The 288,358-nt window shown below is 41.8% G+C and overlaps 1 protein-coding gene, 1 long non-coding RNA gene and 1 pseudogene across 10 annotated transcripts; 2 read left to right on the plus strand and 1 right to left on the minus strand.

Annotated features, from left to right (window-relative positions):
- Positions 1-8,412: 8,412 nt before the first annotated feature.
- Positions 8,413-79,432, minus strand: LOC129048736 (uncharacterized). The gene is made up of 4 exons (XR_008511314.1): positions 78,963-79,432; positions 16,816-16,966; positions 13,057-13,203; positions 8,413-11,590 (listed from the first exon to the last, which is right to left on the minus strand). It is a non-coding gene; the product is annotated as an uncharacterized LOC129048736 (long non-coding RNA).
- AMOTL1 (angiomotin like 1) lies at positions 44,327-214,146 on the plus strand. Of its 9 annotated transcripts, none has more exons than XM_009246964.4 (15): positions 44,327-44,598; positions 66,990-67,124; positions 79,697-79,747; positions 133,579-133,728; positions 137,626-138,550; positions 159,061-159,352; positions 167,606-167,750; positions 169,007-169,096; positions 187,655-187,800; positions 191,518-191,667; positions 197,099-197,289; positions 202,303-202,428; positions 203,510-203,736; positions 206,584-206,859; positions 208,077-214,146. In XM_009246964.4, the coding sequence occupies exons 2-15, from the start codon at positions 67,040-67,042 to the stop codon at positions 208,181-208,183; spliced, it is 2,961 nt and encodes a 986-aa protein (XP_009245239.2). In that variant the 5' UTR covers positions 44,327-44,598; positions 66,990-67,039; the 3' UTR covers positions 208,184-214,146. The 9 variants fall into 9 exon arrangements, with proteins under 9 accessions (XP_009245239.2, XP_009245240.2, XP_054380928.1 ...); XM_009246965.4 differs by having other exon boundaries at positions 206,668-206,859; XM_054524953.2 differs by lacking the exon at positions 133,579-133,728.
- A 35,548-nt stretch (positions 214,147-249,694) lies between these two features.
- On the plus strand, positions 249,695-251,778 carry LOC100442819 (hsc70-interacting protein-like; annotated as a pseudogene).
- The last annotated feature ends 36,580 nt before the right edge of the window (positions 251,779-288,358 follow it).

The following is a 288,358-nucleotide window of genomic DNA, read 5'->3' on the forward strand; positions in this document are numbered from 1 at the left end:
GCTGTGTGCTGGGCTGTGCAGAGCCCCAGTTCTCCCATTTCTAAGGAGCCTCCTCACCCCTTCCGTAAAATGGGTTCATGGTATCTAACTCATAGGGTTATTGAGAAGATTGTCTGGATGTATATGAAAATGACATATAAAGTATAAAGTGATGTCTAAATATTTGTCTATGACTAAGTAGAAAAACATTTTCATAAATCAAAGCACTCCTCTGTAATAATGGGAGTAAATATGTAAATATGGGAAATAATCCTCCTATAATTTTTCCACCTTGGAAGTTTGGATTTTTCACATACCAAGCTGGGTCAGATTTCTATTATCGTTGTTGCATTCTTATTCTTTAATCACTCTTGCAAAAAACCACTTGTACCCCCAAAGCTATTGAAATAATTTTTTAAGAGAACTTTTAAAAAGTAAATAAATAAAAATAATCACCCTATCAGCTATGAAAACTGAAAATGTGCCTAGTCAGTTCATCATCTTGCTTCACTGGTCAATTCAAAGATCAGGTATTTCAGGTCAACAACTCCTTTGATGATTTTCTGAACTGCCCAAGGCCTTCACCAAATTGCTTAAGTAGGCCGGAGTTATGAATTGAGGCATGCCCTCCAAAAAGATATGTTGAAACCTAACCCTCAGTTCCTGTAAGCATGACCATATTGGAAATAAGGTCTTTGCAGATGTAATTAAGTTAAGATGAGGTCATTAGGGTGGGTCCTAATCCAATATGACTGGCGTCCTTATAAGAAGAGAAGAGACACAAACTCCGATATACACAGAAGGAAGACAATGTGAAGACACATGGGGGAAACACCATGTGGTGACAGAGGCAGAGATGGGAGTGATGTGTCCACAAGCCAAGGGATGCCAAGCATCGCTGGCTACACTGGAAGCTAAGAGAAAGCATGGAACTGATCCTCCGCTAGAGCCATTCTAGAGAGCACAGCCTTGCTTTTAGATATGCTTTTAGACCTTGATTCTAGACTTCTGCCTGCAGAAGCAAGAGAGAACAAATTCTGTGTTTAACCACTCAGTTTGTGGGACTTTGTTACAGAAGCCCTAGCAAACTAATATAACCAGTTAGCTATCCATGTGCACATTTGAGGCAGGCCTGGTTACTGTGATGGAGACTATGGCTTATGTCTCTACATTTGATCAAAGAACTGCCGAGTTCCTGGTCCTGGTGGAAGACCTATGTAACCTTGAAGTGAGCAGTTTGGGGTGAATGTTCCTGAGTGAGCAGGTTTCCATCTTCTTTTCATATAATAACTGACTAGCAGTTAACTTCCATATAGAAACAAGATTTCTGTCTTGCTCTTCTAATCCTTTTATTGTTGTTGTTTTCTTCTACCACTCTCACATTAATTGTAAATGGCTTAAAGAAATCAATTTATTTTTGGTTTCTTTTATAATAAATAATTTAAATAATTTAGCATTATTTTATAATGATAAATTTGCATTAGTGAAAAAGTTAAAGATGTTTATCTCAACCTCAAAACATGCTGTCAGAGGAACAGTCAGAAAGCAACTTAGCAAACTTCTAGTCCAGTGATCCACAATTCTGGCTGTACATTATAACTACATGGAGCCCTTTAAAAATACCATCACCTAGATCCCACCCCTAGGGCTTCTGATTTGATTGATACAAGGTGGGGCTTGGGCTTTGGTGTTTTTTTTTTTTAATGCCCCAGATCACTGTAACTTGTAATCAGGATTGAGAACCACAGAACTGGTCCAACCCTTTCATTTTACAGAAGAGAGTGTTAAGGCCAAGGGAGGTTAGTGACTTGTCCAGATCAAACAGCCAAGCTCCCTGCCACTGCATGTGCCATGCTGACCCCACAGTAACCTGCCCCTTCTTTACCAGGATAACTCCTGGTCATGAGTCACAGCTTGCCTTAATTGTTCATGCCTCTGTGGGGCCTTTTCTAACCTACCAGCCCCTAGCCTCCCAGGCCAGGTAGCAGCCTTTCTTCTGTGCCTGTAGCTTTCACAATGACTCCCTTTATCACACAGATTGATTTTTCAGGCTTTCTCTCCTCCAGACTGTGGACTCCTTTGGGGCAAGAAATAGCCATGTGGAGGGAAACTAATAGGAACTTGTTCCAAAGTTCAACAAAGGAGGATTCCAAATCACTTCCAGTTTCCTAATTCATACGTAATTCATACTGTCAGATTCATCTCTGCCTGTTACTAGTGTCTCTTGCTTTTTTGCTTGCATTTATTTAATAATGCTTATTGAACTTCTGATTATAAAAGTAATTTACACTCATGGTGGGGAATTTGGAAAACATTCACAATTACACAAGTAAAATAAAATTCCCACAGGATCACCACCTGAGGGCCTGTTATTGATGTACTTCCTCAATTGATCAGGCATTTATTGAGTACCTATCATATGCCACTTGGTGTCAGAACACTATGTTCAAGCCAGCCCTCAACTTCAGTGGCTTCACTCTCTTTATTTGTAACATAAGCTCCATGTTTGAAATTTTGTCCTCACAACAACCCCATATAGTAAGTATTATTCCCACATAAGCAAAAAGAAATTGCCTAGGTTTCTTAGCCTGGTTCCGAGATTAGCACCTAGGTCAGCCTGATGCAAAGCCTGTGCCTGCTCTATTAAAGCTGTTGAATTACCAGGCTCTAAAGGCTTGGTCAGTTCAACAGGTCAGATTCTGAGCTCTGATAGTCACCATAAAAACACATGGTTAAGAAAGAGTGAGCAGTGCTGTCATGGACAGCTGCACAGGTTGTGCATTGTCAACCCTGAGAGGCATCACTCACATTAAAGTCTACATGAACAGCTTCCCAGGAGCTGTGTAGTGCTATGGACTCAGGGATGAGGGTCTGCACTGAGCTGAGGACTATGTCTCTGGGCTGAGCCTGGAACACCTGCAGGTTATGGAGCAACGTGGAGGGTTAAATTGCCTCAGGTAGGCTGTCAAACCACACTGTGCACTGAGCCATGGAACTGAAATGCCACATGCACACGGGCCTTCTGAAAAGCTCTCTGAAATGCCAGGAGAGAAACAGAACAAGAGGGAGAGAGATGAAGGGTAAGCACTTCAAGGCCATTTACCTATCTCTTGGAAAAGCACTTTCTTTGAGAGGAATTGCTAGCTGCAGGATGAGGAAGACTCTGCTGGTGGTGGGGAGGAGTGGTGGAGGATTGCTCCTTGGGCCGGCCAGCCTGCAGCAATGGCTTCAAGGTCAAGTTGAGAACTGCTTGGGAAACATCCACACTAGTTCCTGGGCATCCTGGGGGAAGTGAACAAAGCCAAAACAACTTTCTTCCCAGCAGTGTGGTGGGGTAACCATATCCCCATAGAACTTTGGAGCAAGGAACAAAGAGTTCTTCTCATAACTCAGAAAAATCATCAGGAGAGAATTGTGAGGACGTAACATGAGAAAACAACAAAATAAACTTGTAGGAGGGGCAGGATGCTGTTTTAATAATCAACATTGTCACCTTAACAGACCCTGGCATTTCCGTAGTGTTTGCAAAGCATTTTCATACACATTTGATCTTCCCAACCACTCTGTGAGATTGTTACTATCGCCACTTTACTGATGAGGAAACTCAGGGTCAGCAGGACCTGCGATATGGCCCATACCTATCAAGTGTGGCAGCCAGGGCTCCTGATAACGCGTCTGAGCTCCCTTTATAGGGGGAAACTTCAAAACTCACAGTGGGAAGATGTCCTAGGGCAGTCTTGGAAAGAATGGTTGGGAAGAAGGCCTGGAAAAGGACTGGTGACTCTCAGCTGGCTGCTCCATCTTTAATCTTGCAGGGAATGGCTCCTGAGCTTTCAAGATCTGATGCCTGCCTGCCCTCCAGAGTCATTACCATCTGTTACCTCTTCTTTCTGACACTCTGGACTCCTCCAAGCTTAGCCATTATGAGCTGCTACTACTCTGCTTGCCTGCAAGATTATCCTTCCAGGTCGTTCCCCTGGTTATTTCCTATTCAGCAGTTGCCTTCTCCAGGGAGTCTGTCATAATCCCCATAATCTGGGTACCCCTTCTCTAAGTTCCCATAGCTTTCTTTTGCATACTTCCCTCAAAGCAATCATCAATCGGCTATTTGCTTAGCTGTCTTAGTAATCTTGTCAGTGCCACTTCCAACACAGATTTACAATTAAATCATTCCACTTCTACTAGTGAAACCCTAGGCTGAGCATCATCATCTCTCACCTGACGACAGCCTCACCTCAGCTCTTACCCCCTTTAGTCCGTCCTCCACATGGCTGTCAGAAAGAGCTCTCTGGGTCTAAACGATAGCATATCACTCTGCTGCTTCAAACCCTCCACTGCAGGCAGGAAAACTACAATTGGTGCACTGAATCTGGCCTGCCACATGTTTTCATAAATAAAGTTTTATTGCAACACAGCCATGCTCATTTGTTTATATATGGTCTGTGGCTGCTTTTGACTATAATGGCAAATTGAGTCATTGCCACAGAGATCATTTGACCTGCAGAACCCAAAATATACCTGGCCCTTTACAGAAAAATTTTCTGACTCTTTTTCTATTGGCTTCCCATCTGTTTTGGTGATCCACTGTTATGTAACAAACCAACCCAAAGCAATCTCTCTTTTTACTTCTTCCTACCTCTCAATCTTGATTGATTCTGAGGCTGTCTTGAGGATGTGGGTGCTATAGACTGAATGTTTATGTCCCTCCAAAATGTATATGTTGAAATTCTAACCCCTCCTAGTGATGGTATTAGGGGGTGGAGCCTTTGGGAGGTGATACCCCATGAACAGGGTAAGTATCCAGGAGGCCCCAGAGGGCATCCTTCCCCTTCTACAGTGTTGGGACACAGCCAGAAGACAGCCATCTATGAACCAGGAAGCAGGCCCTCTCCAGACACTAAATCAGCCAGTGCATTGATCTTAGACTTTCTGCCCCAAGAACTGAAAAAAACAAAGTTCTGTTGTTTACGAAGCACCCAGTGTATGGTATTCTGTTATAGCAGCTTGTGCAGACTAGGTCAGTGGACCTAACTGAGAGCCTGCCTATGGTGTTGGGTGGTCCACAGGGTTTTGATGGTACTCTGTGGTTGGGGTCTCCACACACTTCAGATACCTCTGTTAGTCCTAAGACCTCCCCAAGTGTTTGGATTTTTCCCAAGATGAGATTGGCATGTAGCGTGGGGGCCCTTACGACTTATAAGAGGAGAGTTCCAGGTCCTAACAGTGAGTAGCTCTGCCCACCAATGTTTGTTGAGTGAAGAATGAACATGAGGGTCAATCACAGCCTCACTCTAGTCAGAGATTCTCTATCCTGACCCCTGGTATGAGATCCCAGCCTTTTGGCTGCTCCCACTCCTGCTTGGCCCTTCCTTTCCTGCCCTTGCCGGATGTACCTGTCTGTCTCCTCTCTGTACTGCCCCTTGCGTGGGGGAACAGTGAACTCTGCTGCTGGAAACCTTGGAAAAGGATAGCATACACACATGTACATTGTAGAAGAAGAGAATAAAATGGGTCAGAATATCACCCCAGGCCCTTGCTCCAAAAGATGAACAGTTTCTTTCTCCTTCAAACAATCTACTCAGTAAGGCATAAAGCAGAAGAAACCTGGCAATTCTATTTGAAATAGAATCGTCTTCCCAAATTATCATATTTCCAATTAGAACCACATCTTCCCCCTGGCCTCTGCCCCCTTGCTCTGTCTTCTGTGCAAAGCTGTAGTGGGGAAATGTGGATTCCACTGATTAAAAGGAGCCTGTGATGGGCCTGCCACCAGCGGGTTCTGAAGAGACACATCCAATTAAAACAGACATTTTCAAAGACCCTAGTCAGCATTTCGTCTTCTCAGCACTTTCTCCAACATGTCAGTGTTACCTGTGGCAGTTCTTCTCGCCCCCCCCACAACATGAAATTTAGGTCAGAAACTGCATAATCCACAAAAACAACCCTGGTTGCCTCCTCTCCCTCCTCCCACCTTGGGAGTTGTATGTTTGGAAATACATAACTGGCCCAGTCATTTCCCCCCAGCAGACTTCAGGGTCTGGGGTGGGAAGTCAAGCCTGGCAATGCTGGGAGGCTGATGGCACCTGTGATGAGACAGAGACTGAAACTGATGATGTGATTCAAGAATGAAATAAAGCCCAGCTCCCACCCAGGGGGCCAGCTGAGCTGTCTCATTGTAACATTAAACTCTATACTCTACCTTGCAAATCAACTGTGTGACCTGGGAGAGCCACTAACCCACTCAGGGCCCAGGTTTTCATCCATGAGATGGGGTGAGCTGGCTGAACTCTATGCCTCCCCTGCTGTTCTAGTGCCAATACTTCTCTGCTTCCACAGAGCCTTTTGGAGGCAAATACTCTTTCTCAGGGGTAATGGGGGTGCAGGTCACCCCACTAATCAGCTGAGTGTAAATCTGTGTCCACTCGCTTCTGGAGATGACTTTGTGAGACCTGGGCAACTCCATTTCCCAGACAGAGAAATGCCACTTAGCCAAACTAGCAGAGGGAATTGGCTTCCTCCCTAAGCATCGCGCTTGCCATTGACACAGCACTGTTTTCTCAAACAGGAAAGTAAATTCTGTGCTGGGAAAAGTGAGAGACAGAGTAGGCAGGCTGGAGCCAGCCCAGGGGAAGAGGACGTAGAAAATGTCTCCTCATACTCCTCCTCCCTTAAGCAGGCCTCTCTTGTGCAGAATTCCTGGCATTTATCAGAGAAAAGCTTTTCACTCTACATTTTTCCACAATAAAAAATAAGAGAGATAGACCTAGGAACAGCCACCCTAGTTTTGTCTAAAAGACCATCTGACCGCAACTGCAGCCTGGAAAGGGCACACGGGGACACACTGGATTAGGCTACGGCCATTCATCATCTGTTGGGTCACACTTAGCTACAGGGACACAGAGCTGGAAGGGATCTTAGGTATTACCCAGTACAACCTCCCCAGTCTCCAGGTGAGAAAATGGGCCCAGACAGGGAAGGTGACTTGCCCTGTTCATACAAGTTACTGGGAAGAAGGTGGACCAGGTATTCCTGACTGGCAACTAAGGTACTATCCATTTTCTTACAGCCTTCATGCTATCCTTGTTTTCTTCTTCCCTGTTTGAGAATGAATGCAATTCAACAGGTATTTATGGAGCCCTTGCTTTGTTCCAGGCACCATGTTGGGCATTGGGAATGGAGAAATGAATGACCCAGACTACGACCTCAAGAAATTCACTGTGTCCTAGGGGAGATATTTATGTAGAGAAAGAAGTCTAGGTAAGCATGATAAACCCAGGCCAGGCCCCTCACCTGAGCTCCTGAGCAACTGCCCCTTCATCAGTAGTTGCACTGACTGCACTGAATTATGAGTTGATTCCACTCAACCCTGAGATCCTGGAAGACAAGGGCTGGCTTATTAATTTGTGCATCCACAATGCCCACAGCAGTGTTTAATACATGGATGGTGCTTAGTAAATATTTTTGAATAAATATGTAAATGTTTCACTTAAAACATAGTAACTAGGGAAGTTATTTAACATTCCTACGATTCAGTTTCTTTGTATATAAAATAAAAATAAGTATTTTATTTTCCAACTCTCATGGACTAGTTTGAATTAGAATAACCATGCTGCTGAGGACTATAAAAGTATGTGTGTGTGTATATATATATATAATATATATATATATATTATATATATATAATATATATATATATATTATATATATATATAAAATATGCACACACATATAATATACATGCCTTTAAAATAATATATATATTATTTGTATGTACATATGTTATAAAATTAAATATACATACCTTTAAAATAATATATAGATAAATATTATTTTTAAGTGTATTGGCAGGAAGGCAGTGATGACCTGAATTGTCAAAATCCCAAAGAGAAAGAAAATGTTACCCCAACATTTGGAACCAGTTTTCCCCCTCGATATGGCTTGGCTCTGTCCCCACCCAAATCTCATGTTGAATTGACATCCTCAATCTTGGGGAGGGGCCTGATGGGAGATGATTGGATCATGGGGGTGGATTTCCCCCTTGCTCTTCTTGTGATTATGAGTGAGTTCTGATGAGGTCTGGTTATTTTAAAGTGTGTAGCACTTCCCACTTCGCTCTCTCCCTCTGCTGCTCTGCCATTGAAGACGTGTTTGCTTCCCCTTCACCTTGCAACATGATTGTTAAGTTTCCTGAGGCCTCCCCAGAAGCAGAAGCCTGTACAGCCCACAGAACTGTGGGCCACTTAAACATCTTTTTTTAAAATAAATTACCCAGTCTCAGGTAGTTCTTTATACCAGTGCAAGAACAGACTGATACACCCCTCAAGGTATTTTCTGACTTCTAAGAGGCAGCCAAGAGACCCAGAAACTGGGCAGAAAATGGTGGCTAAGGAGCTAAGAAGCTAAGCAGAGCTTCCAGTGGTCATTTTTTGGAAGTTAAAAATTGGGATTAAGAGCCCACCAAGGTGGAAGGACACTGGTAAACACATGGAAGGTCAACATTCCAGGAGCAATGATGAATTGGAAACAGGCTGGACATCACAAAGACTAAAGCACAGATTCAAATCAGTTCAATTCTGGAGGTGATTAACTGACTTGTCTCAATCTGGATTGCCTTCAGAAGCAGAAGCAAATTCTCTCTGGAAAAACGTAACATCATCCAGAGCCTTGAAAGGTCTCCACCATTTTCATGCAAAATTACTGGCATTCAACCTCAAATCATCAGATATACTAGAGATCAAGAAGAAAGGCTGAAAACAAGAGAAAAATAGACAAGAAAAACAGACGAATAGAGGAGCCAGTTATTGGAATTATTAGACATAAATGTTAATATACAAAACAGGTATAACAATGATGGCTATTGATGGCAGTGGTGGCCCATCTGGAGTGGCTGCTGTGAAGACACCGGCTGCAGCAGGGGAGGCACAGCAGGGGCTACATGCTCTATAGAGCCCATGGGAGCCAGGAACAGGCGGGAGCCCTGTCCGCCTTTGGAATTGGCTGGGTGGGAGCCCCACCCCGCTGGATGCAGCTACAGCCACCCAACCATGGCTGCAGACCTGGGCATCTCTGTGCTCTCAGGGACCTGGGAACCCCCCTCAACCCCCACAGGCTTGGAAGTGCCTGCTCCTGCTGCCTGGCCTCTCCCTGCTCCCAGTGCCTGCTCGGATTTCAGAGCAAAGCTGTGGCTGAGCCCAGGTGCTATTGCGACTCAGCTGGGTGTGCACGTGCTCAGGGCAGCACTGACATGCCAGCCCCCTGCTGCCTTGACCCCCTCCAGACTTTGGGCACCAATGAGCATGGAAGGGAGGCCAAAGGCAGGGCTGAGGGTGGCTCGGAGCAGGCCTGCAGGAACCCCTCAGCACAAACAGCCTGCGTGCTGTGGACAACATGTTGTTGGCAACAGGAGGCAGACAGGTTCCTGGGCAGAAAGGGGCATGCCCCACATGATGTCCCACCTTCAAGCAAGGGATGACCTGAAACATGAGGGCTGGGCTGCCAGTTCCGGGTGGAGTTCTTGGCTGGGAGTGAGAACTTATGATGCTTTATCTGGGCCCACTCATGGCTGCCCATGGATCAGTTAGCATGCACTTACTCCCTTCTGAAGCCCACAAAAACCCCAGACTCAGCCAGACTCACAAGGATGTTGGGATGACCTGCCTGCAGATAGGAGCTAAACACTGCAGGTCTCTTTTCGGCTGAGAGCTGGATACTAGTCAGGACGACTTGCAGAAAGGAGCTACCCACTGCATGTCTCCTAAGAGCGGCTCTGTTACTCAATGAAGCTTCTCTTTGCCTTGTTCACCCTCCAGTTGTATGTATACCTCATTCTTCCCGGATGTGGGACAAGAACTCAGGACCTGCCAAATGGCAGGACTGAAGGAGCTATAACACAAACAGGGCTGAAACACTCCCCCCAGCTCACCACATTGCAGGCAATGGAAAGGAGAGAAGAGTTGCAGCCCTTCGTGGAGCTCAGACCTAGGGGGTCCCTGAGCCAGGGCTATGACACCCTCTTTGGGGCTTTGCAGGCCCTGGTGTCTCCAAGATTCCAGGCACCACTGTGTTCCCCTCATTCAGAAATGGGTGCCCACAGTGGAAGCTGCATGTGGTACATCTGGTCCAGCTGGAGCCTCACATGGAGCCAGCACCTGTGCCAGTACCTGGAGCTGCCTGCTCTGCCACAGCAGTCAGCACACCTGGATGTACACAGTGGCCGGACCCCACACTCACTCGCCCACACACCCCTTGCCACCCTGCACCTGGCTTCCCCTTGGCAGGTGTGGGATCAGGGCTGATAGCGTGAGCCAAGCACAGCCTGCCAGGCTGAGTGGGTGGAACGAACCCAGTCGGTGCAAGCAATACTCAGGCAGAAGGCACCACCAGCCACAGAGGTTTCCAGCTGGCAAAGTGACACCCCAAGGATCCCATGACACTACTAAATGTGTTAATACATGTTTAACGCTAAGAATAATGCCTGGTGCATAGTAAATTGATATACTTACTTGTTAAATATAAAAAATTATTTTGGAGTCATGTTCTGTTGGTGGAAAATATCAATCTCTTATTCAATGGACACTTATTGGGTCAGGTAGGTACTATGCTAGGTTCTATGAACAAAAATAAGGGGAGGGTCCTGACTTCAAGATGCTCACAGTGGAATGAAGACAGAAATTTCTCAGCAAAGGAAGATCTTAAAGGGTTGTTCTACAGAACAGAGAGAGAGTAATGATCAGAGGTGAAGTATATTGGGAAAATAGATATAGGTATACAGAATAGACAGGTAAATAATATGGCAGATACTGTGGCCAAAGATATGGCCAGCTGAAGTCTGATGTCTCATCAAAGCCTTTGGGCATTGGTTGGGATCATCTCCCATTCCTGGGGCAGCTAGGACAGTACCCCATTTTATATGGCAGAAAACGGAGGCCCAGAAAGGTTAACGGATTTTCCCTGGGCCAAAGGAGATTTGGCATTGAGGCCAGAACAGCCTTCTGACTGCCAGCCAGTGCTCTTTCTCTTTCCTCATTACAGCACTACTTCAGAATATGTGACTCCAGGCCAAGGTGAAGGAAGACACATATAGCAAGAATCTCTCCAGTAGTTTTCTTTAATCTTCCTTGGCAGTGCGAGTCTATATTGCTTTTTCTAAGACTCAGCTTTTAAAAGGCTGAAGATTCTGATTACTTCCCAGCTCAGGGTCTGCAGGTGTGAGAAACTCTGGCTGAGCCCCTGTCCAGGTAGGAACCCCTCCAGGACATTGATGGGCAGCATGGCTTCATTCCAGGAGGCCAGATGTTAGAGCCATTGACCATCTGCAGCTCGCTCAAGTTTTGTAGATGTGCCCACTGTCAGAGGGCCATGGGAATCACAGGCCCAGGCTCCTTGAGGTTTCCCCACTAGCTTGCTGCTTGGAAAAATGGCCAGATCATAACTGAAGATTTCTGGTTCCTTTGGTTGAAAGGCTCCCATCTCTCCTGGCCCATGTGACCTTCCCTGTAGTTGTCTCCATTTGCTTTTGGCTTCTTTGCATGGAAAAAAAAAAAGGCTGTGCTCAGGAAGCTGTACTCCAAGGGAATAGATAGGACAGCTCAGAACAGCATCATGGCCCCACCTACAAGGATAAGAGCAGCATACCTCAGAATGGCATTTGTGGAACAGTAAGCCTATTGAGTAGATGCCTGCTGTCTCTGTGAATGCATGAGACGGTCTCCTTGCATGGGACCAATGCCAAGTCCTTTCAGGTAGTGAAATGTCAAGCACAGGCTGTGCTGGAGGAAGCTCTCCTGGGAGGGCAGGTGGAGGCGACTCCAGAGTGGGTGGCTGGAAAGGAAAAGTCATCCTGTCTCTGTTTAAGACATGACAGCAATATGAGATGGAGGAACATGAGAAATACCATGGGAGGTCACACGCGTGACACACTTATGCCCCACACTCTGACATTTGTTGGTAGGGACATGCTGGCCATGAAGTCATTACTCAAGTCAGTCTCGTTTTCTTCCTAAGCCATTGATGAAGGAGAAGAATAAAGGACTGGGAGAGCACTCCTGGCTCCAAATCTCCACCTCCCTACTCACCAATAGGGTGATGTGAACCTTAACCTCTCTGAGTTTCAATATCCAACCTGTAAAGTGAGGATTATGATACCTACCCTGACAACTTCAGAGGATTTTTTTTGAGGGGCAAAAGAGCTTGAACTTGTGTGAAAAGCACTTGGTTAACTATAAAGCAGTGATGTAGTCTCCAGATCTGCTGCCTGTTCACAAACAATGTTTCCAACTCACAGAAGGTCCTGGGCCAGAATGTAAATCAATAGTCACAAACACACTTTAGTTCAGGGGACAGTGTTTTTATAGTAAGACTTTCTCATTTAAGGATGTAATGTTAGGGCAAATTCCTCATCTCATTGTGGATCTGGACTTTGAATAGCACTGCTGTAAACACAATACACATGGACATCTCTTGCCTTAAATTTCCTTATCCCAGGTCCCCTGCTCTCCCCTAACCCTGTCAGCCTATCCAACTGTTGAACACTTACTCATTTTTTAAGATACAGCTCAAGCATCTCCCAAGCAAGATCCCTGTAGCAGAACCAATTCCCTCCCCCTTGGGCCTCCCCTGTGTGGCAATTATGAATGCAATATCTGTCCCCCAATTAGGCTGTAATGTTCTTGAGGCCATCTATGCGTTCAGAGACTGGCATAGAGGAGCTTCTCAATGCGTACTTGTCTAGTGAATGAAAGTTAAATTATACAAAGTGTTGTGTCCGCTCTGCCTATTTCTCAGGTGGGTGCCATTAAGTCTGTTGGAGCCTGAACAGCTGCCAGGTGTGGTGATTAAGATACAATCCTGCCTGAAGGCTGAGAAAGGAGCCAATAACCCTTTGAAATTTAAAGACTTTATGGGACTTGATTCATTCATCACACAATTATTAGTCACAACCATGTGGCAGGCTTGCCGTAAGGCACTGGGGATACAACTATGAATTAATACAGTATCTGCTCTTCAGAACATGCAATACCCAGCCTACGTGTGTAGGCATATGCTTATAGAAGGTGGAGTAAGGCCTGTCTCTGGTACCTGGAAGTCCAGCATCATGTGTCCACCCCTTGATGTTGGGTTAGGCAAGCTCTTTGTAGGCTGAGGCGTTAATAATATGGAGTGGGTCAAAGTCTTGATTTCTGAAGAATCCCTCAGAGCCTCACTTGCAGGTGGGAAAAAGGATTGCTATTTAGATGACAGGAGAGAGAGGTTAGGATCAAGGAAGGGCAATCAAAAAACAGGGGTCCAGCAAGGGAGGGCTCAGCCTAGTTCTCAGGCCACAGTACCTTTCCCCCTGATCTTCCTGGTCCTATCTCTAGATGCAGCTCTTGCATTTGGTCCCTCCTTCCTTTGGACTGCCTCCATTTGTTTAGTTTACATCATTCTGGCACTTACTCAGCTCCTTTATAACTATTGGTTTTTATGCCTGCTTCTCCTCCTTAGCTGTGCACTCCAGATGGCACAGACCATATTGCCTTCCTTTTATCTTTGGCCCCAAATGTGTATTTCTTGAATAAATGAATAATTATCTCCATTTATACAAATGAAGACCTAGGCTCAGAAATACTGTGCCCTCTCGACATTACAGGCTGGGTCAAGATGTGAGCTGGATCTTCTGACTCCTGTCTGGGGCTCTTTCCCTGAGGCCCAGCCACACATGCAGGATGGTCCCAGGACCATCATTGGAACACTACTACTCTAGATCAACTTTCCTATCCTGAGAAGTAGAAACTGAGGCCTAAAAGCAGCTTATGGTCTGAAAGTTTGAAAATAATGGCAAACTGAGGGCCTGAATTAAGTTTTCTAGTCTCTTAAGTCAGCAAATCTGGAGGTCATTCTTGACATCTCCTTCACAAGTCATCTCCTATTCAAATTGTTATAGAACCCAGCTAGAGTCCACTTGCCCAGTGCAGTAAGGCTAAACATCCACACAGAGGTTTGCAGCAGGAGAAAGGAAGGCATTTATTTTCAGGGCACCAAGCAAGGAGAACTGGGCAGCTCATGCTTAAGACTCATCCTCCCTGATGGCTTGCAAGTAAGGGCTTTTAAAGGTGGGGAGGAAGAGATTACAGGCAGTCATATATCAATACACAGAGGCTATCCATTGGTTTAACCTAAAAAGGTGGAACATCTCAAAGCAGGGGCTTATAGGTCATAGGTAGATTCAAAGATTTTCTAATTTGCAATTGGCTCAGGAAACAAAGCTTTGTCTAAAAATGTGAGGTCAGAAAAGAATGTTGGTTCTTGCTCAGGGGCATAGCCTTACCTCCAGGTCCCTCAGGAAGAAATTTAGAGCAAAGAACAGAGGTCAGAGTTCAGTTCTCAGCCCTCCCTTATCTGAGGCCTATGTGGCAGTGGGTCTATTTGATGGGGGCCTGGGGTTCTGCAAAACAGCTCAGGGACATAAGTTGAGTCATCTTTAGTTTTTAGAGGGAACATCTCGTGACTCTAATTTCCTTGGCTCTTGTTTTAAGCTATTATTCCCTTCTTGCTTATCAAGTTGCTCATTTACTTCTCAGGGCTACCTGGGTGCCTGGAATTTCCCCTGAATGAACCCAAGATTTTCCTTTATTTCCATGCTTAGTGCTGGGGACAGCAGGCCTTTAAGAGGAGTCCCTACTCTGTCTCAAAATTATTACTAAATCCAGTGGATTCTGCCTCTTTCATGTCTCTCATTTCTCTGTCTCCACTGTCACTGAATGAGGCCTTCAGCAGCCTCCTTCAGCCTTCTCCTGCCCCTTTGACCCCATCATTATCCTCCATACTGCAGCTAGAGTGGTCTTTCTGAAAGGAATACCCAGGCATGCCCTTTCTCTTTTTGTCTGACTTCTCACTTCTCCAGCCTTCTTCTCAGCATTCAACCCCTAACTTAGGGGTTTCCCCAGACTGCATCCCCCTTGCCAGCTCCAGCCTTTAAAACCCTCTCACCCTGCCTGCTCTGGAGTCCCCAGTGACAGTCCCAAGGCCTTGAAACCACATTTTCCTCTGACCAGTCCCTTTGGGTTAATAAACTGGTTGCTCATCTGCCTGGCTTTGATTATTATCTCAGACTCACCCTGATGCCTCTGACAATCTCTCTGGGTTGGTCCAACCTTATCCAAAGGGATAAGGTCCTCATCCCTACCTTATCTTTACCTCACTCTTGGAGCGACTCTAGCCCCTGAGTTATCAGTTTGGGTCTGATCATTTTAGCTCTCACTTGTCTGGAAGGGCTCCCAGAATGAAGGAATAAATGGCTCTCTCCACTTTCTCTCCTACTTCTTACTCAGGCCCCCGGATCCTCATCCTATGCTGTGGTTCTTAGACAGTCCTCCTGAAGCTCCCTCACTCTATACCTATCCTCTCTGAAGTGACCCATTCTCCAGAGTAATATCACCCTTCCTTTCTCTATCCCCAGACCAAAACTTCCCTCTCCAACAGGGTGGCTGATACAGAGAAAGAGTGCAGGCATGGGCCTCAGGAGGCATGGGGTGTAGTCCCAGGTCCTGTCCCTTAGTTCCTATATTCCTGTGTAGCTCCTGTCAGTGAAAGGTTCCTCCTCCTAGAACTGAGGTGAAGCTCAGCAAGACCATAAATGTGACCGCTCTTTGTATAAAAGCTCATGGCTGAGAGCAAAGCTGAAACAGTGGGAGATGGATTTCCAAGCAAGGCTTTCCTCTATCGTGATGCCCTGGGCCTGCCAGTCTTCCTGAATTGAGGACCACCAATCCACTGCTTCATTTCTGTCTTTCCAATGCCTATGCCAAAACCAGGGCTGGTGTTGCAGCCCTCCTGTTAAGAACTACTGATAGAGAAAGTCCCAGCCACAAGGCTGTCCTAGGCTTACAATAAGGCATTTAGCATTGTTTTATCTAATGTGATCTTGGCAACATTTTTATGAGTCAAGCAGGGAAGGTATTAATATCTCCATTCTATAGCCAAGGAAACCAAACTAAAAAATGTGGAAATACTTGTTTACAATCACAGAACTAAATTCAATGCCAGGTTTCTTGAACCTAAAGCTATATTGCTGCTCCTTGTAGACCAAAGTAATACAACCGATGAGGGGACCTCACTCCTTCAGTTTTTCCTTTCCTTCCTACCTTCTTTCCATTTAGTGGAATACTGGGAATAAAAAGAGACAGGCTCAGGGGCATGGGACTTAATCCAAGGTAATGAAAGCTAGCTTTAATAGAGATGCAGATCCCACAAAGAGCTTTGGGGCCCAGGGTAGGGAGCTGGGAGATAGGAACATGCATCTTTCAAAAGGACATATAAGCTCTATACAAACAAATGTGCATAAGGAGGAGAGCAATCATTACCTGGGAAGAATGTGCTTCAATTTGCCCACTTCCATTAGGCTCTATTCTAACTCCATGTGAAAAGCTCCTAAGGGTGACAGCGACAGGGAGGCACCCATTTTCAGTCCCCTCTTTGGAGGCTGTATTGAAGAGTGGCCTTTCAGCATGGTACTGAAGGATGACTAACACCCCTCTTTTAGGCTAACTTGGAGGAATCTAGACCTGTCCCAACAGCTATGATTTAACATCCTTGGCCCTCTGTCATGCAGAAAAGATTGGGGTAGGCATGGGCAGACAGATTCAGGCAGCCCCCAGGTAGCTCTTAACATGAGCCCTAGGCACCAAAAGAAAGGAAAAGGCTCAGAATTTCTCCCTTTCCAATGAATCCCCCATAGTCTGGGCCTCTCAGCCCAGCTCCCTCCCAAACACTCAGCTCCCCGCTCCTCTCTGAGAATCACCCCACCCACTGGCCCCTGGGCTTGGAGCCCCATAGCCTGCCTGAGTCAGCATGTCCTACCTTCATTCATACTTGGTTCTGAAGGGGTCCAGTGATATCAGTAGTAACCCTGAGGCAGCCACTAGCCAGCTTCACTTCATAGCTTTATCTTCAGTTTCCTCTGCCGTAAAACAAGGGAAATGACTATACCTCCCCTGCTCTTCTCACGGGCCTGTTGTGAAGATTAAATGAGATAATTCAGGTGAAAGTGTCTTGCAAATTCTGAACTATAATTATGCTCACAATTATTAATATAGTAGTATGTCCACTGCCTTATTTGGGCCTTGAGATCCAGGGAATGAATCCAGGTGGAGTCTGCAGACCATTTGCAGGAAGTAACCCACAAGGGTCACGGGGATGTGCTGATGAAAATGCACTGACTGACATATTAGGGATAGAGAGTGAAGGGGGCTGCTTTACTCTCAGAGAGGTATGTAACGTAGCATTTCCATGTCTTCTCTTTAAAGGAAGAAAGATGTAATGGAAGCTCCACTGTAATTAGTTCCCTGACCACTTCTGACAATAGCCAAACAGAAAATTCAAATCAGAACTCTCCCACCCTTGATGGTGCAGTTTGCTTTCCCAGAAACACCTGAAATCCCAGAAGGCACCAATTGTTTCTTCAATGCAAGTTTGGCTGCTCAGCAGAAGCACTAAATGGCTGGGAAGAGCCCGTGTTTCTCAGCCTCCCAGAATGGGGCCAAGAAGGAAGAGGAGGCTAAGAAATGGCCATGCCCCTGGAGTTTCATTCACAGAGCTGGGCTGATCTTAACCACTAGAACAGATTCTGTCCATACAGAATCTAAGGCTGTCAGTGTAAACGGACCTAGAAATATCCATTAGTTCCACAGCTTATGGGGCCATCTTTATGAGCCACACCAATTGGGTAGATTTAAGAACTGATTCAAAGGAGACTTAAGTTCAAATCCAAGAACTGTCTCCTAGAAAAGCCTAATAATAAGATTCCAGGATCTAAGGTAAGATACACTGAACTCAAATTCTAACTCACCCATTTGCAAGTTATGGTATTTAGTGTAGTTTTAGATAAGAAGCCACTTGGTAAAAAGTAACAGTATTCACTTCCTTGTGGTGTTGTAAAGAATGAATGAGATAATAAATGCCTGACATTGTAGAAAGTATTCAATAAATTCTTGCGGTTCTGAATTGCTTCACCTAAGAAGCTTACAGCTTGGAAGGTAGATAGACAAGGCACAAGACTATAATTATTTGTCATAAGAAAATTAGTTCAATTGCCCAAGCTAGAAGCCCAAGAGTCATACTTAACTCCTCTCTGTCTCACATTCATCAAGGCCAGTAAGACAGGTCTAACGCCCAAATATCTCTCATATCTGTCCCCTTTTCAAGTTCTCTTCACCAATCAAGCCATTATAATATGCAATATATATTGCAATACTAGCCTCTTTATTCAACAAAGACATGCATGCCTGACAATTAGAGTTCATCATGTGAGATAACCAGTGTTTCCAGAAGGAACCAAACAATGAGGTTCTGAGCACCATTGCCCTTGCTAAATGTATCATTTCAAATAGATGGTTAAAGCTACTGAGCATAGCTTGGAGATCCCCTTAACTTGTGATATAAGAAACCCTTCATGATCTGGTCCCTGTCACTCTCTGTGGTAATTTACACATTTATCAAACAGAAGTATTTGCTGTTTCTTAGACAATCCATGCTCTCTCTTTCTCTCTTTGCATATGTTATTTCCTCTGCCTGATAACTTTCATCTTTTCATCTGGGAAAACACTAATAGCCCTTTGGGCTCAGCTGAAGTGTCCTTTCCTCTGGGAAGCCCACTTTGGCTTCACCTACCCCCACATCAAGAATAGATTAGGTGCGCCTCTACTAAACTCCTGGGACATCCTTTTAATTCTTTCATAGCACTTGTCACACTCAGTTGCCATCAGCTCTCTACTTGTCAGTCTCTCCCACTGTAGATGATGAGTGTTTTGAGGACAAAGACATCTTAACAACCCTTTGTGTACCTGAACTCAGAGCCATGCCAAACACATGAACAGGTGATGTCAATATGTCTCATTAAATGACTGAACTTTGGGGAGAGCATATTAGGTCTTCTGGAGTTCCTGCAAAGGGCTGTCTTTGTGAACTGTGTTAGAGCCTCTGCTGATTTTTTTTTTTTTTTTGAGATAGAGTCTCACCCTGTCACCCAGGCTGGAGTGCAGTGGTGCGATCTTGGCTCACTGCAACTTCTGCCTCCTAGGTTCAAGCGATTCTCCTGCCTCAGCCTCCGGAGTTGCTGGGATTACAGGTGCATGCTGCCATGCCTGGTTAATTTTTTGTATCTTTAGTAGAGATGGGGTTTCACCATGTTGGCCAGGCTGGTCTCGAATTCCTGACCTCGTGATCCACCCACCTCGGCTTCCCAAAGTGCTGCAATTACAGGCATGAGCCACTGCACCCAGCCACCTTTGCTGATTTTTATAACCAGGGTTCAGTGGGCAACAGCAACCAAGTGTGAGTTTACAGCCAAATCAAGGATTGGACTGACTCAAGGCTGAAGTTCAGTATTTGTAAAACTAGGTCTATTTCCGATTTGTCCCTATGACTGGGAATAGCTCTTGATTTGGCAAGTGAAAGCCTAGGTGTTTTCTAGATTACCTCCTGCTCAGCATGGTGAGATTGTTGAAACTCTGCTTAAGCCAGCTTCTTATCAAATGCTTTCTGCTTGGTTTAGCAGCATGACTACGTGCTACTTATGCATAGACAAATGTTTTGAGAAGAAAAATATCTCCTATTATTATACTCACTTCTTTGTGCTGCCTTCTCTCTTAATCCCTCTCTCCTTTGGTAACCCTAAGCTCCAATTATGCCCAAACCTCTGCTTAGCCACCACTTTCTGCTTGGTAGCTTAATGTCTCATCCTAAACTGATTATAAGCTAGCAAATTCCTTGAGAAGGAAAGGAGCATAGAATGTCAGGCTAGGCTCACCTCAATGAGTTTCCTTTTGTCTCAGACACCTTACTTGTCCCCTCAAGTCCTGGCTTCCATTGGTAACACTCTAATGCCTTCAATCATATTTAAAATCCAGCTTTTCTGCTGTTTGTTTGTTAGTAGGAGGTTTGGTCTGTTGTAAATTAGTCTGATGCAACTGACACAGCTGAAAGTAAAGTCAGTTGTTTCTCTTAAAAAATCCACATAATGGCCGGGCGCGGTGGCTCACGCCTGTAATCCCAGCACTTTGGGAGGCCGAGGCGGGCAGATCACAAGGTCAGGAGATCGAGACCATCCTGGCTAACATGGTGAAACCCCGTCTCTACTAAAAACACAAAAAATTAGCCGGGCGTGGTGGCGGGCGCCTGTAGTCCCAGCGACTCGGGAGGCTGAGGCAGGAGAATGGCATGAACCCGGGAGGCGGAGCTTGCAGTGAGCCGAGATCGCGCCACTGCACTCCAGCCTGGGCGACAGAGCGAGACTCCATCTCAAAAAAAAAAAAAAAAAAAAAAAAAAATTCCACGTAAAGGTTTTTACCTAAAGAGAAATTCTAGTTAGGTCTTAAGATGATAAAAATGCAGCTGAATCACATAGTAAAGGTTCAGTATGAAGCAAATTCAATCATATACACTTAGGGTTAGAGAGGGAGAACAACCATTTAAATATTGTGGGAAAATCTTCTACCCACTCTATTTAATGAAGATATGCTTCTGATTATCAGATAGGAGACATAAATCTTTTGTTCCCTCAGTCAGTTTCAGTGCAAACTACTTGCCATGCTGAATGTGATTCTAGAATAAAAAAAGACAGAACAAAATGTTTACACAACATGACCCCTACAAGCCAGTTGTTTCATCTTGTGTTTTACTTCTGTACAGTTTGTAACTGTTGGCTTGGACTTAATAAAAATGGTATCTCAATTTCCAACATGATACCTTTATAAACGAGTTTCTATGCTATTTTGAATTCCATGCAATTTTCACCTTGCACGCTAACTCTCAAGGTCTACCTGTGTGTCCATGTAACTCTACCCATGGGGCACCCATTTTTCTGCTCTAATTACCTTGCAGTCCCTCTGCTGAAGCAAAGAACTTTTATGGGAGAAGGGTCATCATGCCCTTCTATGAAGAGTATGAGATGAGAGCCACCCTCAGGAATAAAAGGAGAGGACAAAAATCCAAAGGCATTTTCTGTTTCCATGTCAACATGGAGCCAGAGGCTGAGAAAAACAACTGAAAGACACCTTAATTTTTGTTAATCTCTCACATTTATCTTTTTGATGTTTTCTGCCTGCTTTCATTGGGTGATTAAAATTTTTAAAGGCCTCTCTGGGTGGAAGGAGAAACTCAAGGTTTGGGTAGTAGCAGTTCTGAAGAGTATCAGTAGCAAACTGAGTGTCTGGGGCCTGTAAGGAGGAAGGAAAAGAAGGAAACCTCAGCAGTAAGCCTGGGCTTCATCAGGTGGTACCTTGATATCTGTGCATTTATATTATAATCCTATAAATCTGTACTTAAAAATAAAATTTGATAAGCTGTTTCAGATGGGAGCAACAACTTTATGCGTGTTATAAGAGAAATTTTGCTTTTCTCTTGAGAGGGAGGCAGGAGAAAAATGAAAGAATCATGGAGGGATGGGTAGGGGAGATGGTGAGAAAGAGCCAGCAAGGTGGAGAGAGGATAGGACAACATAACTGGAAGGACCTCTGCTACTCCATGTGAAGGTTTGCTGAAGATCATGTTTGGTAGTATTCCCTCTAAAGCTCTTGTATTAGTTTGCTAAATCTGCCATAACAAAGTGCCACAAACTGGGTGGTTTAAACAATAGAACTTTATTTTATTGTCAGGACGTGATATCAGTAGGATGGCAAAATAGGAGTTCACCCACTCATATTCCCCAATAACAGCTAGAATTCTGCACCCATTCACGGACAAAAGTCTCCTTGTGGGAGCCTTGCGATTTAGTCACAGCCTACCTCAGCCATAGACTAGGGCAGTAAAGTAAAGAACCATCCAGTCATCCAATGGGAGGCTTCCCAGAGGTCTGCAGGAAACTACACCCATCAGCACACCTGGTAACAGGCCCACTGGCTGTGAATCCTGAAATGAAGCCTCACCTTAGCATCAGCCCCAAAGACCAAGATCCTGGAGACAGTGCAGGCCACCCAGGGGACAGACCTACCAACTGTGATCTCCACTATAAAACTAGCATCAGTCATGTGACTCAGGCCCAACCCAACTCAACCACTATCCCAGAGGCAACCTCATCAGCCCAGAGACATAACAGAAAACAAATTTAACTTGCCGAAACTAGTCTGTAAAAACTGAAAGAAGAGTTCACTTCAATTGCACAGACACCAATGCAAAGATACATGGATATCAAAGAATCAGACATATACAACACCACCAAAGGAACTTCATAAAGCTTCAATAACAGACCCCAAAGAAATGGAGATACACACATTGTTTGAAAAATAATTCAAAACAATCATCTTAAAGAAGCTCAATGAGGCTGGATACAGTGGCTAATGCCTGTAATCCCAGCACTTTGGGAGGCTGAGATGGGAGGATAACTTGAGCCCAGGAGATTGAAACCAGCCTGGGCAACATAGGGAGACCCCATCTCTATAAAAACTACAAAAATTAGCCTGGTATAGTGGTGCCTGTAATCCTAACTACCTGGGAGGCTGAGGTAGGAGGATCATTTGAACCTGAAAGTTCAAGGCTGCAGTGATCCTTGATTGAGCCACTGCACTCCAACCTCGGTGACAGACTGAGACCCTATCTCAAAAAAAAAAAAAAAAAAAAAAGAGAGATGCAAGAAAATATAGACAATTAAATAAAATTAGAAAAATAATTTATGAACAAAGGGAAAGGTTGAAGGTTTTAATAAAGAAATAGAAAATATAAGAAGAACCAAATAGAAATCCTGGAGCAAAATAATTCAATTAAGAACTGAAAAATTCAATTCAGAGTTTCAACAACAGACTTGCTTATGCAGAAGAAAGAATTAGTGAACTTGGCCAGGCACAGTGGCTCACACCTGTAATCCCAGCAGCTTGGGAGGCCGAGGCGGGTGGATCATGAGGTCAGGAGATCGAGACCATCCTGGCTAACATGGTGAAGCCCCGTCTCTACTAAAAAATACAAAAAATTGGTTGGGTGTGGTGGCGGGCGCCTGTAGCCCCAGCTACTCAGGAGGCTGAGGCAGAAGAATGGCGTGAACCCAGGAGGCAGAGCTTGCAGTGAGCCAAGATTGAGCCACTGCACTCCAGCCTGGGCGACAGAGCAAGACTCTGTCTCGAAAAAAAAAAAAGAAGAATTAGTGAACTCAAGTACAGGTCACTTGGAATTAACCCATTAGAGGTACAAAAAGAAAAGGAAAACACTGAAAAAGAGTGAAGAAAGCATAAGGGATCTACCCAACACCATCAAACATTTGAGTATACAAATTATGAGATTACTCAAAGAAGAAGAGTGAGGAAAAGGGACGGAAAACTTATTTAAAGAAATACTACCTGAGAGGCCAGGTGTGATGGCTCATGCCTGTAATCCCAGGAATTTGGGATGCTCAGGTGGGAAGATTGCTTGAGCAATCTTGACCAGCACAGGAAACATAGCAAAAAATTACAAACAAATAATGAAAGAATATTTAAATAATAATGATAATAAAAGAAATCCTATTGGAAAAGCTTCAAAATCTTGGGAGGGACATATACATACAGATTCAGTAAGCTCAAAGGACCTCAAGCAAGATAAATTAAGAAAATAATACTCTGAGATACATTATAATCAAATTGTCAAAAGTCAAAGACAGATAATCTTGAAAGTAGCAAAGGAGAAGAAATTCATTACGTATAAAACATCCACCATAAAGCTATCCAGATTTTTCATCAGAAACCTTGCAAGCCAGAGGGAGTGGAATGACATATTCAAAGTGCTAAAAGAAAAATAATGCCAACCAAGAATGCTATACCTAGCATATCTATCCCTCAGAAGTGAAGAAGAGACAAAGAATTTCCAAGACAAACAAAAGTGGAAGGAGTTCATCACCATGAGTCTGCCCTTACAAGAAATGCTAAAGAAAGTTTTTTGAGTTAAAGCAAAAGAATAGGTAGCAATATGAAAATATATGAAAGCATAAAATTCACTAGTAAAGGTAAATACATATAAAATCTAGAATACTCTAATACTGTGAAGGTGTTGTGCAAATCCCTCTTAACTCTAGGATAAGAGTTAAAGAGACAAATGCATGAAAAACAGTGATAAACTTCTGATTAATAGATACACAATAAAATAGAGATAAATGGCATCAATAGTATAAAATGTAAGGGAGAGAAGTAAAAGTTTAGAGTCTTTGCATGTGATTGAAGCTAAGGTACTATCAGTTTAAATTAGGATATTATAATTATAAGATATTTTGTATAATCCTCATGATAACAATGAAGAAAAAAACCTCTTGGCTCATGCCTGTAATCACAGCACTTTGGAAAGCCTAGGCGGGTGGATCACCAGAGGCCAGGAGTTCAAGACTAGCCTGGCCAACATGGTGAAATCCTGTCTCCACTAAAAATACAAAAATTAGGCCAGGCGCAGTGGCTCACGCCTGTAATCCCAGCACTTTAGGAGGCCAAGGTGGGCAGATAATGTGGTCAGAAGTTCGAGACTAGCCTGGCCAACATGGTGAAACCCTAATCTCTACTAAAAATACAAAAATTAGCCAGATGTGGAGGCTGGCGCCTGTAATCCCAGTTACTCAGGAGGCTGAGGCAGGAGAACGGCTTGAACCTGGGAGGCAGAGGTTGCAGTGAGCTGAGATTGTGCCACTGCACTTCAGCCTGAGCAACAGAGCAAGACTCCATCTCAAAAAAACACAAACAACAACAACAACAACAAGCCTCCCCCACTCCCAAATTAGCTGGGCATAGTGGTACATGCCTGTAATCCCAGCTACTTGGGTGGCTGAGGCATGAGAATCACTTGAACCTAGGAGGTGGAGGTTGCAGTGAGCCAAGGTCACACCACTGCACTCTAGCCTGGGTGACGGAATGAGACTCTGTCTCAAAAAAACAAAAAAGAAAGAAGAAAGAAAGAAAAAAGAAAGAACGAAGAAAGAAAAAAGGAAGAACGAAGAAAGAAAGAAAGAAAGAAAGAACCTCTGATGGACGCACTAAAGATAAAGAAATCAAAGCATGCCACTACAAAAGATACAAGAAATTACAAAGAAAGACAACGAAATTGGAAGAGAAGGACAAAAGAACTACATAACAGTCAGTAAAATATTAACAAAATACCAGAAGTCCTTACCTATCAATAATTAATTTGAATGTAATGGATTAAATTCTCCAATAAAAAGACACGGAGTGGATGAATGGATAAAATAAAAACAAAGATCCAACAATATGATACCTAGAAGAGACCCACTGTAGCCTGAAAAACATACTAAGACTGAGAGTAAAGATTGTAAAAAGATATTCCAGGCAAATGGTATCTACAATAGAGCAAGGGTGGCTATGCTTATATCAGAAAAAGGCGACTTTAAGTAAAACACCGTATAAAGAGATAAAGAAGGTCTTTATATTATGGGAGGTCAATACATCAAGAGGGTATAACAATTTTAAATATATATGCATCCAACATCAAAACACCTAAATACATGAAGGAAGTATTCATAGATCTGAAGGGTGAGATAGACTGCAACACAATAATAGTAGCAGACTTCCATAATCCACTTTCAACAATGTACGGGTCATCAACACAGAAAATCAATAAGAAAACAGAGTACCTGAACAACACCTTAGACCAAATAGACCTAACATATATGTATATAAAATATTCTATCCCAGAGCAACAAAATATACATTCTTCTCAAGCACAGAACATTCTCCAGAATAGATGATATGTTAGTGAGCAAAACAAGTCTTAACAAATTTAAGAATATTAAAATCATATCAAGTATATTACCTAGCCATAATTGAGTGAAACTAGAAACCAGTTACAAAAGAACTTTTAGAAAACTCACAAATACACAGGAATTAAGCAATATGCTCCTGAATAACGAATGGGTTAAAGAAGAAATTCAAAGAGAAATTAAAAAGTATTTTGAGACAAATGAAAATAGAAGCACAATGTATCAAAACTTATGGGATGCAGTAAAAGCAGTTCTAAGAAGAAAGTTTACAGCAATAAATGCCTACATTGAAAAAGAAGGAAGATCTCAAATAAACAACTTACTTCCTTACACCTGAAGGAACTAGAAAAAGAAGAACTAAACCTAAAATCAGTAGAAGGAAAGAAATAATAAAAATCAGAGCAGAAATAAATGAAATTGAGAGAAGAAAGACAATAGAAAAGATCAATGAAACTAAGAGATGATTCTTTGAAAAGTTAAACAAAATCAACAAACCTTTAACTAGACTAAGAAAAAACGAGAGAAAACTCAGTATCAGAACTTGAAAAAGGAGACATTACAACTGATATCACAAAAATACAAATGATTATAAGAAACTACCATGAACAATTAATTGTATGCCAACAAATTGGATAACCTAGAAGAAATGGATACATTCCTAAAAACATACAATCTGCCAATACTAAATCAAGAAGAAATAGAAAATTGGAATAGATTAATAAGTGAGATGATTGAATCAATAATTAAAAAAAAACTCCCATCAAACAAAAGCCCAGAACCAGACGGTTTCACAGCAGAATTCTACCACCAAATATTTAAAGAAATAATACCAATCCTTCCAAAAAATAGAAGAAAAAATACTTCCCAACTAATTATCTGAGGCCAGTATTCCCCTGATACCAAAGCCAGACAAGGACACTACAAGGAAAGAAAATTACAGGCCAATGTCTGTGATGAACACAGATGCAAAAATCTTCAAACTAGCAAACCAAATTCAGCAGCACATTAAAAGTTTAGTATAATATAATCAAGGGATTTATCCCTGGGATGCAAAAATAGTTCAACATATGCAAATCAACAAATGTGATACATTATACTAACAGAATGAAGGACAAAAACATATGATCATCTTGAGAAATGCAGAAAGTGAATATAACAAAATTCAACATCTTTTGATGATAAAAACTCTCAGCAAATTAGGTATAGAAGGAATATATCTCAGTACAATAAAGGATATATATGAAAAGCCTACAGTTAACATGGTACTCAATCATAAAAAGTTGAAAGCTTGGCTGGGTGTGGTGGCTCATGCCTGTAATCCCAGCACTTTGGGAAGCCCAAGTGGGTGGATCACCTGAGGTCAGGAGTTTGGGACCAGCCTGACCAACATGGAGAAACCCCGTCTCTACTAAAAATACAAAAATTAGCCAGGCGTGGTGGCGTGTGCCTGTAATCCCAGCTACCTGGGAGGCTGAGGCGGGATAATTGCTTGAAGCCAGGACGTGGAGGTTGCGGTGAGCTAAGATCACACCATTGCATTCCAGGCTGGGCAACAAGAGCAAAACTCCGTCTCAAAAAAAAAAAAAAAAAAAAAAGTTGAAAGCTTTCCCTGTAAGATCAGGAACAAAACAAGGGTGCTCACTCTCACCACTTCCATTCAACATAGTACTGGAAGTTCTAGCCAGAAAAATTGGACAAGAAAAAGAAATTTTAAAAAGAAAAGCGAAATTGTTTGCTTGCTGATGACATGATCATATATAGAGAAAATTCTAAAGGCTCCAACAAAACATTGTTAGAACTGATAAACCAATTTCATAAAGTTGCAGGGCACAAAATTAACACAAAAAATCAGTAGTGTTTCTTTAACAAAAAAATTATCTGAAAAAAATTAAGAAATCAATTTCATTCACAATAGCATGAAAAAATACATAGGAATAAATTTATCCAAGCAGTTGAAAGATCTGTTTGTTGGGAACTATAAAATATTTATGAAAGAATTTGAGGACAACACAAATTTTGTCTGTTCATGGTTTGGAATAATTAGTATTGTTAACATGTCTACACTACCCAAAGTGATCTACAGATACAAGGCATTCCCTATTAAAATTCCAATGTCATTCTTCACAAAAATTAAAAAAAAAACTAAAATTTGTATGGAATTGCAAAAGACCTTGAATAGCCAAAGCAATCTAGAACAACAACAACGACAACAAAAAAACAAAACAAAGCTGGAGGCATCACACTGCCTCACGTCACAAAATCTATTCCAAAGCGATTGTAATGAAAATAGAATGGCACTGGCATTAAAAACAGAAACATTGACCAATGGAACAGGATAGGAAGCCTAGAAATAAACTCACATATTTATGGTTAATTGATTTTCATCAAAGTTGCCAAGAATACACAATGGAGAAATAACAATTTCTTCAATAAATGGTGTTGGGAAACAGGACATCCACCGCAGAATAAAATTGAAACTTTTTTTCACACTATATTAAAAATCAACTTGAAATGTATTAAGTATTTAGACATAATATGTGACACTATAAAACTACCAAAAGAAAACATCGGGGAAATGCTCCATGACATTGGTCTGGGCAAAGATTGCTTGAATATGACCCCAAAACTACAGGCAGCAAAAGAAAAAATACACAAATGAGACTGCATCAAACTAAAAAGATTTGACACAACAAAGGATACAATTGATGGAGTGAAGAGACAACCCATGGATTAGGAGAAAATATTTGCAAACCATATATCTGATAAGATGCTAATATTCAAAATATATGAAGAACTCAAGCAACTCAATATCAAGAAAGCAAATAATTCAATAAAAAATGAGCAAAGAAGCTAAATAGGCTCTCTTGAAAGAAGATATACCAATAGTTAACACATATATGAAAAAATTCTCCTTATAATTAATCATCAGAGAAATGCAAATTAAAACCACAATGAGATATCACCTTGCACCTGTTAGAATGGCTATTAATGAAAAAGACAAAAGATAACAAATGTTGATGAGGGTATTATATATACCACATTGGCCAAAGGAACCCTTGGCATTGTTAATGGGAATGTAAACTAATACAACCATTATGGAAAAACAGTATGGAAGTTCCTCAGAAAACCAAAGATAGAATTATCATATGATCCAGCAATCTCACTTCTGGGTATACATCCAAAGGAAATGAAATCAGTGTGCTGAAGAAATATCTGCACTCTCGTGTACATTGCAGCATTATTTATAATAGCTAGGATATGGAAACAACCTAGATGTCTATCATCAGGTGAATGGATAAAGAAAATGTAAGTATACACACACAATGAATATGGAATATTATTCAGCCTTTAAAAAGGGAGAAATCCTATTATTTGCAACAACATGGGTGAACCTGGAAAACATTATGCTAAGTGAAATAAGCCAGGCACAGAAAGACAAATATCGCATGATATCACTTATATGTGGAATCTAAAAATACTGAATTCATAGAAGTGGGGAGTAGAATGATAGTTACCAGAGGCTGGGGGACAGGGGTGTTTGGGAAAAGGGGAAATGTTGATCAAAGCGTAGAAAGTTTCAGTTAGACATAAGGAATAAGCTTTAGTAATCGATTGCATGGAATGCTGACTATAATAAATAATAATGTATTGTGGATTTCAAAACTGCTGAAAGAGTAGATTTTAAATATTTTCACCACAAAAAAATGATAAGTATGTGAGGAATAGAATTAGCCTGTTTTAATTATTTCATACTAAACATACATCAAAACATCACATTTTGCCCCATATATATACACACAATTATTATGTATCAATGAAAAATAAAACTAAAAAAGAAATTTATCATCTCTTGGTTCTGGAGGTTAGAAGTCAAAGACCAAGGTGTCATCAGGACTGGTTCCTTCTGAGGTCTGTGAGAAGGAACCTCTTCCCCTCACTTCTGGTGGTTTGCTGGAAATCACACATTCTCTGTGTTGTGGAAGCATCCCTCTGATCTCTGCCTGTATCTTCACATGGTATTCTCCCTGTGTGCATGTGTGCCTCCACATTTCCCTTTCTGATAAGGACACTAATCATATTGGATTAGGGTCCACCCTAGTCACCTCCTTTTAACTTGTCTGCCTCTGTAAAGACCCTATTTCTACATAAAGTCATATTCTGAGGTGCTGAGACTTAGGATTCCAACACTTCTTTTTGTGGGGGGCACAAGTCAACACATAATAGCCCTACTCTCACTCCTTGCCAAAGAGCAAGGGTTTTGGGGGCTGGATTTTAGTGGAACTCCCATGGCTAGGGCCATATGTTGCAGCTAGAGAGAGCACGTGCACAAGCAGGAGCTCAGAGGACAATGGGCCCACAGACTAAGAAAACGTGAGGAAGTCCTCGCATGTCCACTAGCCATTGACAAAATGGTGTTATAGAAAACATTTCAGAAAATCAATTTCAAAGCACATGTCAAAGTTTCATTACAGTCTTACTGCAAGTGAAAGGGCCACTAGAAGGCCAACTCAAAGATTCACTTTTGTCAGGGACATTTTATAGGACAAAAGAACGATGGATTATTATTAAGCTAAGACGCAAAAAGAAATGATTTTTCCCCCGTAAACAATTGCCTAAACACTGAGACAATTGACTGACAGAACAGGTGGGTGGGTGGATGATTAGATTCCCAGAACAAATCTTAATCTCATTAAACTTAATCAGAAAATTGATTAAGTGTTTTATCAGGAAAGCTCATTTCTTCTCAGAAGTAGATTTTGAATTACATCAACTAAAAAGGTTCTGTCCTAGACTAGATTTAGAATGTTTTTTCTCTTACAGGGTTTCAAACCTTTTTGCCCCCTGCTGACATCTGGGCTCCATTCTAAGGATCCCATGTCCCAGTGGCATCTATTCCATAGAAGCACCACATAAGCACCTCCATAGGAGCAGCTCCTGTCCATCCTGTCCTCACTCTCCAAGAAATGGGAACTGTTCTCCCTTTGCAAAACCCAGACTCCTTCTTTGGGCCCAGTATGATCACCCTCACTTTGTCTCAGAGAGATCTCTTCTTGACTCACTCCCCTCCATCCACACCGACCCCCTTTCTATTCTTCAGAACTGTCAAGCTCTTTTGTGTTTTGGGCTTTTGCACTTTCTTGTCCCTCTGCCTGCAGTGTCCTTCCACAGAGTCGGCTCCTTCTCACATTTGGGGCTCAGTTCAATGGCACCTACTCACAGAGGCTTTCTCCAGCCAAATTACCTGTCTTGTTTTATCCTGCTTACTTCCTTCATGGCACTAAGCAGCACCTACCCATATGTTGTCACTTACTCATGCCCTTTTCTCTTGTCTGCATTTCCTACCAGATTGTTAGACGCACACAGGCAAGAAATCTGTCTGCATTGTTCATTCCATTGGCCAAATGGTCTGTAACATATAGTAGACTCTCAATAAATTGTTGGTGAATCTTGAAATGTTGAATTCATATATATTGGTGAACACTATAAATGTATGGGGGACTGTGGCTCAGAGAGTTAGGTAATTGACATAAGATCACACAACTTTAAGTGGTGGAATGAAGAAACTGATTTGACTCACTCCAAACCCTCTACTCTTCTCACTCTTTCTCTTTGTCTTGTTTATCTCTTAATCCTAGGAGTTCTCAATCCTTCTTTGTTGTTAGCTATCCTCATTCTGTGGGCCTGACCATGCAAGAGCTAGTTTACCTTGACCTAGAGGACACAAATCCCTTCTGATGCTTTGGGTCCCATGGACAGCCCAGTTGGCTCTAAGCTGATTGCCCTTCCTTCCAAAGCACAACATGCTCACTGAGCTGCCCCAAAGCATCTCTTCTTCCCCACCTTAGAAGCTCTTCATTCCACACTTGCGCAACAATCATCAAACACCTCCTCTGGGCCAGGTCTGTCCTAGGAGCTACGATGCTGTCCTTGCTTCTCCTAGTGAGGCTTTCTGTCTCTGCACTGCTCCATCCGATTTCCTTTTTAATTTCTCTAAACATAAATAAGTCAATAACATTTTCTATCTTTTCTCTTATCAGCCCTTTTCCTGCTGAATCTCAGATCCTGCTCACACCTGCCTATTCCTGTCCCTGGGTTAGGCAGAAAACAATCTATCCTAGCTCAGTACAAGCATTAGCATATCAAAAACTCCAGGTTACATTGTGGTTACTCCCACTCAGCACAGCACCTGAGACTCAAATCCCAACAGATGTTGAGGCAAATGGTTGCATGTATTAAATTTGCATATAAGGAGCCTGGTGTGATACAGACACACAAGCCCTATAACAAAATCTCCCCAACCTTTCTCTGCAAACTCCAACCCAAAGGTACTGAGGAGGCAGGTTGGACTTGCCTGGCCTTGCCTTGTCTCAGATGCTAGTCCAGGACAAGTCTAAAATTAGCCACACCCCCTCCTGCTGCTAAAACTCAGCTGGAGCAGTGGCAGCATGGGGCCCAGCTACTTTTAGAAACCATTTCTTTGTGGCTTAGTGCTGAGCAACAGAAACAGGTGATGGAAACCGGGCCCGGAAAGAAGAGCTGGATCAAGTTTAGAAGCTGGAATCAGGATGCCAGATCCAGGCACCAGGGATGCAAATCCAGGCTGATGTGGTCACGGTCAGTCAAGGAGAAACAGCTCAGAAACAAGCCGGAACTGTCCATAGCTCTTATTACAATGCTGAGGTCAGGCAGAAGAGGTGAGGAGTGCAGAGACAGAAGGGAGCAGATATTTATTGGTACACACTGCATGCCAGTTGACTTATATATGGCATCACATTGAGCCTCATTAGTAGGTACTATTATTTCGCCTCTTGTACCATTAACTAAATGGAGTGTCAGAGATGGTCAGCAACTTAGCTAACGTCATACAGCTAGTCAACGGCAAAGCAGGGATTCAAACCTTAGCCTATTTAACATAAAGCCTGACATTTTTCTCTATGTTGTCTCCAGGAGTAGCAGGGAAGTGGATTTCAAATGCACCTACAACCCAGGAGAATGGCCCACCAATTCACATCATCAATATTTCTCACCTTGGGTCAAATCCTAATCACCTGAGGAGCCTGGAAAAAGATACCAGTTTTTGGACCTCATCACCCAGAGGTTCTGAGTTAATTATTCTGGGGTGGGGCCTTGGAATAGCTATTTCACAATATTCACAGAGATTCTTTTGTGTGGCTCAGGTCAAGAATCAAGCTGTATGCTTTGTTGTTGCCCAGCTCTCTTGGGCAAGCTGGAGAAGTAGGGTGGCCATATTTATTTATTTATTTATTTATTTATTTATTTGAGACGGAGTCTTGCTCTGTGCCAGGCTAGAGTGCAGTGGCACAATCTCGGCTCACTGCAAGCTCCGCCTCCTGGGTTCACGCCATTCTCCTGCCTCAGCCTCCCAAGTAGCTGTGACTACAGGCGCCCACCACCACTCCCAGCTAATTTTTTGTATTTTTTAGTAGAGACAGGGTTTCACCGTGTTAGCCAGGATGGTCTCGATCTCCTGACCTCATGATCCGCCCTCCTCGGCCTCCCAAAGTGCTGGGATTACAGGTGTGAACCACCGTGCCCGGCCAGATATTTATACTTAACTCACCTGGGTTCCACAGCAGACAGATAGAACAACTGGCCAGTGACGGCACATTTCCACAGAGGCTTCTCTGGTTGAAGGTGGTCTCAAATTCTGAAACCAGGTAAGGAATTAAAACAGCATTCCCACAAAGAAAGATCAGAGGCCAGGAACCTGGGATCTTGGGATTTTGTAAAGAAGAAATGTTCAAAGAAGGCAGGAATAGAATCAGTGCCACCTGTCATTCTAATGTGTCACTGTACCCCTTTCTCCAACCTGCTGCTAGAAACCTCTAAGGAAGAAAAGAGTCCCTCAGTGTGGCAGATGGGGCTCCACCAAGATGAGCCCACCTCTGCACTCAAGGGTGTCTGCCCTCAGAGGCTCAGCTCACAGCTTCCACACACATTGGCACCTAATTTTGTATATTTGCTGTCCTTTTGTTTCTAATTGTTTCAAGTTTAATTGCTTCAAGTACTGTCCTGTCTGAACTCCCTTGGAGGACAGGATCTGTGCCATGCAGGAGATAGAAACTGACATCTGAAAAAGCTCTGCTATCCTGGCTATTACCTCTTTAGGTCCTCTTGAATGCATACCGGTGTCATCTTGGGAACTTTAAAAAACACAAATGTCTGTGTCCCAATCCCTGAGAATGTGATTTAATTAGTATGGGTTGTAGCATGAGCATGAGGACTTTTCAAAGCTCCTCAGGTAGTTCTAATATATACCTAAGGTTGAGAATGAAAATTTGAAGAATAACAAGGCACTATGTAGGAAAGATAACAATGGTATGTCTGAGTGGGAAGAAATGGGTTGGCCTGATTTATTTTTGCTAATTTGTATTCTCCATGTATCTATGTTGATTATTTAATTTTTAAAAGGAAAACTAAAACAAAAATTAGGCTGAATGAGGTATTCCTAAGCTGTCTACTTTTTCTGGGATAGATCACTGATGATAAACTATACTAAATTGGGATGAGTCCTGGTTAGACACTACTCTCACTCATTTACTATTTATTGAGTGACTACTATGTTCCACATGAGAGACACTGGGCATATAACAGTGAATTTCACAAGCACAGTCCCTTCATTTAGTGGGGAATATTAGCCATCAAACAAGCAAATATTGTACTCTGACTTCAAGGATATGTTCTAGTAGGTACAAACTTCTGAGTATTATACATTGTTTTGCAAGTAACTATTACAAAAATTGCAACTATCTGGTCCTGTGCCCAAGGCAGGCAATACTTATTGATTATGTCACCCTTTTCTGCAGAAGCTCCATATCTTATTCAGCATTACTAGGAAAAGGGTGAGATGCAAGATAATTCATAGCAAAGAGCTATAAATTATTTTGTAGAAGATAAACTAAGTGACTCAAAATGTAACCGGAGCTTTTGGTATGTCCACATAGCTCTTTTGAACCAAATCTCTTATAGATAACAACTATAAACTCTGGACAAAATATGAGACCAACTGGTTGAAGACACTGGAGAGAGAACAAAAGCAAGCAGAAACTAGAGGAGAAATAACAGTTGGGAGAAGAGTAAGTTTTATGAGGTGAGTTTTCTGATTTATAGCTTTTAGTCTAAGAACAGGGCCTTGAGTGCAATATACAAGGCAGAGAAGAAGCTTTACATTTCACGAATAAGCTAGATATCTGACTGACCCTTGAGGCACATGTGTAAGGAACAGACTTTAAGAAGCCCAGGTAGGGCTTAAAAAAACCGAACTGAAATTTCAGTTGCTACCAGGGAAGACAGAGTTGTGGAGTTTGTGTTCAGCCACTTTAAAGTCCTAATTAAAGAAAAGTCAATACTCCTTAGGAGAGCGTGATAGAATTCAGGCTTTCTACAACATATCATTCATCATAACAAGGATATGCTCCAAAATTATCCAACATAAAACAAAACAGGAAAACATGACTTGTTTAAGGAGAAAGAATAATTGACAGGGACCAACTCCAAGATGACCTAGATGCTGGAATTAGCAGACAAGAATTTTTAAAAAGTCATTGTAACCATGCTCAAGTACATAAAAGAAAATGTGTTCACAATGAATATAGAAATATAGAATACAGAAAATCTTAGCAGAGATATAGAAACTATAAAAAAGAACCAATAAGAATACGAGAACTAAAAAAGACAATATCTAAAATAATAATTCAGTGGATGCTCTTGACAGCACAAGGGAAATGAAAGAATAAAGAGTCAATGGACTAGAAGATAGATCATTAGAAATGATCTGGATAGATCAGCAGAAATGATCCAGATTAAGAAACAGAGATTTAATATTAATAAATGTGCAAAAACTTAGGGATCTTTGCAGCAATACCAAAACATCTAATATGCGTATAATTGAAGTTCCAAAAGGAGAGGAGAGAGAATGATCCAGAAACTAATTTAAGTAAATAATGGGTGAAAAGTTCACACATTTGGTAAAAGACATATATGTGCAGATTCTAAAACCTCAGGAAACATCAAGAAAGATTAGTATCAAAAACAAAACAAAAATAAAAACACCTAAGCATATCATAGTCAAACTGCTGCAAATAAATCACAACAAGAAAATAATGAAAACAGTCAGAGAAAATGACATTGCCTGAATCATTTCAAAATCCACTAACAATTATTTCATATCCACTGATATCTCATCAGAAACAATGGAGCCCAGAAGGCAGTGGATCAACATCTTTAAAGTGCTGAAAGAAAAATAACCTATCAACCAAAATTTTATACCCAGTGAAAATGTCCTTGATGAATAAAGATTAAATAAGACAACTTTAGAAAAATTTTTCACTTGCTTGGAATGGAATGCAGGGTAAAGTAAAACAAAACCCAATAGAGACTCGATTACTCAGGAAAGAGTAAAACACATTCGATAGTAAATATGTATAACTGTAAAGTACTATTATTCTGCTTAATTAACTTAAAATATGATTATTTCAAGAACAAATATGACATTGTATTGTGTAGTTTACAGCACATGTAAAGAAGTACATATGATAAGGATAGCATAAAGGATGAGGAGGGGGCAGTCAATGAACCAAATTGGTTGCAAGATTTCTACATATTTATGTGAAGTATACAATATTAACTCCCAGTAAACTGTGAAAAATAGAAAATGTATATACATATTTATATATTTAATCCTTAAAAGCAACCACTAAAGATGTAATGCAAAGAAGTATACCTTAAAAGCTCATAGATAATTAAAATGGAACTTTAAAATATACTAAATCCAAAAGAAGCCCAAAGGGAAAAACAGAGAGATAAAAAGCCAAAGAAGCAAGCAGAAAACAAATAGTAAAGTTGGATTTAAGTCCAACCATATCTTGGACCTCAATCCAACCATGTCGGTAATCACATTAAATGATAATTAATTAAACATAACAAATGAAAATAAAATATTATTAAAATGAAATTTTTAAAAAACACACCGACTCAATTATATGCTGTCTGCAAGAAATCCATTTTGAACATAAAACCGCCAATTGTTTGAAAATAAATGGATGAAAAAATAATACTGCATGTATAGTAAGTATAAGAACGCTGATTGGCTTAGCCAAGCATAGTGGTGGGCGCCTGTGATCCCAGCTACTCAGGAGGCTGAGGCAGGAGAATCGCTTGAACATGGGAGGTGGAGGTTGCAGTGAGCTAAGATTGCACCACTGCACACTCCAGCCTGGGCAACAGAGGAGACTCCACCTCAAAAAAAAAAAAAACAAAAAAAACAAAACTGATTGGCAATATTAATATCAGATAAAGTAGACTTTAAAATAGAGTGTATTAACAAAAATAGAGGGATATTTCATAATGATAAAAAGGTCAATACATCAGGAAGAAATAACAAAAATAAATGTGTATGTATCCAAAAACAGAGGTTCAAAATAAATGAATCAAAACTTCACAGAATTAAAAGGAAAAATAGAAAATGCCGCAATCACAGATGGAGAATTTAACATCCTACTGAACAATTGAACAAAAGCGCTGTGATGACACAGATCTGAGCAACACCATTATTGTGGTTTAAATTACGTCCTCCTAAGAAGATATATTGAAGTCTTAACCCTCCCGTCCTTCAGGGCGTGACATTATTTGAAGGGCCTTTACAGAGATAACAAAGTTAAAATGAGGTATTAGAGTGGGACCATATTTAATTCTTATAAAAAGAGGAAATTTGGACACAGGCACAGGCTGTGGGAAGGAAGATGATGTGGGAGGGAAGATACTGTGAAGACATACTGGGAGAAAGCCATGTGAAGATGAAGTCAGAGATTGGACTGATGAAGCTGCAAGCTAAAGAATGCCAAGGATTGCCAGCCATAACCAGAAGCTAAGAAGGGTAAGGAAGAACTTTACCCAAAATCTCAGATGGGCATGGCTATGTTGATACCTGATTTTGTTGCCAGAAAAGGGATTCCAGAATCCAAGAAAGGGTTCTTGGATCTCAGGAAGGAAGGAATTCAGGGCAAGTTGCAGAGTGCAGTGAAAAGAGGTGGTTTATTGAAAGCTACTCAGTTACTAAGCAGGGTGTCCTCCGAAAGCAAGCAAAGGAATGCACCATCTTACCATCTTCGTTTTAAGTTTTTCTTTAACTTTTTAAAAAGTTATATAGGGGTTTTGTCTAGGTAAAGACTAAACTAAGTTATGCCTACATGTAGGTGGGCTGACAGCATGACCAAATTTATTATTCTATTGATTTAAAGAAAACTATCCTTGAAATTTTAGTGTGTTAAGTACACCAAAGCATAACTATAATTATCTTGAAAGCATATATTTTTATGGGTATTGGGACATCTGGACCTTTTGTTATTGTAGGAGTTTGTCCTTGCAGGCATTACCAAGCTGCTTCCTTAGCTGTAAACATCTTAGGACCATGGGTCATGACTGACAAGGAATGTGTCTTGCTAGTTTTAAGACGGAGTTGATTTTAAAATGGCATTACTTTGGTCTCCCAGGCTCCTGCTTCCCTAACAATTTCAGACTTCTAGCATGTAGAATAATGAGACAATAAATTTCTGTTGATTAAGCCACTCAGTTTGTGGCAATTATATGGCAGCCCTAGATAGCAAATACAAGTATAAATCACTTTGATTTAATTGATATTTATAGAATACGGCACCCAACAAGTGCAGGATACATATTCTTTTAAGTACACATGATATGTTCATCAAGATAGATCATGATCTGGGCCATAAACTTAAAAGAACTGATGTCATACAGAGTATGTCCTCTGGCCACATGGAATTAAATTAGAGATGAATAAGAGATTAAGAAAAATCCTAAGTTAAACAACATGCTTCTAAATAATCCACGGATTAAAAATAAATCACACGGAAAGCTAGGAAATATTTTGAACTGAAAGATAATAAAATACATTTCAAAATTGTGGAATGCAGCTAAAGCAGTGCTTAGGGGGAAATTTTAGCTTTAAATCAAATAATATATTAGAAAAGAAGAACGTCTAAAGCCAAGGACCCAAGACTTTACCTTAAGAATCTAGAAAAAGAAAAGCAAAATAAATCCAAAGTCAGTACAAGAAGAAAAGCAGAAAAAAATTAACAAAGCTGGATGGTATATCTTGGAAAAGTTAACAAAGTTGACAAATCCTTAGGTAGATTGATCAAGAAATAAGCAGAGAGAACACAAGTTAGCAACATCATAAATGAGAGGGGGGTTTAACATTCAGAAATGTATGCTATTAACACTAAAGAATAATGAAGGAAAATCATATAGTCACTTCAGTAAATGCAGAAAAAACATTTAATAAATTCAATGCCTATTTATGATTAAAACACAGGATATTTGAAAGAGAAGGTAACCTCCTTATTTTGATAAAGAGCACTTACAAAAGGCCTTCAGCTAACATCATACTTAATTGCAAAATATTGAACACTGTTTCCCTAAAGTTGGGAGCAAGTCAGGAATGCCCAATCTCACCACTTTGTTTAACAATGGACAGGAGGACTTAAGCATATTTAAAAAATTAAAATCTGCTGGGCGCGGTGGCTCATGCCTGTAATCCCAGTGCTTTGGGGGGCCGACATGGGCGGGTCATGAGGTCAAGAGATTGAGACCACCCTGGCCAACATGGTGAAACCCTGTCTCTACTAACAACACAAAAATTAGCTGGACATGGTGGCGTGTGCCTGTAGTCCCAGCTACTCGGGAGGCTGAGGCAGGAGAACCACTTGAAACCGAAAGGTGAAGGTTACGGTGAGCTGAGATTGCACCACTGCACTCCAGCCTGGTGACAGAGCGAGACTCTGTCTCAAAAAAAAAAAAAAAAAAAAAAAAAATTAAATCCAAAAGGCATACAGAATGGAATTCAGAATTCAGAATGGAAAAAGTAAATGTAAAACTATCTCTATGTTAGATGACATGAGTATTCTTACAGAAATTCCTATTGTATTTACATAACAACTACTTACCTATTAAGTGAATTTAGCAAAGTCATAGGATATCAGATTAATATACAAAGGTCAATTGCATTATTATATATTAGCAGCAAAGAATTGGACAGTTAAATTTAAAAAATAATTTTATATTAGTGTCAAAAGCAAAATATCTGGGAATAAATTTAGCGAAAGACATGCAAAACCTCTATACTAAAACAACAAAATATTGATGAATAAAATTGAAGATATAAATCAATGGGGAAATAATCATGTTAATGGATTGAAAAACTCAGTTTTCTTAAGATGGCTATAATTACCAAATTGATCTAAAGATTCAATAAAATCATAATCATAATTCTACTATTCCTTTTGGTCAAAATTGACAAGATGATTCTAATTCTAAGAACCTAGAATATTCAAAGAAGTCTTGAAGAAAGAAATTTAAGTTGGATGATGTATTAATCTGTTCTCACGCTACTATAAATAACTACCTGAGACTGGGTAATTTATAAAGAAAAGTGGTTTAATTGAGTCACAGTTCCACAGGCTGTATAGAAGCATGGCTGTGAGGCCTCAGGAAACTTACTTACAATCATGGCAGAAGGTGAAGGGGAAGCAGGCACATCTTACCACGGTGGAGCATGAAAGAGAGAAAAGGGGAGGTGCCACACACTTTTAAGCAATCAGATCTTATGAGAACTAACTCGCTATCATGAGAACAGCAAGGGGAAGATAAGAGGGAAATCTGCCCCCTTGAGCCAATCACCTTGCACCAGGACCCTCCTCCAATTTGATATGAGATCACATGACTCACATTGTTGAACGTCAAGACTTACCCTAAAGCTATAGTAATCAAAGGAGTCTGCAACTGGTATAAGGATCAACAAACAGATTGATGGAAAGAATAAGGAACCTAGAAATAGAAATAGACACATACTTTTACATTTATTTTATTTTCAACAAAGGTGCCAAAGTGACCTAACTGGGAAAGGAAGTCTTTTCAACAAATGGTGTTGAAATAACTACATTTTATATGGAAACAAATTAACCTTGCTTTAACTTATGCCATCCACAAAAATTAATTTGTGATGGACCATAGACCTAAATATAAAAGCTAAAATTTAAAAAACTTCCAGAAGAAAATGTAGGAAAATATCTTTATGACTTTGAGGGAGGTAAAAACCAAAAAAGCAAAAATATTATAAATTAGATAATCAAAATTTAAAGAAACGAAAAGAAGCACAGAAACATCATTAAGAAAATGTATAGACAAACCACAGGACAGAAGAAAATATTTGCAAAACTTACCTTAAAAAGTACTGGTATCTGGCTAGGCATGGTGGCTCATGCTTATAATCCCCACACTTTGGGAGGCCAAGGTAGCTGGATTGCTTGAGCTCAGGAACTCAAGATTAACCTGGGCAATATAGCAAAACCCCGCCTCTACTAAAAATACAAAAACTAGCTGGGTGTGGTTGTGTGCACCTGTAGTCCTAGCTACTCAGGAGGCTGAGGTGAGAGGATCACTTGAGCCCGGGAGGTCAAGGCTGCAGTAAGCCATGATCACACCACTTCACTCCTACCTGGGCAACAGAGTGAGACCCTGTCTCAAAAAAATAAAAAAGTATTGGTATCCGTGATATACTAAGAACATCTAAAACAACAATAAAACAATTTAAAAATTTTTTAAATGGTCAAAAATTTTGGACACTTCACAAAAGGTAATAAGTGAACGGTCAATAAACACACGAAAAACATGAAATATCTTTAGTCATCAAGGAAATGCAAATTAGAACCACAATGAGATACCATTCCACATCTACCAGTGTGGCTAAAATTAAAGGCTGACAACACTAAATGTTGGTGAGGACATGAAGCAATTAAAGCTTTTATACATTGGTGGTGGGAGAGGAAAATTACGTAAGAATGTTGGAAAAGATCTTGCAATTTTGTATAAAATTGCATATAGCTACCCTGAGAACCAACAATTTCACTCTTACGTATTTACTCAAAGGATCTGAAAACAAATGTTCACAGGGACATGTGCAAAAATGTTCACATTAGCTTTATTCCTAATAGCCCTAAGCTGGAAGCCCGGGTATCCATTACTAGAATATTGGCATATTCATAGAGTAAAATACCATTCAGCAATGAAAAGAAACCAACTTCTGATACAAGCAACAACATGGATGAATGAACCCCCAAAACATGCTGAGTGGACACAAATTTGCATGAAATAATACAATTTGTATGGTTCCATTTATATAAAATACTAAAACAGGCAAAACTAATCTATGGTGAAAATCATCAGAAGATTGGTTGTCTCTTGGGATGTTGAGATAGCAGTTTGCTGGGAAGGGACATAAGGAAACTTTCCAGAGTGATGGTTATGTTCTGTATCTTGGTAGGAGTTTGGATTGCACAGGTGTATGTGTCTAGAGGAACTTGGGAATGATACACTTAAGATCTGTGCATTGTACTGTATACAGATTTTATCTGAATAGAAGCTAAGAAATCGTAAATAAGTATTGAACTCTGGCTAATAATATTGAAGTATTTGGGGGGAATATACTAATGTCCGAAACTTACTTTGAAAGACAATAACAAAAATAATTAAATGAGTTGCTGGATGGATAGAGAAATGAGCAGAGAATCAACATGGGATAAAACTAATATGGTAAAATGTTAATTGAAGAAACCCGGTGGTAAGTATATAGGTGTTCACTGCACAATTCTTCTGACTTTTCTCTAAGTTTGAAAATTTTAATAGACTTTTGAGAACAAAAAAAATTGAAGACAATTGGCAGATTACCTATTGGGTCCTGGCCTTAAGAAAAGACTAGAGAAAAGACTATGAGAGTCTAGCTCACAGGCAAAGGAGGCTCCTGGGGAGCAAAGGAGGCTCCTGGGTCCAGCAGTTGGCCTTCTTTGCTCCATTCTAACTTTGACAATGAACCTAGAGGCTGAGACAAAGCAAATAACCAAGTTTTTTTTTTTAATCTTATTTTATTATTATTATACTTTAAAGTTTAGGGTACATGTGCACAATGTGCAGGTTAGTTACATATGTATACATGTGCCATGCTGGTGTGCTGCACCCATTAACTCGTCGTTTAGCATTAGGTATATCTCCTAATGCTATTCCTCCCCACTGCTCCCACCCCACAACAGTCCCCAGAGTGTGATGTTCCCCTTCCTGTGTCCATGTGTTCTCGTTGTTCAATTCCCACCTATGAGTGAGAATATGCGGTGTTTGGTTTTTTGTTCTTGTGATAGTTTACTGAGAATGATGCTTTCCAATTTCATCCATGTCCCTACAAAGGACATGAACTCATCATTTTTTATGGCTGCATAGTATTCCATGGTGTATATGTGCCACATTTTCTTAATCCAGTCTATCATTGTTGGACCAAGTTCTTTTTCATTCTACAGGACCCACTGGCTCATGCTCTCTCCAAATGCCTCACCAACAAGATGGTGACTTTAAGCATTCTCAGCAGATCTATTCTAGAGACCTGGAATGGAAAAGGACTGACACCATTCACTCTCCTTCTGCTGAGCACCTACTGTATGGTACTCTCTGTGCTAGGTTTCAAGGACATTATGATGAACCAAATAGAAATGACTCTTGCCTTCATTGTTCTTACCATTGATGAAACGCTGCCTGTCTTTTACTCCTATCATTATTCACACCCCAAACAAAAGATTTGCAAGTTCCCTTTGTAAGCCACTTTGACATGTCTTAAATCTGTGATTTTGAAAATCTCTAACGTTGAATCTGAATACCTGTATCTAAATAAAAAGGGCATTTTTTCTTGTTTTAACCTCTTTGGGGTGAAACTTGACACAAGAAAATCTCAAAGCCTCAAAATAGCTGAGCAAGAAATTAGATACAAGCCTAATGACCCAGAGTCACCTTATACTCTCCTGAAATAGAAGCCTGGGAGAAAGGGCAGCTGGCTGCTGAGCTCAACCCTCTGCCCCACTTCCAACAGAGATCACACTCATTACCATTCCTTTCCCTAGCACCCCAGCCAGAACTCTTGTCCAAAGTTTAGACCAAGGACTTGGCATCAAGAGTAGGTGATTGGCCCACTGGGTAGCTTGAAATGACCTTGAATCCCATGTTACAAATCTAATTCCTCCAGCCTCACCTTTAACATACAGAAGAAAAAAAATCCTGTCTCTTTCTCCAAATCCTTCTGTTTAGAATGCAGGCATGTTTTGAACTGATATGTTAATATTACAAATGACACCATATTGAATGAGTGGCATTATATTCAACAAAAAGAAAATAAAAATTGGTTGCATTTTTGAGAAAGGCTGTCACACTTTTTCCTATAGCAACTAACCTCCTTTTCTTAACTGAATATTTTTCCCTTTGCAAAGTCCAGTCACCTGTTTGTCACCTTTGCTTACAGATTTATAGCTCTGAAAATTTCTTAGCAATTTGGTCATTTCCAGCTTCTTACAGCCCCTCCTCCTGGCTGAAATACCTTTGCTTCTTCTTTCTGCCTGCTTCCACTTCCCCAATAATTTTCACCTCTCAGAAAGTCTAAATATCTATTTTCCTTCCCTAGAGTGCTGTTTTTCAGAGTTGGATTTGGGGGAGATAATGACATGACTCAAGGAAATAAGTGCATAACTTTTCTTTCCCTGGTGCCAGTTAAGGCAATTGGTGCCTTAGGATTTTCTGAAGCTCTTTGAAAACAACAGGGTTAGTCAGATTCCAGCGATTTACCTTCTGAAGGCTGAGCATGTCTGGGCAATGGCTGCATAATTTGGATGGAGTCATCACTGATGAAGCAGAGTTGGCTCAGCCAGGCAGCACTCGTTGCTCTTTTTAAACTCCACGGCACCAGGGATGAAGTCACCTTTCTTCTTTTAAAACAAACACATTTGCTCTGTGAGTCCCTGTCACTTCTGTTAGAACTTAGTATTTTTTCCACTGCCGGTCACCAGGACTTCTCACAGGTAAGAAAATTCTTATTTAGTGGGTTTCACTCTAGGGAACCTTAACATGAGGGGGGGACTTTGGAAGGCATCTATGGGCAGAGTTGGAGTTAGATCAAGAAATACTTCATTGGGTGGGGAGGGTGGCTGTTTCCATGGCAGCTGGTCCCCACCTGGTGGGGTGGCAGACCATGGCTAGGCGAAGTCAGCTTTGAGCTGCAGTGGTGGGCTCTCACAGTGGGCGTGGGAAACTAATCGGGGCTTGGTGTTAGGTGCCTATTCTAAGAGCTGTATAATGAACATGTTAGTGAAGCAACTATAAGTGGACTCCTTTGGGCTTGGGCCATCCATACCTCCTTTGCCTTCCTACTGATTGGGTAGACCCTTAGAGGGTTGATTCTTATAAAAGATGTGCAGAAAAGCAGCTCTCTGGAGAGCCTTGATTTGCTGTTTAGCTGGTGTGAATGCTTCCCTTCTTTCTCAGGAGTGTAGCAGGAAAAAAAGGGGCCCAGGATCCCTGTTCTGACATGCAGGTACGTTGTTCAAACAATGGCTGTGCTGCCGCATGTAGGGCAGAAGTGTACAAACACATCTTAGTGCCTGACCCTATGAGTTCTTCCAAAAAAATGTACATGAGATCTCTCTCTCTCTCTCTCTCTCTCTGTGTGTGTGTGTGTGTGTGTGTGTGTGTGTATGTGTGTGTGAAGGCAGACCCTGTGCTCCTAGAGACCACTGAAATCTCCCTGCAACACTTCCTATGAGTTATATGAGTCTCTGTCACTGATTGAATCATACAACTCTTATTAGCTTTGGAAGGCTCAATAAAGACATCTTGTTTATGACAGAGATGCCTACAGGATGATAAACGGCTTTTGGAAAGAAAGTTGAACCACCGTCAAATGAAAACATTGAGAATTGCAGAGCCCTTTATTTCTTGGCACAGAACCCTGCCACATATAGTATTTGGCGCAATCATCTATAACCTATACAGGGAGCAAAGACTCATTTAGATAAGAGATGTTTGCTTTGTTTTAAATGCAATTGCATACTGGCTGCCAGTGCCTGGTTATACATTCACCTCAGACTAGACCATATCCAGAATTCATCCTCATCTGAAATCTGCTCCCCCTTCTGTGTCCCCTAGGTCTGTGAAAAGTTCCTGGTGGTAGATTTCTGGATTTCACCCTAAACACCCCTCCAAACTTCCTCACATTTTCACATTCGATTTGGGAACACATTCAGCAGATTCAAACTCCATATTATTTCTCAAATCCATCCATTTCTCTCCACCTCCACAGATATTACCCTAGTTTAAAGCCCTTATCATTTTTTTCTAGGAATACAGAAACTTCACATTTGGGCCTCCTCTCTCCAGTCTTACCTCCCAGCAGCAGCCAGAATGATGGTTCTAAAATAATTGATCAGCACCTGCACAATCCAATCAATCACCAGTCTGTTGAGTCAGTCTTCTTAATATCTCTCCAAATTGTTTACATCTCTCTACCCCACCAGTACTACCTTGGTCTAACCCATCAACACACTTTGCCTGAGTTATTGCAGTATCCCCTTAGCTGGTCCCCCCTGCTACCAGGCTCACTCCACTCCTAGTATAAGACACTCTAAGCTTCTTGTTTTACTAAGCTTTCTAAGGACATTTTTACCAAAGAAGAACTTGAAATGCTTATTACTCTATTTGGAGTTTAGAAGCATTAGCATTTTCATGACTCTTGTAGGTGCTTTAAGGAGAGAGGCCAGAATGCGAGAGGATGGGGAATGTAGAGAGCAGTGTGAAGGCAGCCTGAAGAATGCGTAAGCCTCAGACCTTGGAACAATGTGGGTCTTCATTTGAATCCCAGCTTCTCCACCTCCCAGTATGGCTTGGACCAAATGTCTAAACCTTCTTGAGGCTCATTTCCCTCAACTGTGAAATGGAAATAATACCTGCTTCATTAGGTAAATAGAAGAGTTAAATGAGAACATTTATAGAAGGTTCTAAAACATAGCAATTAAAAAATTTTAGTACCTCTCCTTCTTTCCTTCACTTTTAAGGGTTATAATCTCTAACCACCACCTATCTTGTAAGTATTCATGTGTATGTGTTTAAAACTATCTGTAGTTGGCATGGTAGGAAGAAGGAGTGGCAAAGAAATACATGAGAACTCTCTTAAGAAACTTACAGTTTACTTAAGGAAATAAAGCCAACCTAAACAGCACATCTATAAATGTCTATAAAGCAAGCAATCTGTGATTGTAATGTGTGTAGTAGTACCAATTGAGTACATAACCAAGAAAGGCCTGAGTAAACAGATCTGCAAATACCTGCGGACAGAGTGTAAACAGATCTATATCAAGCAGTTTTAGAGTTAGGCTACTCAGAGATTTAAAAATCGTTGGTTGAAGTAAAACTTTCAAAAAGGACTTGTGCATTTAGAGTGGCTTAAGGATGTGCAGATCAGTGTTTAAAATGACTACACACTCATTTATTAATCAAGCATTTATTGAGTGCCTACTCTGTGCTGGCTCCTAGACTATACAAATTCTTTGCTACTCTTCCCACAGGAGATTAATGCTAATTCTCCACCTCTTAAATATAGGCTAGCCTTAGGGACTTGGTTGACCAATAGAACGAGAAGAAGGCAACGTTCTCGGACAACCATAGCTATGTTCTATGAAGGTTTACATCTTCCTCCTGGGTTTCTTGTCTCAGTCACTCTGGGGGAAGCCAAATACCATGTAGAGTCATGTGCTAGTAAACTGGCTCTCTGGAGAAAAGAAAGTTCCCTGATTTGCAGTGTTTGCCAATTTTCATGGTGTAAATACTCCCACTATGGCTTCCAAAATGATAGCACTGAACACAGGTTTGGGAGGAGATATGCAGAATCAGCTCTTATAAGCCAATACAAGCTGGCCCAAGCCCATGACTGCCAATTACTCTGAGACCAGCATACTTGTGAGAAAGTCCAAGCTGGCCACATGGAGAGGCTACAAGGATTGAATCCCAACCAGTCCTCAGATTTTCCAGCCATTCAAACTTAGGCTTCAGACATGTAAGGAAAGAAACTTTTAAATAACTCCAGCCCCCACCACTATCTGACTGCAACTATGTGAGAGACCCTGAATGAGAACCACTCAGCTCAGCCCACTCAGCCCATAGAGCACTGAGAGATAATAACAATTTGTATTAACTAAGTTTGGGGGTGGTTTTTATGTAGCATTAGATAATGGGAACAAAGTGGTAACCTTATTTACTCTGAAGCCGGCTGAGATCAAGCCCCTGAGGTGGTGTCAGAAATAGAAGAATCCAACCAGGTAGTTCTTTGTCCTTGCATATTTCCTGGCCTTATACCACTAACTCAAATGTTTTAGTTAAAAAGACTCGAGAAAGACACTCATTTACTAACTCGTTTTACCATTATAATAAAATCAGGGAAAAAACATTTCTCACACTCACACATACACTCTTCTCTCATCATCTGCCTCCATACCTACCCACCCAACTCTCCTCATACAAGGCTCTGCTGAAGATCTGCCTTGCCTGCTATATTGGCTGTGCCCCATTCTCCACATGGAATTTGTTAGGGGAAGGAGGTAGAGCAGAGACAATATGAAGTCAGAGAACTGCCCAGAGGTGCCATCTGAGGCCTGGTGGAAAGCACCTGAAGCTATGAGAAAAGAGTAGCAAAGAGGAGGATTTTAAACAGGCTTTGGTGAAGACACATAGACTATTGGTTAAAAGTATAAATTTTGAAGTCAGATGACCCAGGTTCCTATCAGGACTCTGACCTTTTCTAGTTGCTGACCTTGGGAAAGTATCTAGACATGTATTCTCAGTTTCTTCTTCTTCAAAATCTGGATAGTAATGCCATCTCACAAAGTTCGTGTGGCGATTATATTTGTAGATGATATGTGTGGAGTGCTTAGCACAGTGCCTAATACATCTGTGTTATGTAAATGAATAACAGCTAACAGTGGCAGTAGTGACAGCGTTGGAGCAGTACTAATGATACTGTTGTTGCAAGTCCCAAAGCCACAGGCTCCCTGGCAAACCCAGAGCTTCAGTTGGTCATCACACTACAGGTGCCCAAGATTAAGCGTTCAATAAATACTGATATCACACTGAATATTTACATTCTGAATATCTCTTCTACTGCCATTTTTTTTTCTCTTTTTGCTCCTAAATGCATTTCCAAAAGCTTAAAAACAACCTCTGCATCCCATCTTCTGTATCTAAAATAATACGAACTGGGACCATGTTTTCTCATTTCTTGTGAGTCCTCTTCTTACCTTCCACTCTGTAGCAGGTAGTTGAATAGTTCAGTGCTCAATATATTATAACTATTTATTACTATTTTTAAAGTTGTGTTTAAGGAGAAACTGAAGTTAGATGACTTCTATGGGGATCCAAAGCCCAAGGTACTCCAAAAGTTTTAGGTTTACCAGTATACAGATAGATGCTACCACTTTGGTAGGTCAGGGTGAAGGATAAAATCACTCTTGAGAGCAAAATGTGAATATTAAGTTTTCTTGCATTATTCATACCTTGTGAATACAAAATTTTAATCTGTGTAATTTTAATATATGAATTGATGTTTGACAGATCCATCTCATTAAATTTATGGTTGGTCTAGATGTGGATTTTGTAAACAAAGAATCATGCAAACACTCTGGCTGTTAAAGAATAGCTGGCTTGTGTATTTTTTAAAAACATTATGAAATATTTATAGATTCATGAGTCTATGAATGCCCCCCTTCACCCAGCCTTCCCCACTGTTAACATTTACATACCTATAGTACAATATCAAAACCAGGTAATTGACATTGGTACAATCCACAGACCTTATCAGATTTTATCAGCTATGCATGTACTCATTGTGCGTTTGTGTGTGTGTGTGTGTGATTGTATACAGTTTTTGTCACATTAGCTTCATGCAACTATTGCCACAACCAAAATATCACTAACTGTATCATCACTGCAAGGTGTCTTTATACTTCCCTTTTAAAGCCATGGACCCATCCCTAACCCTTTGAGACTATTAATCTGTTGTCCATTTATATAATTTTATTTCAAGAATGTTACATACATGCATTATGTAACCTTACGATATTGGCCGCTTCCATTCAGCATAATAATCTTGAGATCTATCCAAGTTGTTATGTGTATCAATAATTGGTTCCTTTTTGTTACTGTATTGTATTGAATAGTATGGATGTACTACAGTTTGCTTAAGCTAGTTTGCTTAAGCATTCACTCATTTATCCATTGGAGGACATTTGGGTAGTTTCTAGCATTTGGCTGTTACAAATAAAGATGCTATGAACATTCATGTACAAGTTTTTGCATGAATATAAATTTTCATTTATTTGGGATAAATGCCTGAAAATGTGATATCTAGGTTTTATGTTAAGTTTTTAGTTTAAAAGAAACTTCAAACTTTAATATTTATACAGAATGGCCACAATATTTTATGTTACCACCAGCAATATATGAGTAATAGAGTTTCTGCATCCTTGCCAGAATTTGGTGTTATTACTATTTTTTATTTTAGTTATTCTGATAGATGGATAGTGATATCTCATTGTGGTTTTAATTTGTGTTTGCGTAATAGGCAATGACGCTGACCATCTTTTCATGTTATCATCTGTATTTCCTCTTCAGTAAAATGTCTATTTATGCCTTTCGCCCCAACAAATGGGATACCTGGATAGCTATATGCAGAAGAATGAAACTGGACCCCTGCCTTTTACCATATACAAACATTCACTCAAGATGAATTAAAGATTTAAATGTAAGACCTCAAACTATAAAAATCCTAGAAGAAAACCTAGAAAATCAGCCTTGGTAAATAATTTTTAGCTAAGTCTCCAAAAGCAATTTTAACAAAAAGAAAAATTGACAAGTTGGACCTAATTAAACTAAAGCGCTTCTGTGCAACAAAAGAAACTAGCAACTAGTAGACAGACAACCTATAGAATGGGAGAAAATATTTTCAAATTATGCATCTGACAAAGGTCTAATATCCAGAATCTCCAGGGAACTTAAAAAAGTCAAAACACAAATAACCCCACTATCTTCTAATTGGATTGTTTTGTTGTTGTTGTTGTTTTTCATTGTTGAGTGTCGTGAGTTCTTTATATGTTCTAGATATAAGTCCTTTATTAGATGTATGGTTTGCAGATATTCTCTCCCACTCTGTAATTTTTTATTCTATCCTCTTGAAAGGGTCTTTCACAGAGCAAAAGTGTTTAATTTTCATAAAGTCCAATTTATCAATTTTTCCTTTAATGGATTGTGCTTTTAGTGCAAAGCATAAGAACTTTTTGCTTAGCCCCAGTTCCCAAATATTTTCTATTTTTTCCTAAAAGATTTATAGTTTTATATTTCATATTTAGGTCTTTAATCTATTTTGAATTAATTTGTATATAATATGTCAAGTTTAGTCAAATTTAGTTTTTTTGTTTGTTTGTTTGTTTTTTGCTTCTGTATGTCCAATTTCTCAAGCACCATTTTTTTAAAAGGCTCTCCTTCTTTTTTTGGATTGGTTTTTCAGCTTTGTCAAGAAATCAACTGGGCACATTTGTATGACTTTATCTCTGGGTTCTCCATTCTCTTCCATTGATGTGCCTATCTCTCTGACAATACCACACTCTTTTGAGTATTTGACTAATACTACATAGTAAGTTGCATGGTAGCTTTATAATAAGCAATACACTAGGTAGAGTTCTTCCTCCCACTTCAGGGTTATTTGTCAAAAGTTTTAGAGATCCTTGGGACTTTTACTTTCCATATAAACTTTAGAATGAACTTGTTTCTATCTACAGAACCTTGCTAGGATTTTGATAGGAATCCTGTTAGACATGTAGTTTAATTTGGGGAGACACAACATTTTTACTATGTTGAGTCTTCCAATCCTTTAACATGGAAAATTTCTGCACTTACATGGGTCTTCTTTGTTTATTTTTTATGAACATTTTATAATTTTCAATATACAGATTCTGTAGGTATTTTGTTAAATTTATACGAAGTACTTAACTTTCTTTGGAGCAACTGAAAATGATATTGCACTGTTAGACTTCAGTTTCCACATACACATTGTTAATATAGAGAAATGCAATTAATTTTAATGTTAACATTAAATCCTGCAACTGTGTTGAACTCATTAGTTCTAGGTTTCTTCTTCTTTTTCTTCTTCTTCTTCTTTTTTCTTTGGTAAATTCCTTTGGATTTTCTACACAGACCATTATGTAATCTGAAAATAGAGCATTTTATTTTTCCCTTTCCATTCTCTATGATCTTTCTGGTTTCTTGCCTTATTGCACTGGCTAGACCTCTCAGTACTATGTTAAGTAAGAGAGATAAGAACAGAAATCCTTTCCAGTCTCAAAGCAAAAGCATTCAGTCTTTCATGATTAAATATGATGTTAGTTGCAGATGTTTTGTAGAGGTTCTTGATCAAGCTGAGGAAGCTTCCCTTTATTCCTACTTTGCTGAGGGTTTTTATCTTGAATGAGTGTTTGCTTGTTATATGCTTTTTGTGCAATGATCAGTATGATCATGTGATTTTTTATATTAGTCTGTTGATATGGTGAATTACATTGAATGATTTTCAAATATTGAACCAGACTTACATAGCTGAAATAAATCTCTTTTGGTCATGGCTTATCATTCTTTTTTTTACATTGCTGGATTCAATTTAATGAAATTTTGTTAAGGATTTTTGCATCCCAGTTCATAAGAATTATTGATTTGTATTTTTTCTTCTTTTGTACGGTCTTTGGTTTCATATCAAGGTAGCACTGGCCTCATAAAATGAGTTAGAAAGTGATTGTTTCTTTTCTACTTTGAAAAAGAGACAGTGTGAAATTGGTGTTAATTCTTTAAATGCTTGGCAAAATTCTCCAGTGAAATCATCTGGACCTGGAAATTTCTTTTTGGAGAGATTTGTAATTATAAATTCAATTTTTTTAATAGTTGTAGAACTGTTCAGATTTTCTATGTCATCTTGGCTGAGTTTTCATTGTGATTTTTGGGAATTAGTCCATTTCTTTGAAATTGTTGAATTTATGAGTGTAAAGTTGTTCATATATTTCATATTATTCTTTTAATGACTGTAAAATCTGTGGCAATATCTCCTGTTTGATATTGGTAATTTGTGTCTTCTTACTTTTGATCTTTACCAGTCTAGCTAGAGAGTTATCAATTATATTAATTTTTTCTACTAATAACCAGCTTTTTATTCCATGAATCCTTTCTATTGCTTTTCCTATTTCAGATTCATTTATTTCTGTCATTATCTAACTTTTTTTCTTCTGCTTGACTTCGGTATAATTTGCTCTTCCTTTTGTTGTTTCTTGAGCTAGCGGCTTGAATTATTGACTTGCAATTATTTCTCTTTTCTAATGTAAGCCTTTGGTGCTATAAATTTTTCTCTTGCCACTTTAGCTGCATCTTACAAATTCTGATGTTGTTTCTTCATTTTTCTTAAGTTGTATTCAGTCTATAAAAACGCCCTTCGAGACTTTGTCATTTACCCATGGCTTATTTAAAAGTGTGTCATTTAACTTCCATGTGCCTAAAGGTTTTTCTGTTTTTGTTTTGCTGATTTCTAGTCTTATTCCATAAGGTTAGAAAACATACTCTATTTGATTTCAATTTCTTAACATTTGTTAATAGCTGTTTTATGACCCACCATATAGTCTATTATGATGAATATTCCATGGATGCCACCACTCCCAGCTAATGCTATTATTTTTCTTTTGTAGAACTGGGGTCTTGCTATATTGCCCAGGCTAGTCTCAAATTCCTGGCCTCAAGCGATCCTCCCACCCTGGCCTCCCAAAGTGCTGGGATTATAGATGTGACTCACTGCACCCAGCCCCAGCCTTCCTTTGTTATCACCTTCTTTCTGTTTGAGAGCGTCCTTTAGCCATTGTTTAATGGTAGGTCTGTTGGTGACAAATTCTCTTAGTTTTCCTTTGCCTGATAATGTCTTTATTTTCCCCTTCATTCCTGAAGGATAGTTTTGCTAGATACAGGATTCATGGTTTTGGAGTTTTTTCTTTCAGGAATTGAAATATATTGTGCCAGGTCCTTTTGGCCTTCATAGTTTCAAACGAGAAATCCTCTGTCATTCAAATTGGTGTTTGTCTATAGGTACTGCATCATTTCTCTTTGGCTGTTTTTAAGATTTTGTTTTGTTTTGTTTTGTTTTAGTTTTCAGAAGTTTAATTATAATGTGTCTTAGTGTGGATTTCCTTGGATTTATCTTATTTAGGTTCACTTGGCTTCTTGAATCTGTGCATTCATGCATTTCACCAAATTTGAAAGTTTTCAGCCAGTATGTTTTTTGAATACTTTTTCAGCAACAGTCTTTTTCTTCCCTCTCTGAGATGCTAATGATACGAATATTATATCTCTGTTTTGATCCTACAGAGCCTCTGAGGCTCTGTTAAATTTTTTGTCTATTTTTTCTTTTTTGTACAAGTAAATTCTATTGATTTGTCCTTAAGTTCACTGATTCTGTCTTATCATCATCACTCTACTACTAAGCTCATCTGGTGACTTTTTATTTGTTATTGTCTATTTAAATTCTATTTTCTGCATTTGGTTCTTTTTTATGACTTCTATTTCTTTGTTGGAATTGTGTATTTTTCATGTGTTTCAAGAAAATCTGTAACTGTTTGTTGAAACATTTTTATAATGATTGCCTTAAAATCCTTTTCAGATAATTCCAACATCTGTGTCTCTTCAAAGTTGGCATCAGTTGATTGTCACTTCTCATAAAAGTTGTACGTTTCCTTGTTCTTGGTAAGATGAGTGACTTCCACTTGTACCCTGGACATTTTGGGTATTATTTTAGAACATGCTTCATACTACTTAGATCTTTTATTTTTAGTAAGCATTCACCCTTTTGGGGCTTAGCGTATAAGTTCTGGTCGACTTCTGTGAGTTATAGTTCCATGACAATTTGTTTTCAGAGTTCTTGCAATGCTAATAGTCTACCGTGTTCTTCTGCTGCTATTTGGGCTCCTGCTTTATTACTGCAGGTGCCTCGTGGGCTGTTTGATGGGTATGGGGAAGCGGACAGGTCTTGTTCAGATTTGCTAATGCTTCCCCTGAGGATGGATTGGCCTATCTGTTGTCTTGGATATGGGGTAGGTACCCTACTGATGTTGATGCAGATGGAACCCACCACCATTCTATTATTGGATGGGGTTTGCTGATGTTGACACTGAAGAGAGTGCGGCTTGCCAGCATGTGCAGGGTGGGGAATGGTTCAGTCTGCTGTGCTACTATTGCTGCTGCAGGCAGATCAGTCTCTTGGTCCTGCCACAGCTCGGCATGAGGACCAGAGGATTATTTCTCTGGTAGGACTCTTCTGGGCTCACCCTTTCCTTGCCTCTGGCCAGAGCCAGAAGGCTTTTAGTGTTTGTTTTTCAAAGCTATGCCTGTTGGTGGTTTGGGGTTGTAAGCCTCCCTGGTGCTCAGCATGGGATATATGGGAGATAAAAAGAAAACCCAGGGAAATCACTATGGTGTCTCACTTCCTGAAATCCCTAGCCAGTCACCTTTTCTTTTTTCCATCTTTCAGAGTCCTTTTACAATCATCTGTTGAGTTATTTCCAGAGTATTTAGTTATATTTAGAGGACAGGAAAAGGTAAAAGTGAGTCTGTAACATCTTATCTCACAATAAACTTTTGCAATTGAAAAATGGGAAGAGACAAACAATTTCTGGCAGGAAAAGCAATATGAGAGAGGAAGTCTAGTCATACTAGATAATTAAAACATGTCACAAAATATAATTATTAAAGTATGGGTACAAAACTGTAGAGATCAGTGGGAAAAAATAAAGAGTCCAGAAAGAGCCAACAAAAGTGGCAATGTGGTGTTTCAACCCAGTGGTATTGAGGGAAGTGACATTTGGAAAGGAAAGTTAAAGCTGGATTCCTGTCTCCAAATAAATTCCAGACTAATAACAACATATATTAAATATTAAGCAATAAAAAGAATTTTTAAATTGGTAAGTTATTTAATAATCTTGAAGTAGAAAAGAACTTTTTAAGCATGGCTCCAAACTCAGACGCTATACAAAGAAAAGACTGATACATTTAATTATCTAAAATATAAATAAAACATATGTGATCAAAGTAGTATAAATGAAATCAGAATACAATGATAAATAGAAAAAAGAGCATTTGCAACATTTATGCAATGGAGCAAAATATACTTTAAAAATTTTAAGTAGTACATTCAATACAAAGAAAGAAATTGAATAAAAATGGGCAAAGTACATGAACAGGCTGTTCAGAAGAAAAGAAATAAAGATGGCCAATAAACATATGAAAGAAAGATAAACTCAGAATTTATAAAGCACAAATTAAAACAGTGAGAAAACTTTCTTCCTCTCATTATTTAAAAAATTACAAATTTAATAAATATGCCTTATAAAAATATATAAAATATATGGTGTTAATAAAGTTTCCTTCTATGCTTCATACTCTCAAGCTTGAAATCTCACTCCCTTCCCTAGAAGTATCTCTATTAAAAGTCTGCTATTCCTTGAAGGCCTTTCTCTATGTGATTAAAAGTGTGCATGTGTATCTTTCTTGGAAAAAAATTGGATCCTCTTTGTAAATTGTTTTGCACCTGGCTTTTTACAATTTACAGGAAATTTGTCAATTTCCTGACTTTTCATATCAGTTCTTATAGAGTCATTTTATTTGTTTTAATGGCTATGTGAGATTTACAATATAACTGTACCTTACTTTAACTCTTTATTGACAGTCATTACAATTTTTTATTACAAAAAATGTCATACTACATATAACTTTGCATGCACTTATTTTGTAATTGCTTTCTGTAGAATAGATACTTAGAAGTGAAATTGCTAAGTCAAATGACATATGAATTTGTGTATTAAAGGATGTGGGGATGTTACAAACTGCCATTTAAAAACTGTTTTTAGCATATTTTTCTACCAAAGTAAGAGAATATCTGTTTCTTCAAATAGTCACCATTTCTTGATATTAATCTTTCAAAACATTTTGCCAATGTGATAAGTGAAAAAAAGATACCAAGATTGTTTTGACTCTTTGAGTGTTGCATTGAATATCTTTTTATACTTTTATAGTTAATATTTGTTTATCTATTGATTATCAGTTGATAGCCTTGTCTAGCTTTCTGTTGATTGTCAGTTTATTGATATATAGAAACATTTTTAAATATTATATTAATCTTTTGTATACATGTTATAAATTTTACCTTTCATTTTCTTATTTTTATTTTGCTTTTCTTTACTCTGTCTTTTTTTTTTAGAGAAAATTTAAATTTGACGTAGCCTAATCTGTCTATAGTTATTTTGTGACTTCTAGATTTTATGTATTATTTAGTAAGATTTTCCCACGCCAGAATTGTAAAATTATGTCCTCTAACATGCTTAGTTTTATTGTGAAGACTTTAATTCATCTTTAATTAATTTTTATATGCTGTTAATAGGAATCCACTTAAAAAAATGAATAGACAATTGTCCCAATAATTATCTCAATATAATTTATTGAATAGTGTATCCTTTATTTCCCCACTAATTTGAAATGCCAATTTTTTTCATATACTACATCAATTCTATTGATTATTTTTTGGACTTCCTATTCTGTGCTACCAAATAATTTATTTATTCCAGTAATAAGATCACACTGTTTTAATTACTTTAGTTTTACTTTTGTTTTATTATTTGGAAGAATAAGTACTCAAACCCCGACACTGTTTTCCTTTATCAAAAATGTCTAGGCTAGGGTAGGGTGTGGGGTGTACAATAAAAAATTACTAAATAAGTATAATGTACATTATATGAGTGATGGCTACCCTAAAAGCCCTGAGTGCATACAATCTATGTACATACTATACAATCTACACATGTTACAAAATTAGACTTGTGCCCCATAGATTTATACAAAAAGAAATTCTAGGCTAATAATCAAGATATATTAGTAAGACAAAAAGCCAGAGGGAAAATGTGTGTGTGTGTGTGTGTGTGTGTGAGAGAGAGAGAGAGAGAGAGAGAGAGATTTAAATATTGGAAGAAACATAGGCAATATTTGGAGGACACATAAAAAACTGCAATAGTTACCTCTAGGGAGTGGAACCATTGGGAATACTACTGATGGGTGAGCCTTCTCACTTTGGATAATTCCTCACTACGTATTCTTTAAAAAAAAAAAATAAGTACGCATTTCTTTTATAATTAAACACAGAATCTGGTTTTCTGTAATAAAAACCCAAGTCTATTTGAGGGCACATCCTGTGTATCACACAGTGTTTCTCAACTGTGGCTCCACATTAGAATTACTTCGGAGGTTTTTAAGAAATACGGGCACCCAAGGACTTGCCCCCAGAGATTCTGATTTCAGAGTCTGAGGGAGGGCCTAGGACATCAGCATATTTTAGAAGTTCCCCAGACAGTTTGAATGCGCAGCCTCGGCTGAGAACCACTGCTGTAGATGATGTGAGACTTAAAAGAGTCCCCAGAAGGCCACTGTGCTGAGGTATTTTCAGAATATAATTACTCGGGGATGCGATCCAAAGTAATCCAGCACTTCTCCGTCAGGCTAAGTCCTGGCATGAGATTGACAGCAAACAAGTCCAAGGGGAGATGTGGAAAAGAACTTTGCTCAAATATATATGAAAATATCCCTCTCTGTGGAAGGCAATTGTATTGAAAGGTAGACTCACTTAGGCTCTCTCAGCATATAAAGGATTCTTGAAAACTAGTCATGACCATGAGAGGTACAGGAACCGCATGGAAAACCAGAAACAGCAAAACAGCTGCACCTCAGAAGCCCAGACTGTGGCTGGTACCGGAAGGTTCTACCGGAGCTCCAGGAATCACACTTATTTTGAGATCTCTCACAGGAGCCTTTCAAACATCTTTCATCTGGAGAATCACTTTGTTAAAATGAAATGGCTTTTGGAAACCTGATATGGAAAAATGATTGAGGAGGAGCTATTCCAAGCCACACACCTCCCTCACCTAAAACCCCTCCCTGAAGAAATCTGAGAAGCGGCTGGAAACCCAATATTTGTAGCTCTCTCTTTCCCTCTCTGTTTTCTTTTGTGTGTGTCTTCTGGTGCTTTTCCCTATCTGCTGATTCTGCCTCTATATTCCTGACAGGACATTTGATTAGCCCGTCAATTGTCTGCCCTGATTGAGCGAGATTTTCCACACGAGGTGACTACACAGGTGGAGTCATGTGTCCACTCTTGATCAGCTGGGTTAGAGAGGTGGTGAGGAGCAGAAGAAATGGGGTGCCTAGGGATTGAAGGAGGAGGGTGTGGGTAAGTTAGTTTCCCTTAGAAGAGAGAGTGGATGGAACATAAACCATGATTAACCCGTCCAGGCCAAGCATTAAGTCAGTCTTCAGTGAATATTGAATTGGAGGGTAGATTTCAACAGGTGTAAAATTGCTCAAAGTAAACATGCTAAGGGGAAACCTATTGAGAATATGTAGAGATCTCTGAACACAACAATTCCAAAAGCCTTTTCTGGCTCTAAGAGTCTAGGCTTTTAAAAGATCTTAAGAGCCTAGGAGTTCAGGAGAATAAAATTCATTTTCCTTTGGGATGGGGTCTGTACCATGTGTAGCTATTGAGCATTTGAAATGTGGATAGTCCAAGTGGACATGTGGGATAAGTGAAAATAGACACCGATTTCACCGATTTTGAAGATTGGGATGGAAAAAATCTAACATTTTCAAAATAATGTTTTATTCTGATTGTGTGTTAAAATAGTATTGTGACTAAAGCGGATTAAATAAAATATATTATTAAAATTAATTTCACCTGTACTACTTTTTTTTTTTTTTTTAAATGTGGTGTTATGGATTGAATGTTTGTGCTATCACAAATTCATACGTTGAAGCCCTAATCCTTGAGGAGAAGGTATTTGGAGGTGGGGCCTTTGGGAGGTGAATAAATTTAGGTGAGTCTTCAAGGTGGGCCCCCATGATGGCATTGGTATCCTTATAAGTACTAGGAGAGTCCAGAGTGCTCTGTCTCTCCACTACATGAGGACACAGGGAGAAGGTGGTCATCAGCAACCTAGGAAGAGAGTCCTTGCCAGGGAACAGAATTGACCAGGACCTTAATCTAGAATTTCCCAACCTTCAGAACTGTGAGAAATAAATAATTGTTATTGAAACCACCTAGACTCTGGTATTTTGTTATAGCAGCTGGAGCTGACTAACACATGTGGCTATTAGAATATTTAAAATTATATATGCAGCTCACATTCTCTTTCTAATGAACAGTGCTGGACTGGTTGGCAACTGTGATGTTTTCCCCTGTTCAGGTATGGCTGTAAAGATCTATATATTAACAACAGCCCTTTGCTGTGGGGCCCATGTCAATATCCTATTCTTGGCTCATAATCAGAGAGCTGTGGCCGTTTATCTTATTCTGGCTCTTTGTCTCTTTGCCTCATAGACTTCAGCCTAGCTCCTTCTCTCACATAGCAACACTTAATCCTCTCCTGGGGTTTCCCAACCTCCCCCACCCAGGTGGTGGTGTTTATGGCTCCATCTCAGCAAGTCCTTACAGAGCATTCCTCTGCCTCTTCACCTCTGTTGCTCTTTCCTGACTAGTTTTTCCCCTCCCTTTCTAGAGCTAGCACGTATCAACGGATTCTTGTTTGCACTCTCACCCATTTTTACACATCTTTTTTTCAGAGAAGTATCTTCTAGCCAGCAGCTTATCCTTTGAGATAAATGACTCCTCACATTTTATTCTGTTTCTCCATGGAATGCAGTCTGCAGATGGGACAACGTCACTTCCAGAAGTGTATCTACTTCACATGTTAATAATGATAATAATAGAAACAACTACTATTGTCATTTACTCAGTTTTCATTTCTGGCCAGGATCTGTACTAGGTAAATTACAGACATTTCTCACTTAATCCTTACCATAGCCCTACAAAGCATGTGCTATGATATCCTATTACAGATAGAAAAAATTAGGATGAGTGATGTTATATACCTTGCCCACAGATCACTGCTAATAAGTGGTAGACCTAAAATTTAAATCCAGATTTGTCTCCAAAGCCCTTGCTCTTATCCACTACATATATACTGCCTCCCACATTCTGTATCACTTCCCAAGTTAAGCAAGCAAGTTGGAATTCAGTGCTGCATAGCAAGTGAGCTCTATAAGCAAATTTGCTGAAATGATAACAGTACTATGTATTTGTGCACTGCTTTGATGATTCTCCAGTTGGCATCTGATTTTCACAAAACTCAAAGATGGAAGAATAAACTTTATGAGTTCTATTTCATACCCAAGAAAAACTAAGCTCTGGGGAGATAAGGTGATTTGTCCTGAGTCATTACGTTAAAAAGCCACAAATCAGATGAGAACCCAGTTCTTTTGAAATATTTATTTTCCTTTTTCTTTGCTCATCAGTGTCCTTGGGCATTGTGCTGCCTACAGGCAGAAGTTAATGACAAATCTTTTGTTATGATTTCCGATTTAACCCTGCTTTATGTGAGGAGTTTGCAGGTATAGACTCACTTGAGTTTCTCAGCTGTAGGTATGTCAGTCTCCTTCATCCAGTAAGAATTACCTGAGCTTGAGTATGGCCATGCACCGTGCTAACAGTGGGAACTGAAGGGTGAACAAGATGTGATTTTGTCCTGAGGAGACACCTTCTAATGGAAGAGTATTATCCTGCAATGGAAAAATCATTGTCCTAATGGAATATAAAAAGCTGTGAGAAGCACAAAGGAAGAAAGAAATAAGTCTGCCTGGTAGGGTTTCATGGTAGAGGAGATTTCTGAGTGTGGTCTCAATGAACCGACTTCAGAGATGAAAAGCCTGAGTCGCTGAGAGTTTTGCAAAGGACCTCATAATTTTGAAACTTCATTAGTTTCCTAAAAATATGCTTGTTGCCACATCTCCTTAGAGAGAAGATAGCATAAATTATTTATTGGAATATTTAAAATATTAACATCAATAAATTCCCCAGCAGCTTCACAAATACTCTACCCAGTTGGATAAACCAATCTGAAATAATGGTTTCCAAGTGACTCAAACTCTTCAATTCTACAAAGCCAGTAAGAATTCTTAGATACAAACAAGAAGCCTAGAATAAGTATCTCAACTCTCTAAACATCAGCCATTTTAGACAGAGGAGCAGTCTATCCCTCTAGCATTTCATGTACTTTTATTCATGTAAAAAGGTATTTTTTTTTCTCACAGTGAATACCTAGAATGTTTTTCTCTTCCAAACAAGTGTAAGACTATTGTAGGTGCCACTGAATTTTATCACTTGAATATTAAGAGTGAAGATAGATTCTGATATGTTTGGAACTATCTGGAGCTAGAAGGAAAATAACTTTTCAAGCTTAGAAATGGAACCTCGTCAGAACCAAACCCTTGGAGCAGCCCAAAAGGAGACTTCCCTCCATTCTACTGTGGTCCACAGGCCACTGATGATTGGGATTTTTGGATAGCTGACATAAACTGACCTAGATCCTAGATGACGGAGATCTTAAGTATTTCTGGTGGAGAAGGAAGATCCCATTGTGTTACCTCTTCCCTCTTGTGCTTCAGTGGGTTGTTTGGTTTGTCTTCTGGGTGTGACCAGAAAGATTTACACCCCCTACTTGTACACCCCCTACTTGTAAACAAGATGGACTATTCCTTCTGATTCCTGACTCACTGAAGAAGGAAGTCTACATCTGCAAGGCTGGAGAGCATCTTTCCTTCAAGCAGCCTTTGAAGGACAGAACAAGTGGCAGGAGTTCCGGGAACAGCTCAGCAGCACTGAGGATTGCTGGTGAATATTAATATTTTGTTGAAACTCTAAAAGTGAATTGTTTCACAGAAACGTTAAAAAATATAATGGGCTATCTGGGGAGGGAGTAAGCTCCTTATCACTGGTAGTATTTAAGTATTGGCTGAATAAGCATATACTGGAAAGTCATGCATAAGGCAAGAGTTGGACTAAAGGCCCTGAGATCCATTCCAACTTCCAGATTTCATTATTTGCAGATCCCTGGTTTACCCTGTGCATGCATCTATGCTTGTACTTAGTATGTTGTTCTGTAATGATACGTTCATATATGTGTCTCCTCCTCAAGTTTGAAAGCTACTTGAAGAAAGATAAAATATTTGTTGTTTTTCTATTCCATGTGTTTAGTGCAGTGACTAGTACCTAGGAAACACCAAGTTAGTATTTATCAAATGAATGAATGAATTCATTTTTGTATGTCAGTATATATACATTTATGTATATCCTGATTTATAGTGTAAGTTACCAGCAAGTACACTTGTTTGCTGTGATGGTGCTCATATGCATTAGAACTAGGGGTTGCTTGAATATCTGAATGATGGAATATGCTGCCTGATTCCCCAGACATGGTACTTCTAGTTAATTAATTCCCTCTCTACAGATGGGGCCATATAGAGGCAGTTAAGGCATAGTCAATGCACGACCAGGGTTTTTCTGAATTTATATTTCTAGATCAAGTCTTCAGTGCCAGAAATGGCCCTAGAAGTGGTGGTTAGAAGTTCCAGGGTGACTTGGCTGCATTAGGTGGCAGGTGTCTCCTGTGGATAATCAAGCATACGGATTCATCCCAAGCTTGGGGAAGGAGGCAGGAGTGTGAGTGGCAGGGACTCCAGTGGCATGCTGGGTAGAAGGGCAGGTATGTAAGCTGAAGTGTGAGAAGATGTGGGGGAATGTAGGCAAGTTAGACTGGATGAGGAGGCCAGATGGGGCCAGGAAGCAGAGGCAGATAGGGTGTGGTTTTGAGATGGAGAAATTTCCAGAGAAGCTGAGGCAATGGGTGAGGTCGCAAACAGAATACTTTTCAAAAAGACATGTTAAGCTGAAATACACTTGTGCCAAACAACACTATTCATTCACATATTCATTCATTCAGCAAATCTATATTAAGTGCCTACCTTATGATGATACTGTGCAAATGTTAGGGTCAAATAAAAATAAGGTAGGATCTTTGCTCTCAAGTGCATAACTACGAACTAAACTATAGATATATTAACAGAAAATTGCAATGCAGTGTGATAAATGCTATAATGAGGTAAGCACAGGGAGCCTGTGGGAGCCTCTGAGGAACACATAACCAAGTCTAAGATGAGATGTGGAAGATAAGTTGTAGTTAGCAAGGTGAAGAGGGTGGGCAGGAAGAACAGTCTTGCTAGAGCTCTAGGAATGGCTGAATATACAAAAGACTGAAAAAGGGAGCTTATTCAGGGACTGCAAATGCCTTGTAATAATTGGGCATTATATACCATGTTAAATAGTCCAGACTTGCTCCTGGGAACAATGAATTACTGGAGCATTTTAATCCAGAAGTGACATGATCAGATGTGTGCTTTAAAAATACTACTACACCTAAATTATGGAGAATGGGTTGGAGGAAATGAAGACCAGGGACTCACTGAAGTTGTCGTAGTGCTTAGTGAGAGATGATGGCAGTTCAACAAAGGCTGAGGCAATGAAAACAGAAGCAGATGGATTATTGAGACATTTGAAAGAATGAACAAAGCATAGTGATCAGTTGGATGTGAGATGTAATAAGTCAAGGATGGCCAAGTTTCTGGCTTGGGCAGCTGGGTAGATGGACCCATAAAAGAGGAGGCTATGTCAGTTTCAGGAGAGTTCTGGTCTACGGGTTTTAACAGGAGAGTTAAACCTTCTTAAATCCAAAGGTCCATTCTGCTGGTCTGTCTCACACCACTTTATCAGTGCACACAAATCTCCTTTGAGAGCTTTATGAGATCTAATACCTAGGTAGAGTCTTCACCCACACCGGGCATTTATTCATCCATTCAATCAACCAATATTTATGAAGTGCCAATTATGTATTCATAGTATTCCAGTATTCCATAGACCCCAATGTCCATCTATGCAGGTAGCTTAGTTCTAAAAAAGTGATTCTCAAAGCCAGAATTACATCTGTAAGTTTTTGATAGTCTTTCCCACTCACCCACCCCAACTTATCAGGCATATTAGTATTTGTGCTGTCATTAGCTGCTTCAGCAGAAAGTATTTCTTCACTTCCTGTTTCCACGGTTGCATTATGTTTTTTCATTAAATTCTCAAGGTTGCATTACATTTTAGTTTCTTCTTCATGAACTTTGTCTATGGCAGGGTTTTGACTTGGATGGAGGTTAAATACCAATAGAAATTCTTTAGCGAGTCATTTTATATGGCCTGAGGCCTGAAAACTCTTTTCTAGGCTCCAGAGTCTCCTGAGCAACTCTGGGGCTTCCTGTGGCTAAAGGGAGGTGTTAGAATTTCAGTAACAGGTGTGATGGATCAAAGCCTTCCTCAAAATATTGTGTTTGATGCCATTTCATTTTACATTTAGTGCTTGGTTTTCCCAAGCTGAAGTGTGAAATTCAAGCATCAGAGAAACCAGCAGGGGTTGCAGGTTGAAGTTAATAAAACACTCACCATGGGCCTGTGTAGTTCAGATTAATAAAATAAAATCATGGATGTGAGAGCCTAACCTCACACATCCATATCATCTTGCAAATCTGTTTCCTGGAAGCCAGAGGGTACCTAGGCCACTGGGCCAAGAGAGATGGGGAATCTACTTTGAAAACCACTCTTCGGTTAATCACTAAAGCCTATTTTTGTCAAACAAAGCTCTTAGAGTCTCTATTTCACTTCCCAAAGATACTGCAAAGATTAATCAAGTGATTTTGAATTACCTGTTGTAAATAAGTGTTGCTTTTTAAGGATGTAGTATTATTGTTAATATTATTTAATAATCAGCAAAGACATAAAATGTTGGATATTTACTTCAGTTGATTAAATGATGATACCAGTGTGATTATGGCCCAAGATTGGATTTCTACTCCAGACATGTTTTTAGTTTTGCACAGAGAACATGTCTTGTTCAATGGCAGACTACTTCTAGCCTCAATCAGCCACCTCTTGTGTGCTGATGTCTCAGCTGGCTAATGGATAAATAATGCAGCTTCCTCAATCCACTGACATGGGTGGATAGGTAGCCTTTGTATACGAAAACATATTATTATAGGCTGCAAGTCTGGGAAGCCTGAACAGGTCTTTGCAAGAGGAAATTAAGCCCAGGGAAAGTAACTGGTTTGCCCAAAGTCATCCAGTTAGTGCAGAGGCAGGGCTAAAATCTGGATTTATTGATAAGTCCAACGTTCTCACTATTACACTGTGCCATATTCACTCTGGTCTAGAACTCCCTTCCAAAATTTTTGGGTACTTGGATTCAACACAAATTGCTAGAGAAGCAGTACCCAATAAAGTGCACTACATTCTTTGGTACTTCCTAGTATTTTATTAGATAGTGTTATTTGTTTGGTGCATCTCCCATAAGTATCATATTTCTCTAGGCAGATAGCCAAAAAGCAACAAGTCAATCTACCATGTCTGCAGTCTGGCAGGCAGTGCAGGAACCCGCAGGGCAACTCTGAACAGCATTCTAGAGACCAAATCAAGCCAGCTGGGCTGACTACAGCAAATGATGATTGGTGCCTATCCTAATTAGGCTGACAAGACTTCTGCTGTGTGGATGTCCCACTTGCTGCATTCACAGATGTGGTGAATCAGTCATGTTCAATTATTCAATCACTTTCATTTGAGAACCTGCTACATGCAGAGCATTATCAAGATCTCTTTGTAATATGGGCAAGAGTTTGGCCATGAGTTGTAATCAGCCCAGGCACAGTTTGCATATAGAGAGATTCGTCAGGCTGGCCTTCTCAGTGGTGGCCAATGGAGTGGGAATGATCTTTTTACAAAGGCCAAGAGCCCTCGTGACTGTGCCTTTCTATCATAGTTTTCAAAAGGAAAAGGAAAACTGTTCTCCACGGTCCCTCTTGTCTCTGAAGTGTTCTTTTAAAATAATATTTATTGCATACCTTTTTGAGATTACAAAAGCAATACATGTTCAGTGTTGAAAATGCAGAAAATTACAAAGAAGATAAAAAGTAGTCATAATTTTAATACAATGAAAACTGCTTCTAACTTATTAGTTCAAGTTTTTTTAGTCGTTTTTTAGGCAAATAGAAGAGTGTATATCTTTTAAATAAAATTGAGATCCCACTATATCCTGCCCTGAAATTCTAGGAGTCTATAAAGTATGCAGAACTAAATAGTAAATTTCTTGCTCAGAGCCTGGCATACAATAGTCATTCCACAAACATTTGTTAACTGAATGGTGAGAAAAACCTGGTTTGTGGGCTTGAGCAACTTCAAACTCAGGCCATACCCAAATCTAGACAACAAGCTTTGTGTGCCAAAGGAATGAAATGAGCTAGAAACTGACCACTTTCCTTCAAGAAAGCTTCTTTTCACAAAGAGAACATCAGTGGTAATTCAAATCCTTTTTTTTGTATTCATTATTTATTTCAGGAGATTGCTTCCATTTGATCTGAAAGCTATACATACAAGGGGCTAGAAGCATGGACCTCAGTGAAAAATGGACTTTGGAGGAAGGAGCCTGGTTATCCCATGCTGGAATTCATCATTTTGCCAACATCAGAGGGGGTATGGCCGTTTTTGATGTCCCTGATAGCATGGTAGTCTTCAGCTTCTGCACCTCATTATGTCAATCCATTGTACTCAGTACGTGCCCGCGCTGCTTGTCTTTTCAAAAGCAGCTGAGTGGAGAGGAAAGGGAATGGACTTTGAAGTCAGACAGACCTGGGTTGAGATCGCGAATTCACTATTTGTAAGTTTTATGGCCTTGAGAAAATCTGTCATTCCCTGGGCTCTAACATGAGAGTAAGAATGCCCACTTTGCAGTGTTATGATGAGGACCATCAGCTGTCATTTAATGATCTCTTGCCCTGGCCAGGTGGGAAGCTGGTCAGACATCTTTGAGCACCTAACATGTGTCAGGCACTCTGTTCCTGTTTTGCTCATCTCTCCTCTCAGCAGCCTGTATACATTCAAGTTGAGGATAAAGCAACCAGTATAAACAGAGAAGGTCAGCTCTTTCCCTTCTTTATGATTATCCAATTAATGTGACTCAGCATTAAATCACGGAGCTATTGTTACTTTCCTGGAGCAGAGCATACAAATATAAGAACCATACTCTGACACAGAGCTGTGGTCCTCTGTCAGGTCTAAGAGTCCACTCCCTCCTCTATCCCTCAAATCTGATAGAGACCTACTTTGATGATAGGAGCCATTCTACAGATGGACGATGAAAGGCTGCTGAGGTTAATGCACTCACAGATGTTTTCACAAGGATATGTCTCCCATTTGTTTGTTGTTTATTCATTTATTCAACAAATATTATTATCTATTTTATGCCAAGCACTAGTAATACAAGAATGAGAGCAAGATAGACATAGAGAACAGCAGACTATACTCTCCGATGTGCCCACCTCTAAAACAGGGTAACTTACATGGCAACAAACATTTGCAGACCTTCTGCACTACACCAGGGTATGTCTTCCAACCAAGACTGCTGCACACAATGAGATAGTCTCCAAAGGGAAGACAGGAAGCTTTGAGAGAGGAAATTTGGATGCATTCCACCCAAAAACCAACTGTCATTTGTTCCTGTGCACTGTCACACTGTCGTTCTAGCCACTTTTTAGAAGTTCTTAAGCCAGCATCTCTTCACACCCCATGGAAAAAAACTAAACCTCCCTAGTTCAACACACAGCCCTTCCAGATCTGACCTCTGCCTGCCCTCTAGATTCATCTCCTGCTGCCAATCACTAATAGCAACCCCCTCCTTCTCACTGTATCAGCCTCTTCCTGGATCCCTGAATACATCCTGCCCTCACATGCCTGTGAACCTTTGCAAAGGCTGCTATTATCATCTCTCTTCCACTTGGCCAGTTCCTACTCATCTTTGAAGCTTCTGCTTAAGTCGTCTGTTCTGGGATCTCTTCCTGCCACCACCTCCTACCAACCCCCATCCTGGTCTGAAGGAGAGTCTCTCCTCACTCCTCAGTGCTGCCATAGCCTCTGCAGATTCCCATGTCACAGCATGTATCATCACACAGTATTGTGCTTGCCTGAGTCCTATACAGCCTGTGTGCTTCTTGAGACAGATGCCTTGTTTTATTCATCTTTGTACCCCTTTCACTGTAGCATGGCAAATTCATGGTGTATATTTGATGGCTGGCTGGCTGTGTGGCTGGATGAATGAATGAACGAATGAATGACAGTTGGGACCACATCCTCTGAATATCTCTGCCTTCACTGAAAGCATTTTTTGGCTGTGGGAACCTATCTGATTATACAACTACTTCTGGCACCACCACATCACTTCACCTTGCTTTCAGCACACCTATAGCATTTGATTCAATGACCCTAGGCTTGTTATCAAAGCCTAAAGGCAGAGGAGAGAAAGAAAGTGTGGTTTTCCCATTGTGCTTGGTGCTTTTGTAACCTAGGCAATAGAATCATCCACCAGAGAATTTTAGAACTGAAAGAAGCCTTAGGGATCACTGTAACAAAGGGGTGGCTACAAACTCCATACTGTGACCATCTCCAAGCTCTGCCTTATCCCTCTGTAAGTTTACCATGTCATCTATCTGCAATCTTTGGGGCAAGGCTGGAACATAGGAAGGGAAACCAGACCTGTGTCTAGGTTTACCTAAAGAGGAGGCACTGCTTTTGGGTAAGTGATGAGCTTCTGGGGCTAAGGAAAAGCTTAGTTCTGGTAGGCAACAGATACCATAATATCTGGCTCCAGTTCAGATAATCAGTCTATATCCTGCAAAGATGAAGGCATCCAAGACAAAGTAGGACAGTGTTGTGGTAAGTGGGTGAAGCACAGACACAAGGAATCAGTGTGGCTGAAATCTGTAAATCCTTGTGGGCAGCTGATATTAGGGTGGTTCTCAGAGGCCTGGGATGAGATCCAAGAAAGGTGCAGGTCCTCAGAGGACAGAGTCAGGTGCCAAAATGAGAACCTAGTGAGGTCTTGAAGTAGGATGAGGATACTGGTTCTCAGAGGCCTGGGATGAGATCCAAGAAAGGTGCAGGTCCTCAGAGGACAGAGTCAGGTGCCAAAATGAGAACCTAGTGAGGTCTTGAAGTAGGATGAGGATACTGGCACTCAGAGATGAAGTGTAATGTGCCAGAGCTAAGTCAGAAATGGATGAATTATAGAAAAATATTTTAACCATTTATTAGGTATATAATATTGCCAGATGTTACACTAAGCCCTTTTTGTATAGATATAGACTATCTCAATTAATTCTCACAATAGCTTTTTTTATCTTATCATATTATTTACTAAATTTACACGCATACACATATACATACATACATATATCTGAGTTTGAGTCTGAATTCACTACTGTTTCAATTGCTGTAGTTGGCCAATTCTAGTACGACAGAGTTTTTATTTATTTATTTATTTATTTATTTATTATTATACTTTAGGTTTTATGGTACATGTGCACAATGTGCAGGTTAGTTACATATGTATACATGTGCCATGCTGGTGCACAGCACCCATCAACTCGTCATCTAGCATTAGGTATATCTCCTAATGCTATCCCTCCCCCCTCTCCCCACCCCACAACTGTCCCCAAAGTGTGATGTTCCCCTTCCTGTGTCCATGTGTTCTCATTGTTCAATTCCCACCTATGAGTGAGAATATGCGGTGTTTGGTTTTTTGTTCTTGTGATAGTTTACTGAGAATGATGCTTTCCAATTTCATCCATGTCCCTACAAAGGACATGAACTCATCATTTTTTATGGCTGCATAGTATTCCATAGTGTATATGTGCCACATTTTCTTAATCCAGTCTATCATTGTTGGACATTTGGGTTGGTTCCAAGTCTTTGCTCACAATAGCTTTATTCTGAATTCATGAATGAAAAAATTGAGCCTGAGGAGGCTGAGAAACTTGTACATCATTTAGCTCACAAATGGCAGAGCTGGAATTTAAACCGAGATCAGTCCAATCCTAGCCACCATAGGCTTCTGTCCCTCCAATTCCCTCTCCAACACTCCCTACTCAGCCTTCACAGCTTAAGGCTCTGGTGGTCCATTTACAAACTTGTATTGCTGGTTATTTGCTTGTCACAGTTAAAATGAGTACTAGCCCTGAGCAGGGCCAGAAAATAAACAGTGCTGTTGTAACATGTGCATTCTCATCCAAGCCCACAACAGGACTCTCCCCTACAGCCATCTCAGCTCATGCACAGCCAAGGCCTTGACCCACCTGCTTCAAAGCATCTTTCCTGGACACTCCATTTCCCCACCTCACCTCTCCCCACCACTGGCTAGTGCCAGCTATTCTATCTCTGAGGCTCAATATGGGCTGGTGGGTTTTGCATTTCCAGTGAAGTACCAGGGAAAGCCCTGGAGTGTCCAAACCTCGGGGTTTTGTTGTTGGCTTCCTGCAGTCCTCAGAGAATTGCATTATCTTCCAGGGAGTCTCTGTCATCCTGTTGAGTCATAGGCCTTGAGGCGGATCCACACAACATCTGCCCTTGTATTATCCTCAGAGCATCTCGGGCTGCAATTGGGTAGGAGAGCTTACAGGAAGCTGGCTGTGAACCCAGGATGTTTGGGGGTGATAAGGAGTTTCTGAAGGAAAGTCCCTCTTCCACTCCTGCTTCTGACACTCCTAAAAATATTCCCAATGATCTGGGCCACTGGGTTTTCAAACTCATTTTAAAGGTCTGGAGCACATTTTCCAAAAGAAATCACATGCAGTCTGATATATGAAACAAAAGGGAGACAGTGTTCGGCCACTGTCGCGTTTCTGACTGCTGCATTGCAAGTTGATTGGGCTGTTCAGCCGCCAGCCATATCAAGTATGTGGGGATTTGGTACGGAAGAGGAGTTCCTTCTCAGCAAATCTATAAAGTATTTCTTCTTCCTCTTATAGATGTGCTCACTCAGCTGTTTGGGAATCCTGCTGTCATCCACGCTTCCCAGGGAACTCAACCTGCTTAAAGCTCCTCTTGAGGGGAGAGGCAGGAAGTCTGGGAAACACGGCCTGGCAGCGTGGGCCAGGTGCGTCATAGAAATTCAGTGGTACTGTTCCCATTATGGTTATATAAACAGGAAGGAGCAGATTTCCTTTCTGAAGCCTCTCAGGGTCAGGGAGAGTTTTAACACTGGTCAAGGAGGAAGGAGGCAACTTTTCCTGACAGCAGTCTGTGTGCCAAACATTGCCATGTACATGATTTCATTGCATTCAAACCCTTATTGAAATCTTGTGAAGTAGTTAGTCTTATCTCCATTTTGCAGATGAGAAAACTGAGTCTTGCAAAGGCAAACTAACTAAGCCCAGCTCGGACAGCAGATTCACACTCAGGTCTTCATACTCCAGAGCTGCGTTCTATCCATTTTACTCCTGTCTGTCAGTTTCTAAGGGCAACATTACTCTGCATCTCCACCTTTTTGAGAAGTTTGATCCTTTTTGTCTATTTTTCTTGCATACTCTGTAGTAAACAGATGCATATAATGGAATCCATTATCCGTGATCTCCTACTGGCACTTGTTTCAATTAGTTTCTTAAAGTCCCTCATCTGTTTCAACTGTAGTTTTACAGAGGAGAGCACAGTCTAAGCACATTAGGACATTTATTAAAGATTAGTGGCAAAAATAGGGCTACAGCCAGGTCTCCTGCTTCTCCTTCCACCACCCACACTATGCTGACTGCTAAGGCAACAGTGTCTTAGGAAAACCACTTTTCTGTGAAAGAAGAGAAGCCTCTGTGTGGTCCAAGAAGACTCTATTTGCAGCTCTGAAAGAAGCAATTCCCCCTCAGGCCTCTGCCTTAGATGCTGGGGTGGAAATATAAGATCATGGTCTCTGCATTTCAGCAGAAACTCACATTTATCCTATAAATTTTGTTTTTTAATAGTTTAGTCATAGATTTCAATTGCAGCAAATGTTTTTGTCCTTAATCTTAACACTGGGTATTTTGTCTGATTTCACTCAATAGATCTGAGTGTAAGTCGGAAGTGTATGATTTTCCTCTGCAGGGACCTTTTCTTGTATGTATTTTTGGAATCGTTCTTTATTCTGACTCATGTCCAAGTACACCTTCTAGTAGCTTCTTGGCTCAGCCAGATTTTATTTCCTTTGATATGATATTGAGTGAAGATTCTTTTAAATCTTCTTCTCTGGACTATACTTGGTAACAGGAATCTGGTGGCAAAGGCAGTGCAGGAGCGGGACAAATTTAGTTTATTTATATGTTTCCCAAAACACCTTGCTTTCGTTGATAGCATCTCCTGCATTGATATTTGGAATTTTTAGAGGACACATTTGGCATTTTTACCAAAATGAACCCTTGACTTCCTGTCAGAGTTAATTTCATTTCATCTCTTGGTCGCAGGCCTTGAGGCAGATTCATACAACATCTGTATTGTTTCTGCTTAGGATAATGATTTTTTTAGGTGAGATATGGTTAATTATTCTTCCTATGGAGCCCACTCCTTTCTTCTGGAAATTACAAAACAAAATAGTTACCTGAGGCCTGATTTTCATTTAAGGGAAATAAAACAACTGTGCTTCTTTTTCCCTTTTCATCAAGTCTTATAAAGAAGTGGAGTTGTGCTAAGAGGAAAAACTATTAAATTCTAGAGAACAGGAAATGCCCATTGGGCCAATTCAGCCTGGGAGCTAATGCTTCAACCAATCAATTGCAAATTTCATTTTGATGAAACCTTACTGATGGGCATGTGTTTGTCCTTAGTTTCACCTACTGGCTTGTCCTAGGAGGTGCAGATAAGAGATAAGTATAACAAAGAGAGTCATGCTGAGCTGGGGCAGCCTTGGCCCCTCTTCCCTCTAAATCAGTCCTGCCCATGCTCCCCTGGGAGAGGAGGGGAGGAGGAGCGCGTATTGCTTCCCGGCTCTGCTCTGCTGTTAACTAGCAGAGGGCCTCCAGGAGACAGAAGGCTACCTGCAGAGAAGATGATCAAAGGGCAATACCAGGAAGGAGAGGAAGGCAGAGAGATGACTCAGCTCAGCTCACTTCTTTCTGTCTTTCATGCTTGAAATTGGTTATTTCCTTGGGGGCTGGGGATGGGAAGGCCATACACACATCCTAGTGGGCCCTAGCTACTGTCTTAACTTGTTATTATGGCATTTGTGCAGCTCTTTCTTGCAAAGAGAATTAATAGCATACTTTGGCTGGATAAAGCTTCTCCCCATGTGGCATTTAGCCCCTCACCCATCTCTTGGAGGAAGAAGCATATCTGTGTGAGACTCTGTCACTTCCTCTTCTGAACACGATCAAGTAGCTATGTAACCCCTGGGGGCCCCTTGAGTGAGAACAGCCTGTAAAGGCCCTCCTGTTGGCTGCTTCTCCAAGTAGAGCCTGCAGTCAAAGCAGACCCTGCCACCTCTGCAGCAGAGGCTGGGCAGGGGCTTGATGGCATTCCCAGAATGCTACAGGGGAGGTTCCTGGCTCACAGCTGGAGTCCCTGCACACTAAGCAGAATATCTGTGATGGGCATTGTACCCCAAAAGAGTATGTAGAGTGTGCTCTTAGCTCTAGAAATGCAGCTAAGGTTTCCTTTGATCCTGGCATTATGTCCAGTGTTGCTATATAACCATACCACATTTACTGAGGAACGAGGGAGCAGATTGAGTTTTCCAGATAACTGAAGTGTTATGTGTTACACTTTAAACACTTAAATTTTGTTTAAGATTTTACTGTTTTCTAATGGCTGATAAGACTTTTCTTCTATGACTTTTTAGTATACTTTCTTGCCTTCCTAAACAGAAAATAGTCATACCCCAGCTTATGTTTGGGAGGGGAGCAAAATTTCATTTAGAAATTTTTGCCTTTAATTTGGAATCCATAATAATAATATCCAACTTGTTTAAACAATTCTTATACACATTTGAATATGCCTTTAAAAATTCCTACTAGGACACATAAGAAGTTGTGGATGGTTTTTAGTTTTCGGATGGAGATTAGAAGAGGACAGGAAAGGAGACTTTTATTTTTCAGTTTATACTCATCTATACCAAATGTTTTTTCCTTTACAGCAAACACATTTTATTTGTTTATACTATAAGAATAAATTTAAAACATTTACAATAATATAAGGAAAGAAAGAACATTAGAGTTAGGAGTTGGGTTCCCAGGCCAGCTCCCAAAAGCCCATTCAATTCATGATATATCATGGCAATAGTAACAGTGACCATTAGACACCAGGCCCCTGTATAATCTGTTTCTATGATACACTTCCTCTTGAGCTCCAGAAATATTTCCACCTTGTCGTTTCCTCCCCACACGTCCCACCTCTAATAAATATGCTTCCCTAGAAACAGGGGCAGGGACTCCCTCTTGCTGTCTGCTGGGGCCGTGGCAGCAGGAGGCCCACCTGCCACCTGGGATGAAAAGGAGAGCAGTCTGGCATGCTCTAGCCCTCTATGTGGGAAGAAAATGAATATGTATGTATGTATGTATGTATGTATTTTGAGACGAAATCTCACTCTGTCACCCAGGCTAGAGTGCAGTGGCACAATCTTGGCTCACTGCAACCTCTGCCTCCCGGGTTCAAGCGATTCTCCTGCTTCAGCCTCCTGAGTAGCTGGGATTACAGGCAACCACCTCCACACCCAGCTAATTTTTGTATTTTTAGTAGAGATGGAGTTTCACCATGTTGGCCAGGCTGCTTTTGAACTCCTGAGCTCAGGTGATCCGCCTGCCTCTGCCTCCCAAACTGTTGTGATTACAGGCATGAGCCACCATTCCCAGTCAGAAAATGAATATTATGTACCTATGTGTGCTAGACCCTGTGCCTGGTCTGTCTCATACTTTACCTATTTCGCTGCTCCTAACAATCCAGTAAGGTATGTATTATTGTTAGGAAACTGAAAATGCTCCCCACCCAATAATTCACAGAGCTGAGATGCAAATCTGTAAACTTGTGCACTGTTTATTATAACTCAGTGACACTCCAGCAGAACCGTTTCTTTATAAGAGACATATAAAAGTCAAGTGTGGATAGGCACTTTGGACATTGCCCTGAGATTCAATAACGTCTGTCATGGAATCCCTTATTAGAAGGGCACTGATCACCTCTGTGTCTGCAGTGCCTTGCACAGCGCTGGAAGCATGGTAAACTCCCAATAAAAGTTTGTTTGATTAATATGAAACATTATCGTTGGCTCTGTTCTACTTCCTAAGATAGAAAATTGGAATCATTGACTTTAGAGAATTTTCAACAGCAAATACTGAAACAAGAGAAATGTTTTCTCATTAACCCTCAGTTGATTAGGAAATTCAAATAACTAAAATGTTGTAAGGATAGTTCCTAGTTTACAAGTCATCCATTTATATGAACAAATTGAAGGCAAGTCCATTGTGAGAACAGTTTGGCACGCTCCAGAACCTAATCACCCTGTGGAGCACTGGCAACTCTCTTCATAGGGGTAAACCTGTTGCCAGCTCCAAGTAACCAGCTTTTAAGCCAACTCTTGGAATGCAAACTAAAAGTTGGAGATAATGAACGTTCCTCTAATGTAAACATACTCTGTGGTTAGTATCTTCTTTTAGTAACTCAAAATTGTTAAGGGATAAAAAGAGTCCATTTGTGTCAGCTGTAAAGGAGCATGGCATCCAATAATAACTAATGTTTATTTGACTTTTACAGTGTGACACTCTCTCTCCTAGGGGCTCCAAGTGCATTAGTTTATTGCACTCTCACCACATTGGTATGCTAGGTATGATTATTATCTCCATGTTTACACAAAGCTAAGGCTGAAAGAAATTAAGTTACCAGCTAGTATTGGAACTGGTATCAGAACCCAGGTCTAGCTGATCCCAAGGCCTTCTATAGGCCACCTCTCTTGAGACACAAATGTTATTTGCTTGATTCTATGGGAAACCAGAGGAGACTGATTCTGCAGACAGCCCATCTGAGCCCATCCACTCATAAGATCAGCAGGTCAAAACCTGCTGTTAGGATCTAGGACTGATAATTGGAATTGGCAATGGCAAAGCCATTCTTGACCTTGACAAGAGTTACTCTGGCGGAGCGAGGTAGAAACCTGTTTAGGCTGCTTGTAAGAGCAAAATGAAGAATGGGTAGACAGTGGCTATCAGTATAGACAATTCTTTTAATGAATTTTGTTGTAAAGGGGAGATGAGAATTGGAGTAATGGCTGGAGATACATAGAGTCAAGAAGGGATTTTTAAAAAGACAGGATCATAGTAGTATGTCTGTATACTGACGGGAGTGATCAAGGACAGAAGAAAATATTAATCCAGGCGGGAAGAGGGAAAAGCCACATGAATGGGATCTGATCCATACTGGAGGCCATAATGGCCTTAGATAATTCATCCATAGCAACAGGAGAGCGGGAGAGTAAATAAACAGGCAAATGCAGAGTGATTGCTGGGCTGCACTAGCTCTATTTGATTTTAGTGGTCATGAATTGAAAATAAGACCAGACAGCATAATTTTGTGCTTTTTTTTTTTTTTTTTTTTTTTTGAGAAGGAGTCTTCTTCTGTCACCCAGGCTGGACTACAATGACGTGATCTCTGCTCACTGCAGACTCCACCTCCTGGGATCAAGCGATTCTCCTGCCTCAGCCTCCTGAGTAGCTGGGATTACAGGCATGCACCACCACACTTGGCTAATTTTTGTATTTTTAGTAGAGATGGGTTTTCACCATGTTGGCCAGGCTAGTCTCAAATTCAGGACCTCAGGTGATCCACCCAGCTCAGCCTCCCAGGGTGCTGGAAATATAGACATGAGACAGCACGCCCAGCCAATTTTGTGCTTCTTCAATCATGTTTAGCTGGGTGTAGATGGAAAGAAGGTGGAGAGTTATATTTTACTAGGGTTGTGTTTTTACCAGGTAAATAGCATGGAAAGAGAGCAGAACATGGATTTGAAGGTGTAAGTAAGAGAGAAATAATAATGAAACTGGAAACTAAAGTCCATAAGGAAGGAAGGAGGCTCATGAGGAGAGTGAGGGGCAGAGAAAAGGTCACGGATAAGTAAATTATAGATGCTGGTGGGGTCAAGGACACATTGGATTAAAATAACAGAGGGGATAAGCTGGAAAGGTAGGAGAGTGGATTGCTTCACATTGATTTGCATGGTGTCGCTATGACAGCAGGGGGCTGGTGTGGTTGGAGCAGGTCAAGAAAGGGATAAGATGCAGAAGAGTTGAGAGATCAGAGTGTGACTATGTAGATGGAGAAAAATAAGAATAATCACAGGAATGATACTGGGAAAAGTGACAGTGAATCAGATGCCATTATCTTCAAGAAATGAGGTGGAACAACCAGAGGATCCACAGATGGCTGAAATAAGTAGAGGAGGCAAGTAATGCAGCCTGTTATTTTCAAGGAAAGCCAGGTATGGGTCAGAGCACGACACTGAAAGAAACATTCAGAGAGGAGGCTGAGGATATATAGATTTTGCTAGTGATGAACCATGAGTTCCAGAGGACAAATGGGAGGATTCTAGGAGTTGGGAGGGGATGGAGTGATGAGTGCAAAGCTTCACCCAAACATATTTAATTCCTGGATTTGGAAGCTCAGATTATAAGAAGCAGGAAAAAGAAGAGGTTGGAGAGATAGGGTCAGCAGCTCAAGAATGCTGCCTTGCTTGGGGAGGACAGCCCCACCCCTGCTTCCCTGGGCTCCGTAAGCAATGCTGGCTGAAGGGGCTTTCTGTCCTTCATGGTGATTTGTAAACCAAAAACTGACAGTGGAAAAGCCAGAGATGGCTGAGTGTTTACAGGATGAGAGCACATTGGCTCAGATCGGGGCCCTTAGGCTGCTGCAGCTGGTGCTCTGATCACTTTGAGACAATAGAAGGCCCCCAGGAGGCTGCCCAGACTGTTGACCCTCCAATAGTCCTCCAAGGATAGAGAAAGGACAACCATTTCCATACTTGCTCCTTCCTTCCCACTGACCCCGTTATGGGCCATCAGCTGCGGGGCTCTCTCTGGAGCACATTCCAAGTCCAGCACCCTCGCCCCCTTAATGCAGAGCGGTCACAGTCAGTCCTGGGGGCTGGGGGGAGATACATACCACATCTGTCCAAGTTATCAGGCTACTGACTCAGAGAGGGAGGTTCTCACAGTGTTACATTAATTATTTTAGAATTTACGGCTCTCGGAGCATAACCATTGCTTCTACATTCTGTATTTGAAAGCAGTCAATCTTTTATAGAGTAGAAGGAGCACTGCTCTTCTCTCCTCCCCCCCCCTCACATACCCCTATCATAATGACGTCACGCATAAATTAACAACTTCTCAGCCTCGGTTTCCCAACCTGTGCAATGCAACTCATATTACTTTGCCCACTTGAGCCAGGTGATCTCTTGAAGAGTAGGAAATAATGTTGGACTGGTGTTGGAATTCTGGTTCCAAAAGGAGGGGATTGGGGGGCATTTGGGGCTCCTCCTACCTTTCCGCAAGCTCTGAAAATCCTCCATCTCCTCAGGAGAAGCCCACAGAACAAACGATTTCCCAAGCATCAGAGGAGGGCAGACATAACATAAAAGAGCAGGGAATCGGGTTAGAACGGGTTATGCTCTGATTTTTTGGAAAATGGGCAAACGGGGCGGGGACGAGGGAGGATTCCGCCAGCCGGGAGTTGGGAGGCCGCGCGCGCGTCTGCGGAGCGTGACGGCCACGGTCGCCTAGCAACGAGCGGGGATGCGCAGGGCGCCTGGGTGGGCGAGGGGTGCTCGCCGCCGCCGCCGCCGCCGCCGCTGCTGCGCGCCCTCGGGCCCCCGGGACCGCGGGAAAACTTCGCGGCTCCTCGGCGCTGGGGTGTCGGCGCCAGGCCCGGCAGACAGAGCAATGCGCCCTGCGGGCTGAGGGCAGAAGATGCGGCCGCGGCCCAGCGCCCGGCCGGGGGAGCCGCGGGGTGGCACGCGGGGAAAGTTGGCGTGCGCCTGACCGCGCCTGGAAGCCGCGCGGTGCCCGGGCCGAGTTGCCCCCCAAGTTTCTGCGGCAATTTGTCACTCCCTGGGGATCTGGCGGTCTGAATCCCGCGGGGCCTCCGGCTCACGGATTCTGAGCGCTGGGAGAGAGAAGCCCGCGCTTTTCCCGGGGACCTGCACTTGAGCTGATGCTTGGTGGGTCCGCCCTGAATGGTAGCGATTCGAGTTGTTTTCTGCTTTTTTTCTCCCCCAGACAGTGAGTTTGTGGAAGCCTCGCCCGCATCCTACAGCCCAGACGAGTTAGGTAAGTCTGCTCATTTTGTGTTTTATTTGTTGGTCGCAATTCTGCCCAAGAACTGCGAGTTTGGGGGGCGTCCAGATGAACTCAGCTAGGGATGGGGCTGGGGTTGGGGGACGGAGGGAAAGGGTCAGGGGACACCTGCTGCCTTCGCGGCCGGAACCGGCCTCTACTCGGCGCTGCGCTTTCGGGGGTGGCAGGGCAAGTGTCCAGTAAGCCGTGCGTGTGTGTGTGTGTGTGTGTGTGTGTGTGTGTGTGCGTGTGTGTGCGTGTTCGTCTGGGGCAGTGGTGCTGTTCCGAGGAGCCTGGCATAGCAAACTTCCAGACCTGGGGCTTCTGTAACCTGCGCTCATCTTGCCGGGAGGACACAGCGGCGACTGGTTCTGTGTTGCCAAGTACCTGGCACGAGAAGGACGTCGTGTGGGTCGTCCTTACCCTGAATTTAATGAAGTCAGGGTCTGAAGACGGCGGTGTAATCATTAAACTGTAAGACCTAGGAGCTGCTTCCCTCCCTGATTTCTATTCCTCGGTTAGCCTGTAGGTGTCTCTAGATAGGACGTTCCATCCTCATGCCTGTCATGGTTAAGTGGAGATTTGTGATGGGTGAACCGGGACACTCTTGTCAAGAGACAGGCTGAAGAGAGAGTGAAGAGAAAGAAATGCGAATGCGAATGGGCAGGATCTCTCTAACTCTTCCTGCCACTCATTCTCACTCGGTGGCTTAGTGGCTCTCTTTTTTTTTTCTTCTGCTTTCAAGGTTAGTTTAGCTGCTACTGGTCTCTCCTTACTGTTCTTTCATTACTAGCCTGAATATCTTGCCTTCCTAAGATGAAATGAAAGGATTTATTTTATGATATATGTTGACAGTAAAGGAGGAGGGGAACTGTCCACAAACAGCGGTTTAAATATGTTTATCCTCAGTAACACGCTCAGCTGAGGCACCCTGTCCCTGGTCAGCTTCTTGTGCTGGGAAGAATGTCCTCATCAAGTCCCACAGGACCTGAAGCAAAATTCCACCTCAACAACGACTTTCATTCATTTCTAGGAGCCAAGCGCCCAAAATAGATCTGGATCAAGGTTGGCATTCTGTGGCAGGGAGGAGTACCATGTTTTATTCAGAGGCCGTGTTTCTGACAAGTTGCGAGGCAATCACATCTCTATCAATGGAATTGTAGACTAAATGCATGAGCAAAACTAGCTTTTTAAGACATACTGCGGTGAATCATTTTATGAAATGAAAGTGACATCTACACCATAGCTTTGCATGATGTGATTTATTAAGAGGGCAGGTACTTGATGATCTGCTCCACGCATGTATAATTGTATGTTAATGACACCAGCATTGACACTCCACAGTGCGACGAAGCCATTTGGTCCTCTTAAATTGTACATAAACATAAGCAATGGTAGGATGAGCATTGCTTGCTCTGGGAAATCAGACTGTATAACTACTAAATTATTTGCATTCACAGAATGATTTGTGCTGCAGGAAGGCCCAGGTATTTGACCCTTTTTCATCTCCATATCTCCCTCTGGGACTTACAGACTGGACTGCCCCCATGAGGCACTGATAATATGGGTATCCTTTCAAATTAGCAGTAGAAAATAAAAAACAATGTTTTTTTCTCTTCAGCTCCCCTATGGTAAAAGCCCAGTTTCTCATGAGGAGATTAGAGTGTGTGTCTTAGTCCATTTGGGTTGTTATATCAAAAACAGATTGGGTAGTTTGTAAACAGCAGAAATTTATTTCTCACCAGTTCTGGAGGCTGGGAATTCCAAGATCAAGAAACTGGCAGGTTCAGTGTCTGGTGAGGGCCTGCTTCCTGGTTCATAGATGGCTATCTTCTCACTGTGTCCTCGACATGGCAGAAAAGGGCCAGGGAGCTCTTGCGGTCTCTTTTCCAAGGGCACTAATCCCTCTGGTGAGAGCTCCACCCTTATGACCTAATCACTTCCCAAAGGCCTCACCTCCAAGTACCATCACATTGAGGATTAGGTTTCAACACATGAATTTTGAGGGGATATAAATATTCAGTCTATAGCAGCATGATGGGAACCATGGGGTTCCCTTCTGGGTTCTGGGCTTGCAGGGTGATAGAGAAAACAAAACAGAAGTCTGAGAGTTTGAGATCAAGGTTCTAGCTTTCACCCTGCTCCAGCTTCAATAGACATGTTAACTAGCCTCAGTTTCCTTATCTGCAAAATGCGGGGGTTGTGCCTGGTGATCCCTAAGGTGTCTTCCAGTTCTGTTCTCTTAAAGTTCTGTGAGGGGCTGTAAGCCAAAGGAGGCCTATAGCCATTGGTATTCATTGTTTATATTCATGTGCCATGCTGTTTGGGTACATGGTGTCCCCAAGGGTTATTCTCTCCATGACGGAGCAGCTCTCTGGATCAGACTGCCTCATTTTCATGCTATTCAGGTCAAAGACAGAGCTGTCATTTCTCCCTTGGAAAGAGCCATGATGGTTTTTTGGTGCTTTTCTTAGACACACAGCAGGAAAAATGCCTCTTAGAGCAGTTGATGAGCTTGTCAAGCAGCCATTCTTTCTGGAGCACAGATGAGCACAGGTTCACTCCTGGCCAGAATATAAGAAGAAGCAGAGCAAAGTTAAAAGAAAATTATTTCTCTACTCACAATACTACTTCTTCTTTTTTTTTTTTTTTTTTTTTTGTGATGGTGTCTCACTCTGTCGCCCAGGTGGGAGTGCAGTGGCATGATCTCGGCTTACTGCAACCTCTGTCTCCTGGGTTCAACCTATTCTACTGCCTCAGCCTCCCAAGTAGCTGGGATTACAGGTGCCCGCCACCATGCCCAGCTAATTTTTGGAAATTTAGTAGAGACAGGGTTTTGCCATGTTAGCCAGGCTGGTCTCGAACTCCTGACCTCTGGAGTGACAGAGGGTGATCTGCCCCCCTCTGTCAGCCTCCCAAAGTGCTAGGATTACAGGCGTAAGCCACTGTGCCTGGCCTGTACTCACAATACTTCTGACACCCAATGTGTGGGTTTTCCACACCAAGTAATTCTTCAATATTTTGCAGCCACCAACCAGATGTCCTACAATTTAATTAAATTTTACCACTACCCAGAGTCAGCACAGGCCCTATAGGTTAAGGGCTCAGTCCTGCAAGACTACCTACCACTTCAGATATCAACGGCAAGTGGTGGGTCCACATATTACCCACACTTATGTCCAACTTGGCTACAAATCAGGGCTTCCTACAACCTTCTTTTGGTTTCTATAATTTACTTTAATAGCTTAGAGAACTCAGGGAAGCACTATGCTTATGTTTACCAGGTTATTATAAAGGATATAAATGAACAGCTGGATGAGGAGATGCAAAAGGTGAAGTCTGGAAGGGTCCAAAACATAGGAGCTTCTGTCCTTTTAGAGTTGGGGTGCACCACCCTCCGGGCACATGGATAGTTTCACTAAGTCAGAAACTCTCCATACCCCCTCATTTAGGGTTTTTATGGATGTTCCATTAGGCATGATTGATTTAATCATTGGCCATGGGTGATTAACTCAATCCCCAGTCCCTTTCCCCTCCGCAGAGGTCAGGTGTGTGTGTGGAAGGGTGGGCGGCAGAGTGGATGGGGAGGTGGGGAGGGGGAGAGTAGGTTGGTGGGGCTGGAAATTCCAACTTTTTTTTTCCTCAATGTAATTTTTATTAATGTATATCTGTAAGCACTATTTATTTCTGCACCTACAATGGTTCCTGGATTCTAAACAGTCATGGAGTTTAAGTTTGTAACATTGGTTTAATAACAACTTTTTAGAGAGCAAAAGATGAAATTTTTCACTCCATGAAATATCCCATATTCTATGAGTCAGCACATGTAAAGCACACATAACAGAACCTGATACAAAGTAAGTGCAAGATGAATGTTAGCTATTATGTCTATGATATTAAAATGTGAAAAGATGACATCTTAGCATTGAAGAAATATGGTTTTTTAAATCAATATTATAAAGTTACTTTTGTTGTTGATTTGTTGAAATTTATTATTTTTATCCCAGGGAATGCCTTCCTTGGCTCTTGATCTTTATTTTCCTTGACCTGCTAACAAAGTTTTCTTTTTTTTATACTTTAAGTTCTAGGGTACATGTGCACAACGTGCAGGTTTGTTACATAGGTATACATGTACCATGTTGGTTTGCTGCACCCATTAACTATTTAACATAATGTAAATAACCCATTTATATTATGACATAATGCTATCCCTCCCCCATCCCCCATACATTATGACATTATGACATAATGCTATCCCTCCCCCATCCCCCCACCCCACGACAGGACCCAGTGTGTGATATTCTCCACCCTGTGTCCAAGTGTTCTAATTGAATTCCAACCTTTTAATAATATGGTTGATTCTTCCCACAACCAGCCCCCATCCTGAAGCTAAGGACTTTCAGCCATCAGTTATCTCATTAGCATAAACTCAGGTATGGTTAAAAGGTACTTGTTATGAATAAAAGAAAGATGCTCCTGTCACCTCTATCACTCAGGAAATTTCAAGGGTTTTAGGAGCTCTGTGCTGAGAACCAGGGATGAAAACCAAATATATGTGTATTATTTATTATATCGTATCATCACAGAAGTCCTAAAAATTTAGTTTGAATTCTCTTGCAGTTTCTTGTGACCTTGGGCAGGTGATTAAACTGCTTTAAGCCTCAGTTATTTAATCAACTCAATTGGGACCTTGTGTGGATATGGTAAATGGTGTATGTAAAGTGCATGTATTGAATGTGCTTGGAATTCAGGAAGTGCTTTTATTTTATTGTTTTATTATTATTATTCATTTAGAACATACTTATTTCCCAAGATTGAAGGATAAAATAGCTTTTATCAGTTATCCCACCTACTAATCAAACCGTTTTTATTTCTGGAAAGTTCTCTACAACTTACCTAGTCTCCAAAAGGAGGTAGTCAGGAATGGTGATTAGGTCAGGGGAATTATTCAGTGATTTGTCCCTGGAGCCACATGTGGAATGGTTTTCCATCTGAGGTTTTGGTGATAGTTCCACTACTTTTTTGCCTCATGATTGGTAGTCCGTTCCACCTTTGAATTTTTATATCAGTGTGCAAGTGAATAACTATTGGCTCCTTGGGGGATTGATTCTCAGTGTTGCAGCAAGATCATGTAATAAAATTAAGTCACCAAAAAGGGGATTTTTTAAAAGGCAGTAGAGAAAGGGGTGTATCTCTGGATGAATGCTGTATCGAAGGTGGCCATGATGGAGTGTCGAGAAATATGCTTTCTTTCTTGAGATGGTGGTAACATTTTCTGAGGAGGCAAAGCCCACACCTTTCCATAGCCTTTCTGTAGTTCCATGCATGGCTAGAAGTTACGGCCATCTGAGAGGGTTAGAAAGGATGTGTGGAGAGTTGGGATGAACCCAGATGTGACCATGTCTGCCCTGTGAATAACCTTGACTGACTCTCCTCTACCTGGAGGATAGATATTTGGTTTGACATGGGGGAACGCCATAACCTGCATCACTCATACCCACTATGACATTCTAGTTGTATGGATCTATGGGGCAATCGTCTACATTCAGCTTGGTTTCCTCCACCTGCATGCTCCTCTTCCCCCTTCTCCCTTTCTCCCCTGGCTTGCTCCTATCTAGCCTTCAACACTAATCCCATGTGTCATGTGCTCCTGGTGGTTTTCAATTTTGGCTGCACTTTAGAACCAGGAGGAGCTTTTAGAAGTCCTGAGACCAGTTCCCAATCCTGAATGATTACATCCAAATCTCTGGGATGTGGACCCAAGCATCAATGTTATTGTGTTTTTTTGTTTGCTTGGGTTTAATCACATCTCAAGTGATTTCAATGTGCAGCTAAGATTGTGAACAACTGCGTTACACTGTGGCCACCTTATTCTTCTTTGTAAATCTAGCAGCCAGCACAGTGCCCAGCACAAGTTAATCTTCAGCAAATATTTGTTGAATGACGGAGTGAGGGTGTCACCCCTGAGACACTTTATCTTTTCAGTTGTATATCTCTAAGAGTGGCCTTTCTGCTTGTTGTAACAGTGCCTTGAGGACTGGATCCTTTCTTCTGTGACCTGTATCTCCTACATTTATTCCTGGGGCTTATCCAGCTTATTTTTTTATCTTTCTTAAAAATTGAAGTTTTAAAAGTCCAATTTTTAAACTTTAGTTTTTTAGTATAAAAGTAATATGTGCTTATTTTAGAAAACCTGGACATTAGAAAGAAGAGGTGGGGGAGCTCACTCTCACCACCCACAAGCAAACTGGTTCCTTGTTTTCTTAACCTTTCATAATTTGTTGCCCTTTGGGGTTGCTTGACCCTCTGGCATGCCTCAGGGAGCTCAATTGCTGCTGTCTCTGCTCAGACCTGGTGAACTGGCCTGTGAGTGCCAGGAGAGGAGTGTGTCATGAGAATAGCATTCTTGGGAGCCACCAGGGCTAACTCCCCTGAGGGCCAATATGCAAGGAGAAAGGGTTTTCTTGTGCTATTCTGGCCTTCCTCATTCGGGCAGGATGTATGCTGGGTCTTATTAGGACAAATGATGACATTTGTATAACTTCTTTAAGATAATAACTTAAATATTTCCCAGTCTCCTCTTACCCCCTTGTCCTCCAAAAATACGGGATGAGATCGCAGCTCTGGAACACAGTGTTTATGCCTTAGTTAGGATAGGCTAAACCCCAGTGTCAGTGGCTTAACACAAGGAAGACTGCGTTTCTTGCTTGTGCAGTGGTCAAGTGTAGAGCTGTCAGAGGGCTGTGCTTCATGTGTCATTGAGGACCCCAGCTTCTTCCATTTCCTGGCTTCACCATCTTCTGGGGGCTCAGATTCTTTCAGTGATGCTTTGCATCCATTTGTCAGGTAAGTGAATCAGGTGAGCAAGAATGTTCACCCTTGATTGCCTCAGCCTGGAGGCAAAATACTCACTTCCCCTCATTTTCCAAGGGTAAGAACTAGTCTCACAGCCTCACCCAGATGGAATGGGGTGGGGTGGAAAATGTAATCTAGTTATATGCCAGGAAAAAGAGGAGAAGACACACATTGGTGATCACTAGCTGACTATACCAGTCATATTTCTCTTATTGCTCAAACCATTATGACTGAGCCTCATTTGGGCCATATGGGTGCTTGGTCTTGGTATTATTTAGGATATAGGTTGGGCTGCTATAACAAAGGCCAAAATGACAGTTACTTAAACAATATGTAAGTTTATTTCTTTTTCACTTAGAGCATGAACAGTCCAGTGCTGATCTGGTGGCTTCAGGGTGCACTATATCCTCAAAAGTAATTTCCATGCAGTGGTTCAAGGTGACTGTTTCAGCTTCTACTATCACATCCGCATTCTAGTCCATAGACGAGGGAGAAGGAAAGTGGTGGGCACAACCTGAAACCTGCACACATCTAATGGTGTTCACTTATATTCCATTGGCCTGAACTTTAGTCACGTGGCTACCCGCAGTTCCAGGAAGACTGGGAAAACTGGGTGGGGATAGGATGGAGTCTATTATCAGAGAATAGCTGGGTAGGGTACAGGGAGAAAGAGATGCTGGATGACTAGCAATCTTCCTAACAAGTTATAGGAAGCACATCTTAGTGGTTAAGAGCATGGGTATCAAGTCATACTGAGTGATGAATTTTAGCTCCACCTCTTATTTGCTTTATGACCATAGACAAGTTACTTAATCTGTATCTTCTTTTCCTAAACTTTAAAATCATGTACTATTTTCTGATGCTTTTCCAGACCCACTTACCATCCTTTATCACTCTTCTCTGTGCCCTGAAACACTTACCTTTTGGAATGCATCACCTGGATTCCTGTTGTATTTGACCAATAAGAGGCACTGGCAGGATACAGGAGGGTGGTAAGAAAGAGAACCCAGTGTACCTACTTCCTTCCCATCAAGCTGTGGGATAATATGGCTGTGTGATTCTACTGAAGGCCACAGATACTATAGAATGGCCCTCTCTTATAGCATCCTGTCTTGCTGGATTCTGATAACTTCCCCTTCCAGCTTATGGGTTGTATTAGGGTTCTCCAGAGAGACAGAACCAATAGGATATATATAGGTATAGTTGAATGAGAGGGAATTTATTAGGGGAATCTGCTCTTGTGATTATGGAGGGTGAGAAGTCCCGTGACAGGCTGTCTGCAAGCTGGGGAACCATGGAAGCCATGGTGAGGCTCAGTCCAAGTCTGAAATCCTCAGAACCATGGAACATGATGATGTAACTCTCAGCCCAAGGCCAAAGGCCTGAGAACCTGGGTAACCACTGGTGTGAGTACTGGAGTTCAAAAGCCAAACAACCTGGAGTTCTGATGTCCAAGGGCAGAAGAAGAGTGTCCCAGCTCTTGAAGAGACAGCAAGGATTTGCCTTTCCTCAGCCCTTTTGGTTCCATCCAGGCCCCCAGCCAGTGGATGGTGCCTATCCACATTGAAGGCAGATCTTCCCCACTCAGTCTACCTACTCAAATGTCAGCCTCTTCTGGAAACACCCTCATAGACACACCCAGAAATAATGCATCATCATCTCTCTAGCTATCCCTGAATTTAGTCAAGTCGACACCTAAAACTAACCATCACAGGGATGGTAGCAGCTCCTCGTGGTGACTAGCCCCAGGGTGCTTCATCATCATTTGCTGTTTTCCTTTAACCCTTTTGTAAATAGTTGCTTCATTAGACTGTCTTCAGTCACTCCTTTTGCACATACCATCTATTTCCTGATAGGACCCTGCCTGATACAATGGGGATAATAATAGTATTGACCGCAGCCCGTGGTGGTGAGGATTAAATGCATTATGTGAGAAGTGACTGATTGTAGTAACCACCATTAAATATCTTTCTGTCTGATATCTTCAAGTATGGTCAAAGCTTTCTGAAAGATTTGGCATATAAGTTAAATAATACTGTCACTTATCTCCTCTTCCCTACCCTGTTTCAGAAGGATGGGTTGAAATTCAAGACTTTTGAAAAAATCTGTTCTAAGACAAATGTAAAGTTTCCTCCCTCTCATTTTTATGGGGATGAAAAAGGAGAAAGGAACCAGGCTGGATTCACCTACTGTGTCAGGCACTTTATACTTTATGCATATAACCATTGTACCCAGCTTATGGCTTGGGTCATGTTACCCACAGTGGTACCCCCAAATATAACAATTTCCAAGCATTTGCCTGCCCATCTTACTAAGAAATGAATCTTTTTAAAGGCCACCCTCCAGTTTTATGGTCCAGGAATCCTTAGGTGGTGCTTATTTGCATGCACAGAGTCAGTTCTGGCTGCTCTAGTGTCTTGTCAGGGGAGGTGGGATTCAGAAACACCATATTGAGGCCCGTGAACACCATGATAATTGCTCCATGCCCTCTCTTCTCCACTTGACACTGGCTGTTGCTGCTGCTGCCCCTACTCACACCAGAACTTGGAGGCTTGGCCTTTGCTTACTTGAGAGCCTGACTGGTTTCCCGGGGTCCTACTCTGTCTTGGCTGCAGGGATGAGGATGCTACTCTCCTGTGCACTCTCTGAGTGGGCCCAGGTCCTTCTGATTGCGACACAAGCCTACACCTGTCCTAGGTTTTGGGATTGGGTTGACTATGCCTGCGTAGCCTTGAGCTGGCCTCCAACTGACAGGGGCGTCCCTATCCCCTGCCTTGCTCCCGTGATGTACCCTAGATCTCTCCACCCTTTAGAAGCCTATGTATCCTGCCATCCTCCTCCTCAAGCCCTGAACACAGCTTCTGAGAGCTAACTTTTTCTCAGGATGATTGACAGTGGAAAATTCAATTCCCTTCGCAGGAAACCTCACCCTACCACGGGGGTGTGGTTTGGCCTCCTGTTCCAACAAAACAATCACAGAATAGTTTAGCGTTGTTACACTTCCCCAAATCTGAGTAACTCAGTCTTTTCCATGATTAATCTTGTTGGGCACATTAGTTTATTTCATTCTCAGAACAACTTAGTGAAGCAGATGAAATTATTTTCATTTTCTGAAGGAGGAAACAGAGGCTCAGAGAGGTTAAAGGATCTGCCCAGAGTCGTTTGGCTAGAGGCAAAGATTAGATTCAACATATAATCTCTGGCTCCAGAGCCAGTTTTGGTTTTCTAGGAAGGAAAATGTACAAGTTGGTCTCCTCCTAGGGAGACTGTATTGGGAATTGAATAAATATGTTAAAGTATCCAGCACAGGGACAGGCAGTACAATACATGGATATTCAGTACGTATTTCTTGAACAAAAAATGACTGGTAGGCACTCAAAACTATATATACATATATATTTTATTTTTTAGACCACCAAATAATGATCAATATTATCTGAATATTGATCTGCAACAACAACCATAAAGACTCCTCTTTGCTTCCTTCATTTATTTCCTGCCCTTTCTGCCCTTTCCATCCATTCATTCCTATGTATTGCAGCACAGAGTCCCTGGGACACGAAATCTCCCCTGGTTTCCCAATAGTGCTGATACTATTTCTAAAGGAAACGAAACCTTTGCAGCAGCACAATTTGGGACAAGGCAGTAGAAGCCTAAGGAGAATACAAAAGCACAATTCAGGGCAGGTGGACTCAAACTTGGATGTAAAATTGATCACCACTCCCCTAATATTGGTTTGCAAAGTGATATTACACATTGCTCAGGAAGTGAGTTTTATTTCAGGGTATTCTAGTTAGGAGAGAGAATGGAGTAAGAAGGGGGAAAATGACAATAAATTCTGAAGATAAATGGTTATCTGCTTTGGCTAAAAAAAAAAAAAAAGATCAAGGACTGGAGTAATGGGATAAAACATATATATGCTCACATGCATTCACACAGCACACACACACACACACACACACACACACACACACACAGGAAAATGGGAAGGGCATTTTCCCTGCCAAAAAGATGTTTCTGCTAGAAATAAATGGAACAGTGGCCATTCATTCCTGAAAATTAAACACAAGCGTGACTCCCCAGAAACGATATTTCATCAGTTGTTAAGCACTAAGGGAGTCTAAAGAGTATATAAATTACTAGTGTGATTTGTTCAAGGATACTATGATTATGGTTTCTGGGGCACGTTCTTGCTGGATGATCGTTGTGGAATTTATCCTGTTTGTTTTTTATTACTCTCACACTCCTCAAATCAGTTTTGCCCAGTGTGGACACATTAAATTAATTTGATATTCATGATTTGCTCTCTCTCTCCTGTTCACCCCCTCTCCTTTCCAGTTTCTCTCCTCTTCTCACTCTCTTTTTTCCCTCCTCCATCTCTTCTTCTGTTTCCCTAAGTCAGTTGCACCCTCCTCAGCCCCCGCTCGCCTCCTCTTGCTCCCTCCTCCTTTTTCCATCTTACATTGGAATATGGACAGAAAAGGCAGTGCTTGCCTTCCTAGGGCTCTCTGCCAGAAAATGGGACAGGTCAGATTATAAAAGGGGATAAAAAAAAATGTTCCTTGGCAAAATTGGGGAAACATATTCAGGGATGGTTTGCTGTCTCTTGCTGGCTGCTGCCTGCTGAAATACACTCCTTACAGGACTGCTGCATATGAACATTTATCCCCATGGCACATATGTGTGGTTAAGTTAATGTCAAATATGTATAAACATTTATTTCTGCTTAATTCTCTTCCCCCTGTGACCTTTGTACCCCCAAACCTAGAGTAGACAAGATTACTGATCACCTGATGGTAAGATTTATTAACCTTTTCTCAGGGATTTTTTAAAAGATTACTGGGAAGAGTGGACACTGAGACTGCTTTCAGGTTGCTGTCTAACAGTAAATAGCTTTTGGAAACTTTAGGTTCTTAAGAAAATACAGAAGGGACATGTGGGTACAAAGCCTGGTCTGGAATGAATCCTGTGGAAAATACAGGGTTTGGGGCCGGTGGGGTGGGGTACGATAGTCTACTGCTGAGATCTGTAAACCTGCCAGGGCTCCTTTGTCTGTCTCCCAAGGGTTTGCTGTTTACTGTCTGTTGACCATGAATAAATGTCCATTATTGTTGCTCTTGTGGTTGGTCAGCCAGAGAGTTAGACTTCAGGCTCCTTTTATAAAAATATTTACCTGTTAGCTCTAAAAGTCATTTTCCCTCAAATTCAAACGGGGACTCCAGACTGAATATTTGCTGTGAACTAAGGAGTGTGGCAGGCAGTTTTATGTCGCTGTCTGGCTGTGGTGGGGGTTAACTTCAGGTGAATACCGGATACCTCCCCCTCCATTGGTTCCCCTCCCGTCTTGTAGGCGGGTGATTAGGATCAAAAGAATTAGCACATTTAAATCATTTAGAATAGTGCCTGAAAATGACTAGCATCTAATAAATATTATTCTCATTCTACTGCTTTCCTGTTTTGTTTTGTTTTTTTTCCTGTCTTCCCCTCCTTGCCTTGTCACTCTCAAGTATGGCTTCTTACCCTGAAGTCCATTTTGTTTCTCCTCTCTTAATTCATTTGCTGACATTGAAAAAAGATAGAAAACGGAAATAAATTACAAATGGCTTTATTAAATGCATTATAATAAAAAGAGCTAATATTTATTGAGTGCTTTTCATGTGTTAGATTATAACATTATGTCAGTCATCTTAAAACAATCCTGTAAGACAGGTACTATTACTTCCCTCATCTTACAGATGGAGAACTGAAGCTAAGACAGGTTAAATAACTTGCCAAATCATACCTGGTAAGTGGTAGGGCCAGGGCTTCAACCCAGCCCTGTTCTTCTCTATTGCTAGGATTCCTAACCACCATCTTCAGTTCCAGAGCAAGTCACTAGAACCCAAACCCCTGATTCTCAATAACAGATTCTTGGAAGAACCCTAATTTGTGACTAGGTATGTTTGACTACAAAACCTTAGCTTGACCCACTCACAATACTGCCTACAACTTGCCACACACTGCAAGCTAGGCTCAGGCATGCGAGGGTGAGTGAGACACAGTCCTTCCCTCAAAGAACTGGTAACTTAATTGGGAAGAAAGATCTATTAACAGGAACATTTACAACGTGGAGTTCTAGCTCCTTCAGGCCAGTGGGCACTGATGGGCTGCGTGACCTTGGGCAAGTGATCTAACCCCTGTGGACTTCAGTTTCCTCATCTGTGATATGGGAAAGCAAATATCTACTTCATAGGGTTATTGGAAGAGGTTAAGTGAGATAATATATGTAGAGTGCCTAGCACATATTTGGCACTCTATGAGCAATTTCAATTATTGTTGTTATTATATGGTGACTGCAAGGGAGACATGGGACCCCAGAGAAGAAGAACCTGACTCTGTCATGGAGGTCAAGGGGAGGCCAGGCTGGCTTTCCGGATGAGATCCATCCATCACAGTGTGACCCGAACAGCATCATGTATGCCTCAGAACAGCTGGCGGCAGCCATTGTGAGCTCTTCCTCTGGAGTCCCTGTGACCAAATGCTGAATAATAAAGTGCAGAAGAATGAAGTTGAATCTTCTCTCCCATACAAACCCAGATTTAGCATGGGAACGCTACAAAGTGGGACTGTAACCTTGTTATCTCCTTCCTCAAATGCTGTCCACACCCTTATGCCTCACAGTGTCTGTTTTGCTTACTCTTAAGAAGTCTTTAAATTTGGCTCAGTAGTATTCAGTGGGACAAAGCTGTTACACCATGCTCACTTGCATTTCACTCCTTTTTCCATCCTTGTCAGTATTGCTTTTTACTACTATCAGCTTCTTATAGCTGACATTCCACACTGTTTACCAAATGAGAGACTAAGGGCTCCACTAAAGGAATTTTAGGGATATAACCTAGTGTAGGTAGGTTGGTATTTGCCAGACTTAGGAAATTAAACACAGGAGACCCAGTCAAATTTGAATTTCAGATAAACAGTGAATAATTTTTTTTAGTATAAGTATGTCCACTACAATATTTTGGACACATAATACTAAAATATTTTGTTGTTTATCTTCAGATAAACAGATAATTTGAATTCAGATCCAACTGGTGTTTCATCTGGCAGCCCTAGGTGTAGGAGCAACATCTGGGGATGCTCTGCTCTTTGCATTGGATTTTGGCTTGCTCTTAGTAGGTGTGATAAATGGTGACTCAGTTCCATGTCACCAGGTATTCAGTTGCCACTTGACTCCATTTAGGTGCTTACATCAATGAGACTTGATTGCTGCTATGCATATTATTTTATCACCTCAGTTAGAAAATGGATGCTTGAAATTAACCCTTCCTACAGTAGAAATCCTGAACAACTTCAGGGATTTGATGCATGCTCCACTGTGCACAATATATAAACACAGAAGACTGCCTACTCCTGGGCTGGTTATATGGCTTCTGGGGTCTGAATGTTAAGGCTTTGATTTTCTTCCATTCTTTCTTTTAGCAGAAGCTCATGTCTGATCGACTCCATTTTGGAGAGTCAGAGCATCTTAGTGTCCTCATAGGAGGGAATACCCAATGCCATCCTCCTTAATGCACCATCACTCAGCCTCTGCTAGAACATCTTCTGAGCAGGTGTTGTATGAATGGGGGAGGAGCTCCCGCTTCCTGAGAAAACCTGGTCTATTGTTACACAGTGATCATTATTATAACGATTTCTTTATAGAGAGCTGAAACCTGACTTACTGTTTCTTACACACAGTTGTACATGTTTTGCCTTCTAGAGCTTTCCAACATTTATTTTACTGAAATGGGAGGAGTTCCCGTATCCTCGTCACAGGGCCTGCGACAGGGGCGTGGCTCGCTTCTTCAGTGCCTCGCTGCTCAAACTCCTAGAGGCAGCATGCAGACAGGCAGGTTGTGGGGAGTGTTTTTGGGCTCCAACCCCACGGCAGCATCTAGGGTTGAGTGTTTACAGCTCCCGAAGCCCCAGTGGGTGTGTGTTACAGTGTTCTCTTTCAGTTTTGCTGTCTGCAGGCCGCTTGTGTTCATCAGCTCAGTTAGACCCTCTGCCTTATGGCAAGGACAGAGGGCTTTCTGTATCCTGAGTTCTTGCCCTAGTGTACCAGAAAAATCGGATCACACGTGGGCTTGGAGGATGGGTGCAAGGTTTTATTGAGTGGTGGAGGTAGCTCTGAATGAGGTGGACAGGAAGCCAGAAGGGGGATGGAGTTGGAATGTGGCCTTCCGCTGGAGTCAGGCTGCTCAGCAGCCAGACTCTCCTCTGACTGCCCCCAACCAAATTCCGCTGTCGATGGCCTGCAGTGTTGGATGGTGTCTGGTAGTGTGATCTTCTGCTCCTCTCAACGTCCAGCCGCTTGTGTCTGTGCCCGCTAGGGTCTCGGGTTTTTATGGGCACAGGATGGGGGCGTGGCAGGCCAAAAGCAGCTTTTTGGGTGCAAAAACAGAAATGCCTGTCCTCATTTAGGTTTGTGGGCACAGGCCCGAAGATGGAGCCCTTGCCAGGGACCCCGCCCTTCTCTACCCAGCACTTCCCTGCCCTCCTTCTGTATCATTATTATGACCCAACATAAAGATATATTTTATGTTTAGACCCACAAACACAAATACAAATATAAATATAATTAAACAGAATTTCATGGAATAGCAATTACTCTTATTCGGCTGCATCCGGCATTTCCTATTATATTCTATTTCATTTATTTAAAATGCGGGTCAGGACCTTGTTAAATTGATTTCATGACCCACAATTGGGTGACCAACTACTGTTTGAAAAACATTATTGCTATATAGTGTTACAGAGCAAATACAGAATAAGTCTATTCCTCATTTCTAAAAGATTTTGAAATATTTGAAGGTTGTCATTATTATTATGTCTTAATCTTCTCTTTTCTACACTAGATATGGCCGAGTTTCCCCATCCATTTCCATCCTGCTCAACACCTTCTGAGTGCTTTCTAGCTCAGAAACATTTCACTTAAAATTTGGCACTGAGACATGAGCACATCACCTCACATATAGCTTGGCCAATACGTGGCATTGTGGGACCATTAGACCCCTTGATTTCAACTCCCTTGCCTGAGTTTATATCAATCAGTTAATTAATATTCATTTTGGTTTAGTTATAATTACTAATTTACCAAAAATACCTAACCTAGCCCATTTTTTTTTCTGTTTTGTCTATTATGGTATCTTGAAATATTTTTCCTATTTGTTGGGGTGGGGGGATGGGGAGCTCAAATCAAGATGACAATTATTCATGTTTCCAGGATCTGCCCGAAACTCAGGAAATATAAACAAAAAGGAACTATGTGTCTAGCACAGTCTAGCACAGCAATAATTAAAACTCCACGAAAATGACCATATTTGGTAAGAAAATGGCTAACAGGTTAATAATAGTTAATATTTCTAGAACACCTGCTGTAAGTTAAGCACTGGACTAAGAGCTTTATATGTAATTTACTCATGAATTTCTCACAGTCCTTTGAGGTGGATAGTATTGTAACCACTGCTTATGAAATGAGGAAAAACGGCTTTACAGAAGTTAAGTCGTTCAGCCAATATCATAGGACTAATAAGTGGCAGAGGAGGGGTGATTCCAGGCCCATCTGACTGCTAAGTCTGTGTTTTAAAATCTGTAACTGCCTCCCACAGAGAGGAAACCGCCTCTGATGGTTTAAAAAGAGAGAGTGCCTATAACATGCCTAGCATAATGGTTACATGGAGACTTAATAAATAGATCTTACTGTCTCCTATAAGAAAACGGAACAGCTTAGTAGCAAATTCGGGCCACTAAGAGTCCCCAGGAGTCTGTGAAAACTGTCTAGATTCATCACTAACCACAGTGGGGCAGGCCTCAGAGTGCTTTCCAGTTGGGAAGTAAGGTCTGGAGTCAGGAAACATCTTTCTTGTACCCATGAGATGGGAGGCAACACAAAATAGTGGTTAAGAGCAAGAGCTGCTCACACCTGTTATCCCAGCACTTTGGTAGGCTGAGGCAGATGGATCACCTGAGGTCAGGAGTTCAAGACCAGCCTGACCAACATGGTGAAACCTCGTCTCTACCAAAAATACAAAAATTAGCCAAGCCTGGTGATGCATGCCTGCAATCCCAGCTACTTGGAAGGATGAGACAGGAGAATAACTTGAACCAGGGGGGCAGAAGTTGCAGTGAGCCAAGACTGTGCCATTGCACTCCAGCCTGGGCAATAGAGTGAGACTCCATCTCAAAAAAACAAAAAAGGCAAGAGTTCGGCAAAAACAGACTTGAATCTTGGCTCTGTTAATTTCATTTAATTAATTTCAAATTAATTTCAGGGTTTTTTGAGGCTTTTGACACAGTTATTAGCTAAAAAATCAAATGTTCAGAGATGAGGAGCAGTGCCTAATATCTGGAGAGCAGCACTACCATTTATTCTTTCTATTATATTTGAGAAGGTTTTTGATGGTACTAACAGAACAAAGTGGTGGCAGGAGGTTTTGGAATGGCTGGTTTAAATGGCTTCAGGAAACTTCAGTTTTTTGTTTAGCTACATGATTGAATGCGTAATAAATGCTTTGTGCTTTTGACTATCAATACCTAGAGAAAGTGCATCAGTGAAGAGATGCAGGACGTTCAACTGATTGGCAAAAAGCAAGCTTTAGCTTGTCTTACAGGATGCTTAGTTTGCCAGTACACTTCAGACCAATGGGACAGTCATAGATGGTGTAACAGTGTTTAAAGGCAACAAAAGGCTACATCTCCATGTGGCCAGCACTGTCGTGAGCCTCACTGAGCTATTTTGAAGATTTTTAAGCAATGATAAATTAAAAAAAAATTAGATCCCACCTAAAGTAGTACATAAAGTACAACAGGATTTGTGCATACTCTGCAATCAGTTCTTTGAAAGAAAAGTCAAGTAGAGAATACAAGAAAAGTTTTTGGGATATAATTTGAATGACTGTGAAAACATGACCTTTGATACTGAACTCATTTGCTCACTCCTTAACTTGACAGCAAAGCCCAGTATGTACAACTCTGTTGGGTGTGTGTGGTCTCCAAGGCCACGCCGCTCTCTGAATTGATTTTGTGTTTTGTTTGTAAGATGATCACAGTCATGTTACACTGACCGGAAGGGCATATATATACATAACGCTTTTAAAAAAACACTCTGCATCATTCTTATTCCAAGATGAATTTCTATACAGACTAGATATGTTTTTTTCTGAAGATCATATCAATTAGACATTTTGAAAATGACTTAAAATGTTTTCCTTAATGTTCTCAGAAAACAAGTTTCTTTTGTAGTTTTAACCAAAAAAGTGCCCTTTTTGTCACTGGATTCATCTAGCATTCATAATTTTTTTTTCATACAATGAATTAAAATTTGCTAAAATCATGGACTGGCTTTCTGGTTGGATTTCAGGTGAGATGTGTTTAAGGCCAGAGCTTTTCTCAATATTTGATTTTTTTCCTCAATATTTGATTTTTAAAAAATATACACATAGGTGGTGCATTTATATCTGCTGGTTTAAATTCTGTCATATTTCACTTCTAGACTTTTAGTATGGCAAATCATATTTTACTTTTACTTAAGCATTTGTAATTTGGAGTATCTGGTACTAGCTAAGAAATAATTCTATAATTGAGTTTTCTACTCACCATATATGGATCATTCCTCATCTATAATGTGCCCCAAATGCAGCTTCATTTTCCAGATACCTTGACGCAGAGTAAAGTTTTTCATCATTTAGGTGCAAAAAAAAAAAAAAAAAAAAAAAAAAAAGGGCAAGAGCTCTGCAAAAACCAGACTTGAATCTTGAATCTTGGCTCTGTTACTTATTAGCCGTGTGATCTCAGGTAATTCAGAGGACCTCGCCTAGCCTCCAGTCCACATGGGTAACACATGGGTAATAATATCTACCATATTGATGGAATGAGATAATGAATGAAATCATCTGGTTCAGAGGAGACACTCCATATGTGCCAGTTCAACATAGAAAACTGGACTAGGATCTTTCTTCTCGTACAATATCATGTGCCTGTTTCCTTATTTAGGTTGAAATTCTGAGTGCATAGAAATATAGGCCCTCAAATATCCTAAGCCAGTGGTTCTCAAAGTGTGGTCCATGGACGAGCAGCATCAGCACAATCAGAGAATTTGTTGCAAATGCAAATTCTTGGACCCCATCCAGGCCTACCAAATCAGAAACTCTGGAGCCGGGCCCTGCAATCTGTGTTTTACCAAGCCCTTCAGGTGATACTGATACAGCTAAAGTTTAAGAACTACTGCCCTAATGGCACTGAAGATTCTGAGTCTTCTCCTGTTTTCAACAGGACTCAGTCAAAGCTCTAAAGAGGCTGCATCTTTTGGGTAGCTATTGTAATCAAATACATAGACTGTGGAGTTTACTTTCAGGTTGTTTCCATTTAATCTTTTTATTGTTGTTTATCCCAAACTGGCCATTTTCTGATGTTCTCTTTCTCTCCTCTATTTAATTTGAAACCCCTATTGTATATACCTTACATCATATAGGTTGAATAGAACGGGGCCATTCCCAGACACCCAGGTAAAGGAGACAAGTAACATTCCTAAAGAGCTTTCCTGGGCCATCCCTGCATCCTCAGCACAGGGTACCTGCAGGGACTATACTTCCTTTGCCTCCTTTAAGTTCCTGGAGCTTTCTGAGAATTTTTCTGCCGCAAGATCTTTGCACATGATATTTGCTTGGCCTGGAATGCTCTTCCTGCCTCCTTTATGTGGCCAAACCTTCTTGTCTTTTAGGTCTTTACTTACATATCTCCTTGGAGAAGGCTTCCCTTTTCATCCTCTCTAAATGGCCACTTTCTCCCTAATTGTTAACCCCTCTGTTATTGCAGTCCTAGTCTGCTCCTTTTTTTCATTGCACATAGGCCAGTTTGTAATTGTAGACTTACTTATATGTTTTGGTAAGATAAAGCCCATACCAGGGTATTTGAGCATCTAGCAGAGTACGTGGATTATCAGTGTAATCAATAATTTTTCTTTTGATGGTGTTGGGGGAACAGGGTGTCATTCTGTCACCCAGGCTGGAGTGCAGTGGTGCCATCCTAGCTCACTTTAACCTCAAACTCCACCACACCTGGTCAATTTTTTATTTTTGTTTTTATTTTTTGTAGGGACAGGGTCTGACTATGTTGCTCAGGCTGGTGTTGAACTCCTGGCGTCAAGCAATCTTCCCGCCTTGGCCTCCCAAAGTGCTGGGATTACAGGAATAAGTCAATGTGCTCGGCCAATATTTCTGAATGAATGAATGAACCATTATAGTTCTCACATACTTTGCCTTCTTTCAAACTTTATTGTGCTTTCAGTTAATCCTCTATTTAGGACTTAATTTTTTTCTTTTTTCTTTTTTCTTTTTTTTTACACAGAGTCTTGCTCTGTCGCCCAGGCTGGAGTGCAGTGGCGTGATCTCAGCTCACTGCAACCTCTGCCTCCCAGGTTTAAGTGATTCTCCTGCCTCCGTCTCCTGAGTAGCTTGGATTACAGGCACCTGCCACCATGCCTGGCTAATTTTTGTATTTTTAGTAAAGACAGGGTTTCACCATGTTGGCCAGGCTGGTCTCCAACTCATGACCTCAAGTGACCCGCCTGCCCTGGCCTCCCAAAGTGCTGGGATTACAGGCATGAGCCACTGCGCCTGGCCAGGACTTAATTTTTTCTAGTTATTTCTAATTTTGTCTAGTTATTTTTAATTATTCCTCTCTCTCTCCCAATCCATACTTTGGACTTTTCTGAAGACTTGTACCTAGCATGATACTGGCTCTATGGCTGAGATGCAATAAATGCTTTCTGATTTCTTGATCGATAACTTATAGAACATTTAAGACATGAATTTTAACTTCTTCCCTCACTTTGAGTTTATGCTGTAAAACACATTTTTCTCCTGAATGGAACCATCTAGAGTGTCTGGAGCCATTAGGAATGGTGAGAATTTCCCCACTTCTCTGTCTTTCCTTGGCTTTTAAAAAGGTGTAAGACCTGTTGGTCTGTAGTGCATATTCTGGAGAGAGAAGAACTAAAATTGCTGTACAGGTTGTGGAGGGGTCATTTCTCTCACTGTTCTTTCTATCTATGAACTGAAAATATATGTTTTCAGTATAAACATCCAATAATTACTTTCAAAATGGGGATTACAAGGGTTCTTTAGGGTGAACATTCTGATCTTCAGCTATTGTGAAACTCCTTATTTTTAATAGTGGCTTTATGTTGTTGTTTTAGAAACTCAGTACGATTCCAGTTTTAGAAACAACAACGTGTCTATATCATCACTGGAAATCAGAGAGGAAAACATGATTAGTTTTTTTGCTCATGAAAAGAGGAAAGGGAAGCAATCATAATAGAATGATATATTGTAGGGTGGATGGAACTGAAGCTGCTGTCTATTTTGCTCATGAAAAGAGGAAAGGGAAGCAATCATAATAGAATGATATATTGTAGGGTGGATGGAACTGAAGCTGCTGTCTATTAGTATGCAATTAAATTCACCCAGTATCTCATTGGAATGATCAATATGGTTAGAAGCTTGGGAGCTTCTTTTAAAGTGGGCAACATCAATTAATCAACTAAGTCAGTGGTTCTCAATCAGAGGCAATTTTGTCCCCTAGGGGACATTTGGCAATGTCTGGAGACAGTTTTTGTTTTCATAAATGAAGGTAGAGGGGGTGGTTGCCGCTGGCATCTAGTGGGTAGAGGCCATCCCTACAAGGCACTGGGCAGTCTCTCACAACAAAGAATCATCAGCCCCAAATGTCAGAGGGCCGGGGTTGAGAAACCCTGCAATAACATCAGCCAAAAAAGTATTACGAGTTTTCAGTACTCCCAAGGTTTCCGTAGTAGTAGTAGCAAATCATGTTTAGAATAACTATCATGTATTGAATATCTACTCCATGCCAGGATCTTTATATTTACAGCTGGTCTGTCTCAGTCCGGGTCTGACACCAGTTTGTTTGGGGCCAACGTCTCTACTCTTCTTCCTTACCCCATTTGTTACAGGTGCATTTTCTCTGGACATCAGCATATCTATCCTCAGTTTCTTGTGTTTATGTAGATAAAATTATGTGTTTAGTGCATATTAGGTAATATGCTTACAGGAGAAAGCAGTCAAGCAAGAAGAGACTGGTGTGTCACTATGGGTGTGAAACTAAAAACATCCCAACAAACAGGCCTCAGATCTATAACTTAATAATCCAGCCAAACTACCTATGTAGCATGGTAGCACAGAGCCTGGTCCTCAGTAGGTACTTAAATAAATATTTGTTGGGAAACTTTTTTCATAATCCATACAGAGTCCTTGGTAAGCTTCAAATGGAGCAGGGTGTTCAAATGATCTCTTCTGTTACATAACATTTTATTTGTTCCAGGAGCAGTTTCTTCATCCACAGGCACCTGATATTTCCAGAACTACACAAATGTCATACCTTGTGTATCTTCCCACTTGCCTTCCACATTATCCTCCTTTTTGTTTTTCATTCTTTCACTCTGAGACCATTTGGTCCTGACAAGGCTCATCCCCTTGCCCTTTCCTCTCCTTACGACAATGTACACTCAGTACCCTCTGCTTTAGACACTGCCAGTATTCCCTGAGTTATGCTCCTGCCAACAGTTTGCAGGGCAGGGCATGTGTCAGAATCTTCAGAGGAGGCTTGTGCTGTGTGAAAAAGCTTATATGAGAATATGATTTTATATTTAGAAAAAGGCAGGAAAAAACACACTAGAGTTGACCCTTGAACAATGCAGGAGTCACGGGCGCTGACCCCCTCACACAGTTGAAAATCCAAATATAACTTCTGACTCCCCAAAAACTTAACTGCTAATAGCCTACTGTTGACTGGAAGCCTTACTGATAATATAAACAGTTAATTAACACATATTTCATATGTTATTTATATTAATACTGTATTCTTACAATAAAGAATAAGCTATAGAAAAGAAAATGTTATTAAGAAAATCACAAGGAAGAGATGATCATCATAAAAGTCTTCATCCTTGTCATCTTCACATTGAGTAGGCTGAGGAGGAGGAAGAAGAGGGTGGGTTGGGCTTGCTGGCTCAGGGTGGCAGAGGTGCAGGAAGATCTGTGTGTAAGTTGACCTGCACTGTTCAAACCTGTGTTGTGCAAAGGTCTGCTGTATTGCCATTGTAAAACAGAGAACTGAAAAAAAAGCTTGGAAAAAAACTTCTCACCTGGTGATCATATAGGGGTTTATTAACTCTGGGGTTGATGTGACCATTTGATGTTTATAAAAAGAAGAGATTAAAAGAAAAGGTGTTTAGAAGCATGGCAGCATATGCTTTCCTTCCTTGTGTCCATGCCTTTGCTCGAAATATCCTCCTTCTCTCAGCACCTGGATTTCTTGGAACCTGCCCTTTTTTTCCTGTGCATCATTCCTCTATGCTCCCATAATGCTTTGTGTCTAATCTCTAGTGTGTTCACCATCATTTTTTATCTTTAGCATACTACACTCTGATGTAGTAAATACTTCTGAAAGTGAATTGCAGGAGCACTGTGACTAACCCCAGTGAGCCAGCTGGAAACCTCAATGTGCTAGGAGTCATTTCGAGTGGATTCTAGGACTGCACCTTTAGAGATTCAGAAATTTGGAGGTGGAACATGAGGAGTTTAAATTTTTACATGCTTTGGTTTCATAAGTTACACTTCAGAAAGTGCTTGAAATTGAACTTAAAAAATATCCTTACTTGTTCTAGGAGCAAAACAAGCATTTTGATCAAAGCAGCCTGGGTGCATTCAATCATTGGTTTGTTTATTCAACAGTTCATTAATGGAGAACTACCAATTGTAGTGACGGTCCCAGGTGAGGCTGTGTGTAGTAGCTGTTCCTTATGTAGTCATGCTCATCCACTATCCTTTTGCTGTTTGGCTTCTCTGTCTGTGCAAGCCCAAGCCCATTCTTAGGACCCATTCAGTCAAAGTATTAACTGGTAAGGACTTTAAATGTTTGTCAAGAAGGGGTGCTGAGAAGAGTGAGAGGGGAAAGAGATTTGCATTTTAATAGAGTATTTAAATTCCTTGGTATTTCAAATTACTGGAGAAGAGGAGGGTTTCTAACTTTTACTGAATTCCTAGATGTTCCCAGCACTTGACCTGTATTATCTCATTTAACCCTTGCAATACGTTTATGAAGCAAGTGTTATTATTTTATAGAGGAGGAAGCTGAGGCTCTCCGTGTCTAGAAATAGATAGAACATGGACTAGAAGCAGGTCTTACTGTAAAGGCCCTGCTCATTCTCCTCTATCCAGATGCCTCTGTTACTTCAACATTCTTCCCGCCTCTATGCTTGTTGGGAACAGCTTGGTATCACTGGAACATCCTGGTACTCGTCCTGTTTTGAGTGAAAGACTGCTCTCTGGGCTGCCCCAAAGATCACTAAAATTGGCCCATCATCTTCTTAACTTTCTTAGGAATGAGTAAATGACAACTTGGGTCACTTTAGAAAGGATGCTGACCTTTAGGATGAGTGCATAGATCTAAAGAAAGCACAGATGTGGACTGGTTCACTACCTTGCTGTTAGTGAAGGTGTGTTCAATTTTTATTGTAAACATACTTTGTTTCCATTAGACACAAACCAGACATCAGAATCTCTAGCCAAGTGTGCTTACTGAAAGATGTTATTGATAACTTCTTGCTAGTCAAATTCAAAGTCTTTTTTTGCAGGCCTTAGTTCCTGAACAATAGATTCAGGAACTAAGTTAAGGCCTGAAAAGATTATTTGTTTTCTGCATTTGATGTAGAGCTTATTCACAGATAAGGAAATTAAGGCACAGGAGGGAAACATTGGTCTCCAGCAGTGCTTTCTGCCTGTGCTTCCATGTATCTGATTACTGGGTATTAATTTGAGGAGTCTAGGCTAGGTCCACCTGATTGAATCAGAATATTCTTGAACCCACAAGCTGTGCCTAGCACTTCATTGCAGGTCTAAGAATCTGTAACATTTGATAGAAGGACCCACTTCTTAAAACTTCCTCTGGCTTCCATGCCTTTACCTTTTCCCAGCTCTTCTACTTCTCCAGATTCTTCCTCTTCTCCCTCCTTCTTTCCCTATTTTCCAGTTGTGGACATTCTCCAAACGAACTGATCTTCAAAGCTTCATCTCTCTTTTTCTCTACACCTCTGTCCTCAACTTCTCATCCAGTCCCTTGTCCCTTGTTTCCTCTTGCCCAGAGGACAGTAAGTCACTCAGCATCTTTCTCAAACCGTTTCCTCTTCTCAACTGTGCTTCATCTGTCTTTGGTCTAATGATCCATTCTTCTAAGACTGCAAGATCTATTCTTCCTATGACTGGGCTCAAAGCCTAGGTTAACTTGATTACTTTGTCCTTTTCCCCAGGATAAACAACTAGTCAATGAGAAGAATCAAATCTTGCTTGCTTCAAAGATTTGATAACTTTCTTTATGACATTTGTTATCTCCAAAGATATGGTATCTCTCATTTCCTTTTTATCACCTCTGTCAACCTCACCTATCATTGCTTCCTGCAACTATCCTAGATAGTCTCTTGAAATAATAATAGCAAATGTATATTGAATACTACATGCATTGTGCTGAGTATTTTACATTTGTTATTTTATTCAGTCTTCACAACCACTCTTTGAGATGCTATTTTCTTCATCTTGCCAAAAAGGATACTGAGGTTTAGAGAAGTTAGGCAACTTGCTCAACGTCACACAGATACTGAATGGTGGAGCTACGACTCAGCTCATGACTGTTTTGTTCTAAACTTGTTGGTTGTAACTTGGAAATTTTGCTGCTTCCTAGACTATAGGATGGTTTCTAGGAGTGGGCAATTAGTAAAGATTAGTTTCCTTTCTTCTTTTTCTATCCATCACTTCTTCCCCAATTTGTATTAAATTCGCGCAAATGCTAGGTGAATCAGTGGTCCCTTCACTGTCCATAAGATAACCACTTCAGCTCCTAATTTGCGATTCAGGGTTCACAATGTGTAATACAAGGCACATTGAGGCAGAAGTTGTTTCTATACGTGGCTTTGCTACTAAACTTGTTCTGTAACGTTGGACAAGTCATTCAACAGCTATGCCTGAGCTTCATCCGGCAAGTGAAAGGTTTAGTTGACACTTTCTTCGATTCTTTCCAGGCCTACATTTTTGTGATGTTGTTATTCTGTCTTCCCTTGTTTTCTCCTCGTTTCTGGTAAAAACCCTTTCCTCTATTCCTTCTTCCCAAGCACCCAGACCTTGTCATCTCCCTGTTGGCTGTTGCCTCTGCTTGCCCAGTGCTGCCTTTTCCTCTTCCTGCTGTGTCTGAACTCCACCACCCTCCCAAGCTCTTCCTTCTGTGTAAAGTTAGTGCCTCTCTCCGCCCTTCCCAAGCATCTGCAGTACTTGGATCTCCTGCTTTATTGCTTGCCTGTTTTCTGTTCACATATCTTGTCTTCTTAGACAGATAACAGATCCTTGAAGGGCTGGTCAGCTGCTCTAAGTTTCTTTTGTGTGTACCAGGGTAGATGACTTTAAATGGAGTAGGTGTTTCATAAATAATTGTTAAATGATTACATTTGGGCTTTATCTTGAGAGCAGAGTTTACTCAGTAGGAAGGCCCATCAGGGGAATCAGAATCAGGACATGCAACCCACCAGAATTGATGAGAGATAAAACTGCTAGCAGTCTAGTTAGGGAACTGCCACAATCCAGGGAGGAGTCCCTGAAGGCCGGACCTAGATAGCAGGTAAACAGAGGCAGGGAGCACCAGATAAGAGAGGCTTGGTGTGCGCTAACTCTCCCACTAACATCCTGGGCAGCAACTGCACAGTTACCTAGCTTTCTCTTCTCCAATCAGTAGAGCTGCCCGGAAAAAGCCAGGCAGAAGTGCTATGGGGCAGGCTCGGGCACCCCAGGTCAGGGCTCCAGAGAGCAGCCAGTGTAAACCAATATAATGAGGTGGATGAGTAGTTCTCAGCACAGCCTGATTTTAAGAGGTGGGGCAACATTTTCCCAGAGTCGCTTACTTTCTTTACCTCTACTCAGGCAAATAACAGCCTGGGGATTTGTGGCCAGAGGATGTACGGTTCTGCGAACACATTTAATATCCAAGGCTGTCAGGTCTGTTTTGGCCCTTCTGTTTGTCAACGGAGCACATAGTAGCAGCTTATCGCCCAATCTCAAGTGCGTGATGGAAGCACTGGGGCCTGGGGAATGCTGAGAAAAGTGTGGCCACTTTCCACCTGGAAATTCCACTTAAGAAGAAAAAAAAACAACCTAAGCAGATCTAGACTTTTGGGCAGATCCGGAAACAGAATTTTGGCCGGCATTGGGCTGGTGGGGAAGGAAGACAAAGTGGAGGGAGAACTCGTGAGTCTGAAATTGATCAAAACCCGGCAGGGGACAAAGCAAGGGAGGCTGTCGCCCTCCTAAGTCTCAGGGAGACACGTCAGCTTGAGCTCCGGGCAATTTCGGCCTGGCAGTCTCGCGTCCCGGGGAGGGGCGGCGGGTGACTGCAGACGGGCTCTAGGGCCCAGCGGCCGGGCGCCACGGCGGGGGTGGAGTGTAGGATTATAGTGACGAGCCCAGGCGACCCTCCCCGGCCCGCGCGCGGGGAGCGGGGAGCGCGGACGGCGGCGGGAGCGCGCGAGAAGCTCTAGGACCCAGCAGCGGTTGTCGGGTTTGGGGCTGGAGGTGAAGCCCTGTGTGAATGGGGTTGATTGTCCGGCGCCACTTCCCCGCGCTGCCCCAGGCCATGTCCTGCGCGCTGCCCGGCGGCCGCCTTTCCCAGCCGAGGGACTGAACTAGCCATGATCGCCTCATGTGGAGGGCAAAGTTGCGCCGGGGAACTTGTGAGCCTGCAGTGAAAGGTAACCAGCCCCCACTCGAGGTGCCCAGAGGGCGTCTCCCAGTCTCTCACGCGAAGAACCCAGTCGTCCCGGGCTCCCCCGGCCCCTGCTGCTCAGGGAAGGGGGCAGCTTCTGGGGGCCCGGGGCTGAGATCCCAGATTGTTGTTTTTAAGCGCGTTCCCTTGCCCCGTTCCAGGTCCAGTTGCCTGCGGGCCGGGCCTCAGCGCCTTGCCGCCCCGCGACCCACGTTGACTGAAGTTGTGGCCCCGGGGCTTGGGCCCCGGGGTGCTGCGCGCCCGACGCGGGGCTGGCCTTTCCGGAGGGGCGCAGCCGTATGGCCAGACGCTCCGAGGCGCGCCCGCGCCCGCGCGCGGGTCTCGCGGCGAGGGAGGGGACGGAAGGGGGTGTCCGGTGCCGCTTTCCCCGGCGCGAGACAAAGGCGCGCGCACCGGCCCGCCCGACGGGCTCTGGCGCTCTGGACTGGACCCTTTCTGCCCGCCGGCCAGACCCGGCTCTGGCGGGTGGGGGCGACGAAAGGGTCGCACCCCAGCCCCAGACGCTCGGATCGCGTTAGCTGCTGCTCCTTTGTTCTCTCCCCAGACAAGTTTCTTTGACAAACTGGAGAGTTACATCCAGCTCCCGCTTGCCTGTTAGGGCTGCCTTTACAATAATCTGCTTTCAGGGGGAAAAAAATTTAAACTTTCCAAATGGAACTGTTTTTTCTTGGAATGTGACATTTGTGGCAGGAGGGAGAGTGGTACGTCGGCTGATGACAGCCGAGCGGAATGGGGGCCCAGTGCCGGGACAGGGACCGAGCGTGCCCCATAGGCGGCCGGGCTGGAGGACGCGGCGTCAGAGCAGACGAGCCCCGGCGCGCACCTCTAGGGCCTCCGCTACCTGGACTGCGCTCGCGGCGACGTGTCCAAGTTTCCCCTCTCAGAGCCCCAGGCTGAGAATCCCGGGTCTCTGCTCAAAGCTTCCGCGCCTCGCCCACCCTACTCTTCCTATCTTTATTGATGACTAGGAAGACTTTCCTTTTCCATTTTTGTTCGAAGATTTTTGCCTTTTTGCCTTCGGTGTTGGTTTCCTGTCTCCGCGTGGCAAATACCTTTTGGCCGGGCTAGCGTGTGGATCACCTGGACTGGGGTTTCAGAGGTGGGCCCTGAGCGTGCGGCCTCCTGAGACGATGCGGTTTGGACCCAACGTTTTGTCCCCGTGGTCCCTCAGCTCCCTTTCTCTGTGAGGCCTTGGTTGCCCATTTTCTTCTCCTGAGGCATGTTATGAGAATTGAGTTTTTGTACTGCTTATAGAAGGCCTTGGTGGTGGTGGGGTACGTGGTCTCGAGAGCCAGTTGTGATACCTCGAAGATGCTTTCGGCTAACCAAAACAGTAATGTGCTAACCTGCTCACCATAAACGAATTAAACCAGAATAAAGGGATATTAGTAGCTACAGTTCCAGAAAATTTCCTTCCTTTTCGGGAAGCAAAAAGTCAGGGCTTGAAATATTAAACAATCATGGCTCCCTGCTTCCAAAACTGGCCTATGGGTCACTGCCAAACTGGCTAAAATTTCCCCTGGCTGCCTACCACTCCTGGGCCCGGGCAGCTGTGGAAGTCAGACGCAGGTTAACGATTAAGGAGCTCTCTAGATTGCAAGGTCTTAAAGAATCTAGAGCAACTGACATTTATTTCCTAGTAAGGTGCTCTGAGCCTTATAGTGTATCTACTTTGAAGGCTCTTTATGAGAATAATGTGGGAACAGTAGTTTAATATACTTGGAACTGTTAGTAAAGGGTGGAAAAGCACTGATTTGACTAGAATGAAGGAAAACACTGATTCGACCAGAATGAAAAGGGTAGGACATAGAGTAGAAGGCTTTATACAGGCTCTACTTTTCCTTATGATGGTGGTGGGGGTTGGGGGGAGGGATGAGGATGTTCAGTTCTTGGAGTGCACTTTTGTTTTTCTGTGATGCATTTTTCAAGATAAATAAGGAAACCTTTGTAAACCTGTAGGTGGATAGGAGAGAAGGTGCTGTACCTGTAACTCCCCTTTCCCTCCCCCTTCTTTTTAAAATGCACAGAAGTCTTGGTCTTTCAGGTTCTTTGCAGATGATGGAGGATGCAGCATACTAATGTTCCAAAGGGCATGTGGAGATCAAAGCATTTAAAAATACATCTTTTCACGGAGGCTAATGGAGGATTTTCAGTTTAAATGAGATTTTAAAGTGCTGTCGTTAAGAAAAACACATGAATGCAGAAATGTGAGTGATTTTACGGGAAGGCACTCCGCTGATCAGACTTGAGAGTGTCTGCCCTGGGCCAGTTAGTCTAGAGGCTGTTGTGGGTAGAGCTCAGCTTTTCTGATGTCTACCGCTGTGGAAAAGTGTGGACCCAGGGCCTAGGGAAAAGATGGCTGAAGTAATTGAAATGAGCACTCTGGCTGGTGAGAGTTCTGTTGAAAGGTACAGCCTCTAGGTATCAGTGCTGCATTTCTTCATAGTAATTTGTGAAAATGATAAAACCAATACTTTTGAAAAAAATAATGACATGAAATGGGAATTGCTAGTGAAAATTGTAAAAGTTTGATTTTTCAGGCCAATAAATTAAAAAGAAATAACTTTGTAAGACCTGCTAATATTTCTGATATATAAAATTCCCCCAAAGTAACCTTTTTTCTTTTCTTTTCTTTTTGGTGGGGGTTGGGGGGGGGCGCGGTGTGTGGCTATCTGCATTTTAAATGCATAAGGAAGCTCAGGTCAGAAAATTCTGCAGTGTTTTGAATAATTTTTCTCCTATTTTTCATTAATTTTGGCAGGTTCTTATGACTCAGAATTTAGTAGGTAATAAAATCCTCGAAAAGCAAGGGGTAGCGTGGAGGTCAACTAAAGGGAGATATTTGATTACAAGGTTTGTTGGAAATAGTCTGAGGTTGTTGTGGTTTTATGTTTTGTTTTGTTTTTTTGTTTGCCTAGTGATTTTTTTAAAGTTAATTTTGTTGGCTTGGCTTTGTTTTGTCTTGAAGGAGAGGTACAATGTAAATCTTGGCCATTGTGGGTAGGGCAGTCCTCTACTTTTGCTGGAAGGAAGCCACTCCTGCTCTTGGTTTATGTGTTGGCACCAAGCTGAGTTCTCCTTTAACTTGTGAGGCCCTTGGCTTTGCCCTCATGGCCAGGCCTTGTGTAACCTTAGGGTATATTCATTTTGGACACTCAGCACAGGACTCCTGGACTCCTAAAGGGGCTCACACATCAGGCATTTCCCCCGCATCTTTTAGGAGAGAGTAGGAGAGTAGCTGTAAGGTGTTGGAAATGTATCCCTGTTAAGATACTGAAGAATTAGATTTAAGTTTTCAAAAACTGTCATTCTACAGTGTGTGTTTAAACCTGTGTTTGAGACCTCACTGGCCAATACTGCAGCTATATACCTCTGTTTTTTGATTTTGTTTTAAAGTAAAATGTCTGCTGTTTACTTTTGTTTTAACTTTTCGTTTTGAAATGATCATAGCTTCATAGGAAGTTGCAAAAATAGTAGAGAGGTCCTGTGTACCCTTCACCCAGTTTCCCCCATTGGTAACATCTTACATAACCATAGTACAATAGCAGAACCAGGAAATTGACATTGGTACAGTCCACAGAGCATATTCAGATTTCACCAGTTTTACATGCACATGTAAAATTTGTATTTCTATGTGTGTACTTCTATGCATTTTTTCATTTGTAGATTCATGTAACCGCTACCACAATCAAGGTACAGACTATTTTATTACCCCAATGATCTCCCTTATGCTATACCTCTATAGTTGCACTGGCCCTCTTCTCCCCATCCTCACCCTGTTGCTAAATGCTTAGCAACCACTACTCCTGTTCACTATATCTATAATTTTATCATTTTGAGAATGTTACATAAATACAATCATGTAGTATGTGAGCTTTTGAGATTGGCTTTTCACTCAGCATAATGCCATGGAGATCCATCCAAATTTTTGCATCTCTCAATGGTTTGTTTCTTTTCATTGCTGAGTAGTGTTCCATGATATGGATGTACTATGGTTGGTTTAACCATTCACCTATGGGTTTTTTCCATTTCATGACTATTACACATAAAGTTTTTATGAACATTTATATATAGGTGTTTGTGTGAACATAAGTTTTCATTTCTCTAGTGTAAATGCCCATGATTGTGATTGCTGGATTGTATGGTAAGTGTGTGTTTAGTTTTTTAAGAAATTGCCAAACTTTTCCAGAATGGCTACACCATTCCTATTAGCAGTGTATGAGAGATCCAGTTTCTCTGCATCCTCACTAGCATTTGATGTTATCACTATTTTCTATTTTAGTTGTCCTAATAGGTGTTCTAATAGGTGTTCTAATCTTATCATGGTTTTAATTTGCATTACCCTAATGGCTGATTATGTTGAATGTCTGTCTTTTTTATGTGCTTATTTGCTATCCATATATCCTCTTTGGTGAAATAACTATTCATGCCTTTTGCCCATTCCCTAACTGGATTATTTATTTTACTGTAGAGCTTTAAGAGTTCTTTATATATTCTAGATACAAGTCCTTAGTCAGATTTGTGGCTTGCACATATATTTTCCCAAGTATGTAGCATGTCTTTTTATGTCCTTACCAAGGTCTTTTGCAGATCAAAAGTTTTTGATTTTGATAAAGTCCAGTTCATAGATTCCTCTTTTCTTTAAGAATGGTGCATTTGGTGTCACATCTAAGAACATTTTGCCTAGACCCATGTCTCAGACATTTTCTGCTGTGTTTTCTTCTAAAAGTTTTATAGTTTTACATTTTATTTTTAAGTTATAGTTCACTTTTGTCTGTCTTAAGAGTTTGTATATCTTGCTGGTGAGCTTATAAACCATCTATTAGGTCTCGAATATGCACAGATGGACTATCAGGTGTAGTTCCCACTCTGAAGTGCTCACAAATAAGGGGTGTGGCATGTGGACATTACCATGTGTTACTACTATGATGGGGACACATGTGATGTACTGTGGGAGCTCTGAGCAGAGAGGAGAGAGGGCTCACTTTGGTCCAGGCGGTCAGGGAGGGCTTCCCTGGGCATGCTGCCCAACCATGGTGGGAATAAAATTGGTTTGCTTTTGATCCAGTTTTTAGATCTTTATTGCCATGAATTCTTTAGAGTGTGTTACTCTGATTCTTGAGCACATGCTGATTGAGTTGGCATAAACTGAGTGGTTGAGGACCTTTTTGAACAGTACATGGCATGATAGCTTAAAAGAAGGTGAAAACACAGTACTTAAAACTCAGTAACATAAACAGTATGAATGAAGTTGAATAGACTAAGAGTTATGTATATGTTAAAATGAAAAAGGAGAGGTAGTATTTTGGACTGAGAACAGGTATATCCTGGCCCTGCCGCCTCCTTGCTGTGTGACCTCAGAATTGTACATGCTGAAGCCTTATGAGTAAAATGGGGAAAATAATAGTTCTTCCCTCATGGACCTGCATGAGGGCAAAGTGAAGCAATGCTCACAGTGCTGGGCATGTTGAAAGCATTCAATAAATACCTGCTACCATTATTATTATTAAAACAGCAGAGAGGCAAAACACTTTATAATGTTATGTAAATTTGCATGTATCCCTCTTCTTTGAGAACCTGGAACCCCGGTTCTTACTCAGAGAAGTGTTCCTTTTCACAGTTGGGAGTGCTGTGTCATGTACCAAATACTACTTAGTGAATGAGATAGAAGCTAGGATGCTCTATTCACAATCTATTACTATCTATAAATAAAGCTTTTTTTGCTTCTATAAAAGTATGATTTCTGATGAAAGAATGATTTCCTCTGTGCCCTTGAGCACAGGAGGTAGGAGGAGGTGGGTCGGCGTTCAGGAGGCTAGTTCAGAGTTTATGGTGCTTGGTACTGTAGGTGCAATAAGTCAGGGCTGATGTCACCAGGCCGTGTCTCAAATTTCATAACTGGCAGCTCTGTTTCCTTCTTGATGACCAAGTTGTTTACTTCTCAGAGGAAATTAATTGGGTCTTAGATGTACAATTCCAGGACAGTTGTTCTCAAATGTGATTGAGCATCAGAATACCCCAGAGGGCTTATTGAAACATGAATTGCTGGGCCGCACCCCTAGAGTTTCTGTTTCCTTGGTTGATTGAGGGTAGGGCCTAAGACTGCATTTCTAACACATTTCCAAGCAATGCTGATGCTGCTGGTCCTGGAAACACATGTTAAGAATGAGCATTTTAAAACATAGCCCCTTTAAATTGGGCCTGGACTGAGATGCTTACCTTTGGAATGGAGTTTGTGCATCTATAAGTAATTGAGTTTGAAATAGATTGATTTCTAAGGTTATTAGTTGATATAGCTATATTTCTTCCTCTAATCACTCTTCTTTTGTGCCTCACTTTCCTGACCATGACTTTTTCTTCTATCATTTGTCTCTCACTCCTTGGAAGACATGCCACGACTGGATATATGGCTACCATATTGCCTTGGTAAATCACTTAGGCTCTATACAATAAGTGTATTTACTAAATATTTATCTTCTAAGGTTTTTGTGTGGCTTAAATGACATAGTGAATGTGAAAGAGCTTCATAAGAAGTGAAATTTTGCGTAAAATAGTTTTCTTAAAATTGTTTTCTGCATCATCAGTATCTTTTTGGAGCAGTGTCTGACTGACGGTAAGTTTCATTGCTACTTGGGGGACTTGGTAACGATTGCATAGACATATGCAGGGACCATAGACATACTCAGGGACGTCATGAAGAAGGTTCCTGCAGTGGATGGATGGTTAAGCTAGGATCTCTGAGGGCCTTCCAAATGGAAATGTTTTGGAGGCTCACTGATAAATAGTTGTAGTAAGGACCAAAGAGAGCCTAGTGCTGGAAAATTGCTTGAGCAGATGTTGAAATATTAGAGATTCAGCTTCCTTAGAGTAGAGAAATATAACTCTGTGACTTTTTTTTTTCTAGCAGTTTAGGACAGATGTGATCTGGCCCACATCTATTTTTTTAAAGTTCTAGACCTACACTGTCCCTAGTAACCACTAGTCACTTATGGCTATTTAAATTAATGAAAATTAAACGAAATGAAAAATTCAGGACCTCAGTCACACTAGCCCCAGTTCAAGTGCTTAATAGCCATCTACATCATTGCAGCAATTTCTGTTGAGGAGTCTTGTTCTATAGTGAGGTTGACTCTGTTGTCTGATGGCAACACCACTGGGCTTCAGATGATAAGACAGGGACACATTTTTGAATGAAATGTACCACATCTCCCTTGGAGAGCTGGTATGAACTGATTGGGAGTGCTCTATTCACTTGAACTCCATTTTACCACTTCTGTTTTTGGAGGCTCATTCCATTTGAAAGCTGGGTCAGCATGGCAACTGAATTATGCTGGCGGCAAAGCTTACCAGGCCATTATCAGGAGATGTCTGCTGTTTCTAGGAATGTTCCATTCATGGGATTCTTCCAGGGATCTGGTCCTTGAGAGAAGCAAATAGAAATGCTTGGGTGGAATTAGCACGGAAAGGTCCTCCTGAAGAGGACCATCAAAGATCATCCTGAACTTCTCCACCTTGGATCTGTTCCACTGTTGAACCAACCTTTGTCAATGAGAGGCAGGCAGCTGGCCCTTGTTCATCTCTCCAGTGTTTGGACATGCTCAGATACCATTCCACACTTCATCATCCTAACTATTGTCTCCTTTGAAAGTGTTCTGTAAACTGTAATAAGGTTCATTTCCTTGCCCACCCTACATCCAGTCAGTCTTTAGGTCCTGCAGTTGACCTCCAAAATACTTCTTGCATACTTTCCCTTCCTTTGCATGTCTCTACAGCTAAACCAGTTTAAGGGCTAATTACCTGTTTCCTGGACTATTGTGATAGCCACTCACATAACAGGTCTTCCCACTTCTGTTTTCTTGCACCTCTTCTGACCTACTCTGTCCTTCCTTCTTTCCCTGCTTCCTCCCACCTTTCCTCCACCCTTCTCAGAATAGGCCCAGCAAGACAGGGATGATAGATATCTTGTCTTCCAAGCTCGCTTTGCTTTCTCTTTGTGAGATAGGACTCTGCATACGCCCTGTGGCCACACGCCAGGGAGGAAGGAGGCATCTCACATTCAGCTGCTGCTTCTCAGCTGTGAGGGCTGCTCTGGGTGGTATGACCCAGGAATGTGGCCCCTGAAAGCAGGTGTGAAGCAGGCCTTTTCCTTTCTGATACGGGTTGTGTCCTGGAGGGCTCTGAGAACCAAGTGTTTTGTGAGCAAGCCTCCTCTATCTGCGAGTCTTGGGAAAAGTAGAGAATATGAAATCCTCTGGTAAGGCCCTGTTTCCTGAGGGACTGGCTCCTAAATATCACTGCAGTTATAGGTTGATTGCTCATCCTGGTGATGTGGGAAAGGTTGGAAAATAGAAGAAGGGCAGACAAAGAGATTAGGAAATGTGCTTTTTATGGAAATTAGTGGATGCAGCACTCAGTGCATATCATTAAATTCATTGCAGAAAAACACATGTAAAACCAATCTAGCTTCTTGAGAAGAGAAATGGTCTAATGGTCTTTTTATCTAAAAGAGTCAAAGAAAATGCCTCCTGAAATCACAGTAAGCTTCAATTAAGACACCTGGGAAAGTAATTTTAAAAGCATCACAAAACCATTTATACAAACATTGAAGATAATGGCGGTGTCAGGTTTGTTTAAACTAGTAGGTTTGTTAAAGGACATAATCCTGTCAGGCTTATCTTCCTGTGGTATTGACTGGCCTGGCAGATCAAAAATGAGTGGTAAGTGGCATAAAAATGGTGAATAAATTTACCTTAGCCGACTTTTAGAGTTGATCCTGTATGATATTCATCAAAAAACTTAAGAATAGAGTCTAAAAAGTCTACTTTGAGATACATATTAGCTTAACCCTGAGTTGAGGCATTACATTTCCCCAAATTCTAACATTTCTTAGTTTCAAATTTCTCCAAAATAAATTCCAGGAGTTTGGAGAAAAAAATTGAAATAAAGACAAATATTTATATTTTAATGACATTTATTAAGTGACTAAAATCACTTTATTAGTTTAGGAACAAAAAGTGGGTTATGTGTAATTGTTTGCTCATAAAATAAAATACTGAATTTCTTGTATTAAATTTAGTAATTTATTTAGGCAGTAGTCACAATTAAGCTAATTGAATTTACTTTGAATATTTTCAATTTCTCTTATAGAAGAGACATTAGGGAGCATGGCATTTCTTATTTTGGACAGAATATAAATTAGGCAGAAATTTGGATACAGAATCACTCACTCCTCCTTAAATATCTGTTGAGCGAATAACTCTGGTTTGTACAAGTCAATACTGAGGTGGAGAATTTGATGGGTTTACAATAAAAGGATATATAGTTCATCCATCTGATATTTGAGGGTCTGTCATGTGCCAGGAACTGGGCTAGGTGTGGGGTATATATCCTTTGCTCCCCATGGAATTCATATTCTGTAAAAGGAATGTAATGTATTAAGATGTTAGAAAACAAAAGACAAATGAACTGAGTTCATTCTGCTCTAAGAAGAGAAGAAAGGATTCATAACTGTCTTTCAAGTATTTATTTTATTTTCACTTTGAAATGAGCTTAAACTGCAGATATCATGACTTCTGGAAGCTTAGAAGAGTTCTCTGCTGGGGAGGATGGCTAAATACAGATTAGGAGGATATGGAGGGCAAAGAGGCAACCAAAGAATTAATAGAAGTGTGGGGGTATCTTACTAGAAATCTGTTTAAATTGAGAAAGTATGATGTAATGTCCTGCCTGATGGTGGGAAGAGGACCCTAATAGGCTAATTGTGATGTGCCCTTTGGATATCTTTTTTGATTTCAGTAATTATCTATGGAGCTTAATGGTTAAGACTCCAGAGCTGGAAACCTGTATTCACACCCAAACTGTGCCACTCACTAGCTTTATAATCTTGGCTAAATTACTTAACCTCTCTGTCAAGTAGAATTTCCTCATGTGATATGTAGGGATCTTAATCACACCTACCTCAAAAAATTGTTAGGAGAATTACATGCTAGGTATAAGAACAATATCTGACACATTGGAAGAGTTAAGTGTTAGTTATCATGGTTGTTGCAGTTACTATTGCAACATTTTATTATGCTTATAGATTCTGTGGGTTTGGACTTCAGGCAAGGCACTGTAGGATGCCCTGTCTCTGATTCATCATTCTTGCGATTTCTGGGGCAAGAAGGCTGAGAGCGCATGAGTGGTTTGTGACTGGATTCACATGTCTGGCACCTGGGCAGAGATGACTTGAAGGCTAGGTCTGCAGACCAGAGTGTCAACAAGTTGCCTTTCCGCATGGCTTGGCTTCTTTATAGGATTGGGCTAGTTAGAATCTTATATGGTGGCTTAGGGCCCCAGGTGTGAGTATTCCAGGAAATTAGATGGAAACTGCATTGCCTTTTATGATTTAGTTTTGGAAGTCACATAGGGTTACTCCTCTATTTTCTCTTGGCCAAGTGGACTTATAAGCTTGCCTAAATTCAAGGATGTGGACCCACCTTTCTACAGGTATGTCAAAGAATTTGCAGACATGTATTAAACTGCTACAGTCATCATCATTATCATGTTATCATTAGATAAAGTATGAAAAACGTAGCCCACAGTAAGTCTTTAACTATTTGGATTACCTGGAAACTGCATTATTCTGAAGATGTGAATTTCTGTATAGTTGAAGGCAAATATTTTTGGTGGTGGTTTTTCTGTAAGATTGATCCCCTCCCCACTACTTCACCTCCTGCCTTATGTAACATTTTCTTGATGGTTCAGATAATCATTATGAACATCAGTAATATGATGTGTTGTTTGAATCAGGAGTGGGGAGAGACGTATAGATAATACAAGTACACAAGATAGTTTTCTTCGAAGAAGATGCTTTGCTTTCCATAGTCAAGATTATGATTCCAAAATAGACAGTAACTGAAGGTACAAAATGATGATAGAATTAGTATAAAATGCATTTATATGCTCTATAAGCAAGAGGTAATGGGTAATATACTTGAAAGCCCTATTTTCATGATTTTTTTTTTTCCCTTTAAGACATTGTACTGTGAGACCCCTGGGCACTTGTCAGGTAGAACTTGATCAACACCCACAGAATAGGACAGAATCTCCAGAAATGTTATATTATGTTCTGGTCACATTGATTTAGACATTTTTTTCAAATAATTATTGTAAATCTATTTTGAGACCCCTACTTGGAAAAATTATCCAGTTATCTGTTGCATAGGATACTAAAGAAAATGTTACACATTATATACCTTGAAGTGAGGTTGGCCTTTTTTTTAAAAAAAATTTATCATTTAATTGGCTAGGCCATTAAAAGACTCACCATTTTGAGGATGAAAATAGGCTTTAAATTGCCATGTATGTTATGATCCTGAAGGAATAGACTTTTCCGCATTTTTGGTAGTAAAGAGTTTTTCCTATGTTGTCAGTGAAAGGAACAGATCACTGCAAAGAAGAGATTTGAAGTTCATGTTTTGATCTCTGTCCTATTATATCAGAAATGAAATGAAAGAAAAATTATGGAAAAAAGGTGCTAGGGAGAGGAAAATTCTTTTCCTCTTATTTGTAATGCTCAGTACAGAGGACAAATCCGTCACTCCGTCCCTCAGTAACTACCCTATTGTCACTCTCTCTGAAGATGGAGCCTCTTAGGCAGCTGAGGGGTACTCAGGCTAGTCTGGTTTCTGATACCTTCTCCAGGGCCGCTTAGCCCTTGACTTGCATGCCAAGGTGGCCAGGTAAGGAGACTTTGAAGAACCTTTTGACAATACCATGTAGCCTTTTATTTTATTCTTTGATGGAACTGGACATTTTAAGCTTATTTTCTGAGTAATGGTGTATTTTAGGTCTTCCCTCATCCCAAATTCTTGGAAAGTTGAAAATGTAATTTTAGCATAGTTTGTTAGCTGAATAGTCTGACCCAAACACAACTCGAAAAGCTTTCATCTCTTATCTGCCTGAGCATCTTGCTGCTGTTCTATTTTAAAGAGCTCACTGATTTGATCATCTCTTAAAAGTGAACTTTACGGGGGTGATTCCTGTTATCTTTTCCCGTCTTCATGAACAGAAACTAAAATTTACCGAGCACTTCCTATGTGCTTGGAACACTGTTAATAGCCCTTTCTGTTGTTTCAATTAATCTTCATAACAGCCCTATGTAGGAGGCCCTATTATTATTCTCACTTACTAATAAGGCAATGGGTACCAAGAAATTAAACCATTTGCTCATGTTCGCATAGCTCATCAACAGCAGAGCCAGGATTCGTACATTGTTTAAAAAGCAGATTTGCCAAACAAAAACAGAAAGTATGGCAAGTCCTTTCTTCCTGCTTAGTGGATATTTTCTCCTCTATCTTTTTTTGTTCTTTAAATCTTTGTAATAGTGTGGTCTTTTGGCTTGACAACATCATTCTCTTTCCCCTTCAGTCATCATGTCTTAACATCCTTCCGTTTGTCCAGGATCACCTGACTTCCTGCTGGGCAAGTTATTGCATTTTCTTTTCTCCTCACCTAAAACTAATCTCATGGAGTCTTTTTTTCCCTAGTGAAATAATCATTGTTGACTTATATTCTCCTTTATAAGAATTCCTCAAGGACCCGAAGGTGCATTCTTGTGCAGGTGTTTTCTGGGTGAGCATCTAGCTCTCTCTAGATGCATTTTCTTTAACCAACAGGGGTCCATTCGCCTGACTAATAGAGTTCAAGCAGTGCTTTATATCAAAGGGCCTCTGTATGTCTTCAGGTTTCACTGACTTCCAGGGGCCATGGCTATCTTCCTTTGCCTGGGCAGGGAGATAACTCATTCTCAGTTATGATTGATTGTCAGCATTTTCATTTTTAAATTCTCCATGACTTTTACATCTTTTGGACTTTCCCCATGGGGGAGGCTGTGTCATTTAGAACAATGTTTCTCAAAGTGTGTTCTGTGGAACCCTATGGGAGGAGGTCTCTGAGACCTAAAAACTATCTTCATAATAAGCCGGGTGCGGTGGCTCATGCCTGTAATCCCAGCGCTTTGGGAGGCCGAGGTGGTGGATCACGAGGTCAGGAGATCGAGACCATCTTGGCCAACATGGTGAAACCCTGTCTCTACTAAAAATACAAAAATTAGCTGGGTGTGGTGGTGCATGCCTGTAATCCTAGCTACTCGGGAGACTGAGGCAGGAGAATCGCTTGAACCTGGGAGGCAGAGGTTGCAGTGAGCCGAGATCGTGCCACTGCACTCCAGCCTGGTGACATAGCGAGACTCTGTCTCAAAAAGAAGAAAAAAAAAAAAGAAAAAAACTATGTTCATAATAATGCTAAGACATACTGTCACCATGAATCAAGACAGAGGTAGTAGTCAGTCAATTAGTCAGATACTCAGAATAACAAAAAAGCCCAATTTCCTCTTAAGAACATTCTAGTTGAGGCAGTACAGATGATTATATTAAATCTCAAACCTTGAGTATGTCTTTTTAACATCCTGTGTGATGAAATGGGAAGATACATGAAGCGCTTCCACTGCAAACTGAAGAAACCCCTTGTGTGATGGAATTGTGATGTAAATATGAAACTAGACGCTTTTCTCATGGAATCCATGTTTACTTGAAAGAACAACTGACAAACTGTGGTTATTCTGGCTTGGGCATTTGGTAGATATTTTCTCCAAAATAAATAAAGGGAACTTGTCGCTTCAAGAAAAACTATTTGCTGAATTTGATAAAACTCAAGCTTTCAAGTGAAAATTTAATTTTGGAGTTTTTGGAAACTTGTATCTGCCACTGTGAACTGGACAACTTCCCAATATGTAAAAGACTTCTGATGATTGAGATCCATCGTATATTAACAAATGGGATTTTATTGATATTATATGCTTGAAATGTTTCAACGTATGGAAGATCTCTGTAATTCATTGAACCATTGTTTTCCAGATGACCACATATGATGTTACACGCATATGTAAAAAATAACAACTCCCTTCAAAGTAAAAGACAGGCCAATAGATTTTAATGTAATACGGTACAGAGGAGTATCCATGAAAAGACCACTGTCAGGGTTTTATGTTGCATATTTTATGTTGCAATTGCCTTTAAGAAAATGCCAGTTGTTGAGTTTTGGTGTGATTTCACAGAATAGTCACAATGATCTGAAGAGGCTATTAAAATACGCTTTCTTTTCCCAACTACATATTTGTATGAGGACAAATATTCTTCATTTACTTCAATCAAAAATTATATAACAACAGATTGAAAGCAGAAGCAGATATGAGAATCCAGCTGTCTTATATTAAGCCAGATATTAAAGAAATTTGCAAAATTATAAAAAAATTCTCACTTCGTTTTAAAACTTTTTTTTCATAAAAATATTTATGTAACATCATGGCTTTATTATTGATATTTTTACATGAATTAACATATACTTTCTAAGCTTTAGTTTCAAATGCATTAAATATTGATTTAGCTCACATTAACAATAACTCGTTGGGTCCTCAATAATTTTTAGAGTGTGAAAGGATCCTAAAACCAGAAAGTTTGAGCACTGTTGCTACAGTGGCAAAAGCCATAGACTCTAGAGCCAGGCTAGCTGGGCTTGAATCATAGTTTTATTCTTTACTGATGGTATGGCACTAGTCAAGTTACTCTCAGTGCTTTAGTGTCCTCATCTGAGCAATGGGGATAATCATCATATAGTTGTTATGGGGATTGAGTGAGTTAATACAAATTGTTCAGAACAGAACAATGCCCTCCACATAGAAAATTCCCAGCAGTATTTGGTTACGTCCATTTGCCTGTAGTTGATTTGTCCCTAGAAAATTTTATTTTCCAGCATGTTTCCCTCTTAGTCTTCCTCTCAGCATCATGGCTGATGATAAATTAGGGGTTACTACACTGGGCTTTGTAGTGAACTCCATGAAATTGTACACGAAATTTATGTGTGTACAACCTTCTAGACCTAGGGAGAAGCTCTGTTGCTTTAGACAGATTTTTTAAGGGGTATCATGAGCCGAAACAAGAAGGTCAGAGAGGAGAAAGAGGTAGGTATAGCTCCAAGCACAGTTCTAGATCCTGTGTGTGTGCTTTGAGATGAACGTGGACACTGGTATCCCAGCTCACCACTCCACACTTCCTTGAGCCTGTTATTTCTGCACTGTTAGACAGTTTTCTGCTTTATGTGTTTGTCTCTCTTGATAGACTTTCAGATTTGGGTCATATATCTAGCACTGTCTTGCCTATGGCAGATGCTCAATGTCATATATCTTTGTGGAATGAATGACTGAATGGACAAATGAATGAGTGAATAATTCTGCCTTTTACTGCCAATGACCCATGATCCTTTGTAACTCCTACTATCACATGTATCTGTTTTTTTTTTTTTTTTTTTTTCTGTGAATGCTTTGGAGCAGTCAAAATTGAGTTTACCTCTTAGCCTTATGGCTATGAGCCCTGTGACCCAGGGCCTGTCGTTCCTGTTTTTGTATAGTACAAAGGAGAAAAAGAAACCTAATTCTCAGGAATATGAGGATTACCTGAGAAAATGCTTGCAGCATGTCATGCTCAGTAATGTTTCTTTCTGTGTCTTCCTTCCCTATAACTAGATAGCTGCTTGTATTACTGGGACTTTTTGGCTGCAATTGGCCACTACAACCAACTAGCATGTAGTTGGTTCACATTAACTCACTTAAATCCTCATAACAACTTTATGAGGATTATCCCCCCATTCTTAGCAGAGGATTTTTGAGTTTCAGATTTATCAAGCATTTATGTATGGCATGCTAGGCATTTTCACAGCTTTATCTCATCATGTTGTTGAAATGAGTGTATATTTTTTGTTATTAATATAATCACCTTTTTTCTGTTTAACAGTATTTTAGATGTGACTGAAATAGCCATATTCTCATATCCAGTCATTCAGGTTTGCACATATAAAATATAAGACACTAAAACTACTGACTTTAAATCTGAATTTATTGAAAAGTAATAAATTGTAGGAAATATTCTTCACATTACTAAAGGAATTATTGCAGGTTGGTTGGTTAGTTTTAGAAAGAGTTTAATCTCCTTTACTTATCCATTTTTTTTTGATTTATTAAATCCAACACATTTTGTACTTAAAATGTGATTGATTTACAAAATTTCAGTTTACCACAGCTTTTCAGGAGTGTATATGTTTGTTGTGTAAGAGCTTATATTGGCAGAGAAGTGCAAACTTCCCTAACCGGACTGCATTCAAATTGTCTGTAAAAGATGGTCCAAAAACGTCGTTTCTGGTCTATACTTGTGGTGAAGCCAGTGTTGCAGGTCTGATGTGGGGACTTGGAAGTGATGTTTTTAACAAGCTCCATGAGTGTTTCTGACACACTGTAAGTTTGGGATTCATTGTTAAAGTGGCAACACAGCCATGAAAATAATGTTCAAAAAAAAAAAAAGAAAGAAAATAATATGCAGCCAGATGGAAGTGATGAGGAAGGGTGGTTTCATCAATTGTCTTGGTGTTCTAGTGTTTGGCAGGGAGTGCCCTGTTATTCCCTGAAGCTTTTATAAAAAATAACACAAAGAGAATGGTTCTGGATCCTTCTCTGCCTCATACATGGAGAGAAATAAACTTTCCCAGGACCTCTCCCCTTTATCCACAAGTTAAGAACATTTCATTAAAACTCTCCTAATTTTAATCTAAGAAATTTGGTGGGAAAAAAAGACTTAGAATTAGTTTGCATTTATTGAGGGGTCTTTGGAGGGCAGAAAGGTGTAGTCAAAAGAGCTTCTCTGTTGGAGGGGCTGTGTTGCTGGCTGGTTTTGTAACTCTGGGCATTATGTGACCTCTGTGAGTTCAGTATCACTATCAACAAAATGGGAGTGAGTGGTGATAAATAATATGATTTTTATAACATCCTGGCACTAATAAGCACTCAGTAAATGGTAGCTCCTGCTCTTATTGGTTATACTCTTTATTACTTAAGGGATGTTTAGTTTCTTGGAGATATTGGTTGTTTTAAATGATGTAATTCATTCATGAATGCATATTGATTTAGGAGCTGGGTGAGTGTGATTAGAAGCAATGTGCTTGCCTCTTGAGAGAGTCCCAGTCCCTGTGGGATGCCGCTGCCTGACAGACATCCCAGTGTCACTCGTCTGCAACAATACACACTAATAGGATCCGGAAAGCTGGAGGAATCCATGGCAAACAGGAAGTATCTGAACTGCTCCTTTCTCTTAGTGGGAGTGAGAGAGGGAGCTTTGCGGAGCATAATTATACAGACATATTGTCATTTCATGTCTGGGGGATTATTTTAAAGCTTTCTATCCTGTTTGTTTTCCTTTGTTCAAAAAATATTAAGTACTTACTGTCTGCAGTGAGTATTACAGGCTGGTAATACTTGTTCACTCCAGTGGGACCACAGTGTGTGCCAGAGCCACCCAAAAGAATACTACTGTGGTCCTGAGATACTTACTTCTAGATAGGTATAAACAAACAGTTTATGATGAAAGATTATCTAAATTTCAGTAACTTAATTAAATATAGGTTTTATTTATTAAAACTTATCTGAGGAAAAGAATCTCTGGAGTTCAGGTACTTTCAGTCTTTTTGTTTTAGATAAGTTAAGCAACAAATATATCAACATAAAATATATATTATAATGTTACTATATACAATTTGAGTCAAGATATTTAAGGACCTTTGGATTTTATGTTAAAGGCTAAATTTTAAAAATTATTTTTGTAGAGAAAGCCTTTTTATTATGGATACTGTCACTGCATTCTCACGGTGACTCTGTGTGAGAGGTGGGACTGGGAATATTCCTTTTTTTATTTACGGCAAGTGAGAAGGGAGGACTCCTGCCTCTGCGCCGGTGCCCAGACCTGCGGAGGAAGCCCAAGCAAGGGTTGCATTTAGGGCACAGTCCTGTGGGCTCAGGACCTGCCTGTGGGGGCTGAGGAGGAGGGGAGCACGCCTTTCTCTGAAGCGTGAGTTTGTGCTCAAGCTACAGAATCCCTGTGTGGTTGTTACTTGTAACATTATGTACAAAGCCTTTGTGCAGTTGGATCACAGCACACTTGTAATTAACCTGTTTCAGCACTAGGTGGCTTTCTCTTTTTTCCCCCCCCCAATAGCTTTTACCTTGGCTTCCTGAGTAGTTTGAGGGGCCTTAAAAAAGGCAAACTTAACTTTGAGCTAAGCTCTGTGGTAAGAACATGCTTATAACTAGTTATTTTAAAATGTATCTGAATATATCTATTAAGCTAATGTATTTGTTGAGTCCCCATGATGTGTCAGAAACTCTTAGGTACTAGGAACATATGCAGACGATTCATTGGTAAAATAAATATGTGTTGAGTACTTGCTGTGATCTTATTTCTGCTAGTAACTGGAGATACAAAGGTGAATAAGACACAGTATCTGTTGTTATAAACTTATGAGTTAAAGGGGGAGGGGTGGGAAAGAAACTAAATACATAGGCAATTTAATACATTATGATATCAGTATGCATAGAATGCTTGGGGAACACTGAGTAGCGTATAGAAATTGGGGGGAGGAGGGAAAGATGACTCCCTGGAGGAAGTGGCACTAGAATAGAGCTTCAAAAGACTTTCTCATAATTAATATATATTTTAGCATTTAGTATGTGCCAAAGTAAAAGTTTCATAGATTTGTAAGGGTAGACAGGCCCTCTAGATGAAGAAGCCATCGGGGAACTACAAGTCTTTTTCACAGGTATTTGCACAAGGTTGGTGCCAAGGATAGGTGGGGCAATGTACATGAGTTACTATAATTCCAGGCAGATAGTGCTAAGTCATGTAGTACTTAAGATACAAAACAAAATGCTGTACTAGAATGAGAATCAGAACAATTGCTTAAAAAAAAAATCTATTAGAGATTCTTGATTGTAAGAAGCAAAAAGTGACACCAGGTAACTTAAGCAAAAGAGAAATTTATTGGAAATATATTGGGCAGCTCACAAATTAATTGGAAGGCTCAGAAAATGGGCAGGAATCTAGGCAGTTACACACTGGGAACCCAGCCAGAGATACGCTACTTGTCTTGTTATTATGAGGTCACCATAGAGACTGCTGCTGCTTCTGGACTCCAGGGGATAGTGCTATCGCAGGTCGTTTATCAACACCTTTTTGTCCTTGCATCATTTCCTCAAGATTCAGTGCACATCCAGTTGACTGAGCCTAGGTCGTTCTAACTGCTGGAACAGGGAGGGAACCTTTTGGCTTCTGTAATGGAAGGTAGATAGAACCTGCCCCTAGACTTAGACAGTGAGTTCAGTGTTCCCTAACATTGAAAGGATTTACTTAGGTGACTATCAGGAAGGGAATATGGTAGGTAATAGTTGGAAGTTGAACTACCTAATCTCTAATTTATTTTCCAGCTCTAACATGTTAGGAAAATAATGTACTAATGCTTTTAACCGCCTCCTCCTGCCAGTAAATACTCTGGGTCTACAGGTATAGCTTCATCCTTCTCCTTACCCATAACCAAGCTACACTGAACTCTCTATTCCTTAAAGAGACAACACTTCCATAACCCAGTCCTATGCTTTTGTTTTTCTCATGTTGGGCCGATCTTCCCTCACTACCACCTTCTCCGCACCCCACAGTGGATTAACATCCTCCTCATTTTCCCTCCGGTTCAATTTCAGCCCACATATCTCTTTCTCCTTGTCACTGAAGCGCTATGTCCCTTCCGTCAGTCAACAGGTAGTAATGATTACTCATGGAACTCCAAAGCAGTATGTTCCTTTAACATACTTCGCAATCAAAATGGGTAGTTGTGTGCACATTGTTCTCTGGAACCAAATCGTAAAATCCTAAGGGCCAAGGACAGTCTTACTCATTTCTTGCTATTTATAGCTCCACTCAGAGTGATCTCTTGGACTCAATTGTTACTTTAAAGGTTAAGCCTGTGCTCTGCATTTTGGTTTATATTGATAATATCTCAAAGATATTTTTAAGTAAGCATTACAAAGTTAAACTTCAGACAAGTTTGAAGTTATTCAACACACATTCCACTTTCAGTGAGAAAGTCTAAGTTAAATAGGTGTCGGGGTCTTGATTTCACTTGTTTTCTGGAACATATGGATTGGTCCAGGGTTTAGAATTCAAGTTTGATGCCTGTTCAAAAGACCTGCCATGTAGGTGTTGGAAATCTTGTAAACCCCACCCCTCAACCCCCAACTCCAAACCTCGCATTTCAGGTAATGGTTGCTTGGGGGAAAAGAGAGTGAGAAAGCATATTCCAGGGAGTGCTTTTAGTTTAGTGGTGGAGCTTACTGTTTCATTTTTATTTATTTTTGTATTTTTATTTTTTGAGACAGAGTCTAGCTCTGTCACCCAGGCTGGAGTGCAATGGTGCAATCTTGGCTCACTGCAACCTTTGCCTCCTGGGTTCAAGCGATTCTCCTGCCTCAGCCTCCCGAGTAGCTGAGACTACAGGCACCTGCCACCATGCTTGGCTAATTTTTATATTTTTAGTAGAGACGGGGTTTCACCATGTTGGCCAGGCTGGTCTCGAGCTCCTGACCTCAAGTAATCCACCACCACTCGGCCTCCCGAAGTGCTGGGATTACAGGCATGAGCCACCGTGCCCAGCACTGTTTCCTTTTTAAAAACGTGTTGCATGCAGGTATTTGGAGGAGGCACTGCCGCCTGTCAGTGCTGCCCTTGAGATTGTGAATCAGCTAATCCAGATGAGCTGGCTTGGTTTCACATGAGGACTCCTAAACAGGCTGGCCCTTATTTCTCAGGTACTGGTCATAGGTTCTCCAGCCTTTTTGAAAACATTGTTTCTAGGGTATGCTTCTCCTTGAGCGGAGTATTCAGCTCCCTAGAAAAACCTCGAGTTCTGCCAGAATCAGAAGGCTTGATGACTTACATTTCACTTTGAGGCCACTGGCACACTCAGCAAATTCCTTAGCTCTTTGAAAGGTAAGATAGAAGACACAGAATTGTTGGTTGCTGTGGTTAAAATCTCTGTTATAAAGTTATAGGAGGTTATTGTAATCTAGACAGTGAAATTGTTTTTAAATCATTAGGAGGTTTTGGATTACATGTAGCTGGCAGAAAGCTTTGCCCGTTGGTGACATAACACCTGGGAGTTGTTTTGCAGTTAGTGGTCTCTTTGAGGAATGGGTCGCTGGCCTGTAGAGTTGGAAGCACTAGTATTTGCTGCCTAGGGGAGAGGAAGGGCCCCCTCATCTTACGGAGCTGAAAGGTACAAGGAATTATCTGGAATTCTCATAGAGACTGGCTTTGGAGGGATCTTTGACTTTTCTTTAACTCTTACTTGGTACTGAGACCATTCCAGAGAATACTGCCATATTCCTGCCATCAGTCAGCACGTAGTAAGAAGTATATGTCTTACATGCTACATGCTTGCAGAAATTAGCAAGTACACAGTACACTGCCTGTCTTCAAAGGGCTAATGACTTCACCAGTGCCATAACACCAGCCTATTAAATGACTACTGCAAAATACTAGGCAGGTGAAATTTAAGTACCACAAGATTTGTGTGCCTCAGTTCATAAGTGTGGTGACAGTTGAGGGAAGGGAGACCAGTCAGGGCATGGGGGGTGGTGTTGAGAGGCGTTCTAGAGGAGGTAAACCGAAGAGGTGCATTTACTAGGATGAACTTTAGAGTAGTTAGGGGTGCATGTGAAGCCAGAAGATGGCACTTGGAGAATGAGGATGACATGTTCACAGGATGCTGAGGGGACCAGCAGGACTGTGCACAGCTAAAGGGGGGCCCTGTTTAGACACAGCCTTGAAAACCGCAAAAATTCCACCCTGAAGTTATAGCCCAAATCATTATGTGTAAGGGAGTGGCATGTCGGAAGTGGAATTTAAGGACAAGTGATTTCCTAGTTATGTGTATTATATGATAGTGGAGTGATAGTTTCACGTCCTCCAGGGTTTAAACCTCATGGAGACCTTGAGCTTGTTGTATTATTGGCCTGTGGACAGATTCAGGAACTGACCCTTGGGAATTAGTAGTTCCAGTAGCAGGTGAAGCAGAGGAGTGGCTCACCACGGTTTCTGTTGCTCCTCTTGCCTCCCCCAGACAACTCACTTCATTCACCTTAATTCATTTTTTTCCCTTCAGCAATGAAGCCGTTGTTATTGCCACTCTTGAGTAGGGAAAACAGTCTTGCTCAGAGTCACATTACCTAAAGGCCTCCGTTACAGAGAAAGTAATGCATAAAACCGTATAGGAAGGAAGTTTTCAGTGCTTCAGAAAAGCAAGCCAAAAAAGCAGTCATGCTCCGAGAAGCAAAGGAGTTTTCATGTTGACAAATGACGTGCAGATTTTGTTAAGAAAAAGGAGCCATTCTTGGTGAAATGGGTCATAGGCAATATAAGGCAGAAATGTTGTACCCTTAAACTAGAATGTTAGAATTTCATCCTTTGTGGAGTGCAGCAAAAACAGATCTTTAGGTTTTCTTCAGGTTAAGGGCCCTAGGCGCTGTACTTTCTCCTCCCCAATGGGAGACTCACCAGAGAGCTGACTCCTTTACTCAGACATTAGCTTTGCTGTTGCCACTTTCCCTATGCATACTAAAGCTGTGAGTGGTGATTCTTAGATAAGGTTCTGGTTTGAAAGAAATATCTAGAAGTTACCTACAAAGTCCAGAAGTGCTTGTATGGGAATGGTCTTTATGAAGCCCCTATAGGCAGCTACACTGTACACAGAACACAATGTAAAGCCAGTGGGGTCCTTGGCAGGCTGTGGGCTCCCCTAAAAACTGGCACCATTGCTCAGCCCCTGGGACCGAGTCAGGCTCTGCAGGGGCTTTCTGGGTGGTAATGGTATCTGGGAGGCTTCTGTGGTTTCTCCCAGCTCTCGCTCCTGGCCATGAACTTTTGACACAGAAAACAGCAGTCCCTCTCATGCCATAGGTTTCTTTCCAATTCCTCATTTCAGATATCCTTGACCTTGTCGCTTAGATCATGTGCCCTGCATTTTGCCTAAGGAAGTAGACTCAATTTGTGTTGCAGGAGTTCCCAGTGAAGACAGTGAACTAAAATAGGGAAGGATTAGGTACATGTAGAATGGAACTGCGACCTCTGTTAGATTTTTGTTGTGTGGCCCCGGAATCTGGGGTAGACTCTGTGACTCACATTACTGTCACGTTTCCTTGTCTTTCAAGTGAGAAAGCTAGCAGTTAAAGTGACTCCTAGTAGAAGTCCATCAATGATAGACTGGATTAAGAAAATGTGGCACATATATACCATGGAATACTCTGCAGCCATAAAAAAGGATGAGTTCATGTCCTTTGTAGGGATATGGATGAAGCTAGAAACCATCATTCTGAGCAAACTATCACAAGGACAGGAAACCAAACACCACATGTTCTCACTCATAGGTGGGAATTGAACAATGAGAACACTTGGACACAGGATGGGGAACATCGCACCCCAGGGCCTGGTGTGGGGTAGGGGACTGGGGGAGGAATAGCATTAGGAGATATACCTAGTGTAAATGACGAGTTAATGGGTGCAGCACACCAATATGGCACATGTATACATATGTAACAAACCTGCACGTTGTGCACATGTACCCTAGAACTTAAAGTATAATAAATAAATAAATAAATAAAGTGACTCCTTCAGGCTGTGTCAGTGCTAGGATAGCTCAGCTGGTTGTCTCTTGGCTTTAGACGAGTGGATGGTACCTGGGCATGTCCATCTGCTGGGTCTGTTGTCATCTGCTCTGCTCTCCAGCCTTTCTTCAGCACTGAGGAGTGGTCGGCAGCAGTAGGAGTGTAACTCAGTGGACGTGCGGGACCCTGGGTGTGTGTGAAGAAGTCCTAAGTGATCTTTGACATGTGTTAATAGTTAGGCATCCTGTCCTTCAGTGTGAATTCAGGTGTGTGTGGGGGTGTGTGAAATGCTTTAGTTCTTTCATAACACTGAGGAAACAATGGTGAAGGGCGAAGGCACATCTTTGGTGTCCTCTGTGCTCCGGCCCTGCTTCAAGGATTGCCCTCTTTGTAGTGTTCTGTGGTTTGGAGTTCTTAAACCCACTCTTAGTTGGCAGGCCATGAGATAAAGTGTGGAAAAGTAACTCATACCGACATTGTAATGACAGTGAATGGCTTAGTGCTGGGATCCATACTGAGCTCCACATGGAAAGCACACACACACACACACACACACACACACACACACACACACCCCTACACTCTTCTTTACATACATATTCATATATATATACACACACATATATATTTTAGTTGGACCTCAGTTTTATTATCAGTTTGCTTTGTTTTCATTTAACATTCTTAGTCATGTGACTAGATAGAATCACCCAAAGTTGTAATATGCTGGCACGTGGCATTCCTGACTCAGTGTCTATTTTTAAGAAAACATCACACTTTCTTTGACTGAAGCGTATGGGCTCTCAACTCCTCTCTTACTCTGATTTGGTAGGAGGGATGGGGATGAAGGCACAGAAAGGTGTTTTGGGGTTTGGTTTTTTTGTTGTTGTTCTCCCTCTTGCTTAGAGCTTCCCCAGTTTCGCTCCACATTGGAATTGTTGGAAGAGCTGTATAAAATACAGGTGCCTAGGCCCTATCCTCAGAGCTTCTGATTGAATAGATCTGGGTGGTTCCTGGGTACAGAGATTTTGAAAGTTTCTTGGGTGATTTTAATATGCAGTCAGAATTGCACCTTGTACCTTTTTCATTTTCCACTGTTTTTCCACCTGCCTGAAAGAGGAAGCCAGATTAGGACTTGCCTTTGCATCCAGGTCATCCATGATTCCTAATTTTAGCCCTAAACTTCTAGATTTATAGATGTAGAGGATGATGCCCGGTAAGGAGCCGAGTTTCTTTTCAGGTTAGTCTTTGCAGGTTGGCCAAAAGGAGAAGGCTGACAGATACTGTCATGCATTGGAACTGTAGTTTTAGACTGATCTTCATATAGTATCATCCATACTCGGTTTATGTTCATCTTTAAAGTGGGCATTACAACTACATTATTTTTAGTTTATAAGAAAAAAATTCTTGTCAGAATACTTTTTCTTTCTAGTCCAAAATGTGCCTGTAATACACGTGAGCACACACACAAATACTGTTTCACATGTTGAGGCAAAGAAACTCAGGAAGGAGATGAGGACATTCCCATCTTATGGTCGTTTGGTATCAATAATTAGTCACTTACTACTAGCTATGGCCTTGTGGGAAATGGGCAGATAACAAACCTAGTGAGAAATTTCAAATTACCAGTTGAAGCCATTGCTGAAAAACAGGATTTTTCTTTTAATGGAATTTTCTTTTGAGCAAGGATGTTAATTTTTAAAAAAGTACTATGATTCTTTCCCCAGAGTAAAATAAGTTACTTTAGCTGAAAAGAGCCTTAAACTTGGTGCCCATGCAGTGGAATCAGTGCACAGAGGGAAAACAGCCTGGGCCCGTCCTGCTGAATGTTCCCACGGATGTTGTGTCTGTGGTATCGGTGTTACTGTAGTACTATCTCATGTTCAGTGATTGAAGGACTGAACACAGTGTCACGTTTAATTGGGACAGGAAGCACACTCCAGTTTGTGTGTGAAGCAGATAAACTGGAGCTGAAAGGCCAGTGCTTGGCAGAAGACCAGACCCCATAGCCCCAGCTCCACACTGTAACATGAGACTCCAGAAGTCTTTGAGTGGGGCAGAGAGCACATTCTCTTGCTAACACATGGTGTGGCAGAATGACCACTCCTTTCTGTATCTTTTATGTATTTTGAAAGACAGCTGCTCTTCCCATTTTGCTTTCCTTCAGTGGCCTCCCCACTTCCCTCCTTTCTGTCCTCAACCTTGACCATTCAGAACTTTGTGACACATTCAGTCCCGCAGAGGACTTGACTTTCGCTGGTGCTGCTGCAACCCTTGGAACCGGGTTGTGTGAGAGCATTAGAGCATTCGTGCCTTCACTCAGTGTGTCTTGAGGACTGTTATGTTGACCTCACGGGTCATTTTGGTGGGTGGCTGGACTTGTGATAATTCTGAATAGTAACTTTGGAATTTTATGAATCAAAAAGACAGAGCTCCCTCTGCCAAGTTGAAACGCTGTGGGAGAATGCCTGGTGGGTTCTTGTGAGTCACGCAGGAAGGAAGGAGGACTTGATTGGCACTCATATTCACTTCACTTTCTTTCCCCCAGGGTCCCCTCCTGCTTGTTATAGCCCCAGTAGTCCTGTCCAGGTTCTAGAAGACTCCACCTACTTTTCCCCAGACTTTCAGCTCTATTCTGGGAGGCATGAAACATCTGCTTTGACGGTGGAGGCAACCAGTAGCATCAGGGAAAAAGTTGGTAAGTCCTTTTACCGGCACTTGTGTTGGAAAAGCAAAATGATCTTACGTTTCTCATCTTTAGCTCTTTTGCATAATTCAGATGTTTATTCTCTAATCTTGTTTTTTAAATCATCATATTGGATTATTGATTGTCTGTTCATAGATGCATTATTTTTAATCATGTTTTGCTATGGTGTTAATAGACTGCTTTACTCTAATATGTGACTCTCTCTGAGAGCATCATACCTAAACATGTAGGAACTTCGGAATTATACCACTTATTTTCAGTTTTTCTCTGATTCCTAAATACTTTTTTCTCCCCTTTCTCAGAATCTCATTTCTTTTTTCCTTCTCTGCTTTCGTTTTTATCTCTTTTTGCAAATAATTTAGAAGTTAAAAGAAGTAATTCAGAACTATAGCAAGGAAGGAGCTGTCTCCTTTGTAAAAACTTCCTATCTCTTTTTGAGGGCTTTTGAGACTGGTTAAACTGTGAGGGAATCTTTAAACCACTTTAGGGAAGGATGTCATGGTTCTTGCTAAATGTGCTTAAAACTCATCTCTCTGTTACTTCAGTGAAAGGGGAATTCAATAGTTTTCATGCTTGTTGAGATCTATTCCTTTATTATTCATCTAAATACATAATTTTCCTTTGGAAATATATTTTGATTTGAAGTTGTATTCATTTTATTTTAAAATGTTTTCCAATTTTTTTATTTGAATGTGCTTGTTCCATTAAGTCTTTCAGATCAGTTACCCTGAGGGGAGGACTATGTCTCTTTACTCTCGTAACCCCACCACCTGTCCCAATGCCTGAACTATAACACGTTTTCAGTAAATATGGTAGAGTGAAAGAGCAGACCAGTCCAACCCACATTGATCTGTCTTTCCTTGGGTAGTTAATGGTTTATTACAAATATTTGGCAATTCATCTTGTGTAGAGTTTTAATAGTTTGTTTTTATTGTTTAAAATTTTTTTGCTGTTGAACTTTAGGTTTATATCTCAGTTACAGTATTGATTCTTTGATGGTAAGGGATAAATTTCAGTTTATTTCACATACATTCCTATGAGGCAGATATGAAAGTTTCTCCATTTTTCAGAGGAGAGAGGTTCAGAGAAGCCACAGAGGTGAGATTTTGGGGTAAGGGTGACAGGGAGAGCCTTATGATCAAAGTTGAGCTTCAGGAACCAGTGTGTAAACTCCCTTCATTTCCTCAACAATCATGTCCTGAACGCCTTCTGTGTATCAGGACAGGGTTCAAGGCACTGGGGAGGCAACACATAAATATAACAAACAGAACTCTCTGCTCCCTGGAGTTTGAATCTGGCAGAGGAAGACAGGTCATAATACAATATGGATTCAAAGGAGAAGGAGCCAGGGGCAAGAGATATTGAGAGGCCATTCAGGATGTCTAAATGGCTGGCAAGGAGAGTTGGAACCCGGAGAGTGGCTGAGGGCACGGAAGAATGGATTGGATGGGGGAGCTTGTTGGTGTAGAAACTAGGGCTTGGTTGTGATTTGTAACTGTTATAAATGTGAAATTTCTTAATGAAATTTAGGGGGCCATCACGGAGTTACAGTATTTTGCTATTGCAAGGACAGTAACAATGTCATCTGCTCTCACCTTTTTTCACATTTTAATACCAAAAAAGTAGGAGGGATGTGATCCTTGACAGTCCTTGCCCCAAAAAGGGCAGTTATGAACCTTCTAATGGCATGTATCTATTTACATACACATATAGATGTATTAATATACGTATATGTATATATCTTGTATATAAGCATATCACACCACCTTTGTTTTTTTCTCATTTCACTGTAGACTGAGAAAGACAAGCGTGGCAGTTGATTAAATGTGGAGAGCAAAGGATAAAAGGTCAAAAGTGAATATGACACTTCTATCTGGATGACTCATGTTTGAGAATACCATTTACAGGAAGAAAAGATGAACTTGGGGAAGAAAGATTGTTTTGGGAAAATGATGTGCCGTATGTACACATAAAACATAGAGCCATCATTACATGAATCTGTAGGAGTGAAGACTGCCTAGAGGTGATCTAGTTCAGCTCTCTTAGTTTACAGAGGAGGATATTGAGGCTCAGGGAGGGAAAGCGATTTGTTTAAGGTCATGCCAGTAGTTAGTGGTAGAATTTCTACTTTCATAATGCTATAATATCCTTAATGCACTACTTAATAGTCCTGTTGTGAAACGGGCTAAATTGTTTATTTCATGGAGCTCATGTAGGTATTCTTTTATTGGTTAAATATCTGAGCCCCTATGACATCCAGGCATTGGGCTTTGTTTTGGGGAGACCCAGATGAGAAGACATGATCTTTGCCTTTAAGGAGTTTAGAGTCTTGTATAAATAAATAATTGCCATCTACTGTGAGAATTGCTGCAATGGAGATATATAGAAATGGAGTGGGAACATTGGAGAAAAAGGCTCAGGCCTGCAGGGCTGCAACAGGAAAGGTTTTACTCAGAAGGTAGTTTTGGAGCTATCACTTGTCCAATAATTTTCCCAAGAGACATGGTGAGATGCATTTTTCTAGGCAGAGGGAAGGCAAGCAAAGGTCCAGAGGCTGGAGAGAGCTAGCATGTCTTGGAAACTATATGTATATACCCTGCCTCATCTACTTTCTGTCAAGCCAGAAAACTTGACAGAAACAGAAGGTTCACAATTTACCTTCTGTGAACATCTCTCCTCATCTGTAAGTTGAGGGAATTACTATCTACCTCTAGTGTTATATGTGGAATGAATGAAATAACACATGGAGAGAATTTAGTACAATACCTGGCACATCATATACATGTTTAAAGTAGTTCTTATGTTTGTATTGAAGTTATTAATGATGAACTTGGAGATTGGCACAGGAATAAGAAAGAGGGTTGGCAGAGATGTTAAGAAGGTTGAATTGACAGGCAGTGGCTGTCTGGATGTTGGGGTTAAGGGAGAGGAAGGAATTTTGGAATACCTTCAGTTTTCTGGCTTGACAGAAAGTAGATGAGGCAGGGAATACAGGGGTTGGGATGGGTGGTTAAGCATTTAGGGCAAGGAAGACATGTTGAGTTAGAAGGACTCAGGGCCATCGTCTGGCAGTTGTAGATGTATGGGTCATGAGTCAGTAGTTGATGACGAGGGGTAGGTGTGGTGTCACTGAGAGACGCGTAAAGGTGGAAGAGCACTCAGGACAGAGCTGTAGGAAACACCAGAATTTAAGGGACAGGTGGAGAGAAGGGAGCCAGAGATGGTGCATAGAGAGAGGCAGGAGCCAGGACCAAGGGGAGGGGTGACCTGGAGGCCGAATTAGGAGAGCATTGCAGGAAGAGGGTAAACAACCATGTCAAATGCTTCAGAAAAGTTAGGTGTGTAATATGAGGGCTGGAAAATTCTCATTGGATTTGCTTACTGGTCAGAGCAGTGGGGAGGTTAGTGGGTGAAGCATTTGGGAAGGGGAGACAGCAAGTGTAGGGTACTTACCAAAGACAACTAGAAGAGAAGGAAAAGTGAGATACAGGGTGGTAGTTAGAGGTATATTGGAGGGCCAAGAAAAGGTGGTTTCTTTTGGTTTGATTTTGGTTTTCTCTTGTATTTTTTTTTAAATGGGAAAGACTTGGGTATATTTATGTGATGAAGAGAAAGGACCAGTGGGGAGATTAGAGAAAAGGGAGGGGTTGAAGGATGGAACAACGTTTAAGAGGAAGCAGAGGAGAGGGAGTGCGGAACAGTAGACTCGCTTTGAATTGGAGAAGAAAATTCCATGAGACGTTGCCAGGTAAATGGAGGTGATGATGCATTTGAAATCTTATTTTTAAATGTTGCTGTAGTTAGAATGTTAATTGTGTACCACATAGTCACAGACATATATCTCCTGTGGAGCTGCCTGATATCTTTTTTCCTATGTTTATCTTTTAGTTGAAGATCCTCTTTGTAACTTCCACTCCCCAAACTTCCTGAGGATCTCAGAGGTGGAAATGAGAGGTTCTGAGGATGCGGCAGCTGGAACAGTATTGCAGCGGCTGATCCAGGAACAACTGCGGTATGGCACCCCAACCGAGAACATGAACTTGCTGGCCATTCAGCACCAGGCCACAGGGAGTGCAGGACCAGCCCATCCTACAAACAACTTTTCTTCCACGGAAAACCTCACTCAAGAAGACCCACAAATGGTCTACCAGTCAGCACGCCAAGAACCGCAGGGTCAAGAACACCAGGTGGACAATACGGTGATGGAGAAACAGGTTCGGTCCACGCAGCCTCAGCAGAACAACGAGGAACTGCCCACTTACGAGGAGGCCAAAGCACAGTCGCAGTTCTTCAGGGGGCAGCAGCAGCAGCAGCAACAGCAGCAGGGGGCGGTGGGCCATGGTTACTACATGGCAGGCGGCACCAGTCAGAAGTCCCGAACTGAGGGGAGGCCCACTGTGAACCGTGCCAACAGTGGACAGGCGCATAAGGACGAGGCGCTGAAGGAACTGAAGCAGGGCCACGTCCGCTCGCTCAGCGAGAGAATCATGCAGCTGTCCCTGGAGAGGAATGGGGCCAAGCAACACCTTCCCAGCTCGGGGAATGGAAAGGGCTTCAAAGCGGGAGGGGGGCCCTCCCCTGCCCAGCCTGCAGGTAAAGTGCTGGACCCTCGGGGTCCTCCACCTGAGTACCCCTTCAAGACCAAGCAAATGATGTCCCCAGTCAGCAAGACCCAGGAGCACGGACTTTTTTATGGTGACCAGCACCCCGGGCTGCTCCACGAGATGGTCAAGCCCTACCCTGCTCCTCAGCCTGTGAGAACAGACGTGGCCGTCCTGCGGTACCAGCCACCCCCTGAGTATGGGGTAACGAGGTGATTATCAACTATAGACGTTTCGTGCAGCTTTTCAAAATTCAATAGTCATGTTATTAGCATTTATTATTTTCAGAGCAGATTAGGTTTTTGTCATCAGGCTTTTTTCCTTGTGCATGATATTTAATAAACCACTTTGTGGCCAGAATATATAGGGTGAAATAGAGTGGAGGGCAACTGGGGGATTTTCTCCAAACATAGCAGCAGGCTGTTGGGGATTTATGAGTTTAGGGGAGGGACCTCACTTGTTAGCTGTCCTTGGGAGCTCTGCCTAGTGGCCTGGCAAAGTAGCAATTTTCCAATGGCTTTGTGGAGACCGTCCAAACTCCTGGAACATATTATTACCAGAGGGTTTTATAGTCTTTTTTCATTGTAGATTTTAAAGGAAAATGTAGTCTGAATGCTAGAATGGAGGAGTTAAAGGGACTGTAGAAATCACATAGTCCCATCCCTGACTCAACAGATGAGAAACTAAAGCCTGGAGAGATTAATGAATTTCATAGACACAACTCTGAGGCAGCTGGGGGCTACACTCAAGTATCCTGACTGCCAAAATCTATTCACTCCCTTGCCCTAATTCTTCCTACAGCCTTCACTTGTATTCTTCCAGTTGATTGATGGATTCAGCAGCACCTACTGAGTGTATGCTGTACTCTGCAGCCCTGTTCCTGGTTCAGAGATGGGGTCCCTGCCCTTCAGGACCCTGTAGCATTGTCTTGGAGGAAACCAGCATCTGAACAGATCATTGCCATTCAATGTGCTGTTCTAGGAGAGAAATGGGCCGAGAATGCTAGGGTAACAGGTAGGATAGTATAACTCACAACTGGAGGGGCTGGAGAGAGCTTCCCAGAGGAGGTGACGTTTGAGTTGGAACTTGAAGGATAAATCAGAGTTGTAGGGTAGAGATGAAGTAGCAGTATGTGCTGTGTGAGGGAGTGCCGTGTCTTCGGACAAAGAGGTCATGAGGATTTTTGTCTGGAATGAGTGGCAATAATGCAGAGCACTGGTGGGCAAGGGTGTGGTAAGAAGTGACAGGAGATATGTTTGGACAGGGAAGTTGGGACCCGTTTGGTTGAGGTATGTTTGGACAGGGAAGTTGATGATGACGGTCTCCGGGTGTCATATTAAGGAGTTTAGAATTTATCCATAAGCAATCGGGAAAAGCGGTGTTCTTAGATAGGGATGGTATGTGGATGTCTAACAGCTGATTTTGGTGGCAGTGCATGAATTAGAGGAAAGGGAGACCGATGCCACAAGGAGCTCCAGGGATGCTTTCAGTAGTCCAGATCAGAATTGGTGAGGGTGGCCAAAGCTTGGGCAGGGAGAATAGAGGAGCATTATGTGCTAAGAGAGATAGGAAAATAGAATTGACAGGGTTTAGGGATTGGTTAGATACAGAAATTCTGGAATAGGGAAGATGGAAATAAGGGAATTACGAATCAAGCTCTCAGGAGAGAAATTGGCTCTGAAGATCACACTTTGATAGTCAGAAATGTTTAGATGTTGCTGACATTGAAGGAGGAGCAGGGAACATGAACAGAAAAGACATGTGGCCACTGCCTATTATTGGATATGTCATTTTCATGAAGGGCTTTATTTATCTGTTTCTAAATTGAACAAGCCAGGGTTTTCCCAAGCGACCTCAGTGGCTATGTGCAGGACATACCTTGGCTGTACATCTTCTGAAAAAGGAGAGGCTGGAGGTTGGCAGAGGGAGAGTGGCCTGATCTGCCACTGGCTTCCCAGCACTGACACATTTCCCCACATTAGGCTGAGAATGCCAGCTCGGAAGCAGCATAACGAACTGTGAGATCTTGGCCAGGCAGAAGAACGCATTCTCCCTAAGTGGGCATAACCCGACTCCTCCCAGGAATCCAAGAGGGTATCCAGGAGGCTCTTCTTCCCCCTTTATAGCTCGTTGATCAAATCCCTGGTATTTGCATCACAGTGATTTATCACAGTTGTTTAAAATAAGCCATGATGTTATTCCACCATCATACCATAGTTTGGCTTATTATATTTCACCCTTTTCCCCGATAATTTAACTCAGCCTCTAGAGCTTGATAGAGGGGAAACAATCCTGAAATGAAATCCCCTTCCTCTTCTTTGCTTTACTATTTGTAAAGTAATATATACATACCGTGCAATGCATACAGTGGATCACTTTGCCTTTTGTCATTTGGTAATAGGTGTGACGTGAGGTGGGAGAAATGGTCAGGGGAGGAGGGGAACCCTTTTGGAGGTCATTTGTCTCAAAGTTATGACGTTAGAAAGAAGAAGAAATGTGTGAGGGATTTGAGCTGACTGCCAGGCTTGGCAGCTGGTTAATATGACGCATCAAATGTCTCAGGAGACGTAACAGACAGGCCATTGAGGCTGGGGCCCAGAGCCACAAGGCCCTTTTGTGAACAGGGCCATGGCTAGCCAGCATGGCTCCAGCGGTGCGGCCCTTGGCTGACTGGGTAAACAATATTGCTTCCACACCAGCCCTGCTTCAGACACATTTAACGTGGCCTGAACTGCAAGGATTGGACCTGAAACTCAGCAGTGTGTCATGTTCAACTTGCCTGTGACCCAGAAGACAAGTAGGGCCTCTTTCATTTCACTGACACATTGTCTTGTGCTTAAAGGGTTATCTGTTTGTCATTGATCCTGATGGTTTAGGAAGCTGCAGGCCATTGTGTACATACGTACAACCACATAGACTCTTGGACTAGAAAGAGACGCCTCTGATGGAGATCATGGAGTCCATCTCCCTGGCTGGTGCTGCAAACGTGGGCTCAGTATGTAATGAATATTCAGTAGTTTGGTCCAATCCATTACATTGTTGAGACTTCACTCCTTTTTACCTAGAGGTAGAAAGCTCCAAAGAGACAAGTGATCGAACTTATGAGAAGAATAAGAATTTGAATTTTTTGTGATCACTCTTGACTCACCATAGCTTACAAATTCTCTCACCTGCTCTGATGTCCTAAAGATGGAGATGTCTGGTAGGTGATTGTAAGGCCCTTTAGGCTCCTTTCATGGGAACCCTCTGGGAGATGAGGCCTTGACCTCGTTGACTTGACCCACCTTGGCCCATGTGGGTGAGCTACTGTGGCCAGTGGGGATGGGAGTGCTAAGGCAGCAGGGGCCTGCAGGAAACATGTGCTGGCTAGGGATGAAGGCTCTGGTTTTCCTCTTGTTCCACTATACTTCTTCCTCAACCTGAAAGTGTAAATGGATAAGAATGAGGACAAGATGGGAATTAAACAGGTTGTTACTGTGGAGCATTGTAACCACTCCCAACCCCCCAAGCAAAGGCAAGCATTTGGATATTAATTCTGACTCTTTGTGGAAACAGACCACTTCTAGAAGTAGTGACTTGGCTTATGCAATCTGCACGTTAATGGAAATGAATGCATGAATGAATACCAAGGGATGATCTGATTTTTATCAAAGCAGTTTGGAGTATATTAGTCAACATGCATATTTGTTTTCCAAAGAAATCCATATTTCAAAAAATTTGGGAACTAGAGTTGCTAAAAAAATTACTTAAAATCTCCTACTTTCCTAATACACCCACTAACATTTTTCCTGTACAAATTAATTTTTTCAAATTATAATGATAAATTATATTGTTTAGTATCCTAGCTTTTGAAAGATAGCGTTGTATCACAAGCTTTTTTCCACAATCCTTTATTTTTTCAAAACCAACATTTTTATTGCTGTATAATATTTCATAAAGTATACCATTTACACCATTTTCTCCATGATAGAGCGAACATCATCATGCATATCAAATTATCTATGTTTTGGCTTCCTTAGGAATCATTATTTAGAAATGAAATTATTGGGCAAATTATAATAAACATTTAAAAGCTTCTGATGCCAGAAAACTTTGTAAAAATATTACAGTGCCTCTTTTACTGCACTTTGACCAACATTAGTTATTACATCATTATAATTGCAAAATCTTTGCTAATTTAATAGGCAAATAGTGTTTTGTTGTTGTTGTTGTCTTGAGATGCCTGTCACTCAGGCTGGAGTGCAGCAGTGCAGTCACAGCTCACTGCAACCTCTACCTCCCAAGCTCAAGTGATCCTCCCATCGTAGTCTCCCCAGTAGCTGCGATTACAGGCATGTGCCACCGTGCCCAACTATTTTTGTAATTCTTTTTTGGTAGAGTTGGAGTTTCACCATGTTGGCAAGGCTGGTCTTGAACTCCTGGGCTCAAGCAATCTACTCACCTTGGCCTCCCAAAGTGTTAAGATTACAGGTGTGAGCCACTGCACCCTGCCTGCAAATAGTCTTAACTTCCTATTTGAATTTGTTATAACTGGCTAGGTTAATTTTGTGGGGAGGGGAGTATGTTTTGCTATTTAGACTTAGTTGATCTCAAAAACAGGCTTTTTGTGTTTCTTGTTCATAAGACATATTATAATGGACTCAGCATAAACTAAAATCTGTTTTTTCTAACACTTGCTCTCATTGTCCATTTTCTAGAACTCTGTCTTCACCTTTAGCGGGTGAGAACGGAGTAGTTGTGGTGGTGGTAGTCATAGCAGGAGGATGAAACCTTCACTGAATGCTTACTGTGTGCCAGGCACTTTGTGTGGGTTACTTATCTTCCTTAATCTTTACAACTCTAAAGGGTGGGTACTACTATTATCACAATTTTTACATACAATAAAAACTTAGGCTTAGAGAGGGAGGTTAACTAACTTGATCACAGCCAGAAGCTTAGAAGTGCAGGAGCCAGGTGCAAACCTGGAATGCTTTGCTGCACACTGCGTCTCCCACGAGTGTTAACACTTGGCCACTGTACTTTGCAGTGGAGCCACAGATTTAAGCTTTCACTTGGGGTCACTAAATCTGGTGAATTTCTAATCAGATTTATAGAATATATCACATGTGATGTCCAGCCTGTGCTCTGCCCACCTTCTGTTTTTTTCAACAGGACCAGACTTCTGGTGAAGTATTCTAGACTCTAGGAGGAAAGCTGTCTGGATACCTCTTTTTCTTCAGATATCTGGGAAGACTGTCACAGACCAGACTTAATGGGGCTGACAGCTCTGGGTGTGGGCTTTCATCTGTCTTTTGGTTTGCTTTCATTTGGAGGTGCTTTCATTCCTAGGGGGAGGGTTGTGGGTTTTCTTTAGACATTTTTATTAGAATGTTTCCATTATGGAAGATGGTAAATATTAATTTAAGACTAATTTGTATGTTTTAGGCAGTATCAGTTTGGAAAAAGACTAAGAATGACTCCTGTCAATGAAAAGAACACTTAAGGCTCGGTTTCCACTCTGTCAGCCTGTGCATTGCCTTTTTGGCCTTTATCTTGGCTCAATCTTGTCTGTTCAGCATAGGGGATTTGATTTACTAGCTTCCGGGAAGTGGAGAGAAGAGTGGTAACTGTTTATTAATATTTTGTTCATCTATGAGTACATTAATTTGATTTTTTGGTACGTAGATAGATATTTTATAAAAGCATAACATGGTAATGTTTGGCCCAGCCCTCTTATCCTAGGTTGATGAAAATATAAGATGATGTCAAAGCCAGAGGAGCTGTGGATTTCCTGTCATAGAGCAGACTTCTTGCCTTGTCCCAGGACAGCCATCACCACCACCTTCTTTCTCATCAGGGCAGGGGGCTTGCAGTGTCATACATTAAGTGAGGGAATCTGTGGTATGACCTATTCCCCAAATCACTATTTTCCCTTAAAAAATTACATTATGCATTTTCCCCCAGAAAACCTGATTTCTTTTCATTGAGGATAGAGTCAGAGGCACTGACATTCTCTGGGTACATGCCCACTGACAGTGCAGGGAGGAGGGACAAGTAAAGTGGGGGCAGCCCAAGAGTACATTTGGCAAATTAAAGATAACGCCTGTCCTCAGGGAACCCTGTCAGCCCAGCAGTGCAGCGAGTCCAGTCTAAACATGAACAAGCATGAAGATATTTGCTAAATCACAGGCCTTACTCCTAGTGGGCTCTGTGTTTGGAATGTGCCATATTACGAGAAAGAAGGTTTGGTGGTCCTGTCTTACTTTGTGTTGGACATGGCTGGAGGAGGGAGAAGAATTTTGGGAGTAAGTATGTGTTTCCAAAATGGGGAATTATGATTTGCAGTTTATGTAATCATGAAAATGAATTGCTTTGTGGGATGAAAAAGGTAAGCCAGACCCACGGCTGTTGAATTAAAAATGATGCATTGCCCTTAACGAAAATGAGGCCATGGAGCCTTATTTAAATTCCACCAGCTAAACATGTGTTTTGAATACCAGCATGGGAACTCAGGAGTTTCTCCAGTATTTAGGCCAAATTATGGCTGGATGAAGGAAATAAAATGCCCTGTGTGTCCTGACAAACGGCTCTGCAGTATGGGTATTTCAAGAAGCTAGGGTCAAGTTCAGGTTACTTTCTCAGGAAACCTAACAATTCCAGCTGTAATGTATTAAATGAGTGACTTCTCTAAACAGGAGGATTATCTGTAGCCACCCTGGATAGCAATGATTTTGATGTTAGTTTACCCAAGAGTAGAGTCGTCATTTGAACAGTTATGAGATTTAAGGTGCCTACACGACCAAAGGGGTCCAGGTGGGGAGTTCCATGAGTTTGGGAAAAAAAAAATTTCAGGGGGTTTGGGTTCTGGTTCTTCCTTCCGGTAGCAAATTGCATAAGTTCTCAGAGCCTCAGTTTCCTTATCTGTGAAATGTTACAGCTGATTTTTTTCCCTAAAACTATTAGGTTGGTGCAAAAGTAATTGTGGTTTTTGCCACAATAACTGATTTTCTTCGTTCGATAAATAAAACATATTCATTGCACAAAATTTAGAAATACAGATAACTCCCATTCCACCCCCCAAAACAAAGAAAATAGAAATTGCCTCAATCTTATTATCCAGAGATACCATTGTTAAACCCTCTGTTCACTATGTTGCTTCAAGGACTAGAAAATTATAAGAAAATACTGTAAGTTGCAAAGCTCTATATAAATAAGAGGTATTTTTTTTGAGTCAACAGAATTCAAATTTGAACCTCTTCACAGCCAAGAAGCCCTATATTATTTAACCTTATTTTAAATTTCATTTTGTTTACATTTTTTCTGAATATTAAAATAACAATGCTGATTTTTTGGTTTATCCATGTTTTCTAATTTTTCTGTAATGTACATGTATTATTTAGATAATAAAATTTTTTTAAGTAGCCATACATGTTCATTGTAGAAAATGTGTAAAGAACAGAAAAGTATCAAGAGTAGAAGAAAAATCCATAGTCCCATCACTTGCAGTAATAGCTCCTTCCAGTCTTTTTTTCCTTTTGTAATAGTTCCTTCCGGTCTTTTTTCTCTGCATTATTTTTTTACAAAGGCAAAAGCCTAATATGTATTATATCTTGAGAAATTTGTTAATATTGATAAACTTAGAAATGTTTTGATTTTAATTTCTCTATTAATTTTGCATAGGAAAATGTGTATTTAGCCCCCTGCATTTTCTCTTTATGAATTACTTCACTACATCCTTTTTCTGTTTACCCATTGATTTTTTTTCTTTTCCTGTCATGTTTTGCAAAATTTTTGTCAAACAAGCCGTTTTTTATTACATATTAGCCTGATAGCCTAATTATAGAGGAACATAGAGTTTAATATATTGAGTGTGGCTTGCTGATCACCATTCACGCTTGAGGATCTGGGGACCACAGAGTGGGAACAGCTAGTCTGTTGCATGAGTTGCTCTGATGCTCACTGAAATCTGGAACTGGCTCTCCAGAACCAGACCTTCTAGGGTACATGCACAATGGTCTAGAGCAGCACTCACTGTTCAGTAGAAATGTAACATGAGCCACATATCTCATTAAACATTTTCTAGCAGTGACGTCTTAAGAAGTTTGAAAGAGACAAATGAAATTAATTTTAAAGCATAGTTTAGAAACATTAAAAAAATTTTAACCCATTATATCCAAAATATTGTCATTTTAATAGGTAATTAATATTAAAAACTCTCAGTGAGGTATTTTCCTTTTCTACCAAGTCTTTAAGCTGGAGTGCAGTGGCTCGATCTCAGCTCACTGCAACCTCCGCCTCCTGGGTTCAAGTGATTCTCCTACCTCAGCCTCCCAAGTAGCTGGGACTACAGGTGCGTGCCACCACACCTGGCTAATTTTTGTATTTTTAGTAGAGGTGGAGTTTTACCACGTTGGCCAGGCTGGTCTCGAACTCCTGACCTCAAGTGGTCCACCCGCCTCGGCCTCCCAAAGTGTTGGGATTGCAGGCATGAGCCACTGCGCCTGGCACTAAGTCTTCAAGTTCTGATGTCTGTTTTACCCTTAGAGCACATCTCAGTTCAGACTAGCCACATTTCAAGTACCCAATAGCCTAGTGGCTAGTAGCCACTGTCTGGACAGTGTAGGACTAGAAGGAATGAGAGTCTGTGTCTGAGATCGTGTACTGACATGCACCGACATCAGTCCAGAACCATGCTCTGGTTGTGTATGGCATTGCATTCCGTGGTGCTGGATCATGCCGTGATTCCTCACACAGGCTGTAGGGACAGGGACTGTGATTCTTAGCTCATGGCCTCCGAAGAGGAAGGGCAATCCAAGGGTGATGCTTCTTGCCTTTCTTCTATCATCCATTAGCAGTGTGTGATGATAACAGAGGCTAATCATTCATAACTTTATAGCCCTCATGCCAAATTTTTACATCTAGCAGAGATAAATATTAAGCCACTTTACCAATGAATCTAAACAATAATATATGTTGACAATTCTGAAGCCATTTCTAATTACATTTCACGAATACTTTTAAAACTTGCTTATATATTAAAAATTTACTTAAGTCACATAAACTTGAAAAAGCATTTGGCTCAAAGTCTGTTTTTTTCTGATAAAGTGTTTGATTTAAGCACTTTTTCCTTTAAGCCAATTAATTAGAGCTTTTATGTATTTTTAGTAGTGAAACATATACATGACACAAATACATAGATATACTAGACTAGACACATAGAAATAGATCTTATAGATTCATAACACCTCTTTTTTTCCTCCTATTTTAGACTTCCAATTTCTTGATAACCTGTTTTATTACTCCAGGCAGATGTCAGCTACATAGCCCTAAATTTGCACATTAAAGGGCCAACTCTTGTGAAAAATCAGATAGTGAAATTTATATCTCAAGGTACAGAGAGAAAGAGTCTGGTGGTACTACAGGGAGATTAAAAATGGATGCCAAGTCAAACATAAAATTATAGAAATCTGTCATAGAATTGTATAAGGAAACCAATTTTATGTAGATAGGTAGTTCTAAATTTAGTCTCTGTCTTTTAATTGGATTTGTGAACTCTGGGCAGAGCCCACACTGAATCCTGCGTCTCCAAAAAGAGAACTAGTACGGGGCTAGACCACATGACGCTTTCATAGTGCACTTTTTTTCAAACAAAGACATTTCTCTAAGTGTCTAAACTACACTCTTTCTTACTTTAAACACCCCAGAGTAATCTCTGCTACAATAACTATTTTAGTCCAAAAAAAAAAAAAAAAAGAAAAGAAAAGAAATGAGGTAATACACTACTAAAGCAAGCAGTTTAAGATCTGAGACAAACTTATCTGTTTACACTCTTGGGGTTCCATAAGGAAAAACAGAGGTTTCTCCCCAAAAGGGAGTCCGGTGCCTTCTTTGTTTTCTTTAAGGAATCCTGGGCTATTAGAAACTATTTCAGGTCCCTTATGCAGCAGAGTGTGGCAAGAGAAAGGAGAGAGCAGAAGTAAATGGAGAAAACAGAATTCAGTCAACTGAGAAGAGAAAAAAACTTTTTCTCAAAAAAAAAAAGAAAGATCCTGGGAGAAAAAAAAATAAAACACACACACACACACACGCATACACACACATATCTTGGATATTAGCTTTTAATTGACTGCTAACCTTTGAGCTGCTTAAGAAAAAAAAAACTTTTAAGTCTCATTACCATATTTTAGCTAAAACAAATTGCTGATATTTCAAAACTAATACAAATGTCAAACCAGAAAGAGCTTGATTTAGGAACCAATCCCAGGCTATTGTGGTGACAAAAAATTGGGGGCAGAACCTTAGCTACCTTTAGCTACTGAACTGCAGCGTGGGGCAACAGCCATTGCTACTTCAGTTTGGCTTGGCTTGTTACGTAAATAAAGGTGCCCTTGTTATGTAAATAAAGCCCCTCAAGTGGTCAAAATAAAAAATCTTTTAGGCCTGCTGAAAGTGCTGTAATCCCAGCACTTTGGGAGGCCGAGGCAGGTGGAATGGCTGAGGTCAGGGGTTCGAGACCACCCTGGCTAACATGGTGAAACCCCGTCTCTACTAAAAATACAAAAAAATTAGCTGGGCGTGGTGGTGCACGCCTGTAGTCCCAGCTACTCGGGAGGCTGAGGCAGGAGAATCCCTTGAACCCAGGAGGTGGAGGTTGCAGTAAGCCAAGATGAACACCACTGCATTCCAGCCTGGGCAACAGAGCAAGACTCCGTCTCTGAGAAAAAAAAAAAATTCTTTTTTTTTACCTTTTGCTGGCTGTCATTTTTTCCCATTTTTTTTTTTTTCAGTTGTGGGAATTTAGCCAATTCAGAGGCCTTGTTCCCCATAATTTGAAACTTTCCCTTGGATTTGGTCAAGTCAGATAGAGCTGGTCAAATCCAATAGGAAACAGATGGAAACAACAACAGAAACAAACAAGCAACAACAACAACAACAAAACAGTTACTCAGAACAAACAATCTCACAATTTATGCAATCACTGAGCACTTTAAAGGTAAGGAGAAATTAAGACCAGCTGGTTGTTAAGTTCAGCCAAGACAAAATCCCAATTCAGCTACTTACCTAGGAGTGGGGCTCAGGCTAATGACTGCTCTCTACCATCCTAGAAACAGGAAAAAAAACTCTAACTTGCCTTCCCTATTGGAAGCAAGCTAAAACTCCAGAAAGGAGTTACCTGCACTCCATCATGCAGAAAAACTGGCCTTCCTTGTTGGAAGAAAGCAAAACTCCAGAAAAGGAGCTGTACAGCAAAATAAACTTTAGATCTCGATCACATTTGGGGAGATCAGGGATTCTCCGGAGGGGAAGTTGCCAGGCCTCAGCAAATTGTCCTATTGATCCGAGCCATAAAGATATCTTAAGCTGCTACCAAGCACCCATAGGAGATTTGTCAAAGGATAGGGGAACCACCACTCAGAATCCCTTCAGGTTTCCAATTTGTGAACCCAAAAGTATCTGAGACAGATCTCAGGAAGTTTATTTTGTCAAGCTTAAGAATGCGCCCATGACATAGCCAATGAATGTAAGATGTATATTGGTTTGGTCCAGAAGGGCAGGACAACTTGAAGTGGAGGAGGGGGCTTCCACGTTATAGGTAGATAAGAGACAATCTGTTGCATTATTTAGAGTATCTGATTAGCTTTCAACTAAATACACAATTTACATGTGAGAGGAGGGTAAAAGAATAGTCACTTATGCCTTAGTCTTGCTTAGTGAAGCAGTAGGGCAGAGGAAGCAATCACATGCATTTCTCAGGTAAGCAGAGGGATGATTTTGAGTTGTGTCTGTCCTTTGTCCATAAGGAATTTCCTTGTGGGCAAATTGTGAGGAAAGTATATAGTTTTTTGTTTTGTTTTATTTTATCTTTGTAGCTATCTTATTTAAGAATAAAATAGGAGGCAGGTTTGCCTGATATAGTTTCCAGTTCGACTTTTCCCTTTGGCTTAGTGATTTTGGGGTCCCAAGATTTGTTTGCCATTCACAAAAGCAAACAAAGTCTTGATGTGTAGTTCTCCAACCACAGCTGTGTATCTTCTGCAAAGACTTGGGAAACTCATTTTTCTGTTGATCTCAACCACTGGGTCGCAATCTGGGAACTGCAGGTTAGATACTAAGCATTAGCATGAAATCCCAAATCATCCACATTCTGTATCAAAGGGCTGAGTCAGTCCTCTGAAGAGCCAGCTGCTTCTAATCAGTAACAGTGACATGTGCAACCTTCCATAACTTGTAGCCATCCATAGCAAAAGCTCTCAGAGCTACCCCCAGTCTCCCCAGGAGGTCACCTAGCCTTATATTTTCCTTTTAAGTATATTTGCTGAAATGTTTGTGAGCCTGTCAGCCTCTGTAGCTCTCATTTTGTAAATATTTCTCGTAGCCAGGTTTCCTCTGAATGCCAACTCCTAACAGCTGAATGTCAAACTCTAGAAGACAATTTGACAAGGATCACTTCAGCCCTCCCTACATGGATACGCAGACCTTCATAGAGATGGACTCAGAATAAGTCCAACAGATCCTAACAGAATAATTAGCCTCAGGCCTTGCTTGGTAACTAAACTCAAGACACTCCATCTGGGCGCAGGATGTATTTCCCAGCTGGATTTCCTTAGGCCTTCAATTTAGCAGCCCTCCCATTTCATGTTGAAGTAACTGGGATCGACGTTCCCCAGGCAAGGTAAAGAACTGGAGAGCTCAATGCAATGCTTTATTCCGTAAGTGACTTCACCTTGCAACCATCCGCAGTTTTCAGAAAGGAATGTTATCAGTGGGCAAACCTAAACCATCCCTCCCCTCTCTCGCTACACACCCACTGCATAACCTGCCATCTCTTTAGACACAAAGCATTTCTGCATCTTGGTGAATTTGTGCCCCTTCCACGCTGAAGTGGGTGTGAATATACATGTTGTCCCGTGTGTACAAGGAAGTCCAACTCCACCACAAGAGTGAAATTCACAATGCCCTGCTTTCACCCCAGGTCACAGGAGCTTCGATCAGGAATGGACCCAAAACACTACACGTCTGTCACTGAGTCAGTGCTTCCTGCAGGCTGGCTAAATCCTACAATAATACATTTTTCAGGGAAAAGAGGTTCTCTTGTTAAGAGCCAAAATGCCACGAATTATACCACTGCTTTTGAATGAAAGGGCAGAAACCCATTCCCACCTCCTGAGTATTCCCCTTCACACTTCACTTAATGTGAAGAGGAAACGCAGCTGTCTCCTACAGGCTGAGGGGCACAGATGAGTCTACAACTCCCTCCACTCCTACTCAGGTAGCTTCGGGTGGGGCTTCTATCTTTTAACATTTATTTAACTCTGGGATTTGGAAGTCACTTATGGTCAACGGGAGCTTATCTTCTCCATCATCTTTTTATGTCATGTAGCAATTACAAGGAAAACCAAGGAGAGAGGCTGAAATCAGGTGATAGTGCTTTCTTGATGCCAGCATACGTCATCAGTGATGGTGACTAGTTGCCTGAATGACAGTGCAGAAAAGGCAGGTTTGCCAAGCTTAAGGGACAGAAAAGAATGGGCTTTTTCAAAATGGGAAGTTTTCTATCAAACAGAGAGCACTGGCCTCACAAATAACTCAGTTACACATTCATGCTAATAAATACCACATTACGATGGACGACGTGCAGGCAGGAGAGAAACTTCTATTCCTTGGCTCCACTGCTCAGCCAGCTCGGGTGAGTGAGCTCAAAGGTCTGTACAAGCAGATCTGAGCTTAGTGTAAATGAGGGAGAAGGAGTGTCGGAGGGAACAGGACAATTTCACAGAAAATCATACTAGTGCTATGAAACAGCCTATCCTCGGCTTGCAAAGATAATGTTATTGATGGGCCCCTATTACGATAAACACATGCTAGTAATGGGGACACAAAGAAAAGGGGAAAAGAGAGGATGGGAGCCCACACTTATTGATAAACTACTTGTGACTAGAACTCCATGCTCTAATTGTCTATTTGTGAGCCTGTTTCCCTATTAGATTGTGAAATCAGAGAGGAAGCTTACTAGACATTCTGTATCTCCATTTCATGGGACTGTAATGCCACTTATACAGTTGTCAGAGTCTGATACATAGTAAGCACTGCATAAATGTTAGATATTCTCACCATGATTATAATTATTATCATTGTATCCCATACCCCCTAATACAGAGCCTAGCACTGGGCATTCATGAGAAGCCTGGTAAATTTTTTCTATTACGGCAAACATTTATTGAACACTTTTTACAATCCAGCCATCAGAAAAAAGTACTTTGAGCCAAATCCTTTTTCAAGTTTATGTGACTTAAGTAAATTTTTAATAAATAAGCTAGTTTTAAAAGTATTCATGAAATGTAATTAGAAATGGCTTCAGAATTGTCAACATACATAATTGTTTAGATTCATTGGTAAAGTAGCTTAATATTTATCTCTGCTAGATGTAAAAATTTGGCATGAGGGCTATAAAGTTATGAATGTAGCACAAAGGAAAACTATCTTTTTTATGTAAACTTTGATAAATACGGAATTCAATATTGTTCAGTTAATGAAAACAGCTAAATCCTGAGTTATTGGCAAAAACAAACAAACAAAAACATTTATCTAATGTTAAGGTTCTTAGGAAAACCTGAACTCCACAGGTTATAAAATGGTTAACATTTTTAATGATAACTATCACAGTTTTAATAAGTAATCTGGTTGAAAAAACAATTAATTAGATAAATGTAGTGGAATAAATGCCTATAAATAAACTTATCATATAATTTAAAATCTAAAGTTACATAATATGTATTCATTGAATGTCTGGGTCATTTCCAATTTTTAAATAAATTATAGAAAAATGTTTTTCTAAAAAAGAAATGTGTTCTTATTTAAAGGAAAATAATATTTGTCTAATTCAAAGTTTGTTTAAAAGTTATTTATAAAACAAGGTAATGGTAACCAGTATATAAAAGCATTGTAAAGAAAGTTATAAATATAAAAAGATATTTTTGGCAAGAAAGGTTAAAAAGGAAAATAATTTTATATGAGAAAGAATCTTGTATGGTAAATTTTTGTCCTAGAATAAAATGACTTGTTAAGAAAGAGGGATATTCAGGACAAACCAGAAAGTCCACGTATGCCATGAATGGTCTGTGTAAGTCATAATAAGGTTTGTAAAAATAAAGTTTTATGGGGGAAGAAAAACTTTATGTGACCAAGTTGTCTGTAATGAAAGAGAAATTATTTATAATGGTCTTTCTAGAGATTGTGTTTTGATATTTAAAAAAAAACACTTATGCACTAAAGAATTGGGTAGTACAATGAAACTTTTTTAAAGGTATTGATTTACCCTTAACAAAATTACAAGACATTTTAATTTTTTTAACCCAAAGTTTAACTTTTATTGTATCTTGCTGTTTCAGCTTCCTCTCCCCTTTTAAAAGCCCTGAAATAGTAAATGTCTCCTTCAAGTCACTTTTTGCTCCCGTAAGTTTTATTCCTCGGGTGCTGTTTGTTTGTTGTGGCCTTACGCTAAAAATGTTTTACCCTAAAGGCCTAAAGGAAATGTCTTCTCCAGCATAACATTCTGTGCTCTTGGTTTTAGATGGTTCTATGAATCTAAAAATTTTTACTTGTTACCTAAGAAACACTCTTCCTATGTCTAATTGAAGTACACTTTTTATTAGTTTGACTTTCAGGTTATTGATAATAAATGGATACCCCACAGGGAATAGCAGTGGCACTGCAGAAGATCTTTTCTTTTGCCTTATGGTAACTGGCCTAACAAACACATTTTATATTTTATTGAAATAATTCCTTTGCCATTGTTACTAAGTTTTGATTTGCTTAGAAAAAACTGAGATTAAAATTTTTTTTAATTGAAGTTATCACATCCATGTAACTTTCTGTATTTTGCTTTTAAAGTCCTTGTGTCATTAAGTTATAGAGCTTTGACTTCTGGGTCTAAACAGGACACCAAGTCCTCTTCAGTCTTAAACCCTGACAGCAGTTAAAACTTCATCTTCAGATCCAGTAGAAGATGCCAACCAAAATAAACTGTGTTTGTGAGATACAGGGCCAGAAATTAAACTCCTCAAGACCCAGAGACTATTGTGGAAGAGGTGGGCATGAGATTGTAAGGGCCAATGTTGAGAGATAAAATTAGTTCAGTTTCTCTATAAATTAACCATTAATACCAAACACTGATGCAAGACCAGCATATGAGCCTCTGTGTCAGATGAACACAATTTTTTTGGAGCATTAACTCATTCCTTAATAAGAGGTTATAAAGGTTATAAAAAGGTTTATAGAAATTATATCTTATGGTCAAGATAATTAAAATTTAATAAATTTACTTACAGAATTTTAAAAGACACATTTTGGCCTCATGCTGTCTTTATTAGGGCTTGTTGTTTGGGAAGTTAAATTGCTCTCAAAGAATAAAGGTTTTTGCTTTTATTTTTGGAAATCGTTGAGTTATCATTTTGGCTAAATGATTGACTTATTTTATAACAACTTGTGATCCTATTTTGTGATATGAAGTGTTTTAAACTTTTTATATTTGACATACTTTCCGAAATCAAATTTTAACTTCAGTCCTCATTAATCTTTTGATATTCGGTCCCTTGAAGTCCAAAAGAGACATATTCAGCTTATTTGACGTAATAAAATCATACAGGACGTAGTGTCAAATATGAAATGGGGTTTAACCTTCTTTGGATTATATTTATATAAATGTGTTGTTAGTATGTGTTCCAGAATTGTATGAGATTCCTGTGAGCCTAATATGTCTTAGTAAATGTTATCATCAGTAGTAATGGTGAGTCTGATATAAAATTGTATGCCATAGAAGTAACCCAATTTCCTTGTCATTTGTGTCTTTAACTATGACTTTTGTCATCTAGTTGTTTCACTTTTATTCTTTTCAAAAGGTGTTTTTTATAATCAGCTATAGGACTCTGACAGTTGTTCTTGAATGCAGGTTTCTGATAACTTTGGAGACTGTGACACTAGAATAGAGGAAAAACTTGCAAGACTCCCATAGAAAGCTAATGTGTTCATAAACGTCGAGCAGAACATGAGTTAATTACATAGACTAATGAAAGACTGAAATAATCTTTTTTATGACTTTGTTTGAAATGTTGCTAATTCTTTTGTTTCTGCATCTAGAAAACCCTTTTCCTTTGAGCTATTTACAGCTTTTAATAATTGGGGCAGCTACAACCCTGTGAGCAAAATCTAAAGCATATATCTCTCTACCTGATTTCTCCAGAATTTGAAAACTATTTGCAAGTATATTTAATTTATTGCAGTATAGTTATTTGCATAAGTTCAATAAGAATCTTTTTCTTTGTAATAGGACACAATTGGAGACACTGGTTATTTTACCAAGGCTTTCATTGAATGGCATACTTTTAGATAGAACCAGATTGCTTTAAGGAATCAAGGTTGACTTGTAGAGCCAAATAAAACCCTTTGAGAAAGCTGGCCTTATACCATGTCTACACAGTCCCTGTATAGGTTCCTGACCTGCAGTAAGTAAAGAATGTCACTTTCTGACAGGTCCAGGAGCCATAAGTTTTCTTGGGCCCTTGAGGTGAGGAATTCACCCAATTAGTACAGGTATTTGCAGGCACAGGCTGAGCTCCAAGCATTGAAGTCTAATCTGAGTTTCCTTGTGGAATAAAGTTCCAGTAAAGCCAATTAAAAAGAAAAGAGCCTATATGGCAAATAATTTTTTTTTGCTGACTTTATGCAAATACTCAGGCCAAGTATAGTAAGACCAACAGTTATTTTACACATAAATTTGTCTTGTGATTTGTCTTTAGTGAAAATGGGGACTAGAGAGAGAAAAATTATGTTTCAAAATAAACTAGACTACACCTGTTATTAGATTCTAGTCTTGTCTAATGTTTTTCAATGTTTATTATTTTCTATAGTTTGGACTGAATTCTGAAGTTTTTCCTGGCTACACGTCTCCAAAGTAATGTTTTTTAATTGATTTTTTCTTTCTTTCCTGTCCTATTTTCCCTCCATTTTTTTCTTGATTTAAAATCCCTAAAAATGAAGCTGTGCTTTCTTAAAGCCCTGCAAACTGAAGCTAGACAACTTAAGCTACAGAAGAAAATAACAGCAACTTATTTACATATATAAACCACTTTCATACCTGTCTATTGATGTATGGACTTCAGATAATATGGCCTATATCAATTTTCCAGGATTGTTCTTCATCTTTTTTGTTTGTTTGTTTTTTTCTCATCCTCCTCCTATTTTCTCTTCATAGGATATGAGATTTCACAACCTACTAAAAATGATCTTTCCTAATAACCTGACACCTACCTTTCTAGGAGTAAACTGTCCTAGCCATGAGAGATCAGACAAAACCTGAGACCAGAGGCTCATTCATTTTCTTATAAAATGCTTTTTCGGAAAGATGTGAAAGCAAAATAAATCTCAGAACCCTGAAATCAGTAAGCCAAAGGGAAAAGTCAAGCTGGGAACTGCATCAGGCAAACCTGCCTCACATTTTATTCTTAAATAAGATAGCTACAAAGATTAAAAAAAGCCACATACCTGCCTCACAATTTGCCCACAAGGAAATTCCTTGTGGACATAGGACAGACACAACGCAAAGTCATCCCTCTGCTCACCTGAGACAAATGCATATGTGATTAGTTCCTCTGCCCTATTGTTTTACTAAGCCAGACTAAGGTGTAAGTGACTATTCTTTTACCCTCCTCTCACATGTAAATTGTGTATTCAGTGAAAAGCTAATCAGAGACTCAAAATAATGCAACCAATTGTCTCTTTATCTACCTATGACCTAGAAGCCCCTTCCCCCGCTTGGAGTTGTCCAGCCTTTCCAGACCAAACCAATGTTCATCTTACATACTGATTGACGTCTCATGTCTGTCATGTCTCCCTAACGTGTATGAAACCAAGCTGTACCCAGACCACCTTGGGCAGATGTGGTCATGACCTCCTGAGGCTGTGTCATGGGCACATTCTTAACCTTGCAAAATAAACTTTCTAAATTGATTGAGATTTGTCTCAGATACTTTTTGGTTCATACCCTTTATATTTCTAAATGTTGTTAGGAGCCCTTGGCTTAGGTTGAAAGAAAATACAGTGATTCTTAGGAAACAGGTTAACTGAATAGTTAGGATGGACTTGTTAGGAATGGGGATGGGGATGGAAATTCATGATCTCAAAGATAGGAGCTAATACTAGGTATTTGAGCCATGAAGGGACACCCTTATGTGTTCTTTTTGACATGGCTAAAATTAGACTCTTGAGCTCTAGACCTCCCTCACCTCAGCAAAACAAATCAGTTTTTCCCCAAGACTTCCCACTTCATTAAATGATGCCCCTATCAAGTTGTGTAGAGCCCAAAATCTAGGAGTAACTTTTAATTTTCCCGACTTCCCTTCTCCCCATCCATGATATATACAAAACGAATCCCAATCTCTGAGTGTTTCTCTTCTGCCACTACTCTGAGCTCTCCTCAGTTCTCACCTAGACCACACCTGGGCCTCACTGGACTCCACACGAGTGTTCCTGCCACCATGCATGGCATTCTGTGCACACCACAGGAGAGGCAGCTCCTCCCCTGGCCTCTGTACACTCCAAGGTAAAGTCTGGCCGTGGCACCTGCCCATCACTCTAGTCTTATCTTGCACTGCTACTTGCTGGCAGTGCTTCATACTACTTGCTTGTGCCAGTGCTAATTCCTGCCTCAGACCCTGTGCACTAGCTTAGCATCTCCAACCTTCTTGGCACCAGGGATCCGTTTTGTGCAAGACAATTTTTCCGCAGACAATTGTGGGGTTGGAGTAGTTTTAGGATGATTCTAACGCATCACATTTATTGTGCGCTTTGTGTCTTATTATTATTACATTGTAATATATAATGAAATAATTGTGCAACTCACCATAATGTAGAATCAGTAGGAGCCCTGAGCTTGTTTTCTTGCAACTAGATCGTCCCATCCGGGGTTGATGGGAAACGGTGACAGGTTATCAGGCATTAGATTATCATAAGGAACAAACAACCTAGATCCCCTGCGTGCACAATTCACAATAGGGTTCACGCTCCTATGAGAATCTAATGCCACTGCTGATCTGACAGAAGGTAGAGCTCAGGCAGTAATGTGAACCATGGGGAGTGGCTGTAAATATAGATGAAACTTTGCTCACCTACCTACTGCTGTGTGGCCCAGTCCGTAATAGGCCACAGATGTGTACTGGTCCATGGCCCAGTGGGTTGGGGACCACTGTGCTAGCTGACACCTCCTACCTGGAATACTCCTTTCCCCCACTTCTTCACCCACTCTGTCCAAACCACTGGTTCTTGTCTGTCAGTGTGACTTCAGCTCAAACCACCCCTCTCAGAGACTCCTTCTCTGCTCTCTCAGTAGGAAGTAGCCATGGGGTCATTCCCTGTCACATGGGGTCATTCCCTGTCACATCACTCCATCTTATTCTTTGGAGAGTACTTGTTACGTTTTGATACTTGGCTTTATTGTTGGGTGGCTTGCCTGTCTCTCTCCCTAGCATGTAAACGTCTGAGAGCAGGGACCTGGTCTGTCTTGTTCACTGTTTCCCCAATAGCCGGAATGGTGCCAATTGAGATGGGAGCACAGTGAATACCTCCCACTGGGAAGTGCATTGATGGCCTCTGACCGTGGAAGCCATCAACAGTGCCAGTATTGTTGGGGCTTCCTTCCTGCTCCCACCATTTCCCCGGGCTCTAACTGCTGCCTTCCATTGCCTTGCAGCCGCCCATGCCAACTTCCGTTCCCGTCAACCATGCAGCAGCACAGCCCCATGTCCTCCCAGACCTCTTCCGCCAGCGGGCCACTGCACTCTGTCTCTCTGCCGCTTCCACTCCCGATGCCCCTGGGTGCTCCACAGCCCCCGCCCGCCGCCTCCCCCAGCCAGCAGCTTGGTCCAGATGCCTTTGCGATTGTGGAGCGAGCCCAGCAAATGGTGGAGATATTAACAGAGGAGAACCGGGTGCTTCACCAGGAACTTCAGGGTTACTATGACAATGCCGACAAGCTCCACAAGGTGCGTGACTTCCCTGGGGAATGGGAGGGAGACAAATTCTTTACCTGGTCATGGGGAGTTGATGCACTGACTGACTTGCCAACATTGCACTAGACCCCTTTTTATACTAGGCCCTGTGCAAGGCTTTAGGGAGATGAAAATAAATATGACCCAGTTTCTGCCTTGGAGGAGCTTACATTCCAAAAAGGGGAGAGAGTTGCATATGCTAACACCTTCAGTAAGAGTGTGAAGGATCTACTGTAGGAACAGCAGAGGTGGCTCTTGACCAGAGGCTCAAGAGGCTAAGTAGGATTACCCCACCTGGACAAATGTAGAAGAGGGAACACAGAGAGTAAATAACATGGAGGAGGCCATGCGTGGTGGTCCATGCCTATAATCCCAGCACTTTGTGAGGCTGAGGCAGGTGGATCCCTTGCGCCCGGGAGTTTGAGACCAGCCTGGGCAACATGCCAAGACCCTGTCTCTACAAAAATTAGCCAGTCATGGTGGCCCATGCCTTGTAGTCCCAGCTACTCAGGAGGATCACGTGAGCTTGGGAAGCGTAGGTTGTAGTCAGTCAAGATCGCTCCACTGCACTCCAGCCTGGGTAACAGAGTGAGACCCTGTCTCAAAAATAAAAAATAAATAAAACCACAGAGAAATGAAGTGAGAGATACCAAATTTTCCTTTAAATTTAGGAATCTCAGACAGGAACCTTGTGTTGTCATGTTCATTTCATTAGTCGGTCTCTGCAAAAAGCAGCCTTGCCTCAACATGAGAGGGTCAAGAGTACGAGTTATTGTGTGCTTTCTGCATGTTTGTGACTTATCAGGTGGGGAGATGCTGAGTAATTCCAGCCTGTGTAGTTACTGTTGGAATATTTAAATGTATGGCAGCCATTATTCTTACAGATTTATGCTGAGAGCCAAAGTAAATAGGGGAACGTCCAGCAAGAACGAGCTGTTGCTGGGCAGTGATTTCATTATGCCCCTCAGGTCAGCATCTGATGTGCTGCAGGTAGGATGCAAGGGGGTTGGGCAAAGGTAATAGGATGTTTTAGGGCAGGACAGCCATAGAGCACTTGAGTTTCCTTTCTAGGGGTGAGGAGGCATGTGTAGTAGCAGTGATCCTCTAAGAGTAAGTGTGGGCTCTTCCCTTGGCAATAAAGGGCTTCTGTAAAGTTAAAGTATAGGAGTATAAACCCCACCTGACTACAAGAACATTGTCACTTTGGCTCTGTGTGACAATTAATGCTCCGGCTGGCCCATTTAGTGTTAGTGTTCATGAGTTAGTGCTGATTTCACAGGTCAAGCTGGTCATTTTGCTGGTCAAGGGTTTTAGAGTAGTAGGCTCTACTTGCTTCCTGAGGGTTGTCAGGGAGCAGTGGATTTGATGGTGCATGTGTTTACAGACAATTTGTCCCAGCACGTTTGTGCAGAGCTTCCACTGAAAAGGTCTGGAACTCCCTGGAGTCAAGACCAGACTTGGCTGAAGGAGCTCTGGCTGTCTTTATTGGAGGGGAAAAATGAAAGCCAGAAACAGACAGGGGCCGCCTGAAGATTGTGGCCTCACTCCCACCCGCTCTTGCACCCTTAGAAGTTGGGAAATAGGCGTGTTGTCTCACAGCCCTCAGCCTATAAGACGCTGCACAGGCCCAAGCTTGCCTCTGACATTTTTGGACAGCTTCTTTTTGGTATGGTCTGAAAATTGGGAAGTGCAGACTCAGCACTTCTTGGGAAACAAGGACCTCTTTCTTCTCTCCTAATGAAGCTTCAAGGCAGACATGTCCAGAAGCTATACAGACCCACTTGAAGGCAGAGTTTGGTGCTGGGGTTTTTCCCATGGCTGTTTCTGAAGAGTTACACAAATGGTGCAGAAATTGGAGGTCTTGTTATTTTTCATTGCCTTTTTATTAACATGTACTTTTTTTTTTTTTTAAGATGGAGTCTCACTCTGTTGCCAGGCTGGAGTGCAGTGGTGCAATCTCGGCTCACTGCAATCTCCGCTTCCCGGGTTCAAGCGATTCTCCTGCCTCAGCCTCCCGAGTAGCTGAGACTACAGTTGTGCACCACCACACCTGGCTAATTTTTTTTTTTGTATTTTAGTAGAGACGGGGTTTCACCATGTTGGCCAGGGTGGTCTTGATTTCCTGACCTTGTGATCTGCCCACCTCGGCCTCCCAATGTGCTAGGATTAAACATGAACTTTTTATTGACCTATGACATACATCTCTTTCTTGATTTTGATGCACATTTCCATTTTGAAAACTAAAGTGGCTTAATCTCCCAGTGTCTCAGTATTCCTGCACAGAGGATGGTTCTTAAAAGTTGTGGCCTAAAGGATTTTGATGACTTCTGGAAGAGGAGACAAATCAAAAGCTGTGTCCCTTCTTGAACCCAAAACTTTTTCAGTCCCTTGAATGTTATAAATTGTTCTACAAGTAGAGTAAGTCCTCACTTAATATCATCAGTAGGTTCTTGGAAGCTACAATTTTAAGCAAAGCCAATTTTTTCCTCATCAACATCACAATGAAATGATGTTGAAAGAAATGATGTTATTTGGGGGCCTGCTATGTGTCATTTTACTTAAAGTTGCAGTTTCCAAGAACCTGTCAGTGATGTTACGTGAGGACTTACTGTACTACATTAATCTGTCATATATAAAACCAGGATTATTGATTCAAAACCTCAGATTTTGATGGATACTTGCATACTCATCACAAGTTGGATAACTGTTCTCAACAGCTAGGACCAAGAGACACAAGAGTTGCATGAACTTCGTGACATAATATTTTGTGTCTTGCGTTCCTAAGATCACCCTAGTCCCAGATCTTCCCTCATCCCCAACCTTGCCACTCAGTATAGCTGCCTGAGCCTTAGGTCTGGGGAGAGGGTGGTCAGATGAGGTGACAACTTTGCTTCTCAGGGATGATAGCTGCCAGTTCTCCTGGCATGGATGTGACCCCTGTTTTGCTGTACAATGTTGTAGGATATGACCCGGCTATGCCCACAGTTTCATCCCATCTGAGTTCCTCACAGCATTGGGAACGTTTTGGCCCTTGCAGAGATGCATTGTAAGGGCAAAACTAAAAATAGATGAATTTTTAATTGCAGAATTTAGCCTATGCATACTGTGCCAGGAACACAGCAGAAGAGAACGATTAAATTCAGAGACTATCAAATCCCAGCCTAGATATGAAGACCCTGTTTCCAAAGAGGCTCAAGGTAGTGATTATCACTGTTAATGTTGGAATGATGGTCGAGGACCCCAGAAAGAGATGTTGTTTTCAGTCTTTCCTTTTGGTTATATTTTTTGCATCTTTTTCCTCCCAGTTTCCCTGAAACTTAATTAACGATGGAGTTTCTACCAGGGCCAGACTGTGGGCTGTTGAGTGGGTTGGCCCTGAAAGCCATCAGGGAATAGACGGGCACTTGATGGGAGAGGGCCAAGCATTAACAGTTACCCCAGGCTTGCTTTAGTGAAGACCCTCTTTTGTGAGTGAAACAAAGGTGGCTTTGATTGGGCAGTCTGTGGCTTGCATAGCAGGCCTTTCTTTGGTCCTGTGCATCCCTGAGTGTTGCACGTGAAGGTGCTCAGGGGTAAAAACCAGTATCTGGAGCTTGGAATGGCTGAGATTTTCTCAGGGCCTTCTCTGTCCATTTGCTTATTACAACAGTGCCAGTGGAAGTCATGCAGGGCTTTCTACTCTGCTTGTAGTTCTGTCTCTGGGACATTGAGTGTATTTCTGTGATTGCAGGGATTCTTACGGCCTGGCCTAAGAGCTCCCTGACACCTAGGCCGAAAAGGAGAATGAGAGCTGGGAAGGTAAACTGGGATTCCCCTCCTGCACTGTACTCAGAGTCTGAGCTGGTCTAGATAGTTTTTGTATCAAACCAGCCTGTCTAACCCTCCCTGTATCTTTAACAAATATCAGAGGGTGCTTAAGATGTTCTGAACATGGAGTAATAGAAAGAAGAAGGTGTGGTTTTACTCTGAAGGAGTGTACAGTCAGAAATAAAAAGCTTTAGTTTTAAAATTCTTAAAATGAGTCTACTTCAACTTCCCATTCCTTAGTAATCCCTGCGTCATTCTCTGAAAGGAGGTATTCATCTTTTACTTGAATGCTTCCAGAGAAGAGAAGCTCACTAATGGGTATACTACACTTCTGGAAAATGTAGTTAGGAAATTTTTCTTTATGTTAAGTCAAAATCTACATCTTGGCCGGGTGTGGTGGCTCACGCCTGTAATCCCAGCACTTTGGGAGTCCAAGGCAGGTGGATCACTTGAGATCAGGAGTTCGAGACCAGCCTGGCTAACATGGTGAAACCCCATCTCTACTAAAAAAAAAAAAAAAAATACAAAAATTACCGAGCCATGGTGATGCACCCCTGTAATTCCAGCTGCCCTGGAGGCTGAGGCATGAGAATCACTTGAACCCAGGAGGTGGAGTTTGCAGTGAGTCGAGATTGTGTCACTATACTCCAGCCTAGGTGATGGAGTGAGACTGTCAAAAAAACAAAAACAAAAACAAAAAAACCCTGCATCTGTTTAACTTCCCACATTTACTTATAACTCTGTCCTCTGTAATCATACTTTTTTATTCCCTTTTGTGTTGTTATAACCGAATATCTGAGACTGGGTAATTTATAAAGAGAAGTGATTTATTTAGCTCATGATTCTGCAGGCTGGGAAGTTTGAGAAGCATGATGCTGGTAGCTTCTTGGCTTCCAGCGAGGGCTTTTATGCTGTGTCACAACATGGCAGAAGGTCAAAGGGGAAGCAGACATGTATAAAGAGGCAAAACGTGAAGAGCACGTCCTTCTTCATAACAACCTGCTATCATGGGAACTAATCTATTCCTGCAAAATCCAGTCTAGTCTCACTACTGCAAGAAAGGCACCAAGCCATTCACAAGGGACCCGGCCCCATGACCCAAACACTTCCCACTAGGCCCCATCTCCCAATGTCACCACACTGGGAATCAAATTTCAACATGAGTTTTGGTGGGGACAAACCATATCCATAGCATGCACTGAAGGGGATTAGTCTTTCTCTACCACCACAGCTATCAGTTCTCATAGGAATTACCTTGTTCTGAACTAAGACCCTTGTTTTTTTTTCTAGGTCCCTTCTAAGCACATAACCTTATGTCAGGTCTTGATTGTTTTAGGATTTGAGATAGTAAACTATATCGTGGTAGGGATACTGAAGTTTCCTTTGACAGTACGCAGAGGGAAGTTCTTTGAGTAAAAGGAAAGAATGCATGATTCAGTGTCCAAGTCTGTCTTTAGAAGTTATACATTTAAAGATTAATTAACCAGTCAGTATTTTGTCATGGGCAAGGCATAGTTCTAGGACAGTAAGAGCTATTCTACCCTCAAGGAGTTAGTAGTCGAATCAGAGCCACACAGTGCAAATGCAGATTAGAATTCCAATGAAGGAAATACAACAGATAAAAAATACTATAAAATCAGACCAAGGGAAGGGTCCCTGTGGGTGTAGCTAAGGAAGCCTCGCTAGTTGTCCTGGACTGGAAGCCTGAACACCACTCTCATGGTGGATGCCTCAAAGTGTGTGGTACTCTCAGCTTCCCTGGTGACTTGATGATGCCCTTTGGTCTTGATGGGGACTGTTCCTGTGACATGCCCAGCTGTCTGAAAACAAAGGCCACCTTTTATAGATAAAATCAGCAAAGAAGTGTTAGTGTGTCTGGGAGCCATCTCTTTTGTAAATAAAATTTAAAGACAGGATCATGATTCATGGTAAGGCTATGAACAGGATTTAGGACATACTGTCCTCTGTGCTGCTGCATTACCAGTGGTTCATGATATCTGTGGACGCATCAGAAAGGCCTTGTTGAAATGAGGGGACCACGGAAGAACCAACTCTGGTATAAGGAGGCCTTTGGGAACATAAGGTGGTACCGAAAGGAACCTTGGTTATCTCAGCTCGGCTCCAGTTGGCTGCCGCTAAGCAGAAGCCCCCGTGCTCTCCAGCCTGTTCATCAGCCTCTTCTCAGCCATATCCTGGTTCCTCTGTAACCTCTCAGGGTGCTGACCACAGTATCTCTCATTCCTTTGAGTTTTTGGCTTCTAGGCTCCTATGGCTCCACTGTCTTCGGTTTTTCCCTGGTGCCCTGCCCCTCCTTTGGCATGAATGCTTTTTTGGCCTTCTAATCTTCTGTTTACCTCCCTGAGTGGTCTCTGCTTTCTGATGTCATCTGTCATCTGTACATTGAGGACACCCCAGCCACTCTCCTGGCTTTTAGACTTGTATGTTCACCTGCTAACTGGAAATCTTTGCCAATATGTGCAGCAGGTTCCTCAAACATGGTGTCTCCAAAAGACTGGTTTTCTTTCTTTAGTGAGCTTGTTTCTCTTATAATCATTTATCTTGGTTAAGTCTCCTTACCCCATCTTCTAAGCTGTGAATGTTTATGTTTTATTTGCTTGCTTTCTTCCTTACTGTCTGCACCCAGTCACCAAAACCTGTTGATTCCACTCATTAGTGTCTTTGGAATTTGCCCTTTTAGTGTCATATTTCAGGCCCTTGTCATCTGTCATTGAGCTATTTACATTAGCTTTTTACCTGGATATCTCTTCTACCTCCTTTCCCATAAACCCCCACCCTCCAACCCCATCTGTTAGTTTTGTCTCTATAAAAACTTGGATGAGATCAGAGTTATAATCTTTCTTCCCCAGTATCTCTCACCCCCACTAAGCCTCCCCTGCCCATGATTTAAAGTCCTTCCTTTTGGCCCTACCTCCTGCCACTTCTACCTTGCCGTCATTCCTGGACTACCATTTCTTTGTAATATTTACAGGCCAACTTAAGACTCCTAGCTCCTAAAGGCCAGGAATTGCTGTCCTTATTTCTGTATCCTTGGCATCTGGAAAAACACCTGACATGTAAGCAAACAATGAATATCTGTTCAGATATGTATTATTTATAGGAGTCTTGGCAGGACTTTCTGATCTGGGCAGTTGGGGCTCAGAAAAGAGGGTCCCTGGCTCCTGGTGCCATTACTGTCCTATGGAAGGACTGAAAACATGGCTGTGATCTGGGACCCAGTGAAGGGCACTAGTGCTTTCAACCCCATCAGCTTTGCCTTTGATTCTGACCTTAGCAGCATCTCATCAAGCATCCATCGATGTTTGCAGGCACCCTCACCTGGTCTTTACTCTTTCTCTTGCATTTATGTTACATAACAATACAATGGGATTTATTGATATCTACATCAAAATCACACTATTATATCAAACTCCTGTTAGAATAGAGCTACTTGTTATCAATTTATATGTGCCATAGATTAAAGGCTTCCCCAGTTAGTTTTTGATTTAGTGAAATATTTTTTTAAATGGTTTTAATTTCTTGGCTATCAATTCCTGAATATAAAGAGATTGTCTGTGATACATTTGTTTATGATTAGGCACATGTCCATTAATCCTTTTTTTTTTTTTTTGGTGAGACGGAATCTCATTCTGTTGCCCCCGGCTGGAGTGCAGTGACGTGATCTTGCTCACTGCAACCTTTGCCTCCCAGGCTTAAGCGATCCTCCCACCTCAGCCTCCCAAGTAGCTGGGGTTACAGGTACCCACCACCATGCCCGGCTAATATTTGTATTTTTAGTAGAGGCAGGGTTTCACCATGTTGGCCAGACTGCTCAAACTCCTGACCTCAGGTGATCCACCCACCTCAGCCTCCCAAAGTGCTGGGATTACAGACATGAGCCACTGCACCATACAGATAATTTTATAGACAAAGGAATAAAAATACTAGGTAATGAAGCCTTTCCTCCAGTGGATTTTATGTTCCTTTGGGGACAGATAGGAGTGTCTCTGGAAAGTGCACCGTACTTGGAGTCTGGAAACTTGAGTTCTAATTATAGTCCTTTCTTTTTTTGTACTTTAATATTTTCCTGATGTTAACTGGGAATAATCATAATAGCTATAAATTGCCATTAAAAGTATAAGAGTTTTAAGTTATGTTTAGATTTACCCCTTTCTAATATTGGTACAGAGGGACGTTCACAAGGTGACATCAGACAGTTCGGCCAGACTTGTGAGCCTATAATTTACAAGATCCTAATGTAGTCTTTAGAGAGCAGGTGGGGGAGTGAAATTGATTATACAATTTGGTACACATGAAACTTGAGATGCAGAAAGACTGTGCTGAAGATACAGCCTTCACACTGGCAATGTCTAAGAATCCGTTTTACCAAGACACCAGCATGAATGTCAAAGGTACCACTTTAATGCCAGTTCTTTCTTTTAGTTTGAAAAAGAACTTCAGAGAATTTCGGAAGCCTATGAAAGTCTGGTCAAGTCTACCACCAAGCGAGAGTCACTGGACAAGGCCATGAGAAACAAATTGGAAGGCGAGATTAGAAGACTTCATGATTTCAACAGAGACCTCCGAGGCATGTTTATTCATGTTCTCTCTACCTAAACTACCTGTTGAGTTTTAGTGTAGCTAAAAGCATGACTTCAAGGCCAGAGTGCTTTGCCACAGGTGCTAGTCTACCTGTGTTGGATAATCTTGTGTATTTCAACGATCTGGGGAAGGGAGGAGGTGCTCAAAAAGCAAAATTGTTCTTTTCTGCCTTGTGGGTTGTATATTGCAGCATCAAGCTTTGGAAGTGGCAGGCTGTATGCATGAGTCTGTCAAAGGAAGGGATTCTGTTTGTGGCTCCTTCTTGCTTTGAAAGTACTCAACCACGATTCATGGCTATGAGAATCCAAATGTTTGAAAAGATCAATGTTAGATGCACAACCCTTTCCACATGGGGCTGTCATTTGGTAGCACGCTTTGAAAAGCAGCACTTAACTATTGCTAGGTGGACAATGGAAGACAGAGCTAGGCATATTTTCCCCCTGAGGGGAAAAAATCCCCACAGTTGTGAAATAAGTAGACAATAAACTCACTGAAAGATAGGAGCCACCTGCTGCTGGATTTTGGCAATCTCCAATATGCACAATGAGTTAACCTATAAATGTTACTTCACCTTCAGCCCAGCCATTTTCAGTTGCTTCATATGTCAAAACACTCAATGTCCTGGTAGTACCCAGTAGCTAGATCCCACCTTTTCTGTTGCTACAAACTCTTTTGGGTTGGGTGTCATCTGCATCCAGTGAATACTTGTTGAGTTGGATTATTTATTGAATAATTAAAGATTTACCAAGTGGTTTGAGCAAACATAGAACTTGCTGTGTACAGTCTTCATACATTAGGTCATTTTGACTTTTTTTGGTATTCGTTATTATTTTCTTTGATTCTGAGATACAGAGAGTTGTCACTGGCTAAAATATACAGCTGATGATCAAGATTAGACTAGGGCTGGGTTTGAGGCCAAGGAGACTGTCTTTGTGAACACTTCAAATCAGGTTTGCTGGCCTTGGAGGCAGTGAGGTGGTTTTTCTCAGCACCTCTCCCTAGCTGCCTGCTGCTCGTGCATATCATTTGGCATTAGATCGCATAAAGACACAGAGTGGCATCTGAAGCCTTTTCTTTTGATATTTTGGGACATAGTTACTGCCTGTCCCCAAGTTGTTCAGTTTTGGGCTCCTGCCTGAGCATCTCTTCCTCCCCAGCTCTTGGCATCTATTTCATTTCTTGGTTAGATGATGACTTCAATCCATACACATTTCTTTGTAATCATTTCCTCTTTGTTCATAGATCGACTAGAGACTGCCAACAGGCAGCTATCCAGCAGGGAATACGAAGGGCATGAAGACAAAGCTGCAGAGGGGCATTATGCTTCCCAGAGTGAGTCTCCACTTATTTATTTATCTCAAAGTTTGTTTGTTTAAAAACGGGGTCCTGAGGGAAGAATCATATTAGTTTCAAGTGGGTTTTGTGCTGTTTGCTTTTTGTTTATTAATTTAGCATACAACCTATTGACCTCAGATGAGGCCCTCCTAGGTCTGCCTGAGACAAAGCTGAGGTCACTATGTGTTGCTTTAGTAATGTTTATTCTGTCCCTCTGACCTACAGTTTCTCTCTCTCTCTCTATAATACCCTTCAAGCAATAGCAACATCACAGCATGTCCTGGCACTCACTACTTCAGATAAGTTACAACACTTTTTCTCCAGGAAATGGAAGGCGGCCTAGTGGTGGGGTTTGGTTCTCTCTAGGGAGGTTTTGTCCTCGTGTAGGTTGTGGAGTTCTAGACTGGCTGCCCCTTGCCAGTGTGCAAGCCATCTAAGTGATCGCATTATATATCTCCATGCGTGACACTCATGTCCAGAAGCCACTGAGACCATTTCAGCCAGGAATAATGAACAGTTGCTTTGTAAGCCTTGATTTATTGGGAGAATATTTTATTAATTTTAGCAGAGGCAAATGATAGAATCAAATGGATTTTGAGAAACCATTGGTCAAGGTTTGAATTTCTGCAGATTCATAGCCAGAAATTTAAAAATCCAACTGTTTTTTTTAAGCTGTTTTGAAAATTGAATTCATATCTATATCATAATTCTCAATAAGATTATGAGTAAGCGCTCACAAAGTTAAGACAATTCAGAACAACAAAAAGTAATGTATTCAGGCACTAGCCATCTGTCTTATGATAGGGGTCTTCTGATGTGTGGGTTCCTCAATGCAGCCCTACATTTTAAAGACTGGAAAATAATTGGTTAAATTTTCTAATTTCCAATACTGTTTGGTTAGGTTTAACCTCTTGTGTGTCCCCCAGATTGATGCATGATTGCATTCCAGCTATTAATACTAGCTCTATTTTTTAAATTCCGTTTTTTGCAAATGGACACTAATACTATCTAGGGCTTTTGCCTGGGATTCCTTTGTGGTCTCAGATGATTGGCCTATGTTCCAGATTCACATAAAAGGCTATATCAGCACTTTGAATTACTTGCTTTTGTAACGAAATTTATCTTATATCTCTTCCTATGGGTGCAATAGATCTCACCTCGGTTTCATTTGAAAGGTGAGTTGTCTTCACTACTTGCATTTAAGATCGTGACACATTCCTTCTGGATGACCGCATGCCTAGGTATAGTTAGTGTCTTCGGCAGGTATGTCAGCAATGCCAGTGTTGTACACTCTGTGGATACTTTGCCTTCTTGTCAAGGGACATAATTTGATCACTTAGTTCAGGTCAAAATGGGAAAGCCAGTTTCACCTGATGGGCATTGTTCTGGCCTCCCAGCCAAGGCTGGTATGGAATAATGGAGTAATAGGGTTTATTGCTGTGTGAACTCAGAAACATTTTTCAGAAAGACTTTAACCTTCTGGCTCAAAGCTGAAACATCAATTATCAAGCAAAGAGGCCCTTCCAGCTTGACAGGGAATTATTTGTTCTATGCAAATATGCTCCACTTGTGTTCTGAAGGCAAACACAAGAGACCAGAGGCATATTTCAGCTGCTTAAAGGATCTCAGTGTCGATATGTAATGTAATTGAATCTAGGCAGAGCATTTGAAGCAGGTTTGGTAATGATACCTAACCAATTTTCTTACACCTAATCTTTGCAGGACACTTTGTGCCTTCACAGCTTTATAATTATTTACATTAGTTTTTCCTCTCCTAGTGTGGCCAAGGGATGGACTCAAGATGTTATTTCAAATTTATAGTTAGGTTGTTTTCTTAGTGAGTTGTAAGAATTCTTTTATTAAGTAAATTAGCATGTTCCCCACATATATATGTCACAGATATTTTCTCCAGTTGTTTTTAATCTTTGTTCTTTATCTTATAGAAGACATTTTTAAGTGACCATATTTATGCCTTCTAGGTTTTCTGTCCTGCTTAGAAATACCTTTTACCCTCCCAGGTTATAATAATATTCACCAATGTTTTCTTCAAATTATGAGTATGATTTCATTGTTTCCAAGGCACATATTTAGGCAGCTAACTTGGGAGGCAGAGCAGAGGAGAAATTCATGAGGGACTATCCTAGAGGCAAGGAGACTAGTTAGGAGGTATTTCAGTACAGTGTCTGGGGAGGAGATGGAGAGGTCATGAACTAAGCCAGTGGAAATAGCAAGGAAGAGTAGGGGACAGATAAACAAATGACAAGTTAGTAGGACTTGGTTGACCAATTGAATAATGGCAGTGAGAGAAAGCGATGTGACTGGAGCAGCTGGATGGATGATCACCCTTTACCAATAAAATGCAGGAGGAAGAGGTTGGGATTAGATAATGACTTAAGGTTTGAACATGTTCGTCATCTCACCTTGCAACCCACAGCTCAGTGAGCAGGTATAACAATAGGTGCAAAGATACTCAGAAGGTTGGATGGTGCTCTCTGTCAGGCTTTCAGTTTAGCATGTGGGTACAGAATGGCAGGCATGAATTACTGCCTCTCTTCCTAGTTATTAATGTGTTCCATTATCTGTATATTTGTTCAGAAACCCTATTGTTAGAGTAAATTTCAAACACCTAGTGATTATAATTATAAATATTGCCCACTTAAGGGAAGCCATCCTTTTCAAGTGAATTTTTTTGGGATTCTAGCACTTGGTTAAAAGAAAGGCAAGACTGCAATAAAAGTTATGTCTTGGGCCAGACGTGGTGGCTCACGCCTGTAATCCCAGCACTTTGGGAGGCCGAGGCAGGCGGATCACGAGGTCAGGAGATCGAGACCATCCTGAATAACACAGTGAAACGCTGTCTCTACTAAAAATACAAAAAATTAGCTGGGCGTGGTAGCGGGCGCCTGTAGTCCCAGCTACTCGGGGTGGGGCGCTGAGGCAGAAGAATGGTGTGAACCCGGGAGGCAGGGCTTGCAGTGAGCTGAGATCGCGCCACTGCACTCCAGCCTGGGCGACAGAGCGAGACTCCGTCTCCAGAAAAAAAAAAAAAAAAAGTTACATCTTGGGGTAATACATACCAAGAAGCCCAGGTTAGGTTGTGAAGCTTCTGCCAGCCATTTTGGCAATGGGAGAGTCAGAGGGAAGGGGGAAGTAGAGAATAACATGCTCAGCTTTTTTGCTAGGTGTTCACACAGAAACTAGCCATCCACGTCTAAGAACACCCAAACAACTCTTGCAGTTCAAGCAGCAGGTGGGATTTGAAAGATCTCCCAGTTAATGGAGGGAGGAGCTCCTTCCTGGCCAGATTGAAACATTTCCCTCTGCTCAGGGTAGTTTTCTTCTAAAAACTGAACTCTGCTCTTAAGTTAGAGTTTTATGAAGGCCTTGGTGGACTGCCTGGGTAATTACTACTTAATTCTAAAGACTGAAGTGGACATGAAACAGGCTCATTCTACTCCCCCCAGTCATGAGATTTGTCTGTACAAAAAATCTTGAGGAATTAAGTGCTTAGGAGCTTGATGCCCTTGAGGAATTTTTTTCCCCTGTCACCTCATGGTATTGTAACATTCTCTTTGGAGGAATTCAGCTTTTTGTTTGTCTGTGAATTCTCTGGTCTTGCTTGTTTGTTTTTCCAAATGTTTTTGTAGCTTATAGGATGGTGATGTCAAAGCCAAATTGCTCCTGAAAACCAGGGCCTCTAGCCAACTCCTGTTTGGTCTGGCTGTGAGAAACTCGGTCTTCTTTGTCCCTCAACTTAACTGAGGTTCTCATTTTTCCCATTTGTTTGTCACATACACACATGCATACCAGAGGCAGGTTACTGTCTGCTAAAGGCAGAACCCCTGGAAATACCTCTTACCATTCTTAGCTATGTCTTCTCAGTCACGGAAACTTTTTAAAACTGTTTCTTTCGAAAATGGATAGCGCTGCAGAATTCCCATCAGCTCTAGGCCAGAAAGCCAAAAATAAAATATTAGATGTGAAGAAACTGAACTGGTAGAAATGAAATTTCATTTTATTGGGGTTTTTAAATAGATATGTTGGAGCTTTGTTGTATTCTTGAATTGAGTGGGACCTGATTAGCTCTGGCATGTTTGTGTTATTTTGGGATGAACCCAAGTCATGTTTAAAGGTTGCACAAGAGCCTATCTCCACCGCTTTGGGATTTGCTGGGCACTGCAGGTTCAACATATCTGGTTAAACTCAAGTTTGTGTTAAGATTCTGGCTGTTAAATGATGTGCCTCTCTAAAAACAGAAGATTTCTTGGACATTCAGTGATTTGTTTAAAAACAACATATTGATGAGTCATGGGTGTAAATGAGTCAGAACTACATGCATTTGATTTCCCTTAAAATTCTTGCGGGTCTAAAAATTAACAGAAAAAAATGTGTTGGACCATATTGTTTTAAAAATAATAATTTGCCATTTTCAATGTAGCTGGCTGGCAATCATCATCTTACCCTTGAATCTTATTTTAGCTATTTTCGTTTTCTGTCTCTTATAGAACTTAAAGGAGACTAAAATCATTTCCTAAAAGAAAATCCCTCCTGGTTTTTGTATTTCTATAAGGTCTTGTGTGAACCACAGATCAGAAATTAAGATGACATAAACATTTATTCTGTTGACCCACATAGAGCATAAGGAGATTATTTTGAATCCTCATTAGGTTTCATTACATCAGATGCTATGGGTTTCTATCAAGCATCATTAGGAAGGAAGGCTAGATGTTGTCACATGTGAACACACTGATTTACCACCTCTCATGGGCCAACCAGCACTAGTGCTTGCAGCTGCTCCTGACTCTGGGCTCCTTGGGGTGAAGCTCCTGTTACAGCATTTATTCTGTATCCTGTAAGGTCATGATTTATTTGGGTGACGCTCCACTAAATGGGAGAACTATAGATGTTCTTCACCAGTATTCATCCCCCACCAAAACTCCTTGCATCTTCATGTACCTGGCGTTCAATAAATGTTTATTGAGAGAATGAATAAAAGTGGAAAATCCTGGTGACAGTAGGCTTGAAATTATCTTTATGCAGTGTCAGTGTCAAAATGTTCTTTTAAACTCAATGTTCCAGTTATGTTAAGAGAAACCCCAGGTAATCCTCTGTTATTTCAAGACATTAGGACAAAATTATTAAACTACTATCAGAATAAAAGCAATTTAAAAATAACTGAATTGCTTTTTTTGCATTCTTTCTTCCTTCCTTTTTTTTTTTTAAGAATAGAAGAATATCCAGATAATAGGAGTCTTTTATTATTAAGAACAATAGTATTTCTCAAGAAAGGTGACGTTAGTATAGTCCATTTTTGGCTCCTTTAACTCCTTCCCATTTACCCTGTTGTGGATATGTTGGAGGTGAGAATTGGCCTGGTATATAAAGGTTTTGGTAACAACTGGCCAGGTGCTCACACCAACCAATCCATAGGCCATGCTGGACACTGCAGATCTGCACCATGAGCAAAGGAGAAGGATTGTCCAAGAAGCCTGCCAGGGTGACATCATTTTGATCAAGAAAGTTGTGTTAACTGATTCTCCTGAAAATGACCCTTACATGTAGTAGGACTATGCAGTTCTGAAAATCAAAGTTCTGTAGGTCCAGGCTCCAGCAAATTGTCTTGGATCAGCTGCCACATCTCCTGAGTCCTGGTGTCTTACTAACAGGCTCAGAGACCTGAAGTTAGATGCTTAATCTACCTGCACCTCTATTTCCTTTAAAGTAATAGAAGAATGAATCTCCCAATTTAGCTGGCAGAGCTCTGAGGACTAACCAGTGACAGGAAATGTGAAGCAGAGTCTATAAAATACATGTATTCTGTAACACTTCTCCCTGCCTTCTTGCATCTATTTTGGCATGCACCTTCTCCAGAAGGACCTGCCAACTTTCAGGGTAGGAGAGTGGGCCATGTTCCCAAAGAATGCCTGCGTGGTTTACTGAGCCTCACTGACTTTGGAAAGCAAAGCATGTGAGTGCTTAAGCCCACTTAATCAACCTTGACAGGCAGCGCTGAGAAACTTCAGACCTACATGACAACCAGAAGTACGCACAGCCTGCAGGGCATCTGTTTATGTTCAGTCAAATCTCCTCCCCAAGTGTGAAAATTAATGTTACTCAATTTAGGCTCAAATTAGGCTCTGATTTGCCATGCTTAAAGAATGGAGCTGATTGAAGAAGTGCCTCTTGGTCATGTGTTGATGTCTGGCCTTTAACAACTAAACATGGGTTATGATTTTCACGTTGTTGGTTTTAAAATTATTTGCTTGGCTTTCCTGTTATATATAAGGCTGAAAAATCAAGCATCTTAAACTTTTTAACATTCCTTGCACTACGTAGCCAGATAGATGGATGGAGTAAGCACAAACTGGAAAACATACTGAAATTCATTTGCATTTCTTCTGGCATGAGGGAACCCTTGCTTTCCCTAATAATTCAGAACCAGGAAATCCACGTTCAGGCCTAAGCTTAAATTAAATGGCAGTTGCTTAGGGAGGAGTTCCTGAGATATGGTTAAATCTTCCTTTTATATACTCCCCCAGCACTGTGTACTTTTTTCCACTGTAAACACTCATCACAACTGTAAATAAGTAATTGTTTGGATAATCCTTTTCTATCTTCCCCCACTAAACTGTATACACCATAAGGGGAGGGGCCCTGTCTGTCATCTTCACATTGGAGTCCCAACTCATTGTATGTTCAGAACCTGGCATAGTGCCTGGCACTTAGAGGCATTTAATAAATATTTGCTGGACATCGAATGAAATGATCATTATCATTTATTCAAGCAAACAGTCATATAGGCTATCTACTATCAACTCACTGTGTTTTAGGTCACAAGTCAGCAAACTCTTTCTGTTAAGGGCCAGCTGGTAAATATTTCAGGCTTTGAGAGCCACAGCTACTCAACTCTGTCCCTGTAGCCCCAAAGCCACCATAGATGATCCATAAACAAATGGGTGTAGCCGTGTTCTAATAAAAACCTTATTTATGAAAACAGGCTGTGGGCTGGGTTTGGCCTGCAGGTCATACTTTGCTGACCTCGGTTCCAGGAACCTAGTCATGGAAAAGGAAGAAGAAAGAACCCTAACTAAAGGAGAAAATATTGAAGGAAGATGCAAAATAAAGAACTTCAAAAGTATTCCCTAGATCTTACTTCGTAAATTGCCTTAATGTATAAATCAAGATATAATTGTTATTTTCTCTCTTAATCCCACATCAGGGGAACATAATTATTATCATTTTAGAAAAACAGAAAACTGAGACACAGAAATGCAGTAAAAAATTTTAGTTTCCCAGTGAGGATTCAAAATTAGCTAATGACGGAGAAAGGTCTGGGCAGGACTAGCCCTGTGGTTGTCCATGATAGTTAATTGGCTGGATAGTGAAGTCTTAGGGGTGCCTTTCGCAGTGGTGCCATAAATTCTCACCATAAGGATCCTACTGTGAAATGAGGTCTGCAGATCTGGATATCAGATTTGGAGAGTACCTTAAAGGTTACAGGTGTGGTTACCAGCAATGCATGTGTCTTCAGAACCAGAGCCCAGTAACCAGCCATCTGATGGCCGCCACAAGTGTCAGTGTCTTTGGAGGCTGTGGAGCTGCTGGTTACAAGTGTGTCCTCAGGTGGAGTTGCAGGTTTGCTCCCCAGTTTCCATCCTTCAGGTCCTGCCTGGTTCAGGCCAGACTGGCTGTGGTCATTTAACAACGGTAACAGCTGCGGCCATTTAACAACGGTAACAGCTGCCAACACTAATTGAACACTAATTGAGCACTTAACTGTGAGCCAAGCACTCTGCTAGCCCTCACAGGTACATTGCCTCTTTTACTGTTCCAAACAAACCTTTGAGGCAAGTATTGCAGGTACTTTACAGATGGAGAAATTGAGGCACAGGAAGATTAAGTAACTTGTCCATGGTCACACAGGCTGATAACGGAAGCGGACAGATTTTGAACCTAGGTCATTCAATTCTGGAGCCCAAACTTATACTGAACTGCCGTGGGGAAGCCACCTCCTACGGACCAGGTGAGTGGGGAGATGTTAGAATGTGAGAGGTGGCAATGTTGAACTCCTGGTGATTTTAGACCTCATTAGTGCAGTGTTCACATTTTACAAAGAAGAAACTGCAACCGGAGTGATCAAGTGTTTAATGGCTAAACCACAACTAGAATTAGGACCTCCTTTTTCTTATTTTTTGCTTCCCCTTTTCCAAAAGGTCAATTTTGTCGGCTCTGGGATTGACCGAGGATTTCATGTTTTTACACTGCAAAGGATCCTGGATGGTAAATGAACAAAGTTTTTATACTAGAAAATTTTCATACTAGAAGTCTTAATTGGTTGCAAATTATTTATCCCAGTGCTGTGACTTAATACTAATGTATTCAGATCTTCCCAAGTGAGTTCCAACTACTGGAATTAACATTCTGTGCCTTTGGCTTTTACATCTATCTTTGAACTAGAGCCAATTATAATAAAAGACCTTGTTGGATAATCCAGTATATCCTCTTCAGATACCCCCTGCCCCAAATTTATTTTCTTGGGATCAGAATAGAGCTTAGAGTTAATGAAAGAAAGAAAGAAAAAAAGAAAGAGAAAGCTTTCTCAAAATGTCTGTGAAATCAAACTTTATTCTCTGGATGATAAAAATTAAAAAATAAGCAGAATACAACGAGTAACTCCGTGGTGTGGTTTCTTACAATTAGTTTTCAAAACTATTTTTAGTTCATGAATTATAGTGAGAGCCTACAGCTGTATCTTAATGGATTCAGAGAACTTTTGAGGGGACAAAGTGTTTGTTTTAAGTCCAGAAAATTTGGTCGTAGACCATTAAAAATAAGCTTGCATCTGTTACTAATTTTCTTTTTGCTTACAAAGACTGGTTTGGTAGAAAGAAGGGGAAAAAAAGGAATCTATTCAAAGCAAGTTGCAAAAATGACAGTGGGAGGGGTTACAGAAGTTAAAAGAAGGGAGAGAATATAATTGTAGACAACACATTTCTTTATCCCTGATCAGTCCTAGCATAAACAACTTTTTCCACCGGATGTGATGATTTCCCCAGCATAACTTCTATCTTTGGGGCAAGCTTTGGTTAAGCCATATCTGCCATTCAGAGGGGCCACTTAAAAAACATATATATATATATATATATATATATATATATATATATATATATATATATGTACACACACACATATTATAATAATGCCTTAATTAATGCCTTAGTTAAAACAAATATAAGTATATACATGTTATATACACCTATATTTGTTTTATAGCTTTATTGATTTCAATTAAGACATGATTTACATCCAATAAAATTTACACACTTAAATGTCCTATTTCCTGAAATGTAACAATGAGCACGATCAAGGTACAGAACTTATATAGCTAGTATGGCTTCTCCTCACCTCTGTAAGTGAGCTGCTACTCCCCGTCAGAAACTGTCTGCTTCTGTTCACATTTTAACACCTTCAGATCATTATTCTTTATATTATGGCCAGGTTTTATGGTTGTTCTCTCTACAGGAGCCAAATCGTCCAGGAGGGTCTTACTTTGTCGTATTTGCAACTATAAGTGTCAGTTTTTTTATATTAAGAAAAGAGAAGGCAAGGCCAGGCACGGTGGCTCACACCTGTAATCCCAGCACTTTGGGAGGCTGAGGCGGGCTGATTACTTGAGGTCAGGAGTTCAAGACCAGCCTGGCCAACACCATGAAACCCCATCTCTACTAAAAATACAAAAATTAGCTGGGCGTGGTGGCACGCACCTGTAATCCCAGCTATTCTGGAGGCTGGGGCAGGAGAATCGCTTGAGCCCAGAAAGCAGAGGTTGCAGTGAGCCAAGATGGCACCACTGCACTCCAGCCTGGGCCACAGAGCCAGACTCTGTCTCAAAAAAAGAAAGAAAAAAGAAGGCAAAAAAGCACTTTTCTTCAGTGGTGGTTACAAAAAGTGTAAGTCTTCAGGTTTGATTTAAAATGGAATCACTAGTATGTATATAGTCAAAACCAAGAGCCCTGTGCATCCTATATTTATGTAGCATTATTAATTCATTGTCTAGTTTATTATGCTGTCAGCAGTGATGTCGAAGTAGCAGTACATTTTTATTTCAAGTAAAACAAAATAAAGTGAAAGGTTGAACAGTACATTTGGAAGCTGAGCTGGATGAATGGGTGTCTCCTCAGTCAAGCAAGTTTGTAAAGTGCATATGTAATAAACTTGGGTGGGTAAAAAAACCTGTGAATTATACCTAAATGTGTAAGCACAATTTCCAGAAGTAAAATGCAGTGTGTAGAATAACTAGATCAGAGAAAACTGTATTTAAGAGAACTTTTACAGGTAGAGAGTCAAATAAATATTTTACCAAATCCTACCTGAGATATTTACTTTTGATGCTTTAAACTCACTGCGGGTTCTGGATAAGAGCAATAGATAAATTATATAAAATAACAAAAATATTATAACTATGTTAAGACAAAAATGTGTTGTTTTCCTATATTAGACCAATAGAAGATTTTGTGGTTAGGCTTTGTTGCTTTTCAGTAACAAGTATTTGAAAACTTTTAAAGACTCAGAATTTGATTATATACCAATAGCATCCTCTTATTCAATAAGCTGTTGCCTAAACTTAATTTCTTCACATATAAGACACGTCAGTTATCTTAGATCTTTAGAGTTCTACAAAGATAGAAGGGTTTCGACGCACTGTGAAGAAAGCTTAGTCACTATGAAGAGGTCCAGTAGGAAAAATGAGACAGACACACATCAGCCACTGGACCTAGAGTGCAAGGCAGAATGTGGCAAGGACCTGTTAGAGAACCACACTCAAAAGAACCCCCACCTCAAAAAAAAAGTGGGTTGGGGGAGAAGCCTGTAGCCTTTAGGGTGGGCCTTGAAAAGTAATTAACAGTTTAGAAGAATGTTGCTGCACAGCACTGTGTCAACAGGGACATTCCTATTCTTTTACATTTAGGCAACAGAGTTTGAATAAATGCATTGCACTTTAGGCTTTACCTCATTTTCTCATATTATCCATCTCTCCAGAAGATTTCTTCCCCACATTTTAACAGCAGCCATTTCCACAAATCTTTGTCTCTTTTGTAATGACTAAACTAGTAACTTTGAAACTCAGAACTCTTGTTCAGATAGTGTGGAAGCGTAATACGTAAAATGAAGGACAGCTGAAGAAATTTCTGGCTGAGATGGGTTCATCTTCAGAACTCCTCTCCTTCCCACTTGGCCCCGACGTCCCTTCTCTGCCTTCCCTCCCTTCCCTGTCCCTCTCCAAGGGTTCTGCAGAACAGTTTGGTTTGAATTCCCCTTCTTAATTTTCCTTATTACAGAACTCATTTAAAAACACTCCACTCTCTCCGCCATTTAAAACCAGCCCTTGCTGGAGTGTTGCTGTTTGTGAATAGACCCACCTTAACCACCCACTTGCAGCCTATGTATCCAGCCACCTGGCAGAACCCTGGTAATCTGCACCAGAGCTCAGGGACAGCAGAAAGCTGAAGACCCTTTCCCCAAATAACAAGCCTCCTTACCCAAGAAACCATCAGCAAATTTTAAAAAGACAACAAAAAATCAAACCAGCATCTTCTAACGTCAGCGTTGTATCATATTACTTTTCTGTTTGTGAATTAATGTGTGGCTTTAAAAAGTAGATTGTGTTTCATGTTGGTTTGCATCAAATAAGCCTCATGTGAATAGATCACTCGTATGTGTTGTAAACAGTGCTCTTTTTGGATTCTATTTTTTTGAGTCTCTTTCTAGGTTCATCAGTTTGACTCAAACTGGGGTGAGGATGTGGGGGCAGATGTTAAGAAGGGGCCCCTGAGTGTGGAATATCTCTGAGGCAGAAGGAACCTAAATAGTTCTGTAGACAGTAAAGTAAATAGAATATCTTCCTGTTGTCTTTCCACTCCCACAACCTCAGAAAAAAAGAAATTACCTTTGGTATCAACAAGGACTTTCTAATAAATCTGACCCTTCAATTACCCTATAAATTGTAGCTGTCCCTTGGAATAGAATCCTCTCCAACATCTGTTTAGTATTATCAGATATGGTGCCAGGGATCTTGGAGCTGAGGGATCACTGAGGAAGAAGAAATGGAGGAGAAACATTAGGGAGGGATAATGTGGCAGATAATTATTTGGACATCTTTTCATAAGAGGAGTTCATTTCAGCAACATTGTGGAGAAGTTTCTAGTTAACAGAATTGATGCCATTGGTGTTGATCAGCACTGGACTAGCTGGGCAGATAGCATGAAAGTTGTCTATTTCATAGAGCATTCCAGGTTAGGAAGCATTGGCCTCTTCACACAGAGGTTCATTCTCTGAGTGAACCTCCAGTGCTGGACTTGGGGCTCTGGCACAGTACATAGAGGGCCTGGACACTGTTATACATGGCTCCCATCAGTCTCCCTACTCGGCCTCTCCTTTGTCTGTGGCCTCTTCTCTGGTAATGCCCTTTAAGCTTTCTTCACTCGGAGAGTCCCAGAGACTGTCCTCTAAAATCAGTTATTAGCATTTCCGAGGTTCATTGTTGTGCCCGCCTCCTCCTCCTTTAACTCTGCCACCACCACCCTCTCTTCCCACATGCAAGAACCTTCCTTGAGAAGTGCCAGAGAGATACCTGACTCTCCAGAAGCAGGTACCAAAATGGGCTAGTTATGTATCACTATGGGTGCATTTGGAATTTGGAGCTTGAACAGAATTAGCTTGGCCTATTTTTATGCCTTCATACCTCTCTCTCTCTCTCCCTCTCTCTCTCTCTCTCTCTCTCTCTCTCTCTCTGAGAGACCTAAACCCCCCAAATCCAGTTGGTTAAGGATCAAATCTTGATTCCAGCTGAAAAAGGAAAAGCATACTGTCTTAGTTTATTTCCTGCTGCTGTAACAGAATACCACAGACTAGGTAATTTACAAACAATAGAAGTTTATTTGGTTCATAGTTCGGGAGGCTGGGAAGTCCAAGAGCATGATGCTGGCACCTGGTGAGGGCCCTGTGCTCTGTTATTTCATGGCCAAAGGGCAGAAGGCAGAAGTCATCCCATGAGACAGAATCAAGCAGAACTCATTTTTTAAATCAGTAGCCTATTCCCACAATAACCAACCTACTCCTACAGTAACAGCATTAATTCATTCATGAGGGCTGAACCCTCATGGCCTAATCACCTCTTAAAGGCCCCATCTCTTAATTCTGTTACAATGAGGATTAAGTTTCTAACACATGAAATTTGGGGGACCATATTCAAACCATAGCAAACACCTATGTTTTACCTACCAAGCACTCCAGTGACTTAGACACTCCTTGATCAAGCAGGCAGTAGCTGGACTCCTCTATCTCTCCAGCTACATAGGGGTAGGGAAAAACTTCTCAAAAATCCATTATATCAGAAAGCCCTAGAAATGAATTCCTATGTAGGAAGTGCTGGCTTACAGGTTTGCTGTCCTCAGAAGCCCCAGCCATAAGTGGGAGCACTGAATATGAAGCTGTAGCACAGCACGTAGAGTCCTGACCTTATACACACATCCACCCTCAGTGTTTCTTAACTGAAGTGGCTAAGATGGTAGAAAAGGGTCTTCTGTCCCATGGATCAGCTGGCAGTTAGACTTAGTGCTCAGACAGTAATCACAGAAACAGTTTCAGCAGGGTGTCCACTTGGAACCTTACCCAGAACTGACAAAGGAGAAGGGTAAGACAGAAAGGGGACATCTTTGAATTATTGGGCCTATTTCTACTTTCCACCACTTGTGTTCTTTCCTCAAGCAAGGGGGACTAATGTATGGGTGGAGACACAAATGGGACCACCATTCGACATTGTACAAGGGTCATAGCTTGTTTTGCTTCAGTTTTCTATTTGTCAAATGGGGCTTATGTGAGGATTATATGTTGTAAAGCTCTTGGAACAGTAGCTGGGACATGTTAAGTCCCCAGAAATATATGTTAGCTCTTGTTGTTATTTATCAAGTATAGTATTAAGTGCCAAGTCCTGTGGTAGGCATTTTATGGGTACTTATTTTAATCCTTACCCGCAGTTCTGCAAAATAGATCTTGTGAGTTTCGTTTGAGGAGATGGAGTCTCAGAGAGGTAAAATCATGTGTCCAAGGTGAGCTGCTATGTGAAGGTGCCAAAATCAAACCAGGTCGGCCCGGCCACACAGCCTGTGCCATCACTGTGGTTTCAAGAGTAAACATTGTATGAGCAGACATCCTTCTATGTAAATGGGACCAGAGCCATCAAGCTAAACAGCTCCCTACGCCACACAGTTCAGGGTAGTTCATATCCACTGAGTAAACAGACCATTCTGGGCAAGAATTCCCTTGTGTCAACTTGCCTGTTCTAGGAATTCTCAGTATATATATTGGAGCCCTACCAAAAATTCATCACGAGACTTGTCTTTCTTGAGATCCATCTTAAGAGGCTTAGCTAATAAACTGAAGGACCTTCTTATGAGGTGGTTTCACCATGGGACTCTCCCTTGTTATCTCCCGAAAGATGACTTCTTTGAGTGAGTCTGATACACTTCATGGTCCCCATGTCTCCAAGAGTTGGGGAGCATAGCTAGCCCACCTTGTAGGCTCACTGCCTTGATACCCCGTCTTCCTCACTCCCTGCCCTGAATTAGCTGTCCTTCCTGTGTTCTCATAGCACCCTGTGCATGCATCTGTTAGAGCACCTTGTCACATTGCCTTTGCCCATGTCCTTACATCTTTTCCCACCAGATCAAGTGCAGAATGCTACATCCTGCTCACCTCATAGCCCTGGAATTTATCATACTTCCTGTAACAGCAATAATAACCAGTGTTATGGAAGTTGACATTCATCGGGAACTTACTATATGCCTTTTGAAATAGGTACTATTGTGATGCTTACTTTAAAGGCAAAGAAGCTGAAGCACAGAGAGTTTTGTTTACTACCTGAGTCACAGAACCATAAGTGGAAGAGCTGGGTATGAACCCAGGCAGTACTCTGATGCCTCTGTGTAGTAGATGCTTCATTAGTTAACATTTGTAAATGGATACACATGTGAATGTAATTGCTATGTTTTCAGAGATACATGACCTGTGACATAACTTAAATCTGTGCAATAATAAGCTATGTCATAATGGAGCTCTTCTATCCCTATGTGTGCTTGGAGAGGAGGGGCAGTACAGGGCTGTGTTTGGGAACATGCATTAGATATAAATGCAGCTTCTATTTCTGCCATTGATGATCATCACCTCTGTGGGCAAGTTACTTACCCTTTTTTTTAGTGGCATTTTCTTCAGCTGGAAAATAAGAATTATGGTGCCTACCTCATGCAGTAAACTTAGAATAAAGAGACTACTATAAGTAACCATTCCTGGAGCACAATACTTATTCAACAAACATGGGAAGATATTGTTACTACTATTATCATGAGTATTGTTTTTAAAACTTTATAATTGACAACACTACTTCCTATCAGTGGACAAGGAGTTCTGAACCAGTGTGAGTGATACTAAATGATATTGCTGGAGCTTGAAGTCTAAAGTCACCAAATTCAGGACAGAGATGTTTGACCCATGAATTTCAGAGGTCTATAAAACACTCTAGAAACGAATGTAGCTTTTGTCCAATCTCCACATCTTTGTATGTAGTGTACACTGTGGGGTTTAGGGAGCCTGGGCAGAGGAAGGAACCAGAGGTATCCATGGTCAGTACCAGCCATCTGATGTGTCGTGGCTTGTAAGCGAGCAGTGGGTTCGAAGGTCGAGTGGACAGCTGCATAACAAAGGCTGTTAGAAGATCACAAGGATACTGAATACCTAATAGCTAACAGGAGCTATAATTTATTGTTCAGCGGACACTGAACTTGGCACATAATAGAGACTCACTCATTCATTCAACAATATTTTTGAGCCAGGTGCTCTTATTGGCCCAGGGAATCAATAATAACCAAACAAAGTCCTTTATACTTTATAAGCATCATCTTCATCAACAGCATCATTGTAATAACACTGTGATGTAGATGTTACCATTGCCATTTGATAGATGAGGGAGCTGAGGCACAGAGAGGTTAAATACCTCACCTGAGGCCTCATAATTGTAAAGTAGTGAGCCTAGGATTTGAATCCAAGTCTTTCTCATGCGAAAAATCCTTCTTTAGCTACAATATGATACTGCTTATCAAGCAAATAGCAAATGCTGAGATCATGTATATATATGGTGGGGGGGTGTTGAAGGGGGTGGGGTGTTTATTGACTCAGGACTATCTAAATAGCTATCATTGTGACATAGCAATCAATAATAGTGATCACTGATTTGCAGAACATGAGAAGCTTTGGTTGTGGCTTCTGTTCTTGAGCTCAGACTATCATTTTATTACTTCTGGTCAACATCAGTGTATAGTTGGTGGCCCTCAACAAAGAGAAGAACTTTTATGCTTAGGTTGATAACCAGGTAGAAGTTCTGAGATCCTGTGGTTCATCTCCAGGATGCCTGCTTAGTAATACCTGAGTGCCCTTCAGAGCTTGGACAAGGCCAGCAGCCACTATGCCCATTGAGATGTTGTCCAAACCTAGGGTTAGGTGGTCAAATATCAGTGACGTTGTACAGAAAGAGTGAGGTGCTTTGGTCCCTTCAGGGCTGTGGATGGGGACGGGCAGCGCTAGTGGGCTGCTACTGACCCCTTTGTTTAGGTCTCTCACATGCCTGTTGTTGTTGAGGTCTCACATGCCCCTGGATTGGGAAGGAAGTTTCAGAGGCACCATTTCAAATGCTGCAGAAAGGAAGAAGGGGCAGTGCAGTGGGTCACTGCAGTGGGGCATAAAGAGCCCAGAAGTAGTGCTCTGCTCTGAGTCAGGATCTTGGTGGCCTCATCTTGTTTTCAGGGGATGCCATTGTTTCTAGGAAGCACAGCCACCACTTAGCTTTACAAGTCAGCTCCTTCAGTCTGTCGATTCAGAAGCTGTACCATTGCCCTCTGATCCCATTGACATAATTCGACAATGCAAGGGTTGTGCAGTCAAGAAGGAAGGACATTGTACTGGGACATCAGGAAAACCAGATTCTGGCCCTGGCTCTGTCCCCACTGGCTGGGAGACCCTGGACAAGTGCCTTTGCTCCTCAGGGCTTTCCTTTTCTCAGCAATGAAGCAAAAGAGGGAGAACTGGATGTTGATGTTTCATGTGATCCTTTCTGGCTCTAAAGTTGTGAGTTTATCTGATATTTGCAGCTTTACAGTGTCATTTTAATTTCCATGCCCTGTATTTAAAACCACATTTTTCTGCCCTGTTAGTGTGCTGCATTCTTTCTATTGCTTCAGAACACATACTGCTGGTCCTAAATGACTATTCGTTAAATTAACGAATGAATATAGACGGAAATATGAATGAATGCAAACACTGTTAACCACTGGTTAACCACTGATGTCGCTTCCAGACTTGGGTTCTCTATGGTTTCATGTGGGTTGCTAGGAGGATTGAGATAGCCAGTATGGAACATTGAAATGGTGTAGGCACATAGAAATCCATTTCTAGCTACTATTGTTACTGCTACTATTGTAATTCTATGCCTCATTTTCTATAAATACGGGGTAGTATGCATACGGTTTTGTAACTACCTGTTTTCAATAAGGAGACTTTTTTTCATGTCACTAGTATTCTCTTATTTAATTTTAATGGCTGCATCCTATCAGAGCGTTTCTAAAAGTTTATTTGGCCAATCTCTTACGTATTGTTTTTTCAAGTTTTTCCATATTATAAGCAATGTATCTAAATAGTCTTATTTTTAAAAAACAGCATATTGCTTTTGCAACATGAAAAGTATTTTCGATAAGAAATGCTCATCCCATGACACTATCGACGCTGCCTGCTTAAGCTACGACAGTAGAGCAGTCTGTATAGGACGATGGGTAACTAAGAGCATACCAGCCTTGGCTTCCCACATGCAAAGAGAGGCAGTGATCGCCATCATTACATCATCATTGAATGAGAAAGAAGCAGTTTTCCTAAATCTAAAGCCTTGTCCCTTTCCCCTTTTTAGCAGGAAAAGGAGAAATTGTGGGGCCAGGTCATACGGAAAGAGGATCTACCTGGAGATTGGAGGCCTGAGCTTGAAGCTCCCCTCTGCTGTCTAGCCTCAGGCAAAGAGCTTACCTCTCTGGACCTTGGTTTATTTTTCTATGAATGAGAATATTAATATTATTATTAATATTACCCACCCTTTCATCACAGATTTGGAAAATGGAAGCAGGGAATGTTGTAAGCATAAGATGTAATAGTAGATACAAGATTAATTTGAAGTATGAAAGTCAATGTTGTAGAGAAGTGAGTTATCGAGAATATGGGGTCACTGGTTCTTTGTGTACTGCTCACAAGTGTGGCCTGGAATGTATCTACTGTTGACAGTGGTTTTTGAGAAAACCATTACCTTCCATACCACCACTATTAAAAGGGAGCAGAAACAGCAATTCAGTCCTCCATTGTTTGCATGCTTTTTTATTTTTAATCCTTGCCAGATGTCAACTGGCCGTGAGCCCAGAGGGTGAGCAATTTCTGATAGAGGTAGTTTTGTTCTTGTTTCCCTTCTAGACAAAGAATTCTTGAAGGAAAAAGAGAAATTAGAAATGGAGTTAGCAGCAGTGCGGACTGCAAGTGAGGACCATCGGAGACACATCGAGATCCTGGACCAGGCTTTGAGCAATGCCCAGGCCAGGGTCATCAAGCTGGAAGAGGAGGTGAGACCAGGCTGTGGGGATTTGGTGGGGAAGAGGGGAAGCAGAGCCCAGAGGGCTTCCACTTTCTTTTCCTACCCCAACTACTTTAACCAGAGCCAATTCCAAGGAGTTGAGACAGGGGAGGGATATGGGAAACTTCTCAAATAAAAGTCAGTAAAAACAGAGTCTATGCATTCTAGAGCCAGGCAAAGTATGAAAAGCACACGGGAATCCCATCAGCAAAGCACTCACACTCGGTGTGAAGCCCAGCCTACAGCCCATCGGTTGACACGTATCCTACTCAGGCATCATGCATTGCATTTAGTAGTTTCTGATGAAATCAACCCTTTAGCTTAAGCGTTATGAGGTAGCCTTTTCCTTGAAGCCTGACTGAGGAGTTAAAATGACCATTTCCGAGGTCCAAGCTAAGGAATCCAGGCTATAGATGAAGAAGAAGAAAAGGAGCAGAGGCCTAGCCAGGCAGCCAGGGGCCAGCTGCCTCACACCTTCCAGCGCCCTGTGGTGGTGGCGGCAGGTGCCTCTGTGTTACACAGGCTTACCTGAGCAGGATCCTTTCCAGGAAGTAGAAGCCCAAAGCCTATAAGAGTCTTAACTGAGAAAGTGCCTGAAGTGCTTAGCTTGTTGCTGGGCACAAAGGAAACAGTATTGTTACTAACCCAACTGTTGTTGAATAAAAAAAAACTGTCTCTTCAGAAAACCTCCCCCGATGCTAAGTAACAGGGATGTTTCATCAGATTTCAAACACAAGGATAAAGCAGCTGAAGAGGAAGATGATGGAGTAAACGAGGGTCTTGCCCATTGGAAGCCTTTAAAACCCCATAAGTCTTGCATAGAAACTACCATTTTAATACTAGCGTAAGGATCCAGGGCAACAGCCGCCATGGTATCTTCCACGTTGCCACTAAGGAACGTATTAAATATGAAAACACTTGCCACAGAAAGTGACCTCAACTCCTTAAAGACAGGAGATCTGTTATGCCTAAGGGAGGCTGGGGCTTCTCATTATTGTCATCACTGAAATGACATCTCCATCTCCATGAGTGGAGCTAAGGAAAATCATGGTTTTAAAAATCTTTTAGTTTTAATATTTCTATTAAAGTAAAAATTAGTTGTGAGCTTCTTGAAGACAAGTTATAACAACCAATATGGGTCTTTTTTTTTAAATCATTATATTTATGTGAAATCTTTGGTTGGTTGAATGTAGCCTCTCCAGAATGTCTCATAGGTCTGCTTCCAGCATCACTCCTTTCTAATTAGAGTTTCCTTTAAGGGTCTTAATTCAGTTCAGATACTGAGAGCCTACTGTAATTTACCATGATGGGTAAGAGTGAACTCTAGAGCAGACAGCTGTAAATGAGAATCCTGGCTCTATGACCTGTCAGCTGTGTGACCTTAAGCAAGTCACGTAACCTTGAAGACTTTTCTCATCTCTAATGGAGATAATAAAGGACTTTACCTCCTCTTCCTGTTGTTACTTGGAGGGTTAAATGAGATACTACATATAAAGCACAATGCTTGGCATAGTAGTGTTCCGACAATGTTGGCTGATGTAATTACTGTTACTAATCATCCTCATCGGGATATATGCCTTGCTAGAATTAAGGTTGATACAAAGGTGAAGGAGACAGATTCCTGCCTTCAAGCTTCTTGCAATTGCTTAAGGATAATATTTATTCATTTAACAAAGACTTATTGGGTGCCTACTAAATGCTGAGTGCTATTCCAGGCATTGGGTACGCCCTGTTCACTCTGCCCAGTGGAGACCAAAATAGGCAAATCTCTTGGTGCTTATATTCTAGTAGCTACACATTCAGAAAAGTATACACAGTGGAAGATATGGTAAGTGGTGTATGAATCACACACAAAATATTTTGTCAGATGAGGCTGCAGGAACCTTCACTTAGTAGGTCTTCAGAAGCCAGTGGAATTGAGCCATCAAAATCACAAGGAATGAAAGGGCCAGATGAAAATCAATCCCAAGAACAGATGTAAAAAAGTCTGTAAAGTTGCTCTCTCCTTGAAAGGTCAAAGCATCTCCATTTTATTCCAGTGGCTTCAGCTAGGACAGGATATAGGTATAACTCACAGCAATGCTGCCTGCTGAGTCAGAAAGCTCACCTAGCAGCTAAATCACTAGCATGTTCCAGCTTGCCAGTGTCATCACTGAACTCAAGATTGAATACACCCAGGTGCGGAATGACAGGAAATAGCATCTGGTGTCTTCTCACCCAGGACCAAATCAAGTCGATGCCTAAGCCTGATTTTTGGCACTAGCCAGTTCTCAGAATGCTGTCAGTATGCCCAGGATTTATGAACATGGGCCAAACTCCTAATTGGAAGAAAACAAAGTGTGAGAGTAAGAGTTGGAAGTTGTTGGTCATAATTCTAAATCCATACCTGATGTGACATTTCCATAAATTATTTTAACCTTAATTTTCATCTCCTCAGTTATTGTGTTGTTGAATATTCACTGTGCACTTCCCATCTCTTCAAGGCTGCCAACTACCTATCTATAAAGGACTCTGAAATCTTTAGGACAAAGTTACTCCATAGATATCTGTAATAAGAAAAGTTTTTTATTTATTCACACATACATAAATGGGTACACATACGTATATACATACATACCTAATTTCTCTATTATAAATGTAATTTATGCGTATAGAAAACTTGAAAAAATATAGAAAAGAATAAAGAATTGCCATTCTGTCATATAGATAAGCAAGCTTAATGCTAAGTATTTCATTCCTGCCTTTTTTTCATTGATAGATAGACATCGTTATGATAATGTTGTATATAATTTTTGATTCTGGATTTTTCACTTGACATTATGGAATAAGCATTTCTTCATGATGTCAAAAACTCTTTTTTTAATTCTATTTATTTTATGATATTTTTAATTTTACTGTAAGTTCCAGAATACAAGTGCAGAACGTGTAGATTTGTTACATAGGTCTACATGTGCCATGGTGGTTTGCTGCACCTACCAACCCATTATCCAGGTTTTAAGCCCCACATGCATTAGCTATTTGTCCTAATCCTCTCCCTCCCCTCACCCCCAGCCCCCAGCTTGCCCTGGTATGTTTTGTTCCCCTCCCTGTGCCTACGTGTTCTCATTGTTCAGCTCCCACTTACGAGTGAGAACGTGTGGTGTTTGGTTTTCTGTTCCTGTGTTAGTTTGCTGAGAATGATGGCTTCCAGCTTCATCCATGTCGCTACAGAGGACATGATCTCATTCCTTTTTATGGCTGCATAGTATTCCATGGTGTATATGTACCACATTTTCTTGGACATTTGGGTTGCTTCCATGTCTTTGGATGGACATTTGGGTTGCTTCCATGTCTTTGCTATTGTAAATAGTCCTGCAATAAACATACGTGCAGAAACTCTTTATTTACCTCACTTCCAATGCCTGAAAATGCAGAAATTATTAAGCAATAAATGAGTATTGAGCTCAAAGCTGCACAAATTACCAAAAGCAGGTACCCCACTAGGGTCTTCAATTTCATACATCCTAGCCATTGTAGGTATAACTGGCAGCCTATGTGTAAATCTTTTCTGTTCCAGTGCACTTGAAGGATAGGAGTAGGGCGGTGGGAGGTACGTGCACCTGTAGTTTAAATAGGATCTCCAGGTAATCTGACCCCACCTCCTCCACCCCAGCTTTGAGAATCAGTGGTCTAAATTCTGTGCTCTTTTTTACTCTTCTCCACTCAGTTACGAGAGAAGCAAGCATATGTTGAGAAAGTCGAGAAGCTGCAGCAAGCCCTGACCCAGCTGCAGTCTGCATGTGAGAAGCGAGAACAGATGGAGCGGAGGCTGCGGACTTGGCTGGAGAGAGAGCTGGACGCACTGAGAACCCAGCAGGTAAGGAACTGGGCATGGACTGGTGAAAGAATTAGATATGTTCACTCAGCAAACGTATGGATGTTCTACCATGGGCCAGATGCTGCACCTTGCTCCCAGGATTCAGAGGGAAACAAGAACTCCCTGTCCTCAGTGAACCCATACAACAACCAGGAGAGAAGGAGAGCAGTCCGCTCACTGGAGTGACAGATGTTCTCACAGAGAGAAAGTGGTCGCCAGCTTGGGGCTGGGGAGAGCGGAATGCAGCATTAGATGGCTTCAGAGAGGAGGACATTTGAGCTGGACAATACAGATGAGTTTTTGGGCATTCAAGGGCAAGAACATCATAGGTAGAGGGAGAATATGGTAAAAGACAGGGCCATGAAACGACATGGCGTGTCCAGGGCAGCAGGGTGCAGGTAGCTAGGGGAGAGTGCCCAGTACAGTGGCTGGTGAGGAGACTAAGGCCACTTGTGGAGGACATTTGGTCAAGCTGAGATACTGGGCTTTTTCTTATAGTCAACAGAGTACCAACAACTGGGAGGTTTTTAAGCTGGAGAGAAACATGGTGCAAGAGATCAGGGAGAGAGCCCTCTGATGTCAGAGGACCATCCAGAGGGTGGATGTTAAAGTTGCAGAGGCCAGCCTGAAGGTTGTCGGTGCAGCCTAAGGTGTAGTGACAGTGAGAACCTGTGGAGGAGTTGAAGGGAAGAGCCAATAAGGGGGTGACATTAGTAGCACATGATGATCAGTGAGTTTTCAGAAGTAAAGGAGAGGAAGGGATGTAAGACCATCCCTAGAAAATAGTATTGGCCATAATCCCCTATTCCTGCTGCCTGTCCTTCTCTGCTGGTAACAGCTGAGCATGTAACTCAGCTATGAGTAAGCACAGAGTGAAAAGCCCAGCCTGGGGTTCACCTGCACCACGGCAAGCAGGAAGAAGACTGGTCAAAGGCTCCTGGCCCCAGATGAGCCTGTCCACCATCACCCAGCATGAGGAGCAGAGGCCTTTATGCAGCTGGTGAAGGCTGTGCTCTAAATTGGGATACCAGGGAAATGCAAGGCAGGGCCCTATGGAATTATCTACTGGATAGGGCATAGTGGTTGTGGTTGAAACACTTGAAAACACTTGAGCGCATGCACTCAGGCCAGCTCAGCCCTCTCGCAGGGCAGGCCCATGCACTTCCCTTTGGGTATGTGCATTTGGCTGGAGAAGGAGGTGTTAGTGAGATTGCCCAGAAAAGTAAGAAACCCACCTCCGCCTCCCACTGTCTTGGCTTGGTGGATAGCTCGTAAGAAAAGGCGGGTCTGACTGTGTACTTCTAATACTGATAAACTGTGCCACATACTTTGGCACAGAGTTACACCATTCAGCTGTTCTCTGTCACTCAGTTGCTGAGATCTTCACTTCCCCACCTGGGGATAGGGGTTCTCCCTGGTTCCAGGTACAGCACTGGCCCACAGTAGACACTGATGAGTCTTTCTTTGGCTGACCAAATGGGCACATCTCGGTTCTTAGAGCACAAAAAGAATGTTCCTTCCTGGTTAATATGCCGTCCACAGCCTATAGTTACATTACTTCTCCTTGGCTCTTCTGAGTGCTGTGAAACCAGACTCACCTCGGTTATCCTTGTTGTTTATCAAGAAGAAACATAATGTTAGAATTATTTGAAAAATATCTTAATTGCCACAGAGGATAGTTGGCTGTATGCACACTCAGACCCATGCACGCTCACCCACACAGTTTCCTCAGGCAGGCAAAAACAACATTCCTGCTGTGCATGAAGGCTGCTGACAGGCTGAGGAGCGCCAGTGGGGGACAGAAATTTCAGAATTGAGGTTCTCCCGGGAAATTACTCTGCTTTCATTTTGGATTGTGTTCGGGAGCTGATGGCAGACCCCCAGCTGTGTATGGCTGACATGAGACCGAAGAGGAGGAGACAGTCTCTAAACAGAATTGTGATGCTCAGCATCTCTTTAAAAATAACATTACAGTTTGTTGTTGTTGTTGTTTTAGTGAGAGCATTAATCTGCCTCCTATGATATGAAATACATTCAGGGATTATGTCCCTGTTGCTCTTGATACCATTAAAAAGATAAGTAGAGGTTGAGTATCCCTTATCTGAAATGCTTGGGACCAGAAGTGTTTTGGATTTTGTATTTTCAGGTTTGGGATGCTCAATCTTATTATTTTTTTTCCTGTAATATTTCTTTATTTTCTAATGTTCCCAGTAAGCATACATTATCTTATAACCAAAAAAAGGTTAAAATGTTATTACAAAAAAATCCACTGGAAACATCTTGAGTTTTTTACTAGTTCCATGTGGCAGATACTGTGAAAAGGGCAAAGTGTATCTAAACTCATTTTTGGGGCCTGTGGGCTGGTCTGGGGGGCAGCTCTGCTGGCCTCACCAGGGATGACTCGGAGTCCACTTGAGAACATGGGGTCATCTGAGGAACTCAGCCTGTCTGGGAAAGGGGATCCAGGGCCTCTCTGATCTCCTCCTCCTCATTCACCCTCACGCAACTCATGAATGTGCCCGCCAGTTCTTGGGCAGCAGCCTCGGGCAGCCTCGGGAAAGACTTCCGCCGTCCACACCACACCCTGTTCCTTCATCCCTGTGTCCAAGGCAGTTATCTGACAGCTTTAGAAAGCATGCGGGGGTCACACTGTCACAAAGCTCCTGGTCATCTCCACCCTCAACAGAACAATAGACCAACCACGTGGACTCACCACTTCCCATAGGGCATGATTCTGAAGAGACTTTTGAGAGTGCAGCTTAGAGTTCTTGTTGAATCAACAGCCCAGACAAGGGCTCTGCCCTTTGACTTATGCCGGGACACAGCTGAGCCCATCTACTTGGCCCCCTCTAACAACACAGAGCCCTTGAGCAGCTCCAGTTATTTCAATTATTTCTTCTGGACCTTTCCAGAAGGGCTGGTACGCTGAGGATGAGCAGAGAGGCATGGAATCGTGTGTTGATTCCGAGCATGGGCCCCAGGGTTAAACCAGCCACGGTTGAATCCTGCCTCCCACCAGAAAAGTAGCCTAGAGTAAGTCATCTTTCTGAGCCTCAACTTCCTTGTCTATAAAGTGAGGCAAATAAATTATACTTACCTCACACTTGTAACTACAAATAAAATCTGAACAAAGTACTTTTTGGAATGCCTTGCACTTAGCAATTGATTAAAAACAAATCACTCTCACTGCTGTTCTCATTGCCATCATTACCTTCAGAGTCATCTGAAGTTTTAGGGCATTCGTAGGTACCCTCTCCCAAATTCCGCCCTTATCCTGGATTTTCCAGCCTCATTGAAAACAAGGTCACCAGAAGTGTGGCTTATTGAAGGGGGATGGAGAGAGAAAGATAGGTTGGGACAATAGGACTAGCAGAAAGAAAACCTCTTAATCAACAGTTCCTGTTTTATAAGTAATTGCCCCTCTACCATGGGAGGTCAAATAGTACTTCAGCATCATTAGAAACTGGGAGGGAAGTGAAAGAAAAAAAAGATAAAAGAGAGAGGGGAATTTACATTTTTAAGAACTCACAATTTTATCTCTTTTACAAAGAGCTCAAATTAATTTTCACGTCTTACTTCCACAGTAGTCCTATGAGAAAGAAGAGAGAAGGTTCTTGAAGAATGTTCTGTGAAAGGAAAATGAGGCACAGGGAAGTTAAAGGTCATGTAGCTAATGAGGACATTCCTCCCATGTGAACACATTGAGCGCGAAGACTTAATCTGTAGTGTTCACTGTTGCATCCCTGGTACATGGTACATGCTCAGTCAATACTTGTCATCTAGATGGCTGAATGGGCGGCAGTAGCTGGCACACCTGACCATCAGTCTGTTCTTCTCGGTAGCACACTTACCCATTAGACCATGCTAGTAGCTCTGTACCCTTGAATGTTGACATTCATGCATTTATGTGAATAACTCTTAATGACCTGAATTAGGGGGGGCTATGAAGAGTTGTCATGATCTCATGTGAGGTTAAGAGGATTCTGCAAAAATAAGCCAGCTGAGATGGTAACAAAAGGGATTTAGATAGAAACTGACAAGCATAGATGGCAGCTTAGTGAGGCCATGGGAGATTTTTCTTGGAAAGTTTCTAAAAATAAGGGAGCGCCTCATCTCGCTGGACTGGTTCATTTGTTCTCCTGCCTGAGGCTAGGTGCCTGGCCAGATGGAGTCCGTGCCCTTTATGCACAGGTCAGGTGACCTCTGTTCCTACTTATAATGTTGGTCACTGGCAAGATAACACTTCCTAGAATAATTTATATTTGTAGCTTTAAAAAAACTGAATAAAAACAAAATTTGGTTTACAAAAAACCCATACACCCATTTCTTTTTTCCTCTCTGATAGGATTAGATTCCATCAGTACAGCTTGAATGCCCAACTGTTGCTCTGGGTAATTCCCCAGTCCTTTTCTTAATCTAGGGGATTATGTGGTTCTGGGTAAAGCATTCACATGCCTCTCACCTTGCACCCAGCTCTGCATTTAAAATTTGCAACCACTGGAAAACAGGAGGGGAATGTGTACCCCAGGACATAGACTAGCTAGGATGAAATCATTCTCCCTGGAGTACTAAGGAGCCTGGTCCACACTCTGACTGGGCCCCTAACCCTGAGACCCCAAGATGACTTATCTCTGCTGCTGCTCTGAAGGCAGAACTTTCTCAGAGCGCCATCTTCTTCTGTGTCATGCTCTTTAGAGGAAATAGTGTACCTAATTAAAGGAAAAAGATTCTGAAGTATGAACATCCTCGGTTTGTGAGCAATCCAGAAAATGGCTTTATTTTCTCTTATTGACACAGATGAAAAGGCCGAAAAATGAGCTTGCCTTATGCTAGAGGTCTTCTGCTTTCATATGCATTATCTAGTTTGATTCTCATTCTCAGGCCTCTGAGTGGGGCAGGTATGAATACCTCCTTTCCCAGCATTGCAGCTAGGGAGCATGCAAGTTAGGGCATCTCCCACTTCCTTTGCCTTCCATTTCCCCCAGCCTTAGGGGAAACAAACAACTGGAATCACTTTGTGGAATTCTGGAGAAAGTACCCTAGACCAGGAGGCCAAGACTTAATTCCTATTCTTGCTTTTGGTGTGATTAACTACATGCCATTAGACAAGCCACTTCTTGTCATGCAAAGGCCTTGACCTGTGGAGATAGACGCAGTTTTGAATTCTGACCCTACTACTGATTAGCTGAGAGACATTGCCTCATTAATTTAATCCATCAGAAACTTCATTTCTCATCTGTGAAACTGGGATAATATTGTCGTTTTGCAGAGCGCCATGAGAATTAACTACAATAGAGGAATTTGGAGGTGAAGTAGCATGGTGTGTGAATTGTTGCAGGATCTGGGGAACCTCATGTGTTCTGTATGGGCAGTTGTGTAGACAGCATTGATGTGGTTTTGAGCATCAAGATGTTTTTTTCTACTCCTTCAGAAACATGGAAATGGCCAGCCAGCCAACATGCCTGAATACAATGCCCCAGCCCTCCTGGAACTTGTGCGGGAGAAGGAGGAGCGGATCCTGGCCCTGGAGGCTGACATGACAAAGTGGGAGCAGAAGTACCTGGAGGAGAGCACCATCCGACACTTTGCCATGAATGCCGCGGCCACCGCAGCAGCTGAGAGGTGAGACCAGTGGAACTCTGGTGGTCGTAAAAGCACAGTTAAAAAAAATCAAAACAAAACAAACAGGCTATCCAGAGAGGTCCAAGGCCCATCCTAGGGAGTGAGGTCAGCTAAAAATTATTTTTAAGTAGTTACAGTGCTAGTTGGAGAGCAAAGTGGTATAACATTTCTAGAGGATGATTTGGCAATATGTATCTTTCCTTTGAGTCCACAATTCTAGTTCTAGATATTTATCTTAAAAAAATCATAGACATGCCAGAAGATGAATGTCTAAAGAGTTAATCTCAGTGTTGTTGAAAATATCAATACATTTAACACAGCCTAGATTTCAACAAGAGGAGGTTCATTTAATAATTTAAAGTACGTCACACGGTGGAATCCTGTGCAATCACCAAGAATGATGTTGTGAAAGTATATTTAAGGCACTTTTTAATGCTCGGTTTATATCACGGGCCAAACTAGAAAAATAGATAATCCTCATAGCAGCCCTGAGAGCAGGTATATTATTATCATCTTCATTTTACAAGCAAAGAAAATGAGGCTTAGAGAGGTACAGTGGTTGATTTCTAATCACACTGGTAGTGAGTGGTGGGGCCGTGTGTCAAATGGAGATCTGCCTGGCTTGAAAACTGATTTCTTTTAGTTTGAAATTCTTTTCTGCTGCTGTCAGTTTTTACCTCTGTTGCCTTACCTTCTTTTTGTAGGTGCATGGCTTATTCTGTCTTTATAAACTAGCTCAAAGTGTGCAGTAATTCACAAAAAAAGCTCCCAAATGTTCTGTTAAAACATACTGTTGTCAGAGTGAGCAAGGCACTCTTGACCTTTGGCCACTGGATCTCAGCCGCATGCATAGTCACTGCACACATGTGGGTGGCTGTGCAGGGGACCCATCCAGCCCCTCACTGCCTCCTACCCAGTTTGCTTTCTGCCCATAAGTTATATTGGACATTTAACTAAAAGTTGTTTGGAATTCACCACAGTTCAGGATCAATTTATGTGGAAAGGATCCTCAAATTTCAAAGGAGCATCCAGAAAACGGGACTTGTTAATAAATAAGGGCTATGGTACTGTTTGGATGACAGGACATGAACCGAGAGAGGAGTAAAAGCCACATTGCCTTGGGATGGGTTACTATATTTTTAATGACTACGAGAAGGCCTGTTGGGGTGCAGAGGGGATACTCTTGAAGTTATTCATGGACTCTCAGGCTCATTATCGAAGTAGGGGAGAATCCCCAGTGGTATGCTCAGATGTTAGTGCCAGGAATTGGAGAAAGCATTGCCACCATTCGGGCGTTGGTGTCTGCAGTGGGTGCCACAGCACACTTGCACCGAGAAAGACCTACAGACCCATGTGGAAAATGAACGTTTGGGAATCATTTTTCTGTGCTTCCCCGTTGCTTATGTGTGTCTACACTTTGATGGGAAGCAGGCCGCAGTATCCATGAGAGTGAGGCTTTGGGAGTGGGGATAGACACTTGAGATGGTGCGGTGAAGCCCCGGGGTCCTGGGTTGAGAGTTGGAGGGAAGTCACAGCCTCCAGTTCAGTCCCTGCAGTATATGGATGGGCACAGGGAAGACTTTTGAAACATTGGTTGATTTTTACATAATTGAAATGGTTTTTTTTTTTCCAGCTTTTTGTTTTCTAAGCTAATAACTAAATTTCCTCTCTATTCCGAGGAAGAGAACAGATCATCATAAAGTCACAGAGGGACCTGGTCTTCTTGGACATATGTGGTCTAGTGCACTGCTGTCCACGGTTGCCCTGGGAGTTTCCTTCCTCCCTGCAATTTTAATGGAAAGAATGCTTTAATGGAAAGAACGCTGCACAGGGAGGCAGGACACCTGCGCTCAGGGCTTCTCCCTCCCTTCCTGACTGTGCGTGTGTGATCTGGGACAAGCCCTTCTGAGTGTCGCTTACATCACATGTGAAATATAAATGATGAGAGCAGGGAACCTGACCACATTGCTCTGGCTGAGGACACTAAAGCCCCAGTAGCAGTGTAAATGTGTGACCTTGGAGGAATGACACAGGGGCTTCCATGTGTCATTGTTGTTTCAGCGTCTGTGGGTTTATCATGTTAGATGTCTGTTTGGGATCCTGGGCCCTGAGGGTATGAATGGGACTAGAAAGTAAAATTCAGAAGTCGGGGAATGAATGGGTCCAAAGCATAAACCCTGTAGTGGGCAGAGGAGGGAGGGTAGGGGGTGAGTAGAACCAGACCCAATCACAATCACCCACTCACAGGATTCTAGGCCCAGCCTTGTTCTTATCCTCTGTGCAAGGGGAAATGTCTCTTACCTCAGAGAACAGGAGTTCTGTGGGATTTACCCAGTCCCACTGTTCCCCTTCTCTGCCTTATTTGGAGTCTTGGATGGGCAGAGGGAGCCCCTTTCCATCCCCGTCACCCCACCTTCTTTGCTTTTACACATATTTATTGAGCATCTAATAATTCTGTGAGCAACTACCCTCCCCATTACAGGCTACCCCTTCTGGGTTGGGGAGTAGGTTCAGAGAACCTCAGATAGTTAGCTGCAATCTTAATGTTCTTTTCAAAGAAAACCTCTGTCATTTCAGAATTGCTTTTTTCTTTTCAGTAAGAGAAAAAAGGAAAATGAAGCGTTTTTGAGAAAGGTACACATTTTGAGCTCTTATTGACTAGGTGCTAAATGGCCACAGACAAATTGGTAAAAATGACTATTTCCAGCCATTAGTTTTGTGACTTTTCAACCGCAGATGCATGCTTTATATTTAAAATCAATGATTTTTAAACAAAGAAAATAACTTCTGTAAACCAACTGGTTTTCCCATCTTTATGCATCTTGATGGTGTTGGTCAGAATTTTTAGAGAGTCAGCTTATCTTTTATGTGTGCAGAAGGTTTTGAAAATTTTTAAAAATTTCAAAGCAATGTAATATTTCTTTCAGAGTTTTATATTTTTGCTGTCTAAGTTGCTTTCCTCTAATTGTGTTTGCGCTCCTTACTTGGCAATGTAAACATGAATTTTCAGATTTGTTTCCAGCTCCATGTAAAGTCTCCAAAAGTAAATTTGTTGAAAATGTTTCTAGCCACTAATTTCTATATTGATGATTTTGTGCACCATAGTGTGAATTTATAATTTTGCAAATATGTTTAAAGCATTTTGTTTGCTTTCTACATCATTTGGCCTTTAGTATATTTTCAATGACACTTTGCACTTTTCTGAGCCACATTCTCACATATGCCCTCTGGTTTGTTTTTATCTTTACTCATCTTTGCTGAGACCTTCTTCTTAAAGGCATATGAAACTTGCAGGAGTATAGAGTGATGGTTAGGGGCATGGACTTTGGAGTCATAAATACCTGAGTTAGAATCCATTTTCACTATTCACTAACTGAGTATTCTTGGAAATGTCACCTAACCCTGGTTTCTTCATCTAGAAATTGAGGATAATAATACCTTGTGCACAAGTTGTGAGAACTAAATGAGAGACCATGTGTACTGTGCTCTACCCAGTCCCTGTATGAAGTAAATGCTCATAAATGTTGATAGCTGTCATTAAAAGGGCCTCTATTTTTCTGTTTTGGGCTATTGTGTAAAAAAAAAAAGCTTTAAAGTTTTCAGGCGGGGCGCGGTGGCTCACGTCTGTAATCCCAGCACTCTGGGAGGCCGAGGCGGGTGAATCACCTGAGGTCAGGAGTTCAAGACCAGCCTGACCAACATGGTGAAACACCATTACTACTAAAAATACAAAATTAGCCAGATGTGGTGACGCATGTCTGTAATCCCAGCTACTTGGAAGGCTGAGACAGGAGAATCGCTTGAACTCAGGAGGTGGAGGTTGCAGTGAGCTGAGATCATGCCACTGCACTCGTCTGGGCAACAAGAATGAAACTCCATCTCAAAAAAAAAAAAGTTTTTCAGTATGATTGTACATTGGAATATGAAGTTAGAAAGATGTGAAATACTTGGCTACATCATGTCTTATTAATTAAGTACTTATGTAGTCAGGGCCATTATTGTGCCTTTCATCTTGAGATATATCACTTAGATGACGCAGTGATCTTATTTTTACTAATCATTGTTAGTTAGCAGTAATTAAGTTGTCAAAACCAGTGGCAGGAATAGTTATCTGTGACTGGTTGTTTATAGTCAGACAGATGCTTGCAGTGAAACTGCTTCTTAATCTTCTTGTGTCTGCCCTTGCCCTCACTGCACCCACCTCACCTGAACTTGTCAAGGACAGTGTCTGCCTTCATCTTTCTGTCCTGGACCCCGGCATGCCTATTACATTGTCCTGACCTGCATCCCAGGCAGGGCCCATAAAACAAGAAGTGAGACAGAATACAACATGAAGGAAGACTTCAGCTTGGAGCCTCACTCTCTGAGAGGACCAGTCTCAGTTTTAAGTATTTCCTGAGCCCCCATTTTACTGTAAAATACTGAAGTAGGCATTCTATGCTATATGGATGATAAACAGAAATAAAACCTAAACTCTGATTGGAAAAGTGAGGTATAGGACAAGCATGAAAAAGTACAAGCATGGAAATGCCAAAAAATACAACAATAATAATAATAGTGTCCATATGTCAGTAGATTAAATCTCTAGGTACCCATTTTACATATTCATAACGTGCCATGTAGCTACATACATAATGTAGTCAGAAGGGGGAGGGGACTTGATTTTTGAATTTTATTTTGTTTTCCTTAGATGCTGCTTAATTCTATCTAGTTAAGGAAGAGAATTGGACAGAATTCAGGAGAGGAAAAGTGGGTGAAGGAGTTTGTGGAGTTTTAGCACAGCACCCTGTGGTCACCTCTCCACAAGCATTTACACCTTTCTCTGTATGGGCATCAGATGAGATTGATAACTGAGCTGGGGAAATTGGGAGGGAAAGCCTTCATGAGCCAATGAGAGATGCAGAGCTGATCTCTGTTCCAGCATGAATACCAGCCTCTCCGTTCTGTGTCTGTTTGCATTGAGACAAAGCAAGAAGGTTTCCTGTGATCAAACGCATATCCTTGTGTTGCCAGGGACACCACGATCATCAACCACTCACGGAATGGCAGCTACGGAGAGAGCTCTCTGGAGGCCCACATCTGGCAAGAGGAGGAGGAGGTGGTGCAGGCCAACAGAAGGTGTCAGGACATGGAATACACGTAAGGGATAGCTATGTGTGATGCGTGGGGCACACTGCATTCACACTCCAGGCCTTCCAGAACAGATTGCTTCTCTGTCCTGTTCTGAAAGGCTAAGAGCATGAGGTCTCCAAAAACTCTCCTCCCCCATGCTATGCCATGGAGAGAAGGAAAAGGTTCCAACCTGAGCACGTGGTTCCACTCAGCAATGGATCTGGTGCCGGAGTTCTCTGGGGGAAATTGCGTGTCACCTGCAGGTTTTAAGATGCAGGCTGAGTCTAGTGACAGAAGAATTTAGATGTCTGTGTTATTTCTTGGTGTCTATCTCTATGACATTATGAGCTGAAAGGGGGAAACATTATATCCCAAAGATTCAGAGTTTTTGAGCCAGAATTTATATATTCCAGTCCAAAATAAAGAACATATTTAGCTAATGCACTCTTCTGATGGGCTACACAAAATTTCTAGCAGACTTTTTGACATAATAAAACTAGCCTGTTCCCCTTCACTACCTGAGGGCTTGTGGAACCCTGGGAGCCCTAGGCCTCTTATTTTGCAGATGTGAAAATAGGGCTGAGTAGTTGAGCCATTGATAGATAGGCTCAGTGAATTACTATCAAAGTTGTGAAAATAACTCAGCATTCTTCCAGAAAAATCATCTTCTACCAGAGAACCTGTTCATCTTGGTTCTTTTTTCTTAGAAAATAGAGAAATTGACTTTAGTTGAAAGCTCACCCTGTTTGAGGCTTTAGGGTTTTTATGCTTCCCTATCCCCTACCTACCCCCGGCCCCCGCCGCCAATGCTAGACCCTCTAAATATGGTCCCCAGCCCACTTCGGTCCAGGAATGTGGCCACAGTCATTCTAACTGTACCTGCCTGAGGTCCCAGTCTCCCAAGGTGCCAGAGAAGGTGTACTCTTTTGACATATGACAAAAGACCTGTCTTAACAATTTGGAGATTATCAACGTTTGAAGACTCATACTGTGCTTCATCCTGTATCCCTAAATTACAATTAAAGTCCTTGGGACAGCCTGAGATAAATGTTTCAAGTTTTTCTAGCCAATTGGCTTTTTATGGAGACTGTTTTGTTTTGTTTTACAGTATTAAAAATCTCCATGCCAAAATCATAGAGAAAGATGCTATGATTAAGGTCCTGCAGCAGCGATCTCGTAAAGATGCCGGGAAGACAGACTCCTCCAGCCTACGTCCTGCCCGCTCCGTTCCATCCATAGCAGCAGCTACTGGGACACACTCTCGCCAGACCTCTCTTACCAGCAGCCAGCTGGCCGAGGAAAAGAAGGAAGAGAAGACCTGGAAGGGGAGCATAGGTGAGCCCCACACCTCTGTCAGACCATGATTGGAAAAGCAAGACCAGACAGCTTCTCTGCCACTCATGGGACACAGAAATGTCCCTGAATAGTTCCTGGTCTCAATTTACTCATCTGTGAAGTGGGGAGGGAAATCAATCATACTTCAGTTATAGATATGTGGAAGCATTGTGTAAATTCTAAAGACTGCACCACTGGAGTAGCTCTTAGCCGTGGGTTGACTCAGATCATAATTATCTATTATTGTTGTAAGTTGAGGTGACCCTTATAACACAAAAGGCTCTCATGGAAAAGCCTAGAGACATCACGCCTATGAACTTGGCTCTGCTCTAGACCAGTTGTATGACGGCTCCACCTCTACTTCCATGTCTAGAAAGGGAGGACAGTGTCTGCCTGCTTTACCCCATGGGGCATGGGAGGGAAGAATGGGATAATGGGGAGAGCACATTGGAAGAAGTGCTCTCTCACATAAGGTAGGGGTGGTAAGTTTTTGCTGTATTGTTGTTGCATGGGCAGAATTTTGAGGAACGTTCCCTAAGTGTGGTCTTAGCCAGGAGTAGGTTTCCTGGGGGCAGGCGGGCTTGTTGGCTGGCTGGGCTAGCGAAGCTGGAGGGGAAGCAGGCAACGTGCCCGCACACGGGTCCTCCACACCCTTCCCCTGCACTCTGGCCTCTCCAGGGGTCTGGCCCTTCTTTGATGCATTTCCCCGCATCAGATCATGTTTTTGTTTCTCTGTGCAGCTGAGAGCCAGTTGTCCGCAGCATAAGACCCCAGAGGAGACTGGCTGTTCTGGGCCAGAGGGGATAAGAGCTTCCATATGAACCTGACAGAGTTGGGGGGATCAAAGGCTCCCAGCCAGAATCTCTGTTTGAAGTCCCTCCACTGGTGGCTTCAGCAGCCCCTGCCCCCAAAGGAAATGCACTTCAAAGAAGATGTGTGTGGACAGCAGCTGAGATCATCAAAGACTGTCCCAAGGACATTTAGCTCCCAGCCCAGCTAGAGAGCCGGGAGGCAGTGCTGAGCCAGGCCTGGTCAAGGAGTTTGAAAATTTGCTCAGCTCTGGTAGAAACCTCCCTGGGAGTCCCCTGTTTGTGACATGCAGTCAGGCAGGCATCTCTGGTGTCTGTGCCCGTATGCCCCAGGACCTGGCATGTCTAAACCAGGCCTGGGAGCCGGAGGACTTGTCTGAAGGAAGAGCTGCTGTGTTCCCTGCACTGATATTCCTCCTCGTTGTTGTCATTGGTGTCCACATGTCACAAACACAGGGAGGGACTCTCCGAGGGGCTGAGGCAGGTTCATGGGTGACTGCGCAGTTCCCCACATGTTGTCACCATTGCTTGCCCGATAGGCTCTGGAAGGAGGTGGAGGTGACAGCATACACCTTCCCAATTGCCCAGGGTCTCCCAGGAGCTATGGCTGGCTAGTGACTTATTCAGCCTGTCACTCCCTACGAGGACATCCTGCAGACTCTGGAGTTTCCACAGGGCAGGCGATGAAGTGGAAAGAACATAGGTTGGACTCCAAGTCAGGCACAGCTGGGTTTGAGTCCCATTTCTGCTGCTTCTTAGCTGTGAGAGGTTAGTTTTTCTGAGCTTCCATTTCCTTCTCTGTAAGACAGGATAAGGCCTGTCTCGCAGGAATGACGTGCAGTATGAAGTGAGATTATATGGGAAGCACAGATGAAGGCCTTTGCTGCTCAGCGTGGTCTGTGGGCCAGTAGCACCAGCATCATCTGGGAGCCTCTTAGAAATACAGAATCCCAGGCCCTGCCTGCTGGATCAGGTCTTCCTTTTAACGGTATAGCCAAGTCATCGTTATGCACATTGCATTTTGAAAAGCACTGCTCTCGACAAACTGAACTGCCCTGAGTTCTAAATGGGCACCTTAAAACAGCCCTGGTGAGGATACTTTATGAATTGCTGGCTATCTAACCAGATAAGAGAACAAATACTTGATTGCGCTTATCGCATTTTCTATAGGCTAGCATTCTAGGGTGCTGGCACTTTCCTGCCTGTGTGCTGTATTTAAAAATAAAAAGTTATCCTCCCGCCCAGCTTTCCAGGAAGGCTCTGAGGAAAATGGACACCTCTGCACACCACGCCTCCCATTTCCATAGCCAGCATCCCCTCTTCCCCACCCCAGCCTCACTACTCTTGAGGAAGGGGGTGAGGAGAGGGCTAAGTGGCCTTTCCTAGGAGGCTGGCTGGCTTTTCTGCTTCTGGGAGGCTACAGTTCCACCGCAGAAATGTGCAGGTAGCATGTTTATCTTTGAACCCAAGCCTGTGGGGGACCATCATCCATTACAAGGAGTGGGGTGGAGTTGTGAACTATTCAGAAGAGCAGCAAGCCAATGGGAACATGTCTAGGACCGGGGAAGTCTTGTAGCTTTTCTTAAGCACACTGCCACACTTCAGGCCAGCCCTTTTGGGCCACGTTGGGGACAGCAAGCATGGTCTCTAGAAAGCCTTGCAGGAACCTCCCTACCCCTCCTGCTGGCAATTAGGCACTTCTCTGTTTGTCCATACCACCGTGTGAATAATTGTATCCTACAGTTTATATATTAAGTTATAATCAGTTTACTTGACAACTACTTCTCCACTCCAAAAAAAAAAAAAACCTACAATTTTTTAGGAAGGGGACTAGGTCTTCCATTTTTTATTCTCTCAGTGTTTGTTATTTTATCAGGCTTATAATAAGTGTTTATTAAATGCTTGGGGAATGAATCAATGAACGAATGAAGCAATCATCAGTCAACAAGGAACAGATCTCCAAGACTAGATTTAAAAAAAAAAAAAAAAAAAAAGGAAAAAAAAGAATGTCGTTGAAAAATCTGTTGTCTGCCCTCAGGATTGCTGCTGGGGAAGGAGCACCATGAGCATGCCTCTGCCCCACTGCTGCCACCCCCACCCACCTCAGCACTGTCCTCCACAGCCTCCACTACGGCAGCCAGCAGTGCCCACGCCAAGACGGGCAGCAAGGACAGCAGCACACAGACCGACAAGAGTGCCGAGCTCTTCTGGCCCAGCATGGCCTCCCTCCCGAGCCGCGGCCGGCTGAGCACGACCCCTGCTCACAGCCCTGTCCTGAAACACCCAGCGGCCAAAGGGACCGCAGAGAAACTGGGTACGTGGGCTACCCCAACTTGATCAGCCCCTGAAAACTGTGGAACTGTCTGGCCTAAGAGAATCTTTTGTTGAGCTAGAGAGGAAGCAGGGGCACCCATCAGCTCTTACTCTATGGGGATGCTATCCTAATGCACTTAGGATATGTGTGCCCTTTCTTATTATGGGAATAAATATGCATATAGACACATCTAGTTTATTACTATTTGAAATGAGTGCACAGCTTGAGACTACCCTGGCAATGCATGCTTTTTAACTAACCCTTCCCCGGATGGAGTGACAACAGACCCTCTGAGGGGCTGAATGCCCTCTGGTATGTTTGGGAGCCAGAATTAGGCACCAGGTACGTCAAAGGCACAAGTTCACTGTTGCCTTCAGGGCTCTGCCTTACCAGGGATTCTGGCCTCAGTGGAGGACATTGTGATGGAAGGAGAAGGCAGATTGACCTACAGAGTCAGTTAACTTGTGGCACAGCACTTGGGCCAGGACTAACGGGCTGTTTAAAATATTTAAGGGAAGACAACTTGGGAGAGGTGATCTTTGCAATGAGTCCCGAAGTGTCCTGGGTAAGAATGGACCTGGCCTCTTAAGGCACTCCTCTTAAGCAAAGGAGTACCATGGCCATGGTCAATGGGATCCCACAAATGTTCTTAAATGGGTAAGGCTTTAAGTAGCCAGAGAGTATCCAGCCTACCATTGGCTTCTCCACATCCTAAAACCTGAGACTAATCATAGTCATGGGGACCTCCCTTTTCAGGAATTCTTTTGAGGAGGTGCGGGCTCTGTGGGGCCTAAGTTAACTGTTTCCTCCAAGGGAGTTGTTTATTTCACTTTTCAAAGCAGACAAGTAAATACAATGTTGTCACTTTTTAAAGATGTAATTCTTTTCCAAGTAAGCCAGAGAACATGTAAAAAGTGCCTGGCTCAGAATATGCACCTGATAGTTTTGAGTAGAGAGTGTGAGGGGCTCCTGTACAGAGTCCCACTGTCATCCTCACCCTCTGAATCCTCTCCCATCACCATCCTGGTTTGTATTTGTGTCTGAATCCTGGTCCAGTCATTCTGCATGTTCCCACTGTGGGCTAGATCATCTCACATGCTCTGTGGTGAGAATCCTGGGTGTGCAGTGGTATCGGACGTGGGTCCATTTTAGAGAACCTGGAAAGCCTGTGCCCCTCCTGAGGAATGGGCAGCTGATGTTTCCTCTCTATTTGGCAGAGAACTCTCCTGGCCATGGGAAGTCGCCTGACCACAGAGGCCGGGTCAGCAGCTTGCTGCACAAGCCCGAGTTCCCTGACGGAGAGATGATGGAAGTCCTCATCTAACTGCCATCTCTGTGGAATTTCAGTACAGAACATTGACAAACAACGAAAGTAGCAGAGAAAGAAGAAAGACCTAGAAGGTTGTAGATGGGAAATCAGGAATGATTTGAACTGATAAAGATTTCAGACTCATAAGAACACATTTTATAAATGTTAAACACAAAAACAGGAGACCTACATGACTGAAGATAGAAGAGAATGCGATGGATTTTATTACACATGGTGGAAGAGAGAAGAGGCGTGTAGGTTTGCAAACAAAGTTAAATAGGAAACTGAATTTTTCATTGTACAGAAAATGTATCTCTTGGGGAGGGCCTGTGTACCCCCATTCTCTGATTATAAACAGATAAACCCAAATGTGGATCATCCTTGGAATACCCCCATTCTCCTTGCCTCTTAGCATGTTTGGTTTAAGAAAAGCCTCCAAGAAATCTTGAGAGCCTGTCTTGGCATAATGCAGTGTCACCTGTGCCAACCATGGGGTGTCCCATGTGTGTGAGTGTGGCAGTGAGAAGAAGCATCGAGGGCGAGGGGGATATGAAAGCTGGTCTTCACCTAATTACCTGTTTGGTTTGGATTTCCAAGAGATGATTGGGCTTCTTAGCTTTTCTGAATTCTGCAGTATTTTCTAAACAGGATAGATTATGATCTCAGTCCCCATCCATCCTAACTTCTGAGTTCATCTCTGTCTCTGCTTTATGGTCTTTAATTTTTTGTTGTTCCTTCATTTTTTTCTTTTTAATAAGATATACCAGAATTCCTTAGGTATGGGATTTATGAGAGCAGTACCTGAACTGTCATCATTCCTGCTGTGTTTGATAGTGAGCAGTAGGACAAAGCCACGTGCTGACTTCCTGGCTGCTTCACCTTTGCATAGCTGGGTTGCAGCTGCGAACCTCATTCTGACTGTGAACTAAGCAAGCTTTGAGGAGGCAGGAGATTCCGTGGGTCCCTGTGACATCTTGCATTAAGATCATGGCACTTGCTTTTTTGTCTCTCACATTGGCTGTCTTGCAAGGAGCTTGACATTTCCAAATTCCATTGCTCTGTTGGGGAAGACTTAGGACAGCACTCCAGGAAACAGATGACAATTTACAGACAGTTGTCTCAGTGGTTTCCAGAATCTCACCAGCCTCCTATATAGCTTCTTGTATTGAGGCTCACGAGCGTAGTCACACTCTTTCCTCCCTCGCGCACGCCTCTGCTTGCTCTCGATCAGCATCCAGATCTCCGTGGCACCAGGTTGCCTCTGCTGTGAACTTCTTTTGTAACCTACCAGGCCAGTGTACATACAGTGTTATCAGGTTTTTCAGGATTTCAGTTTTGAGGCAGTTTATTCAAAGCGAGACAGAAGTGCCACAGAAAAGAGGCAGGAGTGTGTTAGGTGGTGGGTCCGTTAGACCTCTGCTGTGACATTGCATATTCAGCTCTGTGGACACTGGCTTCCTTTACAAATCTAAGAGATGCTGGATTAGAAAAGAGGAGAAGCTCATCGGGCCATCAGAGATGCTCCTACAGGGTCCTGATGTTTTTGTCCCTCCAGGTCAGCTGGATCAGTGTTTTCCCAGTTCCCTTTGCTCATGCTTACTTAGAGGAAGAAAGAAAGGGGGATACCTTTTCCAAGTACCTTCTAAATGAAACACTCAAGAGAGTGCTACTCAGGAAACTTTGCTTGGGTCCTAAAATGGACTGGTCTTGGGTGTGTAACCCCGGTGAAGTTATAGCCTCCCGAAATTGAGGTGATAGAAGGAAGACAAGAGGTGTAGGCTGGAGAGGGGAGGGAAGAAATCAGTGGCTTTGGCCAGCCTCTGTGCCACCCAGTATGACAGAGGAGTGGGAACTGGCCCTCTGGGGCTCTGCTTGGCCGTAGGCACTGCACATTGTGCCACCTGCTCATCACCTCCTCTAGTCTCACACTGAGCATCGGAGTACCTGTTGTGCAGACAGGAAAACTGAGGAGCTCTAAGAGGCTGAGCATGGAGCTCGCCCCATGCCATACATGGGGTGTGGGAAGAGGGCACAGGAGGCCTCATCCATGGGGGAAAGGGTTGAGGATGGACATGGGTGGGGAGAGGGCATAGAGATCCCTTCCTAACCTCTGTTCCCACCACATTTCTTAGGAGATGAGGTTAGGAGATGGCAGTTAACTCTCTTAAGGACATTTTGATCCCAGTTTATGTTGGGGATGGATCAGAAAGGAAAATGTTTAGAGATAGGAAGGTAAGTCAACTCTGCCAGCCCCTACCATCAGGTCTGGGCCACCCCAAACTTGGGCTGCCTCCCTTAGACATAGGTTAGAGTGAGAGACCCAGCCGTTTCTCCTGAAGCCTGGTCTTCATGCCCCAGACACCTCATTGCCCCAATCGGGTGTCAGACTTGCTTGCTCTTCGAGGTCCCCCTGAGCTGCCAAGTGTTTTCATTGTAAACAGACACATGGCCACGTTTCAGGGCTTCAACGGCATTGTATTTTAGACTTTGACCGTATTTTTTTTCTCTTAACCTACTAAGACTCTTCCTTAAGAACGGGATCTATAGCTTGAAAATGCCTTCTTCTATGGGAAATTTCCTGCCAAGCCAGGGCACTAAATACTTTCATCGTTAGAGCTTTCCTGAAGTCCGGCCATATACTGAGCACCTGCTCTGAGTTCTGGGCAGCTTACAATATCTTAAACAGATTTTCAGAAAAATAATGCAACTATATTTTCTAGTGCCAACTGTATGCAAACAGTGTGGTAAGTACCTTTTAATTAGTCCTCCACCCACCTGGAGTACAGGGGGTGAGTTTATTATTCTGATTTCACTGATAAGGAAATGGGCTCAGAAAGGTTAAGTCCCTTTCTGAAATCTCACAGCCAGGAGAAGCTAGGATGATTTAAAACAAAGTTTGGAGGGGCACTGGGCATAGACCCTGGCTGTACAGCCTCTAACATGCGGCACTGCATCTTGGCAGTCTCTATCCCTGTCTGTGATGTGTGCGTGCACGTGTAACTACACACACACACACACACACACACACACACACACAGCTATCACACATCTCAGAGCCTAAGAAATAGGACTAAGCCCAGAACTCCTAGAATCACCTATAAATGCCAGGCATAGATGGAAATTATTGTGTTCCACCAAAAGCACAGCTACAAACTATACCTAAAAAATATTTCTGCACTTCCCAGAGAGCTGGACTTCAAACTTTCCCAGTGGAGCCTGATTATAGAACTTGAGGGTCCTGTCTCAGGGTGAAGGGGAGAGGCCCTGGCTTCATGGGAAGGTATTCCAACATTGTTCTGCTTCACCCTTGACTGTGTTGTCTGGCAGTTTCTGTGTGCTGCCAGGATATTATATGGAATTGGAGAAGTTGGAGTCAGGTCTCTGACGCTAGAGTTTCACTAATTAGATGCCTCTGTACATAAGAACTATTGCTGTCTGCAGGTCCATATAGCTAAGCTGCCAGGAAAAACACATTATCTTCCAAAACTTTCAGAGCATGTGCAGAACCCTTTCTTAGCGTTTTCTTCTCAGCATTTTCTCTGCCTCCCAGAGGCTGGCAACCAATGACACTGCGGAGTTCAGCATGTTCTAACCATGCACGCAGGGCAGGGGCTGCCTTGGCCTTCCTCAGGCTTTGGTTGGGAGAGCAGGCAGTGGTGGAGCCCTTCTGGGTGCAGTCCTCTGGGGTTGCTCTTTGGAACTCATGTATGAGTTTGACTCCACAAGGCTTGGCATGGATACCAAAACAGTTGCACCAAATTAGTTCTGAACCTGGAACAGAGAATTCAGTGCTTCTGTTAATCGGGAAGGAGGTGCTCAGAATGCCCCGTGCAGAGCAACCAGTCATTACTCTTGTTTGTTCTCACCTGGGTGTGCACCCTCATGATGCAGTGGCTGTAGCACCTTCATGCCAGGTGCTGAGAGAGTGGGAAATTCTTCCTCCCCATTGACCTGAGTCCCAGAGACTTAGGGACACAGACTTCAAGTGAGGCTGGGGACCTCAGAAGCAGTGGATAATAGATTGGGGCATTAAAAGCTTTTGAGGCAGGGGGCTCATGTTTTCACTGCAGGGAGTTATGCTGAGCAAAGAGATGTGTTTTTCAAAACCCAGAGTATTGCCCCGTGTCCACGCTGAAGTAAGTGGAGCATGCTTCTCTGTGTTCTCTGAATGATCTTGCACTCCTCTTAAGCAAAGGAGTACCATGGCCATAGTCAGTGGGATCCCACAAATGTTTTTAAATGGATAAGGCTTTAAGTAGCCAAAGAGTATCCAGCCTACCATTGGCTTCTCCACATCCTAAAACCTGAGACAGCCTTGGTATATGCTTTATAAATGTTTCTTTTCTTGTTGTTTAAGTAATTAAAGTGTTTAAAATGTCTTCATTAGATGTGACGATTGTTTAATGAGTTTGCCTCTGACGTGTGTCTCCATGGGAGATAGGCAAAGTAATTAGGAAGTTACCAGAAATTGGTCGGCTGGGGAAATGCAAAAGTTAGCATTTCAGTAGTGAATTTCTCCTGGAACAAATGAGCAATTTTTCCTCTTTCTCTTAAGTAGTATACCCTTTTCTCACTTAGTAATTTAATGGTATATAAAGACATGTGTATACGTGAGTGCATACATATGAGGTATGACTATAGGGTTGTTTGTGGGAATTTCCTTTCTTAACATACGGAAGATCGAAGTGTTCATCTCACCCCGCTCTCCTTAAAAGGTGTCTTTTGGGAGACTATGTGCTGATTGACTATAGTGCTGCCAAGTAAAAATATCTTGGGAACTCTTCTACTAGAATGGCCTTCAGGGCTTGGCATGTTCCTTTGGTTTCCCCTTAGAGATGAGAAATCCTCCTCCTTTGAGGATGGATTTAAGTTCTGGAAATAATCTCAAGTGCTTGATAGCACAGTTGGATGAACAAAGATGGCAATTAAGGTAAGTTGCACCATTTTTGTTTCTAAAAAAATCCCTAAGGAATTTCTTGGAATGAGTCTTTGGCCTCAGAGCCTCTCAAAGTGTCCACTTCAAGGGAAGACCGTCCTCATTAGCACACAGATTTTTAAAAATCAATTCTCTTGCCATGCCTCCTATGTGTTCACATCTCTGCATACACTACAGACATAAGTGCATAATCATTTATATAAACATCTGGTAGGTATTCTGTAAAACTGTTTAGTTTAGTGCATGTTATTGTCATGTTATGATGTGACTGGGGTGTTTCTTTGTCATGAAACTTTGCTTCTTCACAGAATTAGAATACTGCTCTCTCTATATTGAAGTACATATACAGCATTTCCTTGTATCAGCTCCCAAAGTCTGGATGCCCGGTGTTGTGTTTACATGTGATTGTGCCTAGCAGTCTGTTCACATAGAGACACCTGTAAGTATTTATTACAAAACGGAATGTAAGCAAATATATCCACACTGGTTTTATTTGAATCAAGGTGTTTTTTTGTTTTTTGTTCTTTTTCCTTTTGAGGAGGAACAGGGAGCCTCCTCCTCCATGAGCACTTACAGAATTGTGTAAAATTCTGTGAAACAAGGGTAAGCGTGGGCACCCGATTTCAGCTGTCCTGGTGCCGCTACCCTCCAAGCTGCTCTGTGTGTGTGTGTGTCGCTGTGCTTGGTGGCAGTGTGCCGTGCTCGTGCCGGCTCTTCCCAGCAGACTCTGGTATCTGGCTGTAACGTTTGGCGTCTTCGTATTGCCAGTCTGTATTGAGGGGTGATGTACATGGCCGTACAGCCAGATGGGTCTGTGTATCAGTGTGGGGAGTCCAAGAACACTGCCTGTCCCCCACAGCAAATATTGATGCTGTTGGTCAGCCAAAGATTTTCCTCTTCTTTGCTGCTTAAACTTGTGCCTTAATATTGTACGTAATAAATGGATAAAATGGCAAAATGGCTCTTCCCTCTAGCTTGCTCTTTTCTTCCTTAAAGAACTTGTAAACTGATGCTCAATAAATATTTCATTTCATTGTGCCCACTTAATGTTTTGGTTCAGAGGCCCTCGGCTCCCCCCTTGTGGGCCTCACACTGACACCAACACGCAGCTCTTGACTCTGAGGAGGAAATGAATCATTCAAACCACCGCAGCTTGCAGCCCGCCCACTCCTGGCTCCTCCAGACAAATAAGGAGAAAGGAAACGCAGAGAGACTGTGTGCCTGGGTGTCCACTTTGATCACATGTGAGTGTCCACTTTTGGGGTTCCTCAGTTCAGAGCTGGCAAATGATCACTGTAAACTGGCTCTGTCTCAGGAATTCACCCAGGCATCCTGGAGTCAGCCATGCCTCTCTGAGCCCGAGAATGGAAATGGGAGATGGGAGCTGTTTTGTTAGGGTCTTGGGGTCACAGGAGCAAAAAGCAGGACTTTGGTGGGAAGGAGTCACATGGTAAATGGGTGAAATCCAGGCCAGGAGCCTCAGGGACTGAAGCAGAACAGAGTAAGACTCATGAGAATCTCCACATGAAGGCCCCTCCCCTGGGATCACTGTGTTTAAGAGAGGGTGGTGCCTGCTGTTTATTCTCTGGTCATGCCTTTTCAGCGAAAGCCTCTCTCCTCACCCACCCCCAGCCCTAGCATAGGAAAAGCTTCCTTGACATGAGCTCTGGGGGAGTGTGAAGGATGCATCTCTAGCCCCCCAATAATCATCAGTGTGATTTATATGCATTATCTTCTTCAGTCACAACAACCTTGTCATCATCCCCACTTTAAACCCCAGGAGACTGAAACTCAAACAACTTTGGACAAGTGATGTGCAAAAGACGGCAGGGCGGGGATTTGAACCCAGGTCTACCTGATGCAGAGCCAAGGCACTTGCATATGCAAGGTGGGTGGATGCTGGGAGGCAGGAGAGCTCATGCTCCTGTCTGCCTGGCTTCTTGTCTGTCCTGCTTCTACCCTGAGGACTCCTCTGCAGGGAGCGCCATCTGTGTGTGTGTGCAAATATGACTCAATTCACGTAAAGATGCACCCTTGCAGCTCCCCAGCCTCTACCTGTCAGGATGACTGCAGGAAGACAGCTGGAGGACTGCATTTGTGTTTAGAGTTTGTATGACCCTTCCGAGTTGTCACCTTCCCACGCTGATCCCACACGTGTACATCATGCGAGCCACCCCCTGAGCTCTGACCTTTCTCTTGGTCCCTTGTACACCCCAGGAGAGACGTTGTCAATCCCAGCAGTTCTGTGTAGTCATTCCAAGTGGTACACGTCTGTGCCCTGAAGGAACACTGGCCTCCATTCTGACATCTGGGCTGGGGCCTCAGGAACCACAAGAGATAGCAATGTGTTTGAAGTTGCACAGGCTCATCGTGATAAGGAATTAGGTCACAAATGGGAAATAAATCAGAAGCAATGAAATTCCTTTCTTAAAGTTCTGTGTTGTCAAAATAAAAGAAGCTTTCTGTCATTAAAAAAATGTCATTATGGTTTACTGTTTCTGTTGCCTTTTTAGCAAGCATGACAGTGTGTCTTTGAGGTACTTCCTTTATCTGCCTCTGTTCCTGGCAGGCAGACGTCCAGAGACCATTCCAAGTGAGCCAGGACTCCCTCTCTTGGTGAGTCTGTCATCCTCAAAGTTCCTCTCTTTTTAGAATATTGGGAGATATATAGGTGATTTTTTAAATTGAACCTGGAGTTTATGGGAACCTGGGAAGCCCTCCATATCTGATGTGGAGTTCTATCAAAGGGTAACTCTCCCCAAGTTTTTGGAGACTCATAGTGTGTATACAGATAATATAAGGATCATAGACTACATCGTTGAGTGCTTTGGAGTATAGTAATATGAATTATAGTCCTATTGTTAGAAAGTAACAGTGCCTAACTTTGTGTCCTGATGGGTTTTGCCTCTCTGAATGTGCAGGGGAGGCAGGATCTAAGTTTTATTGAATTTGCTTTGGAATAATATTTCATCTTAAGAACCCCAGAGGTAGGTATTATGGGACATTATTACCCCTGCATGTCAAATGAGGAAACAGACTGAAGAGAAGTGAGGTGTGCACTTGGGCTCTGCAGTAGAAGCCAGGCCTGCTCATTTCTAAAGCCTTTGTTCTCTCTCTGCACTGAATTGTTGCCTTTGACTTTAGTTGTGTGTGTGTGTGTTTTTTTTTTATGGTTTGCTTGTGTTTGTTTTTAATCACTCTAAAGAGAATTGGTAAGCAGATGGCTAACTGAAAAAACATTATTGAGGCCCTTGTTGGAAGTGTGACTTTTTTTTCGGCCAAAGTCATATACCGGACAGACAAGCTGGATCAGTGGCTCTGGTCTGTGAGATGTATACTTAATCTTTACCTACTAGACTTTGTTTATTAACATTCACCTGGTAGGCAGCATGGTGGAGAAGGTACCAACAGGCAGAAGCTGTGTCAGGTCCACACAGGGGCTGGGGACCTGCTCTTGGTTTTCCCCAGGTACATTGTGAAGCCACAGAACTTGTGGTCCAGTAATGCTGAGTATAAAATGGAAGTGTCTGTCAGTCTAATGAAATTCTTGATTGTACCTGACAGGCATCTATGCCTGGTTTCCCGATCACCTGAACCTTGGTGCCTTCCCTTCCATATTCATGGCTCTGCTTCTGTCCCATCTACTCAGTCATCTCTGCTAGGGTCCCCAGTCACCTTGGGCTCCTCCCCCACTCTCTCCTTTAGCTAGTTGGTCACCTGTTCCTGCCCACTTCACCCTCCCATGTTGCTTCTGTACTTTTATTTTCTCCATCCCCATGGCCTTAGTTCAAGACTTCATCTCTCGCATGGACAATTACAGTAGCCTTCTGCCTACCATCTCATCCTACTCTATTCTTGACAAGGACACCAGAGTAACAAGAGTAATAATGACATTGATTCATTGTCATTATGCACCCAACCTCCTGTGAGCCATTCCCATATTAGTACATTGAATTCTTACAATCACTGTTATAGCTCCATTGTACTGATGGAGAAACTAAGAAGTAGGGAATTTGAGCCTCTTGACCAAAGTCCTAGAGCTTGTGAGTGCAGAGCTGGGATCCAAGCCCAGATAGACTGACTCCAGAGCCTCTAGACCACACTGTTCTTCCCCAACCCGAGTTTCTAGAGGGATGTCTGATAATGTCACTCTTTTGAGGGAAATTGCCACAGCACTGTTAGCCCCCTGTGGCCTTCAGGATAAAGCTGTGGCATTCATGCCCTGCATAGTCTGACCCCTGCCCACTTCCCTGACTAGTTTCTCTCTACTTCCCTTTCCACCCCTACCTTCAAGTTGCTCTAGGAACCACACTGTGTCCATAATCTGCTTTGTATGTTTCCATTTTTGCACCTATCCATGGGGTCTCTTGGATTGGGTGTCCATCTGTCCAATCTAACTCATTCTTCAAGGTGAGGCTCAAATGTCACTTTTCTCAGGAAGGTATTTCTGGTCACCAGGGTCAAAATTAATTGCTCCTCTTCCATTATTAGCTGAGTCACCTGGAGAAAGTTGTTGAACTTTTGAAAACTTCTTTGCAAGATGTTATGGAGCAAGTACCGTGTCTGTTTTTTCATTAATGTGAATCAGGCACCTAATGCAGTTGCTGGCACACCACAGGTGCTTGAGTGTTGACTGAATGAGTCAACCCTTGAGTGTTGACTGAATGAGTCAAGGATTTAATGAGAGAAGAGTTGTAATGTATCTAAAATGACAGTGCCGTGCATCATAGCATCCATCCAGCCCTTGCCCCAAGCCGTCTCCTGTTATAGTGAACTACATACACAAGTGTCTGTCAGCTAATCTGTTTGGGGTAGGAACCCTGACTTGTACCTAGAGTAGATGCTCATTAAAAGTTAAACTGACTGTGAATTCTCCCAAGCTTCTTATTGCATATGTTCAGTGACTGTTGTCAGGGAAACTGGAAGCAGAGATCCTTAAGTAAAATTTTATTAAAAAATTACTGTGCAAGTAATGCATATTTGTTTTTAAAAACAATCAAATGAGAATACAGAGGAGAATACAAAGAAGCCACTACCTCCTCTAAATTGCTGCACATAGCCATTAATTCTGTTAAGTCTGGAGGATTTCCTTCTAGGCTCCTCTACAGATACGTACAACCAGGTAGATAGATACGAGTGAATGAATATAAGACCATGCTACTCATACAACTAGGTTTTTTTCATTCAACAATAGGTCATAGGCAGGTTTCCTAGGCAGCACGTGTAGATCTCTCTTATTGTGGTTTATGGTGGTATGTGTTCCTTTGTGTGGAGGAAGGGGAGCTTACTGAAACCTGAGGGTGCTCCTGCACCACCACCCAGCTCCGCACAGCATTTCCCCAGCAATAAGGGAGAGCTAAGAGCATGGGGAAGCTGGGGAGATGTTTTCTCTCCTAAGAAAGAGGCCAAAACTTGCAATATATAAGTCAGGCCTGGCCAAATGCTGGCCCTGTGTTCCTCCAGTGCATCAAAATGTTTCCATTCACCTGCCCAGGCACTAAAAAAATTAATGATTTTCATGATGACATTGGGATCCCAAGGACTCAACAGCACCATGGCCCCAGCTGATGGCTGAGACCAGTCTGGCCTGGAATGCCCTGTTTCCATCCAGAAATCCTCTGTCAGCTCTCTGAGGGGCTGATTTTTCCATCCAGTGCCCTACCCTTTGGCCTAGAGAACACATTTTCCTGGCATAATTCGACTCAGCCCTAGTCCAGTCTGACTTTGTTCAGTGAGTTGATGACATTGATCCTTCCCTTGTCCCTGGCACTTTCATTTTGCAGTGTATCTATCAGTTTTACAAATATTTAGCTTTAGGAATAGCCTGTAAAAAGAAGCCCAGTTTATGATTCATTCATCAGGTTACTACTGAAAATTAATTATGTGCCCAGCATGCTTCAGATCTTGGGGGGAAGCCAGATAATACAGAATGCCATGGTGATCCTGCCCTGAAGGTAGACGAGGGGCAGGGAAGTGGACTGATTTCCTACTGTGCGCCAAGCATTTTATGTCAACCGTGGCATTTGGTCCTCATAACAGCAAGGACAGTGAGATTCAGAGAGGCTAAGATTACCAAGGTCTGCACTTACCCAAGTAAGCAGCAGGGTGGCATTTGAGCCCAGGCCCAGATGACTCTAAAAGTCAGGACGTTTCCACAGCATCATGCAACCTCCATGTTCAAGTCTAATTGAGGTCACAAGTATGATAAACAATTTGATCTTTGTCCTTGTTGGAGGATGTACACCAGGATCTCTGGACATATCTATCAAGCCCCCTCCGCCCTCGGCATTTGGAGGGAAATTGGCTGATGGTACCCTGCCATGTACTGCAGGCCCCAGCTCTGAGACAGCACAGTAGACGACCTGCCTGGGTAGAGCAGACAGAGGCCCCACCAAAGTTTGCATGTGGAAGTCTCCCATTTGGATACATTTAGAGAACCCAGTCTGAATCTTCCCCCACTTCTATTCCTGAGCGCTCCATTGCTGCCAGCAGGGGCCATCTACTGCCTTGTCCAAGCCTTTCCAGAAAAGACACTGAGAGGGGCTCCTCAGAAGAGCCATTGGTGTCCCCTGTGCTCCTCTCTTGCCAGTCTATGTAATTTCTCAATCTAATTTTACCTGGAAGAGGGTTAGTTAGAGGTGGTAACCATACTTTGTACCTTTAAAAAAATTAGGTGTCATTACTTCATATATTGATTAATAACAAATATGTTTTGTTGCATCACTGCTCCTCATCGCCACGAAATTCACAGGCTCGGGCTTGGGTACGTGATATAACTTGCCAGGCATGTACAACTTATGTTGGACATCAGTCATAAACAAGTAATGAGCAGAAACTGCAAAGCCAGCCACTTCTTTAAGTCTTAAGTGCCTCTCAGTCAAGACCATCACAGTGTTCTGGAGGGGAAGGTGAAAGCCCACTAAATTAGGGCTTCTGGTAGCAAGCAAACAAAAAGCAGACTCCTGTTTCCTGTTTTCTGTAGATTAACACTGGGCATTCAATGAGTGTCCAATGAATGTGAAATCTCTGCTTAGTAACATCCCCAGCCTGTGCATAATGCCCTTCTTCTAAAGAGCACAGGTATGTGTTTTATGCTATTCACACTGCTGGGAGAAACAGCTAGGGATGGCTGTCATGATTCCTTTTAACATAACTGGGAGAAAGGCAAACAGAGAACTTGGGTGCTTTCCGAAGGTCATGGTGAAAAGCCAGCAGAGCCAATTAGAGGCGGGCCCTCTTGCAGCCCTGGTGGTGCTTTCTGGCCAGAGTAGGACATCTATGCTGGTTTTGTGGACATTGGGTCTTTTCTGAGCCCTGCACCTTACCCTGCCTGTGGATCAGTAAACTGAGAAGTGATGGGCTTGGCCTGGATTGGCCAGAGAGTCACCTCAGAAGCGCTTCGTGTTCTTACTTGTATGTCTAGTGAGCCAACTGCTTCCACAAAGCCATTGTTCAGGACTAAGGAGTTGGGATTTCCCCCAGTGGCAGAGCCAGGAGGGGTGGGCCCAGTATTGTGAGATCACAGCAGAAAATGCTTTGGGACTCTTTCTTTGACAACCTTGAAACCCTTGACCTTACTTCAGGGCTGAGATCCGAATGGTCATGGCAGCAAGATGGCAGATTAAAACTAAAGGGGATTGTTCCCAGGGATAAAAGGGCTGATGGCAAATACAGTTCCCTTTTGCTTTTGAGATATAGGGTTGGAGAGATGCTACCTGTCACAGTCTGATCAATCCAGGTCACTTGGGACCACAAGTAGCACCTGGTTCCTTAGGAATCTCAGCATTTGAAAAATGTACAAGGCATCACAAATAATTCATGATGTAAATAATTCATACTGAGAAACACACTTAAAAGTAACAGACACACAGACACACACATTAGTTTAACATTCTTATTATGAGGGTGCAAAGATGAATAAGATGCTGTGTCTGACCCCCCAGAAGCTCACAGTCTTGGCAAAAAGACAAGAAAGGTCCACAATATGGTTTTTACTGTCAAACTCATGAAATGTAGACTGTTCTATTGGTCTAAAGGAGTGGGGACATAGAAAAGCAGGTGACATATGAGTTGAACTTGGAAGAATGCAAAGGGAAATGGGGCTGAAGCTAGAGGGCGAGGGAACAGCATGCACAGATGCATTTATTTTGCTTATAACCGCAATTTGAGCAGGGCTTGATGGGGGTAGTTCATCTCTGCTGGGCCCCACTGGGGTGGCTCAAAGACTGGGTGCTAGAACAGTGGGGGGTCCTGGGGCATCTTCATTTCGTTGTGGTCTCTTCTCAGGGTCCCTCTGGCATAGTTCAGGGAAGCTGGACTTGCTGCATGATAGCTCAGGATGTCAAAGGGACATGTTGAGAACACAAGGCAGGAGCTTTCTCCTTTCATGACCTCGCCTCAGAAGTCACTCAGCCTCACTTCTGCCACATCTACTGCCAAGACAGTTACAAAGGCCTGCCTGGGTTTGAGAGGTGAGGGTGAGGGGATAAACTTCGTCTCTTTACATGAAAATGGCAAGGTTCTAGAAAAGCACACAGGACCAGAAACACTGCTGTGCCCACTTTGGAAAACAAAGTCTGCTACAGTGGTATCAACTGTGGGCCAGATGCAGCATCAGAAGTTTTACATACATTTTCTCATTTTCTTCTCCCTTCTGCCTGTGAGGCAGGCGTCATTCTCCTCATCTCATCTATCAGGAAGTTGAGGCTTGCAGATGCGAAGTGGCCTGCCTGAAGTCACACAGCCAAGAAGCAGAGAAGCCAGCCCCAAGTGCAAGCCTGAGGGCCCCAAAGCCTCTTACCCTCTCACTGCTGCTGCCTCAGCCTTAGGAAGGAAAGCACGGAGACAGATAGTCCCAGAATGTTGCTACTACTAAATAGGGAAGAAGATTTATGAGCTGTACAGGCGGTTGAATCAACTGATCTTGCTGACCAATTGAATTCATACCGTATCTGCATCAGATATGCTATAGGGCAGACTTTTTATTGTGTTAGCCATTGTAAAGCACTGCAAATCCACTCCCCATATTCACACCAGGGACTCAGAGCTGACAATTACAGATCACTTACCAAGGGCTGGGCTTTGTGCTAAGCCCTTTACAGGCATCATCTAATTTAATATTCACAGTAACTGTTGAGATGGATATTATTGTTGTTATTACTGTTAGGCTTAAAGACATTAATAGATGTGACATGAGAGGACATCACCCCAAGGGATCCATCCACCCACATGAAATCCTTTCCACATCCAGCAGTGTAATAGCCTGAACGGATGCACTCTCGGCCATGGAGTGGTTAGGAAAGTCTCTCTCTCTGCAGTCAGACTGGGAAAGTTGGAAACCAACTCCACTAGCTGTGTAACCTTGGGCCAGTCACTTAACCTTTCAGTGCATCAGTATCCTCATCTATCAAATGGGAATAACAGTCCCCTTCTGACAGAGGTTCCCATGAGGAGCATGAGACAAGCCTGAACAGTACTCAGTGCAACCTTGGCACAGAAAGAGCTCTCCATCTGTTCAGCTATCATTATTAGCATGGAGCTGATGCCCATGGCTGCTTGGGCTTGACTCAGAGACCACGAGTTTTCATGGTTCAGTGATCAGCACTGTTTTCTACAGAGGGCCAGGAAGCAACTTGTTTACACTCACCTTGTTGGGGTGGAGGCGGGGGTAAATCTTCCTAGGAACACACAAAGGATCAACCAACCAGTGCGATGGGGAATGAGGTCAGGGTGTGAAGGGAGGAATTTGCAGATGCACTGCAGCTTCTTGAATGCTGGAACCTGCAGAGAGCTGGCCCCAACCCCAGGGGTGCAACTGATGCACTGAGTCAGGGCCTGCACCCTTGTGCCTGGTGAGGGCAGGAGGCCCTGGATTTAGGCTTATGTGGTCTTGCTTAGCAAAAGAGCTGTGAATAAGGACCTTCATTTTTAGCCAAACTCACTTCTGCTTTGAGGAGAAAAGAAGGGAGGTATCTTGGTTATACACAGGGAGGCACAATGGAGCAAGGACCTGCTTCAAACTTTGAATTAGATCCAGTTTTTTTACCAGTTGGGACCCTATCCAGAGTCTTCTGTCACATGGGAAAATTGTCCTGGCTGGGGTATCATCCTACTGTTAATAAAGCTGCACAGAGAGGCCCAGTACAGTGGCTCCTGCCTGTAATCCCAGCATTTTGGGAGGCCAAGGTGGGAGGATCACTGAGGCCAGGAGTTTGAGAAGAGCCCGGGCAACATAGTGAAACCCCTTCTCTACAAAAAATTTAAAAATTAGTTGTGTGGGGGGACTCATGCCTGTAATCCCAGCACTTTGGGAGGTCAAGGCAGGAGGACCACTTGAGCCCAGGAGTTTGAGGCTATAGTGAGCCCTGATTGTGCCACTGCACTTCAGCCTAAGCAAGAAAGAGAGATGTCATCTTAAATAAATAAATAAATATATATATAAATAAATAGAGCTACAATGGAGAGGCTTCTGTTAAGATCAGCAGGCAAGTGCCTCCAAGGAATCAGCCCACAGCCAGACTGAAGGGAGCTGGGCAGGGAGCTCCTCAGAAGAGCCTTGCAGTCTTCATAAAAGCTTTTACGGGTACTTTCAGAAGAGTGAATAGAGAACCAAGACCCAGAGCTCCAGAAGGTCCCTATTTTTTGGCTTATTTACCCTGGGGGACATCCATTGTTGCATTGCGTGGGTGCCCAGCACCTTTCCCCCTTTGTCTGGGCCTCTAACCTGATGGCTGGACTAGGGGCTGCTGTCCTCTTACAGACCACACTTCCTGTCTGTTACTGGCAGGCTCAGGCTACTTCCTTCACCACTCACCTCCTCTTTACTGCAGGTGATGCAGGCATCTATGCTGGACCTGTTAGGCAGAAAGCCCTCTGCTGGCATTCTGCATCCCCTCCATACAGAATTGTTCAGCTTGAACCAGGTTCCAATCCTCTCTGGCAGAAGAGCTGGAATCAGCCGGTGGACAGGTACGCAGCTTTATGGAAGCAGGTCTGAGAGAGAATACAGCAGACAGAAGTGGAGAGGAGAAGCTAGGAGCATCCTGGCTGTGTTCCTGCCCATAGTTCCCATCATCCTCAGCCCAGATGCACTCTGTCCTGGTTGATTTGGTTATGTGAACCAATACATCACTCCTTTAGCCTTAGCTAGCATGTTGGGTTACTCTCCTTTGGTGCCAGAAAAGGCCCAAGTAAGGCAAGCACATGGAGGGCTGTATTAGTCTGTTCTCACACTGCTAATAAAGACATATCCAAGACTGGGTAATTTATAAATAAAAAGGGGTTTAATGGACTCACAGTTCCACATGGCTAGGGAGGCCTCACAATCATGCTGGAAGGCAAATGAGGAACAAAGTCATGTCTTACATGGCGGCAGGCAAGGCAAGAGAGCTTGTTCAGGGAAACTCCTCTTTATAAAACCATCAGCTCTCCTGAGACTTACTATCATGAGAACAGCACAGGAAAGACCCGCCTCCATGATTCAACTACCTCCCACCAGTTCCCTCCCATGACATGTGGGAATTGTGAGGGCTATAATTCAAGATGAGATTTGGGTGGGGACACAGTCAAACCATATCAAGGGCTCACAATAAAGGGTAATTAAAGGATACATTATATGTCCTTGCCCCTCAGGCTTCCATAAAACCTCCCTTCTAAACACTTCAACACCAGGCCATCATGTGTAATCATGGTGGACTTCCTGTTGGAAGACCTGCTGAAGTAGCACTCCAATGGCTCCAAAGGTGGGATACCCATCCCCTCCTTATGTATCAGCAACTCCCCAGGCTTTCTGTTCAGCTACATCTACGTTTTGTTCCTTCCCAATCTTCTCCTATTCCCGTCCCTTCCTTTCCTTTCTGAAAACAAAAAAACAAAAACAAAACAACAACAATAAAGAATATAGACATGCCTGGCTTAAAAACCCAGCCTTCCTAACAGGTGGCCACATGCTTCCTGAGATCTGGTGACAAGGAATGATCCTTTACTTCCCACAGTGCATTTCAAGTAGGAGTTTTACAAAACTCTGTTTACCCAAAACTTTCAAAGAGCTCATCAATTTTGTGTTCTGAAAATCTGTCGCTCCTTTTTCTTATCTCCTTTGAACTTCACTAGCATCTTGCTCAGTATATCCGAATATGGGCATTTTTGCCTCTGTGACATTGGATTGCTTGCTTGTGTTTTCTCTCCTTTTATTTTTAGTTGACATGTAGTAATTGCAAATATTTATGCAAGAGATATGTTTTGATTCTTGTATACAACATGTAATGATCAAAACAGTAATTAGTACATCCATCACTTCAGACACTTCTCATTTGTGTTGGGAACAATCAAAATCCTCTTTTCTAGCTTTTTGAAAATATACAATAAATTATTGATAACTACATTCACCATACAGTGCTATAGAACACTAGAATTTATTCCTGTGATTTTGTATTCGTTTACCAACCTCTTTCTAGCCTTTCTTTTCCCCTTCCCCTTGCTAGCCTCTAATAACTGCAATTCTGTTCTCTACTTCAATGAGCTTGACCTTTTTTAGCCGCCACATGAGTGAGAACATACTATATTTATCTTTCTGTGACTGACTTATTTCACTTAATTATAATTCACTTAACTAGAACTCTAGGCTTATCCATGTTGCTGCAAATGACAGGATTTCATTTTTTATGGCTGACTAGTATTCCATTGCGTATATGTGCCACATTTTCTTTACTCATTCATCTGCTCATGAACATTTAGATTAATTCCATGTCTTGGCTATCATGAATACTGCCAAGATAAATATGGGTTGCAGGTATTCCTTTAGTATATCTATTTCTTTTCCTTTGGATAAATACCAGTGGTGAGATTGCTAGATCATATGGTAGTTCTATATATTTTTTTGAGAACCTCATACTGTTTTCCATAATGTCTGTAATGAATTTACACTTCCACCAACAATGTAGATGTCCCTTTTCTCCATATCTTCACCAGCATTTTTTTTTTGTCTTTTTGATAAAAGCCATTCTAACTGGGGTAAGATAATATCTCATTGTGGTTTTGATTCGTATTTCCCTGATGATATGTTTAGAAGTTTTTTTTGTATACTTGGCCATTTGTATGTCTTTTTTAGAGAAATGTTTATTCAGTTCCTATGCCCATTTTTCAATTTGAATTTTATTTGCAATTGAGTTGTTTGATTTTCTTATATATTTTGAATATTAGTCCCTTGTCAGATGTCTACTTTGCAAATACTTTTTTCCATTCTACAGATTGTCTCTTTACTCTGTTGATTCCTTTGCTGTGCAGAAGCTTGCTAGTTTGATATGGTCCCATTTGTCTTTTAGTTTTTGTTGTCTGTGCTTTTGATGTCTTACACATAAAATATTTGCCTAGATAAATGCTGTGACACATTTTCCCTATGTTTTCTTCTAGTAGTTTTATAGTGTTAAACCTTACATTTAAGTCTTTAATCCATTTTGGATTGATTTTTGTATGTGGTGGGACATATTCTTCTCCATAAGAATATCCAGTTTTCCTAGCACCAACAACTGAAGAGGGTGTCCTTTCCCCAGTGTATGTTCTTGGCATCTTGGTCAAAAATCAGTTGGCTGTAAACACATGGATTTATTTCTAGGTTCTCTATTCTGTTCCATTGGTCTATGTGTCTGTTTTTATACCAATACCATGTTGTTTTGGTTACTCTACTAGCTTTGTAGTATATTTTGAAGTCAGGTAGTGTTAGGCTTCTAGCTTTGCTATTTTTGATCAGTATTGCTATTTTTGATCAGTATTGCAAACTGAATTGCAATTTCGGTTTTTATGTGGTTCCATACAAATATTAAGATAGCTTTTCTATTTCTGTAAAGAATGTCATTGGTGGCCAGGCGCGGTGACTCATGCCTGTAATCCCAGCAGTTTGGGAAGCCAAGGCAGGCAGATCATGAGGTCAGGAGATCAAGACCATCCTGGCTAACATGGTGAAACCCTGTCTCTACTAAAAAAAAAAAAAACAAAAAAAATTAGCCGGGCGTGGTAGTGGGCACCTGTAGTCCCAGCTACTAGGGAGGCTGAGGCAGGAGAATGGCATAAACCTGGGAGGTGGAGCTTGCAGTGAGCCAAGTTGGCGCCACTGCACTCCAGATTGGGTGACAGAGGGAGACTCTGTCAAAAAAAAAAAAAAAAAGTCATTGGTATTTTGATAGGGATTGCATTGAACCTGTAGCTTTGGGCAGCACGGTCATTTTAGCAATAATAATTCTTCTAATCCATGAGCATGGAGTGGCTTTTTATTTTTTGATATCCTCTTTAATTTTTTAAAATTATTTATTTTTATTTTACTTTAAGTTCCAGGATACATGTGCAGAACATGCAGGTTTATTACATAGGTGTATATGTGCCATGGTGGTCTGCTGCACCTATTAACCCGTCATCTAGGTTCCGTCCCCTCACCCTCCGACCCCCCAACAGGCCCTGGTGTGTGTTATTCCCCTCGCTGTGTCCATGTGTTCTCATTGTTCAACTCCCACTTATGAGTGAGAACATGCGGTATTTGGTTTTCTGTTCCTGTATTAGTTTGTTGCATCCTCTTTAATTTAATTCATCAGTGATTTGTAATTTTCATTATAGAGATCTTTCACCTCCTTGGTTAAATTTATTCGTAAGTCTTTTTATGGTAATTATTATAAATGAGATTCTTTCTTGAAATCTTTTTTAGCTAATTTGTTATTAGTATATAGAAATACTATTTTTGTATGTTGATCTTGTATCCCGCAATTTTTCTCAATTCATTTATCAGTTCTGAAAGGTGTTTTTTTTTTTTTTTTGGTAGAGTCTTTAGGTATTTCTATATATAAGACTATATTGTCTGCAAAGAGGAACCATTTGACTTATTCTTTTCCAATTTGGATGCCCTTTATTTTATTATGTTGCCTAATTGCTCTGGCTAGGACTTTCAGTACTATGTTGAATAAAAGTGGTGGAAATGGGCATTTATGTCTTGTTCAGGTTTTACCTTTTCTTTGTTCAGTATGATGTCAGCTGTGGGCTTGTCATATATGGCTTTTATTATGCTGATGTATGTTTCTAATATGCCTAATTTTCTGAGAATTTTTTTATGATGAAAGACTGTCGGATTTTATCAAATGCTTTTTCTGCATCTATTGAGATTATCATATGATTTTGGTCCTTCATTCTGCTGATGTATCACATTTATTGATTTGTGTAGGTTGAACCACCCTTGTTTCCTTGGGATAAATCCCACTTGATCACGTTGTATTATCTTTTTGATGTGCTGCTGGATTTAGTTTGCTAGTATTTTATTGAAGATTTTTGTGTTTATGTTCATCAGGGGTATTGGCCTGTAATTTTCTTTTTTATTGTGCCTTTGTCTGGTTTTGGTATTAGGGTAATGCCGGCCTTGTAGAATAAAAAAAAAATCCTATCTCTTCATTTTTTGGGAATAGCTTGAGAGGAAGTGGCGTTACTTCTTATTTAAATGTTTGATAGAATTCAGCAGTAAAGCCGTCCACTCCTGGGCATTTACTGGGAGACTATTACTGATTGAATCTTGTTACTTATTATTGGTCTGTTCACATATTCTATTTATTCATGGTTCAATCTTGGTAGGTTATATGTGCCCAAGAATTTATCCATTTCTAGGTTTTCCAATTTGTTGACATACAGTTGTTCATAATAGTCTCAGATGAACCTTTGTATTTCCATGGTATCAGTTACAAGGTCCCCTTTTTTTCTGATGTTTTTTATTTAGGTCTTCTCTCTTATTTCTTCATCTAGTTAGTGGTTTTTCAATTTTGTTTATTTTTTCAGCAAACCAACTTTTCATTTTATGTATCTTTTTGCATTTTTTCCTATTTCTCTATTTTGATTAGTTCTTCTCTGATCTTTATAATTCCTTTCTTTCTTATTTGGGGTTTGGTTTGTTCCTTTTTTTTTTTTTACTTCCCTGAGGTGCGTTGTTAGCTTGCTTATTTGAAATCTTTCTACTTTTCTGATGTAGGCATTTGCTGTAAACTTCCCTCTTAGTACTGATTTTGATGTATCTCATAGGTTTGGGTATGTTGTGTTTCTAGTTTCACTTGTTTTAAGAAATGTTTTGATATCTTTCTCAATTTCATCATAGACCCATTGGTTGTTCAGGAGTGTGTTGTTTAACTTTTAATTATTTGTACAACTTCCAAAGTTCTTATTATTGATTTTCAGTTTTGGTACATTGTAGTCTGAAAAGATACTTGATACAATTTCAGTTTTTAAAAATTTGTTGAGACTTGTTTTGTAGCCTAACGTATGGTCTATCCTAGAGAATGTTCATGTGCTGATGAAAAGAGTGTATTCTGCAGCTGTCGGATGAAATGTTCTATAAATGTCTGTTAGGTTCATTTTGTTGATAGTACAGTTTAAGTTTGATATTTCTGTTGATTTTGTCTAGATGAGCTAACCAATTCTGAAAGTGGAGTGCTGAAGTCCCCAACTATTATTGTATTGAGGTATCTCTAACTCTAATAACATTTGCTTTATATATCTGGGTGCTCTGATGTTGGGTGCATATAATTTACAATTGCTATCTTCTCTTGCTGAGTTTATCTCTTTATCATTATATGATGGCCTTCTCTGCCTCTTTTTATGTTTTTGACTTAAAGTCTACTTTGTCTGATATAAGCGTAACTACTCCTGCACACTTTCTTCTGCTTGCATGGAATATCTTTTTTCATTCCTTCACATTCAGTCTGTGTGTCTTTACAGGTGAAGTGAATTTCTTGCAGTCAGCATATAGTTGAGTCTTGCTTTTTAAAAATTCATTCAGCCAGTCTATATCTTTTAGCTGAGGGCTTTAAACAATTTATATGTAAGGTTGCTATTGACAGATGAGGACTTACTGCTGTATTTAGTTAATTATTTTCTGATAGTTTTGTGTATCATTTTCTTTTTCTTCCTCTTATTGTTTATCTTTTGGGCTTGGTAGTTTTTTTATAATAATAACATTTGATTCTTTCTTTCTTACTTGTATATCTGTTCTACCAGTGAATTTTATACTTTTGTGTGTTTTCATGATGATAGATATTGTTCTTTTGTTTCCAGATGCTACCTTAAGCATTTCTTGTAGGACTGGTCTAGTGGTGTTAAATTCCCTCAGTTTTTGTCTGAGAAAAGGCTTTATTTCTTTTTCATTTCTGAAGGATAGCTTTGCTGTGTGTAACATTCTTGGCTGGCAGGGTTTTTTCAAAAACAAAACAAAAACCACTTTGACTTTATTATCTCCTGCCCTATAAGGTTTCTTCTTAGAAATATGCTGTTAGTTTTGTGGAAGTTCTCTTACATGTGACTTGATTATTTTCTTTTGCTGTTATTAGAATCCTCTTTGTCTTTGACTTTTCATAGTTTAAGTGTAATATGCCTCTGAAAGGACCTTTTTGGGTTGAATCTATTTGGGAATTATTTACGCTTCTTGTATTTAGATGTATCTCTCCAAAGACTTGGGAACTGTTCAGCTATTATTTTATTATATAGCTTTTCTATGCACTTTCCTATCTCTTCTCCCTCTGGAACTCCCAAAATGTGAATATTTGTTGCATAAGGGTGTTCTATATGTCATGTAGGCTTTCTTTATTCTCTTTTTCTTTGTCAAATTGGGTTATTTCAAAAGAACTGTGAGTTCAGAAATTTTTTCTGCTTGATGTGGTATATTGTTGAAGCTATCCATTGTATTTTTCATTTTATTCATTGAATTCTTCAGCTCCAAATTTCTGTTTGGTTTTTTAAAAATTATATACATCTCGACTGGATTTCTCATTCAGATTATGAGTTGTTTTTGTGATTTTTTTTTGTATTATCTACCTGCATTCTCTTATATCTCACTAAGTTTCCTTAGGATTATTATTTTGAATTCCTTTCCAGGCATTTCATAGATTTTCTTTTCTTTGTGGTCTGTTACTAGAGAATTATGTTTCTTTGGAGGTGTCATATTCCTTGAATTTTCATTTTTTGTGTGTCCTTATGTTGATATCTGCACATATAGTGTAACAATCACTTCTTCCAATTTGATGGAGTAGCTTTTGCGGGAAAAGATGTTTTCCCATAGATGTATCTATAGTGTTGGTTGGTTGGGGCACTTTGGTTTTGGTTCTGGGTGAACACAGTAGTATAGTCTTTGTATGATTTATTTGGCTGTATCCAACATCAGTGGTGTCTGCGAGCTCCTCAGTGGCTTAGTCTGTGTTTGTGGAAGCCATCAGGTAATTTTTCTGGGGTTGGGGCCCCTGGAAGGCTTATCCTTTGGTCCTGGCTGGGGCACACATGGGCATATAGTAGCCCTGACACTGCAGGGGGCAGGATCACTGCTAGCAGTGGTAGCCCCAGGCAAGTGGCTCTCGGGTTCTGAGGAGCCCATGCTTTGCCTTCCTATATCCTGGGGGCAGCTTCCCTAATGTGCTGGACCACCTGTTACCCAGGATGTAGGGCACTGAATGGGCTTAGATGCCAGCGACACAAATTCACCACTGGGTCCAGCTAGTGTCATAATGCTGCAGCACTTTGGATGAGTGATAGGGTGGATAACATTGGTGTCCCAGTGGTGTGGAGAGGCAGGGGGCTATTGGGGCTCAGGGGAAGATGAAGTTTGGTGGTGGCTCAGCTCTTAAAATTGTACCATACTGCAGCAGCCTGGGTCCCAAAGGGTGAGGGGCACTTGATGTAGATTCTCACTCTGGGGCAATACAGTCATGTGGAGTCCAGGAAGCTCCCTATATCAGGCTCAGGGCCTGTGAGGGCTGTGGGGCTCTCCTGTAGTCAGGATTTCAGGTGTCTGTGGTGAGATTGTGGACTGCTGGGGATCTCCTGTCTACCTTTTTCCTGCAATGAGCGGGCAGGGGGCTCTCAGCTCCAAGCCAATTCCGGCTGGCTGCTTCACTTCCCATCCTATACATCTCAAGTTTCCATGCCTCAGAATTGTCTTTATCTCTTCTTTGCTGAATTCTTAGATGCTGTATTTAATGTGTGGTTATCTATTTGTTGTTTGATCCTTCTTTGTAGAGAAGGCAAGTGTTGGGTGGTCCATCAGCCATCTTGATCTTACTTGCTTGTTTTTTATCTTTTATCTTTTCCACAAGGAATTGAGGGGGCTACCAGCAAAGTATACATACAACATGGTTAATAAAATAGAAACGGAAGACCCTTGTTATTTGTGACTTAAAATCCCCAATTTCAGCTCTTCTTTAATAATACTAAAGATCAGTAACTTAATTTTGAAATCTCTTAAAATTTGAGCCACTCAGCCTCAGCCCTCTATTCCCAGGAGGTAGGAGAGACTGTGTACTCCATCATTAATAAACTGTTGCAGCCCACCCCTCAAGCCAAAGCCACCCTGTAGGATAGAGCTGGTAGCCTGGCCAGGGGTACAGCTCCCGATCCAACTCCCCTGCCTGCCTGCACTCATAAAGTCCCATCCAAGGCTATGTTAATGTCAAAGGGGACTTTTAGGGAGAGGGGCGGGTATTTTAATAGATTTCAATAAATTCTTTTTCTTTTACCCCACCCCTCATGTGTTTGATAGTCAAATGCAACTTCAAAATTAAAAGTTTTTAAATGACAAGTTTCTATAGTCCCTCCTCTGAACCAAAAGATTCTGAAAGTCTCCCATCAGGGTCTGGAATTTTACCCTACTTCCAAAGTAATAAGCAAGTTTGTTAATGTGTTATGAATGTTTTTAGAAGACATGATACTCCTAGGTCTCTTTGTTATTCATAACATAGCCAGCAGCATGAGCACCATCAGTTTTCCATTCCCCCAAATCATACAGGGCAATGCAGGGGGCCCCAGGTAGATGCTATACATGCAGTGAGTTTGCATTATTGCTGAGGGACACTGAGCTTAAGAAATCTACTGCTTTTATAATGAGTGGTAAGCAAACCTGCTTGTTGTCCAAAGGAAGACATTACCTCATCCCTCAAGATTGCTGGCTGCAAACACAACTCTGAGAAATGATCTGGGTAAAGAGCACTCAGGGACTTGTGTTCTTGGCATATCTAGTGGAAACTTGCAGGGATGCTCAGCACCCATATCAGATCATTTCTTCCCAAACCCTCCTGTTAATAATTGAGGGTGAGATGCCTGGATGGCCAGTTTTCCCCCAGCTGCCTAGTCTCTTTGGGCTACAACCAGGAATGCAGAGGGTTTCTTGGCTCTACGTCTGCGACTTTTCTATCCCCAGCCCAGCCCTCCAGGCTGACATCTCTGACTGCTGACCTGACATCAAATAGCAATACAGTGGCTGAATTTTAAAAAACCCTGACCATGCCTGGTACCATGTCAAATCCTCTACATGTATTATTTCATTTAGTCATCACAACAACCTTTGAAAAACTATGCAGCCAATCACCCTCATTTACAAATGAGGAAACAGGCTCAGAGAAATCAGGTGACTCACTGCCTGTCAACCAGCTAGTGAGTAATGGAGCCTGGATTTGGCCCACCGTCCGGCTGGCTCTAGAGTCCATGTATTTTTGTCACCCTACTGTGCTTCTGCTCCTTCCTGGTCAAGAAGGAGTGGATTTTTTGTTGTTGTTTGGTAGATTTTTTTTTTTTTTTTCAAATTCTTCTTCACCAATGGCATCTTTCTCTGACCTCTGGCCTCTTTCCCTACCCAAAGGCCTGGCTTGGAGTCAAAAGGTTCTCAGTAGACTTTGAAATTAGTCTGCACAAATGTGTAGAGGAGGCTGACTGAGCAGGAGCAGCCCTCAAGGCTGAATTCCTGGGCTTTTGGAACAGCCTGTCATGGCTTCGCTTCCTTGTGGATAGAGGAGTGACAGCAGCCATGCCAGGGCTACTGAGAGCTCAAATGGTATCTTTTGCAAATTAGACAATGAATATTCCTCCCTCAAGTCAGTTGATTGCCATTTGCTGGAAAATAGCGAATATATATATATATATATATATATATATATGGAAATACCTATGTACATGTCACTTCCTGCTACTAGATAGAGAATAACCTGCACAACTGTGCATTGTCAGGCTAAGTCACATAGACCCGGCTGTAAATCTGGTTCTCCTATTTACTAGCTCAGTGGTCTTGGGCAGGTCATCGGGCAATCTGAGGCTCAGTTTCTGATAGAATGCAAGCAGTGTTGCCTCCCTGTCTACCTTGTTTATAATTTTGAACAGGAAAATAGGCAAGAAGTGTTGCTTAAGTCCTGGGGGAGAGTGTCTCCTCTTGGGATAAGATGGAAGTATTAAAAATCAGAGACTGTGGCCTTGTCCCAGGGGGACATGCAGTCCTCCCCATCCAGCCACAGGTAAGATAGTTGGAGTCCCTTTTAAGTTCTTATGTGTTTTTCTTGTTACAGTGAAAGAGGAATTGAACTAATAATAAGGCTTATCTTCATTTTCCTCTTCTCCTTTTTCAATGACCTAATTTTTCCATAAATTTTACCTCTTCACAACTCTGTTCCTCTTCCCATTACTCACTTGTTCTTTTTTCCTCCTATTCAAGCCTGCTTTCAGAAAATGGCTGGTAAGGCTTAATGATTTTTTGGAAATTTGCCTCTAAATAACTTTAGGCCAAAAAACTGAACTTAATCAGTACATTTGGACCTCAAGGAAAGGTATTTTTGAGCCAACATCTGCAAATGACATAGAAATATTGCCAAGAAGTTAACCATCTGTTCCACCTTGAAAAGATGTGCTGCAAAGTCTTGGTACCCTGAACTATAAAGGTAATAACTAAAAAGAAATAACTTCGTGTTAGAGCAGCAAGCCCCCTCTAGTGGCCCACTATGGGAATGACCACCATGCTCCCTAGGATCTAGACTTAGAAATTCTGCCACTCCAACGCTAGCTCCAGGCATCTGCTCAATCCTTTATACACTCATAGCAATGAGGCAAGACATTATTTGGGCCTTATAGTCATCCTCGGGTGGCTGGAGGGCAAGAACACCAGTCTCCTTAATTGTTCAGGATCCCAGGACTCCAGGCCCAGATCAGTCTTTAGCTGGGAACCTCTCTGGGCCTCAGATTCCTTATCTGTAAAATGAGATGAATGGTGCCTGGTATACATCTCTCACAGGACTGTTGTGAGGATCAAGTGACAATAAGGGATAAGAGAGGTAAAGCTCTTTGAAAAGTGCATTCAGAATGCATTTTTAGTAGCAACAGTGTTTCTGCTATTCTATTCAACACGGTAGCCTCTAGTCACATCTGACTGCTTGAATTGAAATTAATTAAAATTAAATGAAATTTAAAACTGAGTGACTCAGTCACACTAGCCACATTTCAAGCACTCAGTAGCTACTTGTGGCTAGTGACTATCATGTAAGAGATCACAAGTCTAGAACGTTTCTGTCATCACAGAAATTTCTACTGGACAGCCCTGCAGTTTAGATAACTGATTTGAAGAACAAGCTCTATATTCTCTAATTCATCTCTGCTCTTGAAAAAGAAAAATCTCTATCAGCGGTTTGCAAATCTAGGAAGACACCTAGATTACAATGAACTGGGGTGGGTGCACAGTTCGGTTTACCATGGATTCATTATGTATATATGTGTGTATACACACACACACACACGGAACACCTGTTCTGTGTCTGCCAAGCACTGTGTTAAACTCATTGTGGGCAGTTCTATCAAAAGGTGGACCCGGGTTTTGAAATTCATTGCTCTATCAGGGTTCCTAGATAAAGAACTGAATGTTGCAGGGTAGTTTCACCCCCACATCAACCCCCTACCTCACAAATACACAACTGAAGTTCTTCTGTAGCTCCCATTGCCTCTGGGAAGACTTCCTGCCCTCTCCCCACTGGGTCGTGAGCCCTCCTCTTTGCTCCCACAGGCCCCTATTCTTCCATTTTCATTGTAGCTATCACACTGTGTGGAAATTTGCCTGTTTGGTTGTTTTCTGTTAAAATGTAAGTTCTCAGAGGGCAGAGACCAGGTCTGTCTTACATTCGTTTGAATTTTCAGCCTCCCTCACACAGGGCCTGGCCCATATGCAGTAGATGCTCAAAAACTATTAGTTAATGAATGAATGAAGTATATGGATGGATGGATGGATGGATGGATTTCTTTGTTCCTTTATTTAGAGTCCTGTATTCCCCTGCATAAAGCCCTCAGGTATGAAACTGCTAGAGATTCTCTTTATGCTAGGCCACCACATCCTTTGACCACATTCCTTGTTCCAATTAGGCAGTACAAGCTCAGTGAGAAAAGCAAAATTTGATTTATGTTTCTGGCAATTCAGCTGATGAAAACAACTAAAGTGCTAGATAAAAATCTGCAAATATCATTTTAAAAACAAAATATTGCTAATCCATACAAAAACTTTTACACAAATGTTCATAGCAGGATTATTTATCATAGGCAAATGTGAGAACAACCCAAATGTCTCTCAACAGACAATAAACAAAATGTGGTATATTCATACAGCGGAATATTATTCAGCAGCTAAAATGAATGAAGTAGTGACACACGGATTGATGAACCTTGAAAACAGTCTGCTAAGTGAAAGAAACTGGTCATAAAGTGCTGTATATTATATGATTTAACTTACATAAAATGTCTAGGATAGGCACATCTACAAGGAGAGAAAATAAAGTAGTGGTTGCCTGAGGCTGAGAGAAGTGAGGTGTTACTGCTAGTGACTACAGGATTTCTTTTGGGAGTGACAGAAATGCTCTAAAATTAAATTCTAATGAGTTTTGCACAACTCTGTGAATATACTGAAAACTTGATGGCTTCTCTGATGAATTCTACCCAACATTTAAAAAAGAATTAATACCAGTCCTTCACAAACTCTTCCAAAAAATGAATAAGGTGGGAACATTTCCCAACTCATCCCATGAGGCTAGTATTACCCTGATGCCAAAACCAGACCAAGACATCACAAGAAAAAAAAAAACAACTCCAGAACAATATCACTTTTGAATATGGAGGCAAAAATCCTCAACAAAATACTAGGAAACTAAATTCAGCAACCTATAGGAAGGATTATATACCATGACTAAGTGAGGTTTATTCTAGGAATGCGAGGTTGTTCAAAATTCAAAAGCAATCAATGTAATAAACCATATCAGTAGAACAAAAGACAAAAACAGCATGATCATCTAAATACATGCAGAAAAAGCATTTGACGAAATCTAGCACCCTTTCATGAAAAATACACTAAACAAAATCAGAATGGAAGGGAAACTTCCTCAACCTGATAAGAACTACAAAAAAAAAAAAAAATCCACAGCTAACATTGTACTTATGATGAAAGAATAAATGCCTTCTCCCTAAGATTATGGACAAGACAAGAATGATAGATCTTGCCACATCTATTCAATATTGTATTCTAGCCAGGACAATCAGGCAAGAATGAGAAATAAAAGACATCCAGATTGGAAAGGAAGTAAAATTATTTTTGTTCACAGATGACATGATCATGTATATAGAATATTCTAAGTAATCCACCATCACAAAAACAAATATTAAAATTAACAAATGAGTTTAGCTAGGTGCAGGATAGAAGATAAATATACAAAGATTGATATTTCTATATACCAGCAATGAATAAGCTGAAAATGAAATTAAGAATATGATTCTATATACAATAGCATCAAGAAGAATAAACTACTTAGGAATAAATATAACAAAATAATTGCAAGATTTTTATACTGAAAACTACAAAACATTGTTGAAAGAAATTAAATAAGGCCTAAATAAAAAGGAAAATGTACTGTGTTTATGGATCCAAAGACTTAAAATTGTTAAGATGGCAATACAAGGAGATATTGTGGGTTTGGTTCCAGACTACCACAATAAAGCAAATATTGCCATAAATCAAGTCACACAAATTTTTTGTTTTCTCAGTACATATAAAAGTTATGTTTGCACTCTAACCTACTAAGTGTGTAATAACATGTCTAAAAACACAATGTACATGCCTTAATTAGAAATATTTTGCTAGAAAATGTTAATTAACTGAGCATGCAGCAAGCTGTATTTTTTTGTTGGTTGAGGGTCTTGCCTTGATGTTGATGGCTGGTGACTGATCAGGGTGGTAGTTGCTCAAGATTGGAGTGTCTGTGGCATTTTCTTAAAATAAGACAACAATGAGGTTTGCTGCGTTGATTGACTCTCCATTTCTTGAAAGATTTCTCTGTAGCACGTGATGCTGTTTGACAGCATTTTACCCACAGTAGAACTTCTTTCAAAATCAAAGTCAACCCTCTCATATCCTGCCACTGCTTTATCAACTAAGTTTATATAATATTCTAAATATTTTGTTGGCATTTCAACAATTTCACAGCATTTTCACCAACAGATTCCATCTCAAGGAACCGCTTTCTTTGCTTATGCATAAGAAGCAACTCATTTATCCAAGTTTCATTATGAGATTGCAGCAATATAGTCAGATCTTCAGGCTCCACTTCTAATTCCAATTCTAGTTCTCCTGCTACTTCCACTATATCTTCAGTGACTTCCCCCACTGAAGTCTTTTACTTTTTTTAGTTTCAACTTTTATTTTAGATATGAGGCTATATGTACAGTGAGTGTAGTATCCAATAGGTAGCTTTCCAACCCACACCCCCATCTCTGCCTCTCTATTCTAGTAGTCTGCAGTGTCTATTGTTCCCATGTTTATGTCCATGTTGCTCAATGTTTACCTCTCACTTATAAGTAATCACATGCAGTATTTGGTTTTCTCCTCTTACATTAATTCACTTAGGTTTATGGCCTTCAGCTCTACCCATGTTGCTGTGAAGGACATGATTTCATTCTTTTTATGGCTGTATAGTATTCCATGGTGTGTATGTACTACATTTTTTAATCCAATCCACCACTGATGGGCACTTAGGTTGAGTCCAGGCCTTTGCTACTGTGAATAGTGTGGTGATGAACATATGAGTGCATATATCTTTTTGGTAGAATGATCTATTTCCCTTTGGGTATATATCCAGTAATGGGATTGCTGGGTTGAATGGTAGCTCTATTTTAAGTTATTTGAGAAATCTCCAAGTGGCTTTTCACAGTGACTGAGCTAATTTACATTCCCACCAACAGTGTGTAAGCATTACTTTTTCTCTGCATCTTCACCAGTATGTGTTTTGACTTTTTAATGACAGCCATTCTGACTGGTGTGAGGTGGTATCTCATTGGGGTGTTGATTTGCATTTCTCTGATGATTAGAAATGATGAACATTTTTCCACGTTTTGTTGGCGGCTTGAATGTGGTCTTTTGAGAACTGTCTATCCATGTCCTTTGCCCATTTTCTAATGGGATGATTTGGTTTTTGCTTGTTCAATTGTTTAAGTTCCTTAAAGGTTCTGGATATTAGGCCTTTGTTATATGCATAGTTTGCAAATATTTTTTCCCATTCTATAGGTTGATAGAATAGTTTATTGTTAGTTATTACTCTATTGATAGTTTATTTTGCTGTGTAGAAGCTCTTTAGTTAAATTAGTTCCCACTTGTCAATATATGTTTTTGTTGCAATTGCTTTTGAGGAAAACCAAAAATTGTTTGCCAAGGCCAGTGTTGAGAAGGGTATTTCCCAGGTTATCTTCTAGGATTTTTATGTTGAGATCTTACATTTAAATTGCTAATCCATCTTGAGTTAATTTTTGTATATGGTGAAAGGCAAGGATCCAGTTTCATTCTTCTGCTAGCTAGTTATCCCAGCACCATTTACTGAATAGGGTAGTCCTTTCCCCATTGCTTGTTTCTGTCAGCCTTGTAGAAGATCAGATTCTACTGAAACTATTCCATAAAACTTGAGGAGGAGGGGCTCTTCTGCAACTCCTCCCTAATCAGCCTGATACCAAAATCTGGCAGAGACAAAATGAAAATAGAAAACTTCAGACCAATATCTCTGATTAACATAGATGCAAAAATCATCAACAAAATACCAGCAAACAGAATTCAGCAGCACTACCCAGCACTAAAAAGTTAATACACCATGATAAAGTACACTTTATTCCAGAGATGCAAGACTGATTCAACATATGCAAATCAATAAATGTGGTTCCCCACATAAACAGAATTAAAAGCAATAACCATATGATCATCTCAATTGATACAGAAAAAGGTTTTGATAAAATTGAAAATCTTTTCGTGATAAAAACCCTCAACAGACTAGGAACTGAAGGAACATACCACAAAATAATAGCAGCCATTTATGACAAACCCACAGCCAACATCATACTGAATGGGCAAAAGCTGGAACCATTCCCCTTGAGAACTAGAACAAGACAAGGATGCCCACTCTCACCACTCCTATTCAACGTAGTGCTGGAAGTCTTGGTCAGAGCAATCAGGCAAGAGAAATAAATAAAAGGCATCCAAATAAGAAAAGAAGAAGTCCAACTATCTCTCTTCACTGATGATATGATTCTATATCTAGAAACTCTAAAGACTGCCAAAAGGCTACTAGAACTGATAATTTTAGTAAGGTTTTGGGATACGAAATCAATGTACAAAAATCAGTAGCATTTCTACATACCAATAATGTCCAGGCAGAGATTCAAATCAAGATAACAATCCCATTTATAATAGCCACAAAGAATATGAAATACCTAGGAATACAGCTAACCAAGGAGGTGAAAGATCTCTATAAGGAGAGGTACAAAACACTGCTGAAAGAAATCGGAGATGACACAAGTAAATGGAAAATCGTTTTATGCTCATGGATTGGAAAAAATCATATTAAAATGGCCATACTGCCCAAAGCAATTTACAGATTCAATGCTATTTCTATCAAACTACTAATGATATTTTTCACAGAATTAGGAAAAAACTATTCTAAAATTCATATGGAACCAAAAACAGCCCAAACAACCAAAGCAATCCTAAGCAAAAAGAACAAAGCTGGAATCATACTACCTGACTTCAAACTATACTATAAGACTATAGTAACCAAAATAGCATGGTACTGGTACAAAAACAGACACATACACCAACGAAACAGAATAGAAAACTCAGAAATAAAGCTGCACACTTACATCTACTGAAGTCTTGAGCCCCTCATAGTTATTTATGAGGATTGAATGGAATCAACTTATTCCAACTCCTGTTAATTTTGATATTTTGAACTCCTTCCATGAATCATGAATGTTCTTAATGGCACATAGAATGGTGAATTCTTTCCAAAAGATTTTCAATTTACTTTGCTCAGAACAATCAAAATAATCACTACCTATGGCAGTGATAGGCTTACAAAATGAATTTCTTAAATAATAAGATTTGAAAGTTGAAATTAGAACTTGATCCATGGGCAGCAGAATGGATGTTGTGTCAGCAGGCATGAGAACAACATTCCTCTCCTTGTATGTTTCCAGTAGAGCTCTTGGATGGCCAGGTGCATTGTCAATGAGCAGTAATATTTTCAAAGAAATTTCCTTTTCTGAGCAGTAAGTCTCAACAGTAGGCTTGAAATACTCAGTAAGCTATGCTGTAAACAGATGTGCTGTCATTGAGACTTTGTTGTTCCATTGAGAGTGCACAGATAGTCAATTTAACATAATTCTTAAGGGTCTTAGGAGTTTTAGAATGGCAAATGAGAACTGGCTTCAACTTAAAGTCACCAACCGCATTAGCCCCTAATAAGAGAGTCAGTCTATCCTTTGAATCTGTGAAGCCAGGCATTGACTTCTCCTCTCTAGCTTTGAAAGTCCTAGATGGCATCTTCCTCTTATAGAAGGCTGTTTTGTTTACATTGAAAATATGTTGTTTAGTGTAGATGCCTTCATCAGTTATCTTAGATCTCCTGGATAACTTCTGCAGCTTCTACATCAGCACTTGCTGCTTTGCCTTGCACTTTCATGTTAGGAAGGTGGCTTCTTTCCTTAAAGTTCATGAACCAACATCTGCTTGTTTCAAATTTTTCTCCTTCAGCTTCTTCACCTCTTTCAGCCTTCACAGAATTGAAGAAAGTTAGAGCATTGCTCTAGATTAGGCTTTGGCTTAAGGGAATGCTGTGGCTGATTTGATCTTCTTTCCAGACCACTAACTTTCTCCATATCAGCAATAAGGCTGTTTTGCTTTCTTATCATTTGTGTTCACTGGAATAACACTTTTCATTTTCTTCAAGAACTTTTCCTTTGCATTCACAACTTGGTTAACTATTTGGCACAAGAGGCCTAGCTTTCAGCCTGTCTGGGCTTTTGACATGCCTTCCTCACTAAGCTTAATCATTTCTAGCTTTTGATTTAAAGTAAGAGATGTGTAACTCTCCCTTCCACCTGAACACTTAGAGGCCATTGTAGACTTATTAGTTGGCCTAATTTCAATATTCTTGGAGAATATTGAAAGGAGATTGAGAGAAGCAGGAGAATGGCTGGTCAGTGGAACAATCAGAACACACATAACATTTATTGGAACCAGTTTTAACATTTAATAGATGTTATTTACACATAGCATTGATTAAAGTTTGTAGCCTTTAATGGACACAGTTCATGGCATCCCAAAACAATCACAATAGTAACATCAAAGATCACTGATTATAGATCACCATAACACATATAATAATGATGAAAAAATTAAAATATTGTGAGAATTACCAAAATGTGACAAAGACAGGAAGTCGGCACATGTTGCAAAAATGGCACCAATAGACTTGCTCAAAACAGGGTTGCTGCAAACCTTCAATTTGTGGCAAAAAACTGCATTCAAAAATGTAGTCTTTGCAAAGTGCAATAAAATGAAACACAAAAAAATGAGGTATGTCTGTACCCCCGTATTTATTTACAGATTCAATATTATTCTTATCAAAACTCCAGTTACCTTTTTCTTTTGCAGAAATTGACAGGCTGACCATAAAATTCATATAAAAATGCCAGAGACCTAGAGCAGTTCAAACAACCTTGAAAAAGAAAAAAAGTAGGAGGACTCACACTTCTCATTTCAAAAGTTACTACAAAGCTATAGTAATCAAAACAGTGTGTTACAGGCCTAAATACAGACATGTAGGTCAATGGAATAGAATTGCACGTCTAAAAATAAACCCTTGTATTTATGGTCAATTAATTTTTGACAAGAGTTAAAGACAATTCAGTAGGGGAAGACAAGTCTTCTCAACCAATGATACTGGGACAACTGGATATCATATGCAAAAGAATGAAGTTAAATCCATATGTCACAGCATATACAAAAATTAACTAAAAATGGATCAAAAACCCAATGTAAGAACCAAAACTCATAAACTCTTAGAAGAAATGATAGAAACAAATTTTTGTGACCTTGGTTTAGGCCATAGTGTTTTAGATATGACACAAAAAGCAAAAGCAGTAAAATAAAAAAATAAATTGGACTTCATCAAAATGTAAAACTTTTGTGCTTCAGGCACTATCAAGAAAGTGAAAAGACAACCAATAAAATGGGAGATGATATCTGCAAAAAATATATCTGATATATCTGATTAATAACCCAATTAAAAATAGGCAAATGATTTGAATAGACATTTTCCCCAAGAAGATATATAAATGGCCAGTAAACATAAGAAAAGATGCTCAGCATCAGCAGTCATTAAGGAATCAAAACCACAATGAAATGCCCCTTCACACCCACTAGGATGACTAATATAAAAAGACTGACAATAACGAATATTGTAAGGATACAGAAAAACCGGAACCCTCATACATTGTTAGTGGGACTGTAAAATGGTGCAGTCACTTTGGAAATCAGTATGGCAGTTCCTCAAATGGAAGAACATAGAGTTAGCATATGACCCAGCAGTTCCACTCTTAAATATCCATCCAAGAGAAATAAGAGCATATGTCTGCAGAAAACTTGTACAAAAATGGTCATTATGGCATGATTTATAATAGCTAACAAGTAGAAACAATACAAAGGTCTAATAACTGATTAATGGATAAACAACGTGGTATATTCATACAATGAAATATTATATGGCAATAAAAAGGAATGAAGTACTAATACCTGCTACATCAATAACCCTTGAAAATATTATGCTAAGTGAAAGAAGCCGTGACAAAAGACTATATATATATTGTATGATTCCATTTATAGGAAATATCCAGAATAGGCAAATCTGTTCAGACTGAAGGAAGCTTAGTGATTGCCAGAGACTGAGGGCAGAGGGGAATAGGAAATGACTGGTCATGAATACAGAGTTTCTTTTTAGGGTGATGAAAATGTTCTTAAATTTGATACTCCTGATGGCTGCATAACCATGTGAACATACTAAAAACCACTGAAATGTATACTTTGAGTGTACAATTTTATGGTAAGTGCATTATATTTCGTTAAAACTGTTATTTAAAAAAACTACATACCACTATTAAAAACTAACAGTGAACAATAAATATGCTAAATATTGTATCCAAACATTGCTTGTACTAAAAGACAGTGATAATAATGAATAATCTAATTTGTATTGTGGAAAAAAGAGATACAACTTAAATATTAGACAAAAATAGCAGTAAGTTGGGAGAGGGTGACTACAGTTGATTAACTCTACAATTCTGTAATAGTTTGGGAGGAAGGTAATGAATGATATTGATTATCATTAGGGTCTATTAAATATGCATGAAAAAAGGGCCAGGCTAACTACTTAAAGGACAGACATAGGCATAAAACTTCAAAACTAGTAAAGGGAAAAATGAGGGTGATAATAGTATCTTCCTGTCTCTTTCCCACAGTACCCAAGAGGCCCATCCTCATCCAAGTCTTCATTGCTTTGTCACTGCTGAGATTTCCCTGGGGCTTCAGAGGGTATATTATGCGGAGGAAAAGGGAATCTACATTTGTGATTCATTTAACGTGCATTTCCTCAGTGATTTAAACCTCTCCATCCCTTATGTTATGTACAAAACCATCCTCCATTTACAGAGAAGACGAGGCAAGGCCAGAGTGTTTAAGTCACTTGTCCAAGGACACACAGCCAGGAGTTGGCTGGACTGGGATTTGAACTAGGTCTAATGCCAGAATCTGTATTCTTTTCCATTGTATTGTGCCAGTTGTCTTGGCTCCTCTCAGCCAATTGCTCTTACTCCATCTGCATCTAAAGATGCAGTTGGAATGCTTCAGAAAGCATAGAAGCAGGCTTCCTGGGACCTTGTCAACAGGGCCTCTCCTGACACCACAGAACACACACCTGTGAAGTGGCTGCATTGTTGCCCCGTATCTCTTTTTCCTGCCCTTGAGAGGAGCATCAGTCAGTGGATATAGGCACCATGTTTGTAAGGTGACATTATTTTGGCCTAGAGGACGGGCTATGGGGTCAGAGAGACCTGTATTCAAACCTTGGTTCTGATGTTCCTGTAAGCTTTCAGCAACTTAATCTGCATTTCAGCTTCCTCATTTGTTTGAAGACATTTGTTTCCCTGGGCTGCTGTGAGATTTACACAGATAGCCAATGTCAAGTTCCCAGAACAGCCCTGGCATGAATTGAAGATGCAGTAAATGTCAGTTTGTTTGTTTGTTTGTTTGTTTTGAGATGGAGTCTCGCTCTGTTGCCCAGGCTGGAGTGCAGTGGCGCCATCTTGGCTCACTGCAACCTCCGCCTCCTGGGTTCAAGCAATTCTCCTGCCTCAGCCTACTTAGTAGCTGGGACTACAGGTGCGCACCACCACAGCTGGCTAATTTTTGTATTTTTACTACAGATGGGGTTTCACCATGTTGGCCAGGATGATCTTGAAATCCTGGCTTCAGGTGATCCACCCGCCTCAGCCTCCCAAAGTGCTGGGATGACAGGCGTGAGCCACCATGCCTGGCCCAGATATTCTTATTACTTTTGCTCTACAGAGATTTGGCAAATCTGCTTGATGGCAGAGGGATGGCATAGGAAAGAGAGAAGAAAGCATAGCGAGATGGAGAAGGTGCTTTTTTCTCTCTGTGCTCTGATTATGCTGCAGCTACTAATGAAGGGAATCCCGACAGTCTCTTCCTGGCTGCAGATTACTTATACAAAATGGGCCTAAAATGATCTCAGGTAGGCCCTTGGCTATTACAGGAAGTAAGTGCCCAAAAGTCTACTATATGTGTGTGTGTATATATATATATATACATAGTATATATATATATACAATATATAGTATATATGTGTAATATATATACTATATATACTATATATATATGTACACAGAATATATATAGTATATGTATGTCTAATATATATACTCTATATATATATACTATATATGTGTCTTATATATAGATACACAATATACATAGTATATATATGTCTTTTATATATATATATACACACAATATACATAGTATATATATGTCTTTTATATATATATATATATATACACACACACACACACACACACATATTATTCTCAGTCCCTCCATATCACAGGGAATACCAGTTTCCATTCAGTGTTCAGAGTTTGAGTATTTTTAAAACCTCCTTTTGAACATATCTGTAGGAAAGTATCCCCGAATGTCTTGACTATTCCAAAGAATGGCTCCACCCATTGAATACCTCATTGTAGCATGTTTCTCTTAATGATCCACCCATTTAAAAATGGTGCTTCTTCTTTAAAATATTTTGTGGTTCTGAAATGTTGCTGCTTTCATTTCATATACAATGGCTTTTCAGGTCAAACCTTGGGAAATCTCTAGAAAGGGGCCCTCATTCATTCATTCATTTATGAATACTGTCAATGGTGGGATTCTGATATTGATTTCCAATTCCCTGCCCACCTAAGATTTCTATTCATTGATTAAATGTCAATTACATCCCAAGAATTGTGCTATACCCTGAGCATACCAAGATGAGCAAGATATGCTCACATCGTGCCCTGTGGAGTCCAGGTGGGGGATACAGACTCTCACTTAGACAGTTACAATGCAGGGTGATCATATGGTAGGGTTGGAAAAGAAGGCATATTCTCAGATTAGCCAGAAGAGGCATTTAGCCAGAATGGGGCAGAAGGAGGTGTGAGATGGGAATGTACTGCAGATGGAAGTCTCAGGAAAAAGTTGCTGAGACAGAGTCTAGGGTACAAGATGTTTAGTAGGGATCAACCCCTGTGAAAGGAACAGGATGAAGCCCAATCAGACAGAGGAAGGAACTGAACTGCAGTACAATCCTGAAGAAGCTGCGGCCAACCAGGCAGGCGTTCCGGAGAGAAGATTGCCTACAAGAGGGTCATGAGTCAGGCTAAAACTGTGGGCTTCCCTGTCCCAACTGCCAGTCGCTGGATGTGGAGCTGACAGCCACAGCCACATGCTGCCTCCTGACGCTTTCCTCATGACTGGGCAGCAAGTCCTTCCTTGATGTGGGATCTGGGTCGTCCTGTGTCATGTCTTCCTCAGAGAGAGGCGTCCTAGAGTAGGGAGCATCTAAACCAAGATTTGAGGGACAAACCACCAGGTAATAAGGTGGGATGTGTGGGGAGTGGGAAGTGGCAGAGGTGATAGCCTGTGTGACAGCTTGGAGGAGCCAGACAGGTTGCATGGAAGGGACTGAAACAGAGCTCAGGCAGGTGGTGGGGTGCAGTGTGCAGAGAAGATACTGGAAAGGTAGGGAGAGGAAGAACCTTGCAGGGTCTTGTGGACCACATTAATGAGTTTGGACTTGATCCGATAGTAGCTTGTAAGATACACTTAGGGATGAGTTTTAGAACATCCTCTGTGGGCTCTGTGAGGGAGGATAGGTTGAGAGGTGAGAAGGGTGGGGCTTGGAGGAAAGGCAGGAGGCCCTGTTGGAACAGTACGGGTCTCCGAGGACTGTCTCAGTGGCAGGTGCCTCCTGGGAACAGTGCCTCCCTCCACACTGAGGGAGGACTGGCCTGTGACTCCCTTTGACCATGAGGAAGAGGAAGAGGCAGAGGCCCCCTAAGCCTTTGGAAGGCCTGGCAAGCTTTCGCTCTTGCACTCTAGGAAGAAGTCTGGCTACTCCACAATTAACAACTCACAGCCAATCTCACTTCATTGGTATCCTCATCAGTTTCCCCTTCCTGCATTGTTCTGAAGCAAATCCCTGACATGATGTCATTTAACTCATAAATATTTCAAGATATATCCCTAAAAGATAAGGACATACCTTAAAAAATATAACCACAATTGTACTATGACTTAAGGAAACTGCACTGTTTCTTGATGTAAATAAATGGTCAGTGTTCAAGATTCCAATTGCGTCAGAAGTGTAATAAATGTTTACTCTTTACATTTGGTTTGAATCTGGATCCAAGCAGGGTTCACTCACTGTAATTAGTTGGTATATCTTTTAAATGTCTTTTAATCTATAGATTCCCCTTCCATCTTCCACCATTCTCTTCCCTTCCCGCAACCCCTGCAATTTATGTTTTGAAGAGACTGGGTCATTTGCTTCATGTCATTTCCTTAAAGTCTGGATTTTGCTGACTGCATGCCCAAGGTATGGTTTAACATGTTCTCTGTATTTTCTCTGAATCATCAGTTGGATGAGGAAAGTTTTAAATCAGATGAGATGGAGTTTTCCACAGGACTAGGCTGGACTGGACTTTGAATGCCTCAAATTCACAGCTACACCACGGAATCTGCCTAGCATGCTGTTAACAGATGGGAAAGTTGGATTTCATGGTGCACCAGTGAAGGCAGAGATGAGGATAATTAAAGCTAAAATATGTTTGTATTCTGTACAACTGTTCAAGCAGCTCATAAAAATAACTATGAATACCATAACATTGTGGTATTGATTTCCAACTCAATTCCATTTGATTTCTTGGACAGGCTCTATGGATTCTTTCCTCTGAGTTCTGCCCTATTGCCCCCACTGGCATGCCCTGGGCAGCTGTTTCCCTGTAGCAGAGCCCATGTTACTAAATGAAGTTTTGCATCCATTATTAATCAAAATTCATTTTATGTAGCAAATATTATTATCTTGTTGCTCAGGAGGTTTGTTTCTCCCTGATACCCTTTGCATAAAGCTCCTATTGTGCTCATGGCAAGATCGTGGCTCTCCCTAAGCCCGCATTCTAGTTTTGTGATGACTTTGTTCTGCTTGCTTTTGATCAGGAAGGGTAATTGTCTAGACCAAATGTGAACTTAAAATGAATGAAGGCCGGACGTGGTAGCTCATGCCTGTAATCCTAGCACTTTCGGGGGCCGAAGCGGGCAGATTGCTTAAGCTCAGGAGTTCGAGACCAGCCTGGGCAACACGATGAAACTGTCTCTACTAAAATACAAAAAATCAGCCAGGCATGGTGGCAGGTGCCTGTAGTCCCAGCTACTCGGGAGGCTGAGGCAGGAGAATTGCCTGAACCTGGGAGGCGGAGGTTGCAGTGAGCTGAGATCGTGCCACTGCACTCTAGCCTGGGCGACAGAGCGAGACTCCATCTCAAAAATAATAAAAATAAAAATAAAATAAAATAAAATAAAATGAATGAATCCTATTCTTATCATGAATGGAGCTTGCAGGACTAGAAGTTGTTCTGGGTGAGTCAGTGCGTAGTGAGTAAATATGAAGGCCCAGGACATTCCTGTATACTACTGTAGACTTTATAAACAATGTACACTAAATTTATAGAAAAAGGCTTTCTTCGTCAATAATAAATTAACCTTAGCTTGCTATAATTTTACTTTATAAACATCAGTGTTTTAAAACTTTCACTTTTTTGTAGTAACACTTAGAACACAAACACTTTGTATAGTTGTACAAATGTATTTTCTTTCTTTATATACTTATTCTATAATTTTTTTCTACTTTAAAATGCTTTATTTTTATTTTTTACTTTTTCAACTGTTTTGTTAAAACCTAAGACACAAACACCCACAGTATCCTAGGCCTACACAGGTCAATATCACTGTCTTCCACCTCCACATCATGTCCCATTGGAAGGTCTTCAGGGGCAGTACCATGCATGGAGCTGTCATCTCCCGTAACAATGCTGTCTTCTGAAATACCCCCTGAAGGATCTGCCTGAGGCTGTTTTACAGTTAACATTTTTTTTGATAAGTAGAAGGAGTACACTCTAAAATAACAATGAAAAGTGTAGTATAGTAAATATATAAACCAGTAACATAGTCATTTATTATCATTATCAAGTATTATGTGCTGTGCCTAATTGCATGTGCTATAGTTTTTAATATGACTGGCCATGAAGTAGATGTCTTTACAACAGCGTCATCACAAACATGTGAGTAATAGCTTGTGCTGTGCCCTTAAGAAAGTTACAATGTCAGCAGGCAGTTTGGCAATAGGGAATTTTACCACTCTGTCGTAATCTTATAGGACCACCTTCATATGTGTAATTAGTCCTTGAACAAAATACCAACATGCAGGGCATGACTACTGATGTGCTTCAGCCACTTACTTAACTGATGTCTGTTGCCTGCAGTAGTAAGAGATCCCCAGCAATCAAACTACTGTTTAGTGAATCAGTCAAAAGAAGACTTGATCTTGTGCTTCTCTTTCTTTGTATCTCTCAAACACAATTTTGGTACAATAAACCCCTTTAAAAATAGTTAGAGCTAGCCGCCCCCTTCTGCGCAGTCACGCCGAGCCAGCGCCTGCCCTTGGAACCGGGCCGCAGCCCCTCACCTTCACCCACCGCCTCCCCACCATGGGCCCCCGCAAAGTGAACGAGCTTCAGGCCTTTGTAAAAATGTGTAAGTAGGATCCGAGCGTTCTGCACACTGAGGAAATGCACTTCCTGAGGGAGTGGGTGGAGAGCATGGGGGGTAAAGTACCACCTGCTACTCAGAAAGCTAAATCAGAAGAAAATACCAAGGAAGAAAAACCTGAAAGCAAGAAGGTGGAGGAAGACTCAAAGGCAGATGAAACATCAGGTGAGGAAAATGATCTAGAAATTGATAATGAAGGTGTGATTGAACCAGACACTGATGCCCCTCAAGAAATGGCAGATGAAAATGCAGAGATAACAGAGGAGATGATGGATCAGGCAAATGATAAGAAACTGGCTGCTGTTGAAGCCCTAAATGGTGGTGAACTGCAGAAAGCCATTGACTTATTCACAAATGCCATCAAGCTGAATCTTCGCTTGGCCATTTTGTATGCCAAGAGGGCCAGTGTCAAATTACAGAAGCCAAATTACAGAAGCCAAGTTACAGAATTTGTCAAATTACAGAAGCCAAATGCTGCCATCTGAGACTGTGACAGAGCCATTGAAATAAATCCTGATTCAGCTCAGGCTTGCAAATGGCGAGGGAAAGCACACAGACTTCTAGGCCACTGGGAAGAAGCAGCCCATGATCTTGCCCTTGCCTGTAGATTGGATTAGGATGAAGATGCTAGTGCAATGCTGAAAGAAGTTCAACCTAGGGCACAGAAAACTGCAGAACATTGGAGAAAGTATGAGCAAAAACATGAAGAGCGAGAGATCAAAGAAAGAAGAGAACGAGTTAAGAAGGCTGGAGAAGAGCATGAGAGAGCCCAGAGCAAGGAATAAGCCAGAGACAGTCAGGAGCTCAGTATGGGTCTTTTCCAGGTGACTTTCCTGGGGGGAATGCCTGGTAATTTTCCTGGAAGAATGTCTGGAATGGGAGGGGGCATACCTGGAATGGCTGGAATGCCTGGACTCAATAAAATTCTTAGTGATCCAGAAGTTCTTGAAGCCATGTAGGGTCCAGAAGTTATGCAGGCCTTCTAGGATGTGGCTCAGAACCCAGCAAATATGTCAAAATACCAGAGCAACCCAAAGGTTATGAATCTTATCAGTAAATTGTCAGCCAAATTTGGAGGTCAAGCATAATGCGCTTCTGATAAATAAAGCCCTTGCTGAAGGAAAAGCAACCTAGATCACCTTATGGATGTCGCAGTAATACAAACCAGTGTACCTCTAACCTTCTCATCAAGAGAGCTGGGGTGCTTTGAAGATAATCCCTACCCCTCTCCCCCAAATGCAGCTGAAGCATTTTACAGTGGTTTGCCATTAGGGTATTCATTCAGATAATGTTTCCCTACTAGGAATTACAAACTTTAAACACTTTCTAAACCTTAAAAATATTTTAAACAAATTTAAAGGGTCTGTTAATTCTTATATTTTTCTTTGCTAATCATTTTGGACTTTTTTTTATTTGAATTATTGGTCAGGGAAGATACTTATGTATGGAAGATTATTGCTCTAATTTGAGTGAAAAAAGTTTATTACTGTGAGGCAAATATAACTCATTTGAGGATAAAGTTTGTGTTGGATATGTGGTTCCTGAAGCATTTTGACTTGTCTTTTTAAATGTTTTGTCTTTTTCTTTAAAGATTTATTTCAGTAGAACTAATTGGGACCACCAGTATTTCAGTAGGACCTGGGTAGGGACTGGAAGTACTTGGCAGGGCAGCAGCAATCTTGCTGTGTTTTATATAATATGCATCCTTGGGCAGGTTGCCCTTAAATCTTACATTGTGGTGAAGGGATGATTTTTCTGTAATGCTGCAGTAGAGTTGGAGTACTTAGTTCTGTTCTTGTCCAGTATATCTAATAAATGTTCAATATTATCTCCACATAGGAGAAATAAGGGAGTACTTTTCTTTTTATACTTCTATGCTTAAAATTCTCTTTCCTAGTCAAAAAATGCCCAACTCTGTGTTTATTTTCTGCTTGTTACATCTTTCTTCCTTACTCTTCTTGGGCTAAAGACAGGTTTTTTCCACCAGCATCATCACTGCTATCATAATTATACAAGTATATTTAATGCTGATTTTAGTATGTAATACGTATGGTAATTGTAGAGTAGTACCCACAACAACTGTAGTTTCTTACTTGGCCATGAGAATGCTTACTTAAGTGTTAGACTTCCACTCTGGCAAAATCTTGTCATATCAAAAGACATTGGAAAGAGGGAATCCCTTTGGTGTTTGGTCTTCTACTTAGAAAATACCTATTGCAATTAGAGTTTATCTTGTAGTATTCATCTTTGTATTTTGAAGATAATAAGGTTTGAATTAAATTGACATACACAGAGGGGAACCAATTTTTTTTATCCAATGTAAATTATAAATGAGACAATCCAGTTATTCATTGTGGAGTTCCACTGTTGAGACTGTGGAAGACTCACTGTCTTTGTATTCAGCTCTTCCTTAAATAGTGTAACCATACCCCCACCTCTGCTTGCTTTCCTTCTCTCCCCTCCAATGATAAAGAAAATGATAAGTTAAAAAAATAGTTATAGCTACTGAAAATTAGCACTAGAGAGTAATTCCAGGCTCTTTTTGCTTTAAACTTCTCCTAGCTTAACTCATATAACAATAGTATTATGCTTTTATATTATAGATCTTCCCAGTTTTCAAACTACATTTGAAATTCCCACGGCATGAAAATGAAACGATTAAACTAAAAAAATTTGAACGATTAAACTAAAAAATTATTCACATTTTATTGAAAGGACACAATTTTTTAGCTCCAGTTGCTGCATTTAAGGAGAATATTTCATGCCCAGCAAAGAAAAAGGCTCCTGAGAAATGGGGCAGTGCCCAGAAGTCTGGACTTCTTCCACTGTGGCTGCAGGCAACACTTGTGGTGAGGTTATTTGTAAGCATTTTGTAGGAGGCATTTTTCAATAACATTATTAATTCATTCAGTAAATACTGATGAAGCACCTCTTTTAATCCATGCGTTCACTGGCAAAACACTAAACACATCTCCAACATTCTATTTTAATGCATGATGTTCTCTGTGCAATTGCAAACAGAAACTGAACTAGCCAGAGCAATTGAATTTTTTGCAGTTGAAAGCATCATCATGGCTAAGACAAGAAGTCTTTGAGCAATCTAGAGACTGAAACTATCTGTAGTAGCAGATCTACCATGACTCAAAGAAGTCCTCTGTGCTGTAGATTGATATGTACCAAAATGGGATCTGGCCTGGAGAGGGTGACCCAAAAATGGGATATTGAGAGGCAAGAGTTCCAACCTAGACATGCACAACCCTAGCCACTTGCATAACCAATTACAGGGGAGCCTTATTTCTAAGGCTTGGTACTAGGTATGTTTGTGCGCTGTATGTAGATGGTTGTATGTTTCAATAATGATAGCTAATGTTGAATCAGCTAAGCACTATGGAAATAGAATGATATTTAATATTCACAAAAACCCTATGAAGTATTTACTATTATTATTTCCATTTTAGAGAACAGGAAACTGTGACTTAAGTAGGTAAATAACTGGCCCAAGGAGGTGCAATTGCAGAGCTGACACTCAGCCCAGACCTCAGTGCCTTCCAAGCTTATGCTCTGCACCACCATGCAGATTGCCAACTCAGACTGAACAAACCAACCGAAATTGATTTCTTAATATGTTTTTTTTTCTGCCCAATTAATCCTTTTGCATTTCTCATAATATCCTGAATTATAAGAGCCCTTTTAGACATTATTCAGGAAAATTTACTGACAGAATGGACCAACAACTATAAAAATCAACAAACAGCTAGAGTTGCCATCCCAGGGCCAAGATGGACAGCAGACAATGTAAACAGTGCCTCTTTCAGAACAATTCTGAACAAACGTGTTTCATCACTTTCACGTGTATTTAGTCCTCCCAAGACTTTATGAGGTTGGTGTTACTATCGCCAATGTGACAGCCGAGTAGGCTGAGGCTCAGAAAATAAATTCCACTGCTGGTAAATGGTGGCACTGGGTTGATAACTTAAGTCTTTACCTCTAGAGCGGCTCCCTTTGCACATAGTGAATAACAGATGCCTGTCATTTACATGTGTTACATGTGGACAGAAATTCCCCAAACACATAAATGTGTAGCAAGCCAGGTAGGCTTTCTTTTTGTTTCCTTTAAAACTTGGAGATGAATATTGGGGAGTGTCTCTTGAATCTGAGCATGAATGAAGCTTTGGAAGAGATAAGTTTGGGGCTAAATTGGGGCACAGCTGGGTTAGTGCTCACTGAGACTTGGATATTTGTGCTTGGGCTGGTTATATAATCTCGGTAAATGCTGTACCGTACTGGGTATGGGTATTGGAGCCTATGAATTATAGGTGTCTTATTTTTCACAATTCAAAAATATACATCTTGGGGCGGCTAACTCCACCTGGGGGCTTTTCCTGCAGTGTGTTTGTCCATGGCTCTGTGCAGAGTCTGGAGCTTGTCCTGAGGCCTCACTTGACAGATTTACTTATTCAGTCAACCAATTTGTCACCACATATTGGCTGAACACCTACTTGAGGCAATATAAGTAGACACCAGACCCCATCTGCCTAAGCCAGAGTCCTGGCTTGGCTACTTCCTGTGCAAATTGGGTTTCTTAAACTCTGTGTGCTTCAGTCTCCACATTTGTAAAATGCAGATAATAATAGATTCTACCTTGTGAACTGGTTTGAAGACTAAATTAGTTATTGGGGAAGCGTTCAGAATTAAAAGAGTGCGTTTAGACATTATTCAGAGCACTATTTGTGTTGTGGGCACTGTTTGAGTGCTTGCTATCTCTACTGCTGCGTGACAGGCTCTGTGTAACACAGGGAAGTACAACACAGTGTACCTGCCTCCAGGGAGCTAAGCTGCAGAGCTAACACAATGTAAATACTATCATACAAGTGTCAAATCAATGCATATCCTAAGACAGGAACAACAGAGTATTATAGGGGGGATACTGAATTCGATGGGTTCTTTTTGTATATGTGTGTGAGAGAGACAAGATCTTGCTCTGTCCACCCAGGCTGAAGTGCAGTGGCTCAATCATAGCTCGCTGCAACTTCAAACTCCTGGGCTCAAGAAATCCTCCCACTTCAGCCTCCCGAGTAAGCAGGAATACAGGCATGTGCCACCATGCCTGGCTTCTTTTGTTTTTTCTGGAGACAAGGTCTTACTTTGTTGCCCAGGCTGGTCTCAAACTCTTGGGCTCAAGTGATCCTCCCACCTCGGCCTCCCAAAGTGCTGGGATTACAGGCATGAGCCACTGCACCAGGCCAGCTGTTTCTTTCTCTAAAATTTATTTTTCATAACTGTTCTGCTATTCTCTTGCAGTTTCCATGATGCCATTTTCTGAAGCACAGCATTGTAGACGTTTAGAAAAAGCCAGTGATCTCCCAGTCCAAGTCCCTTAATTTATAGCTAAGGTAGTTGAGGCCCAGAGAGGTAGAGTGAATTGTCCAAGGTCATAGAGCTTCTGATGGTAGAACTGACTCTCAGACTACTGCTCCTTTCCACTATTCTAAACAGCTTTTTAATGTGCAGAATTTCTAATGTGTAGAGCCTCAGAGTTCACCTTAATAGCCATTTCAGCTGGGATATGATGTTAAAGGGAGACAGACACTTAAGATCTGTGGAACATCCACAGTCCTTATTTTGATTCAGAGGTTTACCCAGCACCCTAGGGGAAGCCATTTTCAAGACTTCTAAGGATAGAATGGACCCTGGAAGGGAAGAAGCCATTGTATATAGGAACCCCAGCCTAGAAGGCATGTAGAACAACCTAGTGGTTACAAAGGCCTGGTGTAAAGGAAAGAACAAGCTTTTTTATCCTACTATATTCTCACTCACAGCACTCAATACTTCATTTCTGACCTACTAGAAGTATGGGATTTTCCCCCCCATACGTCTATTTTCTGCCCAACACCAGCTGGGTGTCCTACAATTTAATTTAATTCTGACACTACCTGGAGTTAGCATCAGATCCCACAGCTTAAGGGCTCAGTCCCCCAAGATTGAATTGCCTCCACTTTACATACTGATCACAAGTCCAGACCTCCAGTACTTGTGACCAAGCAGTTGTAAACTGGTGGTTCCCACAACCCCTTCCCCAGGTTCAATCATTTGCTAAAATGGCTCACAGAACTCAGGAAAGTGCTTGACCTACATCTACTGATTCATTATAAAGGACATTGCAAAGGACACAGATGAAGAGCCAGATGGAAGAGATGCATAGGGCAAGGTATAGGGGAAAGGGCGTGGAGTTTTCAAGTCTTCTTGGGGCACAGCATCCTCCGTGTGTTCAGCAACCCAGATGCTCTCCAAACTCCATAGTTGAGGAATTTTTATGGAGGCTTCATCACATAGGCAAGATATATTATTAACTTAGTCTCCAGGTCCTCTCACCTCCCCAGAGGATGGGGGATGGGGGCTGAAATTTCTAGGCTTCTGATCATGACTTGGTCTTTCAGGTGACCAGCTCCCCCCTCCAGAAACCCACCAAGAGTTACCTCATTAGAACTAAAGATGCTCCCAGCCAGGCGTAGTGGCTCACGCCTGTAATTTCAGTGCTTTGGGAGGCCAAGGGAGGATCATTTGAGCCCAGGAATTCGAGACCAGCCTGGGCAACATAGCAAGACCCCATCTCTACAAAAAGAAAATAACTAAAGATGCTCCTATCACCCAGGAAATTCCAAGGGATAGAAGCTCTGTGTCAGGAGCCAGGGTCAAAGACCAAATACGGGGAAAAAAAGGTATACCTGGCACCCCTATCTCTCAGGAAATTATAAACGCTTTGGGAGCTCTGTGTCAGGAACCGGGGTTAGAGCCCAAATATATATTTCTTATTACATCACAATGTCACAACTGGGCACCTATGAGTTTTAATTGCTCAATTAGTTATTAGTACTCACTATGGCCCAAGTACTTGGCTAGGCATTGGGAATACCAAAGTAAATGAGGTAGTCATAGCTCTGTTGCAGAGAGGTGGTTCTCAACATGGAGCAGTTTTGGCTCCCAAGGGCCATTTGGCAATGTCTGGATACATTTTTGATTGTCTTGACTTGGGATGAGGTTGCTACAGGGATGTTGCTGAACATCCTATAACACATAGGACAGCCCTCACAACAAAGAAGCCACAGAATCCGCTTGTCAGACTGTCTCTTCTGCACTCCTCCTTTCAAGAAGACACACCAAGTTCCCATGATCACATGCTCCCTTCCCCCGACCATACATGGCCAGGCCCACTGAAGGCCCAGGAGGCTGGACGTGAGGCAGTGAGGTGGAATACAAGGCCCCAATGTCAACAGTGTTGAGGTTGAGAAACCTTATTATTGAGCATAAGGTCTATGACAAACACATAGTTAAAATGAAGTATGAACAGTGTTATGGTGGAGGAGGTTCAAGACACTGTCTGAATCTATAATAAGGGAACTCAGTCTAGGAATTAGGGCAGGTCTCAGAGTAGAGGATGTTTGAACTGAATCCTCAAGGATGAGTGGGTGTTAGTAACACAAGGAAATCAGGGCTAAAGATCAAGACAACAGGAATGTATAAATGCTTGAAGGACAAACAGAACTCTTGCAAGGAATCAAGAGATTTTTAGTATGTCTGGAGCGGAAGTGGTGGTCGCAAAAGATAAGACATAGAAGTTTTTGTAAAATGTTTAGTTAGTATGCAAAGGTGTCTACCAGGCACATGCCCTGTTCTCATCCTGGTGAGTCTTCTGAACCAACAAATATCACAGTCCTTTAGCCTAGACAAGTGAAGGATCTTGGCTTTAAGGGCAATGGGAAGCCAGGGAAAGGCTTTTATCTAGGATATGACAGAGTAACATCAACATTTTGAACGCATGTAGAGGATGCGTTTGAGGGTAGCAAGAGCAAAGGCAGGAGGACCAGTTGGAGTTGTTACCGCAATCCAGGTAACAGATGAAGATGGCTGAATGAGGAGAGACACATGGATGTGAAGGAAAGACAGCTTCCAGAGACATGCAGTATACACATGTGCATGTGCATAAGTAGTTGTTATTACATTAAAATTCAAGAATGTAACTATTCATTTCCAGACGTTATGGCCACCCCACATTTAGAAAGTAGATCATTGACAAGATTTGTTAATGAGCACTGACAATATTAACATCCCTTTTTCGTTCTATTTTCCGGCCCCAACTGTTTTCATGGGCTGGGAAAGCTACTTGAGACCTCTGACCATGGCTGAGGTTCTAAAAGACCTGAAGCTCATGTTCCCCTTTCCCATCCCCCTCACCCCCGCCCTGGATATTCCATGGAAAAGAGGAGAAGGCTCTGTGTTCCTGAACACTGTATGCTTCTCCCTAAAGTCTGGGCTCTTCCTCTCCTCCAGGCATCTCTTCTTCCATGATCCAGCACAGGTGTACTCATTTCAATGGGCCTGTCCTGCTGTCAGGGGCCAGGCACATAGAGGTTTGGAGAATATGAACATTCACTGGCAGATTATCGTTTTCTGGTCCCTTTATTTCAACAATGATGACTGATGTCATTATGGAAATCAGTCCTGGTGTGAGTTTCCTATTGCTGCCACATCAAATCACCACAAACTTAGTAGCTTAAAATACCATGCATTTATTCCCTTGCAGTTCTGGAGGTCAGAAGTATAAAATCAAGGTGTCAGCAGGGCTGCCTTCCTTCTGGAGGCTCTAGGGGAGAACCCATTGCATTGACTTTTTCAACTTCTCGAGGCTATGGCCTCTGCCTCCACTGTCACATCTCTGTTTTCCTCGGCTTCCATTGGCACATCACCTTCTCTGGCTCTGATCCTCCTGCCTCCTTCTTATAATGATCCTTGTGATTATGTTGAGCCATGGGTGTAACCTAGCATTAGCTCCCCATCTCAAGGTTCTCAATCACATCTGCAAAGTTCCCTTTGCCATATAAAGTAACATATTCATAGATTCCAGGGATTAGGACATAGGCATCATTATTTAGCCTATCACAGGTCCCACACAGCTTGCTATATTGTTGTCCATTGTGGTGAGCACCACCCCCAACCCTTGCAGGTGGGCAAGCCCTACTGGTTCTTCTGGAAAGGCCAATCCCACTTCTCCACAGTCACTCCCTGCATGGGCTCTCAGGAATGGATCTTTTGGTTCCCACTAGCCTGACCAAGTGTTTTCAAAAGGATGCTCTGAGTCAGGGTGACTAAATGAGAGACTTCTTGGCTCAGATCCATATTTGCCCCCAAGATTCTATACCTGTGTGTTGAGTTGGGGTGTACACTCCCCCTCCCACTCATCTATTCCAGATTATGAAAGAGGCTGGGATCTAGTATGTCTTCACGTGTTTAAAAAAAAAAAAAGCCTCTGACTTAAAATGATCAGTTATCCTTTTTTTAAAAAGGTGCCATTGTTGCCATGGTGACCAGAGGCTTGAAAGACATCTCACCTCTTTTCCATTTCCCACCCCTCTGTGCATTTTCTTTGCAAATTACATTGCATTCATTTATGCATATCTCCGGGGTACTCTCCTACCTAAGGAAAATCTTCTTTCTGCTTTCTATTTGTGGATATCTGTATGGCCAGCAAATCCAGCTCCCAGGAGTGACAGGGCACAGGTCGGCACATCTTGACCTGCCTCCTCCAGGCAAATAGAGAAGGAATCAGCTGATGTGCTCTCAATGAATAAATAAGCATCTTGCAGCCCTGTGTCTGCATGCTGCGGGTGTTAATGCCTGCATAGAGGAGGGACAGAGGGAGCGAGCAAGGGAGGACAGAACTGATGCCGAGCCCAGAGAGAAACAGGAAACACAGAATCTGCTTGTCAGACTGTCTCTTCTGCACTCCTCCTTTCAAGAAGACACACAAAGTTCCCATAATCACATACTCCCTTCCCCCGACCACACATGGCCCAGGCCCACTGAAGGCCCAGGAGGCTGGATGTGAGGCAGTGAGGTGGAATACAAGATCTAGGAAGGAATGATCTGATTTTGTGTACCAGCTGTGTGACCTCAAGCAGAGCAATCTTCCAATCACAGCTGCCCCATCTGCCAACTGGGAGCAAGACCTCCACCCCACCTGCTTAGTGAAACTGTGGTGAGGGTCCAATCAGATCCTCAGTGTGAAGGTGCTTTCTGAATTCTGTGGGGCGGTAAACAAGCTGTGGCTGCTGCTACTGGAGACAGTGGCAATACTAAGAGTCACCTGCATATGTGGAGTTCTCTCCATGTGCCAGGCACTGGTGCTTTACATGCATTGTCTCATTTAACCTATCTGAAGCAGGTACAATTGGAGCCCCCCTCTTTTATTAGCTGAAGCAACCATGGCCAAGGTCATGGGGTTAGTAAATGGCAGAGGCAGAAGCCATGCTCCAAACTTGGTCTGCAGAGATCCCTGAAATGTGGAGGGCAAACAAACCTAAGGCATTGCCCAAAGAATATTTCCACATAGACCAAAATAGAAGCTGAAAATAATGACTCCGGTAAGACTGAACTAGGGGGAGGGATACCCTCTAGTTCCAGGCAGACATGAGGGTTAATACAGCAAAGGGCCATGCAATACAGGAATTCAGGGCTCTGGACTCAGCCTATTGACTAGAGTTGGAGGGCAGCCTAGCAGAAAAGGGTCACCACGTATCAGAGGGTGTTGCTAGACTGAGGGCTGGGCCATGGTGGAGGACAGGTGCTCAAGCCTAGGGCAAGGATGCAAGATCTGGATCCTGCTTAGCCCTGGCAATGGTGCGCATTCCACTGCCAGCTGCCCTCTGGCTGAAAGAGTTGGTGGAGGTAGAGGCATGCTGCAAACTTTGCATGTATCTGTATTTTCTTCTGGACCTCTGGAATGGGCTGAGGACTAACACTCCCAGAGACTAGCCTGAACCACTGTTAGAAGAATTGACATGTGTGCCTTGGGCCAGGTTGCCTGGAAGCAGAGCCCAGTGCAGGGATTTGGTCCCATATCATTTAATGAGGGAGTCTTCTCAGGTGAAACCCATAAGGGAGAGAGACTAGGGAGAGGGACTAGGGTGGGGAATGGGAAAGGGCTGGGCAAAGATGTGAAGTCAGGTGAAGTCTGTCCTCAGCCTGATGCAAAGGTCGGTTCTGGAGCATCAGCTGCACCACAGAATTGTCCTTCCCCAACCCTAGGGCAAGAGGGCTGCCTTTGGTTTCCCACTTTAGTCAACTGTTGGCTGTCAGCCCCAAGTTGGGGGACTTCCTGAGCCTGGGCTTCTGCTGGACAGGGCAACGTTTTGTAGAATGAGGCAGCTGCAAGCTGTTAGCAGCCAGCACTCGCTGCAGGAGGGTGGCTGAATGGGATCTGGGACAGACATGACAGCGTGCATGGCAGAGATGGTGAAGACCGTTGATGTAATCATGCCTGAGAGGCTATACCAATCTAAAGTTTCTTAACATCCTCAAATCATGCACAGCCTGTTGCATCTTAAACACATTCAGTCGCCTGTCACACACCCCCTGTAAAGGCCACACCCTCTCACATGCATGCGGGCTTTAGCACCTGCGTTTAACCCATTTCCCACTTGCCCTGAGAATACTCTTGTCTCTAATCTTAATGTAACACTGTATACATTTCTGTTACATTAGGATTAGAGACAAGTTCTGTTTAGAAATAACTCCAAGAACAGTTTTTATATTTCATTTTCACATTGAAAAATCAGTCAGATTTGCTTCAGCGTCAAAGAGTGTGTTTATGTAAAATTAAATTAGCACTGGCAGTGAGCTGCATTTTTTTTCTAAACAGGAAATGGGTTAAATAAGACTGTTTGGGGCCTATGAACATCCCGGGCGGCCCTGTGCCTGCAGAACAGAGGGCGACTCTGCAGCTACGCAGCTTTGTTCCTTGGGGTGTTATTATTCTCTTTCTTCATTCCCCCTCCTTTCTTTTCCTTGCACTTTTCACTACTCATACGGATTTTGTTACCTTGCTTTTTATCCCACCATGGTGCCCAGGTGCCTTCAAGCTGAGACATCAGTCTTCTTCTGCCTTTGGACTTGGACTGCAATCCACATCATCAACTCTCCTGATTCTCAAGCCTTCACTCTCAGACCAGAACTATACCATTGGCCCTCCTGGCTCTCCAGCTTGCCAACTGCAGGTCTTGAACTTCTCAACTCCCTGCCATATTACCCTGTTTTATCATCTCCATGGTACCTATTACCGGAAATTACCTGCTTTGTTTACTTGGTTATTGTCTCTCTCCTCTATCAAAGACAAAAAACAAACAAGTAAAGAAATCAACTTCATTTAAGATATTGCAACAGGGAGAATACCCCAGAACCGAGGCCAGAGCACTGCTGTAGCAGTCTGTTTTCACACTGCTATAAAGAATTACCAGAGACTGGGTAATTTATAAAGGAAAGAGGTTTAATTGACTTACAGTTCCATATGGCTGGGGTGGCCTCAGGAAACTTATGATTATGGAGGAAGGTGAGAGGAGGCAGGCACCTTCACAAGGCAGCAGGAGAGAGACAAGCGAAGGAGGAACTTTCAAACACTTATAAAACCATCAGATCTCGTGAGAACTCAGTCACTGTCATGAGAACAGCATGGGGAAACCACACCCATGATCCAATCACCTCCCTCCCTCGATATATGGGGATTACAATTCGAGATGAGATTTGGGTGGGGACACAGAGCCAAACCATATCAGTTACAGAAGGTGGCTTTGCCTTAGGTTTTTATAGGGAGGAATAGGTGGGTTACAGGTGGGGTGGTTTACAGATGAGATGATTTTGCCATCAAGGGAGCCTCTGTGAGCTGAACAGGAAATGCTTATCTCTGTGCCTAATTAGTTTCAGGGAGACAAACTCCTAGTCTCAGTCAATCATTCATGAGACAAAAAACAGGGAGCTGGAGGGTCTGTGTCTGGCCTTTCAGTAGATTTCCTCTCACTGAGAGTCTTAAGGGAGTCATGAGAAAGAGTGGACAGCAAGTCTTAGCTAAGTGTGGGGAAGGTAGGGGGGAATTTCTTAACCATTGCTGTTTTCAGGGCTCCGGTTAAGTTAAATTGAAGACTGCTGTGCCCCAGCACTTAGTGAATGATTACAGAGGACAGTTGAATGGCACAAGTGTACAGGATGTCAGCATGACAGGCGGCTAATACAATTTAAGGAGACCAGATGAGATAGAGTCAATACTAAAATGATTCCTGGAGGAGGTGAGCCCTACACAAGGCTGAAGAAGGTGGGGGTGTGCAGGGGTGGGTTTGAGTCCTTACAAATAGCTAAAGCCCTGCTGAGCTTGGTGGAGAGCCTGCTTTCGTGTTCAGTGTTTAGCAGCAAAGGGGGTGTCAGGCACCACATGCAGAGCTGGGCTTGCAGATCCCTCAAATGAACACACGGAGAGACCCTCAGGGGAAGCAGGATGCCATGACTGTGTAGTCACCTAGAACTGTGTTCTAAATCCAGCCCCAGCACTTCATGGCTGTGTGTTAGTTCTCACATTGCATCTGTCCCAGCCCTGAGCCTCAGTTTTCTCATTTCCGAAATGGAAATAAAGTTATCTTCTTTGTAGGGCTCATGCATATACTATATAATATAAAATATATGAAGTACTCAGCCCAGGGCCTAATACAACAGAAGATCAGAAAATGAGAGTGTTCTCCCCAACACACATATACACACATACACACCCCTCCTCCTGCTTTCCCCATAGGCAGGCCCACTGCTACACACAGACTCTCCTTCATCTTCTTCCCCACCCCCAACTCAAGATCCAGAGGCCAGAGGAGGGCACTGCCCTTACAGAAGGAAGTGGGACGTCAGTGTGGGAACGGCCCCAGGGTGGAAAGGATTTCCTGAGTCTGGAGATGAGAAGCTGGTGACAGAGGAGATTTGGGCCAGCTTCCTGACCCCCTAACCCCACTCCCCATGGGAGCTCCAGTTTCTCCACCCTGGCTATTTCTGGGAACCGTGCCTCCAAATATTTCTCCCTGCTTTCAAAGCCTCTGAATTAAAGTGTGCTAAACTACTGTGAATTAAGAACCCAGCTGGCTCCTTGTTTAAAGGTCATCTTAAAACCTTTAAAAGTAAAGAAATTTGACTTTCCTCTGAACACTGAGTCACTACTAATAATAACGCTCCTGGACAATTGTCTTGATGCTGTGCTTTTAAAAATGGCTTCACTGACCTAATCTCATGTGATTCTCATATAGCTCCACAAAGTAGCTGGGGCCTGTGTCACCAGCCACCATTTACAGATGAAAAAACCAAAGCTCAGAAAGTTTGTGTCTTGCAGAGGTGCTCAGTGGCAGAAATGAAACCATTCCAGGGCTCATTCCCTCTGCACAGGACAGGACCCAGGCCCACACAGCCATGTGGCAGTGAGAGCCAAACACCTTTCTGGGCAGCTTGCACTGCAAAGGGAGCCCAAACCTTGGAGGCAGACAGTGCAGGGATATTCAGGTCTCAGTATGATCTGTGCGACCCTAAACAAGACGCTGTGTAGGGCTCAGTGTTCTCTTTATAAAACGGGAACGATGGATGCCCCATGCCTATCTCTAAAAATCAAACAAGAAGATGCCAATGTGAGTGCTTTCAGAATGTGGCATGCCAGCTGTATCATGGGATGAGGATGGTTTGGGTTGTTGTTGAAGCCCTTATGAGTAACAGCTGCTTTGCTGGCTAGTTGGAGGATTGAATATATGCAGAGAGCCTGGTACAGAACCTGGCACACAGCAGGTACCCAGTAAGTGGCAGTTATTTTCATTATATGCTGCAATGTGGTAACTGCCCATTTGGCTTCTAGTTTTATGTCCCCCAGGGCCGATTGGAGATCCTGATTATCAGCTGGAGACAGCCTGGTGTGGCCCTCACAGCCTACATTGATGGAAATATTGACAATTTAGCAGCCAGTTGAGCAGTGATCCACACCCCTGATCCTTCAGAGAGACCAGCTGACCTGAGACCACGTCTGCTGGGCTAAGGGGAGTTTTCTTAGCCTCAAAATCCATAGAGTGAAAGAATAATGTCCTCTAGTTACTCTGGATTTGTGGAAAATCTGCCCTTGGTGGTGCTTCATCCTCCTCCCAGCTTGCAGGTCTTATGGTGGCTCTTTGGCCTCTGTGATTTGGTTTACAGAGACAGGGGAAGTATTTATCTGAAAGATAAATCTATCCCTCTGACATGAATGGCTTTACTATTTTGGGAGGCTTTGAAATTCTGGGCTTACATGAGGCTCTGGATGTCTCTGGAATTTTCCCTATTTATGCCCCAATTAGCAGGAACAATCAAGAGCTGTTTCTCTTTGCTCTTCCTCATAGCCATGCTGGAGGCATTCATAGGCACACCCTGGTGGAGGGTGATTTGGGTGGGTAGGAATGGACTTGTTCTGTTGACATTGGCATGAAAGGACTAGAGTGCATCCATCATTCTACAGGTATTTATTGGGCCCTATGTTGAGCTGTGTTCTGGTAATACATTAGTAAAAATAGAGTCCCTGGCCCTATTCGGAGTTTACTGTGGAATGCCAATAACTAGGCAAGCAAGTATAATACCGTAGGATAGGTGCTCTAGAAACAGCAAAGTGGTGTTTTACTCAACTTTGGGGTGTGTGTCAGGAAAGGCCTGGGTGAAGAGTGAGAATAAAAGGAGCTAAAAATAGAATCCAATGGCATATTCAAGAGACAAGCAGAGCTCAGAAAGCCACAAAGGAAACTGAAGAGTAACAGGAAAACCAGGGGGCAATAAGATGTATAAGCAAGGAAGGAGCGAAAATCAAAGGGCAAAATGGCTCATAGGAAACTACAAACTGAGAAGTGCCTCCTAGATGTGGCCATCAGATCAGTGGAGCTACCTGAGTGCACTTTCACTAAGGCAGTGAGGGGAAACCCACATCTCAGGGTTAAAGATGGAGTAGAATTTACATATCAGCAGCTCTTTCAAGAACTCTGGCTGGAAATGTGGCAAAATATTGAATCTGGGTGAATCAGGTACATGGGTATATATTATACTCTTCTATTTTAGTTTGAAAAATTTTATAATATGAATTTTATTGCATTGGCTGAAGGAAAGGATGGTAGTAGAGCAGTGGCTAAGTTGAGTATAAGTTTGGGCAGAGGGTTGTTTGTTTTAATGAAAGAGACTCAAACATGTTTAAATCCTGGTAAAAAGATGTGGCTAGAAAGGGAAAGGAATGAGGATGATTGAGGTAGGAGGGGATGGAGTCACAAAGACCTGGGGGGAGGATTTGTCTTAATGAGGAGAAGAGACTCTTGAGAATGGGGGACAATCTGTTCTCAAATGGGGGACAATCTGGTCTCAAATGGGGATGTAGATACACGTAAGTTTTTAAAGGTTGGGAACCAGAAATTTGTGGAGCTCACCCTTGATTATCTTTGTTTTATCTGTCAAGTAGAGGCAAGATTGCCGGTAGAAATGATGGCCAGAGGAAATTTCTAGAACAGTTATTGAAGGGAACCAGAAAGGCAAAAGATGTTCTTCCAAAGCACTTGCAGCCCTGCACCAAGCCCTGAGTTCTGCATAGCCCAGGAGAAGGGGCCCTTTGTCATTTGCACCAGTGTTTTGGTGTGATAGCTGTGACCCTGGCACCAGGCTGCTGACCAGGGACCTCTGAAAGGCTTGGCAGAGAGCACTGAGGCCCTTCTAAACGTGATGACCTTGTGCCCACTTGTGATGACCTCAATCTGCACATGCATGTGACAGTCTCTTGCCATGTTTAGAAGTCTGAGTATAAGAAGGAAGAAAGCAGATAGGTTAAAATCATCCATAGTTGAAGATTTGCCAGGTCAGTGCAAATCTTGTCAATGGCATAAAGGAGTTGGAAGTGTTAAGACAAAAGCTGGCCGGGCCCAGTGGCTCACGCCTGTAATCCCTGCACTTTGGGAGGCTGAGGTGGGCGGATCACCTGAGGTCAGGAGTTCGAGACCATCCTGGTCAACATGGCGAAACCCTGTCTCTACTGAAAAAAAAAAATACAAAAATTAGCTGGGCATGGTAACGGGTGCCTGTACTCCCAGCTACTCAGGAGGCTGAGGCAGGAAAATCACTTGAACTCGGGAGGCGGAAGTTGCAGTGAGCTGAGATCACGCCACCGCACTCCAGCCTGGGTGACAGAGCGAGACTCTCTCTCAAAAAAAAAAAAAAAAAAAAAAGACGAAAATTAGCAATAGAGCTGAGTGAGGTGGCTGTGCTTGTTATCCCAGCTACTCAGGAGGCTGAAGCAGGAGAATTGCTTGAGCCCAGGAGTTTCAGACTAGCCTGGGCAATATAGTGAGATCCCATCTCTAAAAAGAAATGTTAGTGATGGGCCATAGGATCAACACTGCAAAATAGGGAATGGGAAGACAGGCTGCTAGATGGGGAGGTGGGAGAATGAAGGAGTGGTGGAAGGTGAGATTTTCGTGAGGTCAAAGAAAAGGTGAGGGTGTGCAATCAAGTGAAAGTTCAGGAAGGATGCAAGATTACGATGAGAGATTGTAATTATTTAACAAGTAGGAGCTGTGATATTCCTTTCATAGAAGAGTTCCAGGTATGGCAATGTCTAGGTGTGGCCATGGAGTAAAGGGGCTAAAGTGGGCTAAGGAGGTGAACAGTGATGAGATTGTTACTGTTGTGAGCTGGGCATTGGATAGCCTGTCTACAGTGACATCAAGCTTCCCTGGTGATGGTGGGAAAGGAGCAATGAGTAAGACCTGGAATTAGATGCAAAGTCGTGTGTGTGTGTGTGTGTGTGTGTGTGTGTGTGTGTAGACCATATAAAGGTTGAAGATGTTTCTTGACCTTTCCATGGAAAAAGTATTAGTCACACAGGTGGGAGAGCTGGAAGTCAAATCCAGGTATGTGTGTTCCCTAAAATTGAGCCATTATTTCAGAAAACTGCAAAGTAGAAAATACTTGTGTTTGGAGTACTCTGCTGTTATTTTAAAACATGGTTAGTTTTGAGTATAGTCCTATAACTATGACCTTTATCCAAGGGTTAGGACATATCTCTTGGGTGGCCAACATTCAACACAATACAGGAGGCTAAGGCAGAAATTCAAGCACAGGGTGGGATGAGCTTGATGTGAGCAGCCAGAGAGCAGCCAGCAAGCCTACCGAAGAAGAAGACAGCCTCTGAGAAAACCTTCAGCCAGGCTCCTAGAACTTATCATCTTCCACCATAGCTTGCTATTCGTCAGTATCTGCAATAATTGGTGCTTGCTATTCATCAGGCTCTGTTGGCATCCAAGAAAGGATTTACCAGGCAAGCCCCCAAGGTCGCTTCCAATTCCGAGATTCTGTAAGACTTCTGAGACTGATAAATGTTTTGAACAGATAACGAATTTGGGGGATGGGGAACTGAGAGAAAGCTGGCAAACAATTGTCTAAAAAGATGAAAACCCCTGTGTTTGCCGTCTAGCTTAGGTGAGACTCCTGAATAAGGAAGCTAACTTCTGGGAGGGATGTTGAGGACAGGTGGGCCTTTCAGCAGCCAGTGAAGGCACCAGGTGAGGTTTCTTGGCTGGCCACCATGGCCAGCTCCAGTGCCTCTTGGCTGTATGGGTGGTGGTATGCCACAGCTCGCTGGTTTTCCACTGTGTCTTCTGGGGCCAGCAGCAGCAGCAGCAGCAGCAGTAGCAGCAGCAGCACCATTACCTGGGGACTTGTTAGAAATGCACATTCCCAGGGTCACCCAAGACCAACTGAATCAAATACTGTGGGTGCAGGGCCCAGAAATTGTTGGTGTAGCAAGGCTTGCAGTGATTGTAATGGCTGGGACAGGCTGGGGACCACTGGCACACTGGCTAACAGCTCAGTTTTACGATCACACATACCTGGATTTGATTTCCAGTTCTCTCACCTGTGTGACTCTGGGCATGTTACTGCCCAGAATCAGTCTAAGCTCTAGTTTTCTTTTTGCATAAGTAAAATAGCAATAGCTACTTTATAGGCTTTTTAGAGAATCAAAAGAGGTAATAATATTTGTAAAGAACTTCCCACAATGCCTGGCATGTAATAAGCAGTCAACAAGCAATTCTAATAACAACAAAGTATTATTGCAACAACAGTGACTATTATGATTAGGCCATTAGTAGTCATCAGTTTCTTCTACACTGTGTCCTTAGAATGACTTCCTTTAAATCTGTGGCTCCACTATTCACAATAGTGAAGACGTGGAATCAACTTAAGTGTCCATCAACAATGGACTGGATAAAGAAAATGTGGTACATATATACCATGGAATACTATGAAGCCATAAAAAGAATGAAATCAACTGGATAAAAAAAATGTGGTACATATACACCATGGAATACTATGCAGCCATAAAAAGGAACAAGATCATGTCCTTTGCAGGGACATGGGTGGAGCTTGAAGCCATTATCCTCAGCAAACTAATGGAGGGACAGAAAATCAAACAACAAATGTTCTCGCTTATAAGTGGGAGCTGAACAATGAGAACACATGGACAAAGGGAGGAGAACAACACACACTGGGGCCTGTCAGGGGATGGAGAGTAGGGAGGAAGAGCATTAGGAAAAATAGCTTATTACCTAGGTGATGGGTTCATAGATGCAGCAAACCACCATGGCACACATTTACCTATGTAACAAACCTGCACACCCTGCACATGTATCCTGGAACTTAAAATAAAATTAAATTAAGTTTTAAAAAAAGAACAGAATCATGTCCCTTGCAGCAGCATGGATGCAGCTGGAGGCCATAATCCTAAGCAAATTAACTCAGGAACAGAAACCCAAATCCCACACGTTTTTACTTATAAGTGGGAGCTGAACAATGAGTACTCATAGACATAAAGATGGCAACATTAGACACTGGGGACTAGTAGAGTGGGGAGGGAGGTGGGGCAAGGGCTGACAAACTAACTGTTGGGTACTATGCTCACTTTCTGAGTGATGGGATCAATCAATCCCAAACCTCAGCATCATGCAGTATACCCAGGTAACAAACCTGCACATGTACCCCTAGAATCTAAAATAAAAGTTGAAATTATTTTAAAAATTAAAAAAGAATGATAACAAATTAAAAAAACCTTTTAAGCATCTGTGGCTCCAGCTACCGGGTTCCAGGCTTTTCTATGCCTCTGGGGCTGTTTCAGACAAGGCTTCCTGGCTGATACTCGACCTGCCAATTCAATTCTGCCTAAAATTCAACTTGACTTTGTCCATAGGTGGAAAACAGTTGACCTGAACTATCTCGATAAATTATTAAGTTGGTGCAAAAGCAATTGCCATTCCTTTCAATGGCAAAAGCCACAATTACATTTGCACCAAACTCATAGTTGTGAAGGGGCTGCTTCTCCTGGGTCCTACACAGAGTTACAAGCCAGTGTTGTAAGTCAAGAATCGGTAGCCAGCACCAAGCAAAACAGCAAGGCCAGACTGTGACTAGGCAACCAAACTGCTACTGCTCAGAGTGGCTTTTGCTTCCTGCTACCAGATTTATTATCATCTGTTTTTAATAACACATTTTCTTTGAGTGATTCAAAGCACTTGAAAAATCTGTTTTGTTTGCAACAGACGTCCACAAAGAACTTCGGTGCACATTTTTTTCTTGTTTGATCATCATCTTGACCACTTCGTTAAACAGGCAAAACAAGACATATTTTCTCCATTTCATAGATGAGGAAACTGAGTCCTTGGGAGGTTCAGTGGCTTGTCTAATCTAAAGTCGCGCAGCTAGTAGGTGGTAGAACCAGATCTAGAACCCACTTTTCCTGACTTCTGGTCTAATTCTCCTTGAAGTATTGCATGTGTCTTCCTAAAACAGAAATGAAAGCTCCCCCAAACCAGGTGAACTGAGCTCTAGAAAGTCCTCATTTTTTTTTTGTCTGAAATTCCCTTTTCTCTAATGGAAATCACTTCTTGCTGCTATGTGACCTAATTTCCTCTGGCTTGGGTCTCAGTGGGGAAGAGGAAGCCCTTTGGGACAAGAAAACAAGAAATTCCTTCCCAGCACGTCAGATCTCGGTCACCATCTGCTCCCCTTACCCCATGACCTTTGACTCCCTGGAGAGCTTAGGAAGGGTCAGGCCAGCCACAGGAGATGAGATAAAAAATGAGAAACTTCTCCTGGAGGTCTGTTTGCTTTGCAAGGAGCCCCTGGGACAAGGGGGCCCTATGATCTTATTTTGCATGAATTCAACATCTCATGGATGAGATTTTTTTTTTTTTAACTGGATCCGTATAATCCTCTTCTCTGTAACAATTTTTGTGAACTGACTTGAATCCCTGCAGTGATGTGGGGCCTGGTGGGGTGAAAGGGCTGAGGAGCAGAGCTCAGCCTGTGCTGACAGAGGGACACTGTCTATTCCTTGGAACAGACATTGGCATCCAGGAACATGCCAAGCCCACGTTCAAGGTTATCAGCCTCCCTAGAACCCACTGGAAAGGCAGGAACTGAAAGTTGCTGATTTTGTGTGCAACCTCTTCAACCTCCCACTTCTCTCAAACATACACTATCAGCTCCTTGGCTCAAAAAGCCAGAGAGAGCCTGGCTCTAGGCTGTTCTGTAGCAAGATATCTGAGGATGGGTTGCAGGGTTGGGGCTGGCACATGACCATGCTGATTAGCAGGCGGTGGGTGAGTCTCAGCTCAGGCCTGAGCCTGAGCCTGCAGTGCCATTGCCACAGCAGCTACTACTTCCAGCTGCTAAGAAAACCCAGGCCTAGGTCTACACAGGCCAGGAGGAAGGTGGTTTCAGAGCTGAGTCCTGGGTCTTACCCTCTCAATTTCACTCCCGTCTTTGTCCTTGATTGCCCTAATCCTTCCAGGCTAGGGGGTAACGTGTGGGTCAGGAGAATTGTTCTCTATCATCCAAATTTGACAATTACTGAGAATTTATTAGGAAGATTTTAGTAAATGTTAAAAATGCCAACTTTAAAAATTAAACCCAGTTGTAGTCATTTATTCATTTTTAAAGGCATAGCAAACTTCTTAACATATATATCCAGATGAAAGAGAAAATGTTTCCTGTCCTGCGGTCAGACACGCATCCTTCTTGCAGAAGGAAACTCTCTCACAGGATGTGAAAGGATAAAAGGAAACAGCTCACTTGATCAAATTAATTGAATGCAGTTGATTTCCACCTCAATCCCCTTCCTTCCTTCTAAGAGTCCTGGCAGTGAGAGTCAGGTTAAATTACCCATGAGATAAAACAACTGGGCAGAACTCTTCAAGGCCAACAGCAAACTTGTAGCTACTGAGATTTGATATTCTGAGTCTGGGGCAGTGAACTTGGGGCTGGTTTAGTGACATTTTTCCTTACCCAGGGAGCTGTATTACCAACTGGATTCTGCCCCATCCTGGGCTCTGGGAATCTGTAGCTCTGGCTAATCCCTGGTAGGAGAAGAAAATCAGGAACCTGCTGTGCATGTGCCCCTCCCCCAGCAGGGCCAGGCCCTGTTCTGCCCCATTTGTAAAGGGTGACATCGAGCTGAGCTGCCACTCTGAGCCCCGGTAACCAGACCACTATGGTTTGGATGTTTGTCCCCACAAACCTCATGTTGAAATTTGATCCCAATGTTGGAGGAAAGGCCTAATGAGAGATGTTTAGATCATGGGGGCAGATCTGTCATCAATAGATTAGTGCCTTCCCTGAGCAGGAGTGAGTGAGTTCTTGATCTCCTAGTTCTCAAGAGAGCCGGCTGTTCAAAAGAGCCTGGCACCTTCCTCCTCCCCTAACTCTCTTCCTTGCCATGTGATTTCTGCACTCGCAGACTCCCTTCTGCCTTTCACCTTTCCCCGGGAGGGGAAGCAGCCTGAGGCCCTCACCAGATGGCCAACCTTCCAGCCAGCAGAATTGTGGGCTAAATAAACCTGTTTTCTGTATAAATGATCCAGCCTCAGGTATTCTTTTATAGCAACACATATGAACTAAGACATGGACTGACCTCCACTGCCTGCTGGGCTCATGTAGGTAAGATACCTCCCTCCCCATGCCAATGACTGACTCCCGTCATTTAACAAGCATTTCTTCAACACTTGTTATATGTCTGTGAACGTCTGTTAAGAGCTCATAGTCTAGAGAAGGAGACAAATCCGTAAACAATTTGATCCAGTGCAGGAATGCATGCAATAGGAACAAAGGGAAGAGCCAACCAACCCAGGAGGAGGTGACACCTGACATGAATATTCTAGAAGGAGGGAAAGGCCTTCCAGAAAAAGCAGAGGTAGAGGAGTAACATCATGGTGTGTTACCATGGTACATCTTATAACAAAATGGCTTCTTGAGGATGACTGAACTCTCTAAGGAATAAAAAGCATAATTAGTTATAAACATACACACACACGCACACACACCCTACACACATACCTGTCATAAACTGTAACATGTTCCCAAGGTGCCCTCCATAATGGAAAGCCATCCAGAGGAAGTCATCCAAGTTGACCAAGTGCCACATTCATTCTGGCGCCTTGTCTCCTTGTCAGCTCCTGCCTCCTGGGGTCTAAATTTACCCAAGGACTCTGTCCTCCATTCACCCCTCACATCTTTGCATTTCAGCCAGTTTAGGCTAGCCTAGCCCTCGATCTTGCTCCTGCTCCCACTGGGCATGTCTTGCTACACTGACTAGGTTGCTGTACAGTCTGTGTTAATGGTGCCCCTGATCCCACCTGGGCCGCCCTGCTATTTTATTAGCATTCTCCCATCTCTCACTGGCAGCTTTAAGTGGGCTTGCCCTGGCGTAGGGCTAAAACATGACCTGCAGCTCTGTTAATCCACTTTATAGAATCACAGCTACAATGAAGCTAAGTATATGGTTTCTCTAAGTGACTCAGGGGCCACTGCAGTAGGGTCAAGGCACCCCAGCCCCTCAGTCAGAGCTTTTCTGTGTTCCCTGGTTGTATATGACTCCATGTAAAATTTCATTCAAAAATCACTGCTTTATACAATGATCATTTGTTAGTATACAATTTGTAAAAAGAAAAAGAAAAGCACAATTCTGCTGTAGTGTTGGAGTCTTTTATAAACCTCCCCAACTAGCTAGAAGAAAACCTGTCAGAGCTGAGGGCTGCTTGGAAGGTCATTTCTGACCCTGCTTTTCTGCCTCTTTCCTTCTCATTCTACTGCTCGTGCTGCCCCTGGCCCTGCCAATTCATTATTGTTTATAAACCCTTTATCTTAGGAATATCAAATAGCTTCAGATCGTCACTACAATGGTTCAAGTTCATTCACCATTTTTATGTAACTATTTAATTATATATAGTTTATATCAATGTTCTCAAACTTCAGTGAGCGTCAGAATCACCTGCAGAACTTGTTAGAACCCTGAGCACTGGGCTGCGCTCAGGTCGGAGGTGGGGCGTGGGTTTGCAATTCTAAGTTTCCAGTTGACTCTGATGGTGCTAGTCCAGGGACCACACTTTAAGAACCACGAGTTTTCATGAGTACAATCTAAAGTTAGCACAAATCATTCTTAAGGCACCAAGAACACAGATGAACTTAAGAACACAAGGAAAGGATGACCCTGAGCAGTAGATAGTAATTTTGCTCAGCTTGGGGTGGACCTGCAAGGGTGAGATTATGAGAAGAAGGTTAATAGAGACAGGTTGCACGGGGGTGGGGTTGGGGCAGGGGATAGGAGGTAAGGTGAAAGGTTAAACGTAATATTCTACAGAAAGTGCTTGCACAGCACCCTTTACATCGTAGACACTCAACTTGTGCTAGGTCATATCCTCGTCATAAAATTATGTAGAGCTAAAGATAATTTTAAAATATTATTGGGCATATTCATTCATTCACTTATCCCACAAAATATTTGTGTCTACTACTACTTTCAGAGCTTAGTGAGCAGCACTGTGGATACAAAGATACAAAGTCACTTTCCCTGCCTTTGAGTTGTGCTTCCTGCAGTAGGTGAGCCAAGTACATGAATGGATGAATGCCATGTGGGATGGCACAGGAGGTGGTGGTGCAGGTGGAAGTGGTGATAAAGATGAAAATAGTGGTAGAGGTAGTTTGGGTGGCAGTGTTGGTGGAGGTTGTGTTGTTCTTATTGCAGGTGGTGTTGATGGTAGTAATAGTTTTCTCTACCAGGCTCTACGTATGTGCCAGGTATTGGGATAACACCTTCTGTATCTTATGTACCCACTCCCCCGACAACATACCAAGAGACAGGCATTCTTATCCATGTTTGATAGTTGTGGGTACCCAACTTGTCTATAGTCAGTTAGCTCATAATTAAATGGCACATCAAGATTCACAGACAGGTCTGTCCGACTTCAAGGTGCCAGCCCTTAACCCTGCTGACTGCCACATTGGTCTGTGCTACACTGTTTGCTATGGGCAGAAGACCTTGAACTGTGTCTGGAGAAGGTTGTGTTAGGTCACGTCTCCCAAAGAAGGTACTGCTTCTGCTGTGGCTCTGATGGACAAAGTGGAGGAAGACACTCCAACAAAAACGCAGCATTTAGTTTGAGACTTAAGTCTACATTATAAAAATAAAAGTAACTTTTCACTCACTAAAAGATAAATAATGCAAATATGACTTGGCTAAATAAAGAATGCGAATATGACTTGGCTAGTCAGGACAGACTTATTTATAGAGACAGTTGGGAGTTGGCTTCGGTGCGTGACGAGAGAGGTCCCTGGGAAAGCAGAGAGGAGCTGAAGGTGGCCCAGAGCCAGCCGTGCTCACATGAAGAACAATCAGAGCATCCATCAAAGTGAACGTGGCAGTCCTGGAGAGGCCCGGAACTCAGAGCCACAGGAGACTCAGTAAGGACGCCAGCCGAAGAAAATAATAATCTAAAATGATCCCAGAGAGAAAAGATCTTTCTAAAAGATGTGTTCCACAGATGAATTTGCTGAAGTACTTCCATATTTGTGAATGGAAATTCAGTTACTGTGACTGCCTAACAAAATCACTTTAACCTAATAGCAAAAAGCAGCCATTATTATGCTCTCAGTCTGCAGGTCAAGAATTTGGACAAGGTATGGCAGGAACAGCTTGTCTCTGCTCCATGATATCTGAGGTCTTAGTTGCAAGGCTCAAAGGCTCAGGGCTTAGAATCATTTGAAGGTTCTTCTTCATACATGTTTGGGGGATGATGCTGTTTGGGGGGCCTCAGTTCCTCTCCACTTAAATATTTCCGTGTGATCTCTGCATGGGTTAGTTTGGGCTTCCTTCCAGCCTGGGGTCTGGGTTCCAAGGGTGAGCGTCCTGAGTGAGAAAGAATTATGTAGAAACCGTATCACTATGTGGACCTGATCTTAGAAGTTGTGCAGCACCACATTGGCCACATTCTATTTGTCAAGGTAGTTACAAAGGCTTCCCAAGTTCCCGATTTACTTGATGTGAATGTCAAGATTTTGAAAAAATATGTGGGACTGGAAATATAGCTTTGGTCATCTTTGGAAAATACAATTTGTTGAAATGATAAAAGGAGTTTTAAAGGGGTCACTATACTGAAATTAATCCATAAACATACATTAGTCTTCCCTCTGACTTGACATAGGTTAGGTCTTCTAACCATATGCAGGCTGCTGCTTATATATTTTGGTTAGCCTGTATGAAAGGCAAGATTTTGGATTATCTCGAACAATCAGAAATTCTAGCAATGCTGAGCTGAAATTCTTGCATATCAGCAATTTGCTGAAGCAGAGTAATACACATACGCTCTTTTAAAAGCGTGTGTACTCTCTCCTTTACCTTTTTACTGTAGACCTGTTTACTTGGTGGTTTTCCATGCATTTCATCCCCTTTCATTACATGCCTGGTCCCCACAGATTTTGAACTTAGATCCTTGCCTTGGGGACTTGGCTGTCCCTAGTCCAACCACCTATGATGGTGAGAAAAAAAATCAAATCTGAAGTTGGGCTAAGAAAGTATAATATAAGTGAAACTGTTAGATTTACTACATTTTAGAATGGGTTATGGGTCTACTGGTGTTTGTTCTAAGTTTGCCTCCCTGAGAGCTTGTAGTGAGAACATTATTTGCTGTTAGCTCTAATTGTCTTTAATTTGAACAATGATCTGAGGAGGCTTTTTGGCATGAGTCTGACAAACTGGGGCTTCAAGACCTGAGTTGCTAGAGGTGAAGGAAATTAGTTTGGTGAACTTAGAGCAAGGCTTTGTTAACCTGGGACCAGGGATTAGGGAGTCCATGAATCCCTGAACTTATATACATAATATTATGTATATATATTCTTAAGTGTATGTATACACATTTATGTATAATTTTATGTATGTGGATAAAGAGCACATATTTATACAGATTTCTCAAAGGGTCCTTCACCCCAAATGGTCAAGAATGTCTGTAATGTCTAGAGGCAGAAGATCAAGGCAGTGACAAAAGACCTCAAGGATATTTGTTGCATGGAGAAGCTGAATGAGACCTAGGAGGAGAAAGCAGAGGTCAGGGCAGGCAAAGGGCTGGAATCCAGGAGGTTAGCACGCCAGAAATGTAGGCCCAGAAGCCAGAGAAAGCTTACCTGAAATTGCTCTTGTCAAGGTCACCAATAACTTCCATGTTGCTAAATCCAACTGTCAATTCTCAGCCCCCGCCTCACTTGACCTATCAGCCAGTTGATCATTCTTCCTTCTGGAAATGATACTTTCTTTTGGCTTCCAGGACTCCAAGTTCTCCTAGATTTTCTCTGTTTCACTGGCCACTCCTTGTTAATCTTCTTTAACTGTTTACTCTTCTATTCCCTGACTATAGAAGGTCCTGGGGCTTTTCTTCTCTATAAACATTCATGTCCTTATCTAGCCCCATGGATTTAAGTAAGACTTACATCCTAAAGGTTTCCAAATTTCTCTCTTTCTGTAAATATTAGCTACAATAACTTTAACCTTTTTCATAACTTCATATTTAGATACCTAACTGCCTACTCTTTACCTCTACTTGGGATGATTTAAAAGGATCCTAATCTTTTCCATACTGAATTCTTCTTCCCCCTGCTCACCCCACCACGAGCTCCCCATCTCAGTGAAAGGGACCTCCAGACAGCATTGCCAAGAGTTCAGTGCCCACACTTGCTTCACAGAACACTGCAGGCTTCCCTGCATTTTCCTTTGATTGAGTCAGGACGGTCACAATCAAATCTGGGAGCCTAAATGAGATCCCCTGGCCAGTTCAATGTCTCCCACAGTTATTAATGGTGGACAGAAAAAATCCTGAGTTTCCTGTTCTTCCACAAAAGGGACCCCAAATAGGGGCAATTAAAATGTGGTCAGTGGCTGCCCCATGGTGCTGGAAATGTCAACCACAGCAGTCACCAAGAGGAGACTTTGAGGAACAGACACAAGTGTGGTCAGTGGCTGCCCCATGGTGCTGGAAATGTCAACCACAGCAGTCACCAAGAGGAGACTTTGAGGAACAGACACAAGTGATGTGAGCCCTCGGATTGCATTTATTTCAGAAGAAGCCTAGTGGGGGAGGAGTGTAAGGTGGAGGCTGTGAAGGCAGAATATGAACGAATCAAAGGAGTATAACAGAATTTGAGGCAAATTCACGCTGCGCAGGAGGCAGGCACCATTTCCCTGAGGGATGGTGTCAACATCCTTAATTGGGCACTGGCACCTCCTACAATTATTCTGCTAATGATCTGCAACAAAAGAAAAGAAAGGGCCCTGATGCACTTCTCCATGTGTCCCAGAAAAGCAACCTTTCAGAGGTGAACATTGCTTATAGAATGCTTAAAGGAACAGATGACAGGCTTGAAGCAATCATTGTTATTATTTCTGATTCTCTGTGTAATTCTGCCATTTATATTTATAATGCGATTTGAGAGGTTGCTATAAAGCAACACCTTCCTGTAACACATATAATATTCCTCTAGTCCAGGGTACAGCAAATGATAACTGTGATGCCCAGTGTTTTCCCCTTTCAGAAGGGCTCCTTACCTGCCCTTGTCCAGGCCCTGTGGGTTTAGAGCTTGGCATTTAAAAACCAGGTGGAAGCAATTTCTCTCTCTACCCTCTTAGCATGTTATCTAGCCCTCTACTAAATTCTCATGACTTTGCACTCTTTATTATAGTTACTTTTTTTTTTTTTTTTTTTTTTGCTGTTGTTCCTGTACCTTCTCTCCTCTTACAGTTTGGACTTGTGGAGAGCAAAGACCATGTCTGATTTATCTTTGAGTCTCTGGTATTTACCACAGTGCCTGAAACCCACAGATGCTTAATAAATGTTTGCTGTGTAAATGAAAGATCGAAAAAGAATAAGTGAAGGCAGAGACTAAGTTTTAACAGTGAACATAATAGAAATAGCTACCATTTTCAAGTTCTTTTTACATTGGGGGTTATGCTAACAATTATATGTTGGACTTCAAAGCCAGGCAGAATAATCACTAGCCTGCATGAAATGGTCTGAAGAGTTCCTGAAAGCCCTTGGCCAGTCTGTCTGAAATGCTTACTCTAAGTTTGCAAATGTGATACTCAAGTTGAAAGGCAAAATTGCAAAGGCAAAAGTGTTAACAGGAGATATGTCATATTAGCATTGACTGAGAACATATTATTTCCAAAGCTCTATACTAAGTGCTTCTGTGCTTTTTTTTTTTTTTTTTTTTTTTTGAGGTGTAGCCTTGCTCTGTCCCCCAGGCTGGAGTGCAGTGGCACAATCTCGGCTCACTGCAACCTCCACCTCCTGGGTTGAAGTGATTCTCCTGCCTCAGCCTCCCCAGTAGCTGTGATTACAAGGACGCACCACCACACCTGGATAATTTTTTTTATTTTTAGTAGAGACAGGGTTTTGCCATGTTGGCCAGGCTGGTCTCGAATTCCTGACCTCAAATGATCTACCGCCTTGGGCTCCCAAACTGTTAGGATTACAGGCATGAGCCACCATGCCCAGCCAACTTTATAAATTAGGAAATTGAGACACAAAGTTCAGTACTTTGCCCATGTTCCCACAGCTAGTGGGTGGTAAAGTCCAGGCTATGAACCCAGGCAGTCTGGCTCCAGACTCCTAACCACTGTCTTAGGGCAGTCATTTCCTGGAGAAGGCATCAATGTACCCAGAAAATGGTACACCAGTGGTACCCAACCTTTTTGGCACCAGGGACCAGTTTCATGGAAGACGATTTTTCCACAGATGGTGGGTGGGATGGTTTTGGGATGAAACTGTTACATCTCAGATTATCAGATATTAGATTCTCATCAGGAGCGTGCAACCTAGATCCCTCACATGCACAGTTCACAATAGGGTTCACACTCCTATAAGAATCCAATGCCACCACCAATTTGACAGGAGACGGGGCTCAGGCATTAATGCTCACTCACCCTCTGCTCACCTCCTGGGTGCATCCCGGTTCCTAACAGGCCACAGACCAGTAGCCCAGGAATTGGGGACCCCTATGATACATGATATCTTAAAAGAACAGTGTACAAAACAACTCAGTCTTGACGCTAAGGGGAAATGGAAAGGTGGGACGTTTGGGCATTGCTTGCAGAGACTTCCGAGTTGGAGTGTGTTGAGTTAGGAGGCTCTGTGGGGGTGGCAGCCACTGTGGTGTGCAGCTCAGATCTCCTCAAGAGGACCTGCCATGGGGAGGTTGCTGGTCAACGGCTTTCAGCCATACGCATTTAGGTCCATCCAAGCCTTCATGCTGCAGTCATGCTCTCCCGGGCTGCTCCCAGCCAGTGATGTAGGGATGGCAGGGGGACTGTGGCCTGGCCATCCCTGTTCAGTGCAGATTTCTCTGGTGAGAAGGGGCTCCTTTCACCTGAGAAAGGTGCCTCCTTCCTTCCCTCTCTCCTTTCATAGGTGTCAGACCTGTACCAGGGACTGAGGCCTTCCCCACCTGCTCCTGCTCCTCTCCCCATGTCCTTTACAGTGTTTCCCAAATAAACCTCCTGTACATCTCATTCTCTCTTGACATTGGCTTCTCAGAGAACCTAAACTGACACATGAGAGACATAAAAGAAGTGAAAAATATATATATATATATGGCTCCCTTCTTGTTTTAATGATAATCTATTTAAGAAGATTAAATGTACATATTTAATGTAAGAAACCATTAGTGGCTGGACATGGTGGCTCATGCCTGTAATCCCAGCACTTTGGGAGGCCAAGGTGGGTAGATTGCTTGAGGCCATGAGTTAGAGACCAACCTGGGCAACATGGCAAAGCCCCGTCTCTACTAAAAATACAAAAATTAGCCAGGCATGGTGGCGCACACCTGTAATCCCAGCTACTGGGGAGGCTGAGGTGGGAGAACCACTTGAACTCAGAAGGCAGAGGTTGCAGTGAGCCGAGATCATACCACTGCATTCCAACCTGGGCGACAGAGCCAGACTCTGTCTCAAAAATAAAAGAAAGAAAGAAAGGAAGAAACTATTAGAAACCATTCAAGGCATCCTCTGATTTCTGAAATGTAGAATTTATTCTTTTTACCATAAAGGTTGTATGCTACTTACAAAAATACATATGACTCAAAAGACAAAAATAGTGGAGGGAATCCAGGCAAAGGGAAAATAAGGCTGGAGAGTGACTAGCAAAGGAAGACTGGGATGAGTGGGTGAGGCGTGAGGATCCACTTGGAACCCCAGAGCTGGTATGAAGATTATTTTAAGCTGAAGATGTTTGAAATTCAACAGATGCAGAAATAAGTTTTCTTGGAGCTTCCTTTATCTGATTAAAATCAGCATCTTCTGGGAAATGAGGCTGCCATAAATTCCCTCTTCAGGAGGTTCTACTTTCAGAAGGAAGAACTGAAATATACCTACCATAAATCCCCTGGAGTTTTATGGCCCTGAGAAAGAAAGACCACTTGTAAGTACCTACAGAAACAAACATTGTCACAAACTTTCTTTTTCTTGTTCTCCTAAAAACCCAATTTGTCTTTCTTAAGAAAATGATTTGTTCTTCCCATAGGAAGAACTTCTCCCCACTTGCTCTCCACCCCAACTTTAACTTTAATGAGCTAGTTACTTTAGTTACTTCTTTTGTTAGCTCATATGCATGTGAATAAACCTTTTTTCTCCTGTTAATCTGTATTTTATCATTTTAGTTTGCAGACCCCATCTCCTGAATCTAAAAGAGTTGTAGATTTTGCAAAAATCTTTGCATATGAAAAAATAAAATATAAATTAAAAAAATGAAAGAGTAGTAGAAAAAGTTTTCTACCTCATGACAAAAAGGATCCATAGAGATTTGAGACTTTCTTAGTGACTGAGCAAAGAAGAGCATCTAGCCTTTATAGGACTCATTGAGTCTGTGGAGTAAAACCAATCCAGTTTCTCTAGAAGATGCTCTGCTTTTCCTGTTGGAAAGACCTGGTGCCATGGGAGATACTCCCATGACTCCTCATCAGAAAGACCTTGTCGTATGCAGTGTGGAAGATGGTCCTAAACAATACTACCATAGGATTTTGCCCAGGGCTGCTTTTCATGATATTCCACAGTGGAGAACAATTGCTTACCCTTGGGCAACTGTTCAGCAAAAGTGAATCTGTGGGCATCCAACTTATTGGTCTAAGAGCACAGCTATTTCATGACCTAGTTTCATCCAGTGATAAAATGCATAATATGTAGATGAATGAAGAAATAAGATATTTTTATTCATTGCTCCATTAACTTGATTTCTCATAAATCAGGCTCTTATAATGACTAAAATGTGGAAAAGCTCATGGTGGCAGCCTTTGGCAGGACCTTGAGGTATAACTACTACAAGTGGCTACAAGGAGTAAATTCTTGTGCTTTGCCAATTCTTGTGCTGCCTGGAGAGGGCAGGGTTAAATTTATCCTTTGAACATTAAGAGATTGAATTAAGACATGTGTCTGGAAGGGCCTTATGTGCCTGGAAGAACACATAAGCACTATATCTGCATTTACAGGAGATGTGAAGTGAAAGAAGTGGGAAGGGAACAAACCTTAGCCAACCTCACTACTGAAGATCTGTTTGGGGTTACAGTGAACCTAAGGGTAAAAATGATATTTGGGGACCTAAGACTATGAATTAAGCATTGTCCCACTGTCGTTCATAATGTAGAAAATGGTTGCATTGCTCTGTTTCTCATGCACCCAAAATATGAAGAAGCCAAACAGAAACTGATGCAAATTGATTTTGCCTGTGTCTTAGTCTCTTCTGTGCTGCTATAAAAGAATATTACAGACTGGGTAATTTATAAAAGAATATAAATTTATTTCTCACAGTTCTTGAGGCTGAGAAGTCCAAGATCAAGGTACCAACATCTGATGAGCTGCTCGTTGCTTTCAAAATGGTGCTTTGAATGCTATGTTCTCTTGTGGGGAATGCTGTGTCCTCACACGGCAGAAGATGGAAGTGTAAGAAGAGGGATCAACTCCCTCCCTCTGTCAAGGCCTTTTTTAAGGGCATCTAATTCCATTCATGAGGGCAGAGCCTTTAAGACTCAATCACCTCCCAAAGGTCACATCTGCCAGTACATTGTTTTGAGGATTAAATTTCAACATGAATTTTGAAGGGAGACAAAAACATTCAAACCATAGCAGCTTGCTTGTTTTTTGTTTGTTTGTTTTGAAAGGGGAAGAGAGTATGTAATCACTTGCCATATTCAAGCAATTAATCAAATATTGAGGACTTTCTATTTTTCTTAGGGGTGGGAGGAGATGAGAATAAATAACACTAGGACTCTGTGAGAGGTCAGGAGCTCATAATGTGGTATGGAAGAGTTAGACCCACGAGATCCCTGATACACCAAAAAAGAAAATACTGTGGAAATATGAAAGGAAAGGTGCTGATTGTATAATTGGCATCTAAGAAAGTTCCTGAGAAGATAATAGATTTAAGCTGGACCATGGAGGAATGAGCATAACTTGGAAAGACAGTTTGGGATGAGTGAGATGGCAATCAAAGGAGAAGGAATCGTTTGAGTGAGGTCAAGAAGCAGGGAGAGTGACAGAATACCTGAGAAACTACAAGCAGACCAACATAGGGCCTGAGTTAAATGGTGGTATTATTATCTTAAAGAACATTATTTAGGAAGCAAGGAATAGAGAGGCTTGGAATAAGCCACAAGTGGCAAACACTGGCCTCCCTAGACAACTGTTCCTAATGTAGCAGGATTCGCAAAATCAAAGCCTTTAGGGTTGAAAGGGGTAAAGATCCTCTCTCCCCTCCCCAGCACGCTACACTTGAGCTCCCTCTCCCAGAAACCCCACCTGAAACCATTTAGCCCACATTCTCACTCCTTGCCAGCACACAACACTGCCTCCCTGCACCTTGACAGCCCTGCCCTCGGATGGTGCTTTCTTCCCCCAGGCTGAAATCTGTCTTTAAGTCCAGACTCGTCAAGGCTCATTGCCCGTCCACACAACAGTCTTCCAGACAGATGAGTACAGGCATCAGTTCCTTTCTAGCCAACCCCTGAATGTTCTATTTTCTGGATTAAATATGGGATTTCTTCAACAGTCCCCTAAGTGGTAAAATTTTAAATCCATTCCCCACTCTTCTTGTACTTTCTAATTTACTTATTTATTTTTAAACTTTTATTCAGGCTAGGTGCAGTGGCTCATGCCTGTAATCTCAGCACTTTGGGAGGGGAAGGTGGGAAGATCTGTTGAGACCAGGAGTTCAAGAGTAGCCTGGGCCACATAGTGAGACCCCAACTCCACAAAAAATAAAAATTAAAAAATCAGCCAGGCATGGTGGCATGGGCCTGAAGTCCCTCCCAGCTACTCAGGAGGCTGAGGCAGGAGGATTGCATGAGCCCAGGAGTTTGAAGCTGCAGTGAGCTGCAATCACACCACTGTACTCCATCCTGGGAGACAGCAAGACTCAGTCTCTTAAAAATTTTTTTTTCTGTATTTTACTTATTTGTGTATTAGAGACCTGGTTTTTCTATGTTGCCCAGGCCAGAGTGCAGATGCTATTCGCAGGCTTGATTATAGCTCACTGCAATCTTGAACTCCTGGTCTCAAGCGATCCTCCCACTTCAGCCTCCTATGTAGCTGGGACTATAGGTGAGTGTCATCACACCCAGCTTCTTGTACATTCCTGTTCTCCTCTGAATATGTTCATTTATTTCTCCTAAAGTGAAGCTTTACTATTTGACACTGCCTTCCTCCTACATGCTACTTTGCACTCCTTTAAGCACTGGGAATACAGCAGTGAAGAAAATAGATAGGGCTGTTGTTAATATGAGGGGTGGGAGTAGGTAGGGTGGAGGCAGGAGTGAACTAAGATTTGCTGATCATTTACTAAATACCAGACAGTATACAGTATGCAAATAGCTGTATACATGTTATGTCTTATTCTTACAAAGATGGGATAATTATACCTATTTTGCAGATCGGTAAACTGAGGCTGAGGGAGATAAAATGGCTGGGCCAGTAAGTGGTGGAGCTGCGACTTGAACCCATCTCTGTTTGATCCAAGACAGGCTGACAGTCATGTCAGAAGACAGCATTATGTCTTAAACATCTTTCCCCGCATTTAACATGGTGTCTTGCATAAAGTAGGTGCTAAGTTTTAGAACACATTTTTAGGCCTGCCCTCTAAAGAGAGTGGTGACTCACTGTTATAAGCAAAGCCCCATTCCAACTGCATTTCCTCTCTCTTTCTCCTGCTCTCTTCCTCTTTCTCCCTCTGTCTCCCTCCCTCCCTCTGCTTCACAACCACAAACTTTTCCACACGAATGATCTTTCACTTTTCTTGGTATGCTGCTGGGCCTCGATACTCTCTGCCTTCTGACAACCTATTAAATTATTATGTTCTGCCTTCACATGTTTTATGAGCTTTTTTCCAATGACCCAGCTCAAGAGATAATGGGAGGATGGATATAGTTATGTTCATCCAGGGCTGATGGTTGGGTCTGCTTGTCTTCAGTAATTTTCAAGTGTAAGAGAAACAGAAACTCAACGGAACCTTTTTTTTTCTCCCATTTAGATGGCCTCAAACAACTCTATTTCCCTCAGCCAGGCTAGAGTCCTAAGTTGCATAATTGCCTCCAGGCTGCTCTGACCTGGAGCTCCTTGTTGCTGGTGGCAAGAGAGTCAAGAAGAGCCCAGTCTGCTTCTCACTACACATCCACCTCATTGTCTGCCTCATCTTGCCTCTCACTTGAGTCTTGGTCAATGACAAAGTGTTAAAAGGTATCAATTCTGAGTGTCACTTTCCTCTCAAGGCTCTCACAGTTGGTTTATCTCTAAAGAACATTTTATTACCTTAAGTGCCAGCACATTCTAGCAATTCTATGAACTCTTCCCCTAAATTGAGGGTTTTCTTACTTTAGAAAGGAGAGAAGAAGGAAGGAAAGGAAGGGAGAGGGAAGAAGGGTGAGAGAACTAACATTTGCTGAACACCTAAGCTTCTTACATGCGTAAGATCATTTAAACCCCACAAAAATTCACATTCCCGGATAAATAAAAATGAAGAAGTGGCAGTGCTGCCCAAAGTCATGATACTGGATGAAGAGATGAGGGGTTATATTCTGGAGATGTTTATTGAATTTTCAGGGCTTTTGGGCCATAAGTGGAGACACTCATGAGAGAATTGGAAATAAAGAATAGGAGTTTGGAATATAGATCTGGGCTGGAGACATAGAGATCAGCGGCATAAAGCTTGTGTCATCGTCTACTGAAACAGCTTAAACCAAGTGGAGAAAACTTCTTCCCATTTCCACTCAACCTCCCTATCACCCACAATTCCCTAAGTTGCTGAATTTTCTTTTTTTTTCCTGAGATGGAGTTTCCCTCTTGTTGCCCAGGCTGGAGTGCAATGGCACGATCTCCGCTCACTGCAACCTCCGCCTCCCGGGTTCAAGCGATTCTCCTGCCTCAGCCTCCTGAGTAGCTGGGATTACAAGCATGGGCCACCATGCCCGGCTAATTTTTTTGTATTTTTAGTAGAGACGGGGTTTCTCCATGTTGGTCAGGCTGGTGTTGAACCCCCAACCTCAGGTGATCTGCCTGCCTTGGCCTCCCAAAGTGTTGGGTTTACAGGCATGAGCCACTGTGCCCAGCCAGTTGCTGAATTTTCAAAACCCAGGGGACTGTGACCTGGCTATTCTATGTGGATCTTGCTCACAATGTTAAGGGTAGGGGAGGCAGCCTAGGGAAACAGGCAGGAAGGGCTTAAGTGGAAGAGGCAATGAAATGAAAGGAAGAAATGAAAGGTCAGCATCATGGAAAACCCTCATTGGAAGTGTCCATGCAAGGCATTCTCAAAACTTGAGGCAGCAAGTCCCCTTGTTTGTAGCATGCAAGGGAACAAGAAGGTTGTCGCAGCTGGGGTGATGCCTGGCATTCCTCTGTTCTCCTGTCCAGCCAGTACTCAGTATGACTTTGTGGTGACTGCCCAAACCTCTTCAGTACAGCACTGCTCAAATCCTCTTTGAGTTTATTACCACATTGTTCATATGAGGGGGAAACAGAAAAGAAATAGGAAAAAGAAATAAAATGAGCACTTAATCAACAGGTGATTGCTTGCATAAATTATTGTAAACTTGCACCAGTGATATACTGGCTCCCTGAAAAAACTAAAAACCCTGATTTATAGTGTTTTCATTATATAAAAACTGAAAAGCAAAAAGAAGGTGAAGGATCTAAAGCTGAAGAATATAATGCCAGGAAAGGATGGTTTGATAATTTTAGAAAGACATTTGGCTTTAAAATGCCAAGAAAACAGGAGAAGCAGCTTCTGCCTGCCAAGAAGCAGCAGACGAGTTTCCAGAACCCGTTAAGAACATCACTGAGGGCCAGGCGCGGTGGCTCATGCCTGTAATCCCAGCACTTTGGGAGGCCAAGGAAGGAGGATCACCTGAGGTCAGGAGTTCGAGACCAGCCTGGCCAGCATGGTAAAACCCCGCCTCTACTAAAAATACAAAAATTAGCCAGGCATGGTGGCCGGCGCCTGTAATCCCAGCTACTTAGAAGGCT

Source organism: Pongo abelii, chromosome 9 (assembly GCF_028885655.2).
Source record: "Pongo abelii isolate AG06213 chromosome 9, NHGRI_mPonAbe1-v2.0_pri, whole genome shotgun sequence".
Lineage (NCBI taxonomy): Eukaryota > Metazoa > Chordata > Mammalia > Primates > Hominidae > Pongo > Pongo abelii.

What these genes read in the sequence shown, in the direction of transcription:
- AMOTL1 (XM_009246964.4), top strand. Translation starts at nt 67,040, where the DNA reads ATGGACCTCAGTGAAAAATGGACTTTGGAGGAAGGAGCCTGGTTATCC. An exon ending in ATGCCGACAAGCTCCACAAG is followed by an intron (nt 159,353 to 167,605) that starts GTGCGTGACTTC and finishes TCTTTCTTTTAG; the next exon opens with TTTGAAAAAGAACTTCAGAG. An exon ending in ACGCACTGAGAACCCAGCAG is followed by an intron (nt 191,668 to 197,098) that starts GTAAGGAACTGG and finishes CTACTCCTTCAG; the next exon opens with AAACATGGAAATGGCCAGCC.